This window comes from Monodelphis domestica, chromosome 4, assembly GCF_027887165.1.
Source record: "Monodelphis domestica isolate mMonDom1 chromosome 4, mMonDom1.pri, whole genome shotgun sequence".
NCBI classification, from domain to species: Eukaryota; Metazoa; Chordata; class Mammalia; order Didelphimorphia; family Didelphidae; genus Monodelphis; species Monodelphis domestica.
Genome location: NC_077230.1, coordinates 328,865,529 through 329,127,117, shown reverse-complemented (window position 1 = coordinate 329,127,117; position 261,589 = coordinate 328,865,529). Strand labels below are relative to the sequence as shown.

General features: G+C 35.7%; 1 protein-coding gene and 1 long non-coding RNA gene across 27 annotated transcripts; one reads left to right on the top strand and one right to left on the bottom strand.

Annotated features, from left to right (window-relative positions):
* Positions 1-21,984: 21,984 nt before the first annotated feature.
* On the bottom strand, positions 21,985-141,953 carry PICALM (phosphatidylinositol binding clathrin assembly protein). 26 transcript variants are annotated; one of them, XM_007490837.2, is made up of 23 exons: positions 141,451-141,953; positions 105,787-105,929; positions 99,714-99,789; positions 98,931-99,033; positions 92,132-92,225; positions 83,308-83,419; positions 80,953-81,059; positions 79,977-80,018; positions 75,780-75,865; positions 74,404-74,527; positions 73,794-73,930; positions 66,850-66,953; positions 53,593-53,742; positions 50,547-50,627; positions 45,716-45,823; positions 42,743-42,874; positions 42,630-42,660; positions 42,342-42,441; positions 40,275-40,298; positions 38,584-38,643; positions 37,507-37,611; positions 24,618-24,720; positions 21,985-23,335 (listed from the first exon to the last, which is right to left on the bottom strand). In XM_007490837.2, exons 1-22 carry the CDS (start codon positions 141,578-141,580, stop codon positions 24,628-24,630), a joined length of 2,142 nt encoding a protein of 713 aa, XP_007490899.1. In that variant the 5' UTR covers positions 141,581-141,953; the 3' UTR covers positions 21,985-23,335; positions 24,618-24,627. The 26 variants fall into 26 exon arrangements, with proteins under 26 accessions (XP_007490899.1, XP_007490900.1, XP_007490901.1 ...); XM_007490838.2 differs by having other exon boundaries at positions 42,743-42,859; XM_007490839.2 differs by having other exon boundaries at positions 53,593-53,721.
* Positions 102,245-135,942, top strand: LOC107649019 (uncharacterized). Its single transcript, XR_001622316.2, has 3 exons — positions 102,245-102,652; positions 133,635-133,751; positions 135,822-135,942. It is a non-coding gene; the product is annotated as an uncharacterized LOC107649019 (long non-coding RNA).
* Positions 141,954-261,589: the final 119,636 nt, after the last annotated feature.

Below are 261,589 nucleotides of genomic sequence, written 5' to 3'. Positions count from 1 at the left end.
GAGAAGGTAAGGATTGAGCTGATTTCAAAGGATGGGATGTAGATTGGCAAATTGTGGAATGAAGTCAGTGAGAATGCAGAGCACAAAAATGAAAAAGTAGAGAACGGGGAAATATATTCAGAGGATAGTAGTATATGAATGAGAGAATAATGAGAGAGACCGAGCGGAAAAAGTGTATTGAAACTGGAATGTAAAGAACCTTTATGGCCAGGCCAAGTGCAAGCTATTCTACAAGTAAAGGAAAATCATTGACATTTTTTTTTTGGATAGAGCAATTAAATAATGAGAACCTTAGAAAGCATAATCTGAGCGTCATTTACAGTAGTAGGTACAAGATGCATTCAAAATATTATTCCAGTATTCCTTATGGAAAGACACAGAGGCCTAGACCAGGGTTGAAACAGTGGTATTAGAAAACAGACATTTTGAGATATAAAGATTGCCAGGAGTTGACATGGAGGGGCAGGTAGAAGAAAGACTTAGACCATCTAGATTTGGAAACTGAATGGGAAAACAGAAAAGGGCTATGAAGGGAAGAATATACCACTGGCCAAAGGAAGACCTCTTCTGTCTTTTAATATTTTAGAGATAAGAGTATAGCACTTGGTCTGCTTATATACTATCCTATTATTTCCATGCCCTCCCTTTACTTTTATTTTTTTAACTTCACAAACAAAACCTTGCTTTCATAGCTTCTTTCTCCTGAACGGTAATTTTTACATAGCTTCTTGAATAAAAGATAGTCCTGGTACTAAGCTACAATCCATACATTTTAATTGGATTTTTAAAATTACATATACCATATTAACCCGAATAAAATGTGATCTTTTTTTCCCTTGATATGTATCTTTGAAAGTCGCATTCACTATATCCGAGCACTTCCAGCTTTGAAACCTTAGGTTGTGTATTGTGTGCCTTAGCATACGTAAAAAGTGTGGCTGTCTGGCAGATAGGAAATGCTGGCCTGTTTGTTTTGATATTCCATCAAATGTCACCGTTAATACTAAAGACACCAAATCAGTGTTGACTAAAACTACTGTAAATGAGAAAACTAGAATGACCAGGATGCTCGCAGTCAGAGCTGGTGGGCAAAAACTGACTCCTTACGTAATTTTAAGGTGTAAAACATGACCTGAGGAAAAGTGACCCTCAGGAGTGATCTTCTGTGTGCAGGAAAAGGATGAAGAACTTGTGTGTTAGATTGGGTGAATGTGGTTGGGGGGGTGGGGGGGGGCAGGCTTCCAGCTGTGTTACTGCAGCACAGAGGAGAATTGCTGAAATGTGCACAGATCTAGTTGTTATTCCAGTAGGAATGATGTTGCAATTACAAGTGTTAGAGGTAGTCATAAATAAGCCGTTCAAAGATCATTTGAGGAAAGAACACAACACGTGGATGTTGGCCAGAAACCATGTGTTTACTCCATCGGAAAAATAAAGAAACCGTTGGTCACTGTATTAGAGAACTGGATCAAAACCACTTGGGGCAAAATCTCCATTGAGCCCACTGTGCTTGGGTTTTAAAGGTGGTTGTATATAAAATAGTATGAATGGCAGTGGAGACGGTGTTTTGTGGGAAGAAGAGGGTGACATTGATGGTTTGAATCATGTTTCCACTTCAGGAGGTGAGGAAATAGGAGGGAGAACATGATTAAATATTGGAAGGTAGCTTCTCATAAGTCTCTATAAAAGTAATCCATATTTAATAAAAGTGTTGGCATTAAAAATTCCTCAACTTGTTTTCAGGATCTTGAAAAAGCTTCGAATATAAAGTGCCTGTATGATTCACTAGTTAAGAGAAAATTGTCATTTAAATGGAGAAAAGAAATGGGTGTTTCCTCTTTTGCCCGGGGCCATCAAACCATGATATTTTGACACGGTCACTTGTGGAAACCAGGAGGTCACAAAGTGGCTCCTTGGAAGGATGGAGACATTCACTTAGTCCCCCTCTGTGTGACTTCTTTCACTAACATCCCTTACTATTGGAATGGATATAATCATTGTTCTCTCCCTAATAATAATGCAAAATACTTGCACCACCACCCCCAGAATGTCACCAAAAGATTAAACTTATGAAATCAAACCTAAAAGACTCGTATGGGTTAACTTCTTACAGAGCTGTACTCAAAATTCTCCACCCAATGTATAGGCCTGGAACAAGCTCTCCTGATCAAGTTTATTAATTACCCTTCAGGGAGAGGCCAGCACAGGATGCCTCAGTGACTTGATTAACCAACTAAAATCCATCATGGAAACTCCCCATGAAACACTGAAAAATGATTAGTCTAATATTAAAATTGAATTGTGTTTCTATTACCCTTTTGATTCCTCAACTTGGCCACAGTGTTTGTTGATGGTCTTCAAGAACTTATGATTATCTATTTTATTAAAAGTAACAAATGATTTTCTTTGATTTTCCACAAGTCCAAAGCACCTCACAGGTTAATGAAAAAAAAAAACTGACCTCTAGCTACTCTGCCTGTGACAAAATCATTTATCATTTGCAAAAACTTTGTGTAGGTTGTGTGAATCTTAAACATTCTCAGACCCTACTTCAGAACACTTGGTTAAGACCATTCCCCATTTTAAACAATAAAGTGACTTAGTCAGGAATGTGAGAACTCTACTCCACCCATACTTAAGCATACTTTAAGGGAAGATAAAGTTGTAAACTCTTTTACTGAACAATGAAAAAGTACTTAACTCATACTTAAAGCAAAGCTAAAAAACCTTAAGCTAAATCTATTTTTAGATCTAATACAAAAAGGTGCTAAGTACCTATGAAGGTCAAATTAATTACTAAAAGGTCAGGCAACTTGCAAACTTGCAAGGGGCAAAGAGGTGTGAACTTACTCAGAAGTTTTAGTCTACCCAGAGAAGTTGAGAACTAAAAAAGGTGTGAATTAAGAATGGTCAGTTCTGTGAAAATGTCTACTGTGATTGGTAGATGTGAGAACTTAGGGGAGGTGACATAGGAGAAAATTCTTTTTAAAAGGAGCTGTCTGAACCAGTTCAGGGGAGTTCAGAAAAAGAATTCAGCCTTGGAAGCTGGAGTGGAGCTCAGGAGCTAAACTGGAGGGTCTCTCTGAATACTAGAATCTTCCTTGGGACAAATTTGTGGTGAGTGGATTAAAGACTGACTGATCTCTCTCTCTTAAGGCCCTCGGCCTAGGCTGGCCTAGCCGTTTTCTCATTATTTCCTCTTACACTCTCTCTCTCTCTTTCATTCATTCCTTATTTATATTAATTAAAATGTCCACAAAAACCCATTGGATATATTTCATATTTGGGAATTTTTCCCTGGCGACCACTTTATATTTGATGTAACTCCAGACAATATCTTGAAATCATATTTTCACTGTCACAATTTAAGGCAACCACTCTTTTATCTGTAAGAGTTTATGGCAAACACTACTTTAAATGCTACAGTTGTCAGAATCAATAGTAACAATGTAAGTATATAGAATGATGACAGAATGTTAATCAAACAATTTGTTAAAAGTTAATGTATCGGGAAGCTGGGTAGCTCAGTGGATTGAGAGCCAGGCCTAGAGATGGGAGGTCCTGGGTTCAAATCTGGCCTTAGACACTTCCCAGCTGTGTGACCCTGGGCAAGTCACTTGACCCCCATTGCCTAGCCCTTACCACTCTTCTGCCTTGGAGCCAATATACAGTATTGACTCCAAGATAGAAGGTAAGGGTTTAAAAAAAAAACAAAGTTAATGTATCACATCCAATTATCTGCATTTGAACATATATGTTGAATAATGTAACTGTGTGCCAAGAAAGTACGTAATCACTGAGGTATAAAAATAAAGCCAACCCTGGGCCTAGAAGAAGCAAAGCCTGGCCCAGGCTGCCGCTCCCAACTGTCTTCCATCATTCATTATCCACTGACGCTGCCACACCCAGTCAAGGACCTCCGTACTCTTTCTGTTATCCTTCAAAACACTTGGGATCACACTCTGTTGGGGTTATATTATATTCCAGCTAATATGGTAGAAACAATTTTTTTTGTGACAATTTTTGATTCAGGTTCTCTTCCTCCCTTGTCTCCCCAAGGTGGTAAATAGACAGATACATAGGTTATGTCAGTTTTTTCATGAAATCCATATTTTTCAATTCTCTATGGTGGGACTAAAGACACATATCACATATATAATAGACAACTCATGAAGAAAATAAAGTTAAGAATGGTTTACTTTGATCTCCAATCAGATTCAAATAGTTCTCTATTTGGCTATAGATAGCATTTTAATTTTTGAGTCCCTTGGTTTATCTCTGATCTTTGTTTAGCTGATAATAACTTAGTCCTACAGAATTGATCTTCCAAAAATATTTCTGTTACTTTCTATACTGTTTTCTAGGTTCTGCTTACTTCACTTTGCATCAGTTCATAGAAATCTTTCCAGGCTTTCCCATCTCTTCATAGGTCTCTTTTCATTATTATGTAGGTCCCCTACAATTTCAATCCTTTCAGAATGGAGATATTCTTTAATTTGCAGAGAAGAGCAACACTGGGTGAATAGTCATGTTTAACATATAAGTCTGTGTTAAGGAGAAGTATTAAAAGCATTGTAAAGGGCGGCTAGGTGGCTCAGTGGATAAAGAACCAGACTTGGAGTTAGAAGGACCCAGGTTCAAATCTAGTCTCAGATACTTTCTAAATATGATCCCAGGTAAGTCCCTTAACTCCAGTTACCTAGCCCATATTGCTCTTCTGCCTTGAAGCAATTTGAAGACAGAAGGTAAGGGTTAAAAAAAAAGAGTGAACATATTTGAAATTGAGAGGGAAGAAGGAAGCAATACTGACTAAAGGAGATGGTGCTTTCACCATCACATTTCACCACAACAAAATAAGTTATTTTAAGAAATTTTTTTAAACCCTGAAAAATATGCACATTTCATATATGATATAGAGAATAAAAAACATGTATAAAATTGCAACTTCACTTAAATTCAATGTTACTATCAAAACTGTCTTTCATTTACTTCCTTCTGAATCTTTTTGTTCATTAATTCATTTTTAAGATTCTCAAATTCTTTTTAATTTTCTTTTTTTAATTCTTTTTTTATTTTTTCAGTTACACATTGTGACAAGGAAATCACTTTAAAAGACTGATATATATTAATTTAGGTCGCCAAGGAATTCAGCCATGTAATTCCTAAATGAAAACTCAAGTCAGCAGTCAACCTTTTATGGAGTTTTTAATTACAAACAGGAGGAAGAAAGGTATGAGAGAGAGAGAGAGAGAGAGAGAGAGAGAGAGAGAGAGAGAGAGAGAGAGACTGAGAGAGAAAGAGAAAGGGGAGAGAAGGGAATAGGGCTTAAATACCCCCTCTGTTTAGGCTGGGCCAAAAGGCCCAAGCCCTTAGATAGCTGAGGCAAAGAAAGAGATCAGTCCCTATCACTCACGTGACCAAAATGGAGAAACAGTCTCAGGGGCCTCCACCTCCAGCCTCCTTCAGAGCAAGCCTTCTCAGAGCACCACCTCTCAGAGCAAAACCTCTCCAACCCTCCAGTCCTCAGACCCCGCTATCTTTAAGGAAACCATCCAAGTTCCCTCCCCTCTGTTCATCACTGTCCATGTCTTCCCTGTGCCAATGGTGGCTCTAGCTTAACCCAGGACCACCCAGAGGACGGTGGCTTTGCACATGTCTGTTGAAGGTCATATTCTCAAATAATTAAATCTTGATCCTTTTGCTGCAGCCCTTCCTAAATGCTGTTACCCTGAGTAGGGTGGAGATTGGAAGTTCCAAGACCTGGTTCTGTCATTCCAAGTATCTCTATTGTATCAATTCTAAAATCAATCATGACTCAAAGAACTTCCTGTTCTATGCTTAAGCATAGGTCAAAGCCCTTTCCATTGTTCAGCAAAAGGTTTCTGTCCTAAAGCAGTCCTAGGTAGGGAGAAGGACCCTCCCATGCCTAGGGTTTCACATTCAAATAGAGTTTCTTACTATCAGTAGGAAATTTTTTCCAGTATGAAATTTCCCAATGGGGAAATTTCCAACATTCATAAGTCTAAGAAAATTTAAGGTTTAAAACATTGAAAACAACTTTTGACAATTGTTTTCGATGTCTAAAAATTCCGATTTCTCGCCCCACCCTTTTCCTCCCTAAGGAGATGAATAGTCAGATATTGGTTATTCTGGTACTTTCATTTAATATATTTCCATGTTGTTCATGTCATGATAGAAAACACGTATCACTCATACAACAGAAATAGAAAATACATTGGAAGATCATGCCCCATTTTCTGAGGCAGTTTTTTTTAAGGTCGTTTTTATTTTTTTCCCCCATTTGAATTAGTTTATTTAGTCAATTAAGAACATTATTCCTTGGTTACAATAATCCTATTATTTCCCTCCCTCTCCTCCACCCACCCTTCCTCCAGTCAATGCTCAATTTCATTGGGTATTACTTGTGTCCTTGATCATAACCTATTTCCATGTTGTTGATGTTTGCACTAGAATGTTCATTTAGAGTCTACATCCCCAAACATATCCCTTCGATTCATGTATTCAAGCGGTTGTTTTTCTTTGGTGTTTCCTCTGAATGTGCATAGTGGTTTTTCTCATAGATTCCTCCAAGTTCTTCATGGTAACTGCATTGCCACTAATGGAGAAGTTCATTAAATTTGATTGTAACAGTGTATTAGTCTCTGTGTACAATGTTTTCCTGGTTCTGCTCCTCTCACTCTGCATCAATTCCTGGAGGTCAATCCAGTTCCCATGGAATTCCTCCACTTTATTATTCCTTTGAGCACAATAATATTCTATCACCAACATATACCACAATTTGTTCAGCCATTCCCCAATCGAAGGGCATCTCCTCATTTTCCAATTCATTGCCAGCACATAGAGTGCAGCTATGAATATTTTTGTACATGACTTTTTCCTTATTATCTCTTTGGGGTACAAACCCAGCAGTGCTATGGCTGGATCAAAGGGCAGACAGTCTTTTAGCAACCTTTGGGCATAGTTCCAAATTGCCCTCCAGAATGGTTGGATCAATTCACAACTCCACCAGCAATGAATTAATGTCCCAACTTTGTCACATCCCCTCCAACATTCATTAATTTCCTTTGTTGTCATGTTAGCCAATCTGCTAGGTGTGAGGTGATACTTCAGAGTTGTTTTGATTTGCATTTCTCTGTTTATAAGAGATTCAGAACACTTTTTCATGTGCTTATTAATAGTTTTGATTTCTTTAACTGAAAGTTGCCTAATCATGTTCCTTGCCCATTTATCAATAGAATGGCTTGATTTTTTGTACAACTGGTTTAGCTCTTTATAAATTTGAGTAATTAGACCTTTGTCAGAGGTTTTTGTAATGAAGATTGTTTCCCAATTTGCTGCTTCCCTTCTAATTTGGGATGCATTAGTTTTGTTTGCTCAAAAACTTTTAAATTTGATGTAGTCAAAATTGTTTATTTTATATTTTGTGATTTTTTTCTTGCTCTTGCTTGGTTTTAAAGTCTTTCCTTTCCAAAAGATCTGACAAGTATACTATTCTGTGCTCACCTAATTTCCTTATAGTTTCCTTCTTTATATTCAAGTCATTGAACCCATTCTTAGTTTATCTTGGTAAATGGTGTGAGATGTTGATCCAAACCTAATCTCACCTGTACTGTCTTACAATTTTCCCAGGTTTTTATCAAATATTTAATCAAATATTCTTTGGTTTTGGTTCCCAAAACTGGAATATTTGGACTTATCATAGACTGTTTTACTGAGGTCATTTACCCCAAGTCTATTCCACTGATCCTCCTTTCTGTCTCTTAGCCAGTACCAGATTATTTTGATAACCACTGCTTTATAGTATTGTTTGAGATCTGGGACTACAAGTCCTCCTTCCTTTGCAATTATTTTTTCATGATTTCCCTGGATATCCTTGATCTTTTGTTCTTCCAAATGAACTTTGTTATGTTTTTTTCTAATTCAGTAAAAAAGTTTTTTGGTAGTTCAATGGGCTTGGCACTAAATAAGTAAATTAATTTGGGTAGGATTGTAATTTTATTATGTTAGTTCATTCCACCCATGAGCAATCAATGTTTTTCCAATTGTTTAGATCTAGTTTTAATTGTTTGGAGAGTGTTTTGTAGTTATGTTCATATAGTTACTGTGTTTGTCTCAGGAGGCAGATTCCTAAGTATTTTATATTTTCTTGGGTGACTTTAAATGGAATTTCTCTTTCTAATTCTTGCTGCTGAAATGGGTTGGAGATATATAGAAATGCTGATGACTTATGCGGGTTTATTTTGTATCCTACAACTTTGCTAAAGTTGTTGACTATTTAGACTAGCTTTTTGGTTGATTCTCTAGGATTCGTTAAGTAGACCATCATATCATCTGCAAAGAGTGATAGCTAGGTCTCCTCATTGCCAATTCTAATACTTTCAATTTCTTTTTCTTCTCTAATTGCTACTGCTAGTGTTTCTAGTACAATGTTAAATAATAGAGGTGATAATAGACATCCTTGTTTCACTCCTGATTTTACTGGGAAGGCTTCCATTTTATCCCCATTGCAGATGATGTTTGATGATGGTTTTAGATATATACTGTTTATTATTTTAAAGAAAGGCCCTTCTATATCTGTACTTTTTAATGTTTTCAATAGGAATGGGTGTTGTATTTTATCAAAGGCTTTTTATGCATCTATTGAGATAATCATGAGAATTTTGGCGGTTTACTTGTTTATATGGTCAATTATGTGGATGGTTTTCCTAATATTGAACCATCCTTGCATTCCTGGTATGAATCCTGCCTGGTCATAGTGGATGACCCTTGCGATGACTTGGAGTCTTTTTGCTAGTATCCTATTTAAGATTTTTGCTTCTATATTCATTAGGGAGATTGGTCTATAGTTTTCTTTTTCTGTTTTTGACCTGCCTGGCTTTGGGATTGGTACCATATTTGTGTCATAAAAGGAATTTGGTAGAACTCCTTCTTTGCTTATTCTGTCAAATAGCTTGTATAATATTGGGATTAGTTATTCTTTGAATGTTTGATAGAATTTATTTGTGAATCCATCTGGACCTGGGGATTTTTTCTTAGGGGGTTCTTTGATGGCTTTTTCCAATTTCTTTTTCTGATATGGGGTTATTTAGGTAATTTACTTTTTCCTCTGTTAGTCTAGGCAATTTTTATTTTTGTAAGTATTCATCCATATCACCTAAATTGCCATATTCATTGCCATATAATTGGGTATAATAGTTTTGTAATGATTGTCTTAATTTCCTCTTCATTAGAGGTAAGGTCTCTCTTTTCATCTTTGATACTGTCAACTTGATTTTCTTCTTTCCTTTTTTAAATTAGACTGACCAGTACTTTATCTATTATATTTGTTTTTTTCAAAGTACCAGCTTCTAGTCTTTTTTATTAAATCAAAATTTTCCTCATTCTGGTTACATGGTATCTGAATGACTTCTTTTTGGCAGCTTGTAGTATCTTTTCTTTGGTCTGATAGTTCTTGAATTTGGCTATAACATTCCTGGGTGTCGTCAGTTGGGGATTAAGTACAGGAGGTGATCTGTGGATTCTTTCAATCTTCACTTTTCCCTCTTGTTCTAGAATATCAGGGCAGTTTTCTTGAATAATTTCTTGTAGTATTGTGTCCAGGCTTTTTCTTTTGTCATGGTCTTCTGGTAGACCAATGATTCTTAAATTGTCTCTCCTTGAATGATGTTCTAAATCCTCTGTTTGGTGAATGAGATGCTTCATAATTTGCTCAATTTTTTCATTCTTTTGGTTTTGTTGTATAGTGTCCTGCTGTGTGAAGTCACTTAATTCTAGTTGTTGTATTCTGGTTCTTAAAGACTGGATTTTATCCCTGGCTTTTTGGTTATCTTTCTCCTTCTGGTCTGAATTTCTTTGGAGGTCATCTTCCATTCTCTTTACGTCATCTCTCATCTCCTTTGCCTCATCTTTCATCTTCATTGCCTCATCTTTTATAAATCCTTTGCCTCATTTTCAAGTTGGTTAATTTTGGCTTTCAAAACACTATTTTCTGTTTCCAGATGACTTATGTTAGTTTTAAAATTCTTTTCCCAATTGTCTTCAGCCTCTCTTAATTGTGTTTTGAATTGCATTTTGAGTTCTTCCAAAACCTGTATCCAATTCACTGAGATGTTTTATTGCTTGCCTCCTCCTCTGTTCCTTTTGTTCTTAGATCGTTGCCTGTACAGAAGCTGTCGATTGTAATTTTTTTTCTGTTGTTTGCTCATATTTACCCCTTCTTTGCTCCCCATATTTGTCAGAGCTCTTGCTCCTCTCATTCTTTTGGTTTGGGGGCTGTCAGTCTCCCCTCTTGGAGCTTTGTCAGGAGATCTCTCCGAGCAGTCTGTGGGGGATGGGTGTTTGAGCTTGGGATTTTTTTGTTTGAGCTTCCCTGACCTCTGGAGGGTTTTGATTGGATTAAGGTCCAACAGTCTGTGGGGGAGGGGTGTTGGAGCTTGGGATTCCCTGAATTCTGAATACCTTTGATGGGATTAAGTTCAGCTGGTTTGGGTTGGGTGTGCTCTGAGGCCAAAACCTCCTGGAAGGCTGGAGCAATATGGAGGGTGTCCGCAGCTCTGACCAGGCTGCCGGCTCTATGCTACCTCTCCACCTCCTTCTCCACTGCCTGTGTTCAACGCTCTAAACCCGGCACAGCCCTGCCCACAAGGTATACCCTCCAGACCAGAGCCTTTATCTGACCAGAGGTTCCCTCTGCCACTGGAGGCTTAGTGCTCTAGGTGTGTGTATGGGGGTAGGGGTCCTGGAACCTTCCTTCTGCCTTCTCCTTAAACCCCAGTATTCTCGGATTCCAGCTTTTGGGGGCATGTACCTTTTGAATTGAGTCCAACAGGAGGGTTCCTTGGCTCTATCTTATTGTTAGGTTTGATTTTCAGTCCCCTAGGAGCATTCAGTTTGTGATCAGTAAGGAAGGATATTCAGAGGTCTGAACTGCTTCTTCTAGGCCGCCATCTTGACTCTGCCTCCTCTGAGGCAGTTCTAATTTTCTTTTTTTTGACAACACTTTTGCTAACTCCTCTATTCTCCCCAATTGCCATTTCCAAATAGAAAAAAAGGGGAAATAAAACTTTGTAACAAATATTCATAATCAAGTAAAACAAATACATTGGTTATGTTCAAAAATACATCTCACTGGGCACCCTGAAATCATGACATCATTGTCATATGGTAAATGGCACATTTGCTTCTTTATCAGGCCTCTGGAGTTACAAAATTTATAGATCAAATTTCTTAAGTCTCTCAATGTTGTTTTTCTTTACAACATTGTCATTATTACTTAAGTAGTTCACCCTGTGCTAGTCTCTTCCTTCTGTATCAGCTCATATAAATCTTTCCAGATTTCCCTGAAATTATCCCTTAAATCTTTTTATTATGGAATAAGAATATTTCATTACATTCACATTTTGTTCAGTCAATGCCGAGTTGATGGGCACCTCTTTAGTTTCTAGTTTCTTAGCTATAAGAAATGAAGTTAATATGAATATTTTCCTACATAAAGCTCATTTTCCTTTTTATTTGATCTCTTTAGGCCTGGTAGTGGTATTGCTAACCTCAGGAGTTTATGCAATTTGGTGTATTTGGGGGTATAGCTCTAAATTGTATTCTAGTTTGAATGGACTAGTTCATAACTACACCAAAAATAAGTTACTGTGAATGTTTAAAGTGGAATCAACTATTGCCATTTTTGCTTTTTGTCATCCTTGCTAATTTGATGCAAGTGAAATGGAACCCGAGTTATTCTAATTTCTCTACATATTAGTTATTTGAAGTATTTTTTCAATATAGCTGTTAATAACTTGAATTTGTTTTTCTACAAATTACCTAGTAATACATTTTGACTATTAATATATGGAAAGTGTCTCTTGTTCTATATATTTGAATACATTTCTTATATATCTTGGAAATCAGACTTTTGTGAGATGAATTTCCTATGAAGTTTTACTAATTGCTTTGCTTCCAATTTCAATTGAATTGATATTGTTTAGGCAATTTAAAACCAGTCGAATAAATAAATCCTGATTTTGTGGGAAAGACTTCTAGACTTTTTCGATTACACAGAATGTTGACTCAAATTTGGGTAGAAGATATTTAACATATTAAGCAAAGGTGCTTTTATTTCTATTGTTTTTAGAGTTTTTAACAGAAAATGATGATTAATTTTGTTAATACAATCATTTAAATTTATTAACACCACCCATCATATTTATAGTTCTCCTTGTACACAAATTAAATTGTATTTTAGTATACGGAACTCTGAATTTCTTGCATTAAACCAACCTGATCATAGCCTATCTATCTATATTTTAATTTAAAACATTTTTATATGCCAAAACAATTTTTAATAGTTTTTGACATTTTGCAATCCTTGTTCTCTCCCTCCCACCACTTCCCCCTCTCCAAGACAGCAGGTAATATGACATAGGATGTAAATGTATTCTCAATACAACACAATTTCCATATTCATTCATCGTGTTGTAAAAAAGACATACTGCTTTAATTAAGAGAAAAATTCACAAAGGAAATAAAGAATTTCTCTATAATCTGCATTCTGTCTCTGTCAGTCCATTCTGTGGCAATGGAGTACCATGACGATTCCCCTTTGAATTGTCCTGGATCCTTGCATTACTGATAATAGTTAATTCATTCAAAGTTGATCATCACATATAGCATTGTGGTTCTGCTCACTTCATTTGCATCAGTTCATATATGTTCTTCATTGCTTCTCTGAAGAATCTATATTATCTCATGGTGAAGTAATATTCCATTACTTTATTGTACGACAATGTGTTTAGTCACAGTATCAATCAATTGTTTCTAGCACTTTTCTAGTACAAAAAAGTGTTGCTATGAATATTTTAACATTTTAGTGCCTATAAGATCTTTCTTTGTTCTCCATGGGACATATCCCAAGCAATAGCTTTCTGAGTCAAACAGAACAAATATTGTAGCCACTTTCTTATCATAATTTTATTTTTCCCAAATGGTTAGGAAAATTTAGCTCCACAAATGTATTAGTGCTTATGTCTTTCTGCAGCCTCTCTAACACTATTCCCATTTTATCACTGCCATTTTGTTGAAATGTGAATTCATTAGTTTATTGCAACTATTGGTTATTGGTGATAAACAATCCTTAATGGTAGCTACATTTAGTAATGCTCTCTTTTGGTTTCAGGTTGGTCTAGTCCTTTGTAGGCTTTTTTTGTTTGTTTTTAGCATAATTAAGTGTTGTACATTGTTAAAGGTTTCTTTTCTATCCAATGATGTAATTCTTTGATTCAGGGTTTTGTTTTTAATATAGTTACGGGAATTGTTTTCTGAACACTGAAAAAACTTTGTATCTCTGGTATAAATACAACTTCATGGGGAATAATTTTGGGGTGACTAATTTAATTTTTAACAAGGGTTCTATTTAAAATCACTATTCATTAGTGATATTGGCCTATTCTTTTTCTTATCCTTTCTTGGTATAAGTATGAAGATTACTTGTGTCTTAAACAGATTTATAGTCTTTTAGAGTATTTCCAATTTTAAAAATTGGTAGAGCATAAATATTAATACAGTGATCCCTCACCTATCACAGGAGTTATGTTTCAGAGACCCCCATGATAGGTGAAAATCCACAAAGTAGCAGGAGAGAAAAACAGTCGCTGAGCCAATCAGTTCCCAGGATACAGAACACAGTACTGTGGTTGGTCACCTTTGCACAAATGGTAGTGGTGTACTTCATTTCCACTGTGTACAGTATGGTATTCGTGCACAAAATCCTGTGATATAGTGAAAACTCTGCAATGTAGTTAAAAAAACAACAACCCTGCAATAGTGAGGCTGAAATAAGTGAACTGTGATATAGTAAAGGACAACTATAATTCATTAAATGATTGGTAAAATTTATCTGTAAATATATCTAGATCGGGTTTTAAAAACGCTTTGTTTTTATTTTTATTTTTTTGAGATTAGATTAAAATTGTGTTCATTAGTTTAGGAATTTTGTCTTTTTGTAAATAATCCTTTTTAAAATTCTCATTTTTGTTACGATTGGATAGATTCTGAATTCTCTATTTCTTCTCTTCTTGTGATTTTGCTTTAAACATTTTGTATTGGCAATTTGATCTATCTCCCTCTTATTTTTGATGAGGTTATCTACAATTGTAAATTTCTCAGTCTTTTATTTTAAACTAGCTTTTGGTTTGATCAATTCTTTAGTCTTTTTCATTTTTTTAGTACACTATTTTTCTCTAATTTCCAAGATTTCCTCTTTTTTGTTCATTCAGATTTGTTCCCTGAACTTCCTCTTTAAAAAGTAAGTTCACTAATCCTCAAATTCTGTTAATGTTTTCAGAGGCAAAACTTTTTCTATAAGGAATACTGTACTTTCGTTTTAGAAAATGAGCCACATTTTCTCATAATTGTCGTTCTTTCAGTTATTATTTCTATCACTCACTTATTATTCAGGATGCCAGCATCAAAAGTCCATTGCAGTTTAAATTTTTTGATGGTATTCCCTCATGACTAGTTTTATTATGTCTGTAAAGGTTATCAAGGAACACATACATGGTACAAATGGATAAAGCAATGAGTCTAGAGACAGGAAAATTCAATTTCCTAATTCCAAATCCGGTCTTGGACAATTACAGCTATGTAACTGTGGGCAAGTCACTTAACCATATTTGCCTCAGTTTCATCATCTACAAAATGAACTGGAGAAGGAAATGGCCAACCGCTCTAATACCTTTGCCAAGAAAACCCCAAATGGGGTTATAAAGAGCCAGAGGCAGCTACAACAACCTAAAGAAAGGATATTTCTCTTTTAATTTTCGGTGTCCTAGTCAATTATAACAAAATTACCATGCAATGCTGAAGAAAATTAATCTTTTCCCAATATGAATATTCTATAAGTAAGTTATAAAATCTCTAGCAGGTTGTTTCATTTTTAATTTTTCCTCCTTTTGGTGGTGAGAAGAGGGTAGTGCTTGTTATTCTGGGCTTTTGTAAAAGATAAATTGTGCTACCTCATTTTTTTTTGTATGTATTTATTTTTAGCTATTTATTGGACACAGACTGCTGGGTTTTGTTATCCATTGCCTATTCTTTGATTTTGTTAAGTTGCTCAATATATTCATATTTATTAGATTTGAATTTTCCTCCATTTCCTTCTTTCTTAATTTTAATACCTTTTTCCTAAGTCATTATTTTCTTTTTGAAATCAGTTTTGCTTCTACTACATTGCTGTTGGTTAATTTCTCAGGCTTTCCCCCTTTCCTGATCCCCTTTGCCTAATGCCTTAGGTCTTGATAAGTTCTTTTGAATTTTATCTTCTTCCTTTTGTTCCCCCCCCCTCCACCTCCATTAAATGTCATTCAAGAATCTTTCTTCCAATCTGTTTACTATTCTTTTAATGAAGCTTTTCCTATGCTGTCATTTGTGCCATCCCCATTTTTGTTTCTAGGCAAATGGAATTTTCTGTTCTGGTTCAGGGGCTATGCCAAAACTTGGTTATTCAAGTAGTTCTGATGCCCTACGTCTGAGCTCCTTCTCCTATATCCAACTTACTGATTTTATAGAACTGACCTCACCCTCCTGTTTTCTATTGTGTCTCAATCTTTTTCCCCCCTTACTTTTTAAAATGGCAATTCATAACAAAAGCAGTGTCAGAGGGGAGCAGTAGAAGACACCTTGTGTTGTAAATGGCCTACTGCGGGGCCTTAGCATGAAGAATCTCCATTCATTCTATGTCCTTCCTGCCATTTTGACTATTGGCTGTGCTTCAGTAGGATGCTACCCATTCTAATATGCCAGGTTCCACACACACTCCTCTCTCCCTCTCTCTCTCTCTCCCCACCAATGATTGGTTTTTGATGGGACCCTTTCTGGGGGTGCCCCCCCTCAAATGATATTAAAAAAATTAACGCCTCCTCACATAGATTTGTAATAGGGTATGATTTATTATTCTTCATTCATGCAATTTGCCATTGCTCTTCCTTGGAACAAAAGATATTAATTCTCCCAATTTCTCATTATATGGAATAATCATGTATCCTTTACCCAGAATCACTGTTGATGAGCAACATCTGAGGACATCTAGTCCAAATATATTTATTTTATATATAAGAAAACAATCTCTCCCAAAAGTTGTGCCTTAATCAGGCTCACAAAGTTAGTGACAGAGATGAGCTTTAAATAAGTCTTCAATGTCGAACTTGCAATTCTTTCATATTGGAAAGTCATTACAACTTGTTAACTATGAGCATTAAGAGCTTGATGCATGTTATTTTCTCTTCTGGTGTATAGCTGTGAGTTCTCAAAATTAAAGCTTTGTTATCCATATTCAGTACTGGAATGAGTTTTTTGTTATTTCCTGAATTATGGCATTAAGTTTATTCATTTGTGGTGTTCCTTATCAGTGATCTATGATTCTTAAGATTCTTACACATCTTGAGGTCAGTTGTTTTAGCTTGTATAGACATAGGACATTTAAACATCATTGCCTTTTGTTTTTTGCCAAAAATTTCCCTGTCTCAGTATTATTGTGTTTCTAATTTGCTATTCTCTTTCTCAGAGCTTCTACTTTTGGTGAAAATTTGTCATGCATCATATGCACTTTTTCTTATTATGTTGATTGTTTTAACTGTGTTGTCACTTTTAAATGATATTTTGCCTCAAAAGAACTCGGTGCTTAAATAATTTTGTTCCAAGGTATTCCAGGATAGTAGAAGGAGCTTACATAATAGCATCTATACTTGACAACAGAAATTGGAGCAAAAATCAGAAACTTGATTTGTCCAACGTAAAAGTAATAAAACTACACTCTGTTGAGAGCTCTACGTTTGTCCTAAATCCCTTTCTTTTGAAAATTTTATTTTTCTTGTGAGTTATTCTGAAACTTGCATGATCTCTGAGGACATATAATATTTTTCATCAGGTTATATTGATTTTCTTTTCTCCTTCACATTGTATTGTATTCATCACTTGTCTTTAGGAATCCTCTTCTTCAGCTCCACTAATAGGACCAAGTCTTCATAAACAGGGAAATATAAGGGCTGCTCAGGGCTGTGTCCTTATTCTGAGAAGACTATCTCCTAGCAGGTTAAAGCATTAAAAATCCTTCTTCCCTTAGGCCCACACTCTTCCCCTAAGTATTGTGGATAACATGACTTCTTTTCTCCCTCTTTTCTTTCAAATCTGGGTAGAATCAGCATCTCGCAGAGTAGTGGAGTTTGGGTACTGCTATTATGTTATCCCTATAATCAGAACTTGTTTCACATGCCTGTGCCCACTGCTGGAGGGATATGGGTGGCAAATAAAAAGAGATCAGAGCATTAGAGTTCTCATGGTTTAATTCCCAAGATTTTTTGTAATATCATGAGATGTTTTTTTTTAATTTGAAGTTTTGCAAGTGAATTTTAGAACAAGAAACTTTGGTCATTTTGTTAACAATGACACTAAACACCAGTTTTTCAGGTGGCTTTATATGTAAATTCTTAATGATAAAACAAATGTATATATTTTGGAAGATCAAGTTTTCCATACTTTCCCCTCCTCCTTCAACAGCCAACTCAATCAACAGCCCGACCTATTGTTGGTTTCTGATTAAGAAAACCTCTTCTCCCTCAACATCAAATGATGTCTTGGCAAGTAAAAAGTAAGAATATGAATAAGACTCACAAACAAGTTCCACAATTGGTACATGAGGGGTATAAGGATCACTGACTAATGAAATATCATACTTAAGGTATTCATTTCACATCCTCAAATGCAATCCTAGCAGTATACCTGTTGCCACATCAAAATTTCATACTATAAATCCAAGCTAGGAAAATAGGAAATACCTCTATTAGTAACATATCAAAGTAGAATGTCTCCATTTAAAATAAGACAGGATTCTGCTTTTCATACCTAAATAGACCAAAGTAAGAAACCCTTAAAAAAAGTTATAGGTGAGTTCTAGATAGCAGAATCCTACCCAGTAAGGGTTTTAGGAACCTCAGAGCATAAGATCTAAACTTTTATAACTGACAACCCCTGACTTCACACAAAGACCAAAGGAATATGTTTTGGCTGAAGATGTTTAACACTGCTGTACCTAAATGTGCTCAGGGATATGGAGGGAGTATGGCATAATGTATAACTTCTGGGATGTGCAGTTAGGAAGACATAGCTATGAATCCAACTTCTATAACTTACTTTGTGGCCATAAGCATATCATTTAAACTCTTTAAGCTTCCGTTTCCATGTTAGTGAAATGTGAATACCTGTAGTAGCCAATGGTGTTGGGAAGCTCAAAAGAAATTGTATTTCAGTTATTTTGCAAACCTGAAAGCAGAAAATGTCAGGTACAATTATGCATATGTGACTTCTCAAGGTCTCTTATACAAGATCCCTGACAATATGATCTAGTACAGTGCCAGAGCATGGGCCATTTTCTCCCTTTTGTCAAGAAATTCAGTACTTAGGTCACCATTTTTTTTTCCTACCCCAACTCCAATCATCACATTATAATGAAAATGGCACTAAATAAAATACATGATCATCTATTTTACCATTGTACCCTGTGAATTTTAGATATACTCCACCCTGCTTAGTCTTTAGAATTTTAGCAACCAGGAATGTATTCATCCCCTTTTAAGGATTAAGTGTGGGGGAGGATGGTCTGTGACCTGAGTGTGCTAGCAAGTGACAAATTTGAAACAAATAACTGACCCCCTAGGCTGTCCTAAGTCAAGTTTAAGCCACCATTGGTACATGTGAGACACAGGAAGTGAGGTAAAGAACTGCCTTTGTATTTCATAGCACTTTTTTTGAGAGGTACTTTTGTGGTCTTTGGTGGTAGAACTTTGACTTGGTGGAGCGTGGGTCCTGAGACTGCTTTCCTTAGGCAACCACATGGTGAGTGTTAAGGCTGACTTCCCTTTCCCCTGACCTTTCTGAAGGCACCAGCCTCCAAAGAGGCCCCTCATCTTGGAGGAGGCCTGGTGGCTGGAAGCAGAGCTAGATTTAATCTTCTGGGAAAGTTCCTTGGCTGAGGCCTCTGAACTCCCCCTGGCTCAGACCAGGCTGGAGCAGTTCTTCCCTTTTTCTCTTTCTCCCCCATTCTTAATTTCTTCCTTATATTGTAAATAAACCACCATAAAATTCTATTCTGACTTGAGTTTTTCATTGGGATTTAGAATTTTAATCCCTGGCGACCATTAAATATATATATTCAGTCTCAACCCTAAAATTTACCCTTAACAACCCAAAGGGATCTTTTTGCCTTTCCATCCACTGAACACATGCACTTTTTTGCATTGTTGTTCAGTTATGTCTGACTCTGTGTGTCCCCATTTGGGGTTTTCTTGGCAAGAATACAGGAGTGTTTTACCAATTCCTTCGTTAGTTCATTGTACAGATGAGGAATTGAGACCAACAGGGTTAAATAATAACTTGCCCAAAGTCACTCAGCTAGTAAGAGTCTAAGACCAGATTTGAACTTAGGAAGATGGGTCTTTCTGACTGACTTTGAACCCAGCACACTATATCAGTGATGGTGAACCTATGGCATGGGTGTCAAAGATGGCACACAGAGCACTCACTGTGGGCACCCAGCTGCCCTCCCCACTCCCATCCTACCCTGAGTTCGTTATTAGAAATGCAGAGGGACTCAGGAGGAGTTGCCTCTCTCTCCATTGTACCTGATAACATTTATTTATATCCCCTCACCCCTCTGCCCACAAACTCTGGTGGGCGATGGCAGGCACACCCACAGAGAAGGCTCTGTGTGGCCTTTTTGGCACACATGCCTTAGGTTTACCATCACAGTTCTCTCACCTAGCTGCATATTTATTTGAATAGTTTTCCCCTAATGAAATATAAGCTTTTTGAGGACAGGAGCTATCTGGTTTCTTAATTTGTAGTCCAATCATTTTACTCAGTATTTTCCATATGTTAAATACACTTTCCATTCATTCCTTCATTCATTCTAGGAGACTTCTTTTTACATGTTGATATTCCCACGGGCACTTTTTAAGCTCCCAATTCTTATAACTGCTTCCCCCTTATAGTACCATAACTACCTATGAAGAAAAGCCTACCTCTGAATCTAACATCATTGTATTCCACCTTCATGAAAAAGAATTATGAAATTCCTTTATCTAATAATATTCTTTCATTAGTTCTCTGCTCATACTTCATTCTATCTAAGGCTAGGTAGATTATAAACCTATTCTCACTGTGAAGTCTAGTCTCTCCCCAGATTAGTACTCTCCCAAGCCATGACTCACATTCCACTTTCATTTTCCTCCCTTCCCAATCTCAGCCTATTCTACAGTCTGTCATCCAGTTGGGTATTCTCATTGACTCTACTTCCTTTCCTTTCCTTTTCTTCCCAGTCCTTTTTATTCTGGCAAGAATTCTTGCCTTATCGAACTGAAACTGCTCTCTCCATTGTTACCAATCCCATATCCCTTTTACCCGGCACTACTGGCTCTTACACTTACAGCCTCCTAATGGATCTCCCTGTCTTGCACAAGAAACTCAAATGGCTTCTTATTACCTCTAGTCTCAAAAGTAAGCTCTTGTTTGGCAGTTAAAGGCTTTCACAACCTTGCTTAATCCTACTCTTCCAGGCTCATTCTACATCATTTCCCTTCATGTAATGCATGGTCTAGCCAAACTGGTCCTTTTTGCTATTCCTTATACATGATATTCTAGCTCAGTCTTTGCACAGCCTGTCCTCCATACCTGGAATCCACTCCCTCCTCACTCGCAATTCTTAAAATCTTTAGTTTCTATAGTAGGAGTTCTTCACCTGGGATCTGTGTACTTTTTCTTATAGTATTTTGATAACTATACTTCAATATAATTGGTTTATTTTTTAATACTATATATTTTATGTAATTAAAAACATGATTCTGAGAAGGTTTCACTTGACTGATAAAGGGGTCTACAACACACCAAAAAAAAAAAAGGATTAAGCTTCTAGGAAGTCTTTCCTCATATACTCAATTTGCCTCATGTTCATTTTACATATAATAACATATTATGTAAAATTTAAGCTCTATAAGGGCAGGGATTTCTCCATTTCGGTCTTTGTTTTCCCTGCATCTAGCATATAAGATAAGGATTGGCATTAACCTTGTGATTTCACTGGACAATAAACTCCCAAATAAGGAAATTGCCCCACCAATACAAGTCTTAGAGAGCTGGTTGCCTAGAGCACTGAGAAATGAAGTGATTTGACCAAGGTCACTAACTGAGAATATGTCAGAGGTAGAATATGAACATAGATCTTTCTTGCTTCAAGCCCATTCTAACCACTCCACCAAACTGACTCTCACCTAGAATATACTAGGTGCTTAATAAATACATTACTGTTAATATAAACTTTATAAACAACTTTTTAAATATTTCTTACCATGACTATTTAGAAGAACCATTACACCTATGGTTGCAAAGGCTTTCAAGTAGTTTAAATTCATTCATCTTAAATTTTTTTGAAATGTATCTTTTTAACTGAAGCAAAAAGAAGTGCACAGTTATGACATAACTAAATTCTTGAGAGCAGCAGTGAAAATCTTGAAACACTTAACTGTTTTTTTTTAATTATCTATCTCAGACTCTGTTCACACACTACATGATATGAAATCCTAATTCACCATAGATAAGTTACATAGGTCTGAAGGCACCTTTGTTACATTCAATCATAAAATATCCAAATCTCAAGAGAAATATATGCTCTTGAACTTTACATTATTTGGATTAAAAAAAAAAGTTAGGGACATAAAACTTATAATTTTAGTGATTTATTTGGCTTGTCAGTAAAAGTCCAGAATGCAGCCAAAAAATATAGAACTATACTGTTTGCCTGGACATTTTAAATTTAGATAGTTGACGTTTTATTCTATGAGCAAAGCAATCAACTAAGCACATTTAAAAGAGCAAAAAGAAAAAAAATAAAATAAAACACCTCAGACCAAAATACTGTAACAAAAGTTTTGTGGAAGCTGCATTTTATTTGAAAATCCACCCATTTTTGCTAACATACATTTTAATATTGTAAACAAAAATAGAATCTGCAGAGACAATGCAACAAGTATGCTTAACTCATGTATAGAATTGCTTTCCTACTACTGACTGTCCTTCTTAAGGCCCCTCTCACCCAAATGTTAAGATGTATTTACACAAAGCACCGATCAACAGTGCAGCTTAATTCTCCATTAACTAAACTCTTGCTAGACATCTGTAAAGACACTATTTCCCCTTATTTAAAAGGTACATGATCATAAACCTGGCACAAGCCAAATGAAAGGTTTCCAGGATTTTGCCCTCCCCCCACATAATACCTCCTAGAGTTTTACTGAAAAGAAGGAAAGTCTTTAAAGTGAAAGCAATTTCTCACATTCATTTTGGAGAGGCCCTAATGTCAAATGTAGAATAATGACATGCCAAGCACAAAGCAATAAAGTTCCTTCCAGATGCACTAATGTGGAATTAAAAATGTAGTGCTTTTCCTAGTCAGTGAACTGTTCCCTTGCAAAATCTAGGCACAGAATTGACTATATGGATTAATGCATTCATAACTCTTCCCTAATTCCCATACAGACTGAGAATTTCTAAGAGATTCATATCTATGGACTTGCTGTAAAATATTTAGTGCTCTGTATGTCAGCTGAAAAGCATTCTGAATCAGAATCATTCTTGTGGATAAAAATCAAACATACTGTATACATCCATACTCATTTTCATAAGGAGGTTTGATACCATATTAATGTTACTTAAATTGATAATCATAAATAAATACAAATACATAAGGAATGTCTACTGCAAACTGAATATATAATTTTTAAAAAGAAAAGTTAATTTTAGTTATTGTTTCTACATTTGAAGATTGAAAAGAAAGGTACTGCATAAGAGTTATGATTTTGATCCCCGAAAAGAGTCCTGTTAAATTACAGTCAAGGACACACACAGCTCTTCATTCCATACAGCTTTTCCAAATACAAATTTCACACTTTCCAAATAAGGGCTTCTCTTGCTAGGTTACTGATTATGGGTATTAATAAGGAGTTGAAAGAACTGAAGGGTTAGTCACCAAAAAGACAGATCTTAGTCTTAAAATCATGGCAATTCTTGGCTTTATACTGTACTGATGCTTTCTCCTACAGACTAGTCCCAATTGCTGTCATGGGCCCCTCATTGGGTTCCTGCAGCATTCTAATGGAAGAGAGGAGAGTTTATGAGACAGCAATTTGGATCTTGCTGGAAGTAGGGGTTTGCTGCTTTAGCACTTGTCTTTTTGGAACAAACGATTCCATTCTCTTCCACTGGATTACATAAACTGTATCTAGAAAAAAGAAAAAAAATCTAAAATTAACTCATGGAATTACAGGATCCTTTCTCAGAAATAAAAATGTTTTATGACCTTTGGCATTCAACTGTCACTGAAGTGTTCATAGCATGGTTTTCAGAAGCTTTATCTGTAAAGTAAAGTAAGTATTATCTTATTATTATTATCAGAGCAAGAATTCACCATGTTGACACTTGTAGGAAAAAAAAAATTTTAAGTAGGACAACTTTTCTATTACAAGATCAGAACATCTTCCAATGAAAACAAAATTCCGTTATTTCAGTTCTATTAAAACACAATTGGGGGTGGGAGTTTAGAACCATGTTTCTAATTAATCAAATAATAAAGTACATATGCACACACACCCACATACTTACCATTAACCCTAAATCCTCTCACTCCAATTCTCTCTCCCTCCATATATAGATATACCTATATATCTCTATCTATCACCAACAGGAAACTAGAATTCAATGTTCAATATAATTCTTTTATAATTAGGGAAATTAAAGTGATTTGGAAAGAGTAATTAAGAAATACTTTTTCAACAGGACTTCTTTCATTCACTCAAAATAAAAACAAAATACACCTGGCACTGTCCTTAAAACTGCCATCCAAGAAAAAAACTAAAAAACTGCTGCAAAATCTATCAAGTGCAAAGCCCCCCAACATGTAGGAAGTATATATAGCCAATTAGAAATGATAATCTTTCAGAAAACAAAAAATATCAGGTTAAGTATCTAACACTTTTATTTGCGGTTTTCAAGTACCCACCTGCTTTTTATGCAATACTGGGGGAGGTGGGTGGGTGGGGTGATTCTGCCAAGTGTAGAAAGTTCACATACAACAGCGATCCTTGAGAGATTCTTGTAATGAATTCTTCCATTAACCATGATCATATGAACATTATACTAAAAATTTGTTCTAACCAAGAACTAATACAAATCTGCCAAAACTGCATTGCTCTCTTTATTTCTTCCAAGGCATTGATCTAGACCACCTATTTTTATAGGATGCTATATTAACGCAAACATTCACTGTCAGTGATTTGATGAATGAATATGGATATGAAGAATGATATGCTTCAATCTCACACTTTTTCATTTATAATTAAGAATGTTCCCAAATATTCCCTCTATTTATTATGGGAAAGAAAAATTATATTCCTTTAAAGAAACAAGCAAATGGAGAAGGGGAGAATAGTGCTTAATGGCAATTTAAAAATATATAAATATGTATATTTCTTAGAGTTCCCATGTCCCCCAACAACAAGCAATACCTAAAGTGTTTTATAAGAAATCCTCCAAAGAGAGCTCTGCAAAAGGGTCCTTTCCTGAAGCTCTGTGAGGACTGTGACTGGAGGGACTGGATGCTGCAGATAGCTGGGGGAAAGAAGACAGAGAAAGGGAAAGAAAAAAGGTCTCAGAATGACAGAACATGAAAGTAGGAAATGTAATGAAAGAAGAAGTGGCTTTGGTTTGTTGATTTTGATAAATATAAAGGCAGCCTTTGGAGAATGAGAGTAAAACAAAAAAAAAATTGGTGATATGTGAAGTGAAAGATTATCTAGTGGCATGTATCGTTCAAAAAACAACTTCTTACAACTTACTTACAAAAAGAAAATTCTTTCAGCTAAAAATGGTCAACATAAACTGAATTCTTGTTATAATACGAGTTGTTCTCTCTGTTCTCCTTCCTTTCCTCTTCATCATCCCCAATAGTAAAAGGAGATGGGACTCATTTTGTTTTTTAAATGTCAGTCTTAATTTCAAAACACAAAAAAAAGTCCTCTATCTTCTCAAAGCACTGTTCCTTAAAGCACAATTACATAATATTAATGAATATGACGTTCTTCCTTCCTATCTCTTGGTCTGAATGTCTTTCAACTGGATCACATTATTTTAGGAGTTGGAAATATCCTTGGAAAGATCATTTAATCCAACATTCCATGTATTTAACTTAAAATGCAAAGTTGAAGTTAACTGTTGATTTTACTTCTTGTACTTAGATAAAAGTTCTTTTGTTAATTGTTGTTATTGCTAAACTGGACTGTGCGTGTAACCTGAAGATTAGATGAAATCAGAAGTATTATCAAGAATCTGTCTACTTTACAGACCTAATTATTCATATTTTCACAGTTTTCACCAGGCTACTTTCTTCAAATTTCAATCTAGATTTTGGCTTCAATTAGCACAAAGCATCTGAGGAAGGTAAGCTCCTCAAAATTAATCCTCTATTCTAATCCTAATGACTTTCTATAGTCTTATCAATCAAATAAAAGCAGAAAGTAGGAAACAAACTTTAAGCTATCTTTCTGCTAAGTCTTGCTTAGTTTTTCCTAAACAGTACCATAATATTTGTTACATTTATATTCTATTGATAGAGCATTTCATCGAAGATGACTAATTGGAAAGTATCAATTATGATTGAATATTGAAAATCTATATGGACTATAAAACTCAAAGGCTGGTAGTTCAGATTTGAATGTCTTTCTTTTTTATCTTTCTTCTAAAACAAAAACATAAACTAGGCTTGGAAGCCAGTAGTGATGATTTTTAGTAAACCTAAGAAGTCACTTGAATAAATTCCAAAATTTTAGATACAATGTACTTTGTAGGCTTAGAAAACCTTGAACTGTTACATCTATTATTCTTTTTCCTAATCCACATAATGGTCTCATTGTAAGATGTCCAGTAAAGACAATTTTAATAATTGTAAATTTAATAATTATAATAGGTTGGAGAATACAACATGATATTGCTTAGGGATATTTTAATGATACAAATATATTTTATACATATAGGTGTATATATGTACTAATATGTATAGATATATGTCTGTGTGCAAGTGTAGAGTTTTAAAGAAGCAAAGTTTTATTTGTTCCCTCTTTCCAATAACAGGTAGCTCTAATATCATTGGAATGATATAGAAATCCTCAAGGGGATTACATTCTACCTTCTTAAGTCTAGTTTTCTCTCCCTTTTGTTTCAAAAATGAATTCTCTGCTTGTTGTAAATTAAGTAGCTCCAATTATTAATATCCTTGAACACATATAACATTTGAAAAAAAATGTGCTCCATGACATTTCTCTATCAGAATTTTTTAAGCGATATTTTAAAAAATGTTTCTGAATTTGCTCTGTGAGACTAGCTTTTTGCCTTCTTGATGCTCAAGAATTTTGCCATCAACTTACAACTGATGATTCATGTTGAAGATGAAGTTACCTTTTGACAAAATGTGGCAAATGAAAACCAGATTTTGGCAAAAACAATTGGCAGGAAAAAAAGAGAGACAAATTAGGAAAATAGTGTTTAACATAATCATATGCCACTTCCATGTTACTAAGACTAAGGGTACCTTCAATACTATGCCCAGGTGAAAAGAATAGAAATAGCTACAGCTTTAAGGTTCTCTTTGGCTTTCATGGTTACCTGATACCAAGCATCAGCACAGCAGGTACCACTCATAACTCTGTAATCCAAGGGGGAACAGAAAAGTTGGCAGTTTAAGGGATTAGGTAATGGGAGAAGCAGAATATAACAGTAATAACACAACTATTGCCAAAGTCAGGTAGAATTAAATGTGGTCAAGCTAACAAGTAGAAAGTAGAAGCTGGCCTCCATATGGAAAACAAGAATTAGGTTAATAGGCCTTTAAAACTTCATGGAAGTATAAGTGGCAAAATCAAGATTAACCCTCTTACTAAGCTTTTGAAAGGAATATAAAGGGAAGGTCAGTAAGGAAACAAAGCAAGGCCAAGAAATCATATTAAAATATATGGTCTTTTAAAGAACGATTACCCTTTATGATCACCAAATCATCAGCCTATAACTAATTTTATGATCACCAAATCATCAGGCTATATCTATCTATATCTAACAATTAGCATAAAGTGTTCTTATATACACACCATTCCAAGAATCTCTATAAATAAAATCTAGCCCTCAGAGCTACTGATTTCAAGTAATGTCCTCTACACCAAATGTTCTGTTTGTGGCATGATGTCTGAAACAGGTCTTTGAACCAAAGATGGAAGAATAACTAATCATTTCATATGCCTCTCAAAAAAAACCAAACATATAACCACAGTCTTAACAGCTGGAATTATTTTCCTCTAAGCAAAATCCAACTTTATCCCTGAAAAGAAACTGATCTTCAAAGAAAATCTTCCAGTTCAAGGAAAATTAACATATGCAATGTCTCTTCTTTTGGTTCATAGTCCCAGAAAAGGATTTTCATACAATTAGCATAAAGTAATGAAAGATTTTCAAAAAATATATTGTATCTTTAGAGAAAATAGAGATACAAAAAGCATAATTTCAACTGTTGATTATATATGGTGCAAAAACAAAAACGGGCATAGCATCACTGTATTATAACAGAATCTTTGAGGCCAGAATAATACAAGGGGCATTACTGAAAATATCACTGACAAAATTAAAAGTTACTTTTAATAACTTTTCCCAATTATTATGGGGTCAGCAAGGAAGCACTGTTTTAAACCAAACTATGTAGTACTGGGAAGTTCTAAAAATCCTATTAATCAAGATATTTATCAAGACTTAAATTTCACTTCCAAAAAAAAAATACTTTTGACATCAACACTGTTATGTTGCTTGTACAGTTGATGTAGATGGACCATGTTAAAATGTGAAAACAGCCTATCATTTTGAAATACATACAACTCAGTTTCTGAAAATTCTCAATTCACAACTGTACCATTTTGGAAGAAAATATATAGAGGTGGAATTGGGCTACAAATATACATATAATATTATGTATTGGTCTTCAATATTTAAAGATTATGTTATAAGCTACTCCTATGTGAAGAATGAGCAAGGATAGATGTTTGATTTCTATAACATATGCCTGTAAAGTGGTTGCTATGTGGTTTGATGCAAGTGATATCCATTTAAAGTGGGAGTTTGTGGCTGGCAACTCTTTCTCTTAAATCTATGTTCTGATGCCTTTTAAAGCAGGAATCTCATCTAGAATTACTAATATTACACAGCAAGTGTATTATGCACCATAACTATACTGCAATATTTGAAGTTATCATCTATCCCATTTCCAACTGCCCCAATGGCTCTCCATACAAAATTCTGTCCACAATGTTCTTGATAGCCTTATGACAATGTGCTAAAGCAAACAAAATATAGGTTTTAGAAATTAGTTATACTTTAATACCTTCATAGCCTTCCCTGTCACTTAATAGTCAGCAGAGCTCACTGAACACAACGAACTACTCCAAGTAACCAGAAATGATGTACAAAATGTTGGTGAAATGGAAATTTATTCCTAGGTGTTAATCCTAGCTTTTCTTTTTTTTTTTTTTAATTTTTATTTGGTCATTTCCAAACACAATTCATTGGAAACAAAGATCATTTTCTTTTCTTCCCTCCCCCCTCCCACCACCTCTCCCATAGTCCACGCACGATTCCATTGGGTAATACATGTGTTCTTGATTCAAACCCATTTCCATGTTGTTGGTATTTGCATTAGAGTGTTCATTTAGAGTCTCTCCTCAGTCATATCCCCTCCACCCCTGTATTCAAGCAGTTGCTTTTCATCAGTGTTTTTACTCCCACAGTTTATCCTCTGCTTGTGGATAGTGTTTTTTAGATCCCTGCAGATTGTTCAGGGACATTGCATTGACACTAATGGAGTGTCAAACAACCTTTGATTGTACCACAGTGTATCAGTCTCTGTGTACAATGTTTTCCTGGTTCTGCTCTTTTCACTCTGCATCACTTCCTGGAGGTTGTTCCAGTCTCTATGGAATTCCTCCACTTTATTATTCCTTTAGCACAATAGTATTCCATCACCAACATATACCACAATTTGTTCAGCCTAACTTTTCTAACTACCTTTATGTCCCTGTGAAAATCACAGAATCTGTAAGGCTTAAATTTCATTGTGTACAAGACTGAGAATAATTGCTATACTATCTACTTTCTAAGCTTGTAAAATTATTTCTAAACAAAATGCTATATAAATGTGGCATGACCTTTCAGTGAAGCTTGGCAAGGCTTAGAGCATGGGCTCTAGAAAAAGACTATCATTTAAAACTCAATCTACATGTAGGTGATCGTGTGTGTGTGTGTGTGTGTGTGTGTGTGCGCGCGCGCGCGCGCGCACATAACAAGAATGGGATGGAAATGAGAGATGTAGTCAACAACAGAAAGCACAATATATGTGATGAAAGAGAGTAAGGAATAGAAGGCACTGTTGATGGCATAACCCTGGGAAATAAAGGACAATGTAAATTCCTTTGGGGTTACAGAATTTCAGAAAAAGTTTGGACATGAGGTGTGAACTTTTGATTACTCCACCCTACTTAATCTAACAAAATCAGGAATGTCTCCAGCCATACTTAAGAATTAAGTATCTAGCAGGATGGCCCATGATAGACATGTGCTAGCAAATGACAAATCAGAAACAGCCAATAGACCCTGGGGCTGTCTTAGTCAAGCTTAAGCTACCATTGGTACAGGTGAGACTCAGGAAAGTGATGTAAAACCGCCTATATGTTTCGCATGACTTCTTCTCTCCAGCCTCTTTTGCAGTGGACAGGTGGTTGGCGGCAGCTTGCTGAGTGTGCTAAGCTTTGGGGCATCTTGGCATGGCAACAGCTATTGTCTAGGGTTGGCAGTGAGTTTTCCTTGACACTATACTGGGAGAAGCTGAATAGCCTAGTTCAGGTGAGACATCTTAATGAGCTCTATCGGAGTTTAGGCTGATTCTTTCTCCTTTACTTCCAAACACTAACCTCTTAGAAAGTCACTAATCTTCAGAGACCTCGTGGTGGAGAACTTTGAACTTCCTTCCCCTGGTACAGGCCAGGTGGGAGAAATCCTACACCCTTTCCCTCTCCATTCTCCTAAATTTCTTTCCTCTATATTAATTAAACCAACATAAATTTACTAACTGATTTGGGTATTTTATTTGGGATATTCCCTGGCAACCAAAATTAATTTAGATTAGGTCACAACCTTAAAATTATCCTTACAAAGGAAAAGGTATTGGGTTCTAATCTGAACAATTTAACTTTAAGATGCCAAATGAATGTATCTGATAAGAACTCAAATCATGTCATTTCTACCTCTGTAATCTCTCACACATCTTTCCTCTTTTCTCTATTCACTTAACCACCAACCTAGTTTAGGCCTAATCACATCTTACTTTGACTGTTGCAACAGTTTCCTACTTGTTCAGAACTTTGCCTCTCTAATCTTCCACAGAGAGGCTAAAATTATTCTCTTAACAAGTCTGACCACATGGCTCCCTACAACTGCTAGATCACATATAAATAAGCTCCTCTGCTTGGCATTTAAACCTTTCACAATTTGGTCCTGAGCAACTTTACCACCCTTATTATATATTATTCTCCTTCCTTCATACTAAAAATATAGCTAAATTGACCGTCTCACTGTACATTATATATGATACCATCACCAATCTCCATTGTCATTATGGTTGATTATTTTCCATGCCTGGAATGAACTTTTACCACAACTCTGCCTATTAGAATTCCCTGTCCTTCAAAACTCTATTCAAGGAGATAGCTAAGTGGCTCAAATGATTTTGTAGTCCTTGCACCTCTTTATAGAAAATAAATTTGCTTTACAAAGTATATCTTGAGGGCTGGGTGGGTCAGTGGATTGAGAGTCAGGCCTAGAGATGGGAGGTCCTAGGTTCAAATCTGGCCTCAGATACTTCCCAGCTTTGTGACCCTGGACAAGTCACTTAACCCCCATTGCATAGCCCTTACCGATCTTCTGCCTTGGAACCAATACACAGTATTGACTCCAAGACAGAAGGTAATGGTTTAAAAAAAAAAAAAAGACTTAGATTAAAATCCTCGCTCTGAGCTCAGCAAGTGAACTTACTAGCTATACCTCCTCATTATAAAATGGAGATATATGCATTACACATTTCACATCATCATCATGAGGAAAATGTTTTGAAGGACATAATTGGTCACTATTCATAGTGTATTCTGAAGCAGTAACTATGAAATCAGGACAGCAATACAGTAAAGAAATCAAAACTAGGCAGTATCTACCACATACTAAGTCTTATAGAAAACTGAAGATTTAAACATGTTCCTAAAAATGATTTTCTTTTGTAGCTAAATGTGACATAATACAAGTTTTTCAGGTAAATAAGTTTTATAAAGTACTTATTATGTGTCAGGCACTGTGCTAAATGCTTCATAAAATATTTCACTTAATCCTCACAACACCATTGTGTTCTATTACTGATAGACAAGGAAACTGAGGCAAGCAGAAGTGAAGTGTTTTGTTTAGGGTTGCAAAGATAGTAAGTGTTGGAGGCTGAATTTGAGCTTGGGTCTTTCTGACTCTAGGCCCAGCACTAGCTCCACCCAACCTTCTCACAAGGTCAACTGGTTTCCAATGAATACACTCTATATACACCATATACCACAGACACACAAAATTTGTTTACCACCCTTCTTTTACATTATTCTCTTTCCCCTACTCTATGGAATAGCTAACTGGCCTTGTTTATCCATCATATATGACAGTCATCTCCATTGTCAAGGAAGTAACATGGTCAGGTCTATCCCCTAGGAATAGCATTCTGATATCTATTTGGAGTATAATTTACAAAAGACAAGAGATCTGAGGCAGGGAGATGGAGTAGGAGGCTATTATAATACTTCAGGTAGAATGGTCATTAGGCCTGAATGAAGGTGTGGAGGTAGAAGTAAAGCTTGGCATCTGAATGGATTTGTGTGGTAGGTGATTTCAGGATGAGTCTCAGTTTGTGAATCTGGGTGAATGGAAGGATGACAATGGGTTTGAAACAAACAGCAAAGTTCAAAAGTAGGGGTGAGTAGGAGATAATGAACTCTGTTTTGGACATGTTAAATTTGATATGCATGAAGAACATTCAGTTCAAAGTATCCAACAAGCAATTGGCAAATTGGAACTAGAGCTAATTTGGAATTAGACTGAAATTGGATATATGGATCTATAAGTCATCTGCACAGACACAATAAACCACAGGAATTCATGAAGTCACTGAGAATGTAGATAGAAGCGAAGTGGGTCCAGGTTTACTTCTGAAAAACAAGGTATCATTTGTAACACTAAAGCAGACATTTCAAACCGAACTTTTTTGTGGTATCAAGCTAAAGCCTAGAATGAATGAGCTACACTGCTGACAATGCAAAAGGCCTTTTTTTTTGTTCAGGGGGGAAGTAAAAGAAATCTACTTGTATATAACAGCTGACAAATGAGGTAACTGCCAACAGTAACTATTCACACAAGTACAAAAACTAAACCTAAATATCAAAGAAGTTAGTTCTTACATATTCAAAAAAAAAATCAGTAAAAGAGACCATTTTTGTAGGATACATTATTTCCATATCAAGAAGCAACAGTGCCCCCCATTTAGAATGTCCAACGGTTCTCACAAAAAGACTTTGTTTCCATTCAGACACTTTACTGATGTCAGACTTACTTTAAAATCAGCCATCACAAAACAAATAAAACAGCTGAGCCATTCTGGATCTCTAGATAGAGCCCCTGTAAATGCCTGACAAAAGATCAGTTATCATCAGTACAATCAGACAAACTAAAAGAACCTACCTATTTCTGACCAAAGGAAAGGATACAAATTGTTAAATGCATCATTTTCCAGACTGCTCTTATTCATTAATTGAACCAATTATTTATCAAATAATTCAATTCAAATAGAAATAAGGGAATGACATTTTTCTTTATAAAACATAAAATAAAGCTTCTTAAAAAGCAACTGAACTATTTTTTAAAATAAATGATAAAGACCCATTTTCCTCATAAAGTAGGGGGCTTACAGTCTCTACAAGTCACATATATCTTCATGGAAATTAGAAAATTAGCAAAATTTTGATTAAAGTACTTAATTAAACACATTCATACAAGTACTTCATTGATTATAGGCAAGAAGAGGCTCAGAAACTGTACCAATCAGTGATAGAATCTAAGGTGGTTTAATCGGCAACACAGCTGAAAGAAAAAAACAATCTCATAAAGAATATCTTTCAAGCCAACTTCAATTTTTGAGTTTCAGATTTAGAAACTATTTAGAAAATAGTTATATTTTAGATTAACATGTGTATTTAAAATCGACACCTCAGATATAAAAATAATGAGCCTATACAGATTGGAAACAATGAAATTAAGACTGAGGATCAGACATGGGAAATTTTTCTCATGCTTTTCTTATGGAAAAAGTGGAAGGACACTGACAGTAACATAATTAGGTGGATTTGACAAGCCAGACTCACATATGAATGGTTTGAGATAAACTTAAGAGAAACCTTTAATGGAGTGCCATGGGAATTTGTACTTAGTTCCTACATATTTTATCTGTGGTTTGGAAAGGGACATACACGGATAGTACAATTTATTAAATTTATAACTGACAAAAAAAGCAGGAGATAATTAAAAAACTGACCAGCAAAAGTCAAAATCTAGAAAGATCTTTACAATCTGAAAGACTGGGACAAATCTCTAAGATAAAATTTAGTAAAATGACAAGCACAAGTCGGGGAAGCTAAAGGTCAGTTCAAAAACAAAGTTCCAGAATCACTGCAATGCATGCTAGTGATATGCCAGTCAAGAAAGATATGCCAGTCAAGATACTGTTACCAGACTATAGTTAAGGGAGAGAAAACTTCTAAGGAATATGAACATAGTTCTAATAGTACTCCACCTTTGTCAGGTCATATCTATTATCATTAGAATTAGGCATCATATTTTAGGAAAGGTACTGATAAACCAGAAAACTTCTAGAGGAAGAAAAAGTAGGTTGTGTAAAACCCTTAAAGTTTATTCTGTATGAGTATCAGCTAAAGGAACTAGATTGTTTAGCCTGAAGAAAAAGGCTCAAGGAGAACCTAACTATCTTCAAGCATCTGAAACACTATTCATTTACAAAAGAGGAATTTAATAAAAATCAAAACAAGATAATCATATCTACACTTCAGATGTAAAAATTTTATATTTTTCTTGCTTTACTTAAAAAAAATTAGCAAGATATATTTAATTTCTGACTCTTTTCCACTAAGAATTATCTAATGTTTCTGGTTTGTTTTCACAGTGAACACTTGTGCTACCATGCTCATTATCTGCCATTATGCCACTACTAACCATTATAATAGCAATACATTTTAAATTATTTGTTGAGTGAATGTGGGAGAAATGAGAGATCAGAAAGCAATGAAATTAGCCAGCAAAGGATTCTTTTTTTTTTTTTTTAAACCCTTACCTTCTGTCTTGGAATCAATACTGTGAATTGGCTCCAAGGCAGAAGAGCTGTAAGGGCTAGGCAATGGGGAGGTCAAGTGACTTGCCCAGGGTCACACAGCTGGGAAGTTTCTGAGGCCAGATTTGAATATAGGACCTCCTGTCTCTAGGCCTGACTCTCAATCTCCACCCTCCCCACCCAACCCCAGCCCACCACCCTCCCCGGAAAGGATTCTTGGAGGATATAAGTTTTTTAAACCAAGTTTTTGAGGAAATGGATAATCTATTATCTGTTAGATTGGGAAGAAAACAGGAAAGAGAAGAATATAGAGATTACCTTCTACACAAATGTGAGCAAGAACATTATTTGTAATAGTTATTAATTATTAATGAAAATTAATTTATCAAGTATGAATAGCTTACATTTATACAGTTATTTGCTAATTAAGGAAAGTCTCTCAGAGCAACTTGGCAATAATAATAAAGATTGGTGTGGGTGGAATAAAGGACATAGAAGAGTGAGGAAAATATTCACTTAATTGTGGAAATCAAGTGCATTACTATTTTCCCATTTACATACTTCCTAGTACTCTAGTAGAATCTTGTGAAGAGATAGGAAGGCAAAAAATAAAAAGCTGACTGAAGGCCTATATAATAATGTATATATTAACAAAGCAATAAGGAGTTATTGTAGGCTTAATTGGGAGAAAGAAAAAGTAAAAATATTGTTTACTGAACATAATTCTAGCAATTGTATGAAGAGCAAACTAAATGGAGGTTGTTCAAGTAAAGATGCTGAGGAAACCTGAAATAGGTTAGACTCTATGAAAATGAACAAAAATAGATTACACTGTATGTAATACTTTCATCACAACAACAAAAAAAGACAGTGCGAGACTTTTCGTTTTCATAAGGAGAAACTTAGGCTCAGAAAGATCAAGTGAATTGGCCAGGTCACAAGGCTATTATAAGATAAAGTCAGGATATGATAATGTTCTAGGTTCATAAGAGACCCTATAGATGAAAAATAAGAACTGTACTTATCTGGGCTGCTTTAATATATTTAATGAGTTCTGAAGAAAAAGAGTGGGTAGAAGGAAAGAGGACAGTGGACTATGTGGTGGTAACAAAGTCTCATTCATCCACATTACCATCATTAGTATGGATTTCTCCTAGTCTTTTATGCCTTCCCTGTGAGGATTCTCTTTAAAATGAACAATATTTTAGGGAAGTTCTCATTCCTTAGTAGATTGTTCTCTTTTTATCACCTAATTTCCTGGGTGATAATATCTTTTTTCAGTTAAATCACTGCCTTTTGTTCTTACCCCTCTTATTACATTCCACTTTGAATTAGTTATTTGTGTGTATCTTTAACTATATGCTCTTTGAGGAAAGGGAGTGTCATTTTTGTATCCCTTTCAAGTAAGCTCTTATACAACAGCCTAATGCTTATTGAATGGAGAAATGGATCAAAAGAAACCAAAGAAATAATATTAAATATAAGGAATCAGATATTAAAAGACAAAAAGAATGAGTGGTTTTATAACTACATAGCAGGAGAGAATGGACAAATTGACTAAAGGTATGAATTTATAACTTTTTTAAAACAAGTTTTTAGAATAAAATTGCTATAGTTTAACATTTTCAAATGGCAATCAATACAAATCCAACTACTATTGAAAGGCAGAGGATCAAATACTTTTCTAAAAAAAAAGGCAATGAAAACTATGAACTTCAGGGGAAAAAAGAAAACCAAGTTAAAATTTTTACAGACAAATTTAAAGCAATGTAACTAGCTTTCTTGTAAAACTTACTTTGAAAATTAACTCACAAATGATCAAGTGTTTGGCCAATTTAAAGACCAAGTTGATCAGATCAATTTCAATATTAAATAGAAAGAAGATATTACAGAGCAAAAGTATTAATTTAAATCAATCCAAGCTTTATCTCAAGAGTCAAGACTGAAATCAGTTAAATATAAAATTACAATGTCTTTTCAAAATAACAAAAAAAAAAGATTAAAGATCTATAGAAACAGAAAAGAAACTCAATTCAAACTGGAAAATACAAATTTAAACACAAAGCCAATAATAAACATATATTCATCCTTCAAACAGAAAAAGAGGCAGCATGTAAATTAGCCAGTGCTAGAGGGGAACTGTGCTCATAGATCATACTGGTCTGCAACACAAGTAGAATAAAAAGTATTCATTTATCATTTAGGATTAGGTGACTAAACTTCTGTCAAAAGAAAAAGACTTTTTACGAGGAAAGACAATGTATACAGACAACTTTTCAAGGCTTAAAAGCATTTACTATAAAATTAACAAAAGAGAAAAAGCCAAAAAACTTCAAAAAGGAAGCAAAATTGAAAACTAGATATCAATAATTTGGAATTCAGTCATGGTTTTTCTCTGAAAGCACAGAAAGAAAATCAAGGGAGTGGAGTTATAAAAAATAACCATTTAAGCTAAACAGAGAATAAGATGTTAAGTTGTAATAGATCAACAACCTGAGAAATATAATATTAAGTCCCTCATTTAAGACGAACAAAAATGGACTAAATGCTGTTACTGAGAATATTATCCTTAGGTGGAGGAAGAAAGACATTTCAAACGTTAGCCTCATTATAGAGGGTAAAACTAATGATGTATTTGGGTTCACACAAGAATATCATGCATAAGTGACAAAATAACTTTCTTAACTTCCAAATAGTAAATCTTTAAATTCCAGATAACCAATTCATCTTTCTTCATTTCTAGAAAAGTTAGTATTAATGAAAGGCATCCTTAACTAAGCAAATTCTCATTTACCGTGTAGTAAAGTATTAGCTTCCTGACTCTTAAAACAACAAAACTGTCTCTGCATTTAGATGAAATCAATCATAGTAACTTTAACTGGCTGGGTTACCTGTGCTCCTGAAACAGGGCCGAAGGGGTTTGGTGGTCTCATGACAGGTTGGCTGTATATTAATGTTGGTTGTGTCATTACAGGTACATTTCCCATCTGAGGTGGCTAAAAATAAATCACAAAGTTAAAGAACATATTTTTCAGTGAACTCTTCCTTTAAAAAAAAAAAAATCCACCACCACCAACAAAAAAAGGATTGAAAGTACTATAGAACTTTTAATCTTTTCCAGAGTAAAATTAAGTTTGAATACATACAACAGAATAGAAGCTATAAATTCCATGAAGGTAAAGAGTCTTAAGTTATCTTTCAAATAAAGTCTTTCAGAGTCCAGTATTATAAGAGATGGATGGCTCAAATTATAGACCTTGGTAAGGACCAAGGATAACCTGGAATTCTACATTTACTGGCTACAGAATCAAAGGAAAATTTAGAAATGTAAAGATTTCTTCCCAAGCATACTGAACCAAAGTATTTCTATTAAGATGTTATAAATCAAAGTACAGTTTTTAAATCCACTAGCTGTATGCCCTCAATTCAAGATGAATTGAATTAGTTCCCAGGGGTTCCCTCTAATTTTGACACCCCCCCCCCACCTTTTTCTTTTTGGAAATAAAGTATCAGGAGGCCTAAATTATCTATAGAATAATTAAAACTATAGAATCAATCATTATTTCAGAGTATATCAATACATACTGTCATTAAAAATCACTACCATCTGCTTAAAAATTTAAATTCATGGATGCCATCTATTAAAAGAGTACATAGAGGCTATGTTCATTTGAAAAAAATTGCAGATTTTGAACTCATTATATAAGTTATAATTACCAGGGGAAGCTGGTGGTGCACTGGGCCTGGATTTCAGGAAGACTATGTGACTCATGTCAAGTCACAACCTCTGCCTGATTCATTGTAAAATGAAAATTGTAATAGCAGCTACCTCACAGCATGGTTGTGATGATCAAATGAGGTAATATTTGTAAAAAGCCTTTAGCCTAGTGCCTGCAGGCACATGGTAAGCTCCATATACATGTTTATTCCCTTCCAAGCTGTCAAATTATCTCCAAAAGAATACTTACTATTCCATATCCTATCATTCCTGTTGGTGTTGTAGCAGGATATGCCATTACAGGGGGTGCCTAATGAGGGGAGAGGAAAAAAAATTAACTAGGAAGTGATTCAGTTGTATACAATTTAAGGACAATAATAATAGCAATTATAACAAAAAGCTTTGCTAACACAGCCAAGACGAAGTGGCACTTAAGAACATTCAAAACTAGGAAAACACATTTCTTTTAATGACCTGCATGTGTTATGCTATTGGAGTAAGGAATACCTGGTAAAAAAAATCTCCCTCCTCCAATGTAGATGACACCTGCTCTGCAACTTACATTACAGATTAAGTTATCTGCCCAGTGTCACACAGCCAGTATACACTAGAAGCAGAAGTTAAACCCAGGACTCTCTCCACTATGTCATACAATCTTATATTAATGGTCAACTATTTATAGTTTTTCCTAGGAACGAAAAGATTCCTTTAAGTTAATTTTTTTAAAAAAGTAATTACAAACTAAAAAAGACTCAAACTTGGATAAAACAATTACCCAAAGAGTAACCATCTATATACAGTTATAAATAACCAATGAAGTTATTTCTGAAAGCCCTTAATTATGAAAACCTATAAAAATACGATAAAGATATGTATATTTAAGAAGACTGGCTATAAATCAATGTTAGATCCTCAATTCAGCAAAACATATTCTAATGAACTCAAAATGAGAATTTAACCAAAAATTAAGTTGCTAATAAACTTAGTGGCTATTTAAAATGTTTTTAAAGTGTCATGCATTAATTGTGTGATTTAAGTACTTATATCAATTAATTATAACTGTCAAATAAAAGGCTTGTATGTCACTAATTCACTACTGACAAAAAGCTATCAATTTATTGGGGAGGGGGAGGCAAGAAAAAAACCCTAATGTCTTACATTTAAAAACCAGTTGAAACTAATATTTTTTAAAGTTGTTGCTCCTTTTAATTGGGGTCTTATTAATATATATATATATATATATATATGTATATTCCACTATAAAAATAAGCCTGTTACATTACTGGGGCATTTAATCTTTGAGGAAGATATTTATCACCTTAGTAAGATCCCATACATATATCATCATACAATGAAAACAAAGGTGAAAGACCAATGGCACTGCTGAGATTATAAAAAAACTAAAATGGAATTCTGCAATTTAAATGAATGCATAAGTTAAATGAAGCATGAATTAAAATAACAGGCTACTTTGAATAAATTTTAGTATTTAGTTAGCAAAAATGACTTATTGGTCTGTCTCTACTTTAAAATTAAGATCTGCCAAGTTTAGTGAACCAATTGTCAAATATAGCACAAGCCTGTGAGATTTCATGCAATTATTATTTTAAACACAACACCACAATCAACCTCCCCCTTCATTCAGAACTCATCAAGTGCATTAAGGCAGCATAGACACATACAAACAACAGACACCCAGCTATCTGGAAGCAAATGGCAGAATATTAAGCAAGAAATAAATTTTTATATTTCCCATGCCACCACTGGAATCAAGTCTGCAGCATACCCATGAAATCAGTATATGCTAGAAGAAATTTTTTGGCACACTGAAGATCTGAATATGAAAAATATGTAATAGCTGGAAGGTTATGAGATTCTGCTACAGCAGTGGTTAATAACATGCCGATTTTATTGCAAAAAGGCTAGTTTTTGGTCACTTACGTATTGTGGAAAATGCATGCCATTCTGTTTTCCCCAGGGAGAACAATTACATAATGCAATAACACTGGATTAGAACAAGTACTTACACAACAGAAAATACACAGAGAGCATTTTAGTTCACATGTACATTTACTATCTACCTAAAATACAAATGCCTAGAATTCAAGTAATTTAACAAAGGGACATCTACATTAAGACCAACACTGCCAAGGTTAAGAACAATTTCCTCTGCTTTGGGCTTTTCTGTTTACATGTTTTACAACAAAAAAGCCCACAATCTGTTAGTTGTATAAAATTCAGAAGCCACACAGTAAAATTGATAAGCATGTTACACTAAATCTTCAGCTATTGTCCATCGCAAGGAAAGAATAAGTAGAAAATTCACTAGCAAAATCTGGAATACAAATAGGCTTTATATATCCTGAAGGAATAATTACATTTTTTTTAAAAGACTTAAAAAAACCTTGACAGTGTTTAAGTATTAATGGAATAGGTTAGAAATGTAGAGAAATGTTACAAGCAGCAATTTTATTAAAGTACTAAAAATTACATATCACCAACACTGCAAATAAACTAATAAAATCTATGACATTTACTATACTAAAACAATAATGGGAGGAGAAAAGGAGGAAGGGGAAGAAAAGGGCAATGGGAGCATGAGATTTTTCCCAGTCTATTGATATTATTGTACAAAATTATCAATGTAAAAATTAAAAATTACTTCCACCTGTATAAAAAAATTTGAATTGTTAAGTACTTATTTTAAGATCTTAATCAACAAACTTCAAAGTGCCTATGTTAATTCCATGAATATTTGTAAGAAATTAAATGATGTAAAATTTATTCAAAATTGGAAAACACTTTCATGATACATGAATATTTTTATTAGTAAACTGCCCATGTTAAAGTCACTGAGTAATTCTAATCTCTGATATCAGGAATACCTTTAGTGTATGTTTAGTGAGAATTTTTAATAAAGACTACCAATGAAGAACATGGCCTTAAGGAGGTTTAAGTTATTTTATTTGCTAATTTATGAACCTTGATGAGTACTCAAACAATATTAAATACAGACATTTTAAGCTTAGTTTCAGAATACTATTTAATAACCCTTATCTTTAATCCAACCACAGACAGGTAACATGTCTAAAGCCAAGAAAATATGGCGATGAAACAAAGTGAATAAAGGAATTATCTTGAAGTGAGAAATTTTAAGGACAAGATTAGGGATTAGACCTATAATTTCATTAATCTTGGAAACTCCCTCTACAAAAGGTGAACAAATCTATTTGCCTACATGGGCAAAAATAGTTGAGCTCCTTATTCAGGTTGGTACCTTACAATATCAGAGGTACTTGGAACTCACAGAATTTATACGATTTGCTAGAGGGTAACTGAGTCCATATGTGTCATAGGCAGGACTTGTACCAAAGTTCTCTTGCCCTTTAGGCTACTTTTCTATCCATCATTACATTTTTCTCTGGAAAATTAAAAAATAACAATGCAATATATTGTTCTTTTTACATGAGCATGTTTCTACTATTAAATCAGAAGAAAACATTTATATTTTTCTAACAATTCACTGAAATCATTCAATATTCAACCAACATCCAATCAGACAGCAAGCCAAATGACATGGTAGTTATAAAGTAAAGCTTCTTTATAAAAAGCTCAGCTGGATAGTCATTAAACACCTGACCAATTTGACCTCTTTGGCAACACAGTCTAACTAAATGAATTAATCTGTGCAAAAGAGACCATAATGACAAGTAAAGATAAATTTTCACATCAATTAAATGTAAAACTGACTCTTAGGAAGTAGATTCTTCTCTCAATCTTCCCACAGTTACTTTGGAGGTTATGAATAGCAAAAGAGTTGTGTGGAATCAATTTTCCTATCTAATTATATTGATAGCCATTTAATCTATTTTCTAATTTATGTGAACTCTTTCTACACTTTAATATTAAGAATGGATCTAAAAACTCACTTAGCTTACTTATTTATTGCACATAAAACTTACTAAAGATTATACATGCACTACTCTATAACAAACTTTATTTACTTACCATTGTTGCAGCATTCCAAGCAGTTGTAGGTGCAACTTTTGGTTGCCAGTTGGATCCTCCAGTTAATTTCTTTTCACCTGGTTGACTCCAGTTTACATCACTTTAAATAAGCACAAGTCACCACATAAAACTCATTTAGATAACTTTCTCAAAGGACATTAAGATTAAGCAAAGTAAAATGGGGAAATTCCTTTCACTGAAATATATATTTTTAAAAGCTACCTAAATATAAGATCTTTAAAAATAGTATATATAAAATGGAGGTAAATATGTAAAAGAAAAACTCACTTCTTAGTGGTTCCATTTCCAATGCCCAGATCTATAACATAAGGAAGAGAGATTAAATACTGCTCTTACCAAATGAATCAATTTATCTTAAAAAGGAAAAAAATAATACTTACTGCCTACGAGGTTGGCTAAGGATGAATCCAAGTCATCTGACACTAACTTGTTCGGTGGTAGTTTGGCAATGGGAAGACTCTGGTTCTGAGAGGCCACTGTTGGTTTCAGAAGTCCACCTAGTTCATCAAAGCCTTAAAGTTATAAATAAATGAAATAGGATTTGTAAGGAACTTCACTGTACTATAACTTTTAAAAGGCCACTCTTTGCTGGTTTCTTATAATTCTTTTCTCAACTAAACTCTCCAAAAGGAAAATCACATCAAACTAAATTTTGTATTTTTTTCTTTTACATAATTAAAAAAGAAAAAAGAGGGGAAGAACTTATGGACAAATGCAGTTGCTTATTAAGGCTTAAAAAGGACAAAGGAAGAATTATGCAGACAAATGCAAATCTTCTGGAACTCCTGGGTAGATGAAGCAAAAAATAAAGTTCTCTTCTTCGTATCTTCTTCCAAGACAACTGACGTGATAGATGGAAAAATACAAATAGTACTTAAAAATTCCTTTTTCTTTCAGTAGAATCATTATGCAAATTGATTCTTTAAGTAGGTTGTATTCTCAAAGAAAATGCACCTGAGCAAAATTAAAAAGCTGATAGAGGCTAAAATAAACCAAGAGATAATCAAGTATATTCTTTAACTTAACAGACAACACTATGCCTATCTATAACAAAAATGACTAGAATTTAACCTTAGTGTAAAATAAAACAAACAAAAAAAGGCATGTTCACTGAATAAGGGTAGTCAAGACTCAAAGTAGGGGTAGTCATTTAGCTTTGTATCCCAAGTTCCTAACATATATCAGGTATTTAGCAAATGTTGAACGAAATTGAAAAGTAGAGATCAATTTGGTATTAAAAAGAAACATTAAATTTGCTTCTTTTCTTAACAAAGCATAACAGGAAGAAAAGTGAAGCAAATTCAACTAGTCAACTCAAAAGACCTGCTGATGGTTGTTTTATAATAAAACTATTTAGGTCCATAAGAAAAACGTGTAATATAGTACATATGACTAGTGTCAAAATAATCTGTTTCTTTGTATCATCCTTATTTAAATAAAAGAAAAATTATTTAAGGATATTAAAATATGAATACATAAGCATTGAATTTCTTGTATCCAAAAATGAGATGCAGTAGAAAAAAACAGAATTTGGAGTCAGAATTTGGGTTCAGATCCTAACTATTTACTATATACAAAATTTTAGGGCAAGTCATTTTACCTTTAAGCATTGGTTTCCTCATCTATAAAACTGGAGAAGGAAGTTGAACTAACTTCCCAACTAAAGCTAAATGTGGTTTTATTACAAATTTGGAGAAAAAAACGAACCTACTGAATTTTAACAGCTTAAACTTAATAAGAAATAGAATGGTACAGTGGATAAAATAATGAGTTTGGAGTAAACAAGATCTGGGTTCAAATTTCACTTCTCATATATACTTGCTGTGTGGGACCAGAGGCCAGTAATTTATGCTACCTAAAACTAATCCTCTAAGTTACAACCTGATTTGCACACTCAGAGAATTATAGATCTTTGACATAAGCTTAGAGTAATTATTAACCACATCCACTGGCCATTACATGGCAGAAGTTTTACTGAGTGACAAAAAATTGTTAGTTTTCCTTTATTTTCAGCTACTATATAATCCTACAGAGAAATAGTCATAATTAAGTTTATTTTGTAAATGCTCTGTCTTTGAGACAAATCAGTATACCATAAGGAAATATTCATTCAGGGGACAGCAAGGTGACTCAATGGATTGAGAGCCAGGCACAGAGATGGAAGGTCCTGGATTCAAATGTGACCATAGGCATGCCCTAGTTGTGTGACCCTGGGCAAGTCACTTAAACTCCATTGCTTAGCCCTTACCTTTCTTCTGCCTTGGAACCACTACACAATATTGGTTATAAGACAGAAGGAAGATAAAAAAAAAGAAATATTCATTCAAACAAAAAATGTTTAAAAAGCCCCTGATTCTCCACATCAATTCAAATCCTAGAAAAATAACGAATACAATTATTGTTGCCTCTTTAAATGTGTGCTGAGAGGACTAGATGGATGTCATTTATTTTTTAGAGATTCTTTATGTAATATCTAGTAAGCTGCTGGTAAATATATTAAAAAATAAGTTTCCAGGTAGTTTTCTCATTTTTTAAATTAAGTATTCTCACATTTACTTCGTGTTCTTGTTCTATTTAAATATAAAACATCATGATATGTTAAGAAGTTGCATGTTTCAAGAACAGGGCGAAAAGGGGGAAAAATAGATTAAAACAGAAGAGAAAGCAAACAAGGATATCTTACATCATTTCCAGGTTCACATGAATTACAATTCAAAATGTAAGTCAGTAAGTTAGTCTGTTTGGGGAGAAGATAAATAGAAAGCTAACACACACACACACACACACACACAGTATTTAAGATTATAGTGCTATAGCTAGTTGGAAAGGGCTCCAGAGGCCATCTATTACACTTTTCTCATTTTACAGATAAGGAAACTGACATCCAGTGAGATTAAGTGACTTTCTCATGGTCATACCAATGGTAAAAATCAGAGGCAGGTCTTATCTCTAGATACTCTGACTCACAGTGCTATTTCCATCATATTTCTTCATTAAGTGTTAGGTAGATAGTAGGCATTTAATAAATACTTGTTGACTGACAAGGGGAAAGGAGTGTATGAAAGGGAAGTGAACTAATAATATAGGGGCAGAAAAGGAAAAAAATGAACTTCTTAGTGACTAAAAAAATAACCAGTGGGTTAAACAATAACTTTCCATTTCTTTGGGTTCCCACCAAGAGATTTCAGAACTCCTTCATAAAAGCTCAATATAATTCTTAAAATTTGAACGTTAACAACAAAATTAAGGTTTTTCTAAATTTACCTGCAACACTTAACTCAAAATGGGATCTCACAGAACCCAAACTTGAAAATTATAGTAGTATTTTTAATAAAGTATAAATTTTCTCTTACCGCTAGAATCTACAATCACATTTGTAGATTTATTTCCAAACACGGACTCAAAGTCAACATTAAGGCCAGCTGAAGGTTGTGGCTGTGCAACTGGAGAAGGAGTAAACCCTGAAAAGAACCAAAAAAAAATTTTAAATCTATTCTTTTATAACTCAACATTTACTGTTCTTTAATAAACATTATAAAACAAAAAAAACCAAACTTTTCAAAACGAAATCTTTTCAAAAACTACATATTAAATGGGGATTATATACAACAATATTTTCTATTATAAAATGCATCTCAATGGAAAAGAAAAAAAAACAGAAACGATAGGTGTTTAGATCCCTTTGCTAAACTATATCCCTCAAAATAGTGCTTATATTGTAGCTTGTCTAAAGATACTTTGTCAAATTATTTTTAAAATATTTATTTTACTTTTAAGTTCACATATAAAGAGACCATAGGCTGTCTAGAATTTATGTAAAGCTAAGTTTATAATGTGTGAATTTTCCTTCTAGAGCATTTTATTACAATACTGAGAACTTTCTGGAATATGAACGACAATAAATTACAAGTCTTACCCAGTTCTCTATATCATCAACAGGTAATGTGGTTTGAGTTCATTTGGTGGCAAAATCTCGAGGTTTCCAACTCACCAAGATAAATGAAATATATAAAAATGGGCAAGAAACATATAACTCCTTTGACAACTAACCATACAACTATCTCTAACCTTCTGTCTCACACATTCCAGCTTATGCATCTATTTCCTGGAGCTTGTCAAAGGCTCAGTCATAACCATTCATTTCTTCTGTAACTGGGATTCAGGCTCCTACTGTTCAATAACTAGAGCAAAACATTAACTATCCAATGTTGGATTTTTGAGCCCTTTATTATATGTGATCACAGACTTTATTCTCAGATTCAAAAAAATTTATTAAAAACTTTTGTACACATGCACACATGTTCTCATTGTGTTTCAATATAACTGATTGCAATCTTGTCAGTCAATAATTTTTATTTTATGCAATTAAAAATATTATTCTGAGACAAAGTTGATAGACTTTACCAAATTGGCAAAAAGATCCATGACATACACACAAAAAGCTTAAAAATTCCTAGTATAGGCCATGGTTATGAAACTCAAAAGGGGCATTACCCTGGTAAAGAAAAACTACTGAACCAAACGTCTTTTGTAGATTAAATCCTGCTTAAGATCACTGCCATATCATAATATGGCCACTCTACTTATAAGCAAAATCAGTTCAGAAACATATACCCAAAACTAATTAAGAATATGTCAACAATGTTAAGTGAACAGTTTTAATGAACTGCTGACAAACAAAAATGACTTTTAAGAAAGGTGACCAGAATAATAAAGGCTCTGTAAACCAAAGTACATAAATAACAAGTAGAGAAAGTTTATATAGAAAGAAAGAAGACTTAAGTGGAGATGTAATAGCTAAATAGTTAAAGGAGTATTCTATCAAAATGGAAGTAGACAAATATGTCCTGTGTTGCCCTAGAAAGTAAGGGTTGGTTTGGGGTGTTTTTCCCACCGATACAAATAAACACAAGTTTTCTGACCACAGAGTTGCCTAAAAGTTGACTGAGCCACCTTTTTACACTGGTCATCACTTTCAATTTTTTAGCAGGAACTAGCTGTCAGATTCACTATAGGAAATACACTTAAATAGGTAACCCCTAATCTTTTTTTTAACATTCTCCTCTATTTCTCAGATAACATTTTGATTCTGTGACTTGTATAATTCCATATTCACATGATACATTTTCTTTAAAAAGAGAAATGAATATGTTCTAGTTTGTCAGAAGAGGGCAACCAGAATGGTGAGGCACCAAAATGGTATATAATTTGAAGAAATAAATAACGTTTAGCCTGAAGAAGAGAAGATTTAGAAATGGACATAAATGGGATCTTCTAACATTCCAAGGTCAGTATACAATTAAGACTTATTCTACTTAGTTTCTGAAAGCAGAACCAGTTACAACGGGTAGAAGTTGAAGAGAGGAATATATAGATTAGATATAAAGGAATCTTAAAAAAAAAATTATCTGAAACCATTCAAATCATCCAAAAGTGAAATAGGCTAACCTTGAGGAGAGATGGAAGGGAAAATTGCTTTTTCACTGGAGATTTTAAATTTGAGATGTTAGATGTCAACCTCTTGTTGAGGATGTTGTACAAGAAATGCCTATTCAGATACAGATTGTACTAGAGGATCTGCAAGGTAGTTTTAACTCAGATTCTATAAAATGTGCAAGAATTGAAAATTCAGAAACTAAATGACAAAAAGATAGAATTTATGACCCCCATAGGATGGGATTCTACATTATCAGTAGAGTCAAGTTCATGATTCAATGATAAACATCTTTCCCACTTTTTTTGTTAGTGAAACAATTCAACCACAGTAACAATGTGAATTGTTTTAAGTGACCAAAGTTCAGGTTGGTAAATTGATAATGTTAGGATAGAAAGAATGAAATAGGGAAAAATATCATCATACCATTAATAAATAGCTCACGAAACTTCCAAACAGTGAAGCATGCTAATCTGAGTAATCATATCAAAAGTTCCAATTTATTATGATACAATATTTGATGTTTGTTAACATGTAATGAATATCCTATAGGTAGTAAAGGTAAACAACTCAGACTTTGTTCAACAATTGCTTAGCCTTTAGATTAAGACCCTTCACTATGTTGGGTACATACATTCTAATTCTAACCTTGTGTTATAAATCAAAATAATTTGGCATATAGTCTTTCAATACACAGAAGTACTTGAATTTGCTGGGTCTATAGATTCAACATGTGCTTTAGGTTCATAAAATATAAGAAATACATCACAGTAGGACTTTATTGGGAGTGCTGTTGGCATGGGATGGGAAAAAAATGTATCATCAACAACAACAAAATCTAACCTACAGATACGAGAATAATTTAAGACTCTTTAAAGATGTACCCATCAACAATTATGAATACTCGACATTATTGGCATTAGTAGAAATTATAAAACTATGCCAAGAGATAAACTCCATTCAAAATTACTCTAAAGCTGTACTTTCCATCTTCTTTGCTCCAAAATGCTAAATAAACCCGTAAGTAAAATCAATTCTCTTTCTATAACCTACAACTGAGAATTTTCATAGCTTTAAAAAGGCTATAAAACATGATATACAATATAACAAAGAATATATCTTTCATTTTCTTATCTCAATAAACTCAAGAGGCTAGGGAGCAAGGGGTCATCTCTAAAGGTCAGTAGGTACCAATGTGTGAAAGTTAAATATCAAGTCCTTTAATTATTTATAGCATAAGAAGAAAGAAAAGGCTGTTTCCCCAGAAACTTTAACTTTAGAAACCCTGATATGGTGAGAAAAGCTAAATTAGGTTAAAAAAGGGCAGTCAAGATCTTCCAAAATTATATACCATTTCAGGATAGTAAATGAGAGCCAAAGATTCTTGAAGAAGTAAACATAATAACTTAATGGAAAAGCATAATATAAATACGTCCTCCATAAATCCCAAATCATTTGATCTGGCTACTAAATATTCAGAGGACCCTACTTGAAATTTGCCTCACTCCTTAGTATTAATAAAATCTACTTACAGATATTTCGTGCTAATATTTCTATTAAAACATTTCTATAGTGAATACTCAGCAATTATACATTACATAAATACCAACTGTTCAATGTTTGGAAAAGACTAGTGAAAAGCTTTTTTGGACTCCTAAATTTTAAAAACTATATGCAAAGTTTGATAGATATAACAAATTTAGGATTCTGGGATTTGGGCTGAAAAGACCAAAAGCCCATTTAGGTCCAACTCTCTCATTTTAAAAATGAGGAAACTGAGGCACATTGAGGTTAATCGGTCACAGAGTTACAAAGTATCTGAAGCAGAATACAAACCCAGGTCTTCTTGACTCCAAGCTTAGTATCCTATCTACTATATCCCTTTGCCTACTACCTTGAGCAACTGATTTTGAAGAACCAAATATGGATTATGTTGCCGTGACAACTGAACTTCCGTATTTGTGAGTTTCAAATGAAATAAAAGTGCTTCTTGTGCTGTAGAGTCATGGTAGTAGTATTACCAAAAGCCACAATTAACTTCTTTTAATCCCATATAACCCTAACTTCTACCACAAAGGGAAGGAACACAAGTAAATCTAAGTATCTCCCAAACTGAAGGAAAGCCTAAAGAAGCTGATAAAAATGGCTAGGCACACTACAAGTATGCAATGCACTTTATAGACTGAATCAAAAACCTCAGAGTTCAATGTCTCTTAAGCAGAGTAGCAAGAAAGCACTAGTGGTTTATGAAAATAGCCATGATTCTAATAAAACTTGCTTCCCACTTTCCTAACCATTTTGAGCATGATCTTCCCCAATGGTTTCTCCTTTTTCCCCACTCTGCAATCCCAATTCCATAGCTGTTTTAGAAATAGTCAACTAGTAAATGAACATGAAATTTGCACATGCCTCTTAATTTATATGGCTAAATAAAAGTATGAAAACTTTTAGAAGTATATCTAATGCATAAGGTTTAGCAAGACTTAAACAATACACTGTTTTGAACATGTGCATTTAAAATAAAATGTGATATGGTGTAAATGATAGGCAGTCACTTATAAAACTACCACATTTTTAACCAAGGCAAATAAATAGAAGGCATTTCAAACTATAGGTCTGTGAAAGTAAAGGAACTAGAAATAAATAAATCCCAAACAAATTAAAGGACTTGGCTTTGAGGGGAAAACAAACAAACAAACAAAACTTCCACCTATATAACAGATTTATTTTATAAACATACCATTACCTACCTCCAAATAGACCGGCTACAGTAGAGGGCTCATGGCGCACATGAGTAGTATTAGGATAAGCTTGAGGGCCACAAAAAGAATCTGACAAGGCACATCAGGCAACAAAAGAAGCAGAGAAAGAAGAGGAGGAAGAGTTACAGAGAATGGGAAGGGGGCAATTAAAAAAAATTAAGGGTTCTACACAGTAACTACTTTCAAATTTTAACTTATAAAACAGAACCTAGATTCTATCAAGTATAAAATACAGGAAGAGGGTACATTAATTAAAAGAGAAAGGCTACTGGCAACAAAATTATACTCAGCTAAAAGAAACAAATAAAAGTCAAAAGCCATGCTTGAAGAAAAAATTTTTTATTATTTCCCAAATGTTTTAAGACATTTAAAAAATATCCTTGGCATAATGATTTAGCCAAACTAAATTTTCATTTAGTGGTCAAAAAAGTATATGAATAGCTAGATAATCCAGGCAACCTTCAAACTGCTTTAAATACATAGGTTCATTGCTATGTCACTGTACTCTCATTGTTATGAATATGCCAGCTAGTATTTATTATTATGAAAACTATTGCTTCAGAACTAATATGAAAAGTAATTTATAGAATCAATTATAACTGAGGCCTTATAGCACTTAAAATATTAGGTATTACTCCCAATCCCACATCCCATAACAACTTTTATTGAAAAAAAAATTATTTGTTTTAATCACTTGTAACAAAATCAACAAAAATCACTTAAGTTACAATCTTAAAAGAAACTATCACTCTGTAGACTCTAATGGAATCCATGGACCCCAAGGTAAAGAGCTCCTGCTTTATCAAATTAGGATACACTAGAGGCAGGAGTGAGCTCAAATTCTGGTTTCTATTCCATTACTTCTTAATGCTGAAATCTTGAGCAAAATAGAAAGTTTGGATTGAAGTTACCACATAGTAAAAAACTATGAATACCAATGACTAAGCTTTTAAGTCCCATCTACTTCTAAGATGTATGATTACAAAAATTTCATTTAGACTTACTTAACCTTACCTAATTTATCTGAAATTTGCTATTTTTTCTTTTTAGCTTCCTTATGTAAAACATTGCTTGTAAAAAGCTGGCCATAAATGACACATTCTCATTCACTTCCACATGACTTCAGGTGCTTCTCTCTCATTTCTGAACTTCTATGGCTATGGTTGATCTTGATAGCCTCTGATATCCTCTCTAGTTCTATTGTTTACTAGAAATAACTTCTGTTCATTTAAGCCTGGGCTTTTTTGGTCATATAGAAGTTTTCTATTACAAATTACAAATAAGTTATTCTGACTGCAAACTCACATTTATCACTTTTACCAATTCAGATTCTTAGTTGAGCACACCTGAACATTTTGAAAAAAGAACCAATAGCTGTATTTTCTCTATTTTAAAGTCTTAATTAAAAGACCCCAACAAGGCTAATTAAGTCTTAGAGGTATTTTAGTGGCATATAGAAAAAGCTAGACTAGAACATTCAACTTGGAGTCCTTGTCCTAGCTCTGTTACTAGCTATGCAATCTCAGATATAGTTCTAGGCTTCAGTATTTCCATCTGCAAAAGTGATAGACTAAGACGTTTTTTTAAATTCAGATTCTAGAATTTGGTCTTATGTGTAAGGCTTTGAGGAAATAAGAGTTTTCAAAGAGGTAAAATTTTAAAATGTCATCTGACAGGACATAAACTGGTTTAGATTTGGCAAATATAGGTTTCAAAGGAAATACCAATGGAATTCAGTAATCTGGCATGGTTGAAAATGAGATATTCTGGACTGATAAAAGTAGTTTGGTTTTGCTTTTTTAAAGGTAAGTGCTGCAGCTTTGTTTTAACATTTTGACAAAATTTCAAACTTTTTAATAACTTCTCACCTTAGTAAAAACCAGTATCAAGTTTTATTTAATTCAAAGTATTTTTTATAATCAATTACAATGTTCTTTAGCTAGTTATATTTGGCTATCTTTAATAAACATTAGATATATGTCCTGAAACTTACTTTCTTAAAAAAAAAATGGGGGGGGGGGGTTATATCTTAACATTTTAGAGCAGAAAGGAAGTTTACAGATCACATAATCTAATTTCCTTTTTTTTTTATGAAATAACAAATTGAGTTTCATGAATATACATGCCTTGTCCCAAACTTCATAGAAAATAAGTAGAAGAATCTGAATTAGAACTTAGGTCTTCTGACTCTGAATACAACACTCTTTTTATTATATATAACTGGCTAGCTTTTCTTGTCAACTGTCAGTTTCAGAAAATACGAATGTAAAAATATTAACTATTTTTGTACAATTAATAACCCTCTTTCACTGTCTCAAAGGCAAAAGCGACATTTCTTACCCTCAAATGTCTTCATTCTCTTTACAATTATTCTTTGCTATATTCAAAATATTGTTATCAAATGCTATACAAATGCAGTTATTATTATTACTCCAACTAATCTGCTTCAATAAGCATTTAAACCCACTCTCACTGGCATTTACTTTATAAGGGAGACAACACCATCATGTGGACCTCTTCTAATAGTAATGAAAACCATTGAAGCCAACTTTTCCTTTTTGTAACTATAGGAATAGCTGCATAATTTATAAATTATTTTTTTAAACTTTCAGGTTTATGGCAGAACTAAATATTTCAGGCTGGGAGTTTCTACATATCAGTTAGTGGATGCTTTGTTATAATATGGTTAAGCAAAATATAAGTTTAAACTAAAATGATAAAGACATTTTAAGACAACCTGTCTTTTTAAGACAACCTGTGTCTTCTGGCTGTGTGTTAGAGTACTACAATATACCATGTAACACAATTGAAAATAATGAAAAATTCTTTTTATTTGAAAGGCACTTTCCCTAAATCAAATGAAACTAAAAACTAATATATTTCAAAAAGTAACCTTATTCCTTTTAATCTCTATTTTTATGATTTGTCAATGAAAATCAAACTGATTATGGCACTTTAAAAAAATTACCAAGAGTATTTAGACAATATCAACAATAATGGGGGGCAAGGGGAAATATGTTAAATAGTACTTTACCAACAAACATTTCATGAGTAGGTGTCCTAGTAGTAAAAGTGGATACATCTGAAGAAATGGGGAGGTGAACATCACCACTAGATTTTGTGAGGAAAGGATTTAAACTTGGAATGGCATCATCAACAGCATCTACAGTAGCAGAAAAAGGATCTGTGTAGTCCAAGTAGGTTAGAGCAAAATGAAGAAAGGAAGTAAATGAATTAGTAGTGATATTAGTCAATAGGTGCATTTTAAGTGAGAAAAAAAAAAAAGTAGCTTCATTTGTTAAAAAAAATCTTAAGTACCAAGATATTGAAATTAGCAAAATGGAAAAAAAAAAAAACCTTAGCAATACACTTTAATCTGTGCACTCACCAGACTTGAGTTTTCACTACAAGCAATTATATATTAAGGATAGCATCTTTGATCTTAATATTAAAATTAAGGATTACAAATCATTCTAAGCACATAAAAACAAAAGCATCTTAGAAAAAGGAATATTTTGGATAATGGCAAATGAACTGGTTCTGATTGCTGAAAGCTTGGAAGAGGAAGTAAATTTCCAATCACATGACAAAGATCAATAGGAATATGATTCAGCAGGTAAGAAAGCAAAAAATAAAGACTGTGACTTGAAGAAAAAACTGTGCCAAAATCATAGTATAGAAGAGAGAACATTGGACTAAGAGAAGACAACAGTTCAAATTCTGGATCTATCACTTATTAGCATTGTAACCTCAGACAAGTTACTCCAGGCCTTAGCTTACTCAGCAGAAAAATGAGTTGGATTAGAGGTCCCTTCCAACCTTTAAAACAAACATAACTCTTGAAGAACATTTCAAAAGTAGGGAGACATATGACCTTATGATCAACTCCAAAATTATACTAGCAGTAGGTATGTGCAACTTCTCTTCTATAATTTAATCACTTCAGTTACTTAAAACTACTCCATGAACTGGCTTAAAATTTAAGGTTCCAGAAAGTGGAACTAGGAAAATTAATAAGTAAAAAAATTTCAGTTTTGAACACCATTCACAAAAATGAATTAAGTATATTATTTCTAAGGGTCCTACTCTCACAATACTTGTTTCAGCCCAAAGGAACATCTCTGTGGTGACTCTTTTATTTAGATAGAATCCTAATAATTACAATCTCAACAGTATATCACAATACTTTAAATTTGGACTTAATTTTCAATTAAGAAATATTACTACCTCTATTTCCCATTATCACCCACCCTTGTAAATTGAGAAAAAAAAAACACTTTTCTAACACTTGTGTATGGTCATGCAAAAACAAATGATCATATACAAAACCATATGCCTCATGTGCATCCTGAATCCATCCCTCTCTTTCAGGAAGTAGTAGCAGGCTTCATCATTGGCCCTTTGGTATAAAAATTGGCCACATTTCAGAGATCTTAAGTCATTCAAAATTGTCTGACTTGACAATCTTCTTGTTACTATGACATGTTCTCTTGATTGTTTTCATTTCACTCTTCTCATCATTTCTTTAGTCTTTCGAGATATCTTTTAGACCACCCCCTTAACACTTTTGACATTTCAATAATATTCCATTGTATTCATAATACCATAATTTGTTTAGCCTTTCTCAATATTAATGTGTACACACTCCCACTTAGTTTGCAATTCTTTGCCACTCAAAAAAAATGTTATAAATATTTTTGTGTGAATACTTTTGTTTTTTTCTTTCCTCTTTTTTGGTGTGAAAGGGAATTCTTTACTCTTTGTCTATTTTGAGTTTATACTTGGTTAACACTAACTTAAGTTCTCCTTCTTAGTGCCTCACCAGACTATGAAGTATGAATCAGACTTTCTTTTACTTAGTACCTCACCACGTGGGTTAACAAGTCATGCTGGGCTCAGTTGAGCACCAGAGCAATATTTAGGATAAATATCCTCTCTACTCTCTTTTTATGTTTCTCAACTTTCACTCTCTCCACCTATTTTGTAAATAAAAACTATTGAAAGTCATTACGACTTGAGCTATAATATTTTAAATTGATCACCACGTTATTTGTAATTTTCATATATTTTAATGAAACCCTTAATTTTAATTCCTTACAATGGGATATAGGTATAATAGTGGCATAGATCTAGTAGTAGAACAGTTATTTAAAAGAGTACACACATTTTACTGACTTTTTGAGGAAGAGTTATAAATTGTTTTCCAGAAGAGCTGGACCAACCTGTTCCCTGTTCTATCAGGGAACGAATAGGCACTTTTCAGAGGAAGAAATTTGTACCATCAACAAACTTGCAAAAATGCTCAAAAATTACTAAGAACTAGAGAAATGTAAATTAAACAATTCCAAAGTTTCACTTCATATTCATCCTTGTTTTTACCCCTTACCTTATCACATTATAAGGGTCTCCAATTTATTCTCAATGAATTGTGGGGGTTAAGGGGAGTGGGCACAGATACAAGCATTATAAATGTAACTTCTGTGCCAGGCCCTCTGCTCAAGTTCTTACATATATCTCATTGTATCTAAACAACCCTGAGTGGTAGGCATTACACAGTTGAGAAAATTTCAAGGCAAATAGAAGTCAAGGGAGTTGCCATGAGTCATTAGATTTGAACTCGCGTCTTCCTGACTTCAAGCATAGCATTCTATCCAATTAATCACCTAACCATCCCAATTCCCCAAATAATGCTGGCTTTTAATTTTACTAAGATAATATTTACCATATTAAGGAAAAGTTCATTTATTTGTATGTTTTCATTACTTTTAATAGAAACAAATATCCTACTTAATCAAAAGTTGTTTTTTTCCCTCCCCAATGATATAATTACATTTCCATTTCAGTATAAAGCCAATGGTTTATAGTGTGTGATCTATCTATGTAGCAGTCTGTGCTAAAATTTCATTTAAAATTTTGCATAACTGAATCAGAGATATGTCTATAAGTTGTTTTGATAAGTATCAACCCCAGAATTTGGTAATATCTGATCTTTTCTACAAACAGATTTGTAGTTATTAAAATTCATCATTTCTTGAATAAATAGTATATATCTGTCTAGTCTTGGATTTTTTAGGGGGAAGGTGTTCATTTACGGGTTATTGTTTTTTTTCTATTTCTTACTATGTTAACCTAACCAACTTTATGTTTTTGCAAACATCAATCCATTTCCTTTGGTCTGTTAGTATAAAGTTAGGAAAGATCATTTTAGGCATCCTCTTCATTTGTTGTTAACACCTTCATTTTTCATGCTAACAATGTGGTTTTATTCTTTCTTTAAAAAAACCTATTAGCTGATCATTTATATATTTTGTTACCTTTACAAAAATTTTAAATTACATTAATTCAATAGTTTTTTAAATTTCAAGTTTATTACTTTTCTTTGATTTTCAGAATTTCTCTTTTGTTGTTTAATTGGTATTTCTTGCTGGTTTTTCTAGTTCTTTAGTTGCAAGCATAGTTCACTGGTATGGATTTACTATTTCTCCTCATAACTTGTTTAGATTTTCCTTAATATTTTTAGATCAGTAGCATAAAATAGAAACAGGGACCAAACTAATATAATATATAATATAATATATTAATAATAATATAATATATAATATAACTAATATAATAAGGTACTTGCAGGTGCATACTGACAAGTTTCATGTTAATTAATAATAAAACATATTTATGTTTTACTGTATTTTTAATCCCAATTACACTTTAATCTGGTTTAGGTTGCACTTGGGAGTTGTGCAAGTCAGAAGCCTGATGGCTACATGTTTGATACCTATGGTTTGTATGCTATGCCATTTAGTACATATATATTAAGCATCAATATAATTTCTTTATGGCACCTTTCAGCAAAATGTAATTTTCTTGTTTTCTCTCTTTCAATTGAGTCCATTGTTGCTGTTGGTTTTTCTTAGATTATGATTGCTATTCCTGCTTTTTTGAGCTCAGCTGATACATAACAGATTTTACTCCAGTCCCTTTTTAAAAAATCTGTATAAATCTTTGTTTCAAATGGTTTTAAAAATTAATATAATGTTCTATTTTAATTCAAATCTTTTTATTCTCTTCCATTTTGTGGATAAGTTTACCCAATTCAAATGATCAGTTTTTATTTTTATTTTTTCCTTTCATCCTATCCTCTTGACTCTCCTCTCCCCACTCCAGTTGTGAAAGAAGAATGTGCTATATATAACACTAGAGATCTATAATTAGGGCAATTTTACTCAACTGCTCTCTTTTCTATCCCAATTCATAGGTTTTTAAATCTTTCTTTTCAATTGTCCGTTAACCATCCACCCTTGATAACTAATCTCTCACCAATCCTATCCCTTCCCTCTCAAAATCTCATTTTATTTCTTTTAAGATTTCTCTTACTTCCTCATTTATTTCTATGTATTTCTATAAACTTTGCAGGGGGAAACAGAGGGGTTCACCCTCTTCTGATTGATTTTGATCAAAGTGAGGTTCAAATGCTGCTTGCCCAAGGTCACACAGCTAGGAAGGGTCTGAAGCCACATTTGAACCCAGGACCTCCCATCTCGGGATCTCTCTCTCAATACACTGAACCACCCAACTGCTCCCCTGCCAAAGTCTTTTAGCACTTTCTTCTTTGTACAGTACCTTTAATATCTTCTGTGATTCTTGACAGAGTTCAGAGAGGATACTAGGTTTTATTCTTTCTTAGGATACAGATACATTATCCTTATAGAGTCCATTTTGATTACTCAAACATATTTGCCATTTTATTTCTCCAGAACCATGTGTGCATTTCAAAATTTCTACTCCATTCTGGTCTTTTATCTTTTCCTCAGAGATACTTGAAGTCCTCTATTTTAAGACCCATTTTTTCCATATCCTATGAGATTTTGCTCAATTCCTGCTGAATGAGTTGTGTTTTTTGTTGTTGCAAAATCTTGGTATTTTACAACATGATATTCCAGATTCACTTTTTATGGCAGTTAACTGTGAAATCTTGTGTGATCTTGACTGTAGCTACTCAGTAACCCCCCCCCCAAAACACACACACGCTCCCCCCTGGATATTTAGATAAAATATTTTCATTTGACCTGGAAGTTCTATTTTGTTACAATGTGCAAAACAATAGTATTCATATTAGGGTTTCTTTCTAGATTTGCAGATGGATTACACTCAGTAGACTTGACGTTTTATTCCTGTTTTTTTGTCTGGTACATAGCCTTAGGTTCAGTTTCTAATGGATCTATGACTTTTTCTTGACCTGTTATCTAGTCACAGGCTCAGTCTTAATCCATCCTGATTCCCAGCACCAGCCTCAAAGCAAAAACAAAACAAAAAACCCAATAAACAAACAAAAAAACACTAGTTACCCAAGTACATAGCATATAACCCAATGCCCAATTTCCATAGGCATCAGACTAGTTCCCTGTCTAGAAGGTTCTATGTTAGCCTTCCTGGCTGGACTTCTCTGTCTCTTAATGTCTACAAGTCTCTGACTATCTTTCTATTTTGAGCTTGGCTAGAAAAATTCCATTTAAAGGAAGGAAAATACACCCCCCCAAAAAAATATATATATATAGTAATTACCATGTGCCACAAATTGTGCTAAGTGTTTTACAAATACTTCATTTGATCCTCACAACAATCCTGAAAATAGGTGTTATATATTTATTTCTATTTTAAAGCTAAAGAAACTGAGACAGACAAACAACTTTTCCCAGGGTCCCACTGCTAAAAAGTCAGCTCAAATCTGTACCTAGGTCTTCCTGACTAAAGGCTCAAGATTCCATTCACTATATCACCTAGCTGGAGGACTTTATAAGCCATTAAAAAGGCCAAGTCAATTCTTCCTTATCTATTCAGCTTCTTTCCCCCTCTAATGATACAGTATAAAGTAGACCAGTGTTCATGACCATGGCTGAGAAGTCCCATAAGGAAGTATTATGAGTATTATTCCTTCTTTACAGAAGAGGAAATCGAATGTTTGCAATATAATCTAAAACCTAAAAAACATTTGCTGATTTTGTCACTACTTCTCAATACTATATAAGACTATGAACTTGTCTTCAAAGAAATATTTCAAAACTTTCATAAGGCAAAAAGCTCTTTATTTCTAAATAAAAATATGAAAACAGAAATGTTTCTATTCTCATCACAGGTTCCGGATCCAACGTGCAAATTTGTGTATTTGTATTTATGTAATTATGCCTTGATTTCAGAACAATTACACTTTTTAGGGTAAAGTATTAAGACATAATTTGAAATCTCCACAGATGAGAAACTTCTTAACTTTCAGAACTGACTACAATGAATTTTCATTGTCATAAGAAGCCTAGTTGTTTGAAGAACTACATAAAACCAAGACTACCAAAAATCTCCTAATAAAAATGACATTTTCAAAAATATTCCATAATTTTGTATTGAGTTAATTGCACTGATGCATTTAGCATATTAGTATTCAACCAAGAGCTTGTTTTGACTATAGATCATTTTACCAAAAATGAAAGACTCATTAATAATATAGTAAGAGTTACACAGGAAACCTTCTATTCTCATTCTCATGCCCATGATAGAGTGCATCGTTAATTACTTCAGAAAGAAGCACTGAAACTGCTTTTTAACTTTTTCCCCTTTTGACATCTTAACATTTGCTGCTGCAATTTTCTTTGTGGCTTTAGTGATTTGCATTTAACTATATTTCAGATAGGCATCTGCACCTAACACAGGCAAGAGGAAAATATCTCAAAATTTAGGGAGCTTGATATCATGACCTTACTTTGTTACTTGCTGTTGTAATAACGTTCAAATAACAGGCACTTCTTTGTTTTCAGGATTGTCCAAACTAGTCCTGTCACTTAAAATGGATACTATTTTTTAATTTCATTTTTTCATCTGTTTAAAAGTTCAAAATCTTTGATAAAAAAAAAGTTCTGACACATACCAAAATTGTTTTAGCAGCACTTTTAATGCTAACTAAAAACGGGAGAAAAAGTAGATGTAGATCAAATGAAAATGGCTAAACAAACTGTGGAACATGAAAGTAAGAAAATTACTTATACTGAAAGAAATGATGAATATGATGAGTACAACAAAGCATGAAAAGACTTACATAATTATGATAGTGAGTGAAGTAAACTAAGCCAGGAAAATATATGCAGTAATTGTAATAAGGTAAACCAAAAGAACCACCACAAACTCTAAAAAATGAATGTTATAAAATTATAAAGAACATATATGCTTTTACAAGAGAACTTCCTCCATTCCTTTGCAGAAATGAAACATGTACAAGTAGAAAATACTACATATATTTTCAGATTTTTAGATATGTTGGTAGGTTTTCCTTATTTTTAAAAATTTTCCTTTTTAAAAAAGTAAAAGTCTTTATTACATAGGATGACTCTGGCTGTAGGTGAGAGTGGGAGGATGGATTTGGAGGAAATTTAGTTGATATAAGAGCTATTACTAAAACTTAATTTTTTAAAAAGCTCATTACCAGAATTTGACAGACTATACAAATTAGGACAGTACTGAAGCACTGAACTGAAATCTTAAAACTGTCATTTCCCAAAACTTGTTTAGAATCAAATTACTTTTGTATCATCATTCTTGCAGTCAAATGTACCTAACAAATGAAATGCTTTGAAAATACAAGGTAAGTAAGTCTCTCTTGGTTTCTCAAATGTGATGAAAACAAACTTTTTTCTCCCCCCAAAAAATTAACAAACAAAATAACAGCTTTGATAAGTATAAAATAAAATATCTTTAAATTGGCAAATAACAATTGGTGGACTCTGATAAGTATTCCAAAATAGGCAAGATATGATCGATGTAATGTATTTTAGACTATTCAGTTCTTATCCAGTTTTTAAGAAAATTTCTTCTAATACAGACTACATTCTGTATTTGTTCCATAACAATTTACTTCCAAGAAGTTACCTGTGCTCTTATCCCATGTATTTTTGCATATACTCTCTAAGAACTCTCTATTCTTCATGTAATTTAGAAATAGTATCATAGAATCAAAGATCTACTTATACTACTTCACAAAGCATTCCAGACATTGGGAAATCCAATCTCCAGAAATACTTCAATACTTTTATCAACCTGTAACCTCTTCAATGTGGTTATCTACTTTCCAATGGTGCTATAAACATATGCCGTATACCTATCAGCATACATAAATCTCTATGACCCCTCAAAGTCTCCAAAAGGGAACTTTTTTCAAGCTCATTTATATTTGTTTTATGAATTGCTTAATGTTAAATAGGCCTAAGCTCTCTCTTACTATCTTCACAGGATAAGATGCTACAGAGTATATTTTATAAAATTTTCTTTGTATCTGTCAACTTCCATCAAGGACACCCTTAATACATAGATACTTATAAAGATTTTGTATAGATGGGAAAATATATTTACATGTCAGTAATTACTGAGCTTATTGGTCAGTTTTTTTTAATAAGAATCCTGTTTCTTTCCTACTTTTGATATTTGTCACTTTCAGACATATTGGAAACAGACAAATAAGCACAATCAAAATTGTGCACCCTCCAGCTTATGCCTTCTCTGTAAATATTTTGTCTGTTCTAGCTGTTGTTTCCCCTAAAGACATTTTTATTATTTTGTGTAAAACATTAAGCCATATGCTATTAAGAGTCTAAATGTGGTGACTGCACTGTCAATAATGGTGAAGAGAAATATAAGAAAATTTTTTAATATTATTTGGTCTATTTGGTCATTTTTCTTGACCTTCCAGTTTTGTGCTTAAATATATCCATCGATCTCTTGCCCAACATTATGAATACTTATTTCTCCTTCCACAGTATCCCATTCTGTTAAAAGGCAATGGCCTTCATACTACTATAAAATATTACAAATAAGATTATAGTCTAAAATGGTGTTGCCCCCTTCACTGACATGTGATTTGAGTTATCTAGTGGTGGTTACTGGCTTATACCCATTAATATTCCAAACAGTGATGTGTGTTGATGCTTGTTTTTTTATCAATTTTTTTTTAAAAGCAAAAGTGACTTGCTTGAATTGATCAGGATGAAGTTACCTCAACTACAAACCATATCTTCACATTTGGTACTGATTTTAATATTTGCTCTAAATTGATAGTTTGACTACACAGAGTTGAATTAGAAATTGTTTACCACACTTCTTAGCAGTAATCTCCTTTGGTTAAGAAGCAATAAATTTTACTTTAAAACTTTTTTTCATTGATTGACACACTTAATATCTTAACTTTTAAGATATTCATGCTACAGGGCATGAGGTTTTATAATCTGTGAACCTTGAACTTCTCTTCTTTCTTACTCCTAAAATCATGTTTTCCAATTTTTGTTTTGCAATGGTCACCAGGTCTATCTTGTTCAAATCACAGTATTGACAATCTAATTTAATCTGGATGATCCATTATAGAATTTCTCTGCCTTCTTATCCTCTGCATCAGATAGCAGAACAAAAGGTGCAAGTACCTTCATAAATGTCTTTTGGCCAATGTTTATCATGAGTGATATAATGTGAAATGACTACATATCCTATGAAATGTTTCTTGTATTTCTTCTTAGGATAAGACAAACTAATTCTGTCATAGATGAACTACTACATTCTATAGTAATAAAAGACCTAGATAATGCAAATGCTGGGCAAATTGCAATTTGTTATCTTTGATAGATCCTGGAGAAAAGGAGAGAAACTACAGGATTGTAGAAAGGACAATATCCTCATTTTAAAAAACAAAAATGAAGAGAATAGTCTGCAAGTGCAGATCAGTAAAGTTGACATATTGAAGGAAATATTCTGAAAAACAATTAAAGGAATTATTAGGAGGTGGCTAGAAAAAGAATCAGTAATCAAAGAAAACCAGCATTACTTTATCAACAAAAGGCTCTAACCATTTCATTTTACCTCATTTTTTTTTAAAGGGATACTAAATTGGTATTACAGGGAAATTACAGAAATAGCTTACCTAGTTTCTGACAACGATTTGACTAAGTCTCTCATACTTTTTTTTAAGAAAAGAAGGAAAGACATAGGCTAGATGATTCTGCAATTATGAATTTGTTACTGCCTAAACAGCAAGATTAAAAACACTAGTTATTAATGGATAAATGTTGATATAAAGGCCATCTCCAGCACAGTGCCCCAACAATTGGTGCTTAGTCTTATACCATTTCTAATATATATGGGTAAAAGGTAAAAATGGCAAATCAAAAAAGTAAGAATAGCTATACCTTGGATGACAGTCAGGATCCAAAAAAAGATGAAGACAGGTTAGAACAATAGGCTGAATATAAGAAGATAATATTTAATTGAGATAAGTGTCTCCTCTTATATTTGGATTATAGAAATTGACATTTCAAAAACAATAAAAGAAACATGAGAGCAATTAATCTAAAAAGCAAGCAAAAATTTGGTATACTCAATAAGTATACAATTTGATAGAACAGATTATATTAAGCCATAGTGTCTAGAACTAAAAGGGTGATTATACCACTATATCTTTGATAAGATCACATTTAGAAAAGTTTGTTTAAGAAGGGTGTCATTAAGCTGGGCAAAGAATAGGAGGGGAGGGCAACTAGGACATTAAAGGGCCTTGAATTCAAGATTCAGAGCCTTTAATCTAGAGAAGGACATAATAATTATCTACAAATATTATGAATATCACTTGGAAATGGTTATTAAGACTTCTATCTGGCCCCAGAGGGTAAAACTAATTGCATAAGATGGAGGCTGCAAAGAACTTAATTTAAATAATGTACAATATAAAAAGAAACTTCCTAAAAATTAGATCATAAAAGCATAAAATGAATTGTCTTGGGAGGTAACAGCTTTCCCTGCTCTGATGACCATAAAGCAAAGGAGAGATGACCTATTTGTCAGTTTTGTCTTAGTACAAATTGGAATGGATTGCTTCTGAGGTCTCTGACAACGGAAGAACTTTTCCATTTTTTTTTAAGGAATTCCAAATAGTGCTTCAAAAAAAATCAATGCTGAATGAATTCCTTTATTTGACTACAATTACTGCCTCTGAGTCATTCACCCACGTAGTGGTAACTTCCTTTTGTCTCCTGGTTACAGTTATAATGAGAATGTCAATACCAATATAAGTTCATAGGTTTCTAGTTGTAAAGAACTTCAGCAATCTTGATTGATCTGCGATTTTTCAGATAAGGAATGAATCCTGGGGGAATAAATAATTCTACTAAACCTATCTGAGAAGAAAGCATGGTTCAAAATCAGGTCCTGTGACTCCAAATTAATGGTTTTTTTTGGCCAAATTAGTGAAGCTTCTCCTGTAATATGCCTGTTCATCTGTCATTAGACAACGATTTCATATTTGAAGAATCAATAGCTAAATTGGTACTTATAGATGGCCTACGAACTATTATTCTTCCAACATCTAGCTCCTATTCTGCCACTATCATTATAGAGGTGAAAAAAGGCCAAACAAAATAAAGGGCCATTTTGATTTTTGTTTTCTCTTTTAAAAACTGCCATAGGCAAAAAGAAGTTAATTAGTAATGGTGTAGCTTGTCTAAGCATAAATTCTTTATGCTTAGCTAGGTTGGTGCTCAAATAGCATAATATGCTACAACCATTATTCAAAGCCTTTCTATTCTAGCATGATAGACACTATCAAAATTTGTGTTCTTGGACAAAGCCCGAAAGAATCCAGACTTGACTTCATGTAAAAATGAGATATGACAGTAACATACTGCAGAAGCAAAAAGTACCGATTACCAACCGAACACTTCAGATTCTCACAGTTCGGTGTTTTGTTTTTTTAAGCAGTAGGAACAAATTTTGAATAATTCATATAACTATTTCATATCCAAAAAAGATTTACCATGAAAGGAACAGGTTAGGGAACACTTCTAATCGTCATGCTGTAAAGGATTAGGAAAGTTCGCTTATTAATTTAGATCCAATTTGTGAACTAACGATATCTGAAGACAGTATGGCTTGTCGCTCTTCACTTAGACATTACATATCTTTTTTGATGTTCCCTTTCCCTCCTTCTAGATGCAGAGGATGGAGGCAGGGATAGAATTCTGGAATGCTGAAAAGAGGGTTGAGCTTAAAAAACTGGGAAGCAGTTAGTCTCTCTGGTAGTTTGCTGACTGTAAGCAACTGTGAGGCTTTACTAGCAACTTACTTTCTGGATTATCTTTAACTGTCCTTGCTGTTAAGACTTATGTTTCCCGTGAAAAAGATCCCTGAACTACAACTAGCCTGACTCATCATCCTGTTAAGTGCAGCATCTTTCCCCTTGGCCCTGCTAATCTTGCCACAGACCATCAACCTTCAATACTTACCCTCTTTTTTCAACATTCCAGGATTCTTTCCCTGCCTCCATCCTCTGCATCTGTCCCCTGCAGACCCTCCTCTCATGCTTATAAACTCTCTTACTTATAACAGTAATGACAAAAAAACCAAACAAACAAAAAACGTAACTTGCTGAATCAGATAAAGAACTTTATATCTGGATCCCTTTTCTTATAGAATACAAGAAAAATCTATAATCATGGGCTCGTCAAATATTAAGGTTCCTATATATTAAAGATATTATGCAAGTATTTCTGATTCTAAGAGCCAAGAATCTTAAATAGCCATTATTAAGCTGTTGGTTTGAATCAAGCAAACATTTAAAACAAAAAGCAAATCTCTGTTCATTCACCAGAAAATCAAAGCAAATATTCTGTTAATATCAACTGTGTATACTAGTCATAACTATTACACATTCTCCAGTTTTTCTGACGGGCAAGTGTACCTTTAAAAAAACAACAACCTTACCTTCAGACTTAAAATCAATACTAAGTATCAGTTCCAAGGCAGAAGAGAGGTAAGGGCTAGACAACTGGAATTAAGTGACTTGCCTAGGGTCACAAAGCCAGGAAGTACCTTAAGGCTAGACATGAACTCAAGACCTCCTGTCCAGGCCTGGCTTTCTATCCAATGAACCACCTAGTTGCCTCTGCAATTTGATTAGCAAAAAAAGGCTCAGTTCTCCTTAAGTTATGGATAAAGATTTAATAAGTAGCTAAACTCTAAAAGCACATGACAAACTCAGTAGTGCGGCATAAAAATTTTTTTCTATGGCATTTTATCTTACTTTGTAATTTAGTGTAGACAAATAAATTATGTATTTATTAAGTTTCTTCAAAAACCAAAGTGCTCCAACACAATTATTTGATATCATTCATATTCTCATTTATCAAATCAAGCCAAAATCACCTAGAAAAAGCAAAAGCAATAGTGACTAAAAATATAATTTATACAATGTTCCATTAAGAATTCACTGACTGCTTACCTCCCCATGTACTTGCTACCTGAGGTGCAGTTGATAAAGAATGTACAGATGGATGAAAACTTGGCTGTTGCAAATCAAGTAGATCATTTGGCAGCTTTGATGTGCTAAAAAGAGAAATTTCAGGGAAGTATTTTATTGTCTCATGCTTGGCTATAGTTGCATACAAATTTAATATCAAGAGTATAAAGGGTTCCTTTAGTAAGACTAAAATTCTGCCAAATGCAGAAGAGGTCACAAGGGATGAGATGGCTTTAAGATAAGGCAACATTATGTACTAAATAGGCATATAAACACTTAAAACTTTATATTCATATTACATACATATGTAAATTACTACAAGCCTTTAAAATCTTAATGCCTGTCCCACTTCCCCATTCCCTAAATTGATAAATGGTCAAAGGATATGTACAGGTAATTCTCAGATGAAGCAATTAAAACTATCATATGAAAAAAAGGCTCCAAATTACTACTGACTAGAGAAATACAAATTAAAACTCTAAGATACCATTTCACACTTATCAGATTGGCTAATATGACCCAAAAGGAAAATAAATTTGGTAGATATGGAATTCTCTCACATAAAAATAAAAATAATTCAAACACCCAAAATGAAGAAATACCAAATCACATAAGAGACCTGGAAAACAATATTCCAAAAAAGTAAAGGCTTCCAAACCAAGAGAAGCTTACCATGAAAAGCTGAATATAATACTATAGGGAGAAAAAAAAAGAACTTTTTTGGAACAGGTGATGTTCAAACATTTCTAATGAAAAGACTAGAAATGAGTGGGAATTTTGAAATGCAAACTCAGAGTCAGAAGAAAATAGCAAAGTCAAATATATTTGGGCAATTGGAACTATGATGCAATGCAAACATTCTAATAGAAGGAAATCAGAAACACTATTCCTTCAGAACATTGATGTCTTCATAGGATATTGAAGAAAATAAGAAAAACAAAAGAATGGACTAATTCTGTTCTATAGTATTTAAGAGGGAAAGAGAAAGGATGGCAAAAGTAGTATAACCAGTATAGAAGAAAAAGTAGAATTAATCTTCTATTTCTCATAACCGGGATGTGTACAAAAAAAGAGTACTCAACCCAGTAGAAAAAGTGGGAATGGGCATCAAATGAACTCTACTCTTATCTGAAACTGATAAATGAGAGTTCAACATACAGTTTGCTGTAGGGAAACAAACACATGAGGTGGAGGATGTTTAGAGGGAGACAAATCCTTGAGATGGAATAGGTACTAGCGAACATTAAAAATAAAATAAATATACGACTAGATTCTAAGACGGAATGATAATCTACTGGCAAAGAGCTGAACAAACTATGATATATTAATGTAATGGTACTCCTCATGAACCAAATACGCTCATCTAGAAATACCACATTTTGGGTTGCTTATATATATTTTAGGCATAATAATTAATAATTTTGAAGAGAAATTAACATAAAACAAAAATGTACAACACTGGAGTGCTTTGTGCCATAATGTGTATCAAGTGAAATTCCCCAAAATGCTATGCTTTAAGTAGAATAGCTATGATGCCCATACGAGAAAAAGTAAATCTTTAAAGAATAAACAGCAAGTTGGATAGAAGAGCTAGACAACACAATAACTATAAGTGACTTGCAAAGGAAGTATACTGAGGCAAAATGTCAATTTACCTATCTATTATAAAAATTTTTTCTCTCTACTACTAATATTAATAATAAATTATATATAATATTATTATATAATAATAAATATAGGAAATATTTCCTATAAGTTAATTATATAGAACACAAATATCAGACTAACCAAGTTCCATATAACAACTGTCTTACTTTCCTTGTGCATATAACAAAAATCAGTGCCTGTTTCCTGCAATGTCAAGGATGTGTAATTCTAAATTCATCTGTCTTGTAATAATTTGTCTACCATTAGCACCAGTTTGTATAAAATATATACATAAAACAACTAAATCATTTTTCTTGATCATTTTCGATCCCTGACAAGGGAAATTACAGGTTTTGAATTTAAAACTTTCCTATATCAACAATATTTAATAAGATATATTTTTAAAATTACTTAGTACAGAATGTCAATCTTCAATCCCAAATAAGCTCTTTTGTGTATGAAAATTAGCTACTGAGATAAATCATATGTATTAACTTTTAACTTATTGATGCCTTGAGGAAAAAAATACTGTGTTATAAATATCCTTTTCACATTTTCTATACTACCTGGCAGTATCTTAGGACTTTTCATAACCAATGAAAAATTAGAATGATGACTTTTCCCCTCCAAAAGTCATAAATAACATTATTACTTTACCTCTTGAACACTTAAATAAAAAGTGGTTCAACAGGCTTGCTTTATCTTCAAATTTTTCCTTCTATCTCCAACAGAGCTTTGTTATTTCAAGAGTCCCTTTCTTAGTAATTCTTAGTCATCACTTATGATTCTTTAAAATAGCCTATTCATATTTAAATCAGCACTAAAACATTAATCCACATGACTTTAATTTTATTTTCTGATACTTTTTGACATACAAAAATTCAAATTTCTTCCAGCAGAAAATGGAATAATTCCATCACCAATATTAGTAATAATGAACATAGATAATATAGTACTTTAAGATTTATAAAATGCTTTACATGAAGGGTAGTTCAGGTAATTACAGGTATTATCTACCATTTACTAGTGAGGAAATGACCTTAGTGGATTTAAGGGATTTGCCTATGATCATATAGCGGGTATCAAAAATAGAATATAAAACTTAGTCATGGTGCCTGTAAATTTGTTTTTTGTTGTTTTAGTTTACATTTTGATAACTTTTTAAAAAAATATAACTGGCTTCCTTTGCAATCCTATGTATTTTATTAATTTAAAAATGGAAATATTATACCAAAATGGACTTTAAAAGACTGCATGCCCTTTGATCCAGCAATATGACTGTAGGGTTTGTACACCAAAAAGATAAGAAAAATGTAAGTACAAAAATACCCACAATCTTTGTGGTGGCAAATTGGAAAATAAGGAGATGTCCCTGGATTGGGGAATGAACAAACTATAGTGTCTGGTGGTGACGGAATACAATTGTGCTAATAGGAATGATGAATTGCTTGATTCTATAAAAACTGGAAAGACCTCCATTAACTGATGGCAAAGTGAAATGAGCAGAGCCAGGAGAAGATTGTACACAGAAAGTGAAACACTATGGAATAATCAAATGCAATAGACTCTGCTACTAGTCACAATGCAATGATCAAGAACAATCCCAAGGGACTTATGAGAAAGAACGCTATTCATAGCCAAAGGATAGGAATAGAAACTCAGAAGAAAAAACATGACTGATCACGCAGTTCAGTGGGTATATTATTGGGGGTTTTGGTTTTAATAGATCATTCTATTACAGATATGAATAATATAAAAATAGATTGAGCAATAATACATGTATAATCCAGTGGAATTGCTTGTCAGCTCTGGGAAGGGGAGAGGGAAAGAACATGAAACATGTAACTATGGAAAAATATTCTATAATATATATATATATATATATATATGTGTGTGTGTGTGTGTGTGTGTGTGTATTTATTTAGATATGAAACTTAGATATATATATATATATAAAAATAAGGAGATTCTGAAAAGAAATCTCTAAGTTTCACCAGATAAAGGGTCTATATATCACAAACCTTTGCTTTATATCAAGCTACTATGGAAAATGACAACAGAATACAATAAAGTCTGCTAAATGCATAGAATACACAACATGACTTTTAGTAAACCAAATTGATGATGTATTAAGTGTTTGGTTTTTGTTTTTGTTTTTTTTTTTCCAAAACAAAAAAGGCTTCATTGTAATTAATGGTTCCAAGAGAAGTGCTTTGCTCAAAGATCTAGTTTATAATGGTCCCATTTGTCTATGTTAATGTTTTAACTATTTGAGTTGCAGAGAAGGTAGGCTTTAATTGGTTAAGGGAGTTTCCCCACCACGGATTTCTGTATACTAATGAAATCATAGGTCCAGTTACTATCAAACTTGCCAGTTCCATCTCCTACTCTCTTCAAATGGAATAACAACCTTCAGAGATCAATATCCATGGAGGCAAAGTGGTGGTCAGAAGAGAAAGTGTTGAGGAGTTAATCAGCTGGGCTTTAAGTGTTTGCCCTATGTCAATTCAGCTTGACTATGTGAGTAACTTCACCTGACCCACTATATTTAAGCCAGCCTTTCATCCATTCTTCATCCTCTTGACCACTAATACCAGGATCTGTAAATTATTATTTACCTTAGTACACAGTTTTGCTGCCCTTTCCCATTCACCTCACTTTCTATATCTTGTTCTTACTCTATAAATTGTAATCAAATCAGTTCTACTGTTGCTACTGAAAAGAATAAGACATTATTTATATCTCTACTAACAGTCCCAATGAGTCCACAGACCAAAACTCTCTTCCTTTAGCCACCATTCTCCTGTGGGATCTACCTCATTATTAAAATAAAAGCTCTTCAAGGTTTTTATTCCACTCTATCTGCTTCCAAATCATGGTTGAGTTCATCTCATTTAACATTCACATTATGGTTATCATTTGTGTATTCCCTTCCATCTTGTTTTCCTCATTTAATCTTGCCTTTTCTTCTTTCACTCTTTCCACCCACACCACTTTTTTGCTTTTAATCACTCCTCCCATTTCCCCTCCCTTATATTACTCCCCTCCTCATTGCTCCCTTTCTTATTCCTCTTCTATTTCCCTTTAGGGTAAGATAGGTTTCATTACCATGTAAATCTGGCTTTTCTTCCCTTTGTGAGACAATTTCAGTGAGAGTATAGTTCCAAGTATCACCTGTCACTACTCTCAACCTCCCTGCAGCTCTTTATGTGATATAATTTACTCCATTTTACTTCTCTTTTCCCATTTCTCTTAGTGCAATCCTCTTCCCCCAACCCATGGTTTTTTTTGCATATCATCCTACACATCCTGACATGCTCGGTCTACATATACTTCTTCTATTATAAGAAATTTTTAAGTTATAGAAAGCATCATTCCACATAAGAATATAAAGAATTTGACCTTATTTGAAGCCTTTAAATTTTTTTCTTTTTCTTATTTACCTTTTTATGCTTCTCTTCAATTTTGTATTAAGTCTGGTCTTTTCTTCAGGAATACTTGAAAATCTTCTGTCTTATTAAATGACCATACTTTTCCCTGAAAGAATATAGTCAGTTTTGATGGGTAGGTGATTCTTGGTTGTAAACCCAGTTCCCCTTCCTTTTGGAATATCATATTCCAAGCCTTCCAGTCCTTCAAAGTTGAAGCTTCCAGATACTGTGTAATTCTGACTATGGCTCCATATTCGGATGGTTTCTTTCTGGATGCTTACAGAATTTCTCCTTGGTCTGGGAGCTTTTGAACTTGGCTATAACAATCCTGGGAGTTGTCATTTGGGGATTTATTGCAGGAAATGAACTGGGGATTCCGTCAATTTCTATTTTACTCCCTTATTGAAGAATATTAGGGCAGTTTTCTTTGATAATTTCTTGTAACATGATGTCTAGACCCTTTTTTTAAATCATAATTTGCAAGTAGTCCAATTAATTTGTAAATTGTCTCTCTTGGATCTATTTTCCAAGTCAGTTACTTAATATTTTCTTCTATTTTTTTCATTTTTTAATCTAATTGCTGCTACTTGATTTCTCATAAAGTTGTTAGCTTCTATTTGCCCAATTCAAATTTTAAAAAAACGAATTTCTCCCATGACCTTTAAATCTTTCTTTTCCATTCGGTTCATTCTACTTTTCAGGACTCTTTTCTTCACTGGATATTTTGTGCTTCTTTTTCCAGTTGACCAATTTTGCTTTTTAAGCTATTTTCTTTTTTATTATTTTCATTTCTTTTTCTTGTTTTTCTTCAAACTATTATTTGAATTTTGAATTCCTTTTTGAGTTCTTCTAGCACCTGAGGCCAATTCCCACTTTTCTTTTAAGTTTTACATGTGGTTTCTTGGACTGCACTGTCCCCTGCTGATTCTGTGCTTTACTTGTATTTCTTCGTTGTTTTCTCATTTTCCCATCTTTTTTCCCTCTGGACTAGGAGTTCTGAAAGCTGTTGATTCTGTCTCCTATGCTGATGGCTTGCAAGTCTCAGCAATTTGAGCCATTTTGTCATGGGGCTAAGGGCTTCACCATAAGGCACTATAGACTTCTGGTCCTCATTACAGGATGGTGCCAGGGCCTGGGACCTCAAGGAGTGGGTTTTGGGTGCCCTGTTATTGGTGTAGGCAGGGTCCCGAGATCCCAAAGTTGGCCCATGACCAAAATCAGAACTTGACACAGTTGGTGAGGTGTGGTCGGCCAGAACTCTTCTGTGAGCAGTTTTGCTTCTAATTCCACCCCCTCCCCCCCAATTCCATGAAAGTAGACTCTTATCCTCCTACCTTTCAAGTTGCTTACAGTGGGAGAGTCCCCTCTAACCATCTTGTTGATTTTTGACTCCTAAGGTTTTGAGGTACTTTTTAAAGATTGGTTTGGAAGGATTATCAGAGCAGTTTCAGGTTTCACTCCTACTAAGCTGCCATCTTGGCTCCACCCTCTCCCTTCAAGGCAGGATTATTTTACTTTTATGTCTGCATTTCCAATGACTCATAAATGCTTTCCTTTCCATTCAATCTAGAATAATTTTTAAAATTTCACCAACCAACTTAAATCTAAGGAAAATTCTTATTGCTACTTCCCCCAAAATTTGAGAGGTTGAGGCTTAAAACTCACTCAACCATCTATTATCACTACTTGAGGGTTGTTTCTGTTTGACTTTGTATCCCCAGCACCTAGTACTCTGTTTAAAAAATTCTTATTGACTGAATTACTAAAATGCAAAAATTTAAAAGAATAAGAATCTCTGCACAACAAATACTAGTAATCTGTTTTGCAACCTAGAAATCCATAACTTACCTGTTAGAAGAACTAGGGGTAGAAAATATGTCAATGGCTGGTGCAGTCATTATACTGCCTGCTGAGGTGGATACAGGAGAGGCTGCCGTTGTTAAAGAGGTATGAGGTTTCTTTGCAAGTTCTTTTAGACGCTGTTCCTACAGAGAAAATATAAATCCAGAAAAAGAATTCTTACAAAAAATAAAACTTAAAACATTCTATCATTCATTTGCAAACATGTTATTTTCTGGCTACTATATTTAACTATTTGTCGTAGATAACAAAGAACTAGGTTACCAGATTGTTTCACATATTATCAATATCTATCCAATGTTCGAGTTCATATTATTTACAAAGAATCATAGAATTACCAAGCTGGTAAGAACCCTGGAGGCCACCACGTCCAACCCGCTCATTTTACCGATGAAAATTGGAGAACAACGTTCATATAGTTATCATATACCTGAGGCAGAATTTGAATTCCAGGCTCCAAGTTCAATACTCTACTACACTATGGTTATTCAGTAAATAAAACATGCCTAGTTAGTTTTAATTTCTATTTCTATCTTCAGTCTACACTTACTTTATTAGAAAAAGAAGTAAGCATTCTTAAACAGAAAGATACACTTGCCTTTAAAGCTTTTAAACGAGCCTGTTCCTCCTCTAAGGCTGCTTGCTTTTCCCTTTCATCCACTTTGGTTAGAGACAGGCCGGTACTTGCCAAAGAAGAGACAGCATTGGAAAGGGTTGTAGCCCTAGAATAGTTGAACAGAAAAAGAGATGAAGATTGCCTGAATGTTTCATATCACAGTAAGAGGCGAGAGAAGAAATAGTCTGGACTGCTCCCAACATTTAACATAGTGCCTAGCACACAAAAGATTAAATGTTTACTGGCTGACTACTGCAACACTGCATGTCAGACTTTTTTCAACAAATTAGTTTTGCTGAATTGTTTTCTAACTCCTTTTTACTCATTATAAAGAATGCATTTCTGAGCTAGGAAGGAGAATGGGAAATACAGTTAATATAAAAATAAAATATATCAATAATTAAAAAAAAAGAAAACTTAGTAACCTTTTAACAGATGCCATTAAATTTACACATTTAAGACATCAACATAACAATACTTTCTGGGATAAAATTTCACACAGATCAGATTTTTATAAATTTACAGTTAAATTCTGTCATTTTATTACATTCCCATGAATATTACACAGTAATGTAAGGGGGGAGAGGTGTTGGAAGGAGTTAACATCATGCAGTATTGTAACAAAAGGCTATCAGAATTCAGTAACAAACAGCCTTTTATTCGGTTCTATTTATCTGTAGGCCATATTTCTGTTAAACCTCTAGCAGGTGTTAAAAAAAAAAAGTATAAAATTTCATATTGTCAAATTAGTCACATAATGTCTCCCAACTCTAAAGGTTTAAAAAACATTAATGACATTCTAATAAACTATAAATTATACAAAGTTTTTCCAAATGACAATTTAACCATTTAAAAACATGGTTTCTCTGAATGAATTGGACTTTTTAAATCTTTTTTTATTAATTTTATCAGAAAATTGAATGGGGAAATCTGAAGTACTAAACATTAAAATTATCTAATCATAATAGTTAGTACAATTTCCTCTAAAAACTAAGGTGTTATATAAAAAAGACAAGTCCAAACACGAAAAAATTAGCTCAGTTATCTAGGCAAAGACATATCGAAATGCCTTATAGAGGAACAAAGGTATCTGACAAAACAAAATTGAAAAATTATCATAAATCATAATATTGTATAAGAATTTTATGGCCATGTGAAGATATTTTTATCACTTATTTAGTATATAAATACAACAGCTTAGAAAATAAAAAGGCTTGAAAGCCATATACCTATTAAAATGCTTAAAACAGCTATAACTTGGTCCTATAAAAATGATATTGAAGTGAAATCTTAAAATAATCAGTAACAAATTACCATTTGGAATTTTAAACAAACAAAGGAGAGCTTTACAAAGGTACCTGCTTGCAGCTGTTGAGTCTTTGATTTTTTTTCCTTCCAAAGAGGCTAAATGTTGTTCCAAAGCATCAAGAAGGCTGCTGGGAGCCTGAAAAAATATATAATTATGAAGAATTTTACAAATCTAGCTAAACATAAGTGATAAATAATATGATATAGCTGACCAAAGTATAAATTACTCTACTACTCCAGTATTCATTTATAAAGCATAATTTCAAGGTAAATGTTAAAACACTAATAGCCCCCAAACAAATTGGATACTAAGCAAAACATATAAAAAACATTGCATATATGGCCATCTCCATAAAATCCTCACAAATGGAGATCGTAAATCAGCTTTTGATAAGCAGTGTTCCAGATTTCTCTCTCATTAATAATAAGAAACCAAAGTCATCTTTATTGGTACCTCTATCAAGTCATCTATTCAACTCTGTCATAAGTGATTGCTTGTGGTCAGAATCCCTTTAAGGATGCATTTTCATTTAATTAAATGTAATTAAAGAAAGGCTTACATCCTTTTGTCTTTTCATTTCCTGTTTTCCAGTATAGACAATTTGTCTAAATCGATTTATTTTAACCACATATTATCTTTTACTTATTTTTGTTCCTTCAGTTGTATATTATCTACTTTTCTCTTACAAGTTAATAATCTATTCTAAACCAACAAACAATCTAGAAATAAGTGCAAGGCAATAAGAACAATTTCCTTTCTACTAAAATTAAGTTGATTTTATTTTTTGTGTTGCTACTATTCCCTGTGATTAACAAAGCACCTGGAAATATACTGTTGGAAAAATGCTTATTGACTCATGCCTTACTCTTAAAATCATATTTCCCAACATATTTTTTACCACCTTCTCCTATGTACACCTTTATGTTCAAACATTAATTAATAAAGTATATGCTGATTTAATTGACCTGTCTCAATAAGTTCACCATACAATTTCTCTGCTTCCTTATATTCTGCAATTAGTACTAGTATCTAAGCTACAATTTCATGATGATCTTAAAAATAATCATTACATTTCCTAGATGTTCTTGCTTTCCTCGACTTACTCTTCCCAAAGAGCTATCAGTTATGACAAAGAATTTTTCTTAAAAACAAAAAAGATGGAGAAAAAAATTCAATATAACCCATCATCAGCATATAGGAAAAAAAATCTGAAAATATATTCTTTTTTCCTATCTGTGCACTTCTGAGTTCTGGAAAAATGGAAGGGGATGAATGGAAAGGAAAATTAAGTATCATAATACCTTAAATTTATATAGTGCTTACTATGTGCCAGGCACCCAACTTAGTGCTATATAATTATTATCTCATTTGATTACAACCCTATTAGATAGCTGCTATTATTCCCATTTTACAAATAAGAAAACAAAGGCAAATAGATATTAAATGACTTGCTCAGGATCACAACAGAGGTAGTGTCTTGAGGACAAATCTGAACTCAGATATTCATGACTACAGGTCTAGCAGTCTATCTACTATGCCACCTAGCTTCCAAGTTTAAGATTGCTAGCTTTTATAAAGCAATTTCAGAATGTAATTTATAACATAATTCAGTTTTGATTATTTTGGAGCTGTTCTTTCCATTTATATCACTATATCCATTGTAGTTTTTTTTTTTGGCTGAACCGACTCCATGCTTCTCTGAAATTGCCATGCTCATTACTTCTTTTAGCACAAGACTATTCAGATTAGCACATTTTTTATCATTCCTCAATTGATGGAAATCTACCTCGTTTCCAATTCTTTGCTACTATAAAAAATGCTGCCATAAATATTTCAGTGGGTATGTAGCCTTTCTTTTATCTCTAACATTTTTAGGGTATATTCCTAGCAGTGGAATCAGTGATAAAAGAAATTGAAAGACTACATTGCATGAGGACATAAAACTTTAATAAAAAGTTACCTTTCCTCAGAATTCCTAACCAATAGGGAGGGGAGAAAAAGCTAAAAGAAGTCACCCAATACAAATGGAAAATAAAAGATAAACAATACAGAAATTAAATACATTAGGTTGCATATAATTTAGTCTAATAGTTGCTAGTTAGTTGTAATTCTGATCTGGAGCTATTCTCTAAATTTCTAATTATACTATAGTGCTGGGAGTTTGATGATGGAGAAAATGCTGTCACATAACCTTCTAGTCTTTCAATTTACCCTAGAATCTCCTTTACCAAAATCACAAAACATCCTTATAAATCTAAAACATCTTCATTTCTATAAAGTTCAGAGTAATTAATTTTCAGGTCACAATAATTCTTAAGCTGTGATCTGCTTCAGTGAAGGGAGTGTCCACACAAAAAGACTATAAACTAAGCAATTGGGTTAAGGAAACCAATATTCCAAAGTAATCTTGTATAACTCTAACACTATGTACGTCTACTAAGGGAAGAATGAAAACTGGGTGGGCACAGAACAGCATCATAAAATAGATGCTCAAAGGATAGGTCATAAGAGACTGGTGCAGTTTGTCTCAGATGACTCATAGTAGTTGGTATGAAAAAAACTAAAACTTAGTACAGAAGTACTAACTAAGCCGCTATCAAGATTGTAATAACAAACCTGATTTCCTGACATTTCTTAACATTTGTATTAACATGCAAAATAATTTGTTTTAATTGAGTGGCCAACCAATGGAAATTTTAAATCAGGAAAAATTAAAATGCATATGTATAAGAAAATTATTTTTATGGCCTATGCACAAGAATTGTCAGATATCCTTATAAGAGAATTAATTTATCTTTCAACTGTTAGTCTCATAAAAGAAAGAGAAGGCCTGTTTCACCTTTAGTCCTCTGGAATTCTGGCTGAGATCAGAGTACTTAAGTCTTTCAAAATTGTTTGCTTTAAAATGTTGTTGTTGTATAGATTGTTGATATTTTGCTTTCTTCATTCTATATATCAGTTAATGTAAGTAATCCTAGCTTTCTTGGTTATTTTGGGGGAAACAATAGTATTCCATTATATTAATAAGTCATAATTTATTCATCCATTGACCAATTGATATATGGGGAGTTCAACTAGTAGTTTTTAATCTCAGGACAAATTCATTAGGGGTGGCAAGTACAAAGGACAGTCAAATTAAGTTGTACAGGTTGGGGGTGGGCGTGCTTATCCCTCAAGAAGTCTGTTATAGCTATGGCAAACGCCATAAACTTCCTAACTCCCTAGAACAGTGAAAGCAAACCTTTTAGAGATGGAGTGCCAGGCACTGCCCCCACTCCACCCTTTAGACCAAGTGCCACACCCCTACTCCACCCCTTTGATCAAGTACTTCACCCCTACAACTCCCCCACAGGGAAGGGAGGCAGAACACCCATTGGGCTGCTAGGTTGCAGGGCTTTTTTTTTCTCACATCCCTTGCCCCTCTTCCCCTCAGCCCAATGGGAGCCCACAGTTGGGAAAGTGGGCGGCTCACAGATGGCAGAATTTGGAGGGGAGCAGAGTGTTTGGGATATTCCTCACTTCACCTAGCAGGTGAAGTGAGGAAATATCCTTAGTGAGTGTAGAGAGGGGGAGGGGAGTGGCCCAAACACTCTGCTCCCCTCCAAATTCTGCCATCTGTGAGCTGCCCACTTTCCCAACTGTGCTCCCATTGGGCTGAGGGGAAGAGGGGCAAGGGATGTGAGAGAAAAAAAGTCCTCAAGCGGGGGGGGGGGGGGGGGGGGGGGGGGGAGGGGGGTGGTGGTGGTGAAGGTTGGGGGAAAGGGTAGCCACATGCCCACAGAGAGAGCTCTGCATGCCATCTTTGGCTCTTGTGTTATAGTTTCACCATAACTGCCCTAGAATAAGATAGAAGAGGGGAAAATGGCACAGTAAGGAGGTAAGTGTTAGGAAAACAAACTTCCTTCAGATGCAACACAGCAATGGAACCCTAGAGACAGTGGCCACAGACTCGGCAAGTTAACTAGCACAGACTAGACCAGACTAGAGGAACATCAACAGAGAAGGAGCAAACTCTAATGTCTCATTATAACAGTATCCTAGGGAAAATGTTCTGATTCCATCTTAATGATATAAAATACTATAAAATTTGTCTTGATAAAACAATGAGATATTTCTGTATGACCTCATAATATTGACTTCATTCCATGAACTCTCTGAATTACCCCTCATTGCAGTTTTGTATCCTATGTAATAAAATTATATATTACCCTTCAATAAGAAAAACAACAACAACAATGTATTTTACCTGTGAAAGATCTGGTATATCGCCTCTGTCAATACCAACTTGCTGTAAAAGGTAAAGCATTAAATTTAAATTAACATTTTATATGTACAAGTAAAACTTTTAGAAAATGCCATTTATCCAAAGGTATTATGATTACAAAAGAATGTGATACAGTGGAAAAACACTGCACTGTTAAACCTGGATTCACAGCCTGTTGACTTTCAGTGAGCACATGGGCAAATCACTTTCTCTGAGCCTGCTTTCTCATCTAGAAAATAGGGAATAACACTTGTACTATTTAAAAACATTACTGGGTTGTCAGGAAAGTATTTTGTGAACTCTAAAGTGCTATAAATAAATATAAATATTTTTATTAAAATATACATGCACACATATATTATAAAAATACAGATTTTTTAAAAATCTCAAAAAGGAAACTTACAGAATTATTTCTAGTTACTGACTGCTCTTTAGCAACTAAATGTTTTCAGTTGTCTAGGGAAGAAAACTAGGAATAGAATCTCATTCACCAGTGCCCAACTACCTTACTAGCAACATTGCCACCTGAGTAGTTATACTCCAAATATGTAATTACAAAAAATCCAGCATTGTATCTATCACATGCTAACTGTAACAATGATGAAGGTGAAATGCTTAAAATGTTAAGATGTTTTTCTTAAAATAATTCAGTAAAAATATTATGACAAGAAGAAAATGACTTTCAATTGAGAAAACCAGGAGAACTGTAACTTCCCACTCAAAAGTATATGGCAATTTCTTAATATCTGCATGGATAGTATTCAAAGTTAGCTTACAAAGTAATGTGGTTGCTCTCATTGTGTGATTCTTGTAATTAAATTTATGTAAGAATAATCATGTGCTACAGAAGCAGGGGTCTAAGCAACTGTATAGACTTGAATAACCTGCTTGAACAAAATCTGAACTTTCAGATAAAAGAAAAATTTAATGAGTTCTGTTAAATTAAAGATAATTTTACCTCTGCCACCTTAAGGAACTCAGAGATTCTTGTCATTCTAGTCAAAAACTTCTTATAAATGTCAAGGCCTTCTTTGCACTGGTTCTTTTTCATATCGAAATATTTTTCTGCAAAAGAAAAATGCTATTTCTTATACGTTAAAGTATAAAATGAATATACGGATTCTGTTTCAATTTATAACTTTATCAGCATACTCTAGACTGATCTCACAAAACAGCTCAACTTAACAAAAATATCATGTATATTTAATATACTTAAGACTAGTACTTCATATACTTTTGGCCTATGACAAGTTAGTCCACTTCTTAGCAATGGAAAAATAAGTTTCTATACCTTATTCATTCTTCTGCCATTCTTTAAAATTTACCTAAGTGTGCATACAATTTTAAATCCTAGATTATGGCTACTTTCAAATACATTTAACATACTTCTCATTTAAACACTTACCTTACATCTTATAGTCAGTCCTGTGTATTGGTTCCAAAGCAGAAGAGTAGTAAGGGCAAAGCAATGGGATAGCCTAAGGTCACATAGCTAGGAAGTGTCTGAGGTCCAAATTGAATCCAGGAACTCCTATCTCTATGCCTGGCTCTCAAACCACTGAGTCACCTGCACTCCCTTGGTTAACATGATCCAGACTTATGCTTTTTTTTTCATCTCTTAGGATCATTTATGAGGACTTTGCCTTGCCCACCTCATATAGTTATTATAAGGATCAACTAAGAAAGGGTTTATAAAACCTTCTGGGAGATACAAAGCTAAATAGGCATTAAGAATTAAAAAGCTGTATTTTAATTTCTCTTTAGGTCACGAAGGATAACCCATTGCTTTGAACGCCATGCCAACAACAAAGCATAAGGTTGAGTAAGTTCTATCCTCTTCTTCCTCTTATTCTGAACAAATCTAAAGTATCATATTCAATCCTAAAAGCCACATTTTAGGAAGGCAGTTGCTAAACTGGATGTGTCCAGATTAAGACAAAAAGGGTGGCAGACGACCACTAGATCATGCCATTTAGGGATAGTTTGAAGGTACTAGGAATGTTCAGTTACCTTAAGAGAAAACTCGGAGGGCATGACAGATATGTTCAAGTATGTGAAGAATTATCATAGAGACATTAACTGTTCTGCCTAGTTTATTCCAGTGCAGGCCCTTATCACATCATGCTAGACTATCAGTCTCTCCTCACTCTAATCCATCCTCCATTTACCCATGAAAGTAATTTTCCTAAAGCACAGGTATGACTATGTTACCACCATTCCCCCTCTACAATAAATTCCAGTGGCTCCCTATCACCTATGGGATTTGAATGTAAAATCTTCTATTTGGCATTTAAAGCCCTTCATAACTTAGCCTCCTACTATTTTTCCAGGCTTTTTACATCTTTCTTTCTTCAATGACACTGGCCTTGATTGCTGTCCCACAAACAAGAAACTCCATCTCTTGGCTCTATGCATTTTCTCTTGTTGCTACCTGAGCCTGGAATGGTCCCCCTCCTCATCTCAGTCTACTAATTTCCCTGGATTCACAAGTAAAATTTCACCTTCAATAGGAAGATTTTCCCATCCCCCTTTAATTCTAGTACCTTCCCTCTTATAATTATATCTAATTATTCTATAAAGCTATACCATATAGCTCATAGGTATATTTGTTTTCCTATTGTTCTTCCTATTTGATTGTGAGGTCCTAGAAGGTAGGGATAGTCTTCTGTGTTTTTGCATATAGTAGCACTTTTTAGCACATAATAGGTAGGCACTTAATAAATGTTTGTCGACTGATAAAAGAAGAAAACCCTGGAGCTGCTTACTTAAAACCTCTCTTCTAAGATGACACTAAATCATTAAAGACAATCCTGATCCAGTCATTAAATCAGCTAACTGTATTAGTTCTAAGGTAATGGAAATAAGAAATGTGAATTCTAATAATGTGGAACCTCACAAAGGATAAATTCAATATCTACCCTAAGGGAGACCTATTTGTTGCTTGCACTTTTAAGTAAAAGGACAGAGAAGTAAAATATTAATTATGCAGTGAAAAATCTATAAATAGGGGAGGTGCATGAAGGAAAAGTTTTTGTGAAAAATTATTTTAAAAAAAGAAATACTTTTAAATAAATTTATGTAACAATATTTATTAAGTTCATAAGAATAAATGCATTTACAAAAGCCACCTTCCATTCTGTTTTGGCAAATTATTAAGTTATGTGGGAGGCTGAAAAACACATAATCATTTTTCCAAAATTAGTCATGTGAACACATGAACTATACCTAAAGAACAATTTTAAGTTATTACTTCAGTCAACATTACTCACCCTAACTTTCAATATAAAGCAAGAAATGTTAGAAAAATAATTACCCAACAGATTAATAATTCCTTCATTATATGCTGCAAAGAGTCTAATGGCATCTTTGAAAAGGAGCATGAAGGCAGCATTTATTACACCATTGGTGAGCTCATTGCTATTAACCTGTGAAAAAATGAGAAAACATCAGATTAATGTCTTAGATAAAAAGCATCACTTTGTTATATATTTTCAAGCTATAAAATATTATACATCTAAGTAGTCAGAAAAAGTAAATTTAAAAAGATAATTCTAAGATCAAAGCCATTAAAGATAAAAAGAAAACTCATATACCAGAATTTTTGTAGTAGCAAGGACTAAAATAGGGTCCACTGTGAAATGACTAAACAAATTGTGATACACAAATATAATGGAATATTGCTAAATCACAAGAAATAATGTGAATTTTTGATTAGAGAAATATAAATTAAAACAACACTGATGTACCCACCTCATATCTATTAGATTGGCCAATATGACAAAGAAAAATGATCAATATTGGCAGGGGTGTGACAAAAATGGGACACGAATTCACCTACTAGTGGAGTTGTGAACTGATCCAATCATTCTGGAGGGCAATTTGGACCTATGCCCAAAGGGCTATAAAACTGTGCATAGCCTTTGATTTTGTAATAACATACTACTAGGTCTGTATCCCAAAGAGATAATAAAAAAAGGGAAAGAACCTACTTGTATACAAATATTTATAGAAGCTCTTTTTGTGGTGGCAAAGAATTGGAAATTAAGGGGATATCAATCAATCAGGGAATGACTAAACAAATTGTGGTACCTGTTGGTGATGGAACACTATACTATTGTGAAATAAGAAATGATAAGCAAGATGACTTCAGAAAAAGTTGAAAGGTTTTGCAGGAACTTATGCAAAGCAAAATTTGTAGGATGATTTTCTGTGAAAACTTTGCTACTCTCAACAACGAAATCAATGATCTGGGAGAATCTTGAAAGGCTTATGATAGGGAATACTATCCACCTCCAGAGAAAGAACTGTTGGATACATTTTTCACATCATGCATTTATGGTTTTATTTTGGGGTTTAGGTTATGTGAGAGTATGTTCTTATAACAACGAACAACATGGAAGTGTGTTTGACATGACAATAAAAAAATTAAATCTAGATTAAAAAAAAGAAAGAAAGAACATGAACAACTCTAAGGTACCACATCACACCTATTGTTTTGGCTAATGTGACAGAAAAAGAAAATGACAAATGCTTGAAAGTAGAAAAATAGGAACACGTACATGTTGGTGGTTGTGAATCAATTTAACCATTATGGAGAACAATTTGGAGCTATGTCCTGTATCCTAGGTAACAAGACCTATATCCAAAAGAGATCAAAGGAAAAGGACCTATCTGTCCAAAAATATTTATACAGAAGCTTTTTTTGCCAGTTGCAAAGAACTGGAAACTAAGGGGACAGCCATAAACTAGAAAATGGCTGAACAAGTCATGGCATATAATTGATATGGAATACTACTGTGATATAAGAAATGATGAAAACAAGATGGTTTCAGAAAAACCTGGGAAAACTTATATGAACAGATGCAAAATGAAGCGAACAGCATCAAAATATTATATAGTTATGAGCAATATTGTAATGATGAGTAACTATGAAAAACTTGGCTATTCTGATCAATACAATGATCCAAGACAATTCTCAAAAATATGATAAAAAATGCTATCCACCAGACTGAAGCACATTTTTCCATTTTGTTTTTATTGTTGTTGTTGGGGGGGGGGGGGGAGGAAGAGAACACACAACATGGCTAATATGGAAAAATGTTTATGATTTTACATGCATACTTGATATTACAGGAGGCGGCTAGGTGGCTCAGTGGACAGTCAGGCCTAGAGACAGGAGGTCTTGGGTTCAAAATGACCTCATCCATTCCCTAACTGTATGATCCTGGGCAAGCCACTTAACCCCCTTTGCCTAGCCCTAACTGCTCTTCTGCCTTAGAACCAATGTACAGTCCTGATTCTAACAAAAAAGTTAAGAGTTTAAAAAATATATTTTTTAATTGAAATATTACATTTCTTGCCTTCTCAATAGGTAAGGTGGGGCAGAGAGAGGATTCAGACCTCAAATTTTTAAAAAAACAAATGCTGAAAATAAATTTTTAAAAAAAGAACATGAAGATTTTTTTTAAAGAGGCAGGGAAGACAATAAGAACTGATCATAGTGAAGTAAATAGAATCAGGAAGACAATATAGACAATGACTACAATGTAAATGCAAAATCCAATACTGAACGTTAAATATTGGGGATGCGGTGGGATAAAAATGTTTCTTCTTTTCCTACCAAACTCCAGATCATTTTCAATGACTTTAGCTTCTGGTTCACTATCTCCCTTGTCTGACATCTGTCCTTAAACTATAGGAATTTAACATTTACCTCAAACTCCCTAAACTCCCAATTTCTTCATTTCCTCAAATCACATAACCCACCCCGATAAACTCCATTTGAGTTGCATATAGGGATTGGCACATAATAGATCTCACCATCATTTACATGTGTTCCATTTCCTTAATTAAAAATTGACATTTCCCTATCCGACAAAACCTGTTATCAGTCTACCTTTACCTATATCTCTTCCTTCCTTTTACCATTCTTCACCTTCATAAAAACGTTCAATCCTTCTACTCTTCACTGCTTTCTCAGGCCACCACCCAAACCCTAATTTGACTTTGTCTCTCCAATATCAATCCAATAATTAGCCATTTCAGCTCTCCATTGTAGTCTGACTGCTCTCAAATTACTTGCCCTGTTGTACTCATACTAGCCTCTGCTCTAGAATCCCTTGCCCTATTGTATTCATATCTTTCCTCCTCTCTTTCCAAACCTGTGCTGGTAATGTGTGTATTACACATTCTTGTTACCAAACTCAACTGGACTCTCCTGCAGCATAGCTGTCCTTTCCCCCCCCTCTTTGTTATCTATTTCCTTCCCCACAATTTTCCAAACCTTATCTTTACTCTTCAATCTTCCTACATCTTCCCCTCACTATAAGCTGAGGACCTTGCCTCAGCAAAAATTAAAGCCAGTGGAATAAAGTTCCTCTTTTTTTAAAAAATCTCAAAACACCTTGACATTATTTCCCAGTTCTATGTGTATGCTTGATGCTAAGCCTCCTATCTTCTCTCTCCTAGAGATTGCCTTCTCAATCCTTACTCCCCTTTACCATACTTCCTCCAATCCTCCCCTTTCTCTCTTCTCTCTCTGGATCCTTTTTTCTTTTCTTTACCTATTCTGTCAATGACTTCATCATCTCCCATCTATTCAACTATATGTTGATGATTACTGGATTTTTATGTTCTAAGCTTTCCTCAGAATTTAAGTCCAACACCACTAACAAATTAAGACATTTCAAATTGTATTTCCCAGAGATGTCACAAACTCAATATATTCAAAATTGAACTTATTCCTTCTCCAAAATAATGCTTCTTCCAAATGTAACTATATTTGTCAAAAGTACCACCATTTCTCCATTCTCCCAGTTTTGTAATACCAGAGTCATCATCAATTTCTCATCCTCCACACATATCTAAATTTTATCATTTTTACCTCCACAATATCTCTCCCATTCAATTGTCCCAGATAGCAACTTCCTTAAATCAAGACCATATCAGTTCTTGCCTAGACTACTTCAATAGCCTTTCAATTGGTTCCTCTTGCCACAAGTCTCCCAACTCCAGTCAATCCTTCCAACTGCTACCAAAGATTTTCTTTAAACAAAAAACTGATGTCCCTACTAACTCTAGAATAAAATATAAACTTGTTGAGCATACAAAGCCCTTCACAAACTGAATACAATCTAGAGTTCCAGGCCTAATCTTCTCTGTTCTTCACACACAACAGCCTGTTTATCATCTATCTCATAAAATTTCCCCCTTTGTTTAAGATATAACATCATACAAGCATCATCTTCTACATGAAGCATTTTCTAATTTCCCACTCCCCACCAAATGCTAGTGTCCTCATTTAATTAGCTTGAATTTATTTGCATTTGTTCTTATATTCTGTAGGTAGTTACATATGCAATTGTTTTTTCCCCCTCAGACTATTTGAGAGAAAAGATTATTTTATTCTTTGTACTCCAACTGGTGCCTAGCACAAAGAGATGCTTAGTAAAGAAGCAGAGGTACAATAAATAGAGCACTGGGCCTGGAATCTGAAAGAACCTAGTACAAATACAGCTTCAGACACTCAGTACCAGATAAATTCTGACTGCTTCAATTCATTCAACTATTAAAATGGAGTTAATAGCACCTACCTCTCCCAGGATTGTTTTGATCAAGTACTTAAAACCAAGCCTGACATATAGCAGGCACTTAATAAATGTCTCTTTCCTCCATTCTTTTCTTAACATTTCTTCATTAGTTTACAATGGTAAGGAGTAACTATGGGTATGGAACATTGCAAATAATGTTACTTGGTTAATTCTGCTGAACTGCCTTATTTTCTTTTCTTTAAGTTCTTTGTTTTAAAAGATGGCTCTCAGAATAAGGAAACAGAATAGGAATACACCAAGAAATAAGTGATACAAAAAACAAATTGTTTATCAAAATTCATAAACACAAACACACAAAAATTTAAAAGGCCAGACCCAGAGACAAATACTTAAAAAAAAAACCCAACCCTAAGATGTGGTAAAGAGCCCAAAATATTCCTTGATTCATTTCAAAGCACACTACTCTCACCTAGTGGTGAGGGGAAACACAAATATGTGACAAACAATACAGTACATATTAATATGTATCTTCTAAGTAGGACACTAAAGAAATCTTCATGTTATATCCCTTGTAATCTGGAAATCCTCAAATTCCCTATAGGCTTTAACTCCTCCAGAATTACTGAGAAAGTAAATTCTAAATACTTAAGACAGCATGACCACAGAAAAATGTGGCAATAGTCTTCACCTGCTTGAGAACAGAAGTGAATTGGAATATGTCTAATGGTAGTAGTATTGTAGAGCAAAATAATCACCCTCGGCCCTATGCTATGAATACAAAGAAAATACTATTTCTTACTCCATTGTTCCAAAAAGGAAAGCAGTGCTCACAAAATTACATTTAAGAAAATATCCTATAGGTGCCTTAATGGTTGGTGATCTATGGATGCAAAATCACCACATCTTAAGTTATCTCCACAACCTATAATCCCTTTCAACTATGAAGTTGGAATTATTTCGCCAAATATTATCCTAATATTTGAGTTAGTCATTTGAGATATATAGTGATTAACATAGACAATAGCATAGGCTAATTACATTCCTTAGCAAGTTTCTCCTCTTCTACCTAATGCAAAGCACCCAATGGATATAACAATAGCAGTAACATTCCAAAACTCAGGTTGACTACCAAATGTCTGACATTGGCATTTCTACTGTTTGCTTTCCTTTATTTCCCTTAACATTTAATGACTCTGGAAGCATGGTACTCTGTGCAAGTGTTAACTAGCTACCAGCAAATTTCAGCAGAATTAACTCTATTCATGCCATCCAGCCTGAAGTGAATCTAAATGGTCTATACAGACAGGCTTGATATGGCACTGCCAGGAAATCTATAAACCTCCCCCTGTAGATTTTTTGTTTTGTTTTACTATGGAAGACTTCTGACAAAGGTCAATTTCAAGCCATGTCTTCTGTAAATTCCACTTTCATAGATGGATCCAAGTCAACTCTGTCTATATCTCTTTTGTAGTTTGAGATTCAGTGAAACATCAAAGCTAATAGATGGTTATATATGCCAATAACATTCACTACCTGTATTTTGCAACAACCCTAGTATTTTCCTTCCTAGCCAAATATGGAGTATCTCAGGGTTTGAAGATTTAGTGACAAAAAAAAAAAAACAAACAAACCAGCTCTGATATTTCAGTAAGATTTTCAGGCTTCTAGTAATTAACTACCATTCAAACTAATGAGGCCAAATGTTACATAACATAAATTAACAAAAAAATACACACAAAATTTGGCACCAAACAATTCAAATAAACTAAATAATTATGGAAGGACAGTAACTATTTTATAAAACTACTTTTCTTTTGGAACTCATAGTACTTCACCCTATGTACCTGGTGACAAATACACAACTATTAGAACATTCTTTCCTTTTTAAGTAATTATACATTCATCTAAAAAATTTTTGAATTTCCAATTTTATTATTCCTCTAATTCCCTCTCCCACCAATAGAGAAGGCAAGTAACAGTTTAATTTTCCATGTAAAGTGAAATGCTGCAAAACATATATCCATTTTGTAAAAAAAAAAAAAACAAAAAAAAAACACAAAAAAAGCGAAAAAGTTTGTTTCGATCTACCCTCAAGACCTCATCATTTTCTCTCTGACTATAGAGAGCATTTTTTATTCATGGGTCCTATGGAATTATCTCAAATCAATGTACTAATTAGAGAAACTTGTCTTTCAAAAATGATCATCTTTATAATACTGCAGTAACTATGTAGAATGTTCTCCTGGTACCGATCACTTCACTTTGAATCAGTTCACATAAGTCTTCCTAAGATTTTCTGAAACCATCCTGCTTGTCATTTCTTATATCACAATAGTATTCCATCACAATCATAACATAACTAGTTCAGCCATTCCCCAATTAATGGACATAACTTCAGTTTCCAATTCTTTGCCACCACAGTAAGAGGTGCTATAAATATTTTTGAACATATAGGTCCTTTTCTTTTTGGTGGATACAGACCTAATAATGACTCAGCAGGATTAAAAGTTATGCAAAAAATTTTAGTACTTTGGTCATAGTTCCCAATTGTTCTCCAAAATACACCAGTTTACAACACTACCAGTCGGACATTACTGTCCCTATTTTTCCACATCTTCTCCAACATCTGCTATTTTCCTTTTCTGTCATGTTAACCAATCTAATAGGTGTGAAGTGGAACCCGAGTTATTTTAATTTGCCATTTCTGGAATTATTGGTAATTAAGCGCATTTTTAAAATAACTGTTGATAGTTTTGATTTCTTCTTCTGATAACTCACTATTTATAGCCTTTGACTATTAATTGGGGAATGGCTCTAATTGACTTAGTTCCTTTATGTTTGAGAAAATGAGGCCAATGAGAGAAACCTGTAAATATCCCCCCCCCCCCCAGTTTCATGCTTTCCTTCCAATTTTGACTAAATTAATTTTGTTTGTGCAAACTATTTTAATTTCATGTAGACAGAATTATCTATTTTACTTGCTATGATCCTCTCTATTCATTGTGTGATCATAAACTCTTCTGACAGGTTAATTTTTCCACACTTTCCTCAAATTACTGACATACCCTTTTGACCTTGTCTTGGTACACTATTGAGAGAGACTGGTCAATGGCTAATTTCTGCCAAATTGCTTTCCAGTTTTCCCAGCAATTTGTCAAAAGAGTTCTTAAACCCCAATGTTTGAACCTTTGGGTTTATCAGACACAAGATTACTATAGTCATTTACTACTATGTATTACAGTACCTAATCTAGTCCAATGATCCACTACTTTATTTCTTAGTACTAGACTATTTTAATGATTACCACTTTGTAATATAGTTTAAAATCTAGTACTGCTAGACCCCCTCCACATTTTTTTTCAATGATTGCCTTGAAAATTCTTGATCTTTTGTTCTTCCAGATGAATTTTGTTTCTATTTTTTTTTCCAGTTCTATTAAATCATTCTTTGGGAATTTGGCATGACACTAAATAAATAAATGAACTTAGAACTCTTATTTTTATTATATTGGCTTAGTCACGGACTACTCATGGGCAATTAATATTTCTCTAATTGTTTAGATCTCCATTTGTGTGAAAAGTGTTTTGTAATTACATTCACATAGTTCTTAGGTTTATCTTGACAGGTAGGTTCCTAAGTATTTTATATTTTCTGTAGTCTTTTAAATATAATTTCTATCTCTTACTGCTAGGTTTTTATTGGTAATACATAGAATGGCTGATAATTTATGTGGGTTTTATATCCTGCAACTTTGCTAAAGTTTTCAATTATTTAAACTAACTTTTTAGTTGATTGTCTAGGTTTCTTTATGTATACCATCATGTCTGAGAAAAGTGATAGTTTTGTTATCTCTCTGCTTATTCTTATTCCTTCACTTTCTTCTTCTACTTCTACTAGCATTTCTAGTACAATACTGAACAACAATGATGATAATGGATATCTTACTTTACCCATGATCATATTCACAAGGCTTTTAACTTATCCCCATTATATATAGATACTTGTTCTTGATTTTAGGTAGATACTACTTATTGTTAGAAAGGTTCAATTTATTCCCATGCTTTTTAATATTTTTAAGAACATTCTCTTATTTCTAAAATCTACCTTGCTGTGCTTCCTATGCACACTAATAGAAGTGTTATACAAAGTTGAGAATTTTTAAAAGATCAAAAAATTAAACAATCTACATTGCCATTACTTTTTAAAATTTAAAAATTACTCTTCTTTGAATATTCTTAATATTTTATTTATTCTTTGTGTCTGGAAAAGTGGTTCTTATATAAGGATATCTAATCAATAGTGAATTTTAGGAAAAAACTAGCGCACAAAGAAGGAAAAAATAAATTAAAAAGGGAAAAGTCTTCAAACACTAAAATCAAATGAAAGACAATTTAATTTGGAACATTTATTGATTTTACCAAAAGAGCACTTCACCCATTAAAACCTAAAACCTATAAAACATTTCATAACAAGAGTATGAATTGAAATGTATCTTTTCTAGTTGGGGAACTCTTGCAGGAATATAAAGTGTATTTAAATCTATTAATCACAGGAGTCAGGCATAAATAAAAGTATAATTGAACTTACATTAAAATCAAGAAGTGCATCCATCTGATTCTGAATAATTGGTACAGTTTTTAGGAGTTTTTCTGTGTTCATTGTTCTCATGACTCCATCAGCCCTAATAAAACAAACAAGAGAAAAAAAAATGAGTGTTATTAAATCTCAAAGCAATTGCCATATAGCTTAGAAATTCTAATGGAAATGTTAACAAGAAAATTTGAAACAAGAAAGCTTTTCTCCCAATTAATAACAAAACCCAAACCAATAGTATTTATATAGTGTTTCAAATTCCGCAAATTCTTTTTAAAATATCTCACTTTATCCTCACACCAACCCTCAGAGGAAGGTGTTATTATTGTTCCCATTTTACAGATGAGGACATTGAGACAGACAGTGGTTAAGTGACTTGTCCAGAAATACATAGCTAATAAACATCTGAGGCCATATTTGACTTAGATCTTTCTGATTCCTGCTCTAGCTTTCTATGCACTTTCTATGCAGCTATATCCTATTAATATTAAATATGAAACATCAGATATTATACGGGAGGAAAATAACAAAATAGCTACTGGATAATTAGAACAACTAAAAATAACTCCAAAATGCTCATGCAAAATGTTTACTACATAGATATGGCACCATAACATTACCAATTCTACAAATTCCAGAAGCACAGAATCAAAGTTTAAAGTGACCCGAGAGATCATGTAATCCAATTTTTCACATCCATTCTAAATTATTGGAATGAAAATTACACTTTTGATCTATTGCCTGGCATCTGCCAACAAGAATTTTCTGGTTTTGTTGCTAGGTATTTGAATGCCTAAGATCCTATGCTGTAGTATAGTATTTAAATCTACCCTCTAGGTGTATCAAAATGATCACCCTATTAAAGAATATCAAATGTCTGATTATTCTTAAAAGATGATTCAAGATATATATATATACATATATATATACACACATATATATACATACACACATATATGCAAGAATGTTATAAGAAGCCAATGGAATAGGCTGCAGTTCTGTGAGATTTTATAGATTAGCCCATTGAAAAAGAAAAACTGAACATATTTGCAAAGTTTCAACAAATATTAAGGACCTACCATGTACAAGGTACTATGTGGATACAAATAAGTATAAGACAGTCCTTGCCCTTTTCCTGAAAAAGAAAAATTTATGTCTAGAAAAGCTCACAAAGGAGCAGAAAAGCAATTAAAATGAAGGAAAAAAACCTTTGTAGCAAGCACCTCTGATAATGATTTGATGTCTAAGAAGGAAAGGGAACTGATATTAATACTTAAGAACAAGTCATTTCCCAGGAATCAAAGGAAATAGAGAGGCAATTTCCAAAAGAGGAAATCAAGCTAAGAACCATTATATAAGAAAATGTTATAAATTTCAATTAAGAGAAATGTACATTAAAATTCTTGGGTTTCACCTCACACAGCAGAATGACAAAAGAAAAAATGATGAATATTGAAGGAATTTTGTAAAGACATGCATAGTAGGATGCAATTGTTGCTATAAACTGATTCCACCATTCTAGAAAATAAGTTACAATAACAATAAAAGTCACTCAATTATATATTCTCTTTGTTCCAGGGATACTACATAGCTAGGTATACATCTCCTAGGAGGTCAAAGATAGAAAAATCCAATTAAAATTAAAAAAAAAAAGTACTTTTTAAAATAGCAATAAACTAGAAGCAAAATGAGTGTCCATCAAGTGGGAAATGACTAAATGAATGTATCAAAGTATCAATGTAGTGAAATATTATTGTGCCATTAATATTGAATATAAAGAAATCAAAAGAAAAACATGGCAAGATTTGAATTAACTAACGCAGAGCAAACTTGAGAACAATTTACATAATGAGCACATTTTTCTTAATAATGATCCTCAACTTCTCTATATCCTTCAAAATTTTCTATCACCATTTTCTTCTTTCTTCTCTCTTTTTTCATAACACTACTCTTCTTTCATTTCTCCTCTTAACTGGCTAACTACTTCTCTGTCTTCTCTACTGACTTTTCATCCATGCCACTTCTTCAGAAAGAGAATGCATGTTCCATTCTTTTCACTCTATTCTTGGGCCTTCTTTTTACTCTATTCTACCTTGCGTGGTGGTCTCCTCAGATATTATTATTATCTATATACAAATGATTCACAAATCTTTATGTTCAGTTCCAGAATCTCCACTGAGCATCTCCAACTGCCTTTTGAATAACTACATATACCTCATGGGCATCCTTATCTTGCGCCCCCCTCCAATCCTATTTTCCCAAATTTGCTATTATTGTCAAGGACATCATTATCCTCTCAGACACCTAGGCCAGCAACCTTGCTATCTTCCTACCCTTCATTCTCCATACACTCCAATCCTGAAATAAATCTTCTTATTTCTACCTTCATGACAATAATAAAATGCATCCCCTTCTCTCTATTAATACAACCACACCCTGAGGCTCCTTATAACTTCTTGCTTACACTAATATAGGAGCTTCAAAATTGGTCTCCATGCCTCAAGCCTCTCCCTAACTCAATCCATCAGCCACTAACTATGCAAAAATGATTATTCTACATTGAAGGTTTGACCCCAACTACTTTTCTTCTCTATGAACTTCAATGATACCTTATCATCTAAAAGATTAATGAAGTCCTGTTTTGGGCATTTGATTTGAAGCTATTCATAACCTGATCCCTTCCTACAATGCCAGCTTTCTTATATCTTTCTCCCCATATACACACAGTTCATTTTAGCTATACTAGCTTGCTTGCAGTTTCTTGAGTATTTTACTTTATCTTTCATATGTATCATGTCACGAGGCCCCATGCCAGTAATGTTCTTCCCCATACCTCTGTCTCTTAGTATCCCCATCTTCCTCCTAAAGAAAGGTTTTCCCAGTTAGCCATTTATCCCTTCTTTCAAATTACCTTCATAATTTTGTATATATCTATTTTATATTTACATTTTATCTACATGCTGTCTTTCCTTTAGAATGGGAGTTTCTTGAAGGGGGAGACTGTTATTTTGCCTTTCTTTGTATCCCCAAACCCTTAAGCCCTGTGTACGGCACATAAATATTCAATCAAGGACTTTAGTAGACTAGATGGTGTTCTACCTCTTCACAAAGATGTGCTAGACAACAGGTATAAAATGAGGCATACAACTTCAATATAATGATTGATTTTTTTTAAAGTTCACATTCAGATTGCTACATGTGGCAAATCTTTTTTAGGCTTCAGTATATCTGACTGAAAATCTGTGCATTCAAATCCTATATAGCACAGAAAATAAGTACTAGGCATGGAAATCTAGATTTTAGTTCCTAATTATTATCTGTTTGACCATGGGCATAGTTTTTTGCACCTATGAAGATAGGATTAACTCTCGCCCTTGCCTATTTTTTAATTAATCAACCAAAACCTTTAACATCCCTTCTTAATGCCAAGTAAGGGAGTTCCCAAGTCACTTACTAAGGTGCTTGACAACTCAAGAGGCAACTGCCCACCCCTAGGCAGGGCTAAGCAAATTGATTAGACTACAAGTGGAGGAAGGGACAGGAAGGGACACGGGAAAAGGACTATAAAAAGGCCTGAATTTCCTGTCTTCAGCTTGAGTCTGGCTTAAATCTTCAGCTTGAAGCTTTGGCTTGGAATTTGGACTGGGCTCCTGGATCTTCTCCTTTGGAGTTTGTCTTAGATGAGTGAGTAGCTGACCCTCCTTTCTTGGCTTCTGGAGAGATAAGGTCCAGGGAGATCTTATCCTCCTAAAGGAGGCCACATGGGTGGAACCCCCCATTAATTTACTATCAGATCCTCCAGCTGAGGGTTATCAAGCCCTGCTGGGGTTGCTCCAGACACCAGAGGAACATTTAGTGTGATAGACTAGACATTTTCTCTACCCTCTTTTTACATTTCTTTACTTTCACTCTTTCCATCTCTTTGTAAATAAACTACTCAAAGTCATCTTGACTTGAGCTAAAATATTTTTAAATCAGCAACCACCATATTATTATAGAATTCTCATATATTTAGTCAAATCTTAAATTTAATTCCTTACACACCTTTCCTTAACTATAAATAAAAGTAGATAAGACACTGAGACAGTAGGCAAAGCCAGTCTCCAATCTTTTGCATTTTTTAAAGAAAGCATTTCTAATCCCTCTTAATTCTAATGTCTTCTCACTTCTAAACTTTTTTCCTATTTTATCCTGCATGTATGTGTATATATATTATATAAGATATGTATATTTCCTTGTTTATACACAGCTGTTTATATATTGCGCCCCCCCCCCCCCCCAGAGCATAGGCTCCCTTGAGGAGAGAGACTATCTTCTGAATCTTTTAATAATCCCTAGCATTACACAGTACCTGGCATGTAGTATATACTTAATAAATGTTTTCTGACAGTTAGATTCAAGTACAAATATCATCTCTGGTATAACTCAATACTTTTAATCACTCATTGTCTCTGGCAATTCTCTAAAAACTAACTTCTATAGAAGAGCTACTTATACATGGAATTTCTTCCACCTACGAAATTCTAGGCTTAGACCAAGAGACCAAGAGTTCTTAATCTGATAAAAAAGACACTTTATTTTTACTAATCTCTATCTGAAATTTGGAATTTTCTTTAAATTATTTAAAAACATTCTGCTAATATCTCCTCAAACTCCCAAAGGGGTCTATGACTTAAAATTTTTTTAAGAATCCTTGATCTAGAAAAAAAATTGAAAAAACTAAAACTTTATCTACCTCAGTCAGGTGTTATAGTCAAATGATCAAATTTTTCTAAGTGCATAGTGCTAATAATTTAAATATTTTAAACAAGAATTTATAAGTGAAGCCCTTTTTCTTCAAACACTGGAGCCACATAAGCATTGTTTACATTTCACCTGGGAAAAAAATGGAATAGACTACTCTCCTCAATGATATAATTCAATTCCCCCCCAATTATCTTTATACCTGTGATAAATTCTATTGGAAGTTTTTAAAGTTATGTCAAAATTTTTTTTGATTAGGCAGTTCTCTTAGTGAAACTTACTTAATTATATTAGCAATACTCTATACATCAGATTTTCTCAGAACCTTCCCTTAAGCAAGCCAGTCTTTAGCATAAGGAGAAATCATGTTTGACATATTACCTTTATTTATATCTATAACACATATACATGTGCTTTATATATATAAAATCTCAAAAATTTCCTCTTAGCAGTTCCTAATACCAGGTAGTTGTGGGTATGGCAGTAACTTACAGCAACATGCTAAAATATCCATTGCCCAAGGTTATCACTTCATCAGTTGTTTGAGAGGGCAGCAGTCACTAAGTTCATTGTTTACATCAGGACAACAGAGCCCTTTTAGGATTCAAACTGATTTATCAGGGGTCAGACTGCCTATTGGCCAAATCCTAGTAGTAGATAACAAACTAGTGCCCTCTGATTTTTTAAAATATCAGTGATATTAATGGTTTCTCCCAAGTGTATCTCATACCTACAAGGCAGCAACTTATGGACTAAGTATAAAACAAAGACCATTCTAAAATTAATATATAAAATAGCTCATGTGCCAAAAGACCTATAGTTAAAGGATGGTAAGAAATTTAAGTTCTCCAACTTTCCAAATGAATAAAAACAGCATACACCTGTTAAAAAACCATACCAAGGCAAAAGAGCTGAACCATTATATGAAAATTAGGTATCACCTTTTTAAGAAAAAGAACTGTTACTGAATTTTTTAAAGTGACAACTCTCTAACTTAACACTTATTATTTGAGATCACACACTATAAGAAATTTGCAAATATATTAAGTAAGCAATCCAGATAATGGATGCCACAAAAGAAGGCAATCTCTGAGTTGGAAAGACCTCTGAGGTGATCCAGTTCAACCTTTACCCCAACCAACCTCTATTACAATGCCAACTAATAGTTATCTAAGCCAGTGGTGTCAAACTCAATAGACATGGGTTCATTAAACCATATATAAGGATCCCTGTGAGCTGCATATTTACTTAGAAAACTACATATTAATATTTTATATTTTTATTTATTTTGTTAAATAGTTCCCAATTACATTTTCATCTGGTCCAGAAAACACACAAGTCCGTTTGATTATATTTGTTAAGTTCTTCCAAATACATTCTTATCAGCTCTTGTTAAGTACAGGCCAGGGGCCTGTCATTCCTATATTTTAGGTCACTATGCAAAAAGTCCAATTCCAACTTAATCAAATATTATCTTTCAAATGCATTACTTCTATGAATTCCCTGATTTCACTGGGTAGAAACAAAAGAAACAAACCAAAAAATACCACTTATAATAACCCTAAGGTTTTGAAGCTGCCTACCTAAAAATCTTTTTTTTTTTTAAAGCAATATTGCTAAAAATTCAAACTGGCTTAATTGGTTGTGTCCACATCAATCTCCAAAAAGGTTAACAGCCAACCATCTGGACAAGTTTTTTTGAGGTTCTTTTGTCATACCGTGACTATTTGCCTTAGGAAGATAGCCAACATTTTACCTCATTAGGTCAACTGCTATTTCAGTAACCTTGAGCAGGAAGCCACCAATCACTATTGACTCCCTGGATGATCTCTTACTTAATAGTATCTATGCACTCCCTAGGAGATCAAACAACACCCTGTTCTTCTGGAAAAGCCCTATTTCTCAGCTCCAATTGTTTAGAGGTCTTTCTTTCATCTCTCCTGATTCACATTCTTCCACTCTCCACTTCTGTAATGAAGCTCAGGATTCCTTTGACCAATAGTTAGAAAACAGGAATATCAAAAACTAAACAAGAAAAGGTTTAACTTACCCTCTTTTTACTTTTGTGAAGTCAAATGCAACTTGTCTGTAAGAAACTGCTTTTTCATTTAGATACCTACTATATCGTCTAATAAATGTAGACATATCATATCCTAAAAAGAGAAAAAATTCCAGCCTTTTAGTAAATAAGTCATGAAATCAATAACTTTGCCTAGCAAAACAATATTGTATACAAACAAAATTAAAATGTCTTATAAAACCTATTAAAATTTTTATTGAGGGGGCAGCTGGGTAGCTCAGTGGGTTGAGAGCCAGGCCTAGAGATGGGAGGTCCTAGGTTCAAATCTGGCCTCAGCCACGTCCTAGCTGTGTGACCCTGGGCAAGTCACTTCACCCCCATTGCCTAGCCCTTACTACTCTTCTGCCAGAAGGTAAGGGTTTAAAAAAATTTTTTTTTATTGAAAAAAGTCAATTAAGGGACAAATATGTAATGTTACAGAGCATACTTGAAACGTATTTAAAGAAATATTTTATGATAGTGCTAAAATTATATTAGAATTTCATTATGTGGTTTGCATACTACCTCTTCATATATTTACTTTCTTGTGTTTTAATGAACAAAGTGTGAAAATGTTTCTTATATTTAGTAATAAGTAGTTTTATAATATAGCACTTTAAGGTTCACCAACCACTTTACAAATACTTTACTACTTAAGTTAAAACCCCAGCTAATCACTAAAGTGATTTCCTCCCAATGTCACAACATAGACATATAAACACCATATTGCTACATTTTCTTGAAATTATATATATTTTTTTATTTTTTTTTTACCTTGCAAGCCACTTTTGTCCAAAAAATTGCTTAAATTAAACAATGTGTTCCTTGAAGCCAAGTACTGGATAAAGCGCTAGAAAGGAAAAGAAATGCATATTATTTCAACCCAGTCTACGGCATCTTATTTCAACTACAAATTAACAATCAGAAAACTTATGGTTGAAAACTTATGGTTGAGGTATTCCATTAAGTTTTACAAGCTTAAGTTTTATAGCTCATGTGCTGGCTTCAGATCTAAATTTACCAACTGTGAAGAAATAAAGCACCATTATTAGGATGCTTACTGAAGCATCATGACTACAGAAATAAAAGAAATAAAAGCATTGCAGATCCTATAAGAAAAATGGTATTCTATGCTAGAACCAGTTAAAAGATTTAATTAAAATTGGTTAAACTTGCTCAAAAAGTTGTTTGTCACCAATCATCTAGCTTAAAGGCTAAATTTTTTAAGTGCCTTTAAAAAAACTAAAAAAACTATTTGAAAAAATTAACATACAATACTTAGGGAAGCAAAGTTATGCTAGCAAAGTATACTTAACCCCTACCAGATCTCTTTAAATGGAAATCAAATAAAAAAAAATATTAACTACCCACTGTTTTTTTTAAGCACTGCCTTCCAAAACAAGCACTACATTATAGACAAAAATGCAGAATTTATGTGAAAACATTAAAAATCCCATAATGCATCAAGCCAGGGGTGTACCTTGGTCATGAAACAGCTTGGCCCATTATAGAGTTATACCATATCATATACACACATTATAGAGTTATACCATAAATGTCCAGAATTAATGATATTACTTTCATTATTAATAGCAAACAACATTTACATAATCCCTTAAAATTTGTGTGGTGCTTTTTATATATTATCTAATTTAAGCCGTATAACAATTCTGCAAAAAAGAAACATATTACCAGAATTATCTCTATTTTAGTTATTGAAATTGAAGCTCATGGGTTAAAGGACTTGTCCATGGACACACAGCTATTAAGTAACTAATGAATGTCTTTCTGACTATGTCTAAGATTCTACTATTTACACACTCTCTCAGGAATCTATCATTCATTCTTCTCCTACTACTAAGACTCCCCATCTAAGCATTTGGGGAGTGAGGAAGAGAAGTGTGGTTTCTTTGTAAGACTTTGGCCTGGACCTTGTTCTTTTTTTTGCTACTAGTGACTGCAGTATCTCACCAGGTTTTATTATCTCTATCTAGATGATTCCAAATATATTTCCAGCCTTGGCCTCATTCCTGAGCCCTAGAAAAAGCCAATCTATTTATTATTATTTTATTACCAACCTAGTCATTCCTCCTAGTCATTAAGAATTCCATGTCTCATGGGAATATCAATCTCACCATATCCAACACTGAATTTATTATTTTTCCCAAAAAAAATCTTAATTCTGAACTTGACTATTTCTATCAAGGACATCTTCCTCCTTCCAATCGCCCAGTTTTGCATCTTCAGTGCCAACCTTAATTCTGCATCTATTCATCCTCCACATCAGCAAATCTTGTCATTTCTAATTCTACAACATTTCTAATTCTACAACATTTCTAATTCAACACATCTGTCCCCTTCTTTCCACTATAGTTCTAGTTCTTATCACTTCTCATCTGGACTACTATAGTAACTTCCTAATGTTCTTCCTACCTCTCATCTTATTCCTCTTAAAATAATTCTCTATAAAGCAAGTCACACTGATTTTGGCTGAAACATATACCATTCTCCTCAATAAACTCCAGTGGTCCCTTTTTACCATCAGGATCAGGTCACGGCAATTAGCATTTAATAAGAGCCTCCTATGAGGTGCCAGGTCTGGAGTTACTAGGATTTGAGTTCAAATCTGGACATGTCTAACTTTGTGATCCTGTGCAAGTCATTTATAATCCCAATTTCCCAGCCTTTGCCACTCTTCTATCTTAAAATTGATAATAAGACAGAAGTTAAGGGTTAGAAAAAAAGCATACTAAAGGATATAAACAAAGGCCAAAAAAACCGCCCCTGCACTCTAGGTGTTCAAACCTAGACAAAATGTAAACAAGTACAGACAAGATATAGACAGGCTAAAGTGAAGATGGGAATAAGATTAAGAAGAATAAGAAAAGGCTTCTTGTAGAAGTTGGGATTTTAGTTGAGGCTTGAAAGAATTCCAGGAATGTAATATAGCCAATGAAAAAGCCATCAGGAATGTCCAGAGTGTGAAACAGCAAAAAGACTAGCTTCACTGGATCTCAGAGGAGGGAGAAGGATTGGGGAGAGATTAAGGATTGGGGTCTGAGATTAAGAAGACTAGGAAGGGGGAGGAGAGGGCAGATTATTATATAGATTTTTAAAATTGATGTTGATAACAGGAAACCACTAAAGATTATTGAGTAAAGGGGAGAGAGGATCAAACATATACTGTAGGAAGATAATTTTGGCAACCAAGTGGAAGGGTAGGCTGGAGTGAGGAGAGACCTGGGACAGGCAAGGCAATAACAGTAGCCTATTATGATGTTTCAGGTGTTAAGTGACAGGCAGCTTACAACAGACAAGTAGCAGTTTCAGGAGAGAAAGGAGTAAAATAAACCTCGACAGACTAGAAATGTAGTATGAGAGTAAGTGAAGTGTCAAAGATAACATGTAGGTTGCAAGGAACTAAGAGAATTATGGTACCCTTGATGCTAATGGAAGTTAAAAAGAGAGAAAGAGAAAGATGGGTTCAAGTTTTGTATATGATGATTTTAGGATGTCTCTGAAACATATGGTTCAAGATGACCAGGAGGTTTTTGGAGATGTGAGACTAAAGGTCAGCAGAAAGCTGGCCCTGGATAAATAGATAATACCTGAAAAATCATCAGGAAAGAGATACCTGAATCCAATGAAAGTGATTAGATTCCCAAGCAAAAGGATGAAGAAGGCCCAGGACAGAGCTCTGAAGGCCACTCAAGGTTAGTGGGCATGATCTGAATGAAGAGCAAAAAGGACTGAGCATGAGTAGTCAGACAGGTAGGAGAAGTAGGAGAGAGCATTGTAAAAAAAAAAAACCCATAGAGAAGAAAGTACCAAACAAAAAGTGATCAACAGTGTCACAAGCTGCAGAGAGGTCAAGAATGAGAACTGAGAAAAAAGCCATTAGATTTGGCAATTATGAGATCATTGGTAATTTGGGGGGAAACAATGTCAGATGAATATGGTCAGAAGATAAAAATTGAAAATAAAATGTGAGAATGATAGTGGGGCAATCTTCTGTGATGGAGTGGGTTCACATAAGACAGATTTTTGCTTTGGAAAAAAGTGTCACATTTCAGGAGATAGAAGTGAGGCAGGAAATCATTCTGGAAAACACCTGAGTGATATGAGATAAGGATGAAGAGAAAAGGGAGAGTTTGTGACAACTGGCCTCCACTTTTTGAGTGAAATATGAGGCAAGGTTCTCAACAGAGAGAACCTAGAACCATGTGTGATTTGAGTAGACATGAAAAAGTTCAAAAAAACTATTGTGGTGAGCAGGATAGTGAAACAAATTAGGGAGATGTAAAAAGATTACTATGTGGCAGTGAAAAGGCTCAGTTAAAATTATATAACATATTTTGTAGTCCGGTCAGAATAGTTTTGTAGTTTTCTCCAGAAATTCCTCTGTTATTCAAAGATCTTCAAATCATGCCTTTCTAGTTTTACTGCAATTAGTTTCCTCCACACTTTTGTACTCTTGTCAAACTGGCCTAACACATAGTCCTCCATCTCCCACCTCTGAACTTGTGCATTAGCTATCCCTCAGATTTGAAATGCAATGCCTCTTTACCCCCAATTTTACACACAGATACACAGAGTATTTTAGTTCAACTTTAAGTTCCTTGGGGTCATGGACTGTTTTCACTTTTATCTTTGTATTCATGGCCCTTAGCACATGTCAGGAAGTCCTGGGTTCAAATCTAGACACAGATACTTCCTAGGTGTATGACCCTGGGCAACTCACTCAACCCTCCCCCCCTTCCCCCTCCCCCGGTGCCTTAGCACTGTACCACCACCACCACCACCCTTTGGCATGCAGCTATTTTTCTTTAACCCTTATCTTCTATCTTAGAATCAATACTGTGTATTGGTTCTAAGACAGAAGCTCAGTAAGGGCTAGGCAGTGGGGGTCAAGTGACTTGCCAAAGTCATACACCTGGGAAGTATCTGAGGCCATATTTGAACCCAGGAACTCCCATCTCTGGGCCTGGCTCTCAATCCACTGAGCCATCCAGCACCTCCGTGTGGTTATTGAAATTAATTGTTCACTTAATTACCATGGTTCAAAGAATGTTCCATTAATATGCATGTGCACCCACCCACCCACCCCCACACACACCCCCGTCTCTTAAAAAATAAAGTCAAATAAATGCCCACTGATTGATTTTAAGAGGAATTCCTACTTGTTTTTTATATCATATAAGTTAACCTAAAGCTCACAAACCTTACTCTATTTTAAATAACTTAATTTTTTTCAATTAAACATAGAAAAAAATTTTAATAAGTTATCTGGCATTTTTAGATCCAAATGCTACTTACTATCCCCTCCTCTCCTCCCATCCCACCCTCCACTATAGTAAATAGTCTAACACAGGTCATACCATGCTGTCATGCAATACATATTTCCACATTCTTCATGTTATGAAAGAAGACACATAGAAGAAAAAATTCATGAGAAAAATAGTGAAATATGGAATGCGCTTCCATCTGCAATCAGACTCCAAAAGATCCCTCTTTGGATGTGGATAGCATTTTTCATTGAGTTCCTTACCTTGCAATCTTGCACTGCTAACAGTTTACTACTTTAGTTGATCATCATAAAACATTTGCTACTTGTTCTGCTCACTTCGCTTTACATCAGGTTATGTAATCTTTCCTGGTTTTTCTGAACTCTTCATTTCTTTTAGCACAATAGTATTCCATTACAACCATATATACCACAACTTGTTCAGCTATTCCCCAATTGATGGGCAAATCCTCAATTTTGATTTCTTTGTCACAAAAAGAACTGCTATTAATATTTTTGTATGAGTAAGTCCTTTTTCCGAATCTTTAAAATCTCTTTGAGATATAGATCTAGTAGTGTTACTTCTGGGTCAAAGGGCAAGCATAATTTTAGGGCCATTTATGCATGATTCCAGACTGTTTTCCAAAATGACTAGATCAAGTTCAGTTCCACCAATAGTGTCCCAATTTTCCCACATTCTCTCCAACATTTATCATTTCCATTTTTGTTAATAAGTTAGCCAATCTCTTTAGGTGTGGGGTGATACCTCAGAGTTGATTTAATCTGCATTTTCTCTAATTAATTTGGAGATTTGGAGCACTTTTTATGACTATAGAATTTCCTCCCTAAAAACTGCCTGTTCATATCCTTTAACCATTTGTCAATTGGGGAATACTTTGTATTCTTATAATTTTGGATCAGTTTTCTATATATTTAAAAAATGAGGCCTTTTTTAGAGAAACTTGCTATAAAAGTCCCCCCTCCCCCCCACAATCTGTTGCTCCCTTATAATTTTTGTTGCATTGGCTTTGTTTGTACAAAATCTTTTTACTTTAATATAATCAAAATTGGGGACAGTTGGGTAGCTCAGTGGATTGAGAGCTAGCCCTAGAGAAGGGAGGTCCTAGGTTCAAATTTGGCCTCAGACACTTCCCAGCTGTGTGACCCTGGGCAAGTCACTTGACCCCCATTGCCTAGCCCTTACCACTCTTCTGTCTTGGAGCCAATACACAGTATTGACTCCAAGACGGAAGGTAAGGGTTTAAAAAAAATTTTTATATATATATATATATATGGATATATATATATATATAAAATCAAAATTATCCATTTTACTTCTCAATATTTTCTTGTTTTGACCTAAATTCTTCTCTTATCCTTACGTGTGACAAGTAAACTATTTTGTGCTCCTTTAATTTATTTATGGTTATCACCTCTATTTCTAAATCATGTATTCATTTTGACTTAACCTTGGTATATGGTGTGAGGTGTTGATGTAATAACAAAATTGATTAATCAGGTAATACATAAAGAATTTTAGCCAGTGCCAAAAACACAGCTTACCTCATTTCCATATACCATCAAATGGTGAGTTGTGATGAGAGACTTGAATACCACCACCCAACTACTGTTAGTAGTTCTTTCAAACAAGCTGTCTGCCAACTGGGGGATGTTCACATTCATTTCATTTGTGCACTGGATTAAATCTGAAATATAAAAACAATGTTCAAAGGAATTTCTATTGTACCTGGTACTGAAAAAGGCACTAAATCTTAAAGAAGCAATCGAAGGCTCGGCTTAGCACTAAGGATTCTTGGGTCCAAAAGAGAAATGCAAGCTTATTTTAAAACAAATCATGTGAAATCAAGTGTAGGGTAATATCTTTAAAAATGCAAAACTATACCCAAAATTCTAAAGTGACTCATACACCTAAATCAGGCCCTTAACATGGATCCCTCTCATGAAATAACATGGTTGGGAGAGAGGCTTTTGTAGCCATATTGATAACAGAACATTAATGTTATTCCTTTTACTTGCTAATACAATTCTCCCCTAAACAATTTAGTAGTCGTAGGAAAAATAGTAATAGTTAGAAGCATGCATAGAAGCAGTAAAAAAGATCACGTTTATCAAGATTCTCTCAAGGATGATAGTTCTACATTACTAGAAAAATTAAATATATCTGCCCTATGATATGACTGGCTCTCTACTCCAATTTAAACAAATATTCATAAGTATCCATAAAGTGTATGAAATATTGGCATTATGTTAACAGAAATAGTGTAGAACTACTCTCAATAAGCTTAGGATGGAAGAATAGAACAAGTACATAAATATGATGAGAGAATGAAATAAATCCAAAGGTAATCTAGATAAATTTCTATGAGACATTTATGGAAGGTAGAGAGATAAGGGAATATTTTAAGTAGGAAAACAGTCTCTGAGTTAGGTGTTGACAGGGAGGGGAGGGATATAAGTAGAACAGAAGGGGAAAAGAGGGAGAAGAGACATTTGCAGAAAGTATGCAAAAAAAATCATAGGATCAGGGTTAAAGTAATAACAATTCTTTGAAAGTATCTAATTCAACTTCCCCAATTTAGAAATGGCAGTAGAAGAAATTAAGACACTTGTTTATGAAGACAATTGGGATTGGATGATAAATTCTCCAAATCTCTTTCAACTCTGAGACAATAAAAGGCTCAAAAAAAAGGGGGGGGGGAATGGCAAGTAACCCACTTTTGGATAGACTAATATGCCCAAAGGGAATTATTATAAAAAATATATAGCTGGCTGCACAGGTGAGTCAAATTATGAAAGGCTATGTTTCCTATTCTTCCTTTATTTTAAAAGTTCTATATACTTGGAATTTCCTTTAGTTGTCTCCTTCAGTTAGCTCTATGGATTTTTACTCTCACTATAAGAACTAGAGTATCACACTAAATCATTTGAGAAAAAAAATCTCAATATACATTTTGGCTTAGGTAATCATATCATCCAGGACATTACTCTTGCATGAAAACTCAGTAATCCAGAAAGTTCAAATAACTAAATTAAATATATCTGAAGTATTACCACATGCTAAGAGAAGAAAACATGCATAAGAGCATAGCCATAAAGTTTGCCATCTAAGGTTATCTACTAATCCCTTTATTTTACCAATGAGGAAACAAAAACTTAGGTGATTTAACAATTCAATTCACCCTACCAAATCTACAAAAGGAAGTGGAAAGGAAAAAGCCAAATATGGAGGTTTTTGTCAAATTTTATTTTTAAATGTGTTAAAACATCACAAAACTACAACAAAAGCATTTATAAAAGTCAGTAGGCAAAAAAAATGATAAAACATTGTGGATACAGCAGAGGGGAAAGGCGTATATCTATTACCATGCTGTAAGGCTTCTGAAGACTACCACAAAAATACTGAAGCATAAAACTCACTCATTATTCCCTTTAACCTACCAGAATTCCATTAAGGACACTGTAGGAAAGGGCTTTTATCCCCCTTACACCAAAAAACAAGATATCATATATAACAAATCATCAGACAAAAGCTGGCTTATATCTTAAGGCAGTGATGGCAAACCTTTTAGAAGGACAGGTGATGTCCTATAGTATGCATGAAGAGGGGGAGGGGAACAGTCTGTCCCTGCCCCTGACCCCATCCCCTTGGCTTTCTAGTAACAAATTCTGGTGCTGGTGAACCCATGTCCACAGAGAGTGCTCCCTCTGGCACGCCATGTCATAGGTTCGCCAACATAGTTTTAAGGTATGACTATTTTCCTTTAAGGAAAAATGCAAACGTGCACAATGTGGTAACAAAGCATAATTCAATGGAACCAGAATGTGCTCAATGACTGTAACTACACTAAAAAGAGCTTCATTCAGACTTGGAAGGGAAACAAAACAAGCATTTGGGGATCAATGATTTTCTGTTTAATTTCGGCATCCTCATTTTAAATGCCCATTTTGATAAATGAAGGATTTTATGATAACTTTATTTCTTCTTTTCCGCATTCATTCATGATAAATATAATTAAATTTATGACAATTTCAATATATATTAACAGAATTGATTCTATTCCAATTTTCTAAGTCTAACTGAAATAAAGTACTAAAACACAGCTTAGGTATTCTGCCTCCAAATCTAGAATTCTTTCCTTGAATCATACTGTGCCCAACTAAGCATCCAAAAACAATACTGGGGAATATTTAAGAAAGCATCAGTTATTAACCTTATTTAGTTACAGATGAACAAAGGAATTTTTCTTATGCTATTATGTAAAATAATAATTAAAGTAATCACAAGATGTTAAGATTTGTAATTAACATATTCCTAAATATATATGGATTTATTGTCATTTCAATTTTTTCAGTTGTGTGTAGTTTGCCATTTCCTTCTCCAGCTCATTTTACAGAAAGAGAGGTAAGCAGTGTTATGTAACTTGTCCAGGGTCAAGTATCTAAGTGTCTCAGGCTGGATTTGAACTCAGATCTTCCTGACAGAAGGTCCCTCTTCAATAAATCAAAAAAAGCATCCTACATATGATGTACTACAGAAATATTAACAATATAAATCACTCTATGTGGTAGCTAGTTAGACAGTGGCTAGAGCACAAAGCCTGGAATCCAAAGGACATGTTCAAATCCAGGGTGGCCTTGTGACTCTAGGCAAGTCATTCAGCCTCTGTTTACCCAGTTTTGTCAACTGTAAAATAAGGATAATAAAAGTACCTACCATGCAGGGTTGTTGTGAAGATAAAATAAAATATTTATAAAGTGCTTAGCACAGTTCCTGGCACACAACAGGTACTTAATAAATACTTGTTTCCTTTCTTCCTTATGAATATGACAATCCAAATTAAATTAAATTAATTAAATTTGTTTATTTATTTATTAAATATTAAATTAATTAAATTAAATATGCAAATTCTACTATGTATCTCAATAACATTTCAGCTATAACCAGTAATTTTCTCCACATAGTATGTTTTTCTGTACAATGATTCTATTCATAAAGAGAAATCTAAAAATGCTTCCAAGACTCAGCTTCAAATCTCCAGAAGAAAAATGTTTACAACACTTCAAACCAACTCAGAAAAGACTAGTCCAATCAAAATCCAAGCTATTCCATGCCAATGTTTCAAAAGCTGTTTCGTTCAGGTCTCTTAATCCAGAGAAACCTTTAGAATGATAAATACAATTTCTCCACCTCCCAAAAGAAAGCCTAAGGATAACTTTTGAAGCTATAAGCTTGAGTTATCATAAATGTTTCCCAACTAGTGTGTTTTTCCAAGATACTACTCAGTTTAAGGAAATTCCAGGTCAGTGAACTCTCCCAAATCAACTGGCATTACCAAATTTTCTACCTCACCACCCTTCAAAAGTGTTTGTTGAAACAGTTTCTCATTAAAGCTTTAAGGAGCTAACAGAGAGATTTGTTTCTTTTGTTTATTTGGATAGGGCTTCATCGAAAATATATCCAATTCCTAGAAACGGATAGATGGCATTTTATATTGTTATGCATGTATATAAACATAAATACATGCAATACACACAAACCCTAACATCTGGCCAGGTTCCACAATATTCTAAATATATATTCAAAATTAGTGGTGTTCCCTTTGAAGTAGTTAGGCTGAAAATCAATAAGCTTTTTCTAAAAATCTTTTTTCTTCAAACATTTTTAGAACTCCATTTTATAACCTGATCCCTTCCTACCTTTTACTATCTTCTTATACCTTATTCCTCACCCCCTCCACATAATGTATGTGACACTGACCTTCTTTGAATAAAACATTATCTTATATGTATCAGAAAATATCTGAAAAAAGTATCTGAAAATAAGATGGTTATTTGCACAGCCTGTCTCATTTATCAGGGAGGCTTTCTCCTTGTCCCTGAATTCTAGATTCCCCATGTTCCTTCAAATTTCGGCTAATGTTACATCTTCTGCAAGAAGTGTTTCCTAGTCCTGTTTAATCTTAGTCTCTTCCCTCTGAGACTGCCCCCAATTTATTCTGTGCTAAGGACTGCACTTCATAAATATTATTCTCATTTAATCCTCATATCAAGCCTGGAGCTTCATTTTATAGGTAAGGAAATTAATACCAAGAGGTTAAATAACTTGCCCAAGCTAATAGCTATAAAACTAAAAAGCACATAATAAGTAAATGAAGCTTGATTTGAACTCAGGTTTTCTTGATTCCATGCCAAGTGTTCCATCCACTGTCCCACCCAGGTGCATATGCTAGTTGATTGACATTAAAAAAAGGACCACTACCATTTTATATCCTTCCTATGTATTTCAAAAAGGTTGTAAGAGTTTAGGGAAGCAGGTTAATTGGGTAATTAGAGTTTGTTTTATAGAACCAGGTTTAGAGTTGGGAGAAGAAAAATAATTATTTCACGGTGAAATAATCCTAGAGGGAAGCAGAAGAAGACTTTTTAAAGCCTTTTTGGAATTACCCTCATCTTTTCTTCCTTGGAAATTACTTGGTCAGTTGTCATGTCATAATTTGGCACGGTATTCAAGTTGAAACCAAATTTAAGCTTTGAAAGAAAAAAAAAATCAGCAGACCAAGAATGTGATGAACCAGAAGGCTGATACCCCACCTGGACTACTGTAATAGTTTTCTAATTGGTTCCTAACTCACCTCATTCCTTCTCTTTTCAAGATTTAACACAACTGCCAAACTGACATTACTAAAAAAACACAAATTTGACCATATCACTCTCCTACTAAATCAGTTCCACTGACTCCCTCTTGATTCTCAAATAAAAATGCAAATTCTTCTGTTCAACTTAAAAAAAAATATTCCATTATCTGATTATGGTCTAACCATTCTGAATTTACTTTGTTGTTTTCTGGTTTTTCTTTTTTGCCTTTCTTTGACCCCAGTCCTTAGCATGGTGCCTTAGACATAGATGGCACTTTTAAGTGTTTGTTAACTTTACTATCCCTTCAGCAAATGTTCACTGGTTGTGTCACAGATTCCCTTTGGCAGTCTGGAGAAGTTTGTATCTCTCTTCTCAAAATATGTCTTTTAAATAAAAGACTTCTGGATGCCAAGATGGCAGAGTAAGAAACACTTACAGTCCAATAGCCACCCTCTAAATATCCACAGAAGAAATGAAACACTTCGAAATGAATCCCGGAGCAGCAGAACCAACAGAAAAAGGGGTGAATTCATGCTCTGGCCCAAAACAACATGAAGAGACAGCAAGGAGGACTAATCTCACTGGGTTACCAAGCCTCAGCGGAAATCAGACATAATACAGCACAAGCCTCAGGGGAAAGAACACAGCTGGCTGGGCCCAGCCCCAGCAAGAGAAGAACAGAACTGGCAGCATTGGGAGGAAAACAGCTTTGAATAGTCCCACCCAATGAGAGGCCAAGCACCACCCAACAGTAGGCAGCAGTGAGGAAAAAACTCAGCAAAGTCCAGCCTCCACAGGATTGGGCAGGACCCAATTTGACCCAGCTGAACTGAACAGTTACAAACTTCTACACAGCAAGCCAACCAGGTCACTTCTACAGAGTGCCCAATCTGGGATCTAGATAGCTGAGTTGGGCCTCAGGCACAGTACAAGCACAGTACTCCCTCCACCCCAGTTACACTTCAGTATATAGACAAAATCGAAGGAAAAAATAACTCCAAAATAAGTAAAAGACAGAAAAAATCCAACACTAGAAAAATAATTCAACAGGAGAGATGACCAAAACACAAGCTCAAAAGAAAACACCAATATGAAAACCAAAATGAAAAACAATATGAAAACCAAAATGAAAACATGTGAAGATTCTAAGGAAAATGTGAATGAAAGTCAAGTCCAAAATGAGCTCCTGAAAGAGCTCCCCCAAAAGAATAGAAAAACAAATAATATAGAAAAAAAATCAATAGCTTAGGACAAAAACTTACAGGAGAAAACAGTTTCCTAAAACAGAAATACAATACTTTAAACAGGACAATAACTCCCTAAGAAAAGGAATACAAAGCCTCAAAGAAGAAAATGGCTCCCTAAAAATTAGAATTGAACAAATAGAAGCTAATCACATAAGACAGCAAGAAACAATAAAACCAATTCAAATGAATGAAAAAAAAATTGAAGAAAATCTAAAATCTCTCACTGGAAAAACAAATGGCCTGGAAAATAGATCAAAGAGAAATAATCTAGGAATCGCTGAATTGCTTGAAAGCCATGATCAAAAACTGAACTTGAATACCATATTGCAAGAAATGTTTTTGCCATTGATATTTTTTTTAAACCCTTCCCTTCCATCTTATTGATTCCAAGGCAGGAGAGTGGTAAGGACTAGGGAATGAGAGTTAAGTGACTTGCCTCGGGTCACACAGCTGGGAATTTTGCCACTGATATTCTTGAGAAATTGAAAGAATCCACCAATTGCTTCCTGAAAGAAATCCCAAATTTAAGAATCCCAGGACTATTATAGCCAAACTCCAGAATTCCCAAGCTGAAGAGAAAATATTACAAGCAGCAAGGGGGTAGGGGGTGAGGGGGAAACAGTTCAAATATTGTAGAATCAGTCAGGATAACAAAATCTAGCAGCTTCTCCATTAAAGGATCAGAGAATGGAATACAATATTCTACAAGGCAAAGACCTACAATAAAAAATAATCTACCCAGCAAAACGAAGCATAATAGCCCTAGGGAAGAAATGGATATTTAATTAAAGAAACTTCCAGTGAATTCCTGATGAAATGACCAGAAAAAAAAGAAAGAAAATTTGATAGTCAAATTCAACACTCAAGAGAAACAAAAGAAAGTAAACTGAAAAAACTCAAAGGAATGAATGGAGTTAAAATATTTATATTATGCGTAGGAAAATGATAAGTAGGATACTTGAGATCTTAAGGTATAAGAGATACCTAAAATGCTTAATATATTTTAAAGTCAACTAAGAGAAACAATGGAGTTAAACTGATAACATTCTCTTCATAGGAAAGTGATAACTAGAACAGTACAAGAGCAACTTAAAAGACTTTAAGGGAATCAAAAGGAAACAATAGATTTAAACTAATTACATTATATTAAGAAGATAACTAAGATGTTTAAGATATATATGACACTTGAAGATGCCCAAATTACTTGGAATACTTATACTGAAGATACTTAAGAACTATCACTATTATGGCAAGGAATAGAATAAGTTGAATATGATAGGATATTTTTTAAAAATCAATGGCTAATAAAGAGGAATACACTGGGAAAGGAGAAAAGGAAAAAAAGTTTGGGGTAAATTATCTCACATGAGTTATGCAAGGATCCATACAGTGGAAGGGAAGGTGGGGGTAGGGGTAGAGGGTGGTAGGCAATACTTGAACCTTACTCTCACTGGAATTGGTACAAAGTGGGAATAACATCCATCCTCAGATCCAGAAGCCTATGTTACTCAAATAGAGAAGAGAGGAAAGAGGAACCAAAAAGAGGACAGGACAGACAAAAAGAAGGGGGAAAACTCGGGGAGATGGGTAAGCAGAAGCAAAAACAGTATAAGAGAAAATGCATAGGAATACCAAAAAAAAAACCTCTTAAAGTGAAAATAATTATCAAAGTACTTAAAATTTCGCAGATTCCAGGTTAAGAAATATATTAATAAATATTGGGGGGGGGGGGGGGGGCAGCTGGGTGGCTCAATAGATTGAGTCAGGCCTAGAGACCGGAGGTCCTAGGTTCAAATCTGGCCTCAGACACTTCCTGGGCAAGTCACTTAACCCCCATTGCCTAGTCCTTACCATTCTTCAAGATGGAAAGTGTGTGTGGGGGGGGGGGGGGGGGGGAAGGAGAAAGAAAGAAAAAGAAATATTGCCCTATAATACAGCCATTGTATTTTCTTTACAACACTCAACATTTGAATCAAATTGGTCTGATCACTGTTTCTTATACAATACCTATTCCAATTTCTAGCTTTTTACATAGACCATCTCCCAACAGTCCCTTCTCACCTCTGCCATAAGGAATTCCAAGTTCAAGCTCAGCTTAAGTACCACATCTGATAGGAAGGCTTTCCAGATTTCTATAATTGATCATATATTTTCTCTCTGGGATATTATCTGGCATATGCTTTGCATATATTTTTAATATTTATTTTCCTATCAACATACAATTTCACTCCCTCTTGCCACAAAACTTAACAGCAGGGCCTATTTAATTTGTCTTTATATCCCAGGTACCTACATCACAGAGCATAACATACAATCTATGCTTGCCAAGTGAATGAGAAGGCTTATGTTAGCTAATATATGGCAAGAATTTAATTAATTAGTTAAGACTTCAACTGTTAGCTTCAATGAAATCCTTGAAACAAAAGGGCCCAAATCAAGTCATTCAAAAAAGACTAAGATGTACAGAAAGGATTTTTTTTTTTAATTAAGAGCTCTGATTCCTATAACTGATGCACAAATCAACAATTCATATAAGCATGATGTCTGAAATAGAGAGGTTAAGTCACTGACCATGCTTAAGAAAGCTAGTAAGGGTCAACATTAGAAACTGAACCCAAGCCTTCCTTACTCCAAAATCAGTCCTTTTTCTATGCTGCCAAGCTTTCTCTCAATAATGGGATATTGTCTTTAAAAAATTGACAAAAGCATCAATTTGTAGTAAGTAGAGCAGTACTGCTCCTGGACCAAGGCAGCAGCTGTGACAAAGTTCATTTTATGTACCTTCAGGGGCCAAAAGTCATGTGATTTTCATTTCCTCTACAAAATACAAAGAACCGCTTTGGTTTGTAGCTAAAATTCTTCATTACTGAAGCTGGTATTGTTTGTAATCTGAACTAAGAATCATGGTCTTTCTCTTATGTAAAATGAAAAGATTAAACTACATATAACCTCTCAGATCTCTTCCAGCTCTATCTATGATAATGCCACCATTTTTACTTTCTACACAAACCAGTAGAGAGCAAATAGCCAAGCAAATCATTTTCTTTGACCAGGGGGAAAGAGGTAGAAAGTTTGGAATACCTCAGAAGGCTAACAGATATTAACTAGTTAGCAAGGAAAAATCTAATTAATGAACATTTAGACTACAGGGAAGCAAGTCTATTATAAAAACTGTAAACACCCCCAAATCTAAATCTCAGCAAGAATGAAAATTGAGCAAACTCAAATTCCAGGGAACTGAAAAACAAAGTTTATGGCTCTTCCATGAAAAAACAATTGTGCTAGCTAAGTACAAACTAGTCCCAATCTTGGGGGGAAAAAAAGACAAAAGGCCCTGAAAAAGGCATCTCTACTATCCAACTTTGCAGAAATGATCAAGTGTTTCTTGTTATGTTAAAAGAAATAATCCAGGTAAGAAAAAGAGATGCTTCAAAATTAAGAAATACAAATCTGCCACAAGGTTGAAAATATAATGTGACTGAAGAATGAAGGAAGAAAGAACCTTTGAACAGTTAACTATAAAAAGGCATGAAACTATAGGTCAATTGGGACTTCTAAACAGCAACTGATTCCACATTTCACAGATTTAAAGTACCACCAGGACCAAAGAAATCCATAATTGATCACAAGAAGGGGTTTAGTGCTATGATCAGTGACACCTAACAGAGAAGCTAGAAAGCTGTCAGGACAAGCACAATGAGTGTGTATGCCATTTTTCAGGAGTAGGAATCTTAGACAAATTTCTCATATCATTTGCTCCTCAAGAAAGAAAGCAATAATCACTAGAGATTATAAACCTTCAGACAGAAAACTAAAAGGTTTCAAAAGAAGAGGATCTGCAAAGACGTTTTCTATTAGGACAAAGTCAAAGAAGTTTATAATTAAATATATAAGACATCTGGAACAAGTCTTCAATTCTAGGTTATGGCAGGAAATGAACTATGGGGAAAAGTCAAGACTAGCCCAATGTATTGTACTTAAAATTCTTTTTGAAATGTAGTGTTTATAACATTAAATGGAATAAGATCAAATTAAGTTCAATGACTATTTATAAAACAGACTTAAAACGTTTTTCTTTTCAAGACATCCCTAATATTACTTTTAAAGACACATTTAGGTACCAACTATCTGATTGCCTTTTCTCCATACAAATCAATTTAAAACATTTTAATACCTTAAACTAACCCTATCTTTAAAACACTAAATTAAAACTATAAGAGTTAAAATTAAGGAGTAGAGAAACTCAAGAGAATCCTTTCACTGCTTCAACAATCTTAACCTTCATAAATCAGAACTCAAGGTTACTATTATAAAGCATTTATTAAGTCCTTACGCTGTGCCAAGAACAATTCCACTGTCTTAGAAATGTTTTTTTCCCCCCATGAATATGATTTCAACCTGCCACACATCCAATTCAAATAGTGATAATCTGTTTTTATTTCTAAAATCTTTTTAAACTCAATTCCCTGAGCATCCTACTATAGTTCTTAATTCTTGCCACTGGAGGGCACCAATAGAACATAAGAAAATGGGCCTCTCTCCAAGTCTGGAGTACAAAATAAGTCAAGTTAACAGCAAAATACACCTTTTAGGAATCACTTGATAGAATAACAAATCAACACCAACATAAGGATGAAAAAATTATAGTACTGAGATACTAATGGATATATCTATGAAATATATTAATGCAATGTATTCTTTCTTACTTGGATGAGCTACTGACAAATGACACTAACCTGTAAAAAGTTTTAAAAGTCATATGCCCAAAATTACAAATACAAATCAGTAAAAAGAAGGCTTGCCTTTGCTTTTGTTTTGTTTTGTTGTTGCATTGTACTTCTTTCTTTGGGTTATACTAATATAAAGAAAGCACTTGCAAAAAGATCTAGCATAGAACCCAGAGAAAAATAAGATAAGAAAAATAACATGAGTCATATAAGTGTCTCCATTTTCTAAGCAGGAAATGAGGTGCAAATAAAAGATTTAATTCAAATCAACCCTTAATAATATTTCACTTTTAATTTACTTTCACCATAGCTACAGCTATAATAAAAAACCAAGTATATTCTGAACTAGTACTACAAGAGAGGCACAATTTGGTAGAAATTGGGGGTGGGGAGGCTCGATATTGTTAAATTTTTCCTTATACTATTATATATTTTACAATTGAAGTTTATGTCCTTTTTTGGATCATGGGTCTGTTTCAGTAATCTGGCTAAGGACCCTCTCAGAATAATGATTTTTAATATATTTCAGGTAAAAACTGGTGAAAATTAAGAAATGTTGGGTTTTCTCTCCATCCAACCTCATGAACCACCTGAATCCTATCCTATGCATAGGATTAAGAATCTTTGGTTTAAAAGAATTGGGAATGTGAATGTCAAGGTTATAACTACTGCCATTGGTTTATTCTCCCTTTCAGGACTGCCAAAAGCTGGTTTTCAAGAGGTCTGATACTTTAAATTCAAGAGTCTTGTTTTACTTTGGTTTTAGTTTCTTTAACACTAAAATTATGTTAAGATGCCATGTCTGCTTTTCCGAATTTTTAAAAAATATTCTTAAGGATCCTTTGCAAAAGAACATTTATCAGACAATGCATCCCAATTTTTTGGAGCATATGGTCACAATCATGATAATATTCCTACATGTCTTCCCCCAAGTCTAGATCTTCCTACCTCCTCAAAACAGTAAAAAAACCATATGAATCGGTAAGTTTCTCAGGGAGCTTAAGCCCACAAATATTTGGATACCCAAAGGTGAAAAACATTAAGAGTCATTGTTAGTTGATAGAAAATGTATTTCTGGAAAATGTTTTTTGTTTTGTTTCAAATGATTAAAAGTATAGTAGTAACAAATGTAGCAGGAAAAACTGTCAAATGACAAAAAATTGTACCTTTTTTTATACAAACTTAGTTTGAGTTCTATAAATGGAAGAATTAAACAGTTATAATGAAAGCCTATTTAAAAAGCTACAAATATCTTCTCATAGGACTACAGATTATGAACTACAAGATCAAAATGGAAGGGAAGTAGGAAATAAACATTTATGTAGTGCCTATTATGTGTAAATTTGCTTTAAAAATATTATCTCATTTGACCCCGACAACAAACCTGTGAGGTAGGTGCCCTTATTTTTTCTCATTTGACAGCTAAAGCAAATAGAGGTTAAGAAACTTCTCTCAGGGTTATAAAACTAAGTGTCTAAGGCTGGATTTAACAGAGATCTTCCTGATTCTAGGCCTGGTTCTCCATCCCCTGTTTCACCTAGTTACAATCAAGATCTCTTCCAACTCCCTCATTTTAGAAATACAGAAATGGATTCAAAAAGTAAAATTATTCGCCTAAGGTTATACAGCTGGTAAAAGCAAGGGTTGGAACCAAGGGCCTGACTACAAAACTAGCACTTTCTATTAAACCATGCTGACTCCTAAATCTTAAAGTAGTTTGATTTACATACATAGTCCTTCCTATTAAAAGAAATTATTTTTAAAAAACCACCTGTTTCACAACAAGTATCAGTATAATACTCATATTGAAAATTACAAAATTATCCTAAAGTGTTCAATATGTCCTATAAATCTCTTAATTTGTAGAAGGGAACAGCTCTATTTTTGAAGCCTCAGACTACATTTCATTATCTAAAAAAAATATAATATGTAATAGTCTTCTGCTGTTGAATCATTAACAATTTTTACCTTTAAAATTGCCAGCTGCAAAGTGATAACATGTTTATCTCAAAAACATGACATGTATGTATGTGTATATAAACATACATATACACACTACATAAGGAATAAAGAGAATTTTCAAATGGATTACCTGAAATTCCATAATCAAATTTACAATGAATGGTTTTATTTGGAGTTTAAAAACCAATTTACACAGTATGTAACCAGTTAAGAGGACTTAATAGTTCTTAAAAATTAAAAATGCTTTTGTGATGAAAAAGTTTAGTGGCAACTCTTTCTCCAAGAGTTCAAAGACAGTATTGGTTTTCCTTTTACCAAAATTTCAACCCAATTATATTTTACCACATAGTAGAATAAATATGCCTCTCCCACCTAAACAACAGGCTATTAGAATTTCATTACAGAGCAATCAGATATTCTGAACTTAAAGGCAGGAAATTAATTTCTAAAGTAGAATGAATCCAAACATTTTTTTTTGACAAGCACCAAAAAAGCATATTTCCACCTCCACCTCAACCCTCTTTCTTAAATGTATGAAGGAAGTAGCATTTCAAAGTATTTCACTCACAATCCAACAGACTTTTGCTTCTAGGACTGACTTCAAGTCTTATAAAGTGGAAATAAAAAAATAGAGTCTACTCAACTTTAAATGAGAGGGTTGGACGGAGACACAGAGATTCTGCACAAACCTGATATTGCCTCTCACTTCATTAATAATGCTGTTTTTCAGTTACACTTATCCTCTAATTATGTGGGAAATTTTCAGATAAACTGGTTGGTAATACTGGTCACTCATTCGGAAGAGTTTCTCTAAGAGTACAGCCAGCAGACTACTGGAAAGAGTACCAGTGATAGAAGAGAGTCAAGTCTGAAGATATTATTTTCTTATAAAAGTTAATTTATTGCTAAACAAACTAAATAATGTTTAAAAAATTGTTTGAAAAAAGCAACACATTCAACCAAATTTTAAGTACATTTTCTTAATACAGGGTTTATCATTAGCCAGAAGAAAATATTTTATGTTGAAACTAGCCACTATTCATTGTCTTTGACTGGTTATGTGTTTTCATCTCTTCAGCAATAGTTTGTAAAATTCATTGCATATTAGTGTGATCAAGCATTTTAACTTCATTCCTTCTTTTAGATCAAAATACAGGAAAATAAAACAATGCAGAACCAGATTTAAAACTATTTTGTTGATCCAAAAAATGCAAACTTTTTTATTAGTAAAGAAACCCTATCACCAAAATTCAGTTTACATGTAATATACTATGTTAAACACCTTTGTAATTTACTTCATTAAAAATGTTATTCAGGGGGCAGCTGGACTGAGAGCCAGGCCTAGAGATGGGAGGTCCTAGGTTCAAATTTGGCCTCAGACACTTCCTAGTTGTGTGACCCTGGGCAAGTCACTTGACCCCCCATTGCCTAGCCCTTACCACTCTTTCTGCCTTGGAGCCAATACACAGTATTGACTCGAGGACAGAAGGTAAGGGTTTAAAAAAAAAAAGTTATTTACATTCAACAAAATCTGTTTAAAGAAGGAAAATAAATTTAACATAAAGTCTTGCACTGATAGTAAGCATATCAGGTCTTTTAGGCATTACTTATTTTAATTCTTAAATTTCCCACATAAAATATTTGTGATCACTTTATAATTAAGCTTTTTTATCTTATGTTTAGTTTTCATAAATATATTTATAAGTTGTCATTGAAATTATTGTAAACATTTAATGAACCACTTAAACCAGTAGTTCCCATTTAGGTTTGCAACAAATGGTCTAAGAGGTTCACATTAAAATTCTTTAATGGCACCAAAAAGCAATAGATCCTTTCCTCTAATGAATATTATAAGTACTATATCATATTACCATGGCGATGTATGACATTTTTGTTGTTGTTGAAAGAGGTTCAAAAAAATGTTGGGAACTTTTGGATTAGATGAACCCTTAGACTCATGAATTTAAAGAAAGGTTTTAAAGGCCATCTAGCCTAAATCTCTCTTTTAAGAGCTGAGGAAACAAAGGACCAAAGAGGCTGTGACTGAATACCCACATTCAAATTATTAAATATGAATAGTATGAAGATTGGATTTAGCAAAGATTGGATTTAGCTACCTTCATTGTTACAATCAGGAGATAGCTAAATCCAATCTTCACAATAGCAACCCTCTCATACGCAATAACTCATAACTATTTTGCCTATTAAAAAAGATAACTTCACAAATATAAGTTATTACCTCCAAATTCAAAGATTCCGAGTTAACATTCAATCCCAGTTTAAGTTCTAAGAGAAAAACTTCTAAAAAACAGCCTATCTTAACAAGTAGTCTTGAGAAAAGCAGCCCAGAAGAAGACAATTCACTTCGTCTTTAAATTTCCTGGTCCCAACTAGCAATGGAATGAAACCACAAAACGCTCTTCCATCAGAAGCCACAAAAATCCAAATAATTCCTAATACTGAGTAAGATTAAACTCATATTGGTTAAAAAGCTGATAAAAGTTGACCAAGAAGGATCCTAAGGTTTTAAAACCATGTAGCCATAAGCAGAAGACATGAGTTTTCTAAAGTCTTAAAAGTTTCCATCTTCTGATAGAACGACCTTAACTGGCATTGGCTACTAAGTGACATAAGCAGTTGCATGACATTCTAATTTAGAAATAAAGTAGCAAAACCATAACTAATTTTAAAGCCTGCTTCTATAATCATTATTCATGTCCATGAAGCTACATCTGGTGAAAAGCAAAACGACTGCCTTGAAAATATAGCACAAAGCTACAATGTGCAAGTCAGGAAATAAAGAGCACTATCAAACCAACATCCAAGAATAAAAGAGTTGAGGGAAGCAAAAATCAAACAGAATTTAGCTACACACTAGAACACTAAGCATTTATCAACTAGGTTTACTCTTTAAGTGTCAATTTTTAAAAACAAGACTTCAAAAGAGCTCATTAGATAGCTTTAGCTAACAGGCTCCGATAAAAGCAACAACAAAATAAGTTTTTTTAATTTAAAAATACTGAACAATAAACCCTAGTTTCTCTTTTTTAGCTTCTAGCAGCTGGTTATGATTTTAAAAGGAAGTATACAACTGGGAATAAGAGTCTGGTTATATCTTTCAGTTTTGGAGCCAAAGAACAAGTAATCTCTTAAAGAAACTAAGTTTTCCAATTCCACATCAAAGGTTTAAATGGAGCTGTCATTAAGCTTACTTAATTTCTTGGGAATGAAAAGTTTCTTTTAACACATATTCACTGCAGCAAAGTCTATTTCCATTCTGTATTTATCAACAATTTTTTATATTAGGCAAACTGATACTAAGACCATATTTTCTCCTTGGTTTTGGTGAATTTTGCTATTATATTCCTGGAATAAAGAATTTCTTTGAGGATTTCTTTCTGGAGGTGATCTGTGAAAAATTCTTTCAATTTCATTTTCTTGTTCAAGGATCTCTAGGCAGTTATCTTTGATAATTTCTTGTAATATCATGTCCAAGGTTTTTTTACTGATCATGGCTTTCAGGTAGTTAAATAATTCTCAAATTGTCTAGATATATTTTCTAGTCAGTTATTTTTTTCAGTAAGATATTTTGTGTTTTCCTCTTTTTTCATTCCTCTGATTTTGCTTTATTGTTTCTTGATTCCTCATGAAATCATTAGTTCTAGGTGGTCAAATCTGATTTTTAAGGTCTGATTTTCCTCTCAGTTTTTGGTTCTTTTTCAATTGGCCCATTTCTTCTTGCATCACTTTATTTCTCTTTCCTACTTTTCCTCTGCCTCTCTTAATAGGTTTTTGAAGTCTTTTTTGAGTTTTTCCAGAATCCATATTTTTCTTTTGGACTTTGCATGTGTTTCCAGACGACATTTTCTCTCCAGACCATTCTCTTAAACGTAATAATTCAGCCAGCACAATTATGGAAATTCTTTTCAGATCACTCAATATAACAAACTTGGGTCACCTGCCCATCCTAAGAGGCAAAAACAAAAACCTGGAAACTATTTGAAAACTACTACAAACTTTTCTAATCATCACCATATTTATTTTTCAAACATTTAGCCACTTTCCTTGTTTTAAACTCTATAATAATCTTTAGCTTTAACTTTTTCCAACATATGAACTATTGAGACACACTGGACAAATCAATAAAAAATTTAAATGTTTTGAACAATGAAGTTTTTTAAACATATACCCTATAGTACAGCTTCCATACAAGTAGATCATAAAAATAAACATTTTCCCAATTCATGATGATGACTGCTAACAGCTCATAGCAGTAAACTAAAGATCAACAGCTTTGCCCTACTGTAAAAGCATGTGGAGAAAAACTTAAAGAGTTTTATAATCATCCCTTAAACTGGAAAAAATGCATTTTGTCATAAGTAAGAATCTTTATCACAGCTCCACACCAATTAATGTGGAACCTTACCGAAGTCACTTAAAGAAACTGAGTTGGAGAGATTATGGGTAAAATGAATATTTTTAAATGGATAAATATACCCCATTTCATAGAATTGCTGAGGGCAAAACATTTGGGAAAACTTTCAGGTAACACATTTACATAGTGCCTTAAGGTTTAAAAAAGTGTTTTACAAGTATTAATTTGATCCTCACAACAATCTTGTGGAGTAGCCATTATTATCCCATTTTAAGATGAAGAAACTGAGGCTTTGAAGGTTTAAATGACTTTGTTGGCCACCCAGCTGGTAAGTTTCTGAAAAAGTATTTAAATTCAAATCGTTCTATCTCCACATCCAATACCCTATCCCACTACACAAAATTGTCTTTAAATAGTAGATCTAATCTAGTACTATTAATAATAGCTCTATGACTCTATAAAGTTAAAACAAGGCATTAAATCAAAACTGAATTAATCCAAAGAGCCACAAACTCAAACATTTTGCATAAAAATGTCACTACAGTACTGTTTTTCAAGTAACTGTTATGAGATTTGTTTATTGAGTGCCTAATCTATTCCATTGGTCCACCAATCTATTTCTTTGCCAATACGCCAATACAAGATTGTTTTGATGATTGTTGCTTTATAATACAATTTGAGATCCAGTACAGGTAGGCCACTTTCCTTCATTATTTTTTTCATTAATTCTCTTGATATTCTTGGCCTTTTGTCCTTCCAGATGAATTTAATTATAATTTTTTCAAGCTTTATTAAATAATTTTTGGGTAGTTTGGTTGGTATGACACTGAATAGGTTCATTAACTTTGGTAGAATTCCCATTTTTATTATATTGGCTCAGCCTACACATGAGCAATTAAGTTTTTTCCCCAGTTGTTTAGATGTAACTTCATTTATATGAAGTGTTTTGTACTCAGGGTCATATAGTCCCATAGTTTGTCTTGCCAGGTGAAGTCCCAGATACTTTAAATTGTCTACAAATATTTTAAATGGGATTTCTCTTTCTTGTCCTTGGATTTTATCAGTAGTAGAGAGAAATGATGATGATTCCAGTGGGTTTATTCTATATCTTACAACTTTCCTAAAAATTGTTTTAATTAGGTTTTTTGTTTGATTCTCCAAGTATATTGTTCATATCATCTGTGAAGAGTATTAAGTTTTATTTCCTCACTGCCTATTCCAATTCCTTCAATTTCTTCTCATTGCTATAGTGAGCATTTCTAGTACAATATTGATTTTCACAAAGAGATTAAAGAAAAAGGACCTACTTGTACAAAAATATTTATAGCAGCAGTTTTTGTGGTGTCAAAGAACTATAAACTGAAAGAAGATATCCATCCATTGGGGAACTGTTGAACAACTTGTGGTATGACTTGTAATAGAATACTACTGTACCTTAAGAAATGAAAATAAGATGATCACAAAAAACCTGAAAATGCATATGAAGTGATGCAAAGTAAAGTTAGCAGAACCAGGAGAATGTTGTACATAGTAATAATAGTGGAAGATGATCAAACTGAATGATTTCACTATTATCAACAAGGTAAGGATTCAGGACAACTCTAAGAGACTCACAAGGTAAGGATCCAGAACAACTCTAAGAGACTCACAACAACAGCTATCCACTGTCACAGAAGAAACTCAACAAGAGTCTGAATGCAGATTGAAGCATACCATTCCTCACTTTTTTTTCCTCCATGAATTTTTCTCTAGTGTAAGCAATGTGTCTTTGTTTCACAATATGATGAACATGACAATATGTATTGTATGATACATGCACAACATCATATTACTTCTCTTCCTGAGGAGGGAGGAAGAGAACATGGATGGCAAAATGTCAGAAAAACAATTGCTGAAAATTGTATTGACATATAATCTGGAAAAAAAATTCAATTTTTTCAAAAATGTGAATGTTTCAAAATTACCAAAGAAAAGACCTGGCTCTATTCACCTGCAAAAGTGAGGAGTATTGAACTTTGCACATATTTTCATACTTTTTTCAAAATTGTTACTACTTTTGCTAAATTTTTTCCTCTTCTTTCTTTTTTGTTGTTATATAAAATGGTTCTATGTGAAGAACAAAAGGAAAAGGGAAATGTACACAATGTAAAAACAAAAGATACCAATCAAAATTTATGATGCCACAGATCAAACTGCCTATCTTTTCTGCGTACTGGAAGAGAAGAGAAGGATGGAGATAGTTTGGATCTCATAATTTTGGAAAATGCTGTAAATTGAAAATAATTACTACACATAATTGGGGAAATAAAGTATCTCAATCAAAAAAATTTATGAGGCCAACACAATCATTATTGTATATTCTCCCTCTTCATCATCTGATATGGGGAATGTGTGTTGTTTCATGTTACTTTGTTACAATAGAGTGGTAATTATAGTAGTTGTGAATCATAATAAAAGACAAGACGGGGGCAGCTGGGTAGCTCAGTGGATTGAGAGCTAAGCCTAGAGATGGGAGGTCCTAGGTTCAAATCTGGCCTTAGACACTTCCCAGCTGTGTGACCCTGGGCAAGTCACTTGACCCCCATTTGCCTAGCCCTTGCTACTCTTCTACCTTGGAGCCACTACACAGTATTGATTCCAAGACAGAAGGTAAGGGTTAAGAAAAAAAAAAGGCAAGAAAGGAACATTGCCTTGTTTTTTAAAAACAAAATATAAGAAAAAGGAGGGCATAAAAGGGCAATTTTATCGATACCTTGCTAAAATATTCACTTTTTAAAAACAGAAGTTCATAAATTCATATATAATTTCCTTTTGTTCTCTGAATATTAATTATGTCTGTTAATGAGTAAGTTCAAAATAGAAAATATTTTTTTAAGGTGAGAGAAAGGACAGGAAAAAGGTATTCCAGGCACAAAGGGTCAGCTTTAGCAAAGGGAGGGAGATTAGAGAGGTAATAAAGTTCAAAGAAGAGCAAGTAGGTCAGTTTGGCTAGAATATAAGAGTACATGGAGGAAAGTATATGAAATGTCTAGAAAGTAGACTACCTCCAGGTCTAAATGCCAGCTTAAGAGTCTATTTTATACTAAAAGCAAGAAGACATTGAAATGGCAAATGGCATGAGCAAACCTGTGCTTTAAAAAGATGTTTTTGAAAGCTGTGTGTCAAAGAACATACAATGTGGGAAAATGATGAAACCACTACAAAAAATTAGCAAGTCAGAATGAAGGATGGGCAAAAAAAGAATTTTGTTCAGATCCTAGTTTGAGATGACTGCAAGATTCAGGTGGGCACATGTAACAGAAATTTGGAGATGTCACACTTTTCCCCTTCTTACTGAGTTTTCACTGGTATCTAGACAAAAGCTTATGCATTTAGAATTCTGTCCATGCTTTATGCCTTATAAAGTTAGAGAGGCAGCATGTATAAATAGAAAGCATACCTGATCTAGAATCAGAAGACTTGGATTCAAATCCTAGCTCGTAACACTTAATAGCTAGGTGACTCTGGGTCAGTCCCTAACTCTGAAAATCAGTTTTCTTTCTCTGTAAAATGGTGATGATAATACTCCTACTATCCAAAAGGACTGTTGTGGAGAAAAGCATTTTCTCTTAGAAACCTTTAAGTACAATAAATTATGGACCGGTATTACAAGTAAGCAACACTGGCCATTCACTTTATTACTAGACTAGGCTTTATGAGATTGTAGCATATAGTACTATAAATACAGCAGGAACTTTTAAATATTTATTGTTGTTGGCATCATTCCTAGGCTCTGGATGCTCAGCTGAAATAGAATGTGAATGGAGTTAGTCATCATGATATTTTTACATTTTCCTTTCAAGGTTCAGTGAAGGTGCCATCTTCTATACAAGGCCATTCCCGATTCCCTTAGTTGTTAGCCTTCACTCAATATCCCCATCCAAACCTCAATTATTTACTTTCTATATATTTTCTTTTTCACTAATTTGTGTATGTACATGTAGCCTCCCATCCAACAGAATCTAAGCTTCTTGAGATCAGGAACTATTTCATTTTTATAAATGAGTAAACTAAGAAGTAAAATTGCTTATTAAATTGTACTCATTTAAAATAGTGTTATTTCACATAAACAAATTGGTAGGGAAATTCTCTAGTTCTGATAAAATATAACTTCTCTTTCTGAGCAAGGACTATAACTATTTGATTAAGAAAACTGAAGAAGCTATATTCCTTTCTATAAATAAAGAACCAAGTAATCAAGCATTTGTTAAATGCATACTATGTGCAAGGCATTATATATAGTAAATGCTAGGGACACACAGACAAAAGTAAGTTCCTGCCTTCAAGGATTCTAATGGGGGTAACTATACATATGAATATATACAGAATATATAAAAGATGAATGCCAGGAAGTTTTGGAAAGAAATGCCTTCACAGCTGGGAGAACATAGAAAAGGTTACATTAAGAAAGGCATGTGAGCTGAATCTTGAAATAAGTCAAAAATTCCAAAGGGATGGAGAACAGATGATACAAAAGTGCAGTCAGAAAGCCGACTTTCCATCTACACTAGGGGATAGGCCTATATAATTATAATGCAGAGTATATATACTACAAGTAATAAAGAGTAAGTAAGAATAGATAATTAGAACAAGACAAGGTTGTGAAATACCTTGGGCAGCTATGTGGAGGATGGACTGGACTAAGAAGTTTAAGGAAGGGAGACCAAATGCTAATGAAGTAAAGGCTAATGTAATAATCCAGGCAAGAAGTTTTGGGGGTTTGAACTAGGATGCCAGATGTGCAACTAGATAAGAGAGGGCCTCTGAAAATATATGAAAATAAAAAAGACAAGAACAGGCAAATGAATGAATGTGTAAGGTGACTTCTGATTAATCCTCCTCTGAAACTGCTCTCTACAGTTATCAATTATCTCCTAAACTGCCAAATCTAATGACTTGTGGATCCCTATACTTCTTGATTTTGCTGCAATTGACACTATTGATCCCAATCAATTCCTGATTGCTCTTATTTCTCTTCATACCTGACTATTCTTTAATCTTTACTGATTCATCCTTTGTCATAATCATAAAGATATAATCTAAGGTTCTTGTCCTGTTCCCACTTTTCTTTACATATTTTCCCTATTGTTGACCTCATCAGCTTCCATGGGTTCAATGATCACATCTATGCAAATGAGCTTTATCACTAGTCCTTATCTTTCTCTCTCCTGAGCTCAAAGTATGGCATCACCCACTGCCCATTAGGCATTATAGGCTGGATTTCACATTCATCATTGTCCAAAACAGAATTCATTATCTTTTCCAAGAACATTGGGAATAGCAATGTTTCTAGTCCTGAGCCCTCAACCATCATCCAGATAAGCAACTCTTATGGAGATGCAACCAGGCAACTTCTGCTGGTGGTACAACTATAGCTACTCAAGACTCAGAAAATAAAGTTCTTGTCACCAGTCTTTAGCAATGTCAAATCAGAAAACAGATATGATGGAAATGACATTAAAGAAACATTTCCATCTGTCCCTCTCATCTGACTTGCAGCTGAAACATTCCATACGTGTTATCTCTCCCATTAGAATGTGAGCTCCTCAGAACCAGGAGAACATTGTACACAGAGACTGATACAATGTGGTATAATCGAACGTAATGGACTTCTCCATTAGGGACAATGCAATGTCCCTGAACAATCTGCAGGGATCTAGGAGAAAAACACTATCCACAAGCAGAGGACAAACTGTGGGAGTGGAAACACCGAGGAAAAGCAACTTCTTGACTACAGAGGTTGAGGGGACATGTCTGAGGAGAGACTCTAAACGAACACTCTGATGCAAATACCAACAATATGGCAATGGGTTAGAATCAAGAAAACATGTGATACTCAGTGGAATCACACGTCGGCTATGGGGGAAGGGGTAGGAAAAGAAAATGATCTTTGTCTCTAATGAATAATGCTTGGAAATGATCAAATAAAAATTTATTTAAAAAAAAAAGAATGTGAGCTCCTTAAAAGCGCAAACTCTCTTTTCTATTTGTATACCCAGCAATTAGCACAATGTTTTTGCATACAGTAAACACTTAATGAATGCTTCCTTCTTTCATTCTGAACTTCCTTACAGTTGTTGAGGAGTCCACCTTCTTTATTAATAAAAAATATATGCCAAGACATGCCTTGATAACATTACAATCCCTATAATAAATCCTTCCTAATGCCTTTCTGGCCTCATCTGACTTTTTCCCTACCACATGCCAAACAGAGCTCCTCACCATCCCACAATAATATCCTGTTTTTCTTCTTTGATGCTCATATTGTTTCCTATATCTGGGATGTTTCGTTCATGCTACATTCTGCCCTGCATATTGATCCACATCTAATAGTACTTCTTCCAAGATCTACCCTTAAGGTATGATTTCTCCCCTATCTGTCACTTTACACTTATGTGTATATATACTCTTTTCTTCTCTCTCCCTAATTGCCTAATTGCCTAGCTTCTAGAGCAATGATGGCGAACCTATGACATACAGTATTCTCTGTGGGCACACATGCCACCCTCTCCCTCCTCCCCAATAGTTCATTACTATTCCTCACTTCAACCATCCCTCCACCCAGCAACCCAATGGGAGCGCTCTCTCTCTCTCTCTCTCTCTCTCTCTCTCTCTCTCTCTCTCTCGTGGGGTAAGGGGGGGAGGGAGAGCACACCCCCCACACTTACTGGAGGGGCAGGGCAAGGCAAGTCATCTCTAAAAGGTTCACCTTCACTGTTCTAGAAGACAGGGCCTATGTTTTATCTTCCCAATCGGTTAAAACACATTAAATATATGTTGTTTTAAAAGCAGAGCCAAGTGCTAGGAATCATCAGATGGTCTCTTTCATAGAATTTTTTTTTTAATTGGGGAAGAGGGAAGGTGAAAGAAGGGGATGAAAATAGAAGATATGCACACAGATATTACAAGAGAGAATGAGATAAGCGCAAGGGATTGAGAAGTCTAGGCATGTGTTGAGAAATACTTAAGGGAGGTAACACTTTTTTTTAAAGGTTGGTCAGGCTTTCAATATCTCTTCAAATGCCAGTCTATTGCACATCACTACAGAATGGAACTGGTCATAGAATCAAGAAGATTTTGGTTCAAATCTGGCCTAAACCACTTTCTAACTGTATGACCCCAGGCAAATCACTTAACCTTGCCAGGCCTTAGTTCTTCATCCATAATGACAGTGGAATGGATGCCCTCTAAGACCCTACCCCTTCCAACTCTAAATCAACTATCTTATTATCTTCTGTAGAAAAAGGAAATCTGTATACTGAAACTCACTCTATACAATTAAAATACTCTATTAAAAACAAGAAACTACTCTTCAAACCTGTACTATTTTAGCTATCTTCCATCTTCCAGTTTTCCTTCTCCAATCTATTCTTCACCTGGCTGCCAGTATAATAATCTAAGAAACAAGTCTGATCACATCACTCCCCTAACTCTAAAATCCTAGTACTTAAGGAATGCCAAAATTTAGAGCCAACCTAAATTTCCTGTCATTTCACTTCATTCCCCTTCATAAACTCTACTTCCTAGACAAAATGGACTACTAGTCATTCCCTCAATTCAACATTCATCTGCAGTCTATTATATTTATTTGTACAAACTTGGCAAGCACTCCCTCCTCATCTCTGCCTCTGAGAATCTCTGTCCTCTTCTAAGGCATGACTCAATATTTCCATGAAGTCTGTCTTCCCTTATGTTTGTTAGTATTCTTCCTTTTCAAATGATCTTCAATTTATCTGTGTATGTTGATGTCTTTCAAGCAAGGGCTTTCTTTAGTTGACCTTTACATCTCCAGATCCTCTCTACAGGTCCTTTTATACAATAAGCACTTAGTAAATGTGTTGAATGGAACTGAAAGGAACCAGGAGAGCCAGTTAGAAAAGATTTAATAAAAGGTTAGTTTTAAAAATACACTGTTTTGGAAAAGGCATTCTGGGTCCAACCAGAACCAAATGATAAGAGCTGGAGTGAAAGAAACTATATTAACAGGGAGCACAAGAAGGTTTGCCTGACTGGATTAAGAACCCTGTGGCTGGGGAACAACAGTTGGAAGGAGAGTACCACCTGATATAGTCAAGGAAACCCACATATAATACAGCTTTTCTGCTTCTTGTTTCTGTTCTTTCCAAGTTAGACAGCATACATTCCTGTTCACGCTAATCAAGTATACCATACTGATCATGTCATTCTCCAGTCCCTTAATAGCTCTCATTTTACCACCAGGTCAAGTCTTGAAAACTACTTTCCAAGGTCTTCAAGGAGCCTCCCAACTTATTTCTCAATGAAATCTTACTCTGCCTTCTAGTGAGAAAACTAGATCCTCCTCTCCAAACAAAACTCCTTTCTTGCTTCTACACTTAGATGATTCTTTCAAACTAAAAATTAAGCCCAGAACCAACTATCTTCTTCGAGTTATCTGGAACAAGAATAATCCAAAAATGACCAATACACAACAAAATCAGTATATAAAAGAGAAAAAAGCCTTCTTGAACAAATCTACCCAACACTTCTAAATGTAGGGCTAGGATCTACTCTAGACCTAAACTGAACTAGCCTCTAAAGAACAAAGCTAGGTGCTTGCATTCTAATTTTATACAACCACCATCCTTGCTGTCCTACATACAAAGTTTAATATTATCTCAGAAAATTAGTTTGTCTTTTGGCTACAGAGGTACAGAGATTTAAAAAGGAAAAAAAGGTAGACAAGCTAACCTTCTGAACTGTGGATAACACTTCTTACAGTCAGAGACTGACAAGATTCTCAGTTATAAAATAGAACAAAGACATTATTACTAAGAAGACTCAGGGTACCATTTCTGTTTCTTTGGCTCTAAATTTAAAATGTCTTAAGTTTTTAATTAATAAATTTTCAACTGCTCCAATTAGGGAATTTTAAAGTATAACCAAATATGGGTATATAACTTGGTCATAAAGGATATATTATATCAATGAATTAAAGAAGCATGGAATATTTTACCTGTCAGATTATGAATAAGAGAATATAACCAAATAAGACATAGAAAGTACTATAGGCCATAAAAAAGATTATTTTGATGATCTCAAATTAAAAAGGGTTTATACAAACAAAATCAATGGAGCCGAGATTAAAAGGAAAACGGGAAGGTGGGATACAAATTTCTCTAATAAAGGCCTCATTTCTCAGAAACATAGGGAGGAAGTGAATCAAATTTAAGAATACAAGTTATTTCCTAATTAATGAATAGACAAAGAATATGAACAGGCAAAACTAGACAAATGCAAAAATGCTCTAAATCACCATCAATTTAGGGAAATGCAAAAATAAAACTCTGAAGTACCACCTCACACCTACCAAATTGGCTAATGTAACAGAAAAGGAAAATGGCAAATGTTGGAAAATAGGGACACTAAGTCACTCGAAGTTATGAACTGATCCAACAATTCTGGATGGCAATTTTGAACTATGCCTGAAGGGCTATAAAATTATGTATATTCTTGACCCAGCAATACCACTAGTTGGTCTGTAAACCAAAGATATCAAAGGAAAAAGACCTATATGTATAAAAATATTTATAGTAGTTCTTTTTAGTAGTGGCAAAAAATTAGAAACTATAGGGATAGCCATCATTTGGGGAATGACTGAACAAGTTGTACTGAATGATTGTGATAGAAGACCATTGTGCTATAAGAAATGACAAGCAAGATGCTTTGAGAAAAATCTGAAAAGACTTACATGAACTGATGTAAACAAATAAGCAGAACCAGGAGAACACTGAACACAATAACAGCAATATTCTATAATAATCAGTTGTAAATGATGTTATTCTCAGCAATACAATGATGCAAAATAACTTTGAAGGACTTATGATGAAAAATGTTACCATCTCCAGAGAAAGAACTGACAGCATCTGAATGCACTCCAAAACATAATTTTTAAATATTCTCTTTACTATATTGTTTTTTGGATCTGCATTTCCTTTTGCAACATGACTAATATAGAAACCTTTTGCTGACTGAATACATATACTGTATATCAAATTGTTTGTCTTTCCCAAGGAGAGGGAGAAGAGGGAGTGAATTTGGTACTAAAAATTTTTATTTAAAAAACCATTTAAAACTTTTTGTTTCCATGCAATTGAGAAAAAAATAAAAAATTTAAACAAAACTAGGTGACTCAGCTGGTTGACAGCAGGCTTAGGGATAGGAGGTCCTGGTTTGAAATTTATCTTGGGAAGACTACATGACCCTAGATAAGTCACTTAACCCTCATTTCCTTATTTTTACTCTTCTGACTTAGAAACAAATGCACAGTATTGATTCTAAGACAAAAGGTAGGGGAGAGGGAGTGAGAGAAAGAGGGAGGGAGGGAGGGAGGGAGGAAGGGAGGGAAGGAGAGAGAGAAGGGGAAGGAATGAGAATGCTCTGCAGTTCTGTAATAGGGAGCAAAATGAAAGTAATATACTTCTGGTCAAGTGAAGGAATATCTAGACAAAGCTTAGCCATCTGCTGGAACCTATGCTTCACATCAAGAATTCTTAACCAGAGGTATGTGGACTTATTTTTTTAAATGTTTTTTTAACTGTGCTTCAATATAAATGGGTTTCCTTTTTAGGCATGCATATTTTATTTTGCACATTTATAAATATTAGTATGAAAAGAATTCCACAGGCTGTACCAAATGGCAAAAGGGTCTGCAACAAAAAATAGATCAAGAACCCTTGCTGTATATATCATAAACTTAAAATATTAAGCACAACTGGTCCAATCTAAATGCATACTGATTTAATATTATATACTCCTTTAAATTGTCCCAAGCCTAGTTCTCCCCTATCCTAAAACTCACTTTGTACTACTGGTATATCTGCTATTCTACTCAAATAGCTAATCCTTACTCTAAATAAAGTAGTTCCACAAATATCTTCAATATTCTTCTTTAGAGCAAGCTATTCCATTTAGCCCAAAGTCTTTTTTTTTTTGGGGGGGGGGGGGGTTGTATGGCGATCAAAGGTCTGCAAACCTATAAAAAATTGTATGTGATTAGCATTTTAAAACCTGAAACTAATTCCCAAATTTTGGCAAATTAAGGCAAATCATTAAGCTGCTTACTTTAATGTATGCTGAGATACATCAAGAAAAGGAAGTAGAATTTCAGTCACTAAAAGGTCAAAAGTGGAATCAGAGGTGAGACCTCTTTATTTTTCAAATCCCACTAATTGTCAAGTTTTGACCTCTATTTCTTATTTGTGATTAAAAGAGTAAATTCAAAAAACTACCAATTTGAAAATGATTAAATACTTCCTATGAGTTAAGATTTTATTCAATATGAAATATAAAAATAAACTTTTAAGTCAACTAGCAAATTAATTTTACCAATCATTTATTTAAAAACCAATTTTTTGTCCTCAATTCCATGCAACCTTTGGGGTCTACTAACCTGCATAGCACTATCACTGTGTAACTTACTATCACTAGGTATACATATCATCAGGTATACTAGAGTAAGGTTTATAGCAACTAATAACTAAAAATGAATGTCACTATATAATTAAACTCATGAAACCTCTACAGAGAATTTCTCATGTGGCATACTACAGAAAAATAAACTTAAGACACCCTTGATTTCTTAATTGTCCTTTCTTATGGATCTTTCTCAGAGTCATGTTTTTATATAACTAAAGAAAATGCTAACTTTCAGTTATTGGCTAAGGACAATAAAGATGTATTTTTACGATCCATGTTCAGAGACCTTTCCTGAAACATATTAAGAGAAAGCAGAGTAGCACTTATATACCTACACACACACACACACACACACACACACACACACACACACACACACACCTTTAAGGATTACAAAGCATTTTACAAATGATCTCACTTTACCCTTACAACTGGCAAGTATCATCATCATCATCATCATCATCATCATCATCATCATCATCATCATCATCATCATCATCATCATCATCATCATCTACATTTTATGGATCAGGAAACTAAGGAAGACAAAGGTTAAGTCACTAAGGGGTGGATACATTTGAACTTAGGTCTTCCTATCTCCTGGGAGACAGGTGACTGATAACTTAACCCCAAGGTTAAAAAAATCAATCTAAACCAATGTGTGACATGAGCATTTTGCAGTTGAAATTGGGAGCAGTGAAGAGGGAGATGGGGTAAAACTTGGTCTCAGTAAATAATCATTTTTCTCCTCATACCCCTACTTCTTCAAACTAAAATGGCTTTGTCTTGGATCTGTTATTTTACTGGTGTGTGTAGTCCCTCCAGCAACATAGATTACAATCCCTTCAACTACTTAATAGATGGTTACCACAGCCAAAAATAAGCCACCACTTGGTGACCAAGCTTCTGGTAATAAGCTTCTCTGAACTTAGCTAGGCTCAGATGATAACTTACCAGAAAGGGTGTTACCAGCATAGATATGAAGTCTTGTCAACCTAATAGTCAGACCCTGAAGAATAAGAATAAATCCCCTCCCCTGATCTTGCAGGAGTTAAGAGTAAGAGAGTGGGAGGTATTATGTTGTAAATATTATTGGACTCAGTGGATATGATTGGTTTTGCTGAAAACTGCCTTTTTACTTTTTTTTGTTACAAGGGAATATTCAGAACTGATGATAATCTAAAAATAAAAGGTAATGTTTTTAAAAATAGACACATGGACCCTTAAGAAATCAGCATCAACTCCATACTACAATAAAGGCTGAGTTAAGACTTTATTGAAAGGTAAGCAGTGTTTCCAAAAACTTTCCAACTAGTAGTTACTAATACATCTATAAAGGCAAACATAGGATAGAAAATGCTTTTCTGAAAACTAAATCTATTATACAACTTATTGAGATAACAAATTATTAGCATACAAGTATAAATCCACAAAAATCTCAAAATACATTTAAATATGCATCTGTTTAAGTAGAAAAAAATTAACATAAAAACCAAGACTTCATTTTGACAAGTTTTTCATCCTATTTAGAAACATATAACTAAACATATCAAAGTCCAGTTGCTTCCAGGAGCTGATTCTATCCTTTAATCTCTCTTCAATCAGTTCCTCCTTTTCACTCTCACTGCAACCCCACTAGCTCAAAGCTCTATCACCTCTCACCTGTTACTACACTAACAAGACTACTAATAGTCTTCCAGACTACACAACAGCCTGGGCAAGGTTCCTAATGCACTCAATCTGTGCTCAATTACCATTACTGTGGAGATTCAAAAGATCATAGTATTTAGAGCAGGAAGGAACCTCTAGGAATTATCTGGCCCAGCCCTCTCATTTTACCTAGGACAAACTAAAGTCAAGTTAAAGGACTTAGCCAAAGTCATCAAACAAGACTTTTGTCCCTGACTCAAAAGTTAGTATTTTTCTTCGATGCCAGAAAGATCAAGTCATTCCTTTACTAAAAACCTTTATTTCAAGTATACAACTTATCCTCTATAAAAACTCTAAGAACAGTAATTGCTTCTTTCACCTCTGCATTCTCAATGCTTTACACAGAGTAAGCATTTAATAAGTCTTTGCTGAATTAAATCATAACATTTATTATTCAGATACTTTCTGACCTAACTTTTAAAGTAAAGGACTTGCCAAAAAGTAAGTCATTACAATTTTAAAAAGCTATGAAGCACATCACATCCTGGAACATACTGGAAGATGATTAAATTGGCTCATGAACCAAAATGGCCAGAATGCCCTCTCCTGAAGCACATAGGAAGGGATTCCAATTCCTATCAATAGGATTTCCAAAAGCAGAAAGGCATTTTACAGAAAAGAGCCTCTAGCAAATGCTTCCAATCCTAGTGACACAATACAATGTTACATGTATATTTGAATAAGTTAGATATAACATTGAGAAATATGCTATAATAAATTAAACTAAAATGCTGTATCTATGGTTAGTCCTTCTAGAAAATAACTGTCTGTGATCTTATTAGTAAATAAGGCTGACCACTATTCATCCCTATGATTCTTTTTTCTTTTATTTCTATATTACAAATATCTACAGATTACCCAAATTCCAAGAGAGATCTCTTGAACATAGTAAAACTATGTAAAATGTAAACTATGTAAAAAAAAAACTAAGTAAATCAAGTAAAACTAATAATACAGCAACCATAACTAAAAGTGAATGCAGCCTTCCACATCTGTAGCAATCCCTTTATTTTTTAATTGATTTTTAATGAACAGAAATCTCATTTTCTCTTCCTAACAGGTAAACTATAGAAAGTCCTAGTTGAGTAGTCCTGTCTTTTACAAGCAAAGTATGTCTTTAAAGTCTTCTGAAACAAGTAACTTCTTGGCACTGATTTTGCTTTTTATCACATGTGTGCTTTGGGAATGAGTTGATTTATGAAATATGTGCTTAAAATCACATTTCTGCTATAGTTATCTTTATCATTAATTCTCAAAAAATTCCTAACAGATTTTTTAAATGACGATTTGTTAATATGTCTATACATTTCCTGGCACTCTGATTCAAATTAAACTCCTTTGGTCCTGTGCCCAGTAATGTTGTATTTACCAGGGTCATGCATATAATATTTTATGATAGATTTTAAAACATCTAACAAAACAATGACATTCAAAATAAGGAATCCTTAAAGTACTTAGAGAAAAAGAAATGCAAACAAAGGCCATTAATAAAATGGTACATTCTTAAACTTTAACAGCATTGGGTGTATCAACATAATGTCTTAAAGGACAAAAAATTATAGAAAGTTCAAATAGAATGCAAGTAGAATAAAGCAAAATATGTGGATGTAGCAACACATCTAATACTACTGGTATGGAAGTACCAAAACTAAGAGGAAAGACTTGTGGTCACAGCTAACAAACTAAAAAAGAATAGAAATAATGCTAGGTGGCTTAATAGATGAAGAGCCTGATCTGGAGCCCAAAGGTCCTAAAGACCTCAAGACACTTTCTAGCTGTGTGACCTGGACAAGTCTCTTGAATTTCTCTGCCCAGATCTTAGCACTCTTCTGCCTTGGAAATGATACTTAGTATTGTTTCTAAATCATAAAGTGAGGGCTCTAAAAAAAGAAAAGGATAGGAAGAATAGAACAATTGGCAAATTTACAAGTGAAATGTCTATACTTCTATTAAATCTAATTATCTTGGGTAAGAAAATTTTACTTCAATTATCACCATGAGTAGTAGCCTTTAGTTAAACTGAATTGTGTTTAAATGTCAGAAGTTCCAAAATTTTTTCAATTTAATATTGGGTTGACAAACAGCTCAGCACTCTGATCATATACTAACATACCTGTAAGCAAAGACAAGTTCTTAAGGTAGTAAATGATTAGTATTAATTATATGAACTAACCCCTAATTTTATAATTCATCAATATTCCCTACACTATATTCTCAGACAGAAACAAAAGACTGAGATTGCTCTCACATTTAAAGATACACGGAAATAATAGGAATAATAACTGTATTCCTAACAAATTCTTAATAATTATTACAAAGCATTCCAAGTTAACTTCTGTAAGAAATCTACAAATACCTCAGTTCTCACTACATTCTTAAAAAATACACATCTCTAATTTAGAACTAAAAGTTTGACAATTTAAAAAGATAAGCTCTGTGAGAGGACTGGTTGTGACTTTTTTCTGGTTCAGGGAGGTTCTCATTGACTCAGTGCAAAACAGTCAAACAACTGAATCAGAACTGCTCTGAATAAAAAAATGTAAAGTTAAAAAACTGGCAAATATATGCTACTTTAAAAAGTTGAAATGCAATTAGTGAGACGAACATTTTAGACAAGAGAAAAAGCCATCACTACATTAAAAATCAAATTGATGAAAATTAATAAATGCAACTAAATTGAGTACTTTAGCTAAACTGGAAATAAAAGGAAATTAAGAAACTTTAAGTCATTCCAAAAGTCCATACTCTTCAAAAAAAAGAAGTAAAATTGCTATATGTGAACAACTGAAAGAGTGTTTTCTAAAAACACACACACACACAAATGTCAGTTAGTATCTGCAGTAGTTGCTATTACACAAGAAAAAGGCTTCATAAAATTACAAAAAGATTTGCAAGCATCACTCTAATAACAAATTCCTGATTATAGATCAATAAATGTAAAAACAGCTTCAATATCAACTCTTTTAAAAGATTTTTTAAGCTTATCTAGTCCTACTAAAATATTACATATCTATTACATAATGGGCTTAATGAGAATTGGTAAGAATATTTCCAATTAATTACAAATTACCCATTCCTCACCAAAATCTGCCATAACCAAATATTTAAAATAGATAAGTATTAGGGGTAAATCCTAATAGAGATCAACTTTGTATCTTCCAAATTAACAGGACAGATGAATAATTCAAGAATTCAGACGATCTTGTAATTAATTTTCCCCCAGAGATCTGCCTGCATAATTATGCTTAGACAAATATTAAAATGAATTTCTTTCCATCAACATACATCTGCTGTTGAATAGCACATGAAAGGCACCACTATTATAACAACAAATATAATGGTTGACTGAACAAATTTAGGATTAAAATTTTTCTAAAATTTGTGACATAAGTTTGACTCTTCTAACACTGCTCTTGTAGCCCCTTTAAGTAACTTGCAGAAATTCTCATTCAAAAACAAAAAGATCACATCTTAAAAGGTTTTGGCCAAAGTAAAAAACGGAAACAGCAGTTTGACATTTAATTCCTTAGACTTTCTCTAAACATGCTCCACTCTTGCTTCTTATCAATAAGCAAAGGAAGTTTTAAATCTAATGAGGATACCTAAAACAGTACACAAACCTTGTGTTAAAAGAAAAAATAGTGTCTAGTCTATTTGACCTAGGTAAAAAAAAAAAAGGAACCTCTTATACATTTCTCTATTTCATCCTAATGGAAAGCTTCCAGTCAAAGGTCTCTTGAAGAAGCCACTGAGCTTTATATCTTACAGGGATAGAAAGAACTATATTCCTGGTTTCCTTATCTGGAAAATAGGAAAAGGAGCCTTTTTGGAGCCTTTTTACAAAGTCAAGAAAAATAGTGCTATAAAGACAAGTAACTAGTAGTTCATCCAAATATAGTTTCCTTATAACTCAATACAATCTGAAATTAAGCAAAATAATTGTAATTCAAGAATTACAGACTATAAATTACGTCAAACACAAAGATTCTAAGATGCTTGACACCAAAAGCTGCAAGTTAAAATATATTTACCAACTCTGAATTCAATTATTTTCACACAAATTCCCTACTAAATTCAAAATGCCAGTTAAAATTACCAGCAATCCAGCAGTGTCATTGAACCCATTTTACTAGAAGTCTGGACAAGCCTGATATTAAATTCTTCCCAGCAAACATATGGAATAAATTCTGCCACAGGCAACTGAAAACCTTGATTTTTCTATAAGAATGACACAACCATCATCATCATCAACACCACCTCCTCCTTAAAACCCAATCCTGCTTCCCTTACTTTCACTCCCCTAGACAAAGAAGATAATCTGTAATAAAGTCGGGTATGACAGAGAAGATAAAAGATAATAGGACAGAAAAAAAGACTGGAGTTTTTGAGGTTGGCGGAATAGAAAGACTGAAAATATAACACTGAAAGGAAGGAGCTGACAAGAGAAAGGATAGGATATATATTTAGGTTAGAAGGAGTTTTAAGTTCACTTCTTACTTTGGGGGTAGGATAAGGGTGCAAAGGAGCTGTGGCTCCCCAAATCTTGGTATGTATGACAAAATTAAGCAAGCTAACGGGGAGGGGGAAAAGGGGATACAAAAACAAAAGGATGATTAGATGTGAAAGGCCAAAAGAGAGCTAGAAGAGGGGGAAAGGATTTGGTAAGTAGTAAGGTAATAGGGCGGGGTAGGGTGGGAGGACAGAAGGCAGCAGCAGATAGAGAAGGGAAGAGGGACTGAACTGGAAGGGAGATAGGGGGAGACTGGTGGACTACTTGTGCAAGAAGGGGGTCTGTGGCATACGGGAGGGGGGTTGGTGGCAGGGAGCCAACTGGGGAGGGAGGGTCTCTAGAGGCACAAGGGTAAGGGAAGAGTGACTTGTCAAAGGCTGGTGTTAAGGTCCCGGGAAAGGAAAAGCCCAGTTAGGCAGGTGCGCTGGAGGGGGCCAAAGGGAGGTGAGAGGTGGCCCAGGACCGGGCCAGACCGGCTGCAGGGGAGGCGAGCAGACAGGCAGAGGAAGGTGGCGGGGGTCGGGGAGGGGAGTCTGAGGGGAGTCCACACTCTGCTTCACTCACAGTCCAGGTGCTTCTTCTTGGGCCCCATGATTTCGTGGGTCGTGGCCTTGCATACTGTCTTGGAGACGGCGGAGCCGGTGACACTATGCTGGGCGGCGGTGATCCGGTCCGTCAGACTCTGCCCCGACATCTCGGCGGCGTTACCTCCTCCGCCGCCCCTCCCGCTCCGCAGCCGGCGGGGACTGGGACCCCCAAGCGCCGGGGGACCCCCCCCCACCACCGCCGCCGCCGCCGCCGCACCCCCGGCCTGCCTGCCCACCCTCCACGGGCTCCCTCCCCGCCTCCCGGCCTGGGGCGGGGCTCAGGGCCCAGCGCGGCCACCGCGAGCCCCAAGCGAACGGATCGCTGTCACCCGCGGGATCGGACACGGCCCGGGGCACTCCTCTGCCCCCGTCTCAGCTCAGCCCACCCCTTCTCTGGTCAGCTGGAGCCGGGCAGGGAGAGAGGGACAGGCAGCTGCAGGAAAATGGCGGCGCCAGGCTCCTCCTCGGAGCTTTCCGGGCTGCCCCCGGATCACGTGACTCCGGCACCGCCCCTCCCCCTCCTCCTCCTCCTCCTCCTCCTGGTCAACCCCACCTCCCCCTTTCCTTCTCTTTCCCTTCCCTTTCCTCTCTCTCGACTCCCCTCCCTGGAGCCGCCGGAGAACAGCGGGGCGGGGACCACGCCGGATTACGTGACGGAACCCGCCCCGCGGGCTCAACAGGAGGCGGGGAGCGGGGGGAGTGCTCGGCTTCTCTGAGCGGCTGCGTCACGTGACGCTCCCTGACAACAGGTCGCCTGAGGCTGGGCCTGTGATGATTACAGTGGACTGGGAAGGCGGAGGTGGGGGAGGGGAGAAAAGAGGGGAGTGGAGGTGGTGCGCGAGCTAGGCCTAGTCTAGGGTCGCGCGCGCTTACTCTCTCCTTCCCTCCCGCGCTTTCCCATTCTTCTTTAGGGAAGTCAGGGAAATGGGCAATGAGCTGCCGGTGCGGCTGCCGCCGCCATCACCACCCCTCCTTCCTTTCAACACGAGAGGTTGTTTGGGAGAACATATTAAGGCGCCCCTAAGTCTTCATAACAGAAACATCCCTTAAGCAGAGCCCTATTCCATAAAAGAGAGGTTCCTATACCTATGGCAAACTAGTCTGTCACAAGTCCATACACCCTGCTGCCAAAAGTGGATGTCTCCTGAACCACCCCCATCTTAGCCCAGAAGGATTATTTATTTTTCTTTTAATTGTTTTAAAATTTCACCTTTTATTCACCACCACCACCCCTTTTGAAGCCTGCCTAAATTTAGACACCAAAAAGAGTCTCTCCCTAGGGTGTCCCATAAGACAGGAAACACATAGCTTTGTAGGAATTTAGAAAAGGAAGTGGTGGAATGATGTCAGCAGTGATTAGTTTGACCCTACAAGGATGACTGGTGATTAGAGCTGACCAAAGAAGGAATCAAGTAGGAGGAGGTAGGACCAACCATTGTCACTGGTTTTCTATTCCTTGGGGAAGGGGGGTGTGGGGTGTGAGGAATATAAATTTTTTATATTTGTACAGTTCCTGACACATAGTAATCATTTAATAAATGCCTGTGTACTGACAGCACTTTGTTGTAGGAAAGACTCCTAAATGGAAAGAACCTTTAAAATTCTTGAGCTCTTTTCTTGGGATCCCCAAGATTTTTATGGGATACTAGGCTCTAGCCATTCTTTTATTGTTTTTATTTACATTATTTATCAAAGCAAAGAAATAAGACACAAAACATTTCACCCATAAACCTGGGACTCCCACAGATACAACATTAGTAGGAAGAATGGTTATGTGCTTATGTGGTAGAGAAATTCACAGGTTGGGAATGTATGGAACTAAGACAACTCTTACTTCTTCACCATGGTTTTGGTAGGGCTTGAGTTTAACTAAAAAAAATCTACAAATTTTGAGTAGTCAATGAATGTAAATCTTTCCATATTCAAATTAGAAAAAGTCTACATTCCAAATCTGATGCCCAGAAAACTTCAGAATACCATGTTTTAGTCTGATGACACTCAATAAATACAAAACTGACAGATGTCAATATACTGGAAACTTAATATATCATATTGGAAACTTTGCAGAATTCTCCTTATCCTGTCCCAACTTTTTTCTAGTTTTCTTTTTTTAGTTGCATGCCCTTTTTTTAAAAAAACAAAGATTATTTAACCTCTTCCCAATCTATTAAGAATTTACTTGTTTGAGCCAGTGGATAAAATCTTCATGGAAGTAATATAAAATTATATTCCCCAAAATACAAGAAAGACTTTAGCCTGTTGTCTCTGATTCATAGATTACCAGAGTGATGGCTTATTTAACTTAATAGGATGTTAGCTCCTTGAGGGCAAAAACTGTTTCTTTTTTGTCTTTGTAACCATGGGCATATAGTAGCTATTTAATAAATGTCTCCTAAAGTGAAATTAAATATACCAAACTGTGACTTGTCCCTGGAATCAACTGGCAAAAGGAATGGTGTTCTTCAGGGGCAACTCTATCAAGTTCCTCATTATCATTTCTCCTCTTCTTGCAGGTTTCAAATTTGCTACCCTGTTCCATCTGTGGGTTACATTGGACACATTTCAAATCAGCCTAAGCCTTTTATGGGGAAACACCCTAGCTAAGGTCAAACAGGAGGAACCATATTTTAGTTCTGCCAAATACATGATGTTTAATGCATAAGGCGAATGTCTAAGTTGTCCTTTAGCACAGAAACTTTTATGTATTGGTGTTACTGACCTATTCTGGGTGAGCTCTGTGGTTCAATATTCCCATTTGAAAAAATGGAAACAATGTAATAATTGAGATATATACATATATAATTTAAGTTTACAAAGCACTTATTGAACATTAACTCATTTGATCCTGACAATAGCACTGTCTCTTAAAAGATAACTCTTAAATTATAAATGGAAGTATCCATTTTTACAAATAAAGACATATGATTTAGAAAGTTTATGACTTACCCATGATCATACAACTAGGAAGCATCCAAGTCCAAGTCTCCCTTGACTTAGAGTTAAGTACTTTTTATGCTACACCAAGGATCTGTCTACTTCTTTTATGATGTTACCATTGCTATGAAGAATATCATTCATAAAATGAAAAAAGTTTAGAATTAGAACAAACCAGAGGGATATTTTAGTTCAACTCCCTCATTTTATAGATTAGAAGATAGAAACACAGAAAGAGGGACTTGTTCATGGTTATATGGTAAAAGTCATATCCAGGATATGGTTTACTCAGGCATTTAAGAAAAGGAAAAGAAAAATGAAATGGATGATCTTGTGAAGTAGGGTCTTACTGTGCAGATTTTGTAGATGGCAAAACTGAGCCTGGCCAAATCACTTAACCTCTCGAGGTTTCTGAGAAAATGAAGACCTGCATTGGCAGACTCATTGAGAGAATCTTGCTCTGATGAAATCGCCAGTCTCATAAAATAACAAATATTAAACTGGAAGTCAAACCTAGACATTCTGACTCTAAAATCTCTGTTCTTTCCATTATACCATGTTAGTATTTGTATGCTATATTCTTGGTGTCATTTTAGAAGTCTCAACATTTGAAAGCAACCAGTCAATGCAGACTTGGACATATGTCAGCTTAAAACTATTGCAAAACATATAAAAGGCTGAAAGATGGAAAAAGAGAGACACAGGAGTGTTTGCCAGGGATAAGCATTACTAACCAAATCCACCTTCTATTATTAACAGTTTCCTATATTCCAGTTTTCTTTATCTAACCAATAAAACCCTTTGAGGTTATTCAGTGAAAACATCTCACACCTAACCTTTTACTTGATGAAAAGTACCCTAAAAAACATCAACTGATATACTCATACCTATGCCATAATTATATTAAGGTATGTCTTCCTAGGGCATCATTAGTTGGTAAAACAATAAATACCTAAACCTGTTTTGTTTGAGAAGACTTAGAGACCTGTGAGTTAAATAATAGTAAGTGTTATTATCATTTTATGGATAGAAGAAATTTGGGCTTGGAGAAAGTAATTGGTTAGCCCACAGTCACACAGTTCAGTCTAGGATATGGCTCTTACATTATAACAGTATAAGAAGAATGTCTTCAACACTATCCAGGTTGATAATAAAGTCAGGAAAGTGGGCTGAGTTTGGAAATGCTTCAGAAACAAGATGACAGTTCACATTTATATGTAGCATGTTGCACTTTACAAAACACTTTATTTAACCTGTTATTATCAGTACATCTTCCACCGAGACTGATTTATTGCTGAATTCCCATTCCTGCCACCCACACCCGATGACCCCATTTAAACCACACATGATCTCTTCTGTGAATTCTCTGGAATTGCCTGGTTTGCTTGAAATTGTTTTTGCTAAATCAGCAAGACTGATTACCAGGAAAGATGTCAGAGCCACTGGGAAGGATCTGATGACTTTGTAAAGTAATTGGAGAGATCTGGTAGAGGCAAGTACCCTGCTTGGCTTGGCAAGTTGCTATTTATCATTCAAAAAAAAAACCTCTTTGAGCTTTTGTTCCTGTACCATATATGATTTTTCAGTCTTTTACCCTGGAAGATACATGAAGAGGTGGCCAGGGACAGAGGGGTTTGATCTCTCTTCCTTTAGCTGGCCCTTTTTGCTGAAATGTTCATCTGCAATGGGCTTGAGAAGAGTGCATTCAATACTGAGAGCCCTCTCTGGAGGCTGAAACTAGAAGGTACCATCAATTGAAATCTGACTTCTTCAATATTTAAAAGATCTGTCATTTTGTCAAGTGTGTCCTCCTTCCATCAACCTGGAACTTATAGAAACAATATATTGTAATGATTAGATATCGAGATGTGAAATCAAGAAGACCCAAGTTCAAGCCTTGCCTTAGACAAGGTTTATGATCCTAAACAAGTCATTTAACCTCAACTCTAGTTTTCTCAGTTTTAGTATAGGCTACTACCTATATCTCAGAGTTGCTATGAAGATCAAATTTATGTAAAGCAATTTCAAATCTTAGTCATATAAAATGTTAGCTATTCTTATAACTTCTCTATAAATGGATAAGTTTCAAGAGTTAATGTTCCTGAAAAATTCATCATCCCACATCCAACATTTACTATATCATTACCCATATCATGTCCTCTAACTGTTGGGTATCTGCCTGGGTCTCCTTTTTTCTATATATACTCTCACTCTTAATGATCTCATCATTTCTCATAGATTTAATTACCAAGTCTATACAGATGACCCCTAGGTCTATATAACCATATCCAATCTTACCATTCTTGCACTACCACAGATGTTCTAAACTGGATGTCTTATAGTCATCACAAACTCAACATGTCCAAAATAAAACTTACTATATATTTCCTCCAAAACCCACCCCTCTTTGTTAACTTCCCTATTTCTGTAGATGTTACCACTGTACTCCCAGTTACCCAGGTTTATAAACTTAGTGGCATCCTTAACTTTTCACTCTCCGGATCTTGTCCACTACATCTCTCATGTCTGTCCCCTTCTCTTCATCACATCTCACTTGGTCTATTACAATTGCTTCCTGATTTGTCTCCCTCCAAGTCTCTTCCCTATCCTTCACAGCTGCCAAAGTCAGCCTTATGTCAAGATGTCAGGATCTTATGTCATTTCCCTACTCAGCATATTGTAATAGTTCTTTATTCCTTCTAGTATAAAATTTTTCTGTTTGGCTTAAGCTCTTCATGGCAGGCTGAAACCACTTTACCAACTCTTGCCTTTCTAAGGTCTTGTGGTAAAGCTAAATTGCCCTTATTTTTTTTTCTTTTTTAAATCTTTACCTTCTGTCTTAGAATCGATTTTAAGTATCAGTTCTAAGGCAAAAGGGTAGCAAGGACTAGGCAATTGGAGTTAAGTGAATTACCTAGGTCTCTCAGACAGGAAGTATCTGAGGTCACATTTGAACCCAGGCCCTCCTGATTCCAGGCCTAGCTCTCTCCAGTAAGCCACCTATCTGACTCACCCTTATTTCTTATACAGATATACTCCATCACCCAGCCTTTATACTGTTTTTACTTCATGCTTAAAATGAAATGAATGCACCTTCACCTCCAACTTTTAGAATCTTTAGTTATTTTCAAGGCTTACCTTAGGTAGCACCTCATACATGAAGCCTTTCTCATTCTCCTAGGTCCTAGTGACTCCCTTCCCTCAAATTATGTATTTATTTTGCATATACTTTTATATATCCCACCTGGATTGTTATACTCCCTTAGCACGGGAACTTTTTCATTTTTGTCTTTGTCTCCCCAGAACTTTGCAAATGGTAGGCACTTAATAAATATTTCTTGATTGAGTATGAGTAGCCAATTAGTTAAACATTTAAGTGCCTGCTATGTGTCAGACGTTCTCTTAAACTTGGGGATATGAAGAAAAATTAAAATCAGACCCTACCCTCAAGGAGCACCTAATCTAATGGGGGAAACAATAAGCAAATGAATATGTAGCTATAAACTTGGTGAAATTGGTTATTGAGCAACAAACCTACAGTCAATCATCACCAAACCCATAATCAAAACCTGCTCAACTTTGTAGGACTGGCCAGAGCTTGTATTCCACTAACATAGATGACAATAGGGATATGCTAGAGCCAGCTCAAACTGAAAGCAAAATGTTAAATTTTCTTTATGAGCACTTAACCTTTAAAAATCACCAAATACTACAAATCAGGGCTTGACTTATTGCTTTGTTGATTTTCTAGACTTACAAAAAATGATGATGAAAATATTCCTAATGGAGATTAAAAGTGTCTTGCAGACATTTTTTCCCCTCAGAGAGGAGATTGTTAAACATTTACCAGCATACCCTTGACTAAGAGCCCAGTGTCAGCTCCATATCACAATATGGCATTGAAGCAGGACATATAAAAGTATGTGATCATTTAAGGGAGGGAAAAATAGCTAGAGAACATGGAAACGGTTTGCCTGAAGTCATAAAGAATGCATTCAATGATTCATTAATATGAGATGAGATAAATTTCATTTTTCTTTGCCTCTGGACTGTCTGTATTAGGAATCATGTGCTGATATCCAACCTGGACTTTATTCCTGTATGGACAGTGTTGGGTTGGAAAGAAGTAATTTCTTGGTTATTGACTCAGCCATAAATCATATTATATCTCAGGATCATCTTTCCCTTGCCTAATAACTCTACAAAATAATCATACACTTCCAATGGTTCCTCCATATTTCCTAAGGATCAGAGATGACCTAATCGACCCCATCCAATCTGAGGACATTCACTGGCCATAAAATTAAGTTGTGCCATATTCATATGTAGTCGTTTGAGAAAAAATGACCCAAAAGAAATTAGTCACTGACTTTCTACCCTATTCATTTGTGAAAATTCTATGGAATAATTTCCCTGTATTTAAAAAAAGTTTCTCAAATTTAATAAGAATAAACCTAAAATGTGTTTTAAAAATACCCAGGTATAAGATAAAACATGATTAAACAACACAATTCAAAAGAAAATTGGAGGTAGGTGTTAGCTCAATACAAATCAGCAGTGGGACATCCTTACCCCCCCCCACCAAATGTTATCATGATCTTAGATTTCATTAAGAGAGAGACAGTCTCCAGAATAAGGTAGATCATAGTCTCACAGTACTTTGTTCTAGTCCGAGCTCTCCTTGAACATATCTGATTGAGTATGTCCAAAATGGTAAAAAGACTATAGATTATACCATTCAATGACTGACTGAAGGAAAAGGGGTTATATTAGTCTGGACAGGAAAAAAAAATACTTAGAGGAGCCATAATAGCAATATTCAACTATTTATAGAGCTATCATGTAGAAGAAGGATTAAGCTTTTCCAGATTGGTCACAGAGTACAGAATTAGAGGTAATAGGTAAATACTGATGAGAGACTGATTTAATCACATTTAAGCATAACATAAGGAAAGTCTTCTTAACAATTAATACAGGAAAGAAGAAAGAAAGAAAGAAAGAAAGAAAGAAAGAAAGAAAGAAAGAAAGAAAGAAAGAAAGAAAGAAAGAAAGAAAGAAAGAAAGAAAGAAAGAAAGAAAGAAAGAAAGAAAGAAAGAAAGAAAGAAAGAAAGAAAGAAAGAAAGAAAGAAAGAAAGAGAGAGAGAGAGAAAGAAAGAGAGAGAAAGAAAGAGAGAGGGAGAGAAAGAGAAAGAAAGAGGGAGAGAAAGAAAAAAAGAGAGAGGGAGAGAAAGAGAGAGGGAGAGAAAGAAAGAGAAAGGAAGAAATGGAAGGAAGGAAGGAAGGAAGGAAGGAAGGAAGGAAGGAAGGAAGGAAGGAAGGAAGGAAGGAAGGAAGGAAGAGACTTGCCTGAAAAGTACTGGACTTCAAGGGACATCAGTGGGCTTCAAACAGCATAATTACTAGTTAGGATGTGTTACAGAGGCAATTTCTATCCAAGGATAGGTTATGCTATAATGCTTTTATCCTCTCTGCCTACTCTGGGATACTGGAAAAAATTTCTCTTCTCCAAATTGGGATATTCTTATAAATTTTGTTTGCCTCAGTTCAGTGGCACTAAACTAAAAGTAAGAGCTGGAATGATAACTTAATATTGATACAGTTTAGGAAGGAATTTAATATAGAAGGTATTCAATAGTTTGGTTGTTGTTTTTAATCCCCATTAAATCTAGAGCATGAGAAAATAAGCATGTAGAATCTAAGGTTCCAGTAAGGAATAATTTCCAAACAATGAAAGTTAATAAGTATTGGAATGGGTTACCATATAAGACTAAGGAATCTCTTTCTAGAGATATTTTAAAATCAAGTGGGATTCTCCAATGTCTGGAGTAGTTAAATAAGATCCTTCCTTAAGGCAAGATATGTTTTAAGACAGCTCATGTCTCTTTCAGCCTTCTGATTAATTTCCCCAAGACCATTTCAGTTACAAAAGAATTCAGTGTATTTTTTCATCAGGATTTGCAAAAAAAAAAAAAACAGAAAAGGATCACTTTTTGAACTATGAACCATAAAAACAAATTTTAGCTTGCTAGAAATGGTTCTAAGAAAATTATAAGGAACTTTATATTTAGAATTGAATGGTCGACTCAGCCTGTAATTAGCCATTTTAGAGACACATGGGTTGTCACCCTAATGTATAATTCACCAAAAAAATTTGCTGTGTGAGATAACATCCAAGACAAGTCTTTAGATGCTTGGTAGATAAGAGAGGCCTTTAGATGTTTTCCACCACAACTCAGTTATATATTAGAGTGATTACTACTATCTTTTAAAAATTCAACTTAATTTATACATCTCATCAAACATATGATTTTCTCCTTTGCCAATTTATGAAAGAGCATTACTTCTAACAATATGGCAGCATCATGCTACATTCCTGCCAAGCACATAGGGGAGAAAGCTATATTAATCAATACGGTTATATATACAGATGACAATGGTCATTTTCATTTATACCAGATTCTTGGGAAATAATTCTTAACTTTTATTACCAGTTTGAAAAACAAGTGTTTTCAATGGCATCAACAGTAGAAGAAATAGATGACTTCAACAATAGAAGAAAGGAGAGAAATAAACATTGGGCATATTCCAAATATTAAAAATATCCTGTAGAGTGAGTTGCAGGAGGAGCAGATATTTATAGCAGCTACTAGAATAGATTTTGTTTAATTGAGTTAAATTAAAATTCAAATGCATATACATAACGCAATATTCACTAATAGGACAAAGCAAGAGATCCTTTGAACTAGGGTAAGAATCCTTTATGTCCAAGTGAAAAAAAAACAAGAAAGAGAGAAGGATATATGAGAAGAAAATGTGATTCTCCCCAAACTATACCTTTACCCTTAGAGCCACTCCCAAATCTACATAGGGGACAACTACTTCTCACCCTAAGTACTGAAGGATTGTACCATCTTGAAAAAGATGTTTCTTATGAAATTACTTTGCATGTTCCACCAACTCTTATAAAAGTTTCCTGTTGTCTTCACCTTCCTACTCCACCAAACAAAGCTTTAAAAATTCAAAGATAATATAATATAGTGGAAAGTCTGTCAGACTTCAAATCAGACGACCTGGAGTTGAATTCTGGCTCCTCTCCTCCCCAAATGTGAACTTGGGAAAATCTTTTAATCACTCTGGAGCCCTTCATATCTAAATCTCTGATCTTAAAGTTCAAATTACAAGCCCCCTTAAGCCTCTCTCAAAACTTCTAAAATTCTTCTCCTTTCTCCTACATAGGTTTTCCATCCTCTTCCTGTACCCTCCACATAAGTATTCCTAGCTCTCTTCTAGGGTTAGCCCATACATATATATATATATATATAATATATATATATATACACACATATGTGTATATATAAACACACATACTTGCGAGCGCACACACACACACACACACACACACACACACACACACACACACCATTGTTTCTTTTTCTTACAACTAAGTGACAAATAAGGATGATTAAAATAAATTCACTTTACCTCTCTGGCAATTCTTTTCCATTTCTATTGTCTCTCTGGCAGATAGCATGTAGGCATGTAAATTTTCCTAAGTTACTGAAGTAAAAATGGGGATAGAAAAAAAAAGGAGTGCAGTTTTCAGCATTTATGATGGTATAGCAAAAGCCCTTCTTTGTCTTATATCACTAATATTATACACCAGAGTTATATCACATAGTGATATTTTGGATGAATTTGTCATGATTTGCCAAGCGGAGGGAAGACTTTAGAGAAATGTGATATTCAAGTATATAAATGACTAAAGAAGCATTAAACGTATTCTGTTGGTACCTGCAAAAAAACCCATTGAAATAGTCGAGATAGGTGGAAAAAGTTACAAAGAGATTTTGGTTCAATATAATGAAAATCTCCCAGTGCATCAGAGACTACCCAGAATGTAATGGACTGACTTGGAGATTCTGGGATACTGGTAGTAGTGGGAGAAGGGAAGTTAAAACGCAGTGGTCTGTTCTCTTCTTTTTGAAGGAGAGATTCCTGCTTTGGATTAGATAATCCCTGGGGTTCCTTCCAACCCTGAGATTCTAAATATGACTAATTAAGGTTGCTTGGCAACTGTTTACCATTGAATAATTCAATTTCCATGCATAAAATGTCATAACTTTTTGGTCACTCAGTCTTCATCAGGATTTTTCCTCGCATTCATATCCTTTAAAAAATTATTTATTTTTGTTACATTAAAATTGTTACATTGGGGGGCAGCTGGGTGGCTCCATGGATTGAGAGCCAGGCCTAGAGATGGGAGGTCCTTGGTTCAAATATGACCTCAGACACTTCCCAGCTGTGTGACCCTGGGCAAGTCACTTAACCCCATTCCCTAGCCCTTACCTCTCTTTTGCCTTGGAGCCACTATACAGTATTGACTCCAAGAGGGAAGGCAAGGGTTTAAATTAATTAATTAATTATTTTAAATTGTTACATTACTTGTTACATTAAAATTTCCAGATATCTTCCTTCCTCCCCACCCCCAACCCCACTAGGGAAGGCATCATTTAAAAAAAGATATAGTATATATGCATATAATTGTTTTTCAGAAGATATCTATATCTATATATCTATATCTATATCTATCTATCTATCTATCTATCTATCTATCTATCTATCTATCTATCTATCTATGTATCCCCCATTGCCTAGCCCTTACCACTCTTCTGCCTTGGAGCCAATATACAGTATTGACTCCAAGAGGGAAGGTAAGGGTTTAAATAAATAAATAATTTTTAAAAAATTGTTACATTACTTGTTACATTAAAATTCCCAGAAATCTTCCTTCCTCCCCATCCCAAACCCCACTAGGGAAGGCATCACTTGAAAAAAAGCTATAGTATACATATATACTATATCTTTTATTAGCTCCAAGGCAGAAGAATGGTAAGGGATAGGCAATGGGGGTCAAGTGACTTGCCCAGGGTCACACAGCTAGGAAGTGTCAGAGGTCACATTTGAACCTAGGACCTCCTGTCTCTAAGTCTGACTCTCAATCCACTGAGCCACCCAGTTGTCCCCTACCTATCGGTTATATACTTTGATACTTCTAAGGTCTGTATTGTCATCAGGGTGTGTATTCTTTTGTAACCTATCCCTCCCTGCCCAACCTATGCAACTTAAGATACCTGAGGACAATTTAACTTTCTTATTCGACAAATATTTATTAGCTATCTATTATGTGCAAAGTATTAGATCAACAGGTAATTACAAAGGCCCGGATCTCAAAGACTTTGTAATCTAATAAAGGAAAGGCAAGAAATCAAGTAGCTATGATATAGGAGAGAGAGAAAAAGTGTAGTAGCCTTTAGTAAGAATAGAGTAATCTTTGACAAAAATTATTGACTATCGGGATGAAATCAGAAAAATTAGTGAAGACTTACATGAACTGATACAAAGTAAAATAAGAAGATCCAGAAGAATATTGTACCCAGTGACAGTAGTATTTCTTGAACACTGTGAGTAACCTAGTTAATTCTCAATAATACAGTGATCCAAGAGAATCCCAGAGAGTCATGATGAAAAATGCCATCTGCCCTCCAAAAAAGAACTGGAGTCTGAATGAAGACTGAAACATACTATATTTAATTTTCTTTCTTCTTTTTCCATTTGAGAGTTCTTCTGAAAAACAACTATATGGAAAAAAATTTTTACATGATTGTAAAAAAAAAATATTTATTGACTGACTGAATAATAATAAAAAGTATGGACAATGTCCAATGATAAATCTAAGGGAATCCAATCTGGAAGAGCATCCCTGGAGCACACAATCCTGAGCATGAAAAGATAAGAAAGGGGCTTATTAAGTAATATTTTCCTTTAAAGCAAACTGAATTTATAGCTGTGCTCTTTGTGGTGGCAAAAAATTGGAAAATGAGGGGATGCCTTTCAATTGTGGAATGGCTGAACAAATTGTGGTATCTGTTGGTGATGGAATACTATTGTGCTAAAAGAAATAATGAACTGGAGGAATTCCATGTGAACTGGAATGACCTCCAGGTATTGATTCAGAGGGAAAGGAGCAAAACCAGAAGAACCTTATACACAGAGACGGATACACTGAGGTACAATAGAATGTAATGGACTTCTCTACTAGCAGCAATGCAATAATCCAGGACAATTTTGAGGGACCTATGAGAAAGAATGCTATCCACATCCAGAGAAAGAACTATGGGAGTAGCAACACAGAAGAAAAACAACTGCTTGATCACATGGATCAATGGGGATTTGATTGGGGATGTAGACTCTAAACAATCACTCTAGTGCAAATATTAATAATATGGAAATAGATCTTGATCCATGATACATGTAAAACCCAGTAGAATTGTTTGGTGGCTATGGGAGGGGGAGGGAAGGGGTTACATGAATCATGTAACCATGGAAAAATATTTGAAATCAATTAATCAAATAATATTTTTCAAATTAAAAAAAGAAAAGAGAAAAGGAGAAAGGGAAGATGGAAGGAAGGAAAATACTTTTATTTTCCTTCTTTATTACTACTATATAGAGGACATAATAAGTATTACCAAAGAATTTCTGTAATGCAAAAAAAATTATCATAATTTTTACTCATCTTTCAACAACTAAAACATTTTATGGCTACCAAAGGTTTTTTAAAATTTGTTTTTCTGTGGATCAGATATTTCCAAGATCTGTCATGATTTTGGCATGGGACTTTAAGATATTTCCTTTACTTAATAATGTTGAATCAAGTAAACATTTTATTTTTTAAAAATATTGTTATTTTTTCCCTCAGTTAAATAAAAAACACTTTTAAAAAAGCAAAGTGAAAAAAATTTACAGCAACTTTCACTGATAAAAACCTCATTTCTCAAATATATAGAGAACTGAGGCAAATTTATAAGAATACAAGTCTTCCCCAATTGACAAATGTTCAAAGGATATGAACAAGTATTTTTCAGTTAAAGAAACCAAACTATGTTTGTGTAAATATATGAAAAAGTGTTCTAAATCATTAATTTGAGAAATACAAGTTAAAGTAATTCTGAAGTACCATCTCATACCTATCAGATTCGCTAACATGACAGGAAAGGAAAAAGATAAATGTCAGAGGGGATGTAGGAAAATTGGGATACTAATGAATAGTCAGTGGAGTTTTGAACTGATCCAACCATTTTGGAGAGCAATTTGGAACTATGCACAAAGGGATATAAAACTATGCATATCCTTTGATCCAGTAATACTTTGACTAGGTCTGTATCCCAGAGATCAAAGAAAGGGAAAAGGACCAATTTGTACAAAAATATTTATAGCAGTTCTTTATGGTGGCAAAGAATTGGAAATTGATAGGATGTTCATCAATTGGAGAGTGACTAACAAATTTATGATTGTGATACTAGATCCTAGATATTAGGAATACCAGTGCTCTATAAGAAAATTATGAACAGAATGATTTCAGAAAAACTTTGAAAGACCTACATGAATTGATACAAAGTAAAATGAGCAGAATGAGCAGAACCAGGAGACAGTGTACATAGTAAAAGCAATATTGAATGATCAATTGGGGAAGACTTAAGTATCTCTCCAAGACAATTTTGAAGGACTTAAGATGAGAAATGATATCTACCTCCAGAGAAAGAACTAATGTAGTCTGAATGTAGATTGAAGCATACTATTTTTCAAATATAAATAACAAACAAATATAAAACAACGTGGATGCACCCAAGATCAAAACAGTGGCATCTCATTGACTACATCATTGTACGCCGGCAAGACATCCAGGACGGTAGAGATCACCAGAGGCATGAGAGGAGCTGAATGCTGGACAGACCATGGATTGGTTAGAGCGACTCTTCAAATGCGCATTGCGCCTCGCCATCCAAGACGCGCCCAGACAGTTTGCACATTTTACAACGTGAGTCGTCTTAGAGATCCATCTTATTTGCAAACATTCCAGTCCTGCCTGGATGACAAGCTGTCTTCCAAGGGACCACTCACTGGAAGCTCAACCGAGAAATGGAACCAGTTCAGAGATGCAGTGAAGGAAACATCAAAGGCAGTCCTAGGCCCAAAACAACGCAACCACCAGGACTGGTTTGACGAGAACAACACTGCTATTGAAGACCTATTGAGCAAGAAGAACAAAGCCTTTATGGAGTGGCAAAATAACCCAAACTCTGCTCCTAAAAAGGACAGATTCACGTCTCTCCAAACCAAGGCGCAGCGTGAGATCAGGAAGATGCAAGACAGATGGTGGGAAAAAAAGGCAGAAGAAATCCAGCACTTTGCTGATACGAAAAACTACAAACAATTTTTCAGTGCCCTCAAGACTGTCTATGGGCCATTAAAACCCACCACCACTCCCTTGCTATCCTCTGACGATGACATTCTCATAAAAGATAAAAAAGGCATCAGCAACAGGTGGAAAGAACACTTCAGTCAGCTTCTCAACCGATCCTCTTCAGTCGACCAAAGCGCCCTTGTCCAGATCCCCCAAAACCTCACCATTGAACAACTTGACGTCCCTCCTTCAATAGAGGAAGTCCAAAAAGCCATTAAACAAATGAGTGCAGGCAAGGCACCCGGTAAAGATGGGATCCCAACCGAGGTTTACAAGGCCTTAAATGGAAAGGTGCTCCAGGCATTCCACATAGTGCTGACCAGCATATGGGAAGAGGAAGACATGCCCCCAGAACTCAGAGATGCCTCCATCATAACCCTATACAAGAACAAAGGCTCACGAGCAGCCTGTGACAACTACAGAGGCATCTTATTACTCTCCACTGCTGGAAAGATCCTCGCCCGTGTTATACTCAACACACTCCTGTCATCTGTTTCAGAGCAGAACCTGCCTGAATCACAATGTGGCTTCCGACCAGAGCACAGCACCATCGACATGGTCTTCACAGTGAGGCAAATGCAGGAAAAATGCCTTGAGCAGAACCTGAGTCTCTACATTGTCTTCATAGACCTGACAAAGGCATTCGATACAGTGAACAGGGACTCATTGTGGGTGATCCTCAGCAAGCTCGGTTGCCCAGCAAAATTCGTCAAACTGATCTAGCTCTTTCATGTCGACATGACAGGGGAAGTCCTATCTGGTGGAGAGACTTCTGATTGCTTCAACATCTTCAATGGTGTGAAACAAGGTTGTGTCCTCGCTCCAGTACTATTCAACTTATTTTTCACCCAAGTATTACAACATGCTGTGATGGATCTAGACCTGGGCGTCTACATCAAATACCGATTGGATGGCTCACTATTCGACCTTCGCCACCCGACTGCAAAAACAAAGACAACAGAGAGACTCATCCTGGAAGCTCTCTTCGCAGATGACTGTGCTCTCATGGCCCACCAAGAAAATCATCTCCAAACCATTGTGGACAGGTTCTCTACCACAACAAAACTGTTTAGCCTGACTATCAGTCTCAGCAAAACAGAGGTGCTATTCCAACCTGCACCAGGGAGGCCAACTACCCAGTCGTGCATTACATTCGACAGCACGCAGCTTTCTAACGTCAACACTTTCAAGTACCTGGGCAGCACCATTGCCAACGCCGGGTCCCTAGACCACGAGATTAATGCCAGGATCCAAAATGCCAGCCAGGCACTTGGGCGGCTGCGCTGCAAAGTCCCCCAACACAGCGGTGTAAGCACTGTGATGAAGCTCAAATTGTATAACGCAGTGGTCCTCAGCTCGCTCCTCTACAGTTACGAGACATGGACACTGTACCGGAAGCACATGAAACAGCTGGAGCAATTCCACCAACGCTCCCTCCGGTCAATCATGAGGATCCGATGGCAGGACCGAATCACCAACCAGGAAGTCCTCGACAGAGCCAACTCCACCAGCATCGAAGTCATGGTCCTCCAAACCCAGCTACGATGCTCTGGACACGTCATCCGCATGGACCCACAGCGAATACCAAGACAGGTATTCTACGGTGAACTGTCAGCTGGACTCAGGAAACAAGGCCGACCAAAGAAAAGATTCAAGGATCAGCTAAAGTCCAACTTGAAGTGGGCTGGCATGACACCAAAGCAACTAGAACTCGCTGCCTCTGACAGAAGCAGCTGGTGAACCCACATTAACCATGCCGCCACCACCTTTGAAGACGTCTTGCCGCTGTGCGTGAACGCCTACACCAGGCCACAGCCGCACCTCCCGTAACAACTGGCGTCCCAGGCCCCATGTGCCACCAACTCTGCACCTCAGCCTTTGGACTCCAAAGCCACATGAGGGTACACCGTAGATGAAACTGCACAAAGACAATATTCATTCTCGATCACCGAGAGACTACCACTACTAATATTTTTCATTTTATTTTTTGTGGGGGTTTTATTTGTGGGTTTTGACTTTATATGTGTATTTTCTCACAACATGACCAGTATAGAGATATGTTTTGCCTGATCATACATGTATAATCCAGATCAGAGAGCTTGCCATGTCAGAGAAGAGGAAGAGAAAAGAGGGAGGAAGTAATTTTGTATCTCAAAATTTCAGAAAAATGTATGTTTAAAATTGTTATTGCATGTAATTGGGAAAAAATATTTTTTAAAAAGTGAAAAAGAAACTGGTATCTTTCAGATGCTACCAAACCCAATGCCAATGTTATGTGCATTCACTCATTCCTCTACTTGCATAATGCCTTGGTTAGTTAAGGCCTTGATCACAAGACAAGAAAAAAACTATGGTTCTGGATAGTTGGGTTTGACATTTTTATTAGGTAAATTTTACCAGAGACTGACAGAAGATCAAAAGATCATTAATGCCATAAAAAGCAATGTAGTGTGAAGTTTAGTGAAAAAAATCTAGCAGGGCCAGCAAGTGTGTGACCATGGGCAAGTCACTTTATTTCTGTGAGCCTCAGTTGCTTCTTCTATAAAATGGGAACAATTATATCTGTGCTACTTCTTTCATAAGGTAGTTGTGATATTAAAATAAGACAACATATGTAAAACACTTTATAAACCTTAAAGTGCTACATATATGCTATTAATTGTTCATAAATCACAGCCTAGTTGTAAAACAAGGTAGTAAGGTGATACAGTGGTTAGAATACTGAGCCTGGGGTCAGGAAGATCTGAATTCAGATCCTGCCTTAGTGACTGATATCTGTGTTACTTTGTTCAAGTCATTTAACCTCTATATGCCTCGGTGTCCTCAGCTACAGAATGGGGAAAATAATAGCAGGTACATTTTGAGGGTTATTGTGAGGACAAAATGAGATAATATTTTGTTCAACTCAGCACAGTACCTGGTAGATAGGAGCTATATAAATACTAGCAGTTATAAAACAAGAGTATTACCTGTAGTAGACCACTAACCTTGTTATCTGAAATCACTGTAATTCATGCTACTGCCACCACCAAGAAAATAGTTAAGTGAAGCCATACAAATCATAGCATCTTCAGGTTGGGAGAGACTCAAAGACCATCCAGTTCAAATTCCAGCTTCCCCACCCCCTCCTTGCAACTCAATACAGGATCTTTTTAGCCTACAACATCCCTAAAACTGAAATCTCCCTCCCCATAGCTTCTATTCAGTGGTTCTGTTTTTTGTTTCTTGGCCAAGCAAAACAAGTCTAATCTTCTTTCATATCATGGCCTTTCAAATTATTTGAAGATAGGGAACATGTGTACTAAATCTTCTTTTCCTCGGCTATATGTTTCCAATTAATGGAAATTCTGATATGTCATAGTTTCTGATCCCTTCACAGTCCTGGCCACTGTCCTCTGGAGAAGCCAACATGTGCCCTCCCCTCCCACAGAAGAACGCAGTACTTGAGATGTGGTCTGACCTGAGAAGTGAACAGTAGGACTATAACTTCTCCTTATAAGTAGGTGTATAACTACTGTTTTGACCCCACTTTTTGAATACTAAGGGATGACTTCTTTATTTTCTTTTTATAGTAATTGTATCTGTACTTCCTCACTCACAGGGTTTTTATGAGATTCAAATAAGATAATGTGTATAAAACACATTAACCTTAAAGTAAAACCTTGAAATCACCACATACTCATATGTATTAAAAAAAAAAAAACAAACAACATTCATACAGGCCTCTATTTTATCTTGCCTGTTAATCTGAGAATACAATTAATAATAATAGTAATAATAATAATGGAAGAAGGGAACAAACATTTATAAAGCACCTATTATGTAACGGGCATTGTGCTAAGTGTTGTTTTTTACAAATATTAGCTCATTTGATTCTCACAACTATATGAGGTAAATGCTATTACTATCCCCATTTTACAGTGGAGGAAACTGAGGCAAAGGTTACACAATTAGTGTCTCATGTCTTCTTCACTCCATATCTGCCACTCTATCCAATGAACCATCATCTGCCATAATAATAATTAGTAATATAATATAGCACTTGAAGACTTGCAAAGTGCTTTACAAATATTGTCCCATATTATACTCATAACTGTGGGAAGTAAGTGCTATTATTTTTTTTTTAATATATTTTATTTGATCATTTCCAAGCATTATTCGTTAAAGACATAGATCATTTTCTTTTCCTCCCCCCCACCCCCCATAGCCGACGCGTAAGTCCACTGGGCATTAGATGTTTTCTTGATTTGAACCCATTGCTTTGTTGATAGTATTTGCATTAGAGTGTTCATTTAAAGTCTATCCTCTGTCATGTCCCCTCAACCTCTGTATTCAGGCAGTTGCTTTTTCTCGGTGTTTCCACTCCCATAGTTTATCCTTTGCTTATGAATGGTGTTTTTTTTCTCCTGGATCCCTGAAAGTTGTTCAGGGACATTACACCGCCCCTAATGGAGAAGTCCATTACGTTCGATTATACCACAGTGTATTAGTCTCTGTGTACAATGTTCTCCTGGTTCTGCTCCTCTCGCTCTGCATCACTTCCTGGAGGTTGTTCCAGTCTCCATGGAACTTCTCCACTTTATTATTCCTTTGAGCACAATAGTATTCCATCACCAACATATACCACAGTTTGTTCAGCCATTCCCCAATTGATGGGCATCCCCTCGTTTTCCAGTTTTGGGCCACCACAAAGAGCGCAGCTATGAATATTTTTGTACAAGTCTTTGTGTCCATTATCTCTTTGGGGTACAGACCCAGCAGTGCTATGGCTGGGTCAAAGGGTAGATATTCTTTTGTCGCCCTTTGAGCATAGTTCCAAATTGCCCTCCAAAATGGTTGGATCAGTTCACAACTCCACCAGCAATGAATTAATGTCCCTACTTTGCCACATCCCCTCCAGCATTCATTACTTTCCTTTGCTGTTATGTTAGCCAATCTGCTAGGTGTGAGGTGATACCTCAGAGTTGTTTTGATTTGCATCTCTCTGATTATAAGAGATGTAGAACACTTCTTCATGTGCTTGTTAATAGTTTTGATTTCTTTATCTGAGAACTGCCTATCCATTTCCCTTGCCCATTTATCAATTGGAGAATGGCTTGATTTTTTGTACAATTGATTTAGCTCATTATAAATATGAGTAATTAAACCTTTGTCAGAGGTTTCTATGAAGATTTTTTCCCAATTTGTTGTTTCCCTTCTGATTTTAGTTATATTGGTTTTGTTTGTACAAAAGCTTTTTAGTTTGATGTAGTCAAAATTATTTATTTTACATTTTGTGATTCTTTCTATATCTTGCTTGGTTTTAAAGCCTTTCCCCTCCCAAAGGTCTGACATGTATACTATTCTGTGTTTACCCAATTTACTTATGGTTTCCTTCTTTATGTTTAAGTCACTCACCCATTTTGAATTTATCTTGGTGTAGGGTGTGAGGTGTTGATCTATTCCTAGTCTCTCCCACACTGTCTTCCAATTTTCCCAGCAGTTTTTATCGAATAGTGGATTTTTGTCCCAAAAGCTGGGATCTTTGGGTTTATCATATACTGTCTTGCTGAGGTCGCTTTCCCCCAGTCTATTCCACTGATCTTCCTTTCTGTTTCTTAGCCAGTACCAAATTGTTTTGATGACTGCTGCTTTGTAATATAGTTTGAGGTCTGGGACTGCAAGGCCCCCATCATATGTGTTTTTTTTCATTATTTCCCTGGATATCCTTGATCTTTTGTTCTTCCAAATGAACTTTGTTATGGTTTTTTCTAAATCAGTGAAGAAGTATTTTGGTAGTTCAATGGGTATGGCACTAAATAGATAAATAAGTTTGGGTAGGATGGTCATTTTTATTATATTGGCTCGTCCTATCCATGAGCAGTTAATGTTTTTCCAATTGTTCAAGTCTAGTTTTAGTTGTGTGGCGAGTGTTTTGTAGTTGTGTTCATATAGTTCCTGTGTTTGTCTTGGGAGATAGATTCCTAGGTATTTTATTTTGTCTAAGGTGATTTTGAATGGGATTTCTCTTTCTAGTTCTTGCTGCTGAGCTGTGTTGGAGATATATAGAAAAGCTGATGATTTATGTGGGTTTATTTTGTATCCTGCAACTTTGCTAAAGTTGTTGATTATTTCAATTAGCTTTTTGGTTGAATCTCTAGGATTCTTTAAGTAGACCATCATGTCATCCGCAAAGAGTGATAACTTGGTCTCCTCCTTGCCTATTCTGATACCTTCAATTTCTTTATCTTCTCTAATTGCTACTGCTAGTGTTTCTAGTACAATGTCAAATAGTAGAGGTGATAATGGGCATCCTTGTTTCACTCCTGATCTTATTGGGAATGTATCTAGTTTATCCCCATTGCAGATGATATTAGCTGTTGGTTTTAGATATATACTGTTTATTATTTTTAGGAATGACCCTTCTATTCCTATGCTTTCTAGTGTTTTTAATAGGAATGGGTGTTGTATTTTATCAAAGGCTTTTTCTGCATCTATTGAGATAATCATGTGGTTCTTGCTAGTTTGCTTGTTGATGTGGTCAATTATGTGGATGGTTTTCCTAATGTTGAACCAGCCCTGCATCCCTGGTATGAATCCTACTTGATCATGGTGAATGATCCTTCTGATCACTTGCTGGAGTCTTTTTGCTAGTATCCTATTTAAAATTTTTGCATCTATATTCATTAGGGAGATTGGTCTATAGTTTTCTTTCTCTGTTTTTGACCTGCCTGGTTTTGGAATCAGTACCATGTTTGTGTCGTAAAAGGAGTTTGGTAGAACTCCCTCTTTGCTTATTATGTCAAATAGTTTGTATAGTATTGGGGTTAACTGTTCTCTGAATGTTTGATAGAATTCACAGGTGAATCCATCAGGCCCTGGGGATTTTTTCTTAGGAAGTTCTTTGATGGCTTGATGGATTTCAATTTCTGATATGGGATTATTTAAGAATTCTATTTCCTCTTCTGTTAGTCTAGGCAGTTTGTATTTTTGTATATATTCATCCATTTCTCCTAAATTGGTGTATTTATTGCCATATAATTGGGCAAAGTAATTTCTAATGATTGCCTTAATTTCCTCCTCATTGGAGGTGCTGTCCCCCTTTTCATCTTTAATGCTGTGAATTTGCTTTTCTTCCTTCCTTTTTTTAATTAGATTGACCAGTACTTTGTCTATTTTGTTTGTTTTTTCAAAGTACCAGCTTCTTGTCTTATTTATTAAATCAATAGTTCTATCACTTTCGATTTTATTAATTTCTCCCTTAATTTTTAGGATTTCTAATTTGGTTTTCTGCTGGGGGTTTTTAATTTGATCGCTTTCGAGTTTTTTCAATTGCATTTCCAATTGATTGATCTCTGCTCTCCCTTGTTTGTTAATATGAGCTTTCAGGGATATGAATTTGCCTCTGATTACCGCTTTGGCTGCATCCCAAAAGGTTTGAAAGGATGTTTCGCCATTGTCATTTTCCTTGATGAAATTATTAATTGTTTCTATGATTTCTTCTTTAGCTAAACGGTTTTGGAGTATCATATTGTTTAATTTCCAATTGGTTTTAGATTTGGTTTTCCATGTACCATTACTAATCATTATTTTTATTGCCTTGTGATCTGAGAAGGCTGCATTCATTATTTCTGCTTTTTTGCATTTGTGTGCTATGTTTCTGTGACCTAATGTATGGTCAATTTTTGTGAATGTGCCATGTGGTGCTGAGAAGAAGGTGTATTCCTTTTTATCCCTATTTATTTTTCTCCATATGTCTATTAATTCTAATTTTTCTAAGATTTCATTCACTTCTTTTACCTCTTTCTTATTTATTTTTTGATTTGATTTATCTAAATTTGATAATGGTTGGTTTAAGTCTCCCACTAGTATGGTTTTATTGTCTATTTCTTCCTTCAATTCTCCTAGTTTCTCCATTAGAAATTTGGGTGCTATATTATTTGGTGCATACATGTTGATTAATGATATTTCCTCATTGTCTAGAGTCCCTTTTAACAAAATATAATTACCTTCCCTATCCCTTTTGATCAGGTCTATTTTTGCATTGGCTTTATCAGATATCATGATTACCACTCCTGCCTTCTTTCTATCAGTTGAGGCCCAGAAGGTCTTACTCCATCCTTTAATTCTGACCTTGTGGGTGTCAACCCGCCTCATGTGTGTTTCTTGAAGACAACATATGGTAGGGTTTTGGATTCTAATCCATTCTGCTATTCGTCTACGTTTTATGGGTGAGTTCATCCCATTCACGTTCAAAGTTATGATTGTCATTTGTGGACTCCCTGGCATTTTGATTGCCTTCCCTAATTCTAACCTTTTCTTCTTCGGCTCTACCTTTTAGTCCAGTGATTTACTTTGAATCAGTCCCCCTTGTCCCCTCCCTTGATGTTTCCCTTTTTAGTCCCTCCCTTTTTGTTCCCTCCCCCTCCCCCCTCTCTTTCCCTCCCTTTTTGTTCTCCCTCTCCCCCTCCCCCCCTTGGTTTTCCCTTCTCCTTACCCTTGTTGGGTAAGATAGAATTCAAGATCCCAATGGATCTGGATGTTTTTCCCTCTCAGAGTTGATTTCCCTGAGATTGAGGTTTAAGTAACCCCCCCCTCTCTTCCTCTCCTTCTTATAGGAGTTTTCTTCCCCTCCCCTTCCCCTGTGAATCTTTGTGTGAGAACCATTATTCTATTTGGTCTTTCTTTACCCCCTATTTATACATTACATTTTCCCCACATATTAGTATACATAGGTTGATATAAATGTAGTCCTTATAGAAGAGAGTTTGAGTAAAAGAAGATAACATTTTTCCCCTTTCCTTAATATTTACCTTTTCAGGTATTCCTTGCTCTTTGATTTTCGGTATCAAACTTTCCACAGAGCTCTGGTCTTTTCTTTGCAAAAAGTTGGAAGTCTTCTATTTTGTTGAATGCCCATACTTTCCCTTGGAAGTATATAGTCAGTTTTGCTGGGTAGCTGATTCTTGGTTGGAGACCCAGCTCTCTTGCCTTTCTGAAGATCATGTTCCATGCCTTACGATCATTCAGAGTAGAACTTGCAAGGTCTTGTGTGACCCTGATTGGCATTCCTTTATATCTAAATTGTCTTTTTCTGGCTTCCTGTAGGATTTTTTCTTTTGTTTGATAGCTTTGGAATTTGGCAATTACATTCCTGGGAGTTGTCTTTTGGGGGTTTAGTGTAGAAGGTGTTCTGTGAGCTCTGTCAGTGGATGTATTGCCCCCTTGTTCTAGAATCTCTGGGCAATTTTCTTTGATTATATCTTGTATCACCATGTCCAGTTTGGTGTTTATTTCTGGCTTTTCTGGGAGTCCAATTATTCTTAAATTTTCTCTTCTCCCCCTGTTTTCCAGATCTATCACCTTGTCGGTGAGATATTTTATGTTCTCTTCTAATTTCTTGGTGTTTTGGCTTTGCTTTATTAGTTCTTGCTTTAAAGCCTGGTTTTCTTTTACAGTTTGGTCAAACTGGTTTTGTAGATGCGTGAATTTCTTTTGCATCATTTCCCACTTTTCCTCCCAGAGGGCTTCCATCTTTTTGGTCCTTTCTGATTCAAATTCTTCATGGGTTTGTGGAGAGTTTCTATTTCCTTTGGAGGATTTTGGAGAATTTTCTTGTATATCTTCTTCTATCTGCTCTGTATTTTGTATTTTGGCTCCATAGAATGTGTCCAGAGTCGCCCCTTTCTTCTTATTTTTCTTGGTATTTTGGGGCTTCGGTGCTTCTGTGGAGTTTGTCATCTCTGAACGTGGAGGATTGGCTTTTCTTGTCTTTGTCTGGTGATCAGAGGCTTTAGTCCTGGGCAGATGTTGGTTCTATGAGCGTTCCCTGGGTTAAACTGAATATGCCTCACTGGAACTGGAATGGAAGGGTCGGACCACGAGGCCACACTCTCCCCCTGGCTCGATTTCCGGAAGTTGCCTTCAGAATCGCTGGCCGTGAGGCTGTTTCATCGGCCTGCGGGGGGGATGGGCTGCCGCTTCCCCAAGCTCCGAGAGCACAGACTTTCACTGAGACTTGGATAGCAGGATCCAGCCCGTGAGGCTGTCTTGCCCGCCCTGAGGGTTGCTGTTGTTTTGACCAGCTCTCTGCAGCGGAGGCCCCAGGCAGTAACTTTCCCCCCGACCGACCAGCTCTTTGCAGCGGAGGCCCCAGGCAGTAACTTTCACCCGAACTGACCGGCTCTCTGCAGCGGAAGCCCCAGGCAGTAACTTTCACCGGGACTGGGACTTGGGTAGAAGACCCTGAGGGTTGTTGTTCCTCAGACCCTGCTCTCTGAGCCCGGCGCCGCTGCCGCTTCCGGGAGTCTTGGACTCTGCGCTCCTACCCCTGAGGTCCGAGGGATCTCGGGTTCTGGCTTTTAAGGGGAGCCGTACCTTTTGAACCGGGTCCAGGTCCAGGAGGAGGGTTCCCAGGGTCTGTGCTGTTGATCGTTTTGAATTTCGGCGCCTTAGGAGCTTCTAGTTTGAGATCGGTCGGGAAGGGTTTTCCGGAGATCTGAACTTCAGCTTTCTCTAAGCCGCCATCTTAACCGGAAGTCCAGTAAGTGCTATTATGATTAACATATTACAGATGAGAAAATAGGAATACAGACATATTAAGTGATTTGCCCAGAGTCACACAGCTAGTAAATACCTGAAGCTGGAATTCAGGTCTTCCTGATTCTAGGTCCAATGCTCTATCCACTGTGTCACTGAGCTGCTTCATATACTAAATATACTAAATACAATGTAATATTAAATATCACATAATTAAAATATACTGAAGATATGCATGATAATAACGTTCACAATTTCTCTAGAATCTTTTTATTGCTCAAATATATTTGTCAGAGTTCAATATCTTTAACTCTTTTACACATCCAGGTCCCCCTCCCACATCTAAATTAACTAAAGCAATTAGATTATATAATCTGCTTGTTATTGGGCAATTTTTAAGACCAAATCATTTTTAAATATGGGGGAAAGTGTATTTCACATATGATAGATTTTTAGTATGTCTACTTCCCCAAATTAAATCAAATGGATTTTATTCTAACTGGCAATTCAGAGAGATGTTTGACCACCAAACTAGCCCTCTAAAATTAGTGATTAAAGTGTAGATACTAACAGATACTAAATACTTGCAGCATTTCTACATATTACCATAAAAGCAGGAGAAAAACAAATCTACCAAGTTTCTTGTACAATTTAAGTCACTTTGCACTGAAATCGCTTTAGTTGTTTGTGGGATTTTTAAATCAGATAAAAATAGGGCTGCTGTTTTCTTTATACAAATTAACATAGTTGACATTTAGCCAGATCAACCCTGGACGCAGTGGGGGATGTACAGTTTGTCCTGATTTTGTGGGAAATGAAAAATGCAGTACTTGGCATGAAAAGAAATATGTTAACCAAAAAATGTTGTAGAATATACCAAACAAAATTAAGTAAATTGGCTTTCTGGAGTCTGCTTTCGAGAAAAAAAAAAAGATAGATTTCTGACCTACTTAAAAAAACATTATTAAGGATCCTGAAGGTTAATTATTAATCCTAAATGTAAATAAGTAAACTTCTTTTGTTGCAGAAATTTTTCTGTAGTCTAGTTAAATAAATAATCCTCCTTTGAATAGTTTTTGTGTAAGAGCCTCTGGAAATGGCTTGTCTACAGAGCTTTCCCTATATTTATTCTTACCAAAATCCAATAGGCCAAGGGCCAAAGAGGCTAGGAAATGAGCCCTTCTAACTCTAAAAATCTATAATTTTATTGAACTATATAAAACCTTACTTAACTACAGTGCATGAGAAATGGAGTATTCTGGTTAATTGAAAGGCAGTGTGATGTTTCAAATAGAAAAACCACTAGACTGGAAAAGAGAAAACTTGGATTTGAATCCTCTAATACAGGGTTTGGGCTTACAAACACTTAAGCTTTCTGAGGTTCAGTTTCTTATTATGTAAATTGAAGTCTGGCCTCAAGACACTTCCTAGCTGTGTGATTGTATTGATTTTAAGATGGAAGGCCAGAGTTAAAAAAAAAAGTTAAGGAGATGAATCAGGTGATCTCAAGGGTACCTTGTAACTCTATATCTTATTAAAAAATAAACAAAAAACAAATGTTTATTTCAAGGCTTTTTGTTGAAAAACTTTCTTAGTAATATGTATCTGCTTTTTCACCTTAGTAAATACACTATTGAAGTAATCAAATATTTCTTAGATGTCTATGAATCTTACAGAATATTTCCTGAAGTAAGAAGAGATTCCAAATTCTGGTGTGCTATACAATGAGAACTGGTGCAGCTAAGTAGTGTGGATAAAAGCGCAGGATTTGGAATCAAGAAGTCCTAAAGTTCAGATCAGGCACTAGCTTTGTGAACCCTGGGCAGTACCCTTAACTTCTCTATGCTTCTTCTGTATCCTCATCTGTAAAATGAAAGAGTTGGACTTGATGACTTAACATCCCTTCAAGCTCTATATTTATGATCTTCTGATTATTAAAATGATGATCTTAAGGGTATCAGATATGTATTTCTTTCAGAAAACACTTAGAAAATCCCTCTTTCTTAATAAATCTCAGGTATGAGCTTGTTTTCTTAGTCTTTTTGTCCTGAAAATATGGAGTTCGAGTAGGTGAAAGAATAGATTAACTGAAGATACTAGCTAAAAGGAGACCAGTTAACTGAGGTCTTTTTCAGCCTTCTAATTTATTTATAAAAGGAAAATTTTAGAACAGATTTTATTTCTTTTGAAGCAGTTTGCACTTTTCCCCTCTACTTCACTGATCAGCATTTCTCTCCTGGTATCAATCCTTACCTTCACTATTAAATCTGGTATGTTAAAAATTGTTCTATTCTTTCTTTTTAAAAATAACAAATGAATTGAATGGGTAATATCATTTGAATAATTCTAGCTCTAGCTGTTGTTAATAAATATTAACTATGTTGCAAGGACATAAGCATTATGGAGTACTATATTTGCATATACTACTCATACAAATAATAGGACCAACCTTACTTCTGAGGAAAATAGGAAGCCACCTACTAGAATCATTTGAGAATTTAATGGGAAAACTGTTAATGGGAAGCGAATCAAGGATCACAGCTAATTCCCTTAGCTCTCCCTATACTAAGTTTTTCTATCTCTAATGACTCTGCTTCAATCAGCTTTAATCAAATGAGATCAACTGAGATAATATTTATAAAATACTTATCCCAGTGACTGGCATACAATAGGTGATTAATAAAGTCTTGTTCATTTTTTCTAGCCCCTTCATATAGGAAATAAATTCTTGGGCTACTACAAACCCACCAGACCTGAAAGGACACTTTGAAGTGATTGAGTCCTACTTCCTTCATTTTACCAATGAAGAAACTGAGACCTATTTGTGTATAATCACACCATGACCAAGTATTAAAGCTGAGATTCAGACCCAAGTATCCTGACTCTCAAGACCTTTCCGTGATAGAATAGTGAATATAAAAAGGAACTTAAAATTATAGAACATCAGAACTGCAAAAGACATCAACAGTCTATTTCAAACCCCTGATTTTACAGATAACCCCAGAGGCCCAGAGAGATAAAGTAATTGACCAAGATCTTACAGCTTGTTAGAGGCAGATGCCAGAAAAATGACTTATTCTTTTGACTCCTAGTCTAGATCTCTTTTTAACACACAACCTTGTTCTGCTTTACGCAAGTCCTAACACAATGCTTAGGTAGCAGGTACTTAATAAATGTTTGTGAAGTTGAATTACACATTTTAAAACTGAGACCTAAGAATTTGATTCAAATAAATTCCCAAAGTGGTACTTAAGCCTGGACTCTGTGCAATATATTGTGTTTGGAAATTAAGATAAAACTCAGAAGTCTTTTTTCTTCGGGAATGTATCATCTGAAAATGGGATGTTATGTAGAAAAATAACCATGGTACAAGTTAGAATGTATTGTGCCTAGGAGTCACTTAGTAGTAGTCTCTAGGTGTCTGAGAATGATAATTGTCTTTGTGCATTATCATCTATTGATGTACCCTCATGTGGCTTTGGAGTCCAAAGGCTGAGGCGCAGAGTTTGTGGCACATGGGGCATGGAATACCAGTTGTTATAGGAGGTGCGGTTGTGGCCTGGTGTCGGCGTTCACATGCCGCGGTGTAAAATTGAGATTTGAACTCTGGACTCCATTCCCCAGGAGTCCTTGCTAGCTCCCAGAATGCCCTCTAATCTCACTGAATTCTCACCTGGGACGAGAACAAAATTTTATTTAAAGGGTCTTCCCCGTAGGTGGGCTCTCTTTTTGGACTTCCATTTTGGAGCAGAGGCCTCTCTTCCATGATGTGAGGTTATCTTGTCTAGGCCCCTGGCCTAGGCACGTGTTGTTTCTTATCCTGTATTTTCTTGAATCCTTAATCTTTAATAAACCTCTAAAAAATATAATACTCCTTGTAGAGAGAAACTAATTTCTACCTGCCTCAGTCTCCCCTAAATTTTAACTGTTACAGTGGCAAGACGTCGACGTCATTCGTCTTCAAAGGTGGTGTTGGCATGGTTAATGTGGGTCCGCCAGCTCTTCTGACAGAGGCAGCAAGTTCTAGTTGCTTTGGTGTGATGCCAGCCCACTTCAAGTTGGACTTTAGCTGATTCTTGTATCTTTTCTTTGGTCGACCTTGTTTCCTGAGTCCAGATGACTCAGGAAACCTGTCTTGGTATTCGCTGTGGGTCCATGCGGATGACGTGTCCAGACCATCGTAGCTGGGTTTTGAGGACCATGACTTCGATGCTGGTGGAGTTGGCTCTGTTGAGGACTTCCTGATTGGTGATTCGGTCCTGCCATGGGATCCTCATGATTGATTGGAGGGAGCTTTGGTGGAATTGCTCCAGCTGTTTCATGTGCTTCCAGTACAGTGTCCATGTTTCACATCCTTATAGGAGCGAGCTAAGGACCACTGCATTATACACTTAGAGCTTCGTCTCAGTGCTTACACCGCTGTGTTGGAGGACTTTGCAGCGCAGCCGCCCGAGTGCATGGCTGGCCTTTTGGATCTTGGCATTAATCTCGTGGTCTAGGGACCCGTCGTTGGCAATGGTGCTGCCCAGGTACTTGAAAGTGTTGACTTTAGAAAGCTGCGTGCTGTCGATTGTAATGCAAGGCTGGTTAGTTGGCCTCCCTGTTGCGGGTTGGAATAGCACCTCTGTTTTGCTGAGGCTGATAGTCAGGCCAAACAGTTTTGTTGCGGTGGAGAACTTGTACTTGGGTGAAAAATAGACTCAGGTTCTGCTCAAGGCATTTTTCCTGCATTTGCCTCACTGTGAAGACCATGTCGATGGTGCTGTGCTTATCATATGAATTGGAGATAATAATCCATAGACAAATGGATGCTGTTTTTTTCAAGAACACATTGAATTACTGATTTTTTTCTTATTTTTCTTATTTCTTTTCTTTTATTTTTTGATCAGAATATTTGATTTTTTCTCATTTTTTGTACTGAAGGTACACATAATTAATATTAATATTATTTTTTTCCTGCAGTAATACAAGTTAATATATATACTCTTGCTATAATATCAATATATGCCTAAAAGCTTTAAATTATGGGAACCTGCCATTTATTGATAAAATATTATAGGACTGTGATTAATGTTTGTGTCTGATTCCAGGAAAAGGGATAAAAACAAGGAGCACAGACTAAACCTGAATAGTGCCAATAGAGCACACAAGAAATATTAAAGTGAGACTCGAGGTTGTGACGCTTAACTTATGTTTAAGTCGTAGGACTTCCTTGTATCTACACTCTTTACGAAGTACTCAAACAAGTACAAAGCTTGACTATCATGCTGGCTCCCTATATCCCTGAGGAAAAAAATCAGACAAAATCCCATCAAAATAGAATTCTAATTCTTTTCTTCTTATATTATGGCAACTTCCTGTAGTCTTGGCTACAAATGGCTAAGTGAAATATTACTGCATTCTGTCCTACATACTTGTGGGATAGAAATTACTTTAAACTGGACCTATACAAGGCCTATTTTGAATTTTTCTTATGTTTTTGATTATTTTTCTATTCTTTTGATAATTGACACATACACCCCCATAACTGAACATTGCATTCTGAGCTAAACTTGATATTTTTTTAATACTTACTTCAGGGGGGATTGTATTTTAATTTAAAATCTAAGATTTTTTTTATTTTTTAATTTTTTTGTTTGAGATTGTATTTTTATAAAAATCCAAGAATTTTGAATTTTGTTTAAGATTTTACTATTATAAAAAATCAAAGATTTTGATTCTGTTCGAGAAAAGATCTTCAAGAAAGAAAGAAACTTTTATATCCAGAGAATGAACTGTTGCAGAAAGATGCTGAAAACCTACACTTCATCAAGAAGATCAAGAATGAACTTTGGATATGATTGATTGGACTGAACTTTTGATTGAACATTTATTGTAATTGTACACATTTATGCCAAAAGGGACTGCCCCTAATTTGGCTTTCTGTCAATGCGCCTAGCAAAACATTGGTTTTGCTTTCTTTTCCTTTCTATTTCCTCTCTCACTATTCTAATTTCTCTTAGAAAATTGAAGATTGTGTATATCTATAGTTAGAAGTACATTTAGAACTACAAAATGATTATGTTAAATGATCAATGGGGAGATTAGTCTCCCAATGATCATCAGGGGATATGTAAACCTTAAAATTTCTTAGACTTATGAATGTTGGAAATTTACCCATTGGGAAATTTCATACTGGAAAAAATTTCCTACTGATAGTAAGAACTCTATTGGAATGTGAAACCCCTTGGCATGGGAGGATCCTTCTCCTCCCTACTTAAGACTACTTTAGGACAGAAACCTTTTGCTAAACAATGGAAAGGGTTTTGACCTATGCTTAAGCATAGAACAGGAAGTTCTTTGAGTCATGATTGATTTTAGAATTGATACAATAGAAATACTTGGAATGACAGAACCAGGTCTGGGAAAATACAATTTCCACCCCACTCAGTCCTAACAGGATTTAGGAAGGGCTGCAGCAAAGGATCAAGATTTAATTATTTGAGAATATGACCTTCAACAGACATGTGCAAAGCCACAGACCTCTGGCGGTCCTGGGTTAAGCTAGAGCCACCATTGGCACAGGGGAGACATCGACAGTGATTGGTAGATGTGAGAACTGAGGGGAGGGAACTTGGATGGTTTCCTTAAAGATAGAGGGGTCTGAGGACTGAGAGGTGGTTGGTTGGAGAGGTTTTTGCTTTGAGAGGTGGTGCTTTGAGAAGTTTGCTCTGAAGGAAGCTGGAGGTGGAGGCCCCTGAGACTGTTTCTCCATTTTGGTCACGTGAGTGATAGGGACTGATCTCTTTTCCTTGCCTCAGCTATCTAAGGGCTTGGGCCTTTTGGTCCAGCCTAAACAGAAGGGGTATTTAAGCCCTATTCCCTTCTCTCCCTTTCTCTTTCTCTCTCTCTCTCTCTCTCTCTCTCTCTCTCTCTCTCTCTCTCTCTCTCTCTCTCTCTCTCTAATACCTTTCTTCCTCCTGTTTGTAATTAAAAACTCCATAAAAGGTTGACAGCTGACTTGAGTTTTCATTTAGGAATTACATAGCTGAATTCCTTGGCGACTTTAAATTAATATATATCAGTCTTTTAAAGTGATTTTGATATCACAGAACTGGCATAATATAACATCGATATTGCAGCCTTAAGTGAAACATGGTTACCATAAGAGGGATCACTCAGCGAACCCACTACTGGATACACCTTCTTCTGGAAAGGTAGAGCCAGGAGTCACTTAGAGTAATAAGAAATGGAGAAAGAGTTATTACTTCAAAATGGGAGTGTCCCTGCTTCTAAGCTGTATGGCCCTGGGCAAGTAATAGAGGAATGGAAGAAAGAGACAGGACCTATGATTTCATTGGTATAGGAAACTTCTGGATGAGAGGACTCCCTCTACTAATACAGAGAGGAACCTTCTTTGTAAGTTATTAAGTTATAGAATCTCAAGATCCCAGATTTAGAAAAAGTCTCAAAAGTTATTTGTTCAACCAAAAAAGCTGAAAATGTATAGGTGTGGGGCAATCCTGTACAAAAATAATAACAGTGAAGCCCTAATGTAGTTCTTCCTCTTTGAGTGGGAGTTGTCTAGAGAGTGAACTCTTCTCAGCATCAAGATAGCCTCTGGTAGATTGTGCCCATTTTTTTTTTTTACATGGGATCTAAGAATGATTCTACAGTTTGATTTTCTTTCTTCTTACTTACCTTGTTATTCTGTCTCAGTTAAATGCTTTGCAAATCGATTTGTCTAGTTAGTTGTTAGAAAAGGTACCAATGAGTTTAGGTTATATTTGTGTAATTATGATTGTCTTAAATACCCCATACTATAGTTGGGGTAATTAAATAGACTCCAGAGTTAAGAGGAACCAATGCTACATATGTAACTTTTAAATATATATATATATATATATATATGTATATATATATATATATATACATATATATATATAAAGTACTTTCCTCATAAAAAATATTGAGTCATAACTAATATAAGTATAACAATCTTCCAAACAGGAATAATTATAAGCAAATAACAAGAATAAATAAGATCCTAAAATAGTAGGTATGGCCAAGGAGAAAAGTTTATAGAATTACATTCCCATGAAGCCTTGGACTGGGAGGGTATTATTCATTAGAAGAATTTCCCTGAACCATTTCCCCAAAGATTGTATATTTGGATACATAATAACCAGAATCGCCAAGTTGGAAGTCTGGAGGAGAAAGCTTTGGATAGGTATTAACCTACCCAATAATACCTTAATAATAACAAATAATAACAACCAAATAACAGTCATATGTACAAAAGACAATAAAAAGAACTGAGAAGGCTGGAAAATAGAGTATGTTGAGGTATAAATGAGAATTGAGCTAACTCATCCAACCAGGCCTTAAGCAAAGAGAACGCAAAGGTGGTGAATTCTGATGTTGATGAAGGATCCCAGGTCCCAGTATGGCAGGCTCAGATGGTGTACACATCTGGAAAGTACTGGATAGTCAAAGAGTATCAAAAGGGCATTAGGTACATGGAACAGAAGAAAGACTATTAAAAGGGAGGAGAAAGAACTGATCCAAAAAGATAACATGAATAAATTTTATCTATTTCATAGTTTTGTCCAAGACTTATCCCCAAATGAATTAAAATTTAGATGTTAATTTCCAAGTACTTACATATAGCCCCATAAATGACCAAATTGTGAAATTTTAAGACACTGTTCTACAGCATCATCATATAACTGCCTTTCCAAACCTCTATTTTACCCAGGCTGGATGCAAAATGAATGATCCAAAAAGTTGTGGAAGAACAGTTGCCAGAAACCTCTAATGGAAATTCTCAAATGCATTCACAGGATAATAGAGGTGAAGAAAGAATGGTGCAATTGATCTGCCTAAGGAGAGACAAATGAAGATTCATCCTCTTTTCTTTCAATTCAATTCTACAAGCACTTATTAAGAATTTAACATACAGTATACTAAAGAGCTAAAGATAAGACAAGAAGAAAAATAGGGGGCAGCTGGGTAGCTCAGTGGATTAAGAGTCAGCCCTAGAGATGGGAGGTCCTAGGTTCAAATCTGGCCTCAGCCACTTCCTAGCTGTGTGACCCTGGGCAAGTCACTTGACCCCCATTGCCTAGCCCTTACTACTCTTCTGCCTTGGAGCCAATACACAGTATTGACTCCAAGATGGAAGGTAAGGGTTTAAAAAAAAAAAAAGAAGAAGAATAAAACATTTTATGCCTTCACAGAGCATACAACTTATTATGAGGAAATGACATGTACATGTAAGTAAATATGTGCAAACTATTCAAAAACTTAGATGGAGAGTATGGCACCATCCACTGTCCAATTCAGATGATCTCCAAGATCTGTTTCAGAAATAAAAACATTCTATGATTTTAAATGACAACAAAGAACCCCACAGAATCTAAACAGCAAGTTTTCTCTAACAAGGTGATCTTGGCTTCATCATGGTCACATTTATATTACTAAAATAGTTCCTTTCATAGTAAATTCAAACAATCCTCAAAAAGGAGCAGACTATGTGATTTAGCACTCGCTTCAAAGATAGATTAGGATGATTTTAGAGAAATGCACCAATATCTTGGTACAGGAGATGCCTAACTTTTAAATAATCAACTAATGTACATGCCTTACTTATGAAGACATATTAGCTATATAATTAGGTACACTGGAATGGCTGGGTGGCCACAGAACTCTCCCATTACCAGCTGCCAGAACTTGAAATTCCAATCTTTTCTTTCCTTCTCTTTCTCCCTTGAAACTGTATTCCTCATTTCTTCTACAAGACTTTCATCTGCTAAACTATTTAAGAAACTTCTCCCTTCAGCTAAAGTATTTTGACAACTTCTTTCATCTTCCTAATCACTACCACTTCTCTAGAGTCTTTTTCAGTAACATCTGCTACCTCAACAATATCTGTTCTGTACCTTTGAGGAAATTTCTACCAAACTTACTGAATCTAAGAGTTCCTCTAAAATACTTCAATATTTTTTCTACCCAAAGACTTGCCACTATTGCCTATGTACATCTCTATCTTTCCATATATTTTCAATATAAAAAAATAAAAACCAGTACATTTCAGCTTCTACCATTTTACTAAAAAAAAGAATCTAGAGGCAGAGTCAAGATGGCAGCTTAGAAGGAGCAGAAGTTCAGACCTCTGAATACCCTTCCTTACCGATCTCAAACGGAACGCTCCTAGGAGACTGAAAATCAAACCTAAAAACAAGTCAGAGCTAAGGAACCCTCCTGCTAGACTCAATTCAAAGGATACGCCCCTCCCCTCCCCCAAAGCCAGAATCTGAGAACACTCAGATTTAAGGGAAAGGCAGAAGGAAGGTCCCAGGACCCCTCACCCCCCACCCCCACTTAGAGCACTAAGCCCCCAGCGGCAGCAGGAACCTGTGGGCTGGCAAAGGCACTGATCTGGAGGGTGTACTTGCGGGCAGGGCTGTGCCAAGCTCAGAGCGTCAAACAAAGATGGTGGGGAAGGAGATGGAGAGGGAGCATAGAGCTGGCATCCTGGTCAAAGCTATGGAGATCATCCTCCATATTGCTCCAGCTTTCCAGGAGGTTTTGGCCTTGGAGCACACCCAGCCCAACCCAGCTGAACATAATCCCATCAAAAGTCTTCAGAATTCAGGGAATCCCAGGCTCAAACACCCCTCCCTCAGAGACTGCTGGGCTTTAATCCAATCAAAAGCCTCCAAAGGACAGGGAAACTCAAACTCCAACAACCCTCCCTCACAGACTGCACCCAGAGATCCTCTGTCAAAGCTCCAAGAGGGGAGACTTACAGAAGCCTTCCAAACAAACAAACAAAAAAAAATGAGAGGATCAAGAGCACAGACAAATATGGGGACCAAAGAAGGGGTAAATGTGATCAAACAACAGAAAAAGAAGAAAGAAATTACAATAGATAGCTTCTATTCAGCAAATGGAACAGAGAGGGAGGGATCAGCAAATGATAAATCAGAAATCCCAGCGAAATTGATATAGGCTTTGGAAGAACTCAAAATGCAATTCAAAACACAATTAAGAGAGGCTGAACACAATTGGGAAAAGAACCTAAAAACTAAAATATGTCATCTGGAAATTGTAAAAATGGAGATTTGAACCCCGGACTTCAATTCCCAGAAGTCCTTGGAACTTTTTGCTAGCTTCCAGAATTCCCTCTAATCTCCCTACGTCCTCACGTGGGCCAAGAGCAAAAGAGGGGTATTTAAATTGACTGTACACACGGCTCTCTCTCTCCCTGCTTCCTCTTCCAAGCACATGCTTCTCTCAAGATGAAGAGTAAGTGAAATTGAATGGGCCATTCGGCCCTCCTAGGCATGTGCTTTCTTATATTGTATTTTCTTTATTTCTTAATCTGTAATAAACTTTATAAAAATATAATACTTTTAGCAGAGAAACTAAATTGTTAACCTTAACAGTTGGCAAACCATGTCAGATGTGACAATACTCTCAATCTTCTGATCTTTTCTCTACTGTAATTAAGTTCAGCTTTTAATAGCTAGTGCCTAGTTTGTCATGGTTTTTTTTTTTTTTTAAGCCAAGTTCCTCCAGGAATTTTCAGAAAAGCCTCTTGATCCAGACCTGTTTGATTCAAATCTCTCTTGCTCTGGCTGCCTCTCCTGGTCTCTCTCTCTCGCTCACCTGGTGCCTGCCCTTCCTGCTCGGCCCAGCCAGGCTCGACAAGCAATCCAGACCTGGGTTCTTGATCACCTGGTGACCCGTCCGCTGAGCCCCAGCAAACTCTAGCCTTTAGCCTGACTGGGTAAATGCATCATTGCTTAGATCATTTTAATTGGGTCCTAGTTCAAGGACCTGTTATAGATTTATTTTTCCTTAACTTAGAATTTTTATACATAAGACTTAGATAGTCTATATTTTCATCCAGAAATTTTCTTTTTTATTTGGATTTTTCTAATGTCTTTTTAATTTCTCTTGCCAATTGATTCATATATATCATAACTCAGCCATGCATCCCTAAGTGACCCTGTGTTTTTCAATCACCCTCTTCATGGGGAAATATAAAAATATTATTATTTTAAATTGCAAAGTTTAAATTCTTTTTGAGAACAATTGTAGGTTAAGAAATATGCTACCTCTCCGAATCCAGAAGCTGAACTGTTTGGAGAAGACACCATGAAGATGCCTCAAGGCCACAAGCTGTACAAGAATGAACTTTGGGTGTGGTTGATTGAACATTTATTTGCATCTATACTTTCATGCAAAAGGGTACTGCCCCCTAACTGGTTTTTTGTCAATACACATGAAATTATTAGTTTTGTTCTTTTCTCCTCTTATCCTCAAATTATTGTAATCTTTAAGTTGATTATGTTTTCATGATCCTTTTGGGGAAAATCTTTCCCAATAGGATCAAACAGGGAAATGTAAAAATGGAGATTTGAACCCAGGACTTCAATTCCACGAAGTCCTTGGAACTTTTTGCTAGCTCCCAGAATTCCCTCTAATCTCCCTGTGTCCTCAACTGGGCCGAGAGCAAAAGAGTGGTATTTAAACTGACTGTACATGAGGCTCTCTCTCCCTGCTTCTGCTTCCAAGCACATACATCTCTCAAGATGTAGAGTAAGTAAAATTGAATGAGCCTTTTGGCCCTCCTAGGCACGCACTTTCTTATTTTGTATTTTCTTTATTTCTTAATCTTAAATAAACCTCATAAAAATATAATACATTTAGCAGAGAAACTAAAATTTTAATCTTATCAAAACAGAGGCACTTGAACTAAAACGAGAAAATGATGTCTTGAAAGCCAAAATCAACCAAGGCAAAGGAGTTGAAAGATGAGTTAAAGAAGATGAAAGATGAGGCAAAGGAGATGTAAGACGAAGTAAAGAAGATGAAAGATGACTTCCAAAGAAAATCAGAACAGAAGGATAAGGATGACCAAAAAGCCAGGGATGAAATCCAGGCTTTAAGAACCAGAATACAACAACTAGAATTAAGTGACCTCACAAGGCAGCAGGACACTATAAAGCAAAACCAAAAGAATGAAAAAATTGAGGAAAACATGAAGCATCTCATTCACAAAACAGAGGATTTAGAAAATCGTTCGAAGAGAGACAATTTGACAAAAGAAAAAGTGTGGTCATAATACTACAGGAAATTATTCAAGAAAACTGCCCCGATATTCTAGAACACGAGGGAAAAGTAGAGATTGAAAGAATCCACAGATCACCTCCTGTATTTAATCCCCAACTGACAACACCCAGGAATGTTATAGCCAAATTCAAGAACTATCAGATCAAAGAAAAGATATTACAAGCTTCTAAGAAGAAGTCATTCAGATTCAGATACCATGTAACCAGGACTCTATAAAACAAAACCAAAAGAATGAAAAAATTGAGGAAAATATGAAGCATCTCATTCACAAAACAGAGGATTTAGAAAATCGTTCAAGGAGAGACAATTTAAGAATTATTGGCCTACCAGAAGTGTAAACCTTAAAATTTCTTAGACTTATAAATGTTGGAAATTTCACCATTGGGAAATTTCATACTTGAAAAATTTCCTATTGATACTGGGAACTCTATTGGAATGTGAACTCCATTGGCATGGGAGGTTCCTCCTCCTCCCTACTTAAGACTACTTTAGGACAGAAACCTTTTGCTAAACAATGGAAAGGGCTTTGACCTATGCTTAAGCATAGAACAGGAAGTTCTTTGAGTCATGATTGATTTTAGAATTGATACAATAGAAATACTTGGAATGACAGAACCAGGTCTGGGAAAATACAATTTCCACCCCACTCAGTCCTAACAGGATTTAGGAAGGGCTGCAGCAAAGGATCAAGATTTAATTATTTGAGAATATGACCTTCAACAGACATGTGCAAAGCCACAGACCCCTGGGTGGTCCTGGGTTAAGCTAGAGCCACCATTGGCACAGGGGAGACATCGACAGTGATTGGTAGATGTGAGAACTGAGGGGAGGGAACTTGGATGGTTTCCTTAAAGATAGAGGGGTCTGAGGACTGAGAGGTGGTTGGTTGGAGAGGTTTTTGCTCTGAGAGGTGGTGCTTTGAGAAGTTTGCTCTGAAGGAAGCTGGAGGTGGAGGCCCCTGAGACTGTTTCTCCATTTTGGTCACGTGAGTGATCTCTTTTCCTTGCCTCAGCTATCTAAGGGCTTGGGCCTTTTGGTCCAGCCTAAACAGAAGGGGTATTTAAGCCCTATTCCCTTCTCTCCACTTTCTCTCTCTCTCTCTCTCTCTCTCTCTCTCTCTCTCTCTCTCTCTCTCTCTCTCTCTCTCTCTCTCTCTCTCTCTCTCTCTCTCTCTCTCTCTCTCTTTCTCTCTCTCTAATACCTTTCTTCCTCCTGTTTGTAATTAAAAACTCCATAAAAGGTTGACTGCTGACTTGAGTTTTCATTTAGGAATTACATAGCTGAATTCCTTGGTGACCTTAAATTAATATATATCAGTCTTTTAAAGTGATTTCCTTGTCACAGAAGACCATGACAAAAGAAAAAGCCTGGACATTATATTACAGGAAATTATTAAAGAAAACTGCCCCGAAATCCTTGAACAAGAGGGAAAAGTGGAGACTGATAGAATCCACAGATCACCTCCTGTACTTAATCCCCAACTGACAATACCCAGGATTGTTATAGCCAAATTCAAGGACTATCAGACCAAAGAATAGATATTATAAGCTGCCAAGAAGAAGTCATTCAGATACCAAGGAACCACAGTGAGGATAACTCAGGATCTGGCTGCATCCACACTGAAAAAAAGAAAGGCATGGAATATGATATTCTGGAAAGCAAGGGAACTAGGTCTACAACCAAGAATCAACTACCAAGCAAAACTGAATATATTCTTATAGGGGAAAGTATGTTCATTCAACAAAATAGAAGAATTCCAAGAATTTGTAAAGAAAAGCCCAGACCTGAACAGAAAATTCAATGCCCAAGCACAGAACTCAAGAGAATCATCAAAAGGTAATTTAAAAAAGAGGGAAAAAAGAAAAACAAAACAAACAAACAACCCCCCCCCTTTTTAAACCCTTACCTTCCATCTTGGAGTCAATACTGTGTATTGGCTCCAAGGCAGAAGAGTAGTAAGGGCTAGGCAATGGGGCTCAAGTGACTTGCCCAGGGTCACACAGCTGGGAAGTATCTGAGGCCTGATTTGAACCTAGGACCTCCCTTCTTTAGGCCTGGCTCTCAATCCACTGAGCAACCCAGGTTCACCCCCTTTTTTTCAAAGAGACTCAATAAGTTAAAATGTTATGTATCCCTATAAGAAAAGAGGTCATTGGTAACTCTTAAAAACTGTTGTTATCACCTGGAGAGCTAGAAGAATTACTTAGAGGGAACAGTGACAAACTGTATAGGATGAAAGGACAAGACATAAATAGGTATATAGATATATGCATGCATAAATACATACACATGTGTATATATACATATGTGCATATATATACAACTAGAGCTAAAAAGGTTCATACTCAAAGAAATGGGGAAAGGAAGAAATGGGGGTAAATTTATATGTCAAAAAGAAACTCATGGTATGAGGGGGGAGAACATCAATACACTGGAAGGGTAAAGAGGTTGGAGATAGGAAATATTCAATTCTTAAATGCATTAAAATTGACCCAAAGAAGGAAGAACAATCCAATCCATTGGGGCAGAGAATAGATTTGCGCCCTACAGGGGAGTAGAAGGGTAAAAAATGGACTGGTGGGGAGGGAAGCAGTACAAGGGAGGGAGAGGGTGGGGGTAGTTTTAGAAAGACTACAGGGAAAATAAGGGGGGGAATTAGAAGGGAGGGGGGTAGAAAGGGAAGTAAAATAAGGGGGGGGGGGAACTAGGGGGACTGATTAAAAACAAACATTTGTGTAGAAGAAAATAGTGAAAGAAGAAAATGCAGGACCAGGAGTAGAAATCAAAATGCTAGGAAATACACAGCTAGTAATTATAACTCTGAATGTGAATGGAATGAACTCACTCATAAAAAGCAAGAGAATAGCAGAATGGATTAGAATACAAAACCCTACCATATGCTGTCTACGAAACACACATGAGGAAGGTAGATACGCATAGGGTGAAAGTAAGAGGATGGAGCCAAATCTATTGGTCAACAACTGATAAAAAGAAGGCAGGAGTCACAATCATGATATCTGGCAAAGCCAAAGTAAAATCTAGTTAAAAGAGATAGGGGAAGGTAATTACATCTTGATAAAAGGCAGTATAGACAATGAGGAAATATCAGTACTCAATATGTATGCACCAAATGGCATAGCATCCAAATTTCTAAAGGAGAAACTAGTGGAGCTCAAGCATGAAATAGATATAAAATATATATATATATACTAGTGGGAGACCTGAACCTCCCTCTATTTGAACTAGATATATCAAACCAAAAAATAAATAAGAAAGAGGTAAGAGAAGTGAATGAAATCTTAGAAAAAATAGAGTTAGTAGACATGTGGAGAAAAATAAATAGGGACAAAAAGGAATACACCTTCTTTTCAGCACCACATGGTACATTCACAAAAATTGACCATATATTAGGGCATAAAAACATTGCAAACAAATACAAAAGAGCAGAAACAATAAATGCAACCTCAGATCACAATGCAATGAAAATAACATTTAGTAAGGGTACATGGAGAGGTAAATAAAAAATTAATTGGAAATTAAACAATATGATTCTCCAAAACTGGTTAGTTAAAGAACAAATCATAGAAACAATTAATAACTTCATTGAAGTCCCAAAAGCTGGCATCTTTGGGTTTATCGTATACTGTCTTGCTGAGGTCGCTTTCCCCCAGTCTATTCCACTGATCTTCCTTTCTGTTTCTTAGCCAGTACCAAATTGTTTTGATGACTGCTGCTTTGTAATATAGTTTTAGGTCAGGGACTGCAAGGCCCCCATCATGTGTGTTTTTTTTCATTATTTCCCTGGATATCCTTGATCTTTTATTCTTCCAAATGAACTTTGTTATAGTTTTTTCTAAATCAGTGAAGAAGTATTTTGGTAGTTCAATGGGTATGGCACTAAATAGATAAATAAGTTTGGGTAGGATGGTCATTTTTATTATATTGGCTCGTCCTATCCATGAGCAGTTAATGTTTTTCCATTTGTTCAAGTCTAGTTTTAGTTGTGTGGCGAGTGTTTTGTAGTTGTGTTCATATAGTTCCTGTGTTTGTCTTGGGAGATAGATTCCTAGGTATTTTATTTTGTCTAAGGTGATTTTGAATGGGATTTCTCTTTCTAGTTCTTGCTGCTGAGCTGTGTTGGAGATATATAGAAAAGCTGATGATTTATGTGGGTTTATTTTGTATCCTGCAACTTTGCTAAAGTTGTTGATTATTTCAATTAGCTTTTTGGTTGAATCTCTAGGATTCTTTAAGTAGACCATCATGTCATCCGCAAAGAGTGATAACTTGGTCTCCTCCTTGCCTATTTTGATGCCTTCAATTCCTTTATCTTCTCTAATTGCTACTGCTAGTGTTTCTAGTACAATGTCAAATAGTAGAGGTGATAATGGGCATCCTTGTTTCACTCCTGATCTTATTGGGAATGCATCTAGTTTATCCCCATTGCAGATGATATTAGCTGTTGGTTTTAGATATATACTGTTTATTATTTTTAGGAATGACCCTTCTATTCCTATGCTTTCTAGTGTTTTTAATAGGAATGGGTGTTGTATTTTATCAAAGGCTTTTTCTGCATCTATTGAGATAATCATGTGGTTCTTGCTAGTTTGCTTGTTGATGTGGTCAATTATGTGGATGGTTTTCCTAATGTTGAACCAGCCCTGCATCCCTGGTATGAATCCTACTTGATCATGGTGAATGATCCTTCTGATCACTTGCTGGAGTCTTTTTGCTAGTATCCTATTTAAGATTTTTGCATCTATATTCATTAGGGAGATTGGTCTATAGTTTTCTTTCTCTGTTTTTGACCTGCCTGGTTTTGGAATCAGTACCATGTTTGTGTCATAAAAGGAGTTTGGTAGAACTCCCTCTTTGCTTATTATGTCAAATAGTTTGTATAGTATTGGGATTAACTGTTCTCTGAATGTTTGATAGAATTCACTGGTGAATCCATCAGGCCCTGGGGACTTTTTCTTAGGAAGTTCTTTGATGGCTTGTTGGATTTCAATTTCTGATATGGGATTATTTAGGAATTCTATTTCCTCTTCTGTTAGTCTAGGCAGTTTGTATTTTTGTATATATTCATCCATTTCTCCTAAATTGGTGTATTTATTGCCATATAATTGGGCAAAGTAATTTCTAATGATTGCCTTAATTTCCTCTTCATCAGAGGTGCTGTCCCCCTTTTCATCTTTAATGCTGTGAATTTGCTTTTCTTCCTTCCTTTTTTTAATTAGATTGACCAGTACCTTGTCTATTTTGTTTGTTTTTTCAAAGTACCAGCTTCTTGTCTCATTTATTAAATCAATAGTTCTATCACTTTCGATTTTATTAATTTCTCCCTTAATTTTTAGGATTTCTAATTTGGTTTTCTGCTGGGGGTTTTTAATTTGATCGCTTTCCAGTTTTTTCATTTGCATTTCCAATTGATTGATCTCTGCTCTCCCTTGTTTGTTAATATAAGCATTCAGGGATATGAATTTACCTCTGATTACTGCTTTGGCTGCATCCCAAAAGGTTTGAAAGGATGTCTCGCCATTGTCATTTTCCTCGATGAAATTATTAATTGGGAAAATTGGAAGACAGTGTGGGAGAGACTAGGAATAGATCAACACCTCACACCCTACACCAAGATAAATTCAAAATGGGTGAGTGACTTAAACATAAAGAAGGAAACCATAAGTAAATTGGGTAAACATAGAATAGTATACATGTCAGACCTTTGGGAGGGGAAAGGCTTTAAAACCAAGCAAGATATAGAAAGAATCACAAAATGTAAAATAAATAATTTTGACTACATCAAACTAAAAAGCTTTTGTACAAACAAAACCAATATAACTAAAATCAGAAGGGAAACAACAAATTGGGAAAAAATCTTCATAGAAACCTCTGACAAAGGTTTAATTACTCATATTTATAATGAGCTAAATCAATTGTACAAAAAATCAAGCCATTCTCCAATTGATAAATGGGCAAGGGAAATGGATAGGCAGTTCTCAGATAAAGAAATCAAAACTATTAACAAGCACATGAAGAAGTGTTCTACATCTCTTATAATCAGAGAGATGCAAATCAAAACAACTCTGAGGTATCACCTCACACCTAGCAGATTGGCTAACATAACAGCAAAGGAAAGTAATGAATGCTGGAGGGGATGTGGCAAAATAGGGACATTAATTCATTGCTGGTGGAGCTGTGAAATGATCCAACCATTCTGGAGGGCAATTTGGAACTATGCCCAAAGAGCAACAAAAGAATATCTACCCTTTGACCCAGCCATAGCACTGCTGGGTCTGTACCCCAAAGAGATAATGGACACAAAGACTTGTACAAAAATATTCATAGCTGCGCTCTTTGTGGTGGCCCAAAACTGGAAAACGAGGGGATGCCCATCAATTGGGGAATGGCTGAACAAACTGTGGTATATGTTGGTGATGGAATACTATTGTGCTAAAAGGAATAATAAAGTGGAGAAGTTCCATGGAGACTGGAACAACCTCCAGGAAGTGATGCAGAGCGAGAGGAGCAGAACCAAGAGAACAAGAGACTAATACACTGTGGTATAATCGAACGTAATGGACTTCTCCATTAGTGGCGGTGTAATGTCCCTGAACAACTTGTAGGGATCCAGGAGAAGAAAACACCATTCATAAGGAAAGGATAAACTATGGGAGTGGAAACGCTGAGAAAAAGCAACTGCCTGAATACAGAGGTTGAGGGGACATGACAGAGGATGGACTCTAAATGAACACTCTAATGCAAATACTATCAACAAAGCAATGGGTTCAAATCAAGAAAACATCTAATGCCCAGTGGACTTATGCGTTGGCTATGGGGGGTGGGGGGGAGGAAAAGAAAATTATCTATGTCTTTAACGAATAATGCTTGGAAATGATCAAATAAAATATATTTAAAAAAAAAACAAAAACAAAAAAAAACAAAAAAAAATAACTTCATTGAAGAAAATTACAATGATGAGACATCCTTTCAAAACCTATGGGATGCAGCCAAAGCAGTACTCAGGGGAAATTTTATATCCTTGAGTTCATATATTAACAAATTAAGAAGGGCAGAGATCAATGAATTGGGCATGCAAATTAAAAAACTAGAAAGTGAACAAATTAAAAACCCTCAGATGAAGACTAGAGATCCTAAAAGTCAAAGAAGAAATTAATAAAATTGAAAGTCAAAGAACTATTGGTTTAATAAATAAGACTAGAAGCTGGTATTTTGGAAAAAAAACAAATAAAATAGACAAAGTACTGGTTAGTCTAATTAAAAAAAAGGAAAGAAAAAACCAAATTGACAGTATCCAAGATGAAAAGGGAGACCTTACCTCTAATGAAGAGGAAATTAAGGCATTCATTAAAAACTATTGTGGCAACAAATATGGCAATCTGGGGGGATATGAATGAATACTAACAAAAATTAAAATTGCCTAGACTAACAGAGGAAAAAGTAAATTACCTAAATAACCCCTTATCAGAAAAAGAAATTGAACAAGCCATCAAGGAACTCCCTAAGAAAAAATCCCCAGGTCCAGATGGATTCACAAATGAATTCTGTCAAACATTCAAAGAAGAACTAATCCCAATATTATACAAACTATTTGACAGAATAATCCAAGAAGGAGTTCTACCAAATTCATTTTACAACACAATCATGGTACTGATCCCAAAGCCAGGCAGGTCAAAAACAGAGAAAGAAATCTATAGACCAATCTCCTTAGTGAATATAGATGCAAAAATCTTAAATAGGATACTAACAAAAAGACTCCAGCAAGTCATCACAAGGGTTATTCACTATGACCAGGTAGGATTCATACTAGGAATGCAAGGATGGTTCAATATTAGGAAAACCATCCACATAATTGACCATATTAACAAGCAAACCAAGAAAAAACACATGATTATCTCAATTGATGCATAAAAAGCCTTTGATAAAATACAACACCCATTCCTATTGAAAACACTAGACAGTGTCGAAATAGAAGGGCCTTTTCCTAAAAATAATAAATAGTATATATCTAAAACCATCAGCAGACATCATTTTCAATGGGGATAAACTAGAAGCCTTCCCAATAAGATCAGGAGTGAAACAAGGATGCGCATTATCACCTCTATTATGTAACATTGTACTAGAAACACTACCAATAGCCATTAGAGAAGAAAAAGAAATTGAAGGCATTAGAATTGGCAATGAGGAGACCAAGCTATTGCTCTTTGTGGATGATATGATGGTTTACTTAAAGAATCCTAGAGAATTAACCAAAAAGCTAGTCAAAACAATCAACAATTTTAGCAAAGTTGCAGGATACAAAATAAACCCGCATAAGTCTATATATCTCCAACCCATTTCAGCAGCAAGAATTAGAAAGAGAAATTCCATTTAAAATCACCTTAGATAATATAAAATACTTAGGAATCTGCCTCCTGAGACAAACACAGGAACTATATGAACACAACTACAAAACACTCTCCACACAATTAAAACTAGATCTAAACAATCGGAAAAACATTGATTGCTCATGGGTGGGACTAGCTAACATAATAAAAATGACAATCCTGCCCAAATTAATTTACTTATTTAGTGCCATACCCATCGAACTACCAAAAAACTTTTTTACTGAATTAGACAAAAACAAAATAAAGTTCATTTGGAAGAACAAAAGATCAAGGATCTCCAGGGAAATCATGAAAAAAAAATGCAAAGGAAGGAGGATTTGCAGTCCCAGATCTCAAACTATACTATAAAGCAGTGGTTATCAAAACATTTTGGAACTGGCTAAGAGATAGAAAGGAGAATCAGTAGAATAGATTTGGGGTATATGACCTCAGCAAGATGGTCTATGATAAGCCCAAAGATCCCAGTTTGGGGGACCAAAATCAACTATTTGATAAAAACTGCTGGGAAAATTGGAAGACAGTATGGGAGAGATTAGGTTTTGTAACAGTTAAAATTTAGGGAAACTGAGACAGGACAGAAATTAGTTTCTCTCTGCAAGGAGTATTATATTTTTATGAGGTTTATTAAAGGTTAAGGATTAAAGAAAATACAGGATAAGAAAGCACGTGCCTAGGCCAGAGAGAGGCCTAGACACAACCTCACCTACATTATGAAAAGAGCCACGTCTGCTTGCAAGCGGAAAACAGGGAAGAAAAGACCAAAAGGGCCTTTCCAATCAGGTTAAATACCTTCTTGATCTTGGCCCACATGACAATTCAGTGAGATTACAAAGCATTTTGGGGAAGTGGAGCAAGGGCTTCTGGGGATTTAAGTCCTGGATTCGAGTCTATTTTTACATTCTCCATGTGATCATTTTTGGAAAAATTAATTTTTCCCCCAAAAGGATCATGAAAACATAATCAACTTAAAGATTACAATAATGTGAGGATAAGAGGGGGGAAAAAACCAAAACCAATAATTGCTGGTCTCATTGACAAAAAGCCAGTTAGGGGACAGTCCCCTTTGGCATGAAAGTATACATACAAATAAATATTCAATCGACCACATCCAAAGTTCATTTTTGTGCACTTGTGGTCTGGAGGCTTCTTCATGGTATATTCTCTAGCAGTTCAGTTTCTGGATTCAGAGAGGTAGCATCTTTCTTTACCTAAAATTCTTCTCAAAAAGAATTTAAACTTTGCAATTTAAATAATAATATTTTTTTACAGTTTGGATCAACATCTCACACCGTACACCAAGATAAACTCAGAATGGATGAATGACCTGAATATAAAGAAGGAAACTATAAGCAAATTAGGTGAACACAGAATAGTATACTTCAGACCTTTGAGAAAGGAAAGACTTTAAAACCAAGCAAAGCTAGAAAAAAATCACAAAATGTAAAATCAATAATTTTGATTACATCAAATTAAAAAGGTTTTGTATAAACAAAACTAATACATCCAAAATTAGAAGGGAAGCAATAAATTGGGAAACCATCTTCATTGCAAAAACCTCTGACAAAGGTCTAATTACTCAAATTTATAAATAGTTAAACCAATTGTACAAAAAACCAAGCCATTCTCCAATTGATAAATGGGCAAGGGACATGAATAGGCAGTTTTCAGAGAAAGAAATAAAAACTATTAATAAGCACATGAAAAAGTGTTCTAAATCTTGTATATTCGGAGAAATGCAAATCAAAACAACTCTGAGGTATCACCTCATACCTAGCAGATTGGCTAACATGACAGCAAAGGAAAGTAATGAATGCTGGAGGGGATGTGGCAAAGTCGGGACATTAATTCATTGCTGGTAGAGCTGTGAATTGATCCAACCATTTTGGAGGGCAATTTGGAACTATGCCCAAAGGGTGATAAAAGGCTGTCTACCCTTTAATCCAGCCATAGCACTGCTGGATTAGTACCCCAAAGAGATAATAAGGAAAAAGACATGTAAAAAAATATTTATAGCTGCAGTATTTGTGGTGGCAAAAAATTGGAAAATGAGGGGATACCCTTCAATTGGGGAATTGGCTGAACAAATTGGGTTATATTTTGGTGATGGAATACTATTGTGCTCAAAGGAATAATAAAATGGAGGAATTCCATGGAGACTCAAACAACCTCCAGGAATTAATGCTGAGTGAGAGGAGGAGAACCAGGAAAACATTGTACACAGAGACTGATACACTGTGGTACAAGAGAACGTAATGGACTTCTCCATTAGTGGCAGTGCAGTGATCCTGACCAACTTGGAGGAATCTATGAGAAAAACCACTGTCCACATCCAGAGGAAACCCTGTGGGAGTAGAAAGATCGAAGCAAAGCAACTGCTTGAATACATGGATCAATGGGATATGGTTGGGGATGTAGACTCTAAATGAACATCCTAGTGCAAACAACAACATGGAAATAGGTTCTGATTAAGGACACAAGTAATACCCAATGAAATTGCACATTGGCTGCAGGAAGGGTGGGTGAGGGTGAGTGGTGGTGAGGGTGAGGGTGGGTGGAGGGGAGGGAGGAAAAGAATGTGATTATTGTAACAAAGGAATAATGTTCTAACTTGACTAAATAAACTAATTCAAATGGAAAAATAAATAAATAAATAAATAAAGAATCCAGGAATCAAAGTCAACCTCATCTAAATATCAGTGGAAGAATCCATATTCTTCCTGTTTATAAAGTTCAAGTCATTTACCCAAGTCCATTCCTCTTCTTCCTCTCCCATTCTCCATGACATTGTGGTTCCCATAATCAAATTTGTTTTTTGCTATATTTGGATTTTTTTGTCCAGTCCAAGTAATTCCCTGGGGACATATAATGTCTCTCTTACCACCTCCTCACTTATCTTGAGTTTCAGTCCCTTGTTCACCTATTCTGTTCCATTCCGAGCCCCAAAATTGTTCTGTTTGGTGGAGAAAACAGAAGCATAATAAGAATTGAGTAGTTAGGGTCTTCTCTTTACCATCTTTTTTTCATTATCTTATTCTCCTCCAAAAGTGATTTCATTCCTTCTTTAATCATCTTTTTGCCTGCAAATTAACTTTTAAAAAGTTCCCTTTGCTTGATTTAGTTTTTCCTGTATATTTAGCATCCCAACACTTTTTGTATTCATCTTCAATTACCTGCCCTAGTGCTTGTCTTCTGTGAATGTCATTTTATGAAAAGAAGTTGATCAAACAATTAGTTCCCTTATCATACATATCAGTCCCTTTGGAAAGCAACCCTTCCCCATCAGAATTGTTTGCATATCTGCCTTTAGACTTTTATTTTTGAAATCTTTCTTACTTTCTTCTGTATAATTTTAGGGAATGGGGTCCCACCACAAGATCCTGCTTAACTGAAACCCATTGTTCATCACTCACCCTGCCACTACTTCCTCTTCTATGTGTTTACTAAATATCCCTTTAATAACATGTTCTAGAATTTTGCCAGGAAACAAAAAGATAAATTCACTCTCCTATATTATATATACTCTTTTCTTTTTTTTTCTTCTTTATTTAAAATTGGGAGAGTTGCCCTTCTCCAATCCTATAGTACTTAAAAAAATTTTTTTTCCATGACATTATATCCATCACCAGCGTTGGCTAAATAATTGTACCTAATTGTTCCTATAGAACCCTGCACCGGTGTCTTGAACTCATCAAAAGCATCTAAGTGACCTCTTACTAACTTCCTTTTTATCTAAGGAAATAATTTCCTACTTACCACTTTTGTTTCATAGACTATTACTCCCTTTCGCAAAGAAAACAATTGTATGTTTTCACCTTCTCTCAGTCACAGATTATCATGGTTCTTTCCTCCCCCAGGATCATCCCTATTCTTTTTTGTTGCAGCATTATATGGACTTCTTCATTCCCTCTCATGGGCATGTATATTTATTTCCATCATTCCTTTCAGGAGATTCAAAGCAATGCTATAGTTATGCCATAACATCTCCATGAGTAGGGCATGTTTGTGACTATTCAACAAGCTCTCTATTGTCCTGTAAGAATTTAAACAACCCAGCTGTTGTTTCTTAGTCATTCAGTTTTATTCTCCTCTTTCTGACCCTAAATGGGGTGTTCTTAGCAAAAATACTAGAGTGGTTTGCCATTTCTTTTTTCAGGGGATTAAAACAAAGATTAAGTGACTTAACCAGGGTCACAAAGCCAGTGTCTGAGGTTGGATCTGAACTCAGGTCTTCCTGTCTCTAGATCCATTGCTCTGTCCACTGAGCCATCTAGCAGCTTCTAGAGAGGCCTATTATTGGGAAATTTTCAGCCTATCTATTTAATTCTATGAAGTATATGCATAGGCAAAAAAAAATTCAGGGGTCTCAGGAACATATAGTTAGCACTTAGAAGAGGCCTTAGAGTTTGTCTAGACCTATTGCTGATTTTACAGATAAGGAAGCTGAGGACCAAGATATTTAAGTGACTTTCCCAAGGTCATACAGAAATCACACCCACCCACCCATACTCTTAAAATACTCATACATAAATATAGGATTCATCACAAAACGGCCACCATTCCCAGGGCATGAATTCTGTGAGTTTATATTAGTGGAAGTAGTCACGGTCAGAAATAGTTCATTTTATCCCTTGTTCTGGTTTTTCCTTGGCATCCTCGATAACATAGAATTTCTAAAAGAAAATCTTCTTGCTATATAAAATCCTCTTGTACATCAGTTTGCAGTAGGATCAAAATTTATGTTCTGGTTTTTGTTCATATTGTTCATTGCCTCTAGTTTATTGTTCATTTTTTCACTGATTATTGGTCCCAGTCCATGGAATTCCCCTGCTCTCCAAACTTCAAGAGAGCACTATTTATTACCTGATTGTATACCAATATATCTCTGGGATTTCATTTGTATCTCCTCATGTTTCACCAGTCCTTGCTCTGCTGTGTACATATAGATGGTTTCTTTGCCTGCAGGACCAACTCCCTACTACCATTATTGAGGAAAGATAAGGAAGAATTCTTTATGATAATTTAACTCCTGGAGACTTGGGATTCACCTCCAGTACTTGTTGAAATGGGAAAGACACTAACTAAAAATAATGCCCTAGGAGTCAACCTACCAACTCTGTAACTAGTGGCACCCCAAGCCCAGGAGACCTCCACCACTTAAGAGTTGTCTATTTCCTTGGAGAACAAGTCCAGTTGGAAGAATTTAGGGCTTTTGTTTTAACCCGGTTTCTACTTCAGATCAAGTTACTAATTTTGGCTTGTTTGTTCAACAGTTCCCTGTGGAAGGACTTCCCAGCAGTAATATCCTCCCTTTCTCCTCCCCCTCCACAAACAGGAACTGTGTTAATCAGTGCCTTGGAACCTGATCAGCTATAACCCATTATAGGGCTAGGGGCAAGGACAAGTTATGGGCAGGCAAAGGAGCATTAGAAATATGAGAATAAAGTTCATAAGGGAGATAGAGGCTAGACAGAGATTTTAGAGTAATAGGAACAGAGCTGAATACTGGAACCAGAGAAGATGAAACTGCCATAGGAGAAAGTATAGAAAGAGAGATAGGGAACTGCCTCCTTAAATGAAAAGTTGAAAGTTGTCCCATCACAGCCCTACTCTTACACCTGCCCCTATGAGGAGATTGTTTCTTCATTCATCAACCCCTGGACACTTCTCCGTGTCCCCTTAATAGCCCACCTCCCACCCACCAGCCTTCATTCTGTAAGAGCTTCTGATGGGCCAAAATAGCTTGACCTAGAGGAGTCTGCCCTGCTTAGAGTTATATGTTACCCGAGCAACATCTAAAGCAAATCTAGTCAGAATTTATGGTTCTTATTTTTACCTAGTTTCTACTTCAGATCTGCTTACTAATATTGGCTTGTTTGTTCATCCAGTGGATGAAGGGTAGGAAAAAGAGGCTATTCTATTCATGCTAAAAAGGACCATGGGAAATGGGAGAGGAGATGAAAGAGATAAGACCCTGGCATTATAAATCAAAATTCTGAATGCGTTTTCCAAAAGAAATACTATCACATGTTATTTATAATGCTCTTAGTACCTGGCTTCAACTCTTCCCTGTCTTCATGAGGGATGTGTCATCTAAATTTATATCTCATTCAGAACCTGAGAATTCTTTGTATAGAGTAAATGCTTAATATTTTTTGTCATTGTTACATACTGTACACATATCATTATAGGCCTGTGATGAAGAACCTATGGCACACATGCTAAAGATGGCACCCAAGACCTCTCTGTGGGTATGTACACTGTCCCTAGCAGAGCTGCTCCCTTCTCCCTCTCCACTACACTTTCTCACCCCTCTGTGCTTACTCCCTCCCTTGAGTGAAGAGCTCAGGCCACTCTCCCTTCCTTTCTCCCTTCCCTGTCTGGCCCACCCATGACTCTCTTCCCTTGGGAGAGGAGGCTGAGGCTAAGAGGAAGACTCAGTGCCCAGACCTTTGAGGAGGAGGAGGCTGGACCAGCAGCATGCAGCTGCCTAGGGTGGTGGGAAGGAAGAAAACAGCAGCAGACGCTCACACTGAATGCCCCACCCCCATCCAACTTCAGAGCCTGTGGAGCCTCCTCTGCCTCCTCTGCCTCCTCCCTGGGTCTACCTTTGCTTTCAAGATCCCCACTTCCCCACACTGAGTCCTAGGGAGGGCCCCCCTGCTGTGCCAGGATGCCCCCCTCCCCTCCAAGGGGCCATTAAGACCTACCTGCAGTAACCCCCAACCCCCATTCCTATCAGAGAGTTTTAACTAGTGCGCCCATGTTTGCCTCACCCCAAATTTGTGCTTGCTCACTGAAGGGAAGGAAACTCTGAGTCTCAACCCTTTCCAAGACTTGGGGGAGCACAAGATCCCCTGACACCTGGCAGCGTTGCCCTCACCTAGAAGACTTCAGGTCAGGCCAACCACAGCCAGACCAGAATCATTGGTAAGGAAATTCTTGCGAGCACAGACTTGACCTGAACCTAGATCAGGACTAGCTGCCCCAAAGTATGATTTTGTTTTTAAAAAAAGGGAAACCTCATCTTATTCTAGAACCCTGTTTGAGCTGCCTCCCCCCCACCCCCCATCGAATAGTGACAGGATTTGCTGGTCTAAGAATTACTCCCACCCGACTTGTCCTAAAGAGAGCTGCCTAAGGTGGTTAATAATATCCTGAAAAGGAACCCTCTTCCACACAGAATCAACTGTTGTGGGGAGGAGGGACTGCATGCAGTCTGGGAGGGGTAGGGCACAGCACAAAATCTGGGGAAAGGGCATAGCACATGGTCTCTAAAAAGTTTGCCACCACTTGTATATAGTGTATAACAGTGATGGTGAACCTTTTAGAGACCATATGATGTGCCCTGCCCCACCCCAGACTGAGTGCTGCATGTGCCTCACCCCACCCCTTGCCTCACACAGGGGAAGGAGAAAGTGTTCCCATTGAGTTGCTGGCAGAGGGGTGGGTGAAGTGAGGATATCCACAGTGAGTATAGAGAAAGGGAAGGGAGTGGTTCCAGCACTCTGCCCCCTCCAGCTCTGCTGCCTCTGAGCCACCCACCTTATCCCTTATCCCCTGTGTGCTTCCATTGGGCAGCTGGGCAGAGGGGCAGGGGATGGAAAAAAATGTCAGTCTCAGTGGAGAGAGGGAGGGGAGCAGCTCTGCCAGTGTCCATGTCTTTCTAGTAACAAACTCTTGGGGGGAGGGAGGACTGGCCATATGCTCACAGAGAGCACTTTACATGCCATCTTTGGCACCCATTCCATAGGTTCACCATCATTGCTATATACTATCAATAGTCTAAAAATTTCTGGATCATCCTGGAAGCTTCAGCACCACTGATAGCAATTTGTTGCAAAATATACAAGTATTCTGAATTTCAAGAAACTGATTCTAAAGCAAGCTTTTAAAACACAACTTATTTATTGGGGTCATTCATGTGTGAGCATTGCACACATACACATCTGTGTCTTTGTGCATGTATATAAGTTTTAAATTGTGCATTATGGTAGAACTAGGGTTTGTATTTAGGGTTAGGGTTAGGGTTTGTAAGTTATATACCATGGGCCAAACCTAGTTAAAACCTGTTTTTATACAGCCTTTGAACTAAGAATGGTTTTTACATAGGTCAGATGTAGTTTGCCAATCCTTAGTATAGTAAAAAGATCACTGGATTAAGAATCATTAAGTCTTAGGGGAGACAGTACAATACACAAATAAATATGAGATAGGAAAAGCCTTTCGATTTTAATGGGAGAAAGGGAAAATACACAATTAATTGTGTGAGTGAGATAAGTGAAAAAGAGGGGTCCAAGAAAAGTTCCCTGAGAAATTCAAAGAAAGAGATATATTACCTTCCCCTAGGGGAAGAAAGAGGGAAGATAAAAAATGGCATCATCTGGATTAGAACATAAAGGATGTTAGGGATAGAGGTAGACAAAAATTGGTCTGGGATATAGTGTTTAGAAAGGCACTGAAAGAGAAGAGAGTAGGATAATAAAGGAGTACAAAAAGTAATCCAAATTGCCTGGAATATTGAGTATGTAAAAGTGAATAATATGAAATAAGTCTGGAGAAATGTGGTGAAGCCAAATTGTAGGTGGCTTTGGACAGCACAATCAGGAGTCTATAATTTATTCAGGAGGCAGTTGGAAAGAAGGGAAAGCTTTAGTGGTGATATCATAGTAAGGCATTAAGAAAATTACTCAGGATAGAGATGTGGAAGAAATATTAAACAGACAATAGCCTAGGAATAGGAAGATTAGTTGAGAGGCTATTGCAATAGTTTGGGCAGAGGAATTGAGGGCCTGAATTAATATAGTTGAGTCAAATTAGAAATGAGAGCCTGGGTGTGAGAAATAATCTGAGAAATAAAATGGCAGCCTAACAACTAATTAAATGTGTGGGATGAAGGAAAGGTAAAAATAAAAAATGATTCCAAATTTCTGAGCTTGGGTGATTGAGAGGATGAATGGTGCCAAAAACAGAAATAGAGAAACTGGGCTAAGAAACAGATTTTTGGAAGATGATTCAGTTTTAAACACTGAATTTGAGAAGGCCAAAGGAAATGGAGATATAAATTTGAGATATGTTCACTTATCTGTGTAAAGGTGAAAACTGAAGGCAAATGAGTTGACAAAATTTTTAAAAAGATATATACATATATATATATATATATATATATATATATATATAAAAGCAAGATCTAGCAAACAGTCTTGTAGTACTACTGGTTGTAAGGAACAAGAAGAGCTCAAGGAGCTAGAAAAAGACACAGAAATAATAATCATAGAGGTAAGAGAATTGTGAGAGGATGATGTCAAGGAAATCTAGGGAAGAAAGAATATCAAGAAAGAGGGTGTCTATATACCAGGATAAACTCCAAATCAATATATGACCCAGATATAAAAGTTCAAATAATTAAGAATCTAGAAGAATAAGGAAGAAAGACTCTTTTAGAACTATAAGTAGAATTTTTAATTATGTAAAATTAAAAAGGATTTGTACTAACAAATTGAATATGATAAAAAATTAGTGAAGTAAGTTACTAGAAAAAATCTTTATAGCAAGTTTCTCATGTCCAAAGGTTATAAAGAACTGACTTGAATTTATAAGATTAAGAACCAATTTGCAATATTAAAGAGTAGTTTTCAAAGAAAGAAATCCAATCAATCAACAACCATATGAAAAAAATGCTCTTAATAATGAATAATTAGAGAGATTCAAATTAAAGCAACTTTAAATTTATATTACATGCTAATATGAATAGTAAAGCTGATAATAGAAAAAAACAAGAAATGTTAGAGGGACTGTAGGGAAACATATACAACAGTGAACCGTATCTATCCACTTATAAAAATCCATTTACTATGTCCAAAATGGGACTAAAATGTTCATGTCATTTGACTCAGCTATACTACTCCTAGGTCTATAACCCAAAGAAATCAAACAGAGGAAAAATATCTTTATTTATAGAAAGATTTATAACATTTCTTTTCACAAACTTGGAATGTAAGGGATGTCTTATATTTGTCTTAATCCACTGGAGAGGGAAATGGCAAGTCACACCAGTATCTTGATCTAAAAAAACCTTATAGACAGTATAGTACTTGGGATCAGACACAATTGAACAAGTATTGGGAAATGACTAAATAAATTGTGATTATATGAAAGAAATAAAATATTTTTGTGTCAAAAGAAATGACAAAACAGATCGTTTCAGAGGAAATTAGGAAGACTTTTGTGAATTAAATTAGAGAGAAGGGAGTAGAAGAACTAGAAGAACGATTTATATAAAAACATTTTTAAAGAAAAGATTTTTGAAAGACAAGAACTCTAATCAATGAAATAGTAAGCCACAAACCCAAAAGAATGAAGGTGAAATACACAATTTATCTTCTGAATGAGAGGTGATGAACTTAAAATGCAGAAAGAGACACATTTTTGGACATGGTCAGTGCAGGAATTCATTTTTCTGAACGTGAAACTATGTATTAAAGACTGTGTTTAAAAAAAATTTTTTTTATCAATTGGAAAGGATAGTAGGAAAGACAGATTAATTTTTAATATAATAACTTAAAAATAAAAGAAATGTAGGTCATATGAAAATAAAAATCAACAATAAAATTTACTTTTATAAAAAGAGAAAGGCAGCTAGGTGGCTGAATAGAGAGAGAGAAAGCCAAGCCTGGAGACAGAAAGTTCTGGATTCAAATTTGGTCTCAGACACTTTCTGATTGTGTGATCCTGGAGATGTCACTTAACCTCAGTTGCCTAACCCTCTCCTGCCTTAGAACCAATACTTTGTATCAATTCTACAGCTGAAGATAAGGGTTTAAAAAAAAAGAAGATGAATACTTTTAAAAGGTGATTATATTTCTCATTAAAAAGGTAATAATAAACTTAAAGTCAGCTCTTTATGTCAGAATATCCCAGATAGAAACCAGATAGCACAGGGTTGAGAAGTGAATAAGTAATGAGAAAGTGGAGGCAGTGATGGTAGCACTATTCTTTCTAGGAGTTTGGCAGTGAAAGAAAGGAGCCTGACAGATGACAGAGTCCTATCATGGAAGTGTCAGGAGAAGGTTTTTATTTTTAGGGCAGGGGCAACCTGAGTATGTTTGTAGGCTAGAGGGAAAAATAAGAGATTGAGACCTTGAAGAAGCATAAAAGGAAAGGAGTTGATTAGTGGAGCAAGATTTTAAAAGAGATGGGATCTAGGGTTTGGATGGATTTAATTTAGCAAGGATCAGAGACTTACCTCTTATAAAACAGGAGAGAAGAAATTAGATGAGGACATAGACACGTTTAGAGAAGTGGAGGAGGGGAAGCAATCTTTAATGACAGAAGAGTAGGAGACAAGGATCATTTGCTTGTGAAATGTATAAATAAAGATTATGATCTGTGTTTTATGACTGTGTTTCAAAGAGGTTCAAGTGACTATTCCAAAGTCAATTTGCTATTAAGCGGTAAAAACAGGACTCAGACTAAAGGCTTTTGGCACCAAATCCAATGTTATTTCTCCCACATCAAAGAACTTTACATGTGTAATCTGCCAGAAAGAATTAGCTATTTTTTCTATCTCTATAGCCCAACCTCCCAAATCAAATGAAATGGATTTTTAGAAATGAAACATACAAAAAAAAAAAGCAACAAAGAAAGCTAATTCTGGTATTCATAGCAGAAATTCAATGTGTGCAATGCAGTGGAAAAAGACCCTGCCAAGGGCACTTCAACTTTCCAAGAGGTTATGGAATATAAATAGCAAGTTAAAATTTTTTTACCCTAAAACCTTCTCCAGTGTTCTTTGAAATTTAGAGTAGCTTCAAATGTCAGTGTTTAACCAGACTTATGGGATCATGTGAGAACTCCAAGTAGGGAGAAAGATTAGTATATGGACACAAAATAATTCCATGAAGATATGAGTGTTTAAAATAGATTTCTCTATTTTCTTAGGAAATAGACCCTATTTTGAGGAAGTGAAGAAAGTACAAATAGGATATGATACTCAAGGAAAGAGAAATTAATTATTTTACCGTAGTAAGCAGTTTAAACTGGAGATAAAGGCTTATTGTCTGATGGCTATAAATTTTAATATTTGCTATTGTTCAAACCTCTCATCCTAACTTAATAAAGCTGTAAAGATAGGTTCTTTAACCTTCTATAGAAGAAGGATTCCATATTTTAAATACTCAACATAAGAAATAACTAACCCGAGTTTAGCTAGATCTTCATTTGTCGAAAAGCAAAACTAATGTGGCCTGATGAAAAAAAAATAACCGTAAGCCTTTGGTTAAAAGAAAAATGAGAGAAAAGGAAAAGCTACTTTCCTGCCTTTCAATAGATTCCATTTTTTCTTCTTTTCTTGTCTTTACTGAAATGTCATAAATATTTCTGTTTTGCTACCACAAAGGGAAATTGGGGAGACTACTTATTATTGCTTGTTGAGACCACATCTTGAACATTAGCATGATTTAAGGCATCACTTTCCCTAAAAGATACTGAGAGAGACCCTTGAATTTTTCAGAGAATAGGAATATGAATGAGGGGCAGTGTTAGATTGTGGGAAATAGATTAGAGTTGGAGTCAGAAGACCAGCATTGAAATGAATCTTAGTTCTGATGTTTGTTAGCTATGTGATTCTGGTCAAGTTATTTAACCACACTGTGTTGTTGAAGTAGGGCAAGTCATCTCAGGGAGAATGGCATTTAAAATTAAATGTTAATGATGCAGAGAATTCATATAAGGAAAAACTAGAAAGTTAAGAGACCAATAGACATATTGAGAACTCACCAGTCAACTTACATTCCAAAAAACATATGTATACGGAACAGATAAACAAATTATGGTATGTTAATATAATGGGGAATGTGATAGAATAATATTATACTGTAAGAGGCAAATGACAAAACTTATAAGAAATGGTGAAAAGTAAGCAGAACCAGGAAAAAAATATTTATAATGATTACAACAAATGTGTACAAGCATAACAGAAACTAAAAAATTGATACAGTATGTAATAAGGGATTATTTGAATGGTAAATTATAACTAAAGATCAGGGCTGTTAATCTTCTTCCTTCCTCCCTTCTTCCTTCCTTCACCCTCCCTTCTTCCCTTCCCTTCCTCTTGATCCTTCTATTGGTCTCTCTAAATCAACTCAGGGTGAGTTTTATGATGTCTCAAATAAAATACTCTTTTTTTCTTCTCTAAATTATGTAAGGGGTTTATTGGGGAAGAAAGGAAAAATAAGAAATTGAGGAAAAGAGGGTTTGGGGTTTCCCTAATAATAGAATAAGTCTTAGGTTGGAGGATGGTAGAATATTGTTCAATTTGGTAAAATGGGCTGACAGGTCTGGAAGTTCAGTCACTGTATCACAACAGAGTAAATCAGAGAGAGCTGGATTTGGTCCTTCTTTCTTCTGTCTCCAAAGCCAAGAGACCCTTCTCCTTTTCTGTCTCCAAAAGCCAAACAGACAACAGACTTCTTTCTGTCTTCAAAAGGCAAGAGAGTCCTGACTTTTCTGTCTTCAAAGCCAAAGACTTAAGACTTCAATTGGTCTGATCCCCTTCTTCCAACCATTTTTCCTGGTCACATTCCAAACAGAATGTTCTCGTTTGAATGACAGGTCATCAGCCCCAGCTACTCAGCTCCTGCTGCAAACCATTCCCAATTTCTCACTTCCACAAGTGCTATGAAATATATCCAAGCCTGGCCCTCAAAAAAAGGGATATGAAATTTAGCTTTCCTTCCTTCTTTGTAAAGGTTGAGGAGTATGGTGGTGGAACATTGCATATAATGTCAAACTTGATTGATATGTTAATTTGTTTTTCTGAACTGTTTTCTCCCTCTATATATACATCTGTTGCTTCCAGTTCTTCTGTATATAGTCTTTAAATTTTTATTGGTATCTTTTGTTTTGACTACATCATTTCCCAATTTTCTCTCCCTTCTCTCAGATGGCTATCCATCCAAAATTTCCTCTCCTTTCTCCTCTCCATGAAACCAATTATTTGCCCTTATAATATAATCTCATATTTTTATAATGTTCTTAGATTTACAAAATTTATATAAAAAATTTACAAATTCTCATAGTGATTTTTAAATCTGAATTTATGATTTATATCTTTATTTTTATAGTGCTTTTGTTTTCCTATATATTCTTACCTCTTTCCTGACCCAAAGAACCATCTTTTATGAAAAGAATACAACATAGAAGAAGAGGAAGAAAACAGTTCAGAAAAAAAAATCAACATGTCAAGCAAGTTTGACATTCTATGCAATATTCCACAACCATATTTCTCAGCCTTTACAAAGAAGGAAGGAAGGCTCATTCTCTGCTTTCTTTCTATCATCTATTATCATAGTCCTCCTCTTTTCCCCAAAATAGCTTTAAAAAAGCCCCACTACCACAAGAATTGAATGAGCATTGTTAATAGTCAACTGAAGTTTGAAGAAGAAGAAGAAGAACTGAAGTTCAAAAAGAAAGGTTTAGGTTGTTTTTTTTTTTTAAAGCTATTTTGGGGAAAAGGAGAGGACCAAAAAGAATAGGAACTGATGCTAATGGCAAGTGGTACTATAATAATAGATGACAGAAATAAAGCAGAGCTACCCAATTCCTATTTTGATTGTCCAGGAAAATTACCTTTATCCTGGAAAAGATAGATTAAAAAGTAACTAATAGGAAGTTGATGCCCAAGAAAAGTAAGACAACAGTAATAGGACACTTAGCTGTTCTTAATGAGTTAAAGTCATTGAAAGAATCAAGTAACTGTCAGTGGTATTTGAAAGATCAGAAATGCTATTGGTCTTGAGAAAAGCAAATTTTGCCCTAATTATTTTTAAAAGATAAAGATTAAAGTCTGCAGGCCAGTGACCTTGACTTTCAATTTCTGGTGTTTTGGTGCATGGGACCTTGCTCTGAACCCTTTGAAATGTCAAATTTGCAAATGATACAAAGCTAGAAGGGAAGCTTACCACAGTAGATGAAAGAGTCAGGATCCAAAAAAGAAGCCATTACAGAATAGAAAAGAGGCTTCATCTAATAAGTAAAATTTAATAAGAATAATATAAATTAAGTTTTCTATTTGGGCTCAAAGATAGAGTTCAAGAGTACACAACCTAAGAGGCATGGTCAGACAAGACATAAGAACCATAGTTTGTTATAGAAGATCTTAGGGGGTTCTGAGGAACTTCAAATTCGATGTGAGTGAATCAACAACAAACTCAAAAAGGGTGAGTATAATATGTCATTCAAGGTAATTTGGCTTTATACTAAAATAAGAAAAATTAATCAACAAATAAGCATTTATTAAGTATCCACATTGTGCCCTAGGAATACAAAAACAAAAGACAATTCTTTCCCTATATGAGAGTACAGTCTAATGTAAATACAGCTTCCAAGAATGAAGAGTTATTAGAAGGGAAACAATAAACTGGGAAAAAAAAATTTATGACAAATTTTGCTATAAAGGTCTCGTTTCTCAAATATGTAAAGAACTAAGTCAAATTTTTAAGAATACGAGGCATTCCTCAATTGACAAATTGTCAAAGGATATGAATAAGTAGTTTTCAGAAGAAGAAATCAATACTCATGTGAAAAAATATTCTAATTCCCTCTTTATTAGAGAAATGCAAATTAGAACAACTCTGAGGTACCACCTTACACCTATCAGATCAGTCAATATGACATTAAAGGAATATGATAAATATTGGAGAGAATGTGGCAAAATTGGGACACTAATGCATTGCTGGTGGAGTTGTGAACTGATTCAACCATTCAGGAGGGTCTGTATCTTAAAGAGATTTTTTTTTAATGAGAAAGGACCTATTTGTACAAAAATATTTATAGCAGCTCTTTTTGTGCTGACAAAGAATTGGAAACGAAAGGGATGTCCCTCAACTGGGGAATGGCTGAACAGATTGTGACATATGATGTTGATAGAATACTATTATGCTGTAAGGAATGATAAACAGGATAATTTCAGAAAGAACTTGAAGGACCTACATGAACTAATGCAGAGTGAAATAAGCAGAACCAGGAAAACATTGTACATAGTAACAGCAGTACTGTGGAATAATCAACTATGATACATGTATGCATGTAGCTACTGTTGGCAGTACAATGATCCAGGACAATTCTGAGGAACTTGTGATAAAAACATGCTATCTACCTCCAGAGAAAGAACTGTTGGAGTTGGAATGCAGATGAAAGAATATGATTTTTCACTTGTTTATTTGGGTTTATGTTTTTGTTCCATAAAATCATTCACTTACACAAATAAACAATAAGGAAATATTTTTTGCATTATAATAAATGTATAAGGCAGATTGAATCTGCCAGCACTGGGAGGGGGAAGAGAAGGAAAGGAAGGAGATGAGTTCGATTATGTAACTTATGAAAACTTATGTGGAAATTTGTTATTACATATAATTGGTAAAAAAAAAAGGATTAATTAAAGAAAAAAGAATAGAGGTGCTAGTCCTCCCATATTCTGTTTGGAGGTCTGAAGTCTGATGTTCAATTTCATCATGGACCCAGTTTTTAGGAAGGACAGGAGAATGTCTAAAAAAGGGCAACCAGAATGGTAAAGAAACTAGAGCCCATTCCAGGTGAGATCAGTTTAGGGAACTGAAGATGTTTATTATGAAGAAAAGAACTCTTTATGAGAGAGGAGACTGGCTAGCTATCTTTAAACTCTAAAGGACAACATTGTAGAAAAGGAATTAGACTTATTCCTTATTCTTATTAAACTTTTTAACAATTAAAACTATGAAAAAAGTAGAATGAACTAGTTTAAGAGGAAATGAGTTTCTCCCTCCCAAAGCAAAGCCTAGATGACAACCTGTTGGTTCTTTTATCATTGCATCAAGTAAAATGTGGTCTGGAGGCTCAGCATCAGATTTATAAGCATATATTAGTAAAGAGAGAAAGTGTGTGATAGAGGTAGACTTTCTAACCTGAGGTAAGATCAGGTTATTTTCAGATTTCAGCCCTGCTTAATCCCCACTATGCTGTGCTACTGCTTGCCAAGTGCCAGCCCAAGAAGTCAGTCTGTTTAAGAGCAGAAGAAAAGCTCACATTTTAAACCCCACTAGCTTCTCCATTGCACATTGACACACACACTGATGCTGACACCAGGGGATACCAGGGCTAGACTCTGTAATTAGTATTGTAAAAATGGAGATTGTAGATGTAAAAATAAAAGATTTCTTCCACTGACTAAGATGGTCTATCAGTGGAATACAGAAAGTTTCTGAGATAGGGTCAGTGTGAGAGGGAGAGAGCCAAAGTTTGAGAGGATCTAACTTCTGTCTTCGTCTCTCTTCCCTGAGGGAGGCAGCTGTCAGTTGTAACACTAAGTTCCTTGAGGTAATGGTGGGAGGGGAATTGAAGACAGACTTCCCCTATCTTCCAAACCTATGGATGTCCTCAGTGCCTCTCCCTCAAAGAGGGTCTAGAGGCAGACCCCAGCAAGGGACCTTGCCTCAGAGGGGGTGGCCTCCGGAGACTCTTTGTAGTATTTGACTCTTGTTCTATATTGTACAAACTATATTCAGAGGCTTGACGAGAATCTGACTGCTTTATGAAAAGTTTAATACAGGATCTCAAGTAAATTGGGTAAAGGAAGGAGGGGATAGGATTGTCCTGTTGTTTCTTAATGGTCCTTGGTTTGAATGGCATGAAATTTTGCTCATTCAGATTTCACCATTCCTTCCCAGCTAAAATAATCCCTCTATTTACAATCTGAGATTGTAAAAGGAATAGGTGCAGGAAGGCAGGAAAGGACAAGGGAGCTGGGCTCTCCTTTCTGTGAATCCACAGCCCACGTCAGGGGTCTGAGATATATTGTCCTCAGATTAGAGATGGTTGGAGATGTTTGATTGAAGAGAAATCTCTATGAAGCTTGAAAGTAGAACAGGATTCTCCCAGGTAGCTTTCTGTGAAACCCCCAACCTCAGAAATAGGTCTTCTCTAGTCAAGGATTCAGTTCAAAAGCCCCAGAAGCTCCTTAGAACTCTCCCTGGTCAGTTTCCTCCCAGAATCCTTTGCTCTCTCCAATTGACACAGATTCTGCTTCAGCCCTCATGTCAGGGTTCTAAAAAATCCTTTCATGCCCTCATCCTTACAGGATCAATGTCTCCTAAATAATTTACTTCACATCATGAAGCTTCTTTTTTTTTTATATGGGTTGAACTAAATGACCTATCTCTGAATTTCTGTGTTTCATCTTTAAAATAATAATAATAATAGTGCTAGAAAAAGAAATAAGTTTTACTCAGAAATTATTTTGCATTTATTTTGTATTTATTAATCTATGTACATGTTGCTTTCCCGTAGCAGAGCACTCTTTTAAAGGCAGTGACTTTTGTTTTTGTCTTTAGATTCTCAGAGCTCATCAAAGTGCCCAACAGTAGGTAGTCAATAAATATTTGTTAAATTGTTGAACTAAAATTGAGTTAAATTGTTGAATTGTATCTTCATTTGCCAAAAGCAAGCTCAAACACCCTATTTCAAAGGGTCATTAGGAGTAAACCTTAAATTTATATGGATGCAACATGGTTGATTCTATCCCCACCCTCCCAGGGATAGGCCTGTTATATTTTACTCCTTATCTCTAACTAATACCCATTGTTTCCAGTTTCCCTTTGGGGCCAAGTAAAACAAGATTGTCCTTGTAAAAAGGAATTCTTTATTTTTTTTTAATTTAATGGGGGACCTGGAGGTCCTCTTACCATAGATATGTGTAGTTATTAACCAGCTCATATTGACAGAAAGGATAAACCATAGAGACAGGAAGGAGAAACCATGGAGACAGGAAAGAGGAACCATAGAGACAGGAAGTGAGGTAGAAGAAGGGTATAAAAGGGAGCCAGCATCAATTGATAAGTCTGTCAGTGCTGGCAGTTGTGGGGAAGTTGGCTACTGGGCATGAGTTGGTGGTTGGCGTTTAGTTGCTGGAATATAAAGGCAGACCTGAGCTTACTGAGAGGATTATTTGGCTTTGGGGGTTTTAACTTTTGGTTTAGGCAGTTAGATTTTTTCTTGAACTTTTTGGAAGCTGGCTAGTCTTTATTGACAAACCTCATTGGGGTTGGATTAAACAATGATTGGGTTGGTTTTGATTGGGTTGGAACTTTGTGGGATGGTTGTTAGTTATAGGTAGATATAAGCAGTTTTAGGTAGTAATTATAGGTAGTTATAGGATAACTAGTATAGACATTAAGAAATTTTCTTTCTCTACCTCTTTTCTATATTTCTCTCCTTTACTATATTCATTTTACTATATTCTTTTATTATTTTAATTAAACTAAATTGTTAAATTATTAAAAGCTGCTCTCTTATTTTGTCAAAACTCCTAATTTAACCCTTACATCCTGCAGGTACTTTAAGATATTTATTATATCTCTCAAGCCTCCTTTTCAATAAGCAAAATATTATGATCATCAGCTGATCCTCATATGACATGACCCCAAGTACTTTCATCATCCTGGTTGCTCTTCCCTGGATTCACTTTAGTTTGTCTATATCCTTCCTTGTATAACATGAATTCCTTTGCCCCATTCTCTAAGGGTCAATTCTTTTATATTTATACTTCTTCTCTAGTACCCTGAGGGGGTTAGGGAGTCTTTCTTCTCTACCATTCACTTAAGCCCTCTATGACTTCATTTTCAAGGGTGCTTTGACTAGCACCCCAACATCAAATTAACTTTTACAAAGAGCTATTGACTCCAAAGATATGTTAACAAGCATACAAACATTTCCTGATTACCTGAGGGCATAATTACTCCCATCTCATTCTTTAGGGAATCTTGGATATTAGGTTCACAACTTAGTTCATAGCAGTGGTCTCATCAAATTCACACCAAAAGGCAACATCACTGCCAGTTTCTTCTGGGCTGGCTGCAACAACCAGCCTAGATTCTGATACTCCCAGATATTCGTAGTTCTCACTCCAAAATGATATCCAAAAATCTGCTCTCTGCACCTAGAACTGAAAAGAAATAAAAAGAAGACCAAATACTTAGACCCCCTTTTTAGGGCCATATGACCATAAGAGGGAAAGAAGTAGTAGGAAAAGACTTTTTGGTTCTCCTCTCCTTACCACATATCAAACCAAGGAATTCCTCATCCTTAATTAGGAAAGCATACAATTTAGAACAGGTGCTGTCAGGTTATTTTAAAGATGTCTACAGTTCTGGTTACTAAGCCAATGAAGAAAACTACTCCTAATTACATTGTATACCCAAAGCAGCTCCAATATTCCAGTCACTTGGGAATAGGTCCCCCAAATCCTTACTTGGGCACATGGTTTAATGGTTTACATATGCTTTAAACCACCATTACTTAAATATTTGGTATTATATGATCAATGACTATAGAATGTTACAATCTAGAAGGGCACATAGGAAAAAAAAAATCCCTTCATTTTACAGATGAAGTTACTAAAGCCCAGAGTAAAAAGATTTGTTCAATATTACATGTCTAATAAGTAACTAGTAGAGCTGGAATTCTAAGTTCAGTATGTTTCTCACAACAAGACCCCTTCATCTGTATTAGAGTATTCAAATAAGACAAAATAAAAGAATATTTTAGGCTATAAAAGACTGGATATAGTGAGATAGCCTTAGCTCAGACTTTGGAAAAGGGCAGTATTCAAGTTTACCTTTTGGCTACTATGAAAATAGATTTACTAGTATAATTAAGATATTTGGAATAATAAGTATTTAAAACCAATTTGGTTCCTAGCATCTTTGAGGTACCACTAATGTAAGAATATTGTAAACATTAATTACAAGTGATTAGTCTCTGAAATATCATCAACCCTTCATGTAAGTATTAAAAAATTATAATGAAATGATGGAAATGAATAAAAATGTGTTCGCTGAAACTAAATTACTCAAGTCAGGATGACTTTTTAGGCAGTTTATTTGCAAAAGGAGAAATAGTGAAAGTAAGGAAATGAGAGAGAGTAGATAATTACTCCGGCCTAGTAGGAACCAGGCAGGGCTTCAGAGACCCCAGCAAAGGAGGGGCCCAGAGGTAAATTAAACAAGGCTTCTTGCCACAAGACCTTCTCCAAGATGAGGGGCCTCTCTGGAAGCTAGTATCTCCAGAAAAGCCAGGAAAAGAAGTCAGCCTTTTTATTCATTCACATGGTAGTTCTAAGGGAAAATCAAAGAGCAGTCCGAGGTCCCATGACAGAGCTCCTTCAAGGTCTATTTCCAAGGTTGAAAGAGCTGGTCACAGGAAATTACCACCATTTTAAAAGACAGTTCTTTGCATCACTTCCTGTGCCTTCCTTCCACTTTATGTGAACCAATTGTAGCTTTAGCTTTGCTTTGGACTACCCAGGTGGCCATCAGTCATTTTTGATTTGTCACTCACTAGAGCACATGTGGGTCTCAGACCTCCCCATACTTAAGGATAAGTGATCTCACTTATACGCTTCTGGTTATTAAATCTAAAAATAGATGAGGGGAGAGTTAATCTCATCTTTACTTTAATTAGCCAAGTTCCAAGATAGACTTCTCTCCTCTTACTCAAGAATTATGACTGGTCTTTGGATATATGTCATCTAACCTCCAGAATAATGTTATACTAGTCACTGCCAATGAAATCCAGAGAATAGTTTCTCCTATCTCCACCCTTGAAATTTCAAAATTAAAACAAAGGTGAAGGGTATTGAATGTGGCTTAAAGCTATTTTACTTTCCTGAGGCTAGTGATAAGACTAGGAATAAAGCCCAAGGGAATCATACTGTCTGATAAACTTCATTTTGGAGATGAACATTTCTAAATCTTGTGAGTCTTTTGTTCTGCTGTGACTACATTGTCTCTTTTCTCCTTTTTCCTTCTGTATATCTATTGCTTTTGTCTTCTAATCTTTTTTCTCCCTAACCTTATTTTTCTTTCTCTTCCTACTAACTCCTCAACACTCCCTACTTTAATTGGCCACAGTATGTAATTGGAACTTTTCAAAATAAGCTCTGTTTATGCAGTGATGGTGTTGTATTGATCTTTGTATCTTACCCTTTATACCTAGCACTTTGTTTTGCATGTGGCTACATGTTTGATAAATGCTTATTGACAGAATTGAATTGTTAGTCACAGAATCTTAATTAAAAGGGACCTTTAAAGGTTATCTAATATAGTCCAAATCTCTCATTTAACACAGAATCATATAACTTCTAAGTCAGAAGGGATCTTAACATGGACAAGCATAGAGTTGGGGAGCATTCCCAGGCAACCCCTCTGCTAAGTTAATAGAAGACCCATTAAAAAGCCATTGAACCAAGTCTAGATCCATCTAATTATATAGTTATCCAGTTTCCCATATTTTCATCTTTTCCACAAAAGTAATATGAGATATTTTATCAAAGACTTAAAAAAACCCACTTAACTTCTTAGTATCAATATTAAGTATTGATTCCAAGGCAGAAGAATAGGAAGGGCTGGGCAACCAATGGGTGGTAAGGGACTTCTGCAGGGTCACACAGCTAGGAGGTATCTGAGGCCAGATTTAAACAAAGGACCTCCTATTTCTGGGCCTGACTCTCAATCCACTGAGCCACCTAGCTACCCACATAAAAGTTTTTTTTTTCAGTCTAGGTAAATTATATCTACAAAATTTTCCTGATCTACCAGTTTAATAATCACACATATATAAAGCTGGAGGAGAGGGTAGTCTGTTTTTCCATCTCTTTCCCCTCTATACCTTTACATAGCCTGATCATCATGCCTCTCATGATCATTTCCTCATTTCTGCCCCTTAGTTTCTATAACTCACTTCAAGATTCATCTTATAAGGATATTAGAAATTATGTCTTGTTATGTTAGTTTAAAGATAAGAAGTAGAGAAGCTGGCTTGAGAAAGAATTGGATTTTGAAGCAGATCTAAGACAGAATGTCCATTTCAAATGTTGACAGTGTGTGTGGGAGGTCTTAACAGTTTTTCTGTGGCAGTTGGTCTCAGGGAGTGGCAATTACTCTGAGGGAGTAGCAGTTACTCTCTCTCAGAGTGCTGGGAAGAGGTGACCTCTCTCTCTCTCCTCACTGTCTGAAGTAGAAGGAAAGGAGGGAAAAACCTGAAGGAGCTAAGTGATTTTCCTTTTCCCAACTTGGGAAACAAGAGTGAATGTATATTGCTGGTTCATAAATTGTCTTTAATCTGAGAAGACCAAAGAAAACCCAGTGTTTGGTTTGGACTCTGAGTCTGCTAAGGCTCAGGGTCCTAACTTGGTTTTTGCTGGGGCTCAGCCAGCTAGCCTTTGTTATTTTTATAATTTGGCAACAAAGTTAAGAATTATATACTTCATATAAGGATAATAGTGTTTAGTTTATTGTAGACTAGGGAAAAGTTGGGTTAGTCAGATTAGGAAGGATCAGTGTAGCCTATGGAAATAGAAGTAGTTCCTTGAAGAACCAGAGAGTTTTATTTGGGTGGAGTTGGAATCCCTTAGAGTTAGAAATTCTTTTTTATTCATATATTTTCAATAAATAGTTTATTTTTATATAACAAGAATCTCCTTAGTATCCTTGTGCCTGGTCCTGAAGAGAAGTTCACTTATGAGCTTTACTTCTCTGATATAGACTGAAGACACTTTGTAAGCACTGCAAGCAGAGTATCAAATCAGTTTATAATCAATAATTCATTCATTGGTCATTATTTTTACAAGCTAATGCATGTCTTAAATGAAACCTTTCCTGATTCCTCCAGTAGTGAGTGTACTCTCCTACCTCAAACAAAATTATATTGTGTGTATTTTGCACCCATTTAGATGTGTACATATTGTTTTCCTCAGAAGCATGTACAATGGTATAGCAAGTACTCGGGACAACAAAATGCTTAAATTTATTGACTTATGCAATAAAATGTATGCCTTTTTATATTTAAATATATATATATATATATATATAATGTATCCTTTTTTGATTCATTCATTTTTTACATTATTTGAATTTGAGTTGACAAGATCTTATTAACCTTAAAAAAAAAAAAAACCCTTATCTTCCTTCTAAGAATCAATACTGTGTATTGGTACTAAAACAGAAGAGAGATAAGGGATAGGCAAATGGGAATAATTGCCTTGCCCAGGGTTGCAGCTAGGACTTGTCTCAGGCCACATTTGAACTCAGAATCTCCCAACTCTAGAACTGGCTCTCATTCTACTGAGCCACCTAGCTGCCTCCAAGATCTTACTAACCTTTTATCATGAAACCATATTTTTATGATGAGAATAGTAATCATAACTTTTGTGAACAATCCCTTTTATCAAGCCTAAGCTTGACTATAACCCATAAATTTTCAGTGGGACTTAAATTAGGTGAGTTTCTGGGCCAATGAAGCATGTAGATTTTCATTTCTTAGTTATATTTATTAATTTAACTAATTAATTAACTTTCATGACATGTGACATGATACAAAGTTTTATAAATATTAACTATTAAAATAATAATCCTTGAATACAGAATACTTCCCAGCTCAACGATCTCTGTTGCTCCCTATGCTTCTAGTATAAAACATAAACTTTTCAGCTTGGCATTTAAAACCCTTCCAAACCTGACTCAAGCCCACCTTTTCACATTTATTTCACATTACAACTTCATATATACCCTGCATGTCAAACAAAGTAGTCTCAAACTCATTAAATATATCTGTGCCTTTCCATAGATTGTTTCTCATACCTGGAATATCCTCCCTTCTCACTTAGGTCTTAAAAATTGTTAGCTTGTTTCAGGGTTCAGGCATTAATAGTCAATCAATATACATTTATTAAATGCCTACTGTGGGACAGGCACTGTGCCACTGTGTTCAGCTCAGATTCCACTTCCCACATAAGACTTTTTTGAATTCCTCAACTAATGACCCCTCTAATTATTGATTATGCCAGTAAAGTATAAATTCTGGCAGGTTCCTGGAAGGATTTGGGGTATGATCCTGGAAATGAATTGAATCTACTGGCTAAATAACTAAAACAGCTAATATTCCTACCCAAATGATCATATCTGTTTATATGTTATGTCCTCCACTCCTAATAGACGATATACTCTTTAAGGGCAGGGATTTTTTTTCCCCTTGGTTTTTATATCCCCAGTGTCTTGTATATTGTAGGTGCTTGATAAATGCTTGATTAATTGAATTTATAAATCTAAGCCATCTTTACATGTTATCCTCCTGCCAGGTTAATCAATTAACGCTATTGAAATGATGTGGCTTAATTGTATCTTGCTCCAAGTTTTCTGAAGATTTGTTTTCACTTTTACGGTTTAAAAAATTTTTTTATGAAGTGTTACTCTTCAAAATATCCTACTATCCTTTTCTGTAGTATTTTTAAATGATCTTATATTTTAACAGAGGTGATTGTCACTACTTTACAAAGTGAAAAAGTATTCAATGACTAAGCCAGTTTCTGAGTGTTTTGGGTCTCCTTGTGGTGGCTGCTCAATGTCAGCTAAATTTTTACAGGAAATGGTAATATTAATGTCAACATCTTTGCCTTTTTCCGTGTCTTATTTTTTCCCTTTTAAAGCTTGTTTGAATAGATAATGTTGAAATTATTGCAATTTTATGTGATAATATCTTTCTCATTTTCATTTTTTCTTCTGATTGGATATTTATTTTGATCTTTGTTTTGTCTAACTAATATTTTAATTCTAAACTGGCAGTTAATTTTGAGTAGCCAATGGTTTTCTGTTAGTTGGGATAAAATCTATTTTTTTTGGTTATATTTTTCAGTATACACTCCATCTCATATCTTATAACTCTGTTAGAAGAAAATATGTTGATGTGTGGGAGAATCTTGATTAGCCTTTGACCTCTTTCACTTAAACCTCTTCTTATACTTATGTGCTTATACTTGAACCATTATTTTAACCTACTTTTTACTGTCCTTTCCTGAATTTGCCTCGTCACTAAATTTCAGAAGTATATGCCCAATATGTAAAATCTTATAAAATTCTTTGCAGCATTTCTCTCCTATTCATCCTCTGCATCATATATTAGTCCCCATGTGTAATCTTTTTACTTATGTTCATCATGAATCTTGTAAGAAAAGATGACCAAGCTTTTTGTGAAATGATGTGTCATTTTCCCTTTGCACAATAACCAACTTCCTTTGTTTTTCTAATTTCATTTATTGTAAAGAATGTCAATACTCATGTAATTATATTTTCTAAGACATGTCAATTTGCTGGTCACTAGATAAACACTTCATATGGAGAATACCAATTCTCTCAAATACCAAAGATGGAATGAAGTTGTAAGTTGAACAAGAGGGAAACTAGAGAGCTCCTCAGCTTCTCAAGAGTCAGTGTGGTCCTATGATCTTGTTTGAATATTCTATCTAGTGTACCAGTATTTAACTTTACAGAAAACCAATATAAACATTTTCATTCCTTTTCTATCACTTGGTTTATGTACCACCCTCTCAGGATGTATCTTCAGAGTTAATTTTACAGCCAGTTATACAAGCCAAAGCCAATGCTACAGCTACTGTGAATTGTTGTCCCAATACAGGTAGCTCTAAGTGGAAATAGTATCTGAACAATTCTTGTAAGAGTTGGAGGCTTCAGAGATGAATAATATTAAAAAAAAAAACAACTAATTTTAAAATTATGGTATCTAGAAGAAAGCCTTTTGTTTTTTTTTCTTAAATCAAGAGTTGGAGACTATTTGGTGAATATTTTTAGTGTTAGAAATTCTAGAAATGTTCTTTCCACCAATGCAAATGTTAGCCCATCTATAACTTATTAATAATTATAAGGTTTTAGCCTGAAACCTATACAATTTAAGGGATGTAGTCAGAGTAACACAGATAAGCTTCCTCATCAAGACTTCTTGGCTCTAAGACTAGAGAGGTTAAACTCTCGGCCTACTGAGAAATATTAAACAAAATAAATATGCAATGCCACTTAGATAATATTAATTTGTGATTTTCTATCCATTTCTATTTGATTTTGACATCACTGTAAAATACCATCCTTCTGAAACTTTTAGGGCCTCAGTTAAAAGCTGAATTTTTATAAAATGCTTTCTTTATCCAAAAAACTTTCAATTGATTATAGGTTAGTTTCTCAATTTGTTCAGTTAGAATTGCTGATGGAGAAACTGTAAAAGTCATGGGAGAGATGTGATGGGCCCTTGACAATTCATGCTGAATCAGTTCTCATGGGAAGCTGAGTCATGCCAAAGCAATTCCATCTAGGGTAAAACAGAAAGCAAGAACAGAGTTCCTAAGAAGAAAAATCCAGGAACAAAATGGGGAAAGTAGAGTTAGAGAAATTAACTCTGCAGGAACCAAGAGCCATCAACCACTAAAACACTAAATATGTATATAGTCAGGGTTCTTTCTCTACTTTGTAGACTATTTTAAGCACAGGCACTTTCCACAATCTTTGTTAATCCTTTGTAATTTAGCTAGTGGTGGGGGCCTAGATAAGAGCAAACCAGAGTCAGAGCAAGGAAGGGAGCCCTACCAGCTGTCTCCTTTATCTTTTTAGGCCACAGTCATAACTAGCAATTTTGGGATCTTTAGCAAGCTTCACAAAACAGATCCACAAATCAACTTTTAAAGACAACTTCAGCAGAGACAGGGAGAAGATACTCTAGTTCATATCTGAGAGGAATAAGACTACAGGACAGAAACACCAGCCCCCATATGGCTACTACAGCTAGGAGGAGGAAGCCTACCATCAGGTAGCTTTCCACTTTAATTATTCTTGCTAATTACATTCAATAAAACATAAGCTCCATGAAGGCAGGAACTATTTCTTGTTTGTCTGTTTCTCCAGAGCCTAGGACAGTGTCTGGCACAACTCTAGCTCTTAATAAATGCTTGTGACTGCATGAAGTGCAAAACTCATTTTTTTTTAGCATGTTGAAGGATAAGTATAAGTACTATTAGTGTCTTCTAAAGTTTGACAGCCTGGGGAAAACACCGTGGATATAACTAAGAATCTCTTCAGAAAGAGAGATCTTCTCTGGAGGCAAATCTCTACTATCTGAGTGCTGTTTCTATAATTATAATTCTTCTTGGTTGCTCAGATTCTCTGACTATTTTTTCCTTTCCCTTCACAAACTAACCTGGAGCTGACTGTCCTCTAAGGCCTTTTTGCATCTGCTACAACTTTCTTTGGATTTAGCACAAACAAGTCATTGACTTGCAGCTTTCAAACAAGTAAGAAGAGATGAGTTCTTCCTCATGCCAAATGAACAAACAATGGCCCAGGCTTTTAGAGGCAGCTATAAATCTGTCTATATTTCTGACCTATCATATGACCCTGGGCCTGTCATATCTCTAGGTAAAATAAGATAATGAGATCTCACTCAGTCAAAGCAGTGAGGTGATGCAATGAATAGAATACTGAGATTGAAGGCAGGAAGATAGCCATTTGTTTGCTATGTGATCCTGGGAAAGTCACACTATTTGCCTTAGTTTCCTCAACTATAAAATTGGGATAATAATAGCACCTACCTTTCAGGGTTGTGGTAAGGATCAAATGAGATAATATTTATAAAGCTCCTGGTACAGGGTCTGGCACGTGATAAGCTCTTAAATGCTTGTTTTCTTTCTTCCTTCAACCTGCATCTCAATAGGGACATTAGGACAACAAAAAAGTACCACATGAAAAGTTCACTGGGTTCCTTGTAGGAAAGATGCTATGAGAGTTTGTCACATTTATTTGTGTATGTGGTCTTTTTTTTTTCTGTATGCCATTTTTACCTTGATGGAGATAATTCTGGGTTCTTAAAGGCTTAATGGTTCTTAAAAGTACAAACCTTGGCATATCCTATCAAGATGGAAAGACTTTGCACATGAACCCAGCAAGGGACTCTGTATCATAATAGTTAAAATCTCAGGTTTGTTACTTCCAAGTTGTATGACATCTAAGCTGCTCTCTAAAATGATGGGGTTGGTCAATAGAATCTAATATAAAGCTTGTTCTTGTGCTAAATCTACAATCTGTGAACAAGAATCTTTTTATGCTGCTGTTAACTCCAAAGATTACTTTCCAATTCCATTATATCTCCTCTGGTTCCTAGAATCTAACCTGGCTAATTAGTGGATACTTCTGGTCAGCATATTTAACCCCCTTTCTTTGCTAGCCTGAATTTCAACAAAACACTTTGACTTGGTCATATTCCAAATCTGTTTTTCCTTTCTCTCCTCTCTGATTCCCATTCCATTACTCATTTACAAGATTGGCAATTTGAGAGCACTTGCCTGTCTCCAGACTAAGGGAACAGTCAGATGAGATCTCAGACAATATTTGTAATGCTCTGTAATATATCGCATATACTTCCAAATTCGTGATGGCAGGGACATTATTATTTTTGTATCTTCCCCACTCCCACCCAGTATAGTGCTTCACATTTAGGCATTTATTAAATTATTTTACATTTGTAGATGTAATTCTCTGCTTTGAAAGTGTTCCTGTATTCCCATTCTCTCAATGCTCTTATTTGCTAGCTGTGTGGAACAGGAGATATGCTTTTGAGTTTGGGAGCAGGCAAAGAGAAAGGAACTGAGGTGATATATCTGAAGAAGGGGAAAGTGAACAAGCTTAAGTCCTGTCAGAGAGGGACACTGAGGCACATTAAAGTTGTTTTCTAGTTGTGAGGTTTTACCATTAATTCTATCCCCTCTGCTTCACCTACAGTGGGTTAGCTACATTCAGAAAAGGTTGGAAATCCCTGCCAGGAATAGGACAGCCCAGATCTAGAAAGGTTTCCATTTTCTCCTGAATCTACTGAGCCAGAGTTTACTCCCTATACTTTGACTTCCATGTTGAAGGTTCCTGCAGAATTTCAGCATTAGCATATAATGACTAGCCTAGCTAGCTACATGAATGCAGTATAAAATTTCAAATGTTATCTTGTTTGTACTTCCTTGCCTACTCAAAGGAAGAATGAACTGTGCATTGTAAAGATTAAAATTTAGGGAACACGGGGAGACTGATGCAGGTAGAAATTAGTTTCTCTCTGCAAGGAGCATTATAATTTTTAGAGGTTTATTAAAGGTTAAAGATTAAGAATATACAAGTAAGAAACATGTGCCTAGGCCAGAGGCCTAGACAAAATAACCTCACATCATGGAAGAGACGCCTCTGCTCCAAAACGGAAGTCCAAAAGAGCCAAGCTCCCTTCAACAGCCTTTGAATCCACTTAAATACCTTCTAGATCTCGGCCCAGGTGAGATTACAAGGCATTCTGGGGAAGTGGAGCAAAGGCTCATGGGGATTGTAGTCCTGTATTCGAGTCTATTTTTTACAGCATTATAACTAGAAAACTTGAGTTTGGAGCAAACCTTTTGTCTGGTACTTCCTTGGTATAGTCCAGTGGGCTTATGATAGTCAGTAGGTCAACATTCTTAAACTTTGTGTCATATATCATTTTAATATTATGGTAATTTAATTTTTAATAATAAAAGGAAGAAATTAAAGGATAGAAGTTCACTAATTCTCTGACAATCATAGAAAACTAAAGATAAATTTAGATTAAGTAAGACCCAGATCCTCGGAGCTGAATGGGACCTGGTGAATGTATACCAGCATCCCTAGTGATTAAACATGAGGGTTCATTTTAATCTTCATAGCCATGCTGTAAGATTGGTAGTATAGCTATTATTATCCCCATTTTAGAGATGAAAAAACTGAGGTTCAGAGAGGTTACATGACTTATGGAATTATAGATCTAGAATTAGAAGGAATCTCAGAGACCATATAGTGCAACTCTCCAGTTTTATAGATGCAGAAACGTGTTTAATGTGACAGTGGTGTAAAGACTGGATTTAGCTATTTCCTGTTTGTAACAATGAAGATACTTAGTTTAACAAAATCAGGAATGTCTTGGGAACTCTAAATTACTCCACCCTATATAGACTGTACTTTAGGGGAAGATAAAGTTGTGGTCTCCTGATTGAACAATGAAGGTACTTAATTCTCATTTTATAGTGAAGCGAGAACTTTAAGCTAAGTCTATTTTTAGGTCTAAATACAAAAAGGTGTTAAGTAACTATAAAGGTAAATTAATCACAAAAAGTGAAGTATCTTAATATAAAAAGATGTTAAGTAACGATAGAGGTTAAATTAATCATAAAAAGGTCAAGTAACTAACAAAAGGTGAACTTAACAAAGAAGTGTTAAGTAACTCAAAAGATATAATCAAAGAAGATAAGAACTAAAAGTATGGGCAGTCCTGGAGAAAGCCTTTGATGTGATTGGTAGATGTAAAAATTTAGAGGAGGAGACACAAGGGTGAAAGGTCTATATATTTGGGATTTTTCATCTCTCAGAACACTCTCTTTCCCTGATTGGCGGTGGAGAGTTAGCTGAGAGCAGCGTGCTGGTCTTTTGCCATCTTAGCATCGCTATAAGCTATTGTCCGGTTTGGTGGTGAGTTTCTGGCTGAATTTTTCTCCTTTACTTTTCCAACTTTATCCCCATAGAAGCCTCTAATCTTCTTCAGAGACCTAGAGGTGGGGATTTTAAAACCCCCTGCCACAGGTCAGGCATTAGAATCCTATATCCTCTTCCCTCCTTCTCCTTAAGTTCCTTCCCTCTATATTAATTAAATTACTATAAATTTCCAGACTGACTTGGGTATTTTATTTGGGATTTTCTTTGGCAACCAATGAACTCTAGATCTTTAAGTCACAACCCTAAAATTATCTTTACAATGGGTAATAAGCAATAGAGCCATGATTTGAGCCCAAGTTTCTCTTGATTCCAATTTCAACATTCTTTCTCTTGATTCCAATTTCAACATTCTTTCCACTAGTTCACTATAGTATCTACTTCAAATATCTTATCAATTTTTGCAGAAATTACTCTCTTATTAAAGATAAGTTATTAAAACTAGAAAGTTTTCTTTTTTCCCTCTGATTCAGCATGCTTCTCAGGAAATATATTTGGAAAATACAACAAATATTACTGTGAGGATAAAATTTTGCTTTCCAGGGGACTCTATTACCCAGCATCTTTTTAAAATATCTACATTACATACTAACATAGGGGAGATTGTGAAGATTGGATTTGGCTATCTTCTGACACAAGATATAAGTTTTGTGTAGCTCCACCCTTGTTCTCTTCTTCCCAGATCATGGCTGAGGAGGCTGGGGGGAGGGCTTGGCAGGAAAACTTTACTGATGTAGCTTTACTCAGGTTTTTATTTTTGTACTTTTACTTCTACTTCATAATAAACTTTATAAAATTTAATACTTGGAGTTATGGGATATTAATTTAAATCTTATATTGTTGGCGACCACAAAGTGATTTGTCTGAATGTGGCATTTGGTGAAGCCAAGAGCAAATCATCCACAAATTGTATCAAACAAATATTCTGAAATTTAATATTTGCTAAATCCTGTGTTAAAATTTGTGAGAACAATGTAGGACTGTCCACAAACTCTTGTGGTAACCAAGACCATGTCCACTGAGAGCCTTTCCAGGTGAAGGCAAATATATTCTTAGAATTTTTGTGAATTGATATTCAGAAGAATGCTGAGCATAGATCTACAGCAGAAAAATATGTGGCTGTGCTAGGAATAGAGGAGATAATTGTGGCTGGGCTTGGAACCACATGTCTTTTTATGGCATGATTATTTACAGCCCTCAAATCTTATACAAATCTATAGAGAAGTTTTCCACCTGTGCCCAATTTTGGCTTTTTTTACAGGTAGAATGGGTGTATTATATTTGGATTTGCATGGAATTATTATTCCTTGCTCAATTAGTGAATTTATTACTGAGGTAATTCCCCCAATAGGGGATACTAAGAAATGGAAGGAGATGGGCCACTTTTTGTCTTAATTTAAACAGGAATAGCTGATTAAATAGCCCAACATCAGAAGACGATGTGGCCCAAAGAGACTCCAGTATACTGGCTTGTATTTCAAAGGTGGGAGGCTCCTTCACTCTTGATCCTCTCTAAGTTGGTAGAGCAATTTTTTTAAATAGACAAAAAGAAATTTTAGTTTTAAAAGTCTCTGCCACCCTCACTACTCTTCCTCTTCCTGCCACCATTTCTGCTGTCTGCAACCTACTACAGTTTACACCATCACTCACCTCACTCCCTCCACAGCCTCCCTACCACTTCTATTTGCCTGAAGGTCTGAAAGCTATTTGGAAGCACCTTATTTTTCCTTCCAGAAGGGTGAGATCCAAACCCCCTTGGGTTACCCCCCACAACCAAAAGGGTCTCAAACCTCTGCTAGCCACTTTTCAGCAGGGGGACACAGCATAGACCAGCCTTTCCATGCTATCCACCCCAACCTCAGCTTGGATACCCCAGGGGGGCTTTCATACTCCTGCTGTGGGATTGGGGACTGAGGTGTCATGGGGCCACTCTCTTTGCCCCTGTGGGGAGGAGAAGGAAGGATACTCTTCCAAACCTCTTAACTTTACTGCTAGCCAGTACATACTAGGCTAGCACCACCTATAGACAGGAAGTAGAATTGCAAGCATAGCTCAGTTTCCTGTCTATCTCAAATAACTCCTGTTCCCAGACAGCATTACCAAGATTACACAACTCAAAGTTTTAGGATGTCTTTTCTTCCTGCCATTCCTGGGAGTTCTTGTGTTGATAGGATAACTTGCAGTTGATAGCTTGAATAATCTTAAGATTCAGAGGGGAGATTCATCTCCCTAAACCCCCTTGCCATTTGGCCTGCCCAGTCTCTGCAACATGTCCAATATGGTTTTCATCCACTCTATGCTCAGTGCAGGTATGGAGAACCCCAGAAGTGTGATTAAAGAATCTAGATGGATGATGATACTGGGGAGGGAAAGGAACCTCAAAGAGTCTGGAGGTGAATTTCAAGACTTTTCAGACTCCATTTGCCTTACTGATATTAAATGTTTCAGTTTGCCCCCCTCTGAATAGTGAAGAAGCCTCAGTAACACAGCTATCAGAATTGGAGAAAAGGACTCTTACATGTTAAACTTTTTATTAACACCAAGTGACTATAATCTGTCATACTTATTGTATTTGATGATTGTTTTTTTTTTTAACCCTTACCTTCCATCTTCGAGTCAATACTGTGTATTGGCTCCAAGGCAGAAGAGTGGTAAGGGCTAGGCAATGGGGGTCAAGTGACTTGCCCAGGGTCACACAGCTGGGAAGTGTCTGAGGCCAGATTTGAGCCTAGGACCTCCCATCTCTAGGCCTAGCTCTCAATCCACTGAGCTACCCAGCTGCCCCCTTGATGATTGTTTGCTTTAAAATTCAATTTTGTTTTTTTAAGTTCACATGTTGATCTAATATCTTCACCAAAGTTGAAAGCTTGCCTAGATCTGGAGAACTTGTGACAAGTATCCATGACTTCATAGGGTTTTTTAAATGTCAAACAGGAAGTGGCTATAGAGGCTCATGTGAAGAGTAACCTTCCTTCCCCTCCCCACAGGGGCAAAGACTAATGATAGTATGTTTGTTTGCTATTCTCATTAAATGGGCTCTTGTGATTTGGAGGATGTTGGTACTTCTTTGAATGTGTGTTAGCTTTCTTTATGATGTGGAAATTTTTTTGTAATCCTGGCTGCTGATTGGGTAAGTTCACAATTGTACTACAGGCTAATGGGACATATATCACTTTAATCGAGCCTTGGTTTGAGGACTTGTTATGGGCTTATTTTTCCTTACTTAGAATTTTTATACATGACACTTTGATATTTCATGTTTCCTCCAGATGTTGCTTTTTCCCCTTTTATTTGGGTTTTTTTATGTTTTTTATTTTCTTTTGACAATCTATTCATATACCTCATAACTCAGCCATGTATCCTAGGATGACCCATGTGTTGGTCAACACCCTACTCAGGAGGAATTGTGTTATAGTCATAAAATTCTAGATTCATAAAAAAAATTTCTTGTTTGAGAAAAATTTTAGGATAAGAAACTTGCTACCTCCCTGAATCAAGAAAGTGAACTGTTTGGAGAAGGTGCCATAAAGAAGCCTGAAAAAACCATACACTGCAACCAAAAGATCCTGAATGAACTTTGGGATGTAGTGAATTGAACTGTGGTGGGTTGAGTGCATTTATTTTTAATGTAAACTTATGCCAAAGGGTACTGCCCCCAATTGTTTTTTTGTCAATGCACCTAGCAACCATTAGTTTTGTTCTCTTTCTTTTTTATTTCCCTCTTATCCCTAAATTATTATAATTTCTCCTTAGAAAGTGCTATATTATATATACCTCTAGTTAAAGATCTTTAGAAATATAAGTTGGCTATGTGTGCTGATTCATTGGGGAAACTAGGCATGTAAATCTGGGAGACTTCTACATGCTCATTTCCCAGTGGAATCACAGGGGGGATTGTGTAGATAGAATTTTGCTCCCCAGGGACTCTCTCTCCCAGCATACCATTTATGGATTTATGTTATGTGTACGTAAGGGATATATAAGTTTTGTGTAGCTCCAGCCTTGTTCTTTTCTTCCCAGAACACAGCTGAGAAGGCTGGGGGGAGAGCTTGACAGGAAAACTTTACTGACTTGGATTTATTCAGGTTTTTATTTTTGTTTTTTCACTTCTACTTCAAGTGATTATTAAACTTTATAAAATATACTTGGAGCTATTGGATATTAATTTAAATCTTATATTACTTGTATTTTTTGAAGAAAAGTAAAAAAAAAGGAAATGGGAAGTGAACTAGCTTCAGAACCTTAAAGGTAATTTCCCTTCCAATTGCTTCCTCAGAAGAAGAGTAGAGAAGTCATGCTGAAAACATTTTATTTTTAATTAACAAAATATAAAAGACCTCTTTCAGACATTTTTTGTTTTTGTTGTTGTTCAATTGTTTCAATTGTATCAGACTCTTTGTTACTCCAATTGGCGTTTTCTTGGCAAAAATACTGGAATGATTAGCCATTTCCTTCTATACCTATTTTATGGATGAGGAAATATGGAAAACAGGGTTAAGCCACTTGCGCATGGTCATATATCCAGTAAGTATCTGAGATCAGGTTCAAACTTGGGGAGATGAGCCTTGCCAACTCCAGGCCCAATGATATATTCATTGCACTTCCCTAATCCAAAATTTAAGCTATACTACTGAGGAACAACATCACTATACCAAGTTGACCTATTTTGATACTGCCAAAAGCCCCAGATATGGCCTCCATTACCCAAATTTAGCAGCCTAGAGAAGCCCTTCAATATTTCAAGACTACAACATTTCATAATAAAATGCTTGTCTAAGTCAGTGTTGGCAGTGTCCTGTCAGACCCATTTGGAATCAGTAACAATGTGAAATGACTGTAATTGTGTCTAGTTTTATGGAATCAACTAAACAAATTGTGAAATGGAACCAGAGATCTGGCCAGAAAACTAAAGTTAGGTATGGGGAATTTCCTGAAAAAAAACTTTTTCCTCTGGTCATGTTGCAAAGCACCATTGAAAAGTCTTTACAATGACCATTCAAAAACTTCTTTAATGGTATCACCCTGGAAGCCCATGCAGCATGATGGAGCACACTATGTTTTAAAGAGTTTGTGTTCAATTCAAATTCAATTCAATTAAAGAAAACTTTTTTTTAGAACCATAAAAGACAATTCATCTCAGATCACATTTCAGCATAGAACTGGAAAACCTGACATGTAAAACTATTTATAGAATAAGGCATATAATTCTTCCAAATCTTTTAAGTTCAATAATCTCAAATTTATCAAATATTAAGTGGCTGCTATGTGCAAGACTGCAAGACTATAAAGACAGACTATACTTCCTAGACCTTTTTAGCTTAATAGAGAAAAAAAACTGTGTATTTGTACATGGATGCATATTTTTGACATTAGAACATGGCTGTTTCTCCCTATTTGAGTAGTTGGTACCTATGCTATGAGAAGTTGGGAGCTTTGCTTCCTTACCCTTTCCTTTCAGAGGTAACCAAATGTATTTTTGCAAAACATTGCCAGGGGAAGTAGAAGTATTTTTGCATAACACCTAGAGAAAGTTAGAAAAGAGAATAACAATGTTTTTTTGAACCCCAAAAAAGAATCATTTGAATGTGCTAATTAAATAGGAGGCACAGGGTTGGGGAAATAAGATGATAGATGGGGTAAACTTAACTTAAACTAGTGATGGCAAACCTTTTAGAGTTTTAGAATTCCATGCCCCAACTCCATACCAAGTGCCAGACTGCACTGCACCTCTCAATGTAAAAGAATTAAAATTAAGTCTCAATAATAATATTATATTTTAAGAGATTTATTAGTGACCATTAGAAATCAAGGAATAAAGAAGATACAAAATAAAGACCATGTATCCATGACTGGTTAGCCATTTTTTAAGTCATCCCAACTCACCATCATCAATGCTGATTCTACATCAGAGAGAAGGAGCCTCCAAAGCCCACACCCTTTATCCTCTGTCTACAGGAAGTACATAATGACAGGAAGTCAGTGGGCTCTTGGGATATTTAGTTCTTTTTTTTAAGGTAACAGATTTTCAATCATACACCCCTTATCCCACACAGGGGAAGGAGGAAGTGTTCCTATTGGTCTGTTGGACAGAGGAGTGGGTGAAGTGAGGAACATCCTCAGCAAGTGTAGAGAGGGGGAAGGGAGTGACCTGAGCACTCTGCTCCCCTCCAGTTCTGCTGCCTATGAACAGCCCATCTTACCTCTTCTGTGTTCCCATTGGGCTACTGGACAGAAGGGCAGGAATGTGAAAAAATGTGATCAGGCACAGTGGAGAGGGGGAGTAATGCAGCTCACAGGCCCACAGAGAGTGCTCTGTGTACCATCTTTGGCACCTGTGCCATAGGTTCACCATCACTGTCCTAAACCATTCAGGAATGAGAAATAGAAACTTGGTTAAGCTAGGTGAGAAATATCCCTTAATTCGTCCAAAGAGAACCTCTATGTGTAAGAAAATGTTATGGTATGTAGATATGATAGAATACAAAGTTTCAAGAGGGTGGGTGGATTTCAGAAACAGTTATATAATACCATCAAAGGAAATATTGGTGTAAACATATTAATTTATATGCTAGATCCTGAAGGTAACTTGCATCAACTACAAGGAGCATTCTTCAGGTATGAAAGAACTGAGAACAAATACATTTAATTGATGAGCCATTGTCAGCGAGATTTGAAAGAGGAAATCATGGGGAAAAGGAGAAGTAACCACAAGATTTGGGAAAGGCAAATGTTCTAATTTTCAAAAAGCTAAAGAGAACAGAATCTGAAAATTAATGAACATTGAGTTTGGCTTCAATTCCTTGGAAAATTCTAGAATTGATCATTAAAGAGGTAGTTGGTAAACATTTAGAAAAGGAGCTGTGATAAAAGCTGGCATAGCTTCAAGAAGAGGCCTTAAAAAAAAAAAAAGACATAGCCCCTGTAGGAGTGCTTTGATTGAGCATATATATTTGCAACAGAATTTTGTTTCTCTTGTGGCTAGAAGAAAAAGCAGATTTGAAAAGAAAAGTGGCTTTATTTTTAAACAATGAACAGGTCATTCCAGACTAACCTAATTTATTATTATTTTTTTGACATAACTAAATTAGTAGATGAGGATAGTGCTGTGGTTGCCTAGATTTTAGCAAAGCTTTAAAAAAAATCTCTGCTCTTTCTGTTTGTGTGTTGAGTTAGAGATATGGATTAGGTGATAATAGAACAGTTGGATTGTCAGTGAAGATAGGATTAACTCTCCCCTTGTCTATTTTTAGCTAATCAAATCAAGAACTTAAACTACCCTTACTTACCATTAAGTACTGTAATAATGTTAACTTTCAAGGATTATATTAAAGATACCATCATATATACTTTCTGCTATATATGATGGTACATTTGTGGATTCTACAAGTAGTTTTTAGAGAAGGAACTAGATGTGGAGAACAGGAGCCTGGATGGATTGGCATCTACTCTCCTTTCACCTCCCCTGAGAAGGGTTTCTTGATGAGAAAGTTGATGGGAAGTTGAAGGAAGATCTCGCCTATAAAATAGACCCAAGGGTAACCCCAGATTCCCTGGCACAGAGAGGATCCGGAGGCAAGCTTCATAATTGACTTTGTCTCAGCAGGGGAGGGTCCTAATGGTTCTCTGTTGAAACTGAATTCAGATTCCTTCCCAAGTTTCAAACCAAATCACTTGACAGAATCTGACTGTGATTTAGAAGTTTAATAATGTAACTAAAGGCAGTTTGGGAGATGGATATAGGGACTCGGTATCCCTAGTTATTTCCTACCATGGTCCTTGGCCTAAGACGCTGAATAACTGACTTGGGTTTCACCACCCTGGTCCCAGCTAATTTTCTCATTTTATCTCTAATATATCTAGCCTAAGACATTAATAAAGCAGGTGCAAGAGGGCTGAAAGGGAAGGGGAGCTGGGCTCTCCTTATCAGTGAGTCAATGGCTCCTTTGGGGTTTGAGGGAAACTTGAACATTGCAACAGAATAAGTCTCCTTCTGGCTTTTGGTGAGGTCCTCAAGCAAGGAACTTATGTCCTGCTTGGTCAAGGTCTCAGCTCAAAAACCAAGAATTCCATGTGGATCTCTCCCAGGTCTCTTCTTTTCTCCCAGCATGCTTTGCTCACACCTTCAAAGGCCACTGCCTCTGCCCCAATACTGCCTCCCTCCCTCCCCCCAGTGCTAGGCAAATTGAAAGACTACAATTGGTTTCTGTAAAGAAGGGGGAGTGACAGGAAGTGATGTGGAAAAAGGAGCATAAAAGAAGAGACCAACATGGTCTAGAACCATTCCTTTCCTAGTGTTTGGAGAGATTGGCTGAGATTCCTGGCCTGGCTTTGGAAGAGGCTGTGTTGGTGGAACTCTGGCTGAAGACACCACCAGGACTTCTGGCTGAGGATTACCAGGAAATCCATGTGGAGATCAAAATTAAGGGCTGAGCTGGACTTTATCAGAGAAGGGCTGGTAGGCTTGTCAGGAATCTGTCTCTTTATCTACATTTTACACTTTCCCTCTTTCCACCTCTTTGTGGTGGAAAAGCTGCTAAAAGTCATTTTGACTTAAGCTATAATATTTTAAAATCAGCAACCACAATATTTATAATTGTTATTGAGTAAAAAAACAAAACCCTAAATTTAAATCTTACAATATTAACATGGTAGAAGGATTACACTGGAAAACTCTTGGGAGTTATATTTGAGCTGATGTTTAACATTTTCCTCAGTGGCTTATATCAAAAGCATATATGGCATGTTTATCACATTAGATGCTACCAAATAGGGAGAAATAGCTAACATGCTGAGTGACAGAGTTAAGATTCAAATGAATCTTGAAGATCCAAAGGGATCTTGATAGTTGAAAATATAACAATATGAAATGAAATAGAAACTAGTGTAAAGTAAACACAAAAAAAATCAGCTTCTCTAGTACAAAATAGGGGATGTGTGGTTAGATGGAAGTTTTCTGAAAAAAAAGATCTTGGGCTATATTAAGAGAGGCATAACCTTCAGGAACAGGAAAGTGATTATTTCATCAAAATCTGCCCTCATTATCCCTCATCAGGGGTAGTACATTCATCAGTTCTGAGCACCATGGTTTATTGACAAACTGATAAGTAGATAAATTGGAGAGCTAGTTGTAAAGGAACTGGTCTTTGTTTAGTCTGGAGAAGGGATGATTAAGGGAAGACATGGTCACTGTCTTCAAAGACTTGAAGTGCCTCCACATGGAAAAGGAATTAGACTTGTTCTATTTAGCCCTAAAGTTCAGAATTAGGAGAAATGGGTAGGAATTGCAAAAAGGCCAATCTCAGGTTTTCTAATTGTTGGAACTGCCTAAAAAGTTGAACTGACTGCCTTTAGAAATGAGGAGTTTCCCCCTTTTTGAGTTCTTCAAAACCTTTTGAGAAACTGGATAATTATTTGTTGGGTATGTTATAGATGAATTGGACTAGATGGTGGCTGAGATCCCTTCCAACTTCCAAATTATGTAGTTCTTTGATTCTTGAATAGGATAAAGTTACCACAACAAGAGTTAGAGAATAGTAGCAACAGAGGAGTCAGTGATTTTGGGGAATAGAATTGCAGCATTAAATAATGCAAAGGAGAAACTGCTTATTATATCTCCCCCACTACCTAGAGCCCAACCCAAGATAGTATTCTGAGTCATGGAGACTATACAGATTTCATAGAGGGAAAGTGGTTCCATTGAAAAGAGGAGAACATTTAATTCTTTAGGTCTGTGGCTTTGAATTCTTCTTATGTTCATTGTTTTTTTAAGTAAAATTTTTCTATTTAGCACCTTATGAGCCTAGGAACAATGCTTTTAAGGGGAAACTAATAGGAAATTATGTTATACACCATTATTTCCATGTCCTACCTGGGTACGGTAAAACAAATCCGATAAATGAAATCCCCCAAAGTATATTATCATCCATATTTTCAGAAGGGAGTTTCTGTAACAAGGATGAAGCAGACAGCAAAAGGACTTCACAAATAATTGTGATACAAGCAAGAGTGAGATAAATGCTACAAGAAATTGGAGGATAAATAACTTTTACCTTGAGTGGGGAGGTGGTAAAGGACATTGGATAAGCATTTATTGAGTAAGTAGTATCTGAGTTGGACCTTGAAGGAGGAGATGGACAGATAGAAAAATGGAGGACAGAATAGACATTACATTACATTGTTCATCCTTTGTTTCCAATAGAACCAATGGCATCACGGGGGTGATATCTTCACTCAAGCATGAATTGGATTCCAGTGAGGCAGAGTTGCACAAAATTGTCAGTCTCACTTTCTTTCTAGAGTCATTGAAGCCCAGTGTTAAGGCAAAAGTCAAGAAAAAAGGCATGAAGAGAGTTCTTTGCCTAGAACATGGAGCATATAACAGGTATGTTATAAGACTAAAAAAGTAGATGGGAGGGGAAGCCAGATGGCTTAGTGGATAGAAAGGCAGGTCTAGGCATGGGAGGTCCTGGGTTCAAATTTGGCCTCAGACACTTCCAAGTTGAGTGACCTTGAACACTTAACCCAATTGTCTAGCCCTTACTGCTCTTCTGACTTGGAACCATTACTCCATTACTTAGTATCAGTTCTAATACAGAAGGGAAGGATTTTTTAAAAAAGAAGTATATGAAAGCTAGAATGGAAAGGGCCCTGAGAGCCAAGATTTCCTTTAGATAGTGATGCCAGCAAACTCTATGCAGAAGCTATAGTCATCACCTGGAATGAGACAGAATTGCCAAGCATGTATTATGACCATGTCCCTTTCATATGGGTAGGGAACTGCCGTATCAACAGTTACTCATTTACAGGAAAGAAGGGCAAAGATGTTAGTGACTAACTGTGTGGACCTTGTTCCTATGCCACATTACTGGAGAAAGTTATTTCTAGTTATAAAAGTAAAACTCTAACCTTAGATTTATTGTAGGTCATTTGGTAAAGAGAATTTAAGTCATGAATATAACATCATAAAATTGTGAAAATGGAAAAGATTAAGCCATTGGAAAGAAACTTCTTGGAATTAAGAAACAGACATTCTTATATTATTTACAAAATATTTACTTCCTGAGGGAATTGAATTAACTGATCACTAAGATCACTTCTAGTTCTGATCATAGACCCATAGGTAAGCAGAAGGGGACCTCAGAGGATATCTAGTCAAATGTCCTCATTTCACAGATGAGGAAACTAGGACCAAAGGAGATTGAATGACTTATCAAGAACTCAATGAGTGGCTTTAGAGAGAAGAAAATGAATACAGAACCAGACATTTGCCCTGAAGCTATATCTAACTGCTGTTTTGAACTGGAGGCTTTTGTTCTTTTTGAGACAATAAGATGTTGCAGACATCCTCCTAGCTATGGTTCTCCTCCTTAGAAGTAACAGCTAACAGACTTCAATGTTTGCAATACCTTTCAGACTCTGAGGCTCCCGAGTTTGATTGCTGGGCAACATGCCAACACACCCTTATTCTCTCCTAGATGGCAGCAGCCTAGTGATACAGCAACAGAAAGCCGAGCTGAGAGAACTCACAAACTATATATTCTCTGAAAGTAGCAAGTTGTAGTTTGGGAAATGGGTATTAGCTCCTTGATTAAATTCAGTTGAATTCATCATTGAATTGAATCAAATTCAAATTCAAATGATTATTAATTGAATCAATTTAACTGAATCAAATTCAAACATCATTAATTGGCTACTGTATACAAAGAAATCAGGTTTCTATTCCTGACTCTTCCATTTAATAGTAATTTGACTTTAAGCAAGTCTTGTAAGCCACAAATACTGTTAGACAGCTCTGATACTCAAAAGAAATGACATTTTATATTGCTAAATTGCCAACTCTTCATCTGTAAAATAAGGATGATTATAATATCTACCTAGCAGGGCAGATGGAATAGCAAATTAGTTAATAGATGTGAAAGTATCTCATAAACTGTAAAATACCATTTACTTGTATTATTATTATCATATCACTTTTTTGAACTACTCCTCCCAAGGGTATTTTTTTTTATGGCAATTCCTAGAAAAACAGTGCTTTAAGTCAACGGAATAAATCTAGAATACTAGAGATTTTTAAGTAGCCAAGGGATTAAAACTAGCTGCAGGACTAGTTAAGGTGAATTATGTAGATCAGACAAAAACTAGCTCAAGTCCAAGGATATGAAGCATGATAGAATATCTGATGGTTTCAGGAAAGTTTTGACCCTGGTGTCCCAATTCTACTCCATCCCCTGCTTGGTAGCATATGGCTCATATTCCAAGAACTTATAACTGATTATCTATGAATAAGACATACTTATCATGAAGAGCATGAAGACTACTATCATGAAGGGCAATTTGGAGTGAAGGAGAAAGGAGTCTTGAAGGGCAGCTAGGTGACTCAGTGGATGAGAACCAAGCCCGGAGATGGGTCCTGGGTTCCACCTTAGGATACTTCCTAGTTATGTGACCATGAGCTAGTCCTTTAACCCCAGTTGCCTAACCCATACCACTGTTCTACCTTGGAACTGATATCTAAAATTGATTCTAAAACAGAAGATAAGATTTTTTAAAAAAGAAAAAAAGAAAGGAGTCTTGGGAAAGAATGATAATGGGAAAAGACTTACAGCTATAATTAAGAGATAAAAGGAAATTGTATTCTAGAAGAAATATCTCCTCAGAAAATCACAGAATTTCAGAATTGAAAGGAACTTCAGTAGCCAACCAAACCTACCCAACAAAGAATTTCCACTATACACCACTAGATAGATGACCATCTAGCCTTTGCTTGAAGATCTCTAGTGTGAGAGAACTGTTGCATCCCATTCTGCTTTTAGAGAATTTTATTTATTGAGCTGGGATAGGGATGTAGGACGGGCAGTGATTCCCCCCCACCCCCTTCACTCAGTGATCCTTATTCTGGCATGTGGAGAACAAGAATAATCCTTCCTCCACATGACAGCTTCTGAGGTATTTGTAGGCAGTTATGCTAAAGGCTAAACATCCTCATTCCTTCAACCAATTCTCATATGGTTTGGACTAGTGACCCTTTACCATTCTGGTTATTCTCCCCTTCACCTTACTACTGTCCTTCCTAAAATATTGCATACGGAGTTGAACACAATACTCTCAACATTGTTTGACAAAGGCAGACAAAGTATCACAGGATCATTACCCCCTTATTCATGGAAGCTGTCCCTGTCAAAATGCAGTCCAAGATCACATTAGCTTTTTTGGCTGTCATATTATGCTGTTTATTCATATTGAGCTTGCAGGACATTCAGATCTCTAGTTATTTTCAGTCAAACTGAAATTTCACTATACCTCTTGGAACTCATACTTAGGAAAGCAACTTTTGGAACCCAATATATAAAACTTGATATACATCCCTTCCTAAGTTTTATTATCTTTGTTCTCAGTGTTTTCTCTAGCTATTCTCAATTTGATGTCATCTTCAAATTTGATAACAATGCCCTTTGTCCCTTTATCCAAATATTTGATAAAAAAAAAAAAGTTAATGTAGAGTTGATCCCAGATCCCGGGGGACTCCACTGAAGACTTTCCAAGTTGACATTGATTCTTAATGACTATCCCTTGAGTCCTGGCATTCAACCAGTTCCAATTCTTTCTACTTGTAATATTGTATAGCCCACATCTCTATACCTTTGCCATGAAATAGCATGAGATACATTTTCAAATGTTTGGCTAAAATCTCCATAAACTCTGTTTAAAACATCTCTCTGATGTTCCAATTTAGTTACCTTGACAGAAAAGGAAATAAATTTGGTTTGACATGACCTATTTTGGAGGAAGCCTCCTTTTCTAGACATTTGCCAGTCACCTCTTTAATAATACATTCTATAATTTTTCCAGGAATCAAAATGAAACACATTGCCTTATGGTCTAGAGATTCCCTTTGCTTCTGTTATTTAATAATTAAGTAATTTGCTCTTCTCTAGCCATGGTATAGCTCCTATTTACAACCTTTCCAAAATTACTCACTGGCTTCCTGATACTATCTACTAGTTCTTTTAGCACCTGAGGCTGTCGTTCATCTGGGTTATGTGACTTCACATCAAGGGTGGTTAGGTGCTCTGTTACTATCTCCTTACATGTCTTGGGTAAAACACATAGTATCCACATAGGATGCAAGGTATGGTTGTGGGGAAGAGCTCAAGTGGCAGCAGGGAGATTCCATAGAAGTCATAGCAAATAAAGTCTAGGAAAGAGCAAGAAAGAGACTAATAGAGGAGTTGAATTAAGGAAGGAGATTAACAAACTATGGATTTGACATGAGTGTGAAACTGGGAGAGTCTTAAAATAGTAGAACACTTTGTCTGATGTGTTGTCAAATGCTTTGGCTCAAGTAGATGCTTTGCCCATGAGAAATGGGCCAAATGAATACTTTTCTATTAAAATGGCATGTCTGCTTGACTACAGGGGTTAAGGGGACATGTCTGAGGAGAGACTCTAAATGAACACTCTAATGCAAATACCAACAACATGGAAATGGGTTCGAATCAAGAACACAAGTGAAACCCAGTGGAATATAGCCAGTTGGCTATGGGGGGGGGGGGGGGAGAGAGAAAATGATCTTTGTCACCAATGAATAATGTTTTGAAATGACCAAATAAAATATTGTTTAAAAAAAAATGGCATGTTGGGAGGCAGCTAAGTGGCTCTGGGGATAGAATGCCAGACCTGGAGTTGGGAGGACCTGGGCTCATTATATTATAAAAATATCTATACATATATACTTACCAAATACACATAATAACAAATTTCTGCATATGCTTTCTGAAAGTATATGATCCAAATTGACTCCCTTTCCCTCCCCCATCCTCGAGATGGCAAGCAATTCCATGTGGGCTATACATGTATTATCTTGCAAAACATATTTTCATATTGTTCATTTTTGTAAGAGGAGGACCTGGGTTCAAATGTGACCTCAGATGTTTCCTAGCTATGTGACCCTGGACAAGTCATTTGCCTAGCCCTTACTGTTTTTCTGTCTTCAAACTGAGAAATACTTGTAAGGGTTTAAAAAAACAAACTGCATTTTGGCTGCTCTGTTTACCTTTAAAAGTGTGACCTTAAGAAGAAGTAATAACAGAGGAGACATTTTGGAGGGTGGCATTTCACCATGCTTCTCAAATCATACTATACAGATTGCCATCTTGATCTGTTTATGTGTACGGCTAACCTTCATCTTTACAGAGATTGTGTGTGACCTGGGCATTCCCAGGCCCTACGGTTCCAATTGACCTTTGACTTCCTGAGGCTACTCTGGTTCTGTCAGACAACAAGTTGAACCTTACATGGTGTGTTAGGACTGAGGCCAGGCCAGCTGTTCGACTCCCTGCATTCATCTCCTTGTAATGCTTCTTTTAATAGACACCCAGGTTCACAGAGTGCTATTCTAAGCACTTCACTGAAATAGGGCAGACAGAATGGTAACTAGGGAAGGCGAAGATTCTAAGAGAAGTAATAGAGGACCAAGGAAAGAGCCTAAAGTGAGGGGCTGAAAGACCTGCTCTCAAGTGCTGCCTTTGCTACTTATTACTGTGGGAACTTAAGGTACTTGAGCTCCTTCTGGGTCTAATATCTTGCAATAAAGTCATTTCATGTCTCTGATCTTGGGTTTCTACGTCTGTATACTACTTGTTTTCCTATCAATATCACAAGATTGGAGTTGCTGAGAAGATGAAATAGAACAATAGAAGTGAAAATGCTTTATAAACACTTTTGTGAATAAATAGAAATTGCATAGAGTAGGGAGCCCTGACTTCAAATTCTGCCTCTGAATTTGTCTGTTCCTAATAAATCCCTCTCAGGGTCCCAAACAACTTGCTAAGACTATTAAGCTGTAGAGCAGGTACATATCTGTCTTAGCTGAGGGAGTTTCCTCATCACAGATTTTTTATATCAATGAAATTACAGGTCTGACTTATGTGAATTAAAAACTTTTTTTCATTGCAGTAGGGATATACTCGTGCAATTAGAATGTCAACAATATTTCCTCCTTCCTGAATTACTTCGATGCATTATCCTGACTACTTATCTTCTGCTCTTAGTATTTATTATATGGTAGTATTAGGATCAGAAGATGTAGGTCTGAGAACTGGAAGGGACTTTAAAAGTCATCAAGTCCAAGTTTGGGGTTCAAATATAAGCCTTGCTCCATAACACTGGGCAACAGCACAATTCTGAGGGACTTATGAGAAAGAACGCTATCTACATCCAGAGAAAGAACTGTGGGAGTAGAAAAGCAGAAGAAAAACATAGGATTGATCACATGGTTCAATGGGGATATGATTGGGGATGCTGACTTTAAATGATCACTCTATTGCAAATAGTAATAATATGGAAATAGATTTTGAACAATGATACATGTAAAACTCAATGGAATTGCTTGTTGGCTCTGGGAGAGGAGAGGAAAGAGGGCAGGGAGAGAAGATGAATCATATAACCATGGAAAAAATATTCTAAATTAATTAACTTAATAAATTTATTGTGAAAAAATAAAAATAGTAGAAAGCAAAAAAAAAAACCAACAACACTGGGAAATCCTTTATCTTCTCTGAGTATCAGTTGACATGTTAAATCAAGACAACAAAGATTTTATAAAAATTTACTACATACCAGGGGCAGCTAAGTTACACAGTAGCTAGTACATTGAGCCTGGAATCAGAAAGATCTGAATTCAAATCTAGCCTCAGATATTTTCTAGCTATGTAACCCTGCACAAGTCACTTAACCATGCTTGCCTCAGTTTCTTCATCTATAAAATGAGCTAGAGAAAGAAATGGCAAGCCACTTCAATATCTTTGCCAAGTAAACCCCAAATAGGGTCAAGAAGAATCAGACACAACTGAACAACAACAGGCCAGTTCTTATGCTAAGTGTTGGAGACATAAAAAAAAAAAGACAGGAAACAGACCCTGCTCCGGAGTTCAAAGTCTAATGGGGAGGCATGGGAGAACAACATAGAAACAACTTTATATAAACAAAATATATGCAGAATAAATTGGTGATGATCAAAGAGGGAAGGCACTAGCCATAAGGCAGATCTTGAACAGTGGGACTTGATGGGAGCTAGAAGGCATTCAAGGAAGCCAAAAGTAGAAAGATGAGAGAGAATTCTAGGCATGAGGGACAACTAATGAAAGTACTCAAGAGTTGTAAAATAAATTAGGAGATGTGCCAAGAACAAGGAGGCCAGTGTCACTGGATTGCAGAGTACTTGAGGGTAAGTAAGGTATAAGAAGTCTGGAAGGTAGTGGTAGGAAGATAGTTTCTTTGAACAAGAAACAGTATTTTATATTTGTTCTTGGAGATGAGACAGTATCTTATTTGAGAAACAGCAAGGAGGCCATTTTCACTACAGACCATTGTTATTGGATCTCAGAACAATTGAAAGTGATAAGTAAAGTTTAAGAAACTAGAAGGCTGCGCTGGGTGGGGAGAAGAAGGGTCAGGTTATGAAAGGCCTTGAACATTAAATAGAGGATTTTATAGATGATCCTGGAAGTGATGGGGAGAGGGAGTGTCTTGTGTGAGGGACAGCAAGAAGGCCAGTGTCATTGGAATATGCAAGATAATATGTAAGCTATTAGAAGCAAAAGCCTCCAAAAGGGGACCAGAAATCCAAGTGATAAAAGGGACATTCTTTTTTATATTCAACAAAATCAGCACATAATGAATGGTATAGTTGTCTGCATGAAAACTTTCCAGAGATAATTTAGCATATGAATTACAAAGCAGCCAATCTAAGATGCAATGAAGTATAAAATAAGCGGCAAACTTGGAAACTATAGCATCTTACAAAAGTATGCTTAAGTGAAGAAAGACAGACTGTAATGGCAAGAACATACAGAAGTCTTGGATTAGAAGCAAGAAGGGGAAATATCTTAGAAAAGGGATCTTAGGAAGACTATCAATGTTTCTCCAGCTTTGACCAATAAATAGAATGAATATTCTGGTCACCCACTAGCCAGTTGTTTCCCTTGAGTTAAAAAAAATTAATAGCAACCAAAAAAAAAATCAATAACAAACACTGATGTAGTCAAAAGATCAACAGACAAGGAGCCAGGGGCCCTGAATTCAAGTTCTAGATCCACCCATACCCATCCACCAATGTGCAGAGATCCTATCTCTGAACCTGAGACTCCTTATCTATAAAAATAAAGTTTGATTAGATGAATTTTAAGTCCTCATCTAGCTCTAATACTCTTTGGCCAATCAATCAATAATCATTTATTAAGTCCCTTCTGTTTCTGAGGATACAAAGACAAAATGAAAACTGTTTGGCCTCAAGTTGGTTACAGCCTATCAGGGCAGAAAAGATTCAAACCTGTAAATATGCAAAACATAAAGTGAATACAAGGTGTTTGGGGGGTTGAAGCATGGAAATATCTCCTTCAGGTGACCTAAAAAGCCCATAGTTATAAATGAAAACAAGGCTAGACCTGGATGAACTTTGGTTTTATCTCATTTGCATCTTTGGCAAAAATCTTAATTTTGATGGACATCATCTATCTTCTGTTTACTTGAAGTGGGGGCAATAGTAATATACTATCTCCTACTCCCCTTGTATCTTGTTTCAGAACAATAGGTCTCAGAAAAAGAATCAATAATGAGTCATTGATTGGACAGAGAAGTATTTCTGTATTTGAAAGATTGGACTTTCTTTATTCAGAACAACTTATCCATTAAAAGAGGGCATGGTCTTCAGTCTGGCATAGAGCTGTGAATGCAGAATATGTAATGTTCCCTGAAAGTCAAAAGGAGCTAAAGAAGGGGAAGAACATATATGTAACACCTGTACATATGTGCCAGACACTATGCTAAGCACTTTACAAATTATCTCATTTTGGGGGCAGCTGGGTGGCTCAGTGGATTGAGAGCCAGGCCCTAGAGACGGGAGGTCCTAGGTTCAAATCTGGCCTCAGACACTTCCCAGCTGTGTGACCCTGGGCAAGTCACTTGACCCCCATTGCCTAGCCCTTACCACTCTTCTGCCTTGGAGCCAATACACAGTATTGACTCCAAGATGGAAGGTAAGGGTTTAAAAAAAAAAACAAAAACAAATTATCTCATTTTATCTTCATATGGTTAAAACAGTAGAGACTGCTATTATCTTCTTTTTACAGTTGAGGAAACTAAAGCAGATAGAAGTTGTGATTTTCCCAGGATTAAACAGCTAGAAATATCTGAGGCTACATTTGAACTTAAGTCTTCCGACTTTTGAACCAGTGCTCTATTCACTATACCACCCAGCTCCCAACAGACAGAAAATTTCTTGCTAGGAAGTATTTATGACCTTACTTGGCCAGAAGGAGTGAAAATTATTCACAAAAGTGTAGGACTTCATCTGAGCTACACCTATGGCAGTTATCTGGCAATTTTGATCTTTCTGGCAAACTTTGAGCAAACTCTTCATTTCATAGATAAGAAAGCATGGTGACAGGTACAGGGTACCAGAGCCAGTTTTCAAATCCAGGTCTCCAGGTTTCAAATCAATCCATTGTTATGCTACTGTATTACACAGCTGTTTTCATCTCTTTGCTCTCTTGCTCTCTATTGACTGTAGTAGACAGATCCAGTTTTCTCTCCTCTTCCACCTCCCTTGTCTAAACCCCACACATTCTCATCTCTACGAGATTTGGAACTGGATATCCAGAGTGACCTCCTACATTGATTATTTTGGTCCAGGATAAAGATCTAATTCCATTTGATTTGCTCATTTATCTAGGACATTAAGGTTACTATTAAGAATGACATTCCTGATTTATAGTTTTTGTTTGGAGTTTTTAAAAATTCATGTAAATATTTGTCTCAAGCTTGAAATTGTCTCTGAAAGTTTATATACTTAAAAGTCCCCATTAAAAATCTCTCTCCACTGACACCTAGGGAAGGAAGCTTTTCTATTTTCGGTAGAATTCAAGTAGTATAGAACTCCCATCTCCCCTTGCTTTAAAAGAGCCTAATTGTAACAGATGGGAAAGGGATGGGCCAGTTGTAACTTTGAGTCCCTTCCCAGTGCAGTGTTTTTAGCATTTCTTCTCCTTTTCATTCATTAAAATTCTCTTCTTCATTGGGACGCTACCTCAAAAAAAAAAAAAAAGATATCATTATCCCGTCACACTCCCCTATGAGGGTGCCTTGATCTGGACTTATCTTTTCCTTTTCTCTCCATCCAAATCTAACCATTCTGTGGCCCATTTTCCTAGCTTGTTGTTCAGCTAATTTAATAAATAAATTTCTAATTAGATATTAATGGATAACAAAAACATCACAGAGTCACTTAGAGTCATATTATCTCTCTCAAAAAGCATATTCATATCTTAGTGGACTTTTAATGGCTTTTTCCAAAAGGGTGAATAGTATGAGAAGTTCAAGTGATTTGACATGAATGATGGGTAAAATACTTTGGGCTGGGGGAGCATGTCTTTTGCACACTGAAATCACATTATTACTAGAATAGCATTATATAGAAAACACCAAGTTGGGAATCAGAAAACCCAGGGTTTAGTCTTAGCTCTGCTCTCTTTGTAATCACTTTGTAATCTTGGACAAGTCATTTCTCCAGGTCTTCAGTTTCCAAATCTGAAAAATCAGGGGATAGGTCCAGGGCTCAGACTATTTAATAATGTTCATAGTCACTGACTTTCAGAGTGACTAGCTGCTTTCTCACATTGATCAATCAACACACATTTATTAAAACTTTACTATGGTTTGGGGACTATGCTGGACACTTGAGATACAAACCTAAAAATGAGACAGTCCTTGCACTCAAATAGATTACATGCTATTAAGAGAATGCAGCACAAATCAGGGGGGAAAATTAATGCATAGCATTTACCCAGGGCTTACTACATTCTAAGGACCATCATGGCAGCCAAGCGGTGCCACTGGACAAAGAGCACAGGATTTAGAGTCAGGAAGACCTGAGTCTGGATTCAATCTCAGACTCTAAGTAGCTCTGTGACCCTCCTCATCAAGTCACTTAATCTCTGCCCCAGTTTCTGGAACTGTAAAATAGGGATAATAATAGTAAGTATATTGAAGGCTTGTTGAGTTTCAAATGAGATAATATTTGTTAAAGTGCTTAGCCCAGTGCCTAGCATATAATAGGCACTATATAAATGCTTATTTACTTCTTCCCCTGTGTTAAGTACTGGTAATATAATCAGCAGACATTTATTAAGCATTTACTATGTGCCATGAAAAAAAGCAAATTTAAAAAATTCTTGCCTTCAAGGAGTTTATATTCTAATAAAGAAGCTTTGGGCTAGGTAGCCATACAGATTTAAAATGGACTCCTAGAGGCAACTAGGTTCCTCCAGTGGATAGAGAGCCAGGCCTCTGTGTTGGGAGGTCCTGGGTTCAAATCTATTTTGATAAATTCTAGCTGTGTGACCCTGCACAAATCACTTACCACCCATTGCCTAACCCTTAACTCTCTTCTGCCTTGGAACTGATATTTACTATCAATTCAATATCAATAAGAGTTTTTGAAAATAAAAATTAATGAACCCATAATGTAGTAAATTGTCATCATGCCTTTTCCCATAACAATAGTAATATTGAGTTGATTATTATTACCTGAAAAAGAGGTGGGGAAGGGAAGGAAGCTACATACCTACCTTCATGATAATTAGGAGGATATTTTAGAAGATATAACTTGCTTATATGGTTCCATAATGTAGTCCCTTTTATGGTCCTTATATGATCCCTTCCAATTCTAATTTCTGTGTTTCTGTCATTTGCAAATACTGAAATATAAACTTTTTTTTCTTTGTGGGGAATATCAGTATCTTACAACTGTCTCCCATAGGGTAGTTTCCTAGCTGATTTCCCATTTCTATTATTTTCAGCACTGACCTAAGCATCCTAATGTGGAATACTGTATATCATTTTTTAAATGGCATCCTATTACCAAGGAAACTTAAAATTACAACATAGGAAAAATCTTGTTCTCCTTTTAAAAAGGAAACCATATGTGACTTGGAGTCTTTGTGGCCAGAGGGTATGTGGTCTAGCAGAAGTGTAGCCAGAAGGAGTTGGGATCAGTTCCCAGTTTTACTACTACATCTAACTCAAACACAGGAAGAACAAGCCAGCCTCCCCATCACTCCCTTTAGCCAACCCCTGAAGAGAGACTTGAGATTCTTATTTGAAAGAGAAATTATGTGATTTTTGAATGAAGATGGGCCAAGTCTAAATCTTGGATAGGACTTTGTTTGAACATCTATAGCGGCCTTTTGTTCTTGAGCCCTTTACAACTGTTCAGTTGACCAAGTAACAATTCCAAGTTTATAGAAGTGTTAATGAAAGTATTTGCTGCTTTAGGAGATAAAATGTTGGATTATAGCCAGAGCTCAAAGACTGAGGGGATATAGTTCATTTATTTGTTTTTTCCTGGAGTATAATGTTACCATGCCATTTTATTCTCCTAGTGACAAAAGTCTCACATATTCATCAACAAAGGGCTTTTTATAATCCAAGATTTTCTATACTTGAAGATTTTTTAAAAATCACTTAACTTGTGTAAATTCAGTTATTAAAAATTCTGTATAACATGATATAATGCTAGATAATAGTAATAGCTCACATTTACATTAGCAATTTTTCATGCAAAAATATTTTCCTAAAGCAACTAATGAGGTAGTATGAATATTATTATACTCATTTTATAAATAACATAACTGTACCTCAAGTTAAGTTACTTGCTCGTGCTCACACAACTAATTTTATTATCTGAGCTTACATTCAAGCCCAATGACTTCTGGACCCAAGTTTGTTATTATTCTTCCAAGAGATAATGTGGTAAAAAATGTTAGGTATTATAGAAAGATCAAAGAAAATGAAAATTCAAAAAACAAGATTATCAATCAATAAATTAACATTAATATAGTGCCTAGTATGTGCCATGCATTGGGAAAAGTGCTAGGAATACAAAAAGAAGCAAGACAATCTTTGTCCTGAAGGAGCTCCCAATCTAATGGGGGAGAAAACAAACAAGCAAATATATGGAAGCTATTTATGGGAGAAGGCCCTAGAATTAAGAAGAGTTAGAAAAGGCTTCTTTTGTTTTTTAGATGAAAAAAAATAAACTTTATTGATGTATTTTGTTTTTATAGCATTCACATTTCTTCTGCCATCCTTTGTTCTTTCCCCTCACACAAAATTTTCTTGATATCTTTTCTTTTGACAATGCCAAGTTTTCTCCTATTTTATTCTTCTTCTTCTAAAAAAAGCTTCTTTTTTTTTTATAGAAAATGGAATTTCAGTTGGGACCTGAAGGAAGCCAAGGAGGCCAGTAGGCAGAAATGAAGAGGGAAGAGTGTCCCAACCATGGGAAACAATTTGAAAATGCCCAGAACTGAGCAACAAAGGGTCTCTTTAGAGAATAGCCAAGAAGCCAGTGTCAATGGGCAAAGAGTGGAGAGAGTAAGGTTTAAGAAGACTGGAAGGATAGGAGGGGGCTATGCTGGGAAGGGCTGGGAAGGCTAAGCAGAAGATTATGTATTTGATCCTGGAGGCAACTGGAATTTTAACTAGGGTGATGATACTGTCAAATCTGGGGAAAACACTTTGGTGGCTGGAGAATGGAATGGAGTGGGGAGAGGTCTGAGGCAAGTAGACCTGCCAGGAGGCCATATTGAGGCAATGAGGGTCTGCACAATGGCAACTGTATCAGAGGATGGAAGGGGGCCTATTTGAGAGATGTTACAAAGGGGAAATCAAAAGACCTTGGCAACTGTCTGGGATGGGAGGTGAGAGATGGTGAGGAATTCAGGATGATTCCTGGATTTGAGCCTTGAGGGACTAGGAAGATGGAGCTGCCCTCGGTAGTAAGAGGGAAGGTAAAAGTGGGAAGGGTTTTAGGGGAAAAAATAATAAGTTCAGTTTTGGATATGCTTAATAATCAAATAGTGGCTTCTGAGAAAACAGTTTTAATAGAGTGGTAGGTATAAAGAAATAAAGGAAGTCAGAGAGTGAATGAGTGGTAAAGAAGTAGAGGCAACAACTGTATGCTACTATTTTTTAGTGGCATGGTGGTTAATTGAATATTATATATAGGAGCAAAGGGAATTAAACTAGTACATTATACTTACTGTATGTGGCAGTGTGTCCAGGACTCTGCAAGCAGTCTCTTCTTAGAATTTAATAGTAAAAGATAGGAGAAATAAATAATAGATAGTCTGAGGGTTTGAAAGAATCAAGTTTTAGACTTTTTTTTAAGTTTTTTTTTGAACATTTGACCTGATAGGACCGAGGGGTTGGAGCCAGAGGAGACAAAGACTTCTAAGATTAATACAAACTGGGATTTTTAAAGTGTTTTCAATTTTCAAAGTGCTTTACAAATGTTATCTCATTTAAGCCTTACAACAATCCTGCAAAGGAGGTATAATTCCCATTTTATATTAAGAAACTGAGGCTCAAAGAAATTAAGTGATTTGCCCATTGTCACATAGTAAGTGTCAGTGACAGGGTTGAACTCAGGCTTCTCTGATTTAAGTCTACCCATTAAAATGCCTTGAAAATGTATATTCATAAGGAAAAAGGAATGATTGATACTCTCTATTCATCTCCTGAAGGATTACAAGTGTTGCTAGCATTCTCCACATTTTCATACTCTGACAAAAAGTCCATGACTTTGCCCAGGTAAGCTGATGGTGGATGGCCTTAGTCTTTTCAAAAGGAGATGGGAAGAACAACTCTTTAGGATTAGGGAAAGTGAGCGACACCCTGGGTTTGAGGAGAAAAGAAAAAAATTTAGAATAGCCATTATGGGAAATGTGATAAAGTCAAAAGGGGGTAAATGAACAGATTATAGTATAGCAATGAAGGTCCAGTGGAGTTCAGAAAGAATAAATTTGAAATGGACCCAGTCAGCATAATTTTATGATTTCCTCCATCAGCATTTTGCTACTTGCGGGTCAGTATGGAGGAGTCAGATGGCAGAAGTAACCCACAGCCAAAGATTAATAGGACTGGATTTGTAGAAGTTCAGAAAGCAAAGGAGTCCCGTGTGGAAAAAAAAAAGTAAAATTGAAACAACCCACCACATGACTGAACAAGACTAGCTGAGGAGAGAAACAAGTCTAACCCAGGGATGACAAGATAGGAGAATAGGAACTGAAGGACAAAAAGCTCATGATAAAGGCAAAATCAGGTACTAGAGAAATAAAAGAATTGGGAAGAGAGAATGGCAGAAGATTATGGGCAGAGGCGAATTTCAGAATCCAGAATTCTAAAGATAGAATGGTCTTAAGTGATGATAAAGCCACCCTGGTGAGTATCTGAAAGTCGAGGTGAGGTGGACTGAAGAGTTCAAGGAAGACATGGAAATGTATTAGAAAGGTCATCAGTACAGATGCTGAATTCTCTGGTCAGAGTTCCCACTAGCAATCCTGATGCCTGGAAAAAGCCAAACTGTGGAGAGAATTCAGGGAGAGATCTCAGATTTCTAGCCACAAGTCTACATAGGATGATAAATCTCAAGATATCTCTTTATAGGTGCAGAAAAGATACTTTGGGAAATAGGCTAAGTAGGCAAAGATCCTGGGAAAACCCAGGATACTGAATGGTCACTACTAAGATCTCCTGGGAAGAGAGAAAGGTGGAGCAGAATCAGACAGAAAGTCCCCTGGGGAAAGGTGAACATTTAGTAACTTTTTATTTAACCAATTGGTCTTTCTAACTAACTACAGAGTTATGCTGGAGTCCTCTCCATCCTGGAGAGTCTGTTGTTAAATTTTTAATGTAAGCATTTACACCTCAGAAACTGCAAAAGCTACAAATCAGAGCTTGATTTATTGTTTGGTTATTTTTCAAGATTTAAGAAAGTGATGGAGAAAATGTTAATAATGCAGATTAAACTTAAAAGTTTGTGGAGTGTTTTTGGAGAACACGCCCCTGAACTAAATACTAAGGCCTTTCTACCAGCTGAAGTAAAATAACAGTTGTCAACATTTTCTAAATCTCAGTGCCTTATGGCAAAGCCCTGGTTCCCCTGCCATAGTTGCTACTCTGTCTTTGAGGTTTATGATTAGGAAGAAGAAAGAAGATCAGAAGCTAAGTCCTAAAGTCATTAAAAGAAGGTAGGGGAGCACCAAGGAGGTCAGTAAATGAGACAGGAAAATGATATAGTCAGATGGCATGAATTTTAAAGAAGGAGAATTTGTTGAATGATGGTAAGAGAACAAGAGTCTGACAATGGTGTGAAAAGAAAAAATTATACCTATTCCATCCTCAACCCTTCTGAGAGAAGAGCCACTAGTATTAGAGAATATTGTTAGAAATAGGGAGTCAGGTTCCAGAGAAAGGATGCTAAAAAAGAAATTATGCATGTATTTGGGTTTCTTCCAAAATTTCTGTTTTTGTTCTTGAAATAGTATTTTTTTCATGTCTTTATGTTGGCCAAAAAATGCTTTATCATTAGGCAGAACAAGGCATGGAGCTAATTGTCTAAACAGCCTCCATAGAATTCCCAAGAACTGCACCCCCCCCCCCAAATGGGGCTAGGACAATAAGGTATGTGGTGAGGGCCTTTCCAGGTGGGAGGGTGTAGTTTCTGGGACAAAGCAAAATAGCTTCACTCAGAGACCTAGAATATAACTTCACACTGTTGGATTAACCAGATATAACGTTAACAATTTTTGACAGTAGTGACCTTTAGGAGGAAACTAATGATTTGTTTATTGAACTAATAAACAACAGAAACCATTTGTCCTCATTTGGCAATCAGTTAGGGAGATCTTTCCAGAAAAGAAACACTGATCTAGGGACTGTACACAAAGGATAACAAAATGGAAAATAGTTTCCAGGGCCCCTAGTGATGACCAGAAGGCAATAAGATGGTACAATAAATAGAATGTGGGACATAGAGTGAGGAAGACTTGAGTATAAATCTAACCTCAGACACTTACCAGCTGTATTGTCACTTAACCTCTGCCTACCTCAATTTTTCCATTTGTAAAATGGGAGTGATCATAGCACTTATCTCTCAACGATGTTTAGAGGATCAAATAAGATGTTTATAAAGCACTTTGTAAACTTTAAAACATTACATAAATGCTTATTATTCTTAAGGAACTGGGAGTGAGAAATCCAGGTTTCTGTCTCTTGAACAAATCATTTGACTTCTTTTGGAGTCAGCTTCTTTATCCATAAAATCAGATGGTGGACATGATATGGAACCTGGAGATGAGAATACTGACATGACTGACTACTGTCTTTAAGTATCTGAAAGCTGTCATTTGGAAGAGGGATTAGCCTTGTTCTACTTGATCTCAGAGGGCAGAACCCAGCCCAAAGGGGTAGGACTTTTAGAGAAGTAGATTTTGTCTCAGTATAATATACTCATTATTAGAGCCATGTCACCGAAAGGGCCAGTTTGGGGCAGTGGATTCACAACCAGTAAAATCATTCCAATGGAAGTTACATCAATAGTTATATCACACTCAAATGGAGACAAGGGCCATTGAACCACACAGAAGGACCCCTGCAGGCTGCATATTGATTTGGTTTTTAAATGTAATGTCATCTATGCTTTACTGTATTTTGATTTATTTTGTTCATTATTTCCTTATTACATTTTAATCTGGCTCAAGTCATATTCAGGAGTGTGTGGGCTGCCTTGGCTATATGTCTGACACTCTTGGTTCACCAGGTCATAGATTTATCCCTGGAAGAAACCTTAAAGGTCATTTAATCCATCCTTCTCATTTTAAAAATGAGTAAACTGAGGTCTTGAGAGGTCAAGTGATGAGCCCAAAGTCACTTAGCCCATAAATGAAAGTCAAAATTAGAACCTGAGTCTTCTGACTTTAAATTGAGAGGGTTTTCCACTACAGGACACTACCTCATTGGGTAGAATTATTCTAAATTCCCTTGAGGCACATGGTAGAATACATTGGATTTAGGGTAGAGGAGCCTAGGTTCCAAATCCAGTTCTTCCACTTACTGGGACTGAGCCTTTGAGCAAGTTCCCAGCTAAAGTTACCTTACTTGTAAAATGTGCTCCACCGAGTAAGCTCCAAGGTCCCTTTCAGCTCTAAATCTGTGATCCCATCATCATGTTCTGCAAGTCTTATGAAGAGATGGCAATCATAAGCAGGGAGAGGAGGGACAGAAAGAAACATTTGCTAGCAGAGTAAGAAGTGCATATTTGAGAAATTTTCCTTTTATCTGCTGATATACAGAAATGTTTCTTACCACAAGTAAGAAACAGGAAGTTGGCCAGTCAGCATCAAGTCGATCTGTTCTCAGGCCAGGGACACCCTAATAAATAACACTAAGTCTTGTGATCATCTCCTGTTCCTTGGTGGACACTCAAACCTGCTCCATCCTGTACCTCCCCCCTAATCTCCTAGCAGATGATCTTAGACTGACCTTTACTTTCCTCTCACAACCGTCCTGGGGTCCAATATCACTTCTGCTTCATATTGTCATTTGTCCACCTGGCAGCCAATTCTATGTTAGCAGGAAGAACTGGTGGGTAAGAGATTGTTGGGTTCAGGATTTTTTTCCCCTGTATTGTCAAATGTCTTTAGAATGGGATGTTTATAGGACTCAATTTTGTTCAGTTCAACTCCTTTTAAAAGTTTTGTATCATTAACATTTCATCTATCTCTTTTTGTTTAGTCCCTCCTCACAACACAGAAGACATCATCCAGCAAAATATATAGCTTATGTCTTTTATGTTTCTACGTGTCAGTTCATTCTCTGGAGGTGAACATTCACAAATTATTCTTCAAATGTTGGATCTATAACTGTATACAATTCAACACTTTAAAAATACTCTCATTCTGAAACAGGACAGTTCTGAGGGACTTAATGAGAAAGAACGTCATCCACATCTAGAGAAAGAAGTGTGGGAGTAGAAAAGCAGAAGAAAAACGTAGGATTCATCAAGTGGTTTGATGGGGAATATGATTGAGGTTTTGGCTTTTAGATCATTCTATTGCAAATGTGATTAATACGGAAATAGGTTTTCAACAATGATATATGTAAAACCCAGTCAGAATTGCTCATTGGCTCTGTGGGGGAGGGGGAAGGAAAGAGGTGGTATAATGAGATTTTAGGAAGGCAATGGGATTACAGGGAGAGCTTGATAGAATGTATTAGAATTTTGGAAGGAGAGGGGATGCTGGGATTCCAACGGCCAGCCCTGGGAGATGTGCCTTGACTCTGGGGAGACAATCAGCTCCCACAGCCCTGCTCCAACCCTTTGGAAAATGGAAATCATTCTTGTATGAGAATTTGACAAGAGGCTAAAACCATCTGAGACTTGTAACTCTCCTGTGACTCTGAAGAATAAGAGCTGAGAGGGAGCTGATCAGACTCATCAATTTGCCTTTGGGGGTCATCCCCAGAGGGAGACTGGATCGCTCCTGAAAGCCTTTCTCCATTTCTACTCAATCTACAATCTAGAGACTCCTTCCTAAATGAATTTAGCCTAGGTTTAGTTAAGATAGAAGGATTGTATCAGGTAGAGAGAATAGTCGGTATAACCTCGACTTCGGTGGAGGACAGAAGAGACTTGCCATCCAAGCCAGTTGGTGGGAAGTCAAGTTAGGTTTTATTAGCTCAAGGGAACAAACCTCAACCCACTTCCCTCATCCCATACCAGTTATCATGGTGATTAAACCTTGTTATCTCTGAGAAGCAGTCAGATTGGTTACTCACTGGCCCAGGTCAGAGAGGGCAGCCATTTGTGCTCTCTGGCCTTGAAGAGACTACCCTGTCAGACCAGGTCATGTAAAATCCTGGTCGCCCATTTACACCAGCTTAACAGGGGCTGTCTTCACCCTAACAGTGGGAAAGATCATGCATCTTGTAACCATGGAAAAATATTCTAAATAAATAAATACATTTTAAAAAATATTCTCATTCTTCTCATCTTATATTTGATGGAATTCAGAGAGAAACGACCCATGTACATTTTTATAATTGTTCTTTTACGAAGAATATTTGGTAGATTTTTGCTTAGGTGTTTAAAATGACTAGTTTGGGTTTTTTTGAGTCAAATAAAAGTGTTGTGTTATAAATTTAGTTTCTTTCAATGATACTAGAATTTGGAGCTGAAAAATGCTTTTAGATATCATTTAGTCCAACTCCCTCACTTTATAGATGAGGAAACTGAGCTTCAGAGGCAGAGCCAGAATTCCAACCCAGATCCTCTGACTCTCAAAAGAGCACTTTTGCCCAAGTACCCTATAATTCTTTAAGCAAATATAACGTGTGAGTAGAGAGACAGTCTTGACTGGGCCTGCTGGGATGAGATAATCCACCCCCTGTGGTCGTTTCCTTCAGCTCCTCCTCACTCCTTCAGAGCCTCCATACTCATTACTTTTAATTACTAAGTGAGTTTACAGCCCATCACAACAGAGTTCCACAAGTCAGCGGTAAACAGGGCAGCTCAGCATGGCTTCCTGTGGTTTTTGTAGAACTGCCAGTAAGTGCCATCCTGTAAATCTGCAGCTCAGCCTCCCTGAGATCACCCCTGGCTGCACCTTCCCACATGGAGCCCTGGTCAGTTCTCGGGAGACACCTGTTCTGTGCAGGACACACTGAGCCTTCTGTGCTGGACGGAAGTCCTGCCCTGAACAGAGAGGCTGGCTTGTTCGAGAGATGTTGTCTGTTTGTTATTTCTATAAAGTTTCTTCTTAGCAGTTTTGGTGTCTAGAAGGGGCTCCCATCCTCCTACCACAGGTTAATTAGCATCATTTGATGATATTTCTTTTTTCCAAGCCAGGAAGGCGGTTCCTGCCAATAGGGCCAGGGTGTGGTGGGTGGAGCAGCATCTGGAAGCTAAATACCTGATGAGGTTAACCTCAACTTTGCCTGAAGCCCTCTTTTTTAAAATACAGTTAAATATCTTGGTCACTCCCAACTTAGGTAGCCTTCCGAAGCTTATTTTTTGTGAGTCCAGACCTAGCAGCCCCTGGGAAGCATCCCCTGAAGAAACAAGGGGGAGCCCCGAATAACAAAAGGCTTCTCAAATGCCTCATTGGGTTCTGGAGGGGATCTTGGGTTCCTGAAGGCTGTGCTGGCAGAGTATAAGCCCTGTCAGTTTCTACTAAACTAGAAAGACTTTCATTTTGGACTTATCACCCAAGAACCAGCCTAGCTATGTGTGCACACATTCATCACCCACTTGGCCCCCAGCGATGAGGTGTTTTTGGTTTTTTTTGGCCATGGTCAGAGCAAGAATTATCTATAGCTGTGCCTGGGGATAATTCATATACAGGTATGGCTTGGATATGGTGCCGACATGGGTGTAGTCACACTGGGAGAGATGACCTATCCACCAGGGAGGGCCCATCCTCACACCAAGGAGAAGGAAGAAGATGGTCCTAGCAGAGTAGTAAGACCCTTCTTTGCGTCACTTCCTGTGCTTTCCCCGACTTTACGGAGACCAATCTCAGTTTTAGAATTTTCTTAGAATTTCCCAGGAGAAAGTCAGTCATTTCTGAGTTGTCACCCACTTTAGCACGTGGGTTGCAAACCTCCCCCCACTTAAGTGTGAAGTTGGGGTATATAAGCTTCTAGTGATTAAATCTAAAAATAGACAGGGGAGAGTTGATCCCATTTTCATACTAGGAAGAATATAGCACTTGGAGTCAGAGGTCCTGGGTTCTGTCCAGTTGCCACTTTGCCACTTGTTAGCTGTGCCTCAATTTCCTCACTTAAAGAATTAGTCTGATAGTACTTGATATTACCTGTCTGACAAGGTTGTTTCTGCCCTCTTTGTCCACTAAATTCTCTCTTGAGCAATATTGAGTAGAGTACATGGTAAAAATTGAATCTTTTCCATATTGAGAGTTGGGAAGAGTATGGGAAGGCACCACCCAGGTAAGGGACACAATTGTGATTCCAATAAGCCAAGATCATTAACCATGTGAGATAGCATGGAACAGCAGAAAAAGGATTAGATTTGAAGTCAGAAGACCAGTTTTGCCATGAACTTACTACCTATGGATCTTGAAGCAATCCACTTTGACTCTCCAGGACTCAGTTTCCTCATATATGAAATAAAGGATTGGACTAGGTGATCTCTAAGTTCCTTTTCTGCACTAAATCTATGAACCTAGAATAAGGCTTACGGAACTAAAGGGTCAGAACAGTACCTTATATTTGAAGCAGGGCCCAAAACGACCATCACAACAAAGTCTAAGGTAGTTAGTGAAAGGCGAGGTCTAGGGATCAGGTTGCAGTAGTTTACTGTGGTAAAGCAAACCATTATACCAACAAGATAATAAACTTTACAAAGGCTTCTCAAAGGGCACACACTCAAAAGATCTACAGATGCCAGAGGTTTTCTATACTTGACCATATTTGGCCAATCAATCAATCAATAATCATTTATTACACTCCTACTTACTATATGCCAGGTTCTGCTTATCTAGGGATAGAAAGAAAAGAGAAAGAAAAAATAGAGTCCCTGCTCACAATCATGTACGATCTCTGTTTGGCTCTCTGTCTGTCTGTCTGTCTGTCTGTCTCTGTCACTGTCTCTCTTCCTCCCTGAGACATGAAGGAAGTCAGGGAAATCATGAGTTAGAAATGAGGAGGAAGAGAATCCCTGGCATGGGGAACAGCTAGTGAAAATGCTTGGAATCTGGAGATAGAATGTCATGTCAGGAATAGCAAAGAGGTCATTGTCACTGGATTGAATTTAAAGGAGGAGAGGGGATAAAATGTAAGAAGACTGAGAAGGTACGAGTTGCTTAGGTTGTAAAGGGTTATTAATGCTAAACAGAGACTTTTATATTTGAATTTAGAGGGGATAGGAAGTCATTAGAGTTTTCTGAATAAGGGAGTGTGACATGGTTAGATCTGCTCTTTTAGAGAGAGGAATTTGACTAGATGGAGGAAATCCAGCCCTGCCCTCTTAACTCCCTTCTGCTAGAAAGTTTCCAAGGATGTCACCTTTCTTATTACATATCATCCCCCAACTTGAAGAGCAAGCAGTTGTGAAGACCAAATGAGATAAGGCATATGAAGTCAAAAATAAATAGTTAAATGTGAGCAATTAGTATCATTATTTAAAACCCTATTATAGAAATTATTATACTAAATTATATGTATAATTATGTGTGTTTTAAGGCCTGCCTCTAATTAAAATTGATGGAATATTAAGTACAATGCATTTGCATTAATTTATTTTTAATGTGAGGGGAAAAAAGAAAAGAACTTTGACCTCTCTACCAACCCACATTTCAGTGGTGGGTGAGGAAGATGAGAGATTCTAAGAAAGACAAGGAAGAGAGGAAAGAAGTTCTAAAAAGAAAGGCCTACTAAATAGGAGTGGTGAGATCCTGAAGACTGAAGTCCTGCCAAAGCCTTCGAAATTCTTAGATATGGCCCTCTGATTTGCCAAACCTACTCCCCCAACAACAACATTTGGAAATTAGGAATACAAGTGATATCTTGAAAATTCTTGAAAATTCAAGTCCTTCCTTTCCTGAGAAGAATTAAGAGATTAAAGGCCAATGATCAGGGCTGAGGCAAATCAGCAACAGAAGGACCTGGCCGGCCAAGGTCAAGGGAGCAGGCAGAAAACCAAGAAGCAAAGAGATTTGAAAGAAGACAAGCCAAGGAAGAACTAGGACAGGAAGGAAATCAGGAGACAGACAGGAGTATATAAATTGAGGTCACTAAGAAGCCAGGTTGCTAATACCAGGCAAGGACTCCTTTATGGTTTTCTTTTGACAAAACCTTTAACAAAATATCCAACTCTCCCTCTGCACTTTTATAATCACATTTTCCTTCATTTTTATTGGTATTGTTTTGTTTTTACATCACATTAACTTTAGAATTAAATTCTGAATCTTCACCTACTATAAATCTATAATGAAGATTTTGAAAGAATGTGATGAAAAGGAGGTCCATAAAACTTAACACATCTACCATGTCTAAAAGTATATCCCCTATTCCACATCCATAGTCCTCCACCTCTGCAATGAAGGCAAGGAACCATGAATTTTCTCAACTCTTCTCTGGGCCCAAGCATAGTTATTGTAATTACCTAGTATCCTATTTCATTTCTTTGTTCTTTTCATTTATATTGTAGTAGTCTCTGTTTAGATCAGCTAAGTGGTCCAATGAATAGGTTACCACCTGAAGTTAGAAAGACTAATCTTCCAGAGTTTGAATCCAACCTCAGATACTTACTTGCTAGCCATGTGACCTTGGGCAAATCACTACCCTATTGGCCTCAGTTTCCTCATCTGTAAAATGAGTTGGAGAAGGAAATGGCAAACCATCCCAGTTTCTTTGCTAAGAAAATCTCAAATGTGGTCACAAGGAGATATTACTAATATGTGGTAACAGGAGAAATTGAGTATCACCCCTCTCTTCCTGCCTGTATCTCTGATACTGTATTGGAATGTCTGATAATGAAATGACCCTTCTCCTTACCAAGGTCAAACTCCCAATTTTATATCCTTGATCTCATTTCCTCCCTCCTCCAAAAGATTACCTTCTCAATTATCTCTTCTATAATCTAATGTCTCTTCCTATTGGTTCCTTTACTGTTATCTTCAACCATTCCCATTTCCTCCATCTACTTAACTAGACCCTACCATCTTCTCTAAATGTAATCATGTATGTCTCTAACTTTCCTCAGCCCAAATCCTCGGAAACACTGTTTATATTCACTATTTCTTCTTCCTCTGCTCTCAGTCTCTTTTCAACACTTTACAATCTGACTTCCCACCTCTTACTCAACTGAAACCACTCTCTCCAGTTACCAATGATCTCTGTCTCTGTCTCTCAGTCTCTCTCTGTCTCTGTCTGTCTGTCTCTCCAATCCACTGAATCACTTAGCTGCTCCACCAATGATCTCTTAAGTTGTTAATTCAGGTAGTCTTTTATCAGTCCTCATCCTTCTTGCCCTCTGCTATATTTGACACTGCTGGAGTCCCTCTTTTCCTGGATACTCTCTTCTCTGGGTTTTCATGACATTGCTCTCTTGGTTCTCCTACCTTCTCAGTCTTCTTTACTGGCTCATAATCTGTACCATCCCCTATAATTGAGCATTTCCTAAGTCTCTGTCCTATTTGCCTTTTTTCTATTTCTGCAAACTCTTTCACTAACCTCATCAATGCTCATGGATTTAATTTATCTTTGCACTAATGACTTCCAGATTTCCCTGTTCCTAGTTCCACCTCACCAACTGCCTATTGAGTATTCTGAAATGGAAGTCCCAGAGACAATTTAAACTCCACATGTCCAAACAGAACTCTAACACACCCCTCTATTAAACTTCTCTATTTATTTTGAAGACATTATCATTCTTCCAGTCTCTCAGTTCATAACTTAGTCATTATTCTCCACTCACCACATATCTAGCTGTTGCCAGATCTTAACTGTTTCCATGTCTGCTATATTTCTTATGTCTGATTCTCTCTCCACTAACATGGCCTCCTCTTTATTTCAGGATCTCATCTCCTCCCACTTAGAACAGTGATGTCAAACTCAAATAGAAACAGGGCCACTAATCCACACATAACACTGCAGGCTGCATATGGACTTAGTTTTAAAATGTAATGTTATCTATGTTCGATTATATATTTATCTACTTCATTAGATATTTCCCAGTTGGCTCCCTATTGCTTCTAGGCTCAAATAGGATCCTTCTCTTTGATATCAAAAGCCCTTCACAACCTGACTATATCCTACAATTTCTAGTATTATTATATTATTGCTTCCTTTCTCTCATTAAGCCCTGTGCTTTGAAACATTTTAATAGATGATTGCAATGAATGAAGAGATATGACCTTTATCAATTTTGTAGATGACATAATGCTAAGAGGGACAACTGACATACTGGGTGGAAATCAATATCCAAAATGAAGAGCTGAAATGTTAGGCTAAATCTAATAAAATGAATCTTAATGGGGAGAAGGGTGAAGGAATGTTATAGAGAGAATTCTTGTTCAGGTATGAGTTGTAGTCAATCACCTCTGATATCTCTTCCAATTCTGAAATAAGTTATTCTTTGATTTTGTGGGTTGAAACAGGTTAAGGCAGGAGAAGAGCCAAGAGGATATAGCCAAGAACTAAACTGGGCCAAAAATGTTGCAGGAGTCACTTTAGGTGCAAGAAGTTGGGTTCTTCATTGGAAATGACAGCATGTTCTGGTCTAGCCTCCTCTTATCAGAAGGCAGCTATATTTCCACCCCCTGCTCCTTAAAGGGACCAATCTTTCAGAAACTGGGATATGTGCCAGGGCCAGTGGAGGATTATCTGAAGTACAAGCTGTAAGAGGTGTGGCTAGACAGCATTTCATCAGACAAAGATGTGGGGGGTTTAGTGAACCATGAGCTCAATGTGAGTCAACAGTGTAAAATGGTAACCTAAAAAGTGAATGTCATCTCAGGCTGCATTAAGAAAGACACAGTGTCTACACCTTGGGAGATGATAGACCTATTTTATTTTGATCTTGTCCAGCCTCATCTGGAGTCTTGCGTCCAGTCCTAAATGCAACATTTGGAGAAAAAAAACCCATTGATAAACTGAAGAGAATTCAGAAAAAGGCAGCAAAAATGGTGAAGATCCTTGGGATCATGCTATATCAGTTGAAGGAAGTAGGAGTGTTTAGCCTGGTGAAGAGAAGGAAAAAACAACAACCCAGTGTTGACATCATAGCTATCTGCAAGTATGTGAAAGGTTGTCATAAGAAAAAGGGATTAGATTTGCTTCAGAGAGCCTCAGAGAAATGGCTTGAAATTTCATAGAGGCAAATCTAGACTTGATTTCAAGAAAAATTAATAATTAAAGCTATCCAAATGTAGAATGGGCTGTTTCATTTAGTGAATTTCTCCTTACTAATGGTACTAGGTCATGGACGACCACTTGTCTAGAATGTTGTAGAGAGAATTCTTGTTCAAGTATGAGTTATTTTCCGTTACCTTTGGGGTCTTTTCCCCTCTCCCCAATTAAATGATTCCTTGATTTCATAAATTGAAGCTGGAGTAGACAATTAGGAACAAAGCTGAAAGGAAAACCAAGAGCTAGCCGGGATAAAAGTATCGAAGGAACAGTCCAGGTGCAAGTATTTGTGTGAATTATGTGAAATGTCACTTTGCCATGCACAGCCTGTGTCCTGGTATGGCTTCCCCTTATCAGGAGGCAGCCATATATCCCTGTTTGCTCCTTAGAGAGACCAACTTGCCAGCAGCTGGCACATATCCCAGTGCCATCTCTGGCTTAGCAGGTCTTTGTAGGCAAGGCAGACTAGAAGGAAAGGCCAGAAGCTCAAAAAACCCTTGAGCAAACATATCTTTTTTCCATTGTCACCCCCCTTCCCCCAGGGACTCCCCTCCAACTCTTTCCTTTCCCATAGTTCCTTGACCCTAATTTAACAATTTGATTAACAATTTTGATTAAATATAGATTGAGCCCAGACAAAGATTTGGTGTTAGACTTGATCATGTCTCCACTTTGGTTTTACCTTGGTATCTCTCACTCTTGTTCCCCTTTTGATCAAATAGGCATTTATTAAGCACCTACTGTATCCCAGGTATTGTGCTATATATAGGAGATTAAAAGATAAAAGCAAAACAAATCAGCTATAAGGCATAGGAATGTAACTTGAAGGTAAGATATCTCATTCCACACCCCAAGCCGTGGCCCAACAGGACAATATAAGCCCAATAATGTTTATGGACAATGAGACTAGGCATGCATTGCTCTTGCTATGGAAGGGAAGTAGTGTCCAAAGAGATAAAACTGGTCATCTAGGATCCAAGTGTTATTCCCCTTGAAGAATCCTGATATTACACTGATAGTTTTCTACCCTTCTTTTTCTGAATTTCATGTTGACTCATTGCCCTTTTGTCTCTACTGGTCATTACAACATCACCCTTCCTTATTTCAAGATGTTTTCATAATATTTTGTAATTTCCATGCTTATACCTTATTTAGAGCTGTTTTACTCTACATTTTAAATTGGTTTCTTCGTGATGACATGGAAGAGAAGAAACTATTTTAAATTGTAGAGCAAAACAGTTTCTACCTCAAATCCTTCAAAATGAGTTATTTCTGGAGTAGTCTTATATAGATATCTGACCCCATATATATATATATATATATATATATATATATATATATATATATATATATATATATATATATATATATATATATATATTCTTGTTAGCCTCCATAAGTTTCCTCTTTCATAATTTTTTTCTTGATTTTGTTAACTGGAAAAAAACACAGAACTATTAAATAGTCAAAATCACTCTTTAATCAAGGGCAAAAGGGGTTCAGTGCTAGTAGGCCTCCACACGCGACTGCATGAGTCTGAGGATTGAACTCTGGTCGCCCTGGTCACTGACCCCTGGGATAATGCCAAATTTAGGAGAAGGACAATTCCAAAGATCCATTAAAGTTACCTTTCTAGGTAAAACATGGGGGCTGAGGATAAGAGAGACAGTTGATTGACTTTACAATGTTAAGAAAGGAAAATGAGGAGTTCCAGACAGGAATAACAGTGAGGGGCTGATGCTTTACAAAGGACACAAAAGGGAAAGACCCAACCCAGGGCTGGGCCACCTCAATAATGGACCTTAGACTAGAGGGAGAAAACATTGGGACAAAAGAGGTACTTAACAAGGGGGGAGGGGGGATTAGCTGCTCCCACCCAAACTACCAGGATGTCCATTGTCTGGTGAAGTAGGACCTTCCCTTATGAGGAAAACACTCCCTTGACAAGGTCAAAACCTGGGGTTTCTACCTCGCACCTAAATAAACTGGGGATTTCTAGATTTCCATGTTAACAACTTAATTTTCCCGTAATTTCTAAAGGTCTTCCTGGGATCTGCCTTCCTCCTGGGTCTCTAATCCTCTGAATGATTACTAGGTAGGTACAAGTAAGAAGGGTAAGATCAGTTTTCAGCTTAGCAAGTAACATGACCAATTTTATCATCAGCAGAAAATATATTTATTTTCACATGAAGAGAGATTTCCAAGTAGCACTTTGCATGAGGTAGTTTTTTTCCTAAGGACCCAATTAAAGATGAAAAGATAGTGCAACCCACTGGAAAGAACATCAACTTAGAAGTTTTAACAAAACAAACAGATTTTAAGCCCAATGTCTGCTCTGTGACCTAGAGTAAATCACTTAACATCCTGAATCCTTTAGCTGTTTAAATGGTAAAGTAAGAAAATTGGGCTACAGAACCAAACTCAATGTTGTCTGGGAGCAATGCAATATAAATTCTTGAAGTACAGATATAACTGCTAGCCCTAGGAACTCTAGGAAATATATCTTACAAATGAAAGCAATGAATGGTATTCAGCCAGTAATTGAGCTTTTACCTAAGCTTGAGGCCTTTTACCTGTGGGTGTATTTGCTGGAGAAGTGACCTCAGATTAGTTGGGAGAATGTTGTACACAATGCTGAGATACAGTTGGTGCCAGATAAAAGGGGTGGTTCCAGAACTTCTTCAGAAGAGATATCTAAAGGGAGAAGCAGCAGACTTGCTGGGAGTAGATTCTTCAAATGTCCCAGATTTTCACTCTTGATTAGAGAAATGCAAATTAAAACAATGCTAAAGCTCTAGCTCATATCTATCAGATTAGCCAATGTGTCCATAAAGAAAAGTAATGAATGCTGGAGGAGATGTGGCAAAATTGGCACACTAATGCATTGCTGGTGGAGTTGTCAACTGATGTAACCATTCTGAAGGGTGACAACATGGAAATCTAGAAACCCCCAGTTTATTTCGTTGGGAGATATAAACCCCTGGTTTTGACCTTGTCACAGGAGAGGTTTCCCCCAGAGGGAAGGTCCCTCTTCACCAGACTATGGACATCCTGGTAGTTTGGGTGGGAGCAGCTAATCCCATCCAATATTAAGTATCTCTTTTGTCCCAATGGTTTCTTCCCCTAGGCTAAGGTCCATTACCAAGGTGGCCCAGTCCTGGGGTGGATCTTTCCCTTTTGTGTCCATTGTGGGGCATCAGCCCCTCACTGTTATTCCTGTCCCGAATTCTCACTTTCCTTTCTTAAGTGTAAACTGTCCCTCTTACCCTAAGCCCCCAGGTTATCTAGAGTGGTATATAGGTTCCCCAAATTCTTTTGTTCCTCAGAGTCCATCCTGAGTCTATGGCACTCCCAGGGATCAGTGACCAGGGCGGCCAGACTATGCAGTTCTGTTGTCAGAACCTATTAGCACTGAACCCCCTTTTCCCTTGATTAAAGAGTGATTTTGGCTATTTAATAGTTCTGTGTTTTTTCTAGTTGACAAGAGCAATCTTTAGAACTATACCGAAAGGGCTATAAAACTGCATACCTTTTGATCCTGTAATACCAGTACTCTCTCTGTCTTCCAAAGAGATCATAAAAAAGGGGGAACGACCTGTTTGTACAAAAATATTTAAAGCAGCTCTTTTTGTTGGCAAAAAAATTGGAAATTGAGGGGATATCCATCACTTGGAAAGGTTGAACAAATTGTGATATATGTTGTTGATAGAATAGTATTGTGCTATAAAAATGATAAGCAAAATTATTTCAGAAAAAATTGGAAAGATTTATGTGAATTGATGCGGGGTGAAATAAGCAGAACTGGAAGATCATTGTTCATAGTAACAGCAATATTGTATGATGATCAACTGGGAAAACTTGGTTACTCTCAGCAATGCAATCAGCTGGGACAATTCTGAAAGACTTAAGGAATGCTAAGCACCTAGAACTGTTGGAGTTGGATGGATACAGATCAAAGCATACTGTCTCATCAATGTATTTGCAGTTTTATTTTGGGGTTTTGGTTTTGTGTGAGTGTGCTCTTACAATAATGACCAATATGGAACTGTATTTTGCATGACAAAATTTTTTTTAAAAACAAATTTCTTTTTTTAGAAGTCCCAGATTTCTAGCTTGACTCTCCAGATTGCTTGAAGGCATCTCTGTGGTTGAGATAAGGCCATCTTTCTTGGTGTGAATTAATATCTTGCCTCACTTCCAGCTAAAGAATTCAGTCACTCCTGCATTTTCTGGTATATTCTACTCTGCAGAATTTCTCCAATCTCTGGTCACTGTTTTTCCTAGATAAATAGGTTTTCTTGATATTCACTATTTGTGATGCTCTTTTGTATACTGAGCATTTAGTGGGAAGAAGCTGTCAACCTGGAAAAACACAGAACCACTAAAATAGTTAGAAAGAACAAGTTTTTAATCAGGACAAGGGAGACAGTTTGTATGGTCACCGCATAGAGTCATAAACACACCACACAGAGCCATGAACAAGGAAAATGCATTGTAAATGGGAATGTACATTATGGAAATTTCTAAGGAACTGAAGAACTTGGGGAATAAAAGCAAGGAAGGACAATCGGTTTACTTAGAGGCTAGGGAAGGAGGATTCCAGCTAGGGGCCAGACTACCAGGAGAGGCCTGCACACAATGGAAGAAACTTCTGAGACAAAAGGGTA

Coding starts and splice junctions, on each gene's coding strand:
- PICALM (XM_007490837.2), bottom strand. CDS start 141,580: ATGTCGGGGCAGAGTCTGACGGACCGGATCACCGCCGCCCAGCATAGT. Junction 75,866..79,976: donor ATATACCAGATCTTTCACAG/GTAAAATACATT, acceptor ATATTTTTTCAG/GCTCCCAGCAGCCTTCTTGA. Junction 53,743..66,849: donor GGTAGCAAGTACATGGGGAG/GTAAGCAGTCAG, acceptor TGGACTACACAG/ATCCTTTTTCTGCTACTGTA.